The sequence below is a fragment of the Bubalus bubalis genome, chromosome 8 (genome assembly GCF_019923935.1).
Source record: "Bubalus bubalis isolate 160015118507 breed Murrah chromosome 8, NDDB_SH_1, whole genome shotgun sequence".
Classification (NCBI taxonomy): Eukaryota; Metazoa; Chordata; class Mammalia; order Artiodactyla; family Bovidae; genus Bubalus; species Bubalus bubalis.
This window is the reverse complement of record NC_059164.1, coordinates 99,995,655-100,279,437: the sequence shown is the minus strand read 5'-3', so window position 1 is coordinate 100,279,437 and position 283,783 is coordinate 99,995,655. Positions and strand designations below refer to the sequence as shown.

General features: G+C 38.3%; 1 protein-coding gene across 2 annotated transcripts; it reads right to left on the bottom strand.

Annotated features, from left to right (window-relative positions):
* Window positions 1–40,692: 40,692 nt before the first annotated feature.
* On the bottom strand, window positions 40,693–204,970 carry CHRM2 (cholinergic receptor muscarinic 2). Of its 2 annotated transcripts, XM_006049828.4 has the most exons (3): window positions 204,187–204,970; window positions 203,754–203,920; window positions 40,693–46,056 (listed from the first exon to the last, which is right to left on the bottom strand). In XM_006049828.4, exon 3 carries the CDS (start codon window positions 46,008–46,010, stop codon window positions 44,613–44,615), a length of 1,398 nt encoding a protein of 465 aa, XP_006049890.1. In that variant the 5' UTR covers window positions 46,011–46,056; window positions 203,754–203,920; window positions 204,187–204,970; the 3' UTR covers window positions 40,693–44,612. The 2 variants fall into 2 exon arrangements, with proteins under 2 accessions (XP_006049890.1, XP_045022399.1); XM_045166464.1 differs by having other exon boundaries at window positions 203,754–204,970.
* Window positions 204,971–283,783: the final 78,813 nt, after the last annotated feature.

The following is a 283,783-nucleotide window of genomic DNA, read 5'->3' as shown; positions in this document are numbered from 1 at the left end:
TAGGAACCGTTCTATAGCAAAGAGTTTAAGAGACACACACACAAAATGCAATTCATGAAATGGAATAAAAATGAAGCACCAATAAAAATCACTTGTGGGGTAATATGGAAGATTAATAATATAGAATTATTATCAATTTTTAGATGTGAAAGGACATTATATAGAGAAAGCTCTTACTTTTAGGAAATATATGCAGAATTATTTAGGAGTGAAATTCAGCACTTGAAAAGGGTGAGGAGAGAGGTCAAGCACAGATGTGGTAAAATATTCACTGCACTATTTATTCTGCTTTTCTTTAGGTTTGACACTTTTCAAGATAAAAGTTGAAGCAAGGTGTTCTTTTCCTGCAGAGTCTGTTTATTCCAAATTGTCTTTTTTTTTCTTTCTGTTTGTTTTCCATCTTTCATGTTTGGAGGATTTCATTAGATGGCAGGTAATCCTTGGTTGACTGCTCACATTTAAGATTAGGAGATTAAAACATTGATCTTAAACTATGAATGTAGTTGGGGTTTGTTTACTATGGTTTCAGTGTTGTGTTATCTGTCAGAACTGGTTTTTTTTGTGTGTGTGTGTGGATAACTCTACTATAAATATTGTTATATATTTCCTCATGCCTTCTCAGATTCTCTAGAAAAGAATTTCTCAATTTCCCTTCCAGAGTGCTTAGCCTGGGCACCTGCGTGATAGTAGGAACACATACAAAAGCTAGGAATCTCATCATTCATTATTTAAACCTACAGTTATTTCTCCATTTCCACTTTGGAATGTACCCCAACTATACCTGTCTCCGTATTTCTCAAGTGCCAAGACCCTTCAATTATCCTCTTCAGAGCATAAATCTCAAGTAAGGAAGAGTCCAGAATCTGCTTAAGTATGGCAAGAAACAGCTGAGGGGGTACAGCCGACTTTGACACAGCTTCTCACTTTAATTTCACCTTCACTTCTATTTAGAGGTAGTTGGCATTGTCAATTCTTATGCCTGTCTGGGATTCCCCGCTGCCAATGTAGGATTCTGCTTTCTTGTATTTGCTAAATCAGTTACCACCCACCCATCTGTTTCAACTTCCAAAAGTTGGCTGCATTTGCCTCTTTTTGAGCTATTTTTGTTCTTGTAGATTCCTGATGGCTTTTCAAAAAAAATCCCTTATTTCCATCTTAGTGAAATAAGATAGGAATAAGCAGGGGAATATATGTGTGTATAACCCATCACTTGTAATAAACTTTTCTAAGAATATACTGATAAATAAAAGCATTGAATATATGTTATTTTGAAAAACAACATACATTTTTATTTTTAAAAGCTATATTCAATGATCCCAACTTGATAAGATTAACTTATTTATAAGTAAAAAGAGTATTGAAATGACATATATCAAAATTAAACTGATAAAAATTGCTGAAGTAGGATTTCAGGTTTTTATTTTCTCTTGGTTCTATTACTATTTTTATAGTGATTATTTTTTAAAATGAAAACCATGTGTAAAAGTTACATCATAAAAAATAGCAAATAACCTACACTTTTAATTGATTTCCTATTAGATAACCAGAATGCCAGAGTTAAAAAAAAAAAAAACTTACTAAGAATATGAAATAAAATTCTTATAATTTCAAATAATGTTCCAAACTTTAATTATTAGTATACTATTATTGAATGATAATTCCCTTCCTTGCAGAGGAAGGTATGGTATGGTATGTATGCAAAAGAGAACTAAAAATTCTCCACAACTCTATTCTAAGAATGAATTGCCATCCCCACTGTAACAACAGTCAGAAGGTCTAGTCTTACTCGGATGGCAAGCTCACTGTCCCTTCTTTCGTGGGCAATGAGCTTTTTGTCTTATTCAAACTAGAGCTTCCCAACTATGGCTGCCAGGTAGATGAGATGAAAGCCGTATCAGCTCAAGTCCATCAGGCATAGATAAATCTGACTTTGAATATATCTTCATTCACAAATGAATTCAGGAACACACTTGGAAGGAGAGAGGAAATCTTGAGCCCTTCATTTAAAAGTTTTCAGAGGACTTGATGGCACATGGCACCTAGCTCTGCTGTCTGATTGCCTGCCAACAGGAGGCCAGTCCCAGGAGACTGCAAGGTCATTTTCATTTGCCTTCTCTCCCGAGAAGAGACAGGCAGATAGAAACTGCAGTTTAGAGAACTTACTACTGGATTTCATTATTTGAAGTCTACATCAAAATCTGGTAATGCTATGACACTCAATGAACTGTACATTTCCAAAAGGAAAAGGTGCCAAGAAACTGAGCTTTCGATAGCCAGGAACCTAGAATGCATAGAAATGGGTCAAGACCTACTTTGGTTTTTACCGTATGGGACTTCAGAGTTAAGGTCAGATGTCCTTCTAGATGTCCACTTTCCGATGATCTAATATCAAATGAAGGAGACAGTTCCAACTCATAGACTTTTTAGCTTAGCATCAATTTCCATTTTTTATACCAATTCCCTGTACTTTCTGCTGAAGCCTCTTAACTGGAACCTGACTATTTCTTGCCCCAAATTTTCTGTGAGTTTCCTAATCTTTTAGTTTCCATTCTACACTGTGATTCCCATTCAAGGCTACCATTTTTTTATACTCTGGACGTCTCATGTTTATTCCATCTATCTACCTGTTACTCTCTTTTAGCTGTCTTCTCTGAATATAATCCTAGAGCTGTGTTGATTACTGAATTACTGTTAAAAGTGACAACATTCTTTGCCAACAACTTGTGTCTAGAGACTTAGTTCTTGTCATGCATTTCATGTAAATCTTTATAAATAAACTCAGAAAAGACAAAGTAAGCATCTCTTTCCTAAGTGGAAAAAATATGGAGCAATTCTTTCACTTGGACTTCTTTTGATCATAGGTTTTTAAATCATCCAGTTCCTAGAAGATATTCTTTATAGTCTATATCTAATATCTCTTAAATTTGGAGTAGGATTCAGGCCACAAGCTGAAGCTATTGCAGAAGCATTCTGTAGGTTTTTGAGTCCTCAACTTAATTAAGTTTCCTCACAACTCGTCCTTATGCAGGGCTATGTCAGAACAGGAGTACATGTTCCTAGTTCACCTAGACCAAACACCTATCTTCTCAACATCTTGTGGGTTAACCATACTCCCTTCTCCTATCTTGCCCATTTACCTTCAGTCTTCAAATGTGATAAATGGCTTGGATGATGAATGATATGATCACTCTTGTTACAGAACTTTATTTTATTCCTCCACGTGAACATCCAAAAACTTTGTCTTTGACTGAAACTGAAACAGTCACAGGCTTTATCTTTGACTACTGAACTGTAACACTGATGAATGACTAGTCTTGCTCTGCTTCAAGAATAGAGACAGTTCATTATCAGAATAAATCAGAAGCTGGGATCTGCCTTTATTATCTAGTCTGGAGGATTTTGGTTAATTAACCATTACAATTAATAGTTGATGTATTATTCAAGGTTTAATGCTTCTTTCAACATTTATTTACAGTCCTTATATGTTCAAAGCATGTTACTGGGTACTAAAATGTTCTATAAGACTGACATGGAAGCATTAGTAGGGAAGTATTACCAAGTACTTATCATGATAAACTAAATGCTCATTGCACTTATTATTATCTCTCCAGGTGTCAAGAACCTTACAGACATTATTCTAATTCTCAACAAACATGCTAAAAAAGTGGTGAATTTAAAAAGAGGTTAAGCAACTTAAAAATAAATACATCTATAACATCTAAAACAAGATTCCTGGGAGAAATATCAATAACCTCAGATATGCAGATGAAACCACCCTTATGGCAGAAAGCAAAGAAGAACTGAAGAGACTCTTGGTGAAAGTGAAACAGAAGAGTGAATAAGTTGGCTTAAAGCTCAACATTCAGAAATGAAGATCATAGCATCCAGTCCCATAACTTCATGGCAAACAGATAGGGAAACAATGGAAACAGTGAGAGACTAATTTTTTGGGTTCCAAAATCACTGCAGATGGTAACTGCAGCCATGAAATTAAAAGATTCTTGCTCCTAGGAAGAAAAGCTATGACCAACCTAGATAGCATATTAAAAAGCAGAGACATTACTTTGCTAACAAAGGTCTGTCTAGTCAAAGCTATTGTTCTTCCAGTGGTCATGTATGGATGTAAGAGTTGGACTATAAAGAAAGCTGAGCACCAAAGAATTGATGCATTTGAACTGTGGTGTTGGAGAAGACTCTTTTTTTTTTTTTTTTAATTTTATTTTATTTTTAAACTTTACATAACTGTATTAGACTCTTGAGAGTCCCTTGGACTGCAAAGAGATCCAACCAGTCCATCCTAAATGAAATCAGTCTTTAAAATTCATTGGCAGGACTGATGTTGAAGCTGAAACTCCAATCCTTTGGCCACCTGATGCGAAGAGCTGACTCATTTGAAAAGTCCCTGATGCTGGGAAAGATTGAAGGTGGGAGAACAAGGGGACAACAGAGGATGAGATGATTGGACGGCATCACCAACTCAATGGACATGAGTTTGAGCAAGCTTTGGGAGTTGGTGATGGACAGCAAAGCCTGGCATGCTGCAGTCCATGGGGTCGCAAAGAGTAAGACGCAACTGAATGACTGAACTGAACTGAAGTGAACTACAGCATGGTAGAGATTAGATGTAAATTTAGGCCTGTTTGTCTTCAAAGTGAGACATTTTGATGATTACTAAAATTGCTGACTTACAAAAATATACAATACAGAGATGCAATGATAAATAAAATTGTTCAGAAGACCTTTTCAAAAATCCACACTCGCCTTTTCTTACCCATGTCTATACCATGTTCTTTCCAATTCCTTAGAGTCTTTCTGTAGTTTTCTCTGTACTAATTTAACCCTGTATGGATATAAAGATAGATATATAGATTTCTGTTGTGTGATTGCTTGTTTCACCAAAATGCAAAGATATTATAGGTTATTTTATGTATCTTGCCTTTCTCAACAAAGCATATAAAAGTCATTCCCAATTATGTAATATGTCTGTCACTTTCAATTGCTACAAAATATTTCATACATAAATGTGCCAACATATGTCAAACCAGTCCTCTATCAGTTCTTGACTACTATGAACAATGCTCTTATAATTGTCATCAAATATAGATATTTGGAAATTATTTTTTTTATAAAGTAGATTCACAAGAGTAGAATTGTTGGATTGAAATATTTAGGTGTTACTGATGTTAATAGATGTTTCCAGGTAGCCTTCCAATAAGCAGCAGACTTCTTATTTCTTTTATTAACTAATCAAATCACATATACACATACTTCCTGGAAATACATCTTATAGATGTGTATTCAGCTGTTTTGCTAGTATGATGTGCAAAGTAAAATCTTATTGTTCCTCCTACTTCTTTTCATATTTTAAAGTTTTATTCTGTCATGTTTTATAATTTAAAACAATAAAACCACTCACTTAAGGACTCTGCTCAATATTACGAGGCAGCCTGGATGGGAAGGGAGTTTGGGGGGGAATGGATACGTGCATAAGTATGGCTGAGTCCTTTTGCTCTTCCCCTGAAGCTAGCACAACAGTGTTAAACCACATCCCAGTAGAAAATAAAAGTGTTTCTTTTTTTTTAAAGTACAGTTTGATGAGTTTGGTAAATGTACAATCACCACAAAAAAAGTTCCATCTGGAACTGACTCTGTAACTTGTAGGTTCCAGGGCAGAACAAAAATGTGGGTATGTTTGTTCAAATGTTATTAAGAAAATTAAATAGTGACAACTGAGCATGAAATTGGAGGTGGAGTCCTTCTGAGCATGCGGTCCCATGAGACTGCACATGTCGCACCATGAACTGACCCTGCTCCATCACTTCTAAAACATGCCCTTATTCCCTTTCAACTAATCCTTGACACCAGGCAACCACACTTCTACTTTTTGTCCTTGTAGTTTTTCCTTTTCTAGATATTCATAAAAATGGAATCTTATAGTATCTAGTCTTTTGTGTCTGGCTTTCAGTTTTATTCATTTGTCCTACTGTTTGTCCATTTCCCATTGCATTGATTTATGATATTTAAGATTTCTTCTACTTTCTTCCACTAAACTACTTTAGCTTTAATTTTTCATAGCTCAATATAGACACTTAGATCTTTGCTTTTTCTTTTTGCCTTCTGATATAATCCTTTATAGTTTTAAATGTCCACATAAACACTTTCTTAGCTGCATTTCACAAATCTGATATGCTGAGTTATAATTTTTATTTAGTTCAAGATATTTTTTAACTTCCTGTGTGAATTCTTATTTAACCTTTTGGGCTATTTAGAAATGTGCTTAATATTTTAAAAATTCTACATATTTGTAGATTTTCCAGATTCCTTTCGTTATTGATTTCTAATTTAATTCTGTTGATTTCAAGAATATATTCCATATGATTTTAATCCCTCTTAATTTATTAAGATGTCTTTTCTAGCACAGCATTTGACCTATACTTTTAGTTACTATGGGGCTTCCCTAATAGCTCAGTTGGTAAAGAATCCACCTGCAATGCAGGAGACCCTGGTTCAATTCCTGGGTTGGGAAGATCCACTGAAGGGATAGGCTACCCACTCCAGGATTCTTGGGCTTCCCTTGTGGCTCAGCTGGTAAAGAAAGTAATAACTAGCAATAAAAAATTCTATTTTTTATATTACTATATCCAACTGGGTCTCTTATGTTTACTGTTCTTATTATATTTTTCACCCTTTTACTTTCAACCTGTTCTGTCCTCAATTTTACGTACATCACTTATAGACTGTACATAGTTGGTTCTTGAATTTTTATTTAGTTGAACAATCTTTTGATAGAATATTTAGGTCTTTTACATTTAATATTATTAGAAGTAGTATTATATCTATATTTTTTAGGTGTGCCATTTTTACTTATTTGATTTGCTTTTGTGGAAAATTTTAAATGTGTTTATAGGCTTCCCTGGTAGCTCAGATGGTAAAGAATCAGCCTGCAGTGCAGAAGACCTGGGTTCAATCCCTGGGTAGGGAAGATCCCCTGGAGAAGGGAATAGCAACCCACTCCAGTATTCTTGTCTGGAGAATTCTAGAGGCTCCACAGAGGAGTCTTGCAGGTTATAGTCCATGGGTTCCCAGAGTCAGACATGACTGAGCAACTAACATACACACAGGTCAAAGATACAAGGTCAATATAAAAATGAGATGATCAAATCTGTAATAGTAAGGAAATAAAAAGATAAGAAATGGCCTTACTTCTGACACCTTGATAAAGCTGTGAAATACTTTTCTGCAGAGAAAAGCATGCACCAAATAATATTACTAAAATTAACTGAAGGATGCTGGAAAACGGTCAATGACAGGCAAAAATGTGAGAGAAGTTTTCTCACTTAAAAAAGTCAACAGACTACTTTGTACTAGGTAAAAAAAAAAAAAAAAAGTGACTAATTACTTCTTTGACTTGGGTGTATTCTCTTCACCCTGAGCTTGAGCTGAAAGTGGCAGACTTAGTTCAGACAGACGACAATGGAGCTGTTAATGTAAAAGAAATGTTGTAACCAAGATAACAGATACTCCATATTTCCTTCTGACTGATAAAGCACATGATCATGTAGGAGACCCCCATGGAGCCTGAACAAAGCTCTGGAAGTCTAGGGAACTGTACAAATTTTCTATATCTTGAAATCTATCCTTATCCAGGCAACAGAAATGGATATTTTAATAGCTTCAAATATTTGATCTACAAGATCACAGGAATCAAATTTAAAATTATAAAAGAGAGATAGATAGATACCTGCACACTGCACATGAGTCAAATTTCACAGATTGAATTAAATTAATTTCTTATTAGTATAGGACAAAAAAATAACCCTCAGAAAAACAAAACAGCATATTGGATACAATTAACTCACTTTCAAACAAAAATTACTAGGACATGCAAAGAAACAGATTTGTAACCCATACATTAGATTTGAAGACATAGCATTCCTCGTAACATAGGGAAGTAATATCTTGAATTTCTTGGAAGAAAGAAATTAAACAAGTGTTTTCTGGTTTTCCTTTGTTCCCTAAACTATTTTTTGATTCCTCCAAGTATTTTTACCTTATTTACTTAGCTTAGTCTTTCTATTCCATGTTCCTGGCTCTACTTTAATATATGGAGTTCCTTGATCATCCATTCATGTTCAAGAATGAGGCCATGAAACACTGATCATGGGCTCTCCAATGGAGATACTGCTCTTTCCACTCTACCCCACCATCTTCTAACCTATATTTATTGGCCCATAAGAGTCTTTCTTGATTTCAGACTCAAAATGAAAATAGGGCTATGGTCTGAATGTTCATGGTCCTCCTCTCAAATTCACATAGTGGAATCTTGTTGCCCAAGGTGATGACGCTAGTAAGTGGGGCCTTTGGGAGGTGATTAGATCGTGAAGGCAGAGTTCTCATAAACAGGATTAATACCCTTAAAGAAGAGGCCCAAGAAAGCTCCCTTGCCTCTTCCACCATGTGGACACAATAAGTCTGCAGCCCACAACTTAGAAGAGAGCTTTCACCAGAACTATACGAGGCTGGCATCTGCGGTATTTTGCTAGAGCAGCCTGAATGGACTAAGACAATCAGGTAATACTTGAATGATAGAAAGAGCTGGGGAATTTTTCTCTAGATTCTCAGATAACAGAAAACTTGCAGTTTTGAAGACTGTGGACTCTCAAACCTAAAAATGAATTATCAGAAATAAACTGTTTTTCCATCCTACGTTTGGGCAGATCCATACTTACACCATTTTAAGAAGATAAAAGTCTCTTCTCTTTCTGAAAGATACTCAATTTAAGAATCATAGAAATAAATGGATTTTGCCTGCAAAAGATTTTATTTTTAAATGGCCAAACTAAAACAATAGAAGATTTTTTAAGTAATGAATAATTTACCAGTCTTGAAAAGAACCACCTTTCCAGTAAATCGACCAATGAGCTTTCTGAATGTAGCCCATCAGCACTTCCTGCAGTGTATGCATGTGAGTTCAATACAGTGAAACTTTTAAAATGGAGAAAATATCTAAGTGAGTGATTTTCTAAATGTGTTTTGCAGAGTAGCAATCCCAGGAGACAATCCTTGAAAGAAAGAGTTTCCTAAGCAATTTACTTTGTTTTCTTCCTGGGACTTGCAGTACATACAAACACATTCTAAGAAGTCAGCAGTAAACAAACTTGGATCACCTTTAAACTCCTTTCCAAATGCTTTGCCATAATAATCACTTTCACATTAAAACCCATGCATATGTTTTAGAACCCTAACTCTGAATAGAAAATATTGGGAAATTCGCATCTTAAGTTCATGTTCTACGGTGGTAAACTAGAAATGTGTGGAAATGTGAACGAAAGTACAGGTATTAATTATAGTACATTTTCATCAAACAAGTTTTCAGAATTTATGCTGTTCAAGTCAACTCATGTTGGAAAGGATTATCAAAAGTTTGATCCAAAATTTTTGTACTCAGACCCTTAACAACTCAGGCTCTTACTCCCATCACTGAAAAAAATGAAACTATTTATGTAGTATCTGAAAATCCTCAAAACAAAACAATGTCTTGCCAAAATATATAAGCAAAGTGACCTTTATTTCTTCAGGAGATAAATATTTTGCTATCAAAATATCTAAAATATTGCTGTTTCAGAAATCATAGATATCTTTTGTTAAAATGTGTTTTGATAAACATGCCTAAAAAACTATAAAAATGAGAAAATGCTGGTGCTCTAGTGCTATATACGGCATTGGAAGAAATTCTTGTTAGTGCAGATTCTGGCAATTCTAGTCTTAGTATGAGAAGAGAGTCTGTAGAGTTGAAGATATAACTAAAATCAGAATTTCCATTGATGTTTACACTTATTTTTAAGTGGCAAAACAATTATTTTCAGAAGTAATATTACTTAAAATTCTAATATTTAAAAGTAATCAGAGTTGTGCTGGAATGATTAAAGTGCCTTCCAAGCTCCCAGGGTCCTAAGATCTCCTGCTTCACCCTAGGTAATGAATGTGAACGTGAAAGTTGCTCAGCTGTGTCCGATTCTTTGCAACCCCACGGACAGTAGCCCAACAGGCTCCTCTGTCCATGGGATTCTCCAGGGCAAGAATACTGGAATGAGTAGCTGTTCCTTTCTCCAGGGGATCTTCCCATCCCAGGGATCAACGCAGTTCTCCCGCATTGCAAGCAGATTTTTTACCGTCTGAGCCACCAGGGAAGCCCACCCTAGGTAATGGGTCAATAGAATCATCTTGAGAAGTCTTTATAAAATGTAGACTTCTGTACCTCTTTGGGAGTGACCTTTAGGCGTTTGAAGGAAAACACTGATAATGTTTAGTGTAACTTGATCTAATTTCAGAAGTCCCCTTCTGTTCCAACATATCCAGTATTTGGAAACACACTTTCTAAAATAATATGATTCTAAGATATGTCTTTTAGTATTTTCTCCTAACTTGCATAATTGTGGGTTTCCTTGCCATTCTCCTTGTAATGTCTTCTGGGAGTGTGCTCAGTAGCTTCAGTCATGTCAGACTCTTTGCAACGTTATGAACTGTAGCCCGCCAGGCTCCTCTGTCCATGGAATTCTCCAGGCAGGAATACTAGAGTTGGTGGCTATTTCCTCCTCCAGGGGATCTTTCCAACCCAGGGAATGAACCCACGTCTCCTGTGTCTCCTGCATCGGCAGGGGGATTCTTTACCACTGAACCAGCCACCTGGGAAGCCCTATAAAATGCTTCAGTTCAGTTCAGTTCAGTTCAGTCACTCAGTCGTGTCTGACTCTTTGCACTTAGTATCCCCAATTATCTGGGTCATTCTTGAATACAGAATTAGACCTTCCACTTCTTTAATTCTTTCAGAGCACAAAGTAGAAACATAAGAGCAATATTGATTAGCTGTTAAAGCATTACAATTACTAGTATTATAAGTGGTTATGAGACAGCAATAGAGACACTGATGTATAGAACAGTCTTTTGGACTCTGTGGGAGAGGGAGAGGGTGGGATGATTTGAGACAATGGCATTGAAATATGTATAATATCATATATGAAACGAGTCACCAGTCCAGGTTCGATGTACGATACTGGATGCTCGGGGCTGGTGCACTGGGACGACCCAGAGGGATGGTATGGGGAGGCAGAAGGGAGGAGGGTTCAGGATGGGGAACACATGTATACCTGTGGCGGATTCATTTTGATATATGGCAAAACCAATACAATATTGTAAAGTTAAAAAAAAAAAGAAAAGAAAAACAGACAGTGGGAATCATAGGACTAGAAAGGTTTAAGATTCAAGAAAATGATTTTTTAAATGAAAATATTGCTGTCAATTAATTTGGAACATCAAATTCTATTTCAAGGGCACTAAGAAATTCAACTGGGTAAGGGGCAGTTCCTGGAAAATTCTTATGAAAAGTAATCAAACCCTCTGCTTTATTTTATTTTGTACTCTCATTTCTCCAAATTTTGTTAAAGCAAAGATTATCTTTTCAGTGCAACAGAAAGGAAATAAACAGAAAGAAAAACTAAAGAGGGACTAGGAATGGATTGTTCTTTCTGGTAACAGCATAACGAGATTAGAGATTTTTTTGTTGTTGTTCTGGTTTTAGTGAGGGCATTTTGATTTTGGACTAAAGGATTTTCATGACACTGACTTCTCAGCATGAGAAGATGAATCACTTTCATAAGTGTGTGTGTTTTTTCCTGGTTGTTACACCACAGTAAATACTTTAAAACTATAGATAAAGTCCTGGAAGCAATTCCAGTAAATAATTAGAAAGTGTTTGTGTTTGCCCTTCAGGGAACAAGGATTTCTAGAACACCTAGAGATCACTGTAGACTAAGTTGAATGAAACCATCTGATATTTGAAAAAAAAAAATTCTTCCTTCCTTTCGGAGTTTTATATGTCTGAGTTACAATTGTCTTCCTGTGGGCAATGATTAAGCTTTTTTCTATCCTATTTATTTTGTTTACATGCTTTGCACATCCATTCGCTCTTGAAGACTCAGTTTTGTTGCTTGCAGCCTTCTTTGACTTTTCTGGGTGGCCTTATGCACCTTCGCCTCACAGTTACACAGATTCGTGTAAATGCTTTCAACAGAACATTTCTCATCATATTGTAGCCACGTGGCTTTCTCTGAGCAACTTAAACAACTGAAAAAGATCACTGAATAACAAACTGTTGATCATAGTTGCTATCTGTCACACACCAAGAAAATGACACTTTATCTTTGGACATCTTGTCTTCCCTAAGAGCTTGTATATCACACTCCTATTCAATCTATTTTCCATTGATGTTATTGGAAAGAGGGGATGTAGGCACAGTAGCTCTAGAGCAAGGAAAAATCACTCCTACTTTGAGTGATTCTTACCTTTGAAATGCTATGGATATTTACTGAGTTTTCCTGATTGCACAATTGTACTGGACACAAATCCTTCATAAGGCTCACCCTTATTTTATTTCCTTTTTCTCTGAAGTGATTCTATAATTACAATGCTATAATCAGGATTTAATATCAATTTCTGATATTGAATTCTACTAATCGTTGGAGTATAAGTTACAAATATTGCTGTGACTAAACCTAACCCATACCCCAATCTGCCATGACTCAGTGAAAGCCTCACCTAGAAGCAGCTGTTTGTAGAGCACTTTAGGTCACAAACAGAAAAAGGATAAAAAAGAGATTAAAAAAAAAAAAAACCTAATCACTAACATGTGGTGTTCTTGACAGTTGATGTAAGAAGGCAGGTAAGTAACCCAGATGCCAGCTGTTGGGTGCTCCAGAAATGTGATAATGTTCATCAACTTTGAGAGGGTTTCCCAGGCGGCACAGTGGTAAAGCACCTGCCTGTCAATGCAGGAGATGCAAGAGACCTGGGTTCAATCCCTGGGTCGGGAAAGTCCCCTGGAGAAGGAAATGGCAACCCACTTCAGTATTCTTGCCTAGAAAATCCCATGGACAGAGGAGCCTGGTGGGCTACAGTTCATGGGGTTGCAAAGAGTTGGACATGACTGAGCAACTGAGTGTGCACGCACACACCAACACTGAGAACACCGAAGGGGCCCAAGAAGGTCATGCATATACACGATGTTTTGCTGGGGGATATGATTGAGGATCATTTTCAAGCAAAGATAGTTGGCAGAACTATTATGAGTCTGGCAAAAAACACAGAATATAATATATACTAAATCAATAATAAGACTGTCTAGAAAAAGAAAGGCAAGATAATAAAAATGTCTAGCTACCCTAGCACCGGTTTAAGAGAGAGAATTTATGTCTCAAAATTATAGTGGATCATATTTTCACCTCAATGTGTAGATTCTAAGAATTTTATAGTTATTCAAAAGCCGAGATTTGAACATGAATGCTGAATCAAAAAGAAACAGCTTTTAGAAACTCACCACAGTGACACTCCAGTAATAAAGAGCATATCTAGTATTCAGATCTAAGCTTCTAAAGACCAAATTCCAATAGAAGAAAGCAGAGCTCCTTGCAGAAATGAATGATGCTAAGACTAGGGCATGGAAAACATAAGATGAGCTTAGAGATTGTTGTCAATGCCAGAAACCAAAAAAACCAAAAACAAACAAACAGAAAGTCAAGCCGAACAAACAAAAATAGGGCTTATCAAACTGACACAGGAGCCAACTGTAAAATGTTTGTAAAATGTTCCAATGTTCCAAACTGAAACACTTTGAGCAATAAAATAAATAAATAGTAATAGTATTGCATTATACTCCAAAGAATAAAAGTAAATACTCATGAGTCCATACTGATAAAAATAAACAATTGAATAAATAAATAAATTGTGGAGAAGGAACAAATGATCCTTACAAAAGAATTTCAAATAATAATAGTTAATTCCCTCCTCTTCAGCAAGGACTAGACTTAGTGACTCAATTCTAAAAATAGAGCATTTAAAGGAAAAAAAAAGTATTTTTCTAGTGGAGAACCTTGGCAGACACCACCTTAACAGAGCAATCAAGTTAACATAGTCAGTAACCAGTCACAATATCATACACTTTCTAATTCGATGCAATAAAACAACATCTCAACTCTGTAGTTTTTTTTCCCTCTAAATCCATAACCCTAGTTATGAGGGAGCACTAAACACGTCAAAATTGGGGATATTCCAGTGAACATTTTACAAATACTCTTTGAAATTATCAAAGTCATACAAAACAAGAAAAGACAGAAACTCACAGAGAGGCTAAGCAGATATGCTGACTAAACGCAAATGGGTATCCAGGACTCTGTTCTGGAATGGAAGAGGGAAATAAGTGGAAAAGTCCAAATTAAGTCTATAATTTAAGTGATAGCATTTGAGCAATGTGAAGATCTGAGTTTTGACAACTATGTTATGGTTAAGTAAGATGCTAACATTAGGGAAAGCTGGGGGAAGGCTAAATGGGTATTCTCTGTACTACCTTTGAAATTTTCTGTTTATCTAAAATTATTCCAAAACAAAAGGTAAAAACAAAACAAACAACAACAACAAAAAAACCAAGCAAACTCAGTACTTAAGATAGAATCCTTATACAGGTTACATTTTTGATGCCTATATTAGAATGGGCACTTTCCTTATAAAGTGGGGAAGTACGTGCTCCAACCAGTATCTTTTATTCCTGGTCTCCTCAGTTTCCAGAAGACAGATATTCCAAGAACAACCTTGACGTTTATGATCTTAAAAGGGCTTACGAATGTAACATTGGTTCTGCAGAGGTGAACCAATAAACACAGCTAATGATGCTCAACTCTTTCTGTTCGTCAAGGACCTAGCGTGCTTTAAAGAATGCAGAGGTTGGGGTCCTATTCTCAGCGGTTCAGATTCCATTGTCCCGAGGTGACTCCGATGTGTTGGTGTTATTTTAAGATCTTTATAGGGGACTTTAGTATGCAGTCAGTTTTGAGACCCACAGTATGTAATCTATTGAGGCATGTAGGAATTGGTTTTTCCAGAAAGATGAATGAATGTTATCTTAAGCCCCTAAAAAAATCCACTGGTTAATTTCAAGGAAAAAAAAAAAAAAAGCCAAATGTGATTGTTCTACGAATAGACTAAGTATTCATATATCACAATTGCACGGTAGATATGGGAACTAGCAGTAATATCAGGAATGGATGCCAAACTGTTTTTGTAAGTTGATGCTGGTATTTCTACTTTGAGTGGAATATAAAGACAAAGGGGAGAGGTGAGTCAATACAGGGTAGAGGAGATGCGAGAGAATGAGGAGCTGTCATTTCTTTCGCCCAAGGCTCCCTTATTAGCTTCATCCAACCACAGTAATGGTCTACTCTTTTTGGTGGCTGCCCATTCAGATTAGTATTCAGAGATTGCATTGTTATTAGTAAGTGACTTTCATGGCATATTAGCTACTGTGCATACTAATTTAGAATGATGGAAAAGTGGTGATGTGAGGAGTAATTTGCACTTGAGTTTTTACCATTTCCAGCTGACTTCATGATGCCTCTGAATATCAAGGACAAGGGAGGGAGGTAGAGGTTGAGAGAGAGAGAGAAAATATTTTTATTTTCCATGGGGGGGGGGCGGCAATGTTGAGTGGAACAGAAATCTCATATGCAACATTCTCTATTCCAGAACTCATATAAGTCAGCTTTATTGAATTTTTAAATAGGAACACAACTTTGCTTTCCTTGTATATTAACATTCAGAATTTATTTATTTGGTTAACAGGGATTGGGAATCCTTATGGCTCAAAAAGTACATTTGATTCTACCATTGACTCGATGATTTGATCCTAGAGCTTGATGATCCTGAGATGTTTTAAAAATGTATTTTGATTTATTGTGTTAAGTGCATGTTATAGCTATCCAGCAAATGTCTCTTGATCTCTAGCTAGATGTGAGACCCTATTCTAAGTCTGTGGGCTCAGCAATATGTTGAACAGACAAATTGTTAATAGCAGGTTCTGATATCCAGTAGATGTTTATGCTTATAATCAAGTCAAACTGAAACATTCATTTCATACAATGGTGATCAATAATGTTATAGGTACTGTCTAAATTTTTTATTGAAAGATGACTTGTTTAAATGATCTCTTTCTTATTAAGTCTTTATCATAGAGGACTATTCATCAACTCATTTATTCATTCCTTCCTTCCTGGATAACTTGTGTTCATCAACTATTTCTGTAGCTTCTACCAGAGGAATGAACATTTTAAGAGAGCCTGAAGTATGCCAGGTTTCTTCCTATCCAGTACTTGTCACAATGCCCTATATATTATGAGATGCTGAATAAAGAGATTGAATGTTTGCTATATACTGGGTTAACAAATATTAAGATAGGCTTCTGATCTGTTTCAGCTGTTAGGGTTTCTTGCCTTGTTAATTGGTTTTCATTTACTTTTAATCCTTATTTGTTTGGGTTTTTTTGTTGTTGTCATACCTCCCCCATGGGCACTTGTATTTCCCTCCAATTATATAATTTTTTCTGCAGCAATAACTCCAAATACCCCTCCAACAATTCTCCCTAATTCTGTGAATGATAGAAACCATTAAGGTTGTTTCAGTAGGAATTTAAAAGAAATTATTTATAGCTTTATATTATGAATATTATGGTATGTTTTATTTACTGTTGGCATTGTTATTTTTTCCTGACATTTCATTGAAAAATCATCTTTAATCAGGGTTGAAATTAACATTTCTTACACATATGTTCAGAAAGGAAATATGAAAAGCTTGTGCTAAAAGAAGTTATCATTGAAATGACTGGCTTTTTCCAGAATTTAAAGATAAGGAACAGTGTCTTTGGCCTTTCATGGAGAAGTAGAGGGAAGCAGGCATTTAGCCTAATTTCAAATTACAGCATCGTTGTCTTGGTTTTGTTCCTTAAAAAGTGCAGCCATTTAAAATTAATTTTTAATTATAGTTGAAGAGTTTGCTATCAGATTCCAAATAAAATGCTTAAAATTCAGGGTTATTCCATTATAGTGGAGGGCATCTATTTGCAACACGAGTTGAATTTTCATTCAGAGAACACTGAAATCTGTAGAAAAAGCTTTCCTTTGCAGATTATGCAGACTCAGATCCACTTTTAGATGATATATTTAGACTATGAATGAATTAGATATTTTGTATTATTTCCACATTTCATAGTAAAAATTTGAAGGAAGCATTTAACAGTACTTGCTACTTTTCTGTTTGAAGTAAACTTCTTTATATTAAAGACATAGGGGCTTTGAGGAGCAAATCTGCTCAAAAGTGTGGAGGCTTATTTATAATTAAATCCAAATATAGTCGAAGTTTTTATGTTTAATTACAGAATTATCTTTTCAGGAGATTTTGCTTCTGAATTACTACTGAAGACTGAGGGTTTGAGGTTATTTGGGTAAAATTACATGTTGTATGGGCTTTCCAGGTGGGCCAATGGTAAAGAATCCACCTGCCAATGCAGGAGACACAAGAGACTTGGCTGTGAAGATCCCCTGGAGCAGGAAATGGCAACCCACTCCAGTATTCTTGCCTGGGAAATCCCATGGACAGAGGAGCCTGGAGGGCTAGAGCCCACGGGGTTGCCTTGAGTCAGACACGACGGAGCATGCATGCACTGCTATATGCTATATTCTCCACAAAAGTGGTAGAGAAGATTCTGACATGAATTGTGTATTTTTCCAATTGTCAAACTCAGCAACATCACCAAAAATGGTGGGTTCTAACTAGCTGAAGTGATCAAATTAATTGATGGGACAACAGCCTTGAGAGTCATGAAGTAGTAAAACAGGTGACAGTACTATCTTCTAATACTAAAAAATACTCAAAATGTAGTTGAATATTTCTGGGCAATGAGACACATCCAGATGATGTCCCCTAAATGTCCTCGGTATGGCACACTGAGCACCCACACTTCTGGCCAGAAAAGAAAGAAGGAAGACGGGAACTAGGACAATACCTTGACTCAGAAGCTAAGTTCTAGCTGCCATTTCTGTGGAGCAGTTCATGTGGTAAACGCTTTGGAGGAAAGCTCTGCATCCCAGGGAATGGCAGCGTTGATCTTGCACTTAGAGCTTCTTTGTAAACACTACGTTTCTCACCTCTGTCTGCATAAGCTTGCCTCTTCTTGCATGTTTCTGTGATACATGATTCTTTATAAAAAAATTTCTCCATAAGCTAGCTTGTGGGGGTTTCTGTTTCTTCAAAATAAATGGTAATCCTGATGGAGGAAATCTTCAAATATTGAAGTTTAGGGAAGTCGTACTGGCTTATATATAATGTAACTTGAACTTTACACTACCTAGAACAGATTGGTTTAGGGCCTATCACACATACATGATCATCTGCTGTAACCACGGAAGCAAATAGTACACTGTCTGGGGTACAGAATGTCCATTTTGAAGGCAGAGGTAACTGCCTCCCTTTCCCGGGATGTTCTTGCTAGCACTGCTTTGGTGATAAAGCGCCTACTCGGGAATCAAGGCCACACTGAGTCACTGTGCGTGTGCTCATCGGTCTTTCTGCTGAAATTCTAAAAGCATGTACCCTTTCTTTGGTAGGACAAGATATAAAATTGTGCTGAAAACTATGCCTCTTTGGAACACTTCCTCAGAGCTATTTGAGACACTGTTTCCTGGGCTATTGTCTTCAGGTTAGCTAGAATAAAACTCTCTTCTTATTATAGATTGATTATTTCTGACAACAATCTATAACTTTAAATATGATATTTTACTCTGCAAACTGTCCTTAGTTAACCAAACAGTGTGAACAACTGTTCATGACAAGAAAACCCATCTAGGTTTTAATGCGATAGTATCTGCATTTATGCATACATCATAATTGATTTTAATTAAAATGCTTTGGATGATTTAAAATTTTAAATAGAAAGATATGTCCCTAAGAAACACAAGAGAAATACTAAATGGAGCAAAGAAAATGCAATCACAGTTCAATCACTTGTGTCCATTACTGCTAACATGTTGGTGTATTTTACTCCAGTTGTTACTGTTTTCAAAATTTCAAATCCCTCAAGTAATATTTTTCTCTGTTTAAAAATTAAAACACTACCAGGAATGATAGTCTTCTGTGACAAACACTGTCGATTCTTATTTTTTAGTTATTGAAATAAGGTGATTTTTAGTTTGTTGTGTAATCTTCCAAAATGTTTCCCATATATTTACATACATATACATGTACTCTTGAAAATTGTAAAAATATTTTATCTCTGTGTCTGTGTTAACTTATACTTGCAAATAGAAGACTTATTCTCTGTGCCTATTATTTTACCATTTTCTTTTTTCTTTTTAAATTGGAGGAAAACTGCTTTACAATGCTTTTTTCACATATATTTATCTAGTTCATTTCTTTAAACTTGCAAAGCATTTCACACTTAGTTAATTTTGCCTTCCTTCTTATTACTTAGATTTTAACAATTTTCACCAAAAATTCTTTGTTAAGAGTTAAATATACAAACAAGCACACACACAAAAATATAAACTCCTTATATTGACAGGAGACATGTTGATTCGTATTTTACATGAGGCCAAGCAAATAATAGACAAGGATACCCATCTTTGATGATGGAATCAGTAGCCTTGTAAAACAATGCACAGCAGAATTTTTCCCTTAGCACAGAATCTAGGCACTCCCCTCTCTCCCAGAATAAGGAGGCTTTATCATGTATGGATGTGAGAGTTGGACTGTGAAGAAAGCTGAGCGCCGAAGAATTGATACTTTTGAACTGTGGTGTTGGAGAAGACTCTTGAGAATCCCTTGGACTGCAAGGAGATCCAACCAGTCCATTCTGAAGGAGATCGGCCCTGGGATTTCTTTGGAAGGAATGATGCTAAAGCTGAAACTCCAGTACTTTGGCCACCTCATGCAAAGAGTTGACTCATTGGAAAAGACTCTGATGCTGGGAGGGATAGGGGGCAGGAGGAGAAGGGGATGACAGAGGATGAGATGGCTGGATGGCATCACCGACTCAATGAACGTGAGTTTGAGTGAACTCTGGGAGTTGGTGATGGACAGGGAGGCCTGCTGTGCTGTGGTTCATGGGGTTGCAGAGTCGGACATGACTGAGTGACTGAACTGAACTAAACTTTGAAACCTCTTCATATTGTCTATATATTATTACTTTCTCCAATATGTGACTTGCAGATATTTCCTCCTACTCTGTAGCTTGTCTTTTCAGTTTCACAGAGTTCTCCAAGGAGCAAAACTTTTTAATCTTGATGAAGTCTAATTTATCAAATTTCCCTTTTTGTGTCCCATGCTTTTGGTGTCAAATTTCAGAACATTTTGCCGAGCTCTGGAACCAAGGGTATTTCTTCTGAGTGTGTATATTTCTTTAAGTTTTGAAATTTTATGTTTGACATTTAAGTTCATAATGCAATTTAATTAAATTGTATATAAGATATAAGATTTAGCTAGAGGCTTTGTTTACTTTGCTTGTAGATGTCCAGTTGTTCTAGCACTATTTTGTAAAAAGGCTCTTTTTCTTCTTTGAATTGTTTTTGCACTTTTATCAGAATCAGGTTTATTTGTGTGGGCATATTTCTGGGTTCTCAATGTAGTTCCATTGATGTATGTGTCTACTCTTCTGCTGATGCCACACACTTGTTAACTGTGGCTATGTAAGCCCTGAAATCAAGCAGACTGGTTCCTTTCAATTTATTTTTCTTTTTAAAAACTATTTTAGCTATTCTAGTTTCTTTACCATTCCTAATACTGTTAGAATAATCTCATGTGTATATAAAATAAAATCTTTCTTAGATTTTGATAGGAAATATGTTAAATCTGTAGTAGCTTGGGGAGGATTGATATCTTTACTATGATTAGTTTTCTAATCCATGAACACAGTGTGCATCTGTATTAAGTCAGATCTTTATAAAAATATTCTTTCATTAGCCTTGTTTAGCGTTCATCTTATATCTTGTACATATTTTATTAGATTTATACCTAAGTATACAATTTTTTGAGTGGTTGTACAAGCCACTGTATATTTTAACAAATTTGTGGTCTTCATGTTCATTCTTATTATGCAGAAATATTATTAATTTTATATGCTAATTTTGTATCCTGTGACTTTACTGAAGTCATTTGTTAGTATTAAGAGTTTTTTGGTATATTCCCTGGGATTTTCTACATAGATAATCAAGTTATCTGGAAATAGGGATTTTTTTTCTCCTTCTTTTAGGATCCGTGTACTTTTTCTTTCGTTTTCTTGCCTTACTGCACTGGATGGTACTTCCAGAATCATGTAATATGAATGGTAAGATGGGATATTCTTGTATTGTTCTTGAGCTTATATGGCCAGCATTTAGTCTTTTAAGTATAATGCTAACAGATAAGTTTACAAAGTTCTCACTTACCAAGTTGAGAAATTCCCCTCTAATTTTATTTTTCTGAAAGGACTTTAATCTGAATGGGTGTTGAATTTTTTCAAATGTTTTTCTTGCATCACATAGTCATGTGATTTTTACTCTTCAGCTTGTCAATATGGTGGATTACATTAAGTGATTTTCAGATGTTGAATAAGTATCTTGCATTCCTGGAATAAAGCACAATTGATCATGATGCACCTATATTTATGATGGGTGCTGGTCTGTAGTTTTCTTTTCTGTGCTATCTTTGCCTAGTTTTTGTAATACTAACTTCAAAGAATGAGTTGAGAAGTGTACCTACCCTTTTCTCTCGTAGAGATTGTATATAAAATCTTCAATATGATCTGACCAATGTCTCCATAGACTAGTGGCTCCATAGACCATTTCCCAGAATTTCATCTACTCATCTTCATCCACACCGATTCCATGGAGAAACCTATGTGTCTCTTCCCTGTGTAGTGCTGCAGAGTCAGGCATAGAATTTCCATTCAATAAATATTTGCTGAATAACTGATTTTATGAACAGATGGAAAAGTAAATAATAATTGACTCCTGATTTGTTTGGCCAGTCCATCAAATTAGGCCATAGTTCTAAAAAAAACATCAAATGCCAAATGATTCTCTTATTTCTAGTCCTTGTCCTGATATTCTGCCTTTTAAATCCATCTTTTTGAAATGGAGTCTTAAATTACTTTTTAAGGATTCAATGAAAATCATTCTACTTCTGTTTTAATGACTATCTTTGCTTTGCTTATCACTGGGGTATACAGTAGGTAACAGATGGCCCACTGAAAATAGGTACTTTGAGGAAAGTTTAATAAGAATATTATGGAATATATATATATATATATATATATATATATATATATAAAATTATGTACAAATGTGATGGCAGTATTTAAGAAACCCAAGAAAGAGGAGTGTAATACCCTGGGGCTAGTAACGGTGAAGTATCACTACTCCACCTCTAGTCCTGAATTCCAAGGAAGGTATAAATTATTGAAGCCAGAGAGACTACCCAAACAGGTCTCTTGTAGAAGGACACAGTCAAATTATGGTGAGCCAAAAGGAAGGGAGGCGATAAATACTATAGTCTCGTTCTCCTCTTACCCTCTGACACCTTGTAAGGTCCCTTGTGGTGGTGGTGGTTTAGTTGCTAAGTCCTGTCAGACTCTTGCGACCCCATGGGCTATAGCCTGCCAGGATCCCCTGTCATGGGATTGTCCAGGCAAGATTACTGGAAAGTGCTGCCATTTCCTTCTCCAAGGGATCTTTCTGACTCAGGAATTGAAATTGAGACTCCTGTATTTCATGCAGATTCTTTACTGACTGCATCTATGAGGGATGCCTGCAAGGTCCCTTGGATAACTTCAACTAGAAACTAGAGGGCAAAGAGCATGCTAATGCAGTGCATATAGATCAGCTTCCCAGAATCCAAAGAGTGGGATGGAGAAGGTAGCAGATCAGGAGAGGCGAAAGAAAAATATTGGGCATGCCCTGCTACATGTTGTTAGGTCAAATTTCCAGATGTTAGGATGCTCTTTAATGACCAATGTTAAGGTCCCTTCTTATTGTGGTTCCTCTACTGGGCAATCTCTTCTCTGATGGATAGCCACCTATTGCTCCCTCACCTGTCTGCTCTAGCTGCATGTCATTCACTTAATTGGCTCTTTCTGGATAGCTTGATACAGTCCACCTCTTCCGTCTGACTTTTCCTTGCAGCTATGACTACTTTGAGTTGAAAAATTGTTTCTGACTCTTGAGGCAACTGATGTAAGAAACATGATTAGAACTCTTGGGAATGAATAAGGGAAATAGAAAACAAATGTCTCAGTTTTCATACTCAATAATTTAACTTGAAAACCTCAAAGAGCTTCTTAAGATTTCATCCAGAATATTTCTAAATATGGCTTTGATTTTTCTATCCTCTTCTCACCCCAAAAAGAGAAAAATAAATAAAAAGGGAAGACTTTAATTTTAGCAAGTTGGTGTCTAGTTAGGAAACCACATAACAGATATTGGTTATTCTTTTTTTTTTTTTTGCTATGGACCATTTTCAAAGTCATTATTGAATTTGTTACAGTATTGCTTCTGTTTTGGGTTTTGATTTTTTTAGCTGCAAGGCATGTGGGATCTTAATTTGCTGTCCAGGACTGAACCTGCATCCCCTGCACTGGAGGCAAAGTCTCAACCACTAGACCACCAGAAGGCCCCAGTCTTGGTGATTCTTGAACTGCCTCGAAAAGCAAATATAGTAATCATTTCAATGGGTGGGTACCTTATTTTGAATTTTTAAAAAAATTTACTCACTAGAATCTATAGCTGGTCCCACCAACACCACTTGGGGACTGGTCTGCAATGACAGAAACCTCAAATAGCAGCTGCTTATCTTGTGAAAATATTCTAAAATTCCTGATTCATACCTGAGTGTGCCTGCATGCTAAGTCACTTCAGTCATGTCCAACTCTTTGAGACCCTATGGATTATAGCCTGCCAGGCTCCTCTGTCCATGGGATTCTCCAGGGAAGAATGCTGGAGTGGGTTGCTATTTCTTTCTCCAGGGAATCTTCCTGACCCAGGGATCAAACCTGTGGTTCCTGCATTGCAGGCAGATTCTTTACCCCTGAGCTACTCTGGAAGCTGTCATACCTAAGAGTAGCCCCTAGAAGAATTCTCTTGTAAATATGAATTTATTAGGGAACACAATAACTTCTACTGTGAACACATATGAAATCTATTACCTATTAATTTTCTACTGCCTGAGAGTGCTTTTTTAAACATTAAAGAGCAATCTGTTTCCTTATTTAAAGGTAATCACATTGGTGTATATCAGATAATGAACTCCTTATTGCAAAATTCAGACTTAAATTTAAGTAAGTAGGGAAAACCACTAGACCATTTGGATATGACCTAAATCAAATCCTTTATGGCTATACAGTGGAAGTGACAAATAGATTCAAGGGATTAGAAAAAGCCAGAGAATTTTAGAAAAACATCTACTTCTGCTTCATTGACTACACTAAAGCTGTTGACTGTGTGGATCACAACAAACTGTGGAAAATTGTTTAAGAGATCAGAATATCAGACCACCTTACCTGCCTCCTGAGAAATCTGTGTGCAGGTCAAGAAGCAATAGTTAGAACCAGACAAGGAACAACATACTAGTTTCAAATTGGGAAAGGAGTACGTCAAGGCTGTATATCGTCACCCTGATTATTTAACTTATATGCAGAGACATCATGTGAAATGCCGGGCTGGATGAAGCACAAGCTAGAATCAAGATTGCCAGAAGAAATATTAATAACCTCAGATATGCAGATGACACTACCCTTATGACCAACCTAGATAGCATATTAAAAAGCACAGACATTACTTTGTCAACAAAGGTCCATCTAGTCAAGGCTATGGTTTTTCCAGTAGTCATGTATGGATGTGAGAGTTGGACTATAAAAAAGCTGAGCACAGAAGAACTGATGCTTTTGAATTGTGGTGTTGGAGAAGACTCTTGAAAGTCCCTTGGACTGCAAGGAGATCCAACCAGTCCATCGTACAGGAGATCAGACCTGGGTGTTCATTGGAAGGACTGATGTTGAAGCTGAAACTCCAATACTTTGGCCAACTGATGTGAAGAGCTGACTCATTTGAAAAGACTTGGATGCTGGGAAAGATTGAGGGCAGGAGGAGAAGGGGATGACAGAGGATGATGGCATCACTGACTCAATGGACATGGGTTTGGGTAGACTCTGGCAGTGGTGATGGACAGGGAGGCCTGGCGTGCTGCGGTTGTTGGGGTCGCAAAGAGTTGGACATGATTGAGCGACTGAACTGAACTGAATTACCCTTTTGACAGAAAGCAAAGAGGAATTGAAGCGCCTCTTGATGAAAGTGAAAGAGGAGAGTGAAAAAGTTGGCTTAAAACTCAACATTCAGAAAACTAAGATCATGGCATCCATCCCATCACTTCGTGGCAAATAGATGGGGAACCAATGGAAACAGTGACAGACTTAATTTTCTTGGGCTCCAAATCACTGCAGATAGTGACTGCAGCCATGAAATTAAAAGACGCTTACTCTTTGGAAGGAAAGTTATGACCAACATAGACAACATATTAAAAAGCAGAGACATTAGTTTGCCAACAAAGGTCCATGTAGACACAGCTATGGCTTTTCCAGTAGTCATATATGGTTGTGAGAGTTGGACCATAAAGAAGGCTGAGTGCTGAAGAATTAATGCTTTTGAACTGTGGTGTTGGAGAAGACTCTTGAGAGTCCCTTGGACTGCAAGGAGATCCAACCAGTCAATCCTCAAGGAAATCAGTCCTGAATATTCATTAGAAGGATTGATGCTGAAGGTGAAACTCCAATACTTTGGCCACCTGATGCGAGGAACTGACTCATTTGAAAAGACCCTGATGCTGGGAAAGATTGAAGGCAGGAGGAGAAGGGGCTGACAGAGTCTGAGATGGTTGGATAGCATCACCGACTCGGTGGATATGAGTTTGAGCATGCTCCGGGAGTGGTGATGGACAGGAAGTCTGGCGTGCTGCAGTCCATGGGGTTGCGAAGAGACAGACACGACTGAGTGACTGAAGTGAACTGAAATCATTTAACTTCATAAATCACATGTTCTTCATTTGAAAAGGGGGATTATTATGCCTCCTGCTAAGAGTTAGGTGTAACAAGTAGCTTGGGCAAGATACAGTTCACTGAAAATGTCACTAGGCTTTTTATGAAAGGGCGTTTGTTCCACTAATTATAGTTTCACTGTTGTGTTTTGTTTGAGGTTGGCAGGAACTGCTCTGTTTGAAAACTAATGTCAGAGTATCTGACAATCTTAACAAAAGTCTAAAAAGTTCATTGACTATAAAAATCTTGGAAGAGTTTAAGGGGAAAAAATGTTGTTCTGCCTTATCAAAAGCTTCAAACTCCTAAGAGCTGCAGTGCTATCAACTAATACCACAACACTAGTGGCGTGTCAATACAGAAATGGATATATGTGTGCATATAATATATATATGAGTGTGTGTGTGCATATAATATATATATTTATATATATTCCAGGGAATATATGTATTCCCTGGAAAGGAATAGGAGAGTCCAGTGTAGAAATATTATGATTTTTTTTCTTTTTTATTTCCTGTAGAATTTCTCTATATTTTTAATTTTAGTATTGAAACACAAGACTCTTGAAAACAGATTTCTCTGAAAAATATGCAGTTTGGTCATAAGGTGCTTAACTCCCACCACTAAGTACAACTAGGATATGGAAGTCACTTCCTGGTTAAAATAGCACTGCTTTTCTTTTCCTTAGTGTAAAAAGGGTTTATATTCATTCCTCATCCTCTTTAGTTCATTTAGTTGAAACACTCATACTTTCCTTGATATTTTTTGAGATTATTTAGTTTTTCGCTTGTATTGCATTTTTAGGCAGAAAAGATAGATGAATGAATTTACTCTGAGGGGCATTCCATTTAATCTCCTAAATGTATCTTTCGACTTAATACACACAATAAAACTCTGCCCAGCATGAATTCTCTGTAACACCTACTGAGAGGTGTGCCCACTCTAATCTCAGGCACATACAGATCAGTCTCAAATCCTCAAATCACATGAGCTCTGGGCAGCTGCTTAAGCATCATAAACTGTGGATATCAACTTTCAACCCATAGCATCAGTTCTAATCTTCTGCAAAATATTTCTGATGGTAATTTGTTTCATCTTTAAAGTGCTGAGAATAATGAAATATTTTGACTAAACCAAACAAATGAGATTTCCTGAGGTAGTCAAGCAGGATGGTACCATCGGGACCTGAAGTCATTCTCCTACAGTTGCCCTAGTGTTCCCTTCACTCCACCAAAATAAAGAAGAACCATATAACATAATATCCAAACCAGCACTTTTGGGGGTGAAGGTACAAAAGAAATAATTAATTACACCATGCCAGCTGATGGAAACCAGATCTGGACACAGGAAACCAGGCCAAGTGGTTTCTATGTGCTTCCAGCTTATGACAAACCATTGTAGGATTTGAGTTCTGGTTGTACCACACACCAGCTGTGACTTTGGGCAATTACATGGTCTCACACAGCCTCCAATTCCCCACCTATAAAAAGGGTATAACAACTTTTCATTTGATTATGGCCAGATTTAAGTAATAAAATGCCTGGCATATAAAATAAGTTATATCTGTATAAGATACTGATAATTTTATTACTGTGATACGTATGGTTCTTCAAGCAAAATTCTATATGAAAGAATTTGACCATAACCAGAAGGAAAGAATAATTGCATTCTGAGGGTTTCAAAGTTAATTCTCTGTTCTGAAAAAGTGATCCTTAGGGTCCAGTGGTCTCACTTGTTTTAGAAAAAGATCTGCTGGACTGATGAGATATTGACTGGTCTGCAAAGTACAGTCTGAAAAGTCCTCAAATCTTTAGTCCCTATTACAGATTTCCAATTTAATAAGTGTTATAAATATACAGCTTTTATTGAGTGTCCATCCTTGTTGGGCACTCTGCTAGGAATTTTCAAACTCTACATAGTCACTTCTAATCCTCAAAATATTGCTTATACAAAATATGTAATTTATAGTATTACTGCATACATATGAATATGGATAATCTTTCTATATGAAGGAATTAAATGTCTCTCTCAAGGTCAAATAACTAGTTACTAGAGGAGGGGAGAGAGAGAGCAGTGACTATGTATCAAGTAGACAAATGCAAGCATTCTCTTTGTATTGTAAAGTCTGCAGCCAGAAACAAGAATTCATTCACATATTCTGCAAGCATAAATAATATTGCAACTGTGAAAAATGTTATGGGAATTATAAGGAGGGATTTAATGGAGTTAGAAAATCAGGAAAGACATTCCTGAAAATGTCGTACTTGACCTGAGATTTAAAGGATTACTGTGAGTTAGCTAGGCATTGAAGGGTGAGGAGAGCTTTCCAGAAAGCCCTACAAAGTGCCTGCGCAAAGGTGCTTTGGCAGGAGAGGACGTGATGAGGGTAATTGTGACATGTGGCAAGAGCAAGGAAATCACGTGGGAATGAGGTAAAAAGTGAGGATGGAGAGGAGGGAGCAGCTTATAGCCTTTGAAGGGCTTCGATAAAGGAATCTGGACATTGTCAAAAGAAGAACTCACTGTAGGATTTTAGAGCTTCCCAGGTGGCACAATAAAGGACATAAACTGTATGGACCTAACAGAAGCAGAAGATATTAAATAGAGGTGGTGAGAATATGCAGAAGAACTATACAAAAAAGGTCTTCATGATTTGGATAACCATGATGGTGCGATCACTCACCTAGAGCCAGACATCCAGGAATATGAAGTCAAGTGGGCCATAGAAAGCATTACTACAAACAAAGCTAGTGGAGGTAATGGGATTTCAGTTGAGCTGTTTCAAATCCTGAAAGATGATGCTATTAAAGTGCTACATTCAACATGCCAGCAAATTTGGAAAACTCAGCAGTGGCCACAGGACTGGAAAAGGTCAGTTTTCATGCCAATTCCAAAGAAGGGCAATGACAAAGGATGTTCAAACTACCACACAGTTGTACTCATTTCACATGCTAGCAAGGGAACACTCAAAATCCTTCAAGTTAGACTTCAACAGTACATGAACCAAAACTTTCAGATGTACAAGTTGGATTTAGAAAAGGCAGAGGAACCACAGAAAAAAATTGTCAACATGCGTTCGATCACAGAAAAAGCAAGGAAATTCCAGAAAAAACAATCTAATTTTGCTTCATTGACTAGGCTAAAGCCTTTGACTGTGTGGACCACAACAAACTGGAAAATTCTTAAAGAGATGGGAATACCAGACTACCTGACCTGCCTCCTGAGAAACCTGTATGCAGGTCAAGACGCAACAGTTAGAACTAGACATGGAACCATGAACTGGTTCCAAATTGGGAGAGGAGTATGTCAAGGCTGTATATTGTCACCCTGCTTATTTAACTTCTATGCAGAGTATATCATGTGAATTGCTGGGCTGGATGAAGTGCAAGCTGGAATCAAGATTGCCAGGAGAAATATCAATAACCTCTTTTACTTCAGATGACACCCACCTTAATGGCATAAAGTTAAGAGGAACTGAAGAACCTCTTGATGAGGTGAAAGAGGAGAGTGAAAAAGCTGGCTTAAAACAACATTCAAAACAAAGATCATGGCATCTGGTCCCATCACTTGACTGCAAATAGATGGGGAAAAATGGAAATAGTGACAAATTCATTTTCTTGGGCTCCAAAATCACTGTAGAGAGTGACGGCAGCCATGAAATTAAAAGACTCTTGCTCCTTGGAAGAAAAGCTGTGACAAACCTAGACAGCATATTAAAAAGCAGAGACATCACTTTGCCAACAAATGTCCAAATAGTCAAACTTTGATTTTTCAATGATGATCCAGTAGTCACGTATGGATGAGAGCTGGACCATAAAGAGAGCTGAGCACTAAAGAATTGATGCTTTTGAATTGTGGTTGTGGAGAAGGCTCTTAAAAGTCCTTTGGACAGTAAGGATGTCACACCAATCAAGCCTAAAGGAAATCAATCCTGAAAATTCATTGGAAGGACTAATGTTGAAGCTGAAGCTCCTTACTTTGGCCACCTGATGCGAAGAGCCAGCTCACTTTAAAAGACTCTGATGCTGGGGAAGACTGAGGACAAGAGAAGAAGGGGGCAACAGAGGATGAGATGGTTGGGTTGCATTCCTGACTTAACGGACAAGAGTCTGAACAAACTCCGGGAGATAGTGAAGGACAGAGAAGCCTAGCATACTGCAGTCCATGTGATCACATAGTCAGATATGACTGAACAACAATAACAACGAGTTTCAAGTGGAGGAGTTCAGATCTGCCTTCTGAACAGATCACTCTGGCTGCAGGCACAAGACAGATGAGATGGAATCAGAATTGATATGGCAAAATCAGTTAGGCTGCTTTCATTGTATAATAGCATTGATGGAAATGGGAGAAACAGATAATTTGATAGATTTGATATTTATGAGATAAAAGTGGGAGAATTTGAAGCATGATTGTGTGAAAGTCAAGGAAGATGGCCTAGTTTCCATTTTGTGCACTGAGTAGATGATCGGTTAAGAAACAGGGCTAATTTTGTGGGTGAACTTATGAATACAAGTTTGGATGTGGCAAGTTTTGAGGTATGTTTGACATATTCAAGAGGGGTTCTGAAGTAGACAGAAAATAGGATATGCAGGTTTGGTGCTCCGTGGAGATGAATCAGATGGAGATAATATTTACATCTTGTCACATCTGAGGTGATAATAAAAGCTGGAGTTATGGATGAGATTATGTTTGGAGAGAATACTGAGATAAGAGAGGGCCAAGTGTGTATGAAGCCTTGAGGAATCTGAACTGCCCTTTGTTGGGAAAGCTGAAGCTAATTCTTAATGACCATCACGGAGGCTATTGAGATTTTCTGCTCTTAGATGGAGGTGAGCATAGGTGGCAAAAGACATTTTGGCCAACCTCGAAAATTAAAGCATCTAAGTTAACCCTAAACTTGAGTAGGCAAAGTTCTAGATGGATCCTTTCCTAGGGCTGGATTGAGTAGAACTCTTTGGCAAGGACACAGTCATCTCTGAGCTCATTCACTACGGTACTTTTTGTATATACCTGACAATAATCTGCATGAGTTTGTGTGGAATTTGACTTGCTTCTCCGTATTTGGAAAGAGGAAAGGAATTCCAGGTCAGGCTCTCAAAGTCAATCATTTGGGGAAAGTGCACAGAAAGAGGAAAGGTTCCCTACACACTTAGCCCACCAAGTATTTCTAGAAACCTGAGCACACATGGAGTCGCTCTACGCAGTATTTTAGCTACTTGAGAAATGGAAAAGCAGGGAATAACAAAAGTGCCCTGGGGCAGTTTTCATGTGACTGAGAAAGTGAAATGAAAATTCTTGAGGGTAGAGCTAAGTGAAAGTGAAAGTGAAGGTCGCTCAGTCGTGTCCGATTCTTTGCGACCCCATGGACTATACAGTCCATGGAATTCTCCAGGCCAGACTACTGGAGTGGGTAGCCTTTCCCTTCTCCAGGGGATCTTCCCAGCCCAGGAATCAAACCCAGGTCTCCCACATTGCAGGCGGATTCTTAACCAATAGCTATGAGGGAAACCTAGAGCTCACACTAATTTGTACAAAATTAACACTTTATCAAGTGGGGGATTTGCCTGAGTTGGTATTCTTAAAGAATGCCAAGGAGTACCTAGAATCTGACTTACAAAATGTTCATAGTCTAAACATGATGGCAAAATAGTATACTGTTGCATTTTCTGATTGGTATAATGCTCCATTTAGGAATAAAACTTGGTCAAAACACATGCAAGAACATGGCATGTAATTGTTATCATCCTCCAAGTATTTCTGGGATTTGGCACCACTGTTTGCTCAGTGCTGAATTTGGAAGTTGGAATGTCTTTGCACACATGCCTCGTGGACATCTAAGTCAACACTCCTTTAATATGTTGAATATTTTCCATTGGTTCATGTCTCATTCCTTTTAATAACCTTCCATTAAATTCCTACTACCATTTCTTTAAACGTGCTCTTTTCCTCTTATAAATAAAATGTGCAATATAGACCTAAATAAATATATATAATTTATAGCAATATTATATAGTATTATGTTAAAATCCTATCAAAACTGCAATTACTCAACTTATAGAATAAAATATGCTCTTATGTTTTCTTTAAGAATAAACAGTCCAGCTGTTTTAGTGTGTGCATCATCATTATTAAAATATTCTCATTGGGATTTGGAATTTTTATAAATCTAAATCTTTTTTTCTTCTTTTGAATTTTTTATTTTGTATTGGGGGATAGCCAATTAACAATATTGTGACAGTTTCAGGTGAACAGCAAAGGAACTCAGCTATACATATGCATGTATCCCTCCTCCCCCAGACCTCCTCCCATTCAGGCTGCCACATAACATTGAGCAGAGTTCCATGTGCTTTACAATAAGTCCTTGTTAGTTATCCATTTTAAATATAGCAGTGTCTACATGACTATCCCACATTCCCTAACTAGTCCTTTACCCTGGCAACCATAAGTTCATTCTATAAGTCTGTGAGTCTCTTTCTATTTTGTAAGTTCATTTGTATCATTTCTTTTTATATCTTACATATAAGGGGTGTCATATGATATTTCTCATTTTCTGTCTGACTTACTTCACTCAGCATGACATTTTCTAGGTCCATCCATGTTGCTGCAAATGGCATTATTCATTCTTGTTAATGGCTGAGTAATATTCCATTGTATATATGGACCACATCTTCATCTATTCTTCTGTCAATGGACCATTTAGGTTGCTTCCATGTCTTGGCTATTATAAATAGTGCTGAAATGAATACTGGGGTGCATGTATCCTTTTGGATCATGTTTTTCTCCATATATATGTTTAGGAGTGGGACTGCAGGTCGTATGGTAGCTCTATTTTTAGCTTTTTAAGGAAGTGCCATACTATTCTCTATAGTGGCTATACTAATTTACATTCCCATCAACAGTGTAGGAGGGTTCCCACCTCTCCAAACTCTCTCCAGCACTTATTGTTTGTGGATGTTTTGACAATAGCCATTCTAGCTATGATCTCATTGTATCTCATCAATGAGATACCATCTGATGTGGTATCTCATTGTAGTTTTGATTTGTATTTCTCTAATAATTAGTGATGTTGAACATCTTTTCATGTGCTATTAGCTATCTGTACTGACCTAGAGCCAGACATCCTGGAATGGGAAGTCAAGTGGGCCTTAGAAAGCATCACTATGAACAAAGCTAGTGGAGGTGATGGAATTCCAGTTGAGCTATTCCAAATCCTGAAAGATGATGCTGTGAAAGTGCTGCACTCAATATGCCAGCAAATTTGGAAAACTCAGCAGTGCCACAGGACTGGAAAAGGTCAGTTTTCATTCCAATCCCAAAGAAAGGCAATGCCAAAGAATGCTCAAACTACCATACAACTGCACTCATCAACATGCTAGTAAAGTAATGCTCAAAATTCTCCAAGCCAGGCTTCAGCAATATGTGAACCATGAAATTCCAGATGTTCAAGCTTGTTTTAGAAAAGGCAGAGGAACCAGAGATCAAATTGCTAACATCCGCTGGATCATGGAAAAAGCAAGAGAGTTCCAGAAAAGCATCTCTTTCTGCTTTATTGACTATGCCAAAGCCTTTGACTGTGTGGATCACAATAAACTGTGGAAAATTCTGAAAGAGATGGGAATACCAGACCACCTGATCTGCCTCTTGAGAAATTTGTATGCAGGTCAGGAAGCAACAGTTAGAACTGGACATGGAACAACAGACTGGTTCCAAATAGGAAAAGGAGTTCGTCAAGGCTGTATATTGTCACCCTGTTTATTTAACTTATATGCAGAGTACATCATGAGAAATGCTGGACTGGAAGAAGCACAAGCTGGAATCAAGATTGCCGGGAGAAATATCAATCACCTCAGACATGCAGATGACACCACCCTTATGGCAGAAAGTGAAGAGGAACTAAAAAGCCTCTTGATGAAAGTGAAAGTAGAGAGTGAAAAAGTTGGCTTAAAGCTCAACATTCAGAAAACAAAGATCATGGCATCCGGTCCCATCACTTCATGGGAAATAGATGGGGAAACAGTGGAAACAGTGTCAGACTTTATTTTTCTGGGCTCCAAAATCACTACAAATGGTGACTGCAGCCATGAAATTAAAAGACGCTTACTCCTTGGAAGGAGAGTTATGACCAACCTAGATAGCATATTCAAAAGCAGAGACATTACTTTGCCAACAAAGATTTGTCTAGTCAAGGCTATGGTTTTTCCTGTGGTTATGTATGGATGTGAGAGTTGGACTGTGAAGAAGGCTGAGCGCTGAAGAATTGATGCTTTTGAACTGTGGTGTTGGAGAAGACTCTTGAGAGTCCCTTGGACTGCAAGGAGATCCAACCAGTCCATTCTGAAGGAGATCAGCCCTGGGATTTCTTTGGAAGGAATGATGCTAAAGCTGAAACTCCAGTACTTTGGCCACCTCATGCGAAGAGTTGTCTCATTGGAAAAGACTCTGATGCTGGGAGGGATTGGGGGCAGGAGGAGAAGGGGACGACAGAGGATGAGATGGCTGGACGGCATCACTGACTCGATGGACGTGAGTCTGAGTGAAATCCGGGAGTTGGTGATGGACAGGGAGGCCTGGTGTGCTGCGATTCATGGGGTTGCAAAGAGTTGGACATGACTGAGCAACAGATCTGATCTGATCTGATGTCTTTGGAGAAATGTCTATTTAGATCTTCAATGAATTTGGCAAAATTGCATGTTACAAATTAATACACAGAAATCTGTTGCATTTCTATATACTAACAACAAAAGATCAGAAAGAGAAATTCAAGAAACAATTCCATTTACCATCACATCAAAAAGGATAAAATACTTAGGAATAAACCTATCAAAGGAGACAAAAGATTTGTTCTCCAAAAACTATAAGATGCTGATGAAAGAAATCAAAGAAGACATAAACAGGTGGAAAGATATATCATGTTCATGGATTGAAAGAAATGACTATATTGTCAAAATGACTATACAACCCAAGGCAGTTTACAGATTCAGTGCAATCTCTATCAAATGACCAATGGCATTTTTCACAGAACTAGAACAAAAAAATCTCAAAATTTGTTTGGAGACACAAAAGACCCTAAGTAGCCAAAGCAATACAGAACAACAACAACAATAAAAAAGGAGCTGGAGGAATCAGGCTCCCTAACTTCAGGCTATAGTACAAAGCTACAGTCATCAAAACAATATGATACTGGCACAAAAGTAGACATATAGATCAATGGAACAGGATGGAAAACCCAGAAATAAGCCCATGCACCTATAGTCAGTTAATCTATGACAAAAGAGGCAAGCCTACACAATGTTGGAAAGACAGTCCCTTCAACAAATGGTTCTGGGAAAATGGGACAGCCACATGTAAAAAATTAAATTAGATCATTCCTTAACTACATACAAAAATAAGCTCAAAATGGATTAAAGACCTAAGTGTGAGAGCAGACATTATAAAACTCCTGGAGGAAGACATAGCCAGAATGCTCTCCGATGTAAATTGTAGCAACATCTTTTTCGACCCATCTCTCAGAATCATGGAAATAAAAACAAAAATAAACAAAATGGGACCTTGTGGCTCAGCTGGTAAAGAATCTGCTTGCAATGTGAGAGACCTGGATTCAATCCCTGGGTTGGGAAGATCTCCTGGAGAAGGGAAAGGCTACCCACTCCAATATTTTGGCCTAGAGAATTCCATGGACTGTATAGTCCATGGGGTTGCAAACAGTCAGACCTGACTGAGTGACTTTCACTTCATTTTCACTTATACTCAAAATCTTTCACACAGCAAAGGAAACAATAAACAAAATGAAAAGACAACCCTCACACTGGGAGAAAATATTTGCAAATGACATGACCAATAAGGGATTAGTCTCCAAAATTTACAAACAGCTTATGATACTTAAGAGCATCAAAACAAATCATCCACTCAAAAAAATAGGAAGAACATCTAAATGTTTTTTAATATAAGATTTTTTTAAAAGACTAAGACTCTACACCATGTTTATATTTCTCTCTAATGAATTTTATATTTCTTACTCTTAAATAAAAAAGCAAAGCAGTGGATGCAAGAAAGATACCAGGTTCCCTTGTCATGACAGGCTTTCAGGAATCATTAAAGCTGATGTAACCATATCATCCTAGTTTGCCTGTTACATAAACTAACCTGTACCTGGTCAAGGAAAACTATTTGTTAAAATTGGCTTCCTCATAGACATGTGCACCTTGAACATAAGCTTTTTTTCATCATGTCTTAAAATCAGACTTTTGTTCTTCCCCAGTCCTCCCAAGCTTGTGATCATACAGAGCTTCTCACACACTGTCTTCAACAAAAGTCTTGGCAGGCTTCCAGATTTATGTCCAATACTTAATCATGACAAGTTCCCAGCTGATGGCAGTGTCCGCTCATATCCCCACAGGGCCTGGTTTAAAACCAGGTACTGTCCAGACCTCTTCACAGGTCCACCCCCTTGTGAACGGCTATGAGAGGGCCCACAAGACCACATGCTTTTCAGTAATAATTACAAATGGAAACCATCCTCTACAAAGCATTTTTTACAAAATTTGCAGCTATGCTTTTGCCCATTGTCCATATTTTTGCTCTGTTGTTTTGTTTTGATATTTAAAGCATATGTATCATTAACAGCAGTTTTCAAAAAATTATTTTTGCTTTCTGGTGTAGCAATGTCAACCACAGCAAAAATCAAAACAAGAGCCAGGGAAACAATAATTTTGTGTTTGCCTCTGAAAATATTTATAAAAATTGCTTTTAAAGCAATGTTAGTGAAGACTTTACCAAAAATATCAAAAAGAGATGAAGAAAGTAAAAATTTTTTAAGAATTACAGAGAACTTGGGAAAATAAAAGAATTTCTATTAAATAGGTATTGCTATTCTTTGAGAGAGCTTAGATGTTAAGATTTTTTTAAATCTCACTGGAATTTCTTATTTTATTGCTCTTGGTTCAGTCTTAATTTTATTCCTTTTGGTTATTTTTTCTGCTTAAGTAAAAACATTGTTTTAGATTATTACTTCTATGTAGGGTTAGAAAAAGTAAAATGGTTTTATTCAGCCATTTACTATCTGGCCTTTAAATGACCTCTTGTACTTCTTTATTCATAAGCAGAATAATGATAATACTGAGAAAAGCAAAAATAATCCGATTGATAGTTTTCCTTTTCCTGGAAGATGAGATTTGCATTCCAGTCTTGTTTGTTTTTCAGGATAACAGACATTTTGAATATTTGACCATCTGTTGCATATTCAAAGTAAATATCACTCCTAAGTTTTTATACCATTCAGAGGTATAAAAAGCTATAAACCTAAAAAAGAATGTCTGAGAGGGATTTTGGAAGGAATGTGCTGAGAAATTGTCACTTTTTTCTCTTGTACTCAGCTTTCTAGATAGTCACATCGGTATTAAAAGCATCATGTTGTACAGCTGTAGACTGTTTGGAGGCAACCATCACAAAGATATGTATTTGTAGATATGCCTTCTAGGTGCTATAGTGTATTTTGGGCACCTTTTTTCACCATGACCCCATGTAATCACTGGTATGCACTGAAGAGATGGCTTTCAGGTTACTGGAATATATTGGTGGCAGGCACAAAGCTAAGGCTCATAAGATCCTAAAGGCTATGAGAAAATTCTTCAGTTTACTGGCCATAGCACAGAGGAGATAGATTTTTTTTCTTCAATATCATTTGGCTGACCTGAGGGTTCAGTATCTTCTCTAGCAGAGTTTCAGATGCTTTTGGAAGTAGCAGAAAGTTTATGCCTCTGGGCACCGTCAAGATATATAGTACAAGGTAAAATGTATGTTTGTATGCATGTGTATTTTTGTATATATATCTGTGTACCATTGTGTGTGTGTGTGTGTGTGTGCCTGAGTATGTGTGGTTGTGTATGTGTATTAAGAAGAGGTTGAAGAAAAAAAAAGTGAAAGTGAAAGCTGCTCAGTTGTGTCTGACTCTTTGTGACCCCATGGACTATACAGGTCCATGGAATTCTCCAGGCCAGAATACTGGAATGGTTAGCCTTTCCCTTCTCCAGGGGATCTTCCCAACCCAGGGATTGAACCCAGGTCTCCTGCATTGCAGGCAGATTCTTGACCAGCTGAGACACCAGGGAAACTCAGAGGTTGAAGAATTCCTTCTAAATTGCCAATTAATTACCATTAATTCTAAATGATGTAATAATGGAATGATTTATTCTGAATACACTTAGGAGAATGTGTCTGCATACATATCTATGCAAAAATACATGATGTAGGACATCATATAAAGTGTATGTCTAAAGTACTTTTATTGGAGATATCACAGAATTCAAGCATTTGCTGTTTTTATCTTTAAAGATTTGATATGTTAGTTTATCTTTATGTGAATATATCAATATTATTATTTTAAAACTCTGATGTTAAGATCATGGCAAAGTTTCTCAAGAGATAGAAAACATGAAGAATCTATTTATAAGTAGGCAATAGACTTTATGTCCAATAAAAACTTTCCTTCCATGTGGATAATGTTTTAAATGTAAATTTTTGCCATAAGTAATAGATGCTTTGCTAGTTATCATAATGCTTTGGTAAAACTTTTAATTAGACTCAAAAGTCGGTTGTTCTAAAAGTGCAGTCCTCATCAGGATCAGCTGGGAATTTATTAGAAACCCAGATTTGCATATCACACCTCAGAGGGCTCAACGATCTGCAGGTGATTCTATTGCAGGCTAAAGTTTGAGAACTGCTGACATGAGGCATAATATAATACAACCCTAGTAAAGATACTCATACCATCACAAATGTTAAGTACCCACTCTACATACAAGAGCAGTAAGAAAAGCAAGACTTACTGTGCTGAAGATAATTAAGGATAAAGTGAATCATAACTTTTTAATATATAAATCATCCAACTATTATCCAGATTTAAATCTTAAATCATCCACCTCAGCAATCCGTAATAATTCTTTCTGGACACAGACACAATCTATTCACTAACACCAGACTTCCCTGGCAGTTCAGGGATTAAGACTCCATGCTCCCAATGCAGAAGGCATAGGTTCGATCCTTGGTCAGGGAACTAAGATCCTGTATACTAAATAGCATGGCCAAAAAAAAGTGGATGAGCTATTCAGTAATACCATCGCTTATGTTATAGTACTAACTTGAAAACAGTACTCATAAAATAATCCTTCAAGATGACTTTCAAACCTATCCACATTATCAGTAAATGTATAATTTAAGTATTCAGATGAGCTTCTGGGTAAACGGTGCAAGGTGTTTGTCTTCATGGTTTCCCATGACTTACTGTGCATGTGTTTAAGAAGTCAAAGAATAGGCATTCTAGAATGTCACCACTTAATAAATATCTATCTATATTCTACAACTTACCACATTAAGCTTCTTCCATTTTTGGCTGAAAAAGACATATATGCTATAAAGTGGAAGTTTCTTCATTATGATGGCAAGATGTTTTTCTCCTCTCAGTATTTTCAACCACCTAGTCAGGAAGAGCATTTGACAATTCATCAATACAGTATTCAATTCAAATTCTAAAAAATTAAATGAGAATGTTTCACTGGAACAATAATAAGTTAATGAGAATTGATAGAAAACATCAATTTTTTTTCTAGAAATTATTTTGGTTTACATAAGAAACAGTAATTCACAAGGGTGGACACTGTGAGACAGAAGGTAAAATTTCAGAAGTGGGTAGCCATCCAATAATGCCATGAAATGGAATGGCGAGGGAGGAGGGAGGAGGGTTCAGGATGGGGAACACATGTATACCTGTGGCGGATTCATTTTGATATTTGGCAAAACTAATACAATTATGTAAAGTTTAAAAATAAAATAAAATTAAAAAAATAAATAAATTGAAAAAACAAACAAACAAACAAAAAAAACAAAGAAAACTAGAGTTTACTGAAAAATGTATTTCTCATTTCATGCCTTGGCGTATAAAGGCTAATACGAATCTTTCAAATATTCAGTGTTTATGCTTTTTGTATTAAAATACAAGTGCCTCTTGAGACTTCATGTCCACTATCACTTAATGTCATAAAATTTGCTAAGTATGGACCCGTGCTAATGGACCAAAGAAAACGTTCTGTGGAATGTGGGTAGGTAGTTGAGTGGGCACCAAGGGAAGGATGAGAATTGCTATGGAGAAGGTGTAGGTCACTTAGAGACAAACCATATGTTTTGTAATTTCTTAGAGACACTTTCAACATCATACTACATCACAACTTTTTGGCGTTAATGTATGGGAGGCTGTATTGCCCCCAGACTGAAATGAGTGGTTTGTAACAAACAATGCTTGTGCAATTCTTCCTTGTTTTTCAAAGTGTAAAACATTTTGAAGGTCATCCTTTCCTCCCAGGATGATTATTTTTTATTTCACAAAAATCAGTTAATTTGGAGGAGAGCAAAGCTGTATGTCAATGAACTGGCTGCAATCTCATCAGGCAATCAGACGTGAGATCAACACAGCTGTTGGAACCAAAACAGCCAGGAAGATTATAGTTAGAGGACTATCAGGGGCAAAAAGCATTGTTGTCATATGGGGTGACACCAGCAAAGATTTATTAATATAGTCCTCCAAGAGATATTTAAAATAAGTGCTATGTTTTCAAAGATTATAAAACAGTATATTAGTAATATAGGTAGAGTTTGGGTTGTTCTTTAATGTCTCCCTTCAAAAGCAAATACTACTTTCTTTTAAAATTAGGTGTATAAAATCTACCTTTGTCACTCTGAAGCCACAAACACCATATTACATACTCAGATTTTGTGTATAATATATTTATTTGCATACAGAAATATGGATTTCTATTATACATTTTATTACTTTATTTATAGAATATGTATATTAAGTGTACAGCATATTCCAGGAAGATACATTAAATATGCACACAGTTCATGCTGTAGCGTGCACCCTTTTAAGAGAAGCATATTTGAGAGGCAAGGTATTGTATATACATGCTGAAAATACACTTTGCACAATTCATCCAGCTTTGGGTGCTTCCCTAATCTATTTGCAACACCAGTGCTGTGGTTGTTGAAAGGGATACTATCAAACTGGGGGAAAGGCAGCTACCAGCGAACTAGTAGGAGAAAATAAAAGTAGATTGCATTTCTAAGTGTATGTTGCCATCATTTTGAACTCCCATCTCCCCCAGTGTCATATCTTTAGGGTCAAAAAGCCGTGAATGGACAAAGAGCCAGGAGTATGTGGAAACTCCAGCTTTAACATTCACCAAAAAGCATATCCTACATGACTTACTATATTGATGACTTTTTCCTACCACTTGGGGAGGTGGCATTAAATTCATGATGAACTGGTAAAAAGGCAATCATTTCTTTTTTCAAGAAATGAACTGGCTTTTTCACATTCTTAAACTCTTCTTTTAAGACCACTCTGGGATATTTACATTATTGCTATGAGGAAAGAAGAAATTCTTGAAAGATATTTACCTTTCCAGTGAAGATAAAGGAGATGAATCACGTTGTTTTTGAAAGAGGCTCTTAATGTTTTTGAGAGGAAAAACAGCAGCTCCAATAGAAAGTGACCATATTAATTGCAACCATTTTAATAGCCAGTTACTTCAATTAACTGGACTCCGTGCAATCCTAATTGGACATTAAAATGTTGGAAACAATGTGTTGTGTGCATGGTATGGTGATTTGTCCTGTGTTCCCTATCTGTAAATTACAAATACACCAGACTCAACGGATGACAGTGTGTCTGGTATGTGGCTGGTGAAATTACTTTTTTCAAACAGATGAACAATTTGCATTGATGTCCTAATAGAGATACAGGATTACTTTTCCCACTTACATAAAGCAAGCTCTAGAATCCCTTAAAACAGGATTTCTCAACTTTGACTCTACTGACATTTTGTACCAAAAAAATCCTTAGTTGTGGGGTCTATCCTGTGCATTGTAAGCTGTTCAGTAACATCCCCAGAGCCTAGTCACTAGATGCCAAGAGCCCTCCCTTGAGTTGTGACAACCAAAAACGTTTCCACACATTGTTAAATGTCCCCTGGGAGGCAAAATGGTCCCTGGCTGGGAGCCACTGAAATAAACAAACTCAGTAAATAGTTAATGCAAGCCTCTGGATACAGTCTCCACATCTTTCTAATCATCTACTATTTTCAGTATTCTTGTCACTTTTTCTGATTCCAGTTGACAAAGCATCCATGATGTATCAGTCTATATTCAATTCCTTTCTTTAATTTTTGGTGATTTCTTTTTCAATAAGGTTGTGGTAGATATGGTGAAGATCAAGAACAGAAGAAAGAAAAGATGCAATGGCAATGGACAGTTAGAGGCAGTTTGATTCATGATGAGTTGGATTGTTAGAGCAGACAAAAAAAGACCCAAATCCAGAATCCTCAATCCTTGAATCCAAAGAGTTCAACCCAACTAAAGCTGAATCTCCATCATAACAGCACAAGTTAATACGTGAAATATTCAGCCAGTCAATTGTTTTGTATACAAGAAACCAAACAGCACATTTGTTTGATGTACTTTCCCCTTAATTGATGCATTTACTTGAAAAAACAAAAATAAATATGGATTTAAAATGTAAAAGTTTATATTAAGGTAGAAAAAAGATACCAGTATGAACTGACGTTGGGAGGGATGACTGAAGTTATTGAAACAGAAAGTTATTTTTATAAAGGATAACTTATGTACAAAAATTATTGGCACTTTGCTTCTTACTAATTGTTCTTTTGTGTTGTTATTTGCTTTGTGCTTTTTTTTTTCAGCTCTCAAAATTGTTGAGATGCCATCAGTGAGGCAAGTCACACAAAAAAGTTCTAATTAAGGTGCTAAAGTCTAATACTGACAAATTCATCATGCAACTCACATGGATACTACTGATCAAGATATTGTAGAGCCCATAAACCTAAAATGAAAAATATGAAATTTGAAATGGGTTTTATAAATTTAATTTCTATTGATTGGACCATCTTAGAAAATCTGATTGGAAGACTATAGGAAATACCGTAAGAAAAAAAGTTGAGGGGTAAAAATAACTACGCTTGAATCAGTATAGTTGTATATTTATTTGGGATCCCAATAAAAATGTCTGTCTTAGATGGACAAGGGTAATTGTTCCTGATATGACTTTTCTATGGTCTAGAATTTTAAAATGGTGAGAAGTGGTATAGGTACAATAAAAAAATCATACACAGACAGGTTAATTGTTCCTGATACGATTTTTCTGTGGTCTAGAATTTAAAAATGGTGAGAAGCGGCACAGATGCAGCCACCTACTCTCAGGTTCTGTTGTGCTTGCTTGGCCTGTTTAGTTATCCATGACTTTTCTTCCATAAAGATTACGACTTCTATCAACAGAATTTTGAAGTTAAAAAACTTTAGGGGGAATTGACAATTTGAGAAATACAAAACATGTGGTTTCAGTAAATGTTCTCTATTTTTTTTTCCTTCCACAGGTCATAAGACAGTTACAAATCTCACTTGACTATAAATTTAATATCATCCTTTATCAAGCATTGAAGAGAAAGTCTTATTTTCTTGGGATTGACCCCAAAGTCAGTGGTGTCATGTGAATAACTTAATCCTATTTAAGATTCCAGATGAATAACGCAGCATCTTATTCCTGCTTGCAAAGGCCAAGAGTTCATGTTTTACAAGTTAGTACATCATACATAGGTCAGGCAGATCAGGTGGAAACAGGATGCCCTTTCAACCTTCTATTTTCTTATCTCAAAATTCACCTGGCCTCAGTAAACTTTCTCTTAAAAAAAAAAATGAACATTGTTGAATTTGATGAAACCTCATTTTAAAAAATTGACTTTGGTTTCTCAAGCATGTTTATATATTAGGTAGGCTATTCTATTAAAATAAGGGGCTTGTTTAGTATAAAACCAGATTGATGAAAATATTTTACATAAAGAATCATAAGCGAACTAAATCCTCACAGTTTTATACCCCCAAAGAATGCAAAAGACACAGTGGGCAGGGGTGAAATTCGCTTTCTCCTGACTGTCTCTGTATTTAGTGAAAGTCCTGCAGATTTTGCACTTACACAGTGTAAAACATGGAAGTAAAAAATCCAATGCCATATGACAAAAATAATGATGTAATCTAGCTAAGTTTTGTTTGCTCTCTTTTTATGATGGGAAAGGGGAAAGATAAAAAAGATAAGCATTTATTATGTTGCAATTCTCCACATAAAATCATAACAAAAGAATAATATATGTTTAACACTCTGGAGGCCATTTCTATATCCTGTTTTGATCTTGTTTCTTCACTTCCCCATCGTATAATGGCTTAAGTCTCCAGGTTAGTTTGTAACTGTGGCCTTTCACTTGGGAACACAAAAATGAAAAAACACAGCCAGGTTATTATTCTTTTTGTGCAGAGATAAAATTATAGATTCAGAAGCCCTTCTTCAAAAGAGTACAAGAAAGCATAGGTCACTTCTTAAATCCACAATTTCAACATGTCTCCTTTATGGTCTCATTGTTCCTCAACTGACAGGGTTTATAAGGTACAAGTTTCTCAAACTGGAGCATAGGCACCAAAGAGTGTCACTGTTGGGCTCCTCAGTTGCACATTCCACGATAAGACTATAAAGTGCAATGGCAGAGATTTGAAAACTAGGAGCTCTTTTATTCTGTTTCCTTTCACGAGGCTCCCCTTGACTACCTTTCTTCTCTACAAAGATGCTTTACCTCGTAGCGCCTATGTTCTTATAATGACACATGAGAAGGTGTTTAAAGGTCTTCTTGAAGGTGGCATTACAAAGTGCATAGCAGGCAGGGTTGATAGTGCTATTGATGTAACAGAGCCAATAACCGATTGTCCACACTGTGTTGGGGATGCAGGGTGCACAAAAGGTGTTAATGAGCACCATGACATTGTATGGGGCCCAAGTGATGATGAAAGCCAACAGAATAGCCAAGATCGTCCTGGTCACCTTCTTTTCCCGGGAAGGAGGAGGCTTCTTTTTGGCAGGCTGCTTAGTCATTTTCACAATCTTGCGAGCAACGATGTTCTGTTTTTCATCTCCATTCTGACCTGAAGAACCAACTAGCTCCACAGTGGTATTAGCTGGGGTACACTGGTCACCTTTTGGGGTCTTGGTGACAATTTTGATGCATGTTTGCTTTGAGTTCTCATCTTTGGAATGGCCCACAGAAGTGGAAACTGTGTTTTCGTCCTGGGTTATTTCATCATCTCTCATATTAGAGGGAACAGCACTGACTGAGGTGGAATCGTTGGAGCTCTCTTTCTCCTCCCCCTGGACACAGTTTTCAGTTACAGCATCTCTAGGAGTTTTGCCATTCTGGATTTTGTTGTGCTCCAAGCCATCATCACTCCCAGGCATGTTGTTGTTGTTTGGCTTCACTATCCTTCCTTGAACCAGACTTGGAGAAACTGGATCTTGGTTGGCCACAGGCTCCTTCTTGTCCTTCTTGATCCTGCTCTTACTGGCCCGGGAAATGTGCCAGTATAACACAGTCATGATGATCACAGGCAAATAGAAGGCTGCAATGGCCGTGCCAAAGGTGACAGCCGCATTGGAAAAAAACTGGATGTAGCATTCCCCATCCTCCACGGTTCTCACCCCTACGATGAACTGCCAGAAGAGAATGGCTGGAGCCCAGAGGATAAAGGAGAGGACCCAGGCAGCTGCGATCATCATACCTGCCATTTTTGTGGTCCGCTTGACGGGATAAGTGAGTGGTTTCGTGACGCAGAAGTATCTGTCGAAGCTGATGATGAGTAGATTCATTACTGAGGCATTGCTGACCACGTAGTCCAGGGCAAGCCAAAGGTCACACACCACAGGTCCCAAAGGCCAGTAGCCAATCACAGTGTAAAGGGTATACAAGTTCATGGAGAAAACACCAATGATGAGGTCAGCACAGGCCAAGCTGAACAAAAAGTAATTGTTGACGGTCTGGAGGTGGCGATTGACTTTAATGGAGACCATGACCAGGATGTTCCCAATAATGGTCACCAAACTGAGGGACCCAGCCACAAGGACAATAAAAACCACTTCAAATGTCTTATAAGGACTGGTCAGAGCCACATTGTTAGAGGAGTTTGTTGAGTTATTCATTTTGTGTTCTCTAATCAGTAGCCAAGTAGTCAAAAAACATTTAAACCTGTAGGGAAATAGAATAAAATTAACAAATACATAATATAAACACTGCTTTAAAATACATCAGTTTTCTCCTTTTTGAACCATATTTTTTACTCCAAAATCTTCCTTATTTCTCCTACATGTTTATTGTGACTACCTACCTCAGTCCCCTGCATAAAAAGCAAAACTTTCAATGAAGGATTCAAAAGATCCTTTCAGCCTGGCAAAGTATTTGAAGTATGATAACATTTTGAATGTGTTCATATCTAAAACTGAATATCTGTCATAAGTGAATTTAACTGAGCATAAGATTGATGAATCGAACTAAACAGGCCAAAATTGTACATAAAACTTTCCAAAGCTCCAAGGGCTTTCTGGTATAGACATAAAGAATAATAAACCAATAGGAGGACAAAATTGTGGAGGAAGCATAAAACAGGCATTGAATGTATGATTTTTATAGTCAATATTGAGTGTGTGGCTTTTTCCACCTGATTGCTCTTTTTCATAATAATACTGATAATGATAATAATAAAGGAAAGATAATCATGATACTTAATTAGCCAATGCATTCCCCCAATGAGCATTATTTTTTCTGATCTTCATTTTACATTTGCAGTTAGTGTCCCATAGTTAGCATTTTCTTTGTAGTTAGCAATATTCCATATCCTAAAAAAAGAAGTTATTTATTAAATGTATATTGATACGATTATACCAATTTTTTGAATTTTTTTCAAATCAGTGCCAAGTCTATCACCTTATTGTTCTTTCAGGCAAATCTTTGATACAGTCAGGCTAGAATTTAGATTTGTTTGGCAGAACAGGAAACTGAAGCCTGGAAAGACTGAGTAATTTGTACAAGGTCACATATTAGATAGAGATAAGACTACGAACCTTAGTTTGTTCAACCATTCACTCATTCACTCTGTCCTCACATTCCTATTAAGCAACTCTGGATTAAGCACTATGCTATACTCTGGGTATTCCTTGATGATTAAGACAAGGTCCTTGGCTCTGAGAGGCATATGCTTTGGTGGCATGATGGGCTGGTAAAGAAGCAATTATTAAACTGGAGTGCACTTTCTGTTGCCCAACCCTATTGTGTTTAAATAAACACACGTTCACCATTTTCAGATAATACCACTGAAGACTGGGGACAATTGAGCAATCTTTCATAAGGGACACAGGAAAGAAAGCTGTTTATCAAATGAGCTATGACACGTTTCTGGAGATACATCTGAAGAAAAAAGTAGCTCATGTTGACAAAATCAACCAGTTGTGTGGATCAGAAAGTAAGCATTATTGAGAAATTATTTGTTGTCATTTTGAGATTCAGAAATCTCCACTCAGGTCCCACTACTTAAAAATAAATGTGGATGGCACAGTGGTGTTCCCCGAAACTCATGTAGAAAATCAACAGCTAAGCACCTTCATAGTACAAATAGCATCTAAACAATTGGATTATTCTTAGAAAGCAAGTTATCTTCAAGTATTTTTTTTTTTTTAAACAGTGACTTAGGAGGAGTTTGGCCTCAATAAATAAGACCCAGAACTCAGAGGCCATAAGGAAAATATATGTAAACATTATATAAATTACTTGAAATTTTTGCATGGAAGAGTAAAAATAAAAATTGGGAAACAATATTGTAAAAGCACATGATTACAAAGTTACCTAATCTCCTTAATATAAAAAGCCGTGAAATGAAATAAGGAAAGATGAAAAGACTAACAATATAAAACATTGACATACAGTTAGATCAATGATAAATTAAATGTTAATATTTAATCATATGAAAAGATATTCAACCTCACAATTTAAAAATGCAAGCATGTTGTCATTAGGAGTTGGTTTAGTCATTCCTTGACCAACCATTCTGATGCTAAGTCATCATTCTAAGGCTCCTTCAAAATGAAAGACACCCAAATCAGTCACCCAAAGACAAATTAATATAGACTAAGAAAAAATGCAAACACAAACATTGGAAACCATTTCTTCATCTGCCTTTCTTAAAATTATTGGATGTTACTGGTTGGACTATTGGGGTAATTTCCTTGGAGGGAAACATATAATATCTCTGAAAATGTAAATACATGTATTAAAATTTTAAATGGAGAAACACTTTTCTCATGAATACTACATATAGGAATTTATATTTCAGCTATAGTTATAAAAATATGCAAGAGGTCCACTCAAGGATGTCTATTCAGAAATATTATAGCAAAAAAAAAAAAATACAACTAGAAACACTAAAAGAATTCATTGACAGAGGTCTCATCATAAATTTCTTAAGGAAGACATAAGGAATTTGAATTTAATCTCTAAGTCATTGAGAAACTGAAAAGTTTAACAAGGAAAATAGTTTTGTTGGGATGGAACTTACTGCATTTTATTCCAAAATTCTCCATATTTTGCTTTACTCGTTTCTAGTGAATCCTATTACCATCAAGTTAAAAATCTGAGCCATCTCCTGGCCTCCTCCCTCTCCCACACCTCTTGCAGCCATGACCTGTCAACTCTACCTCTTAAGTATCTTTTGCAATTGTAACTTGTTTGCATTTTCAGTCCCATTTCCTTATATTAGGTCCTACTTACTTGCATTCTTAAAATAATTAGGTCTTCGATAAAATTTATAATCTTTCCCCCTTGCATCTTTCCAGAAGTATCTCAGAACCCCCCTAAATATCCCATGTGTGTGTGTGTGTGTGTGTTAAGTCACTTCAGTTGTGTCTGATTCTTTGCGACGTTATGGACTGTAGCCCGCTAGGCTCCTCTGTCCATGGGATTCTCCAGGCAAGAATACTGGAGTGCGTTGCCATGCCCTCCTCCAGGGGATCTTCCCAAACCAGGCATCAAACCCACGTCTCTTATGTCTCCTGTGTTGGCAGGCAGGTTATTTTTACCACTAGCACCACCTCTGAAGCCCTAAATATCCCACATTAAAGGCAATTGCACGAGAAATTATCTAAACACAACATTGTATGTAACGTCTTCATGCCATTTTCCATCCTGGTCTCCTATCTTGAAAGCATCTCCCCCACATCCCCTTATCTTTACGGCCTCACATTTCTCATTTGTCTGCCTCCTATTCAGCCTTCAGGCATCATCAACTCTATGAAACCCTTTTGATAGCTCTTGGACTATTAATAGTTGTGTTTTTCCCCATCTCTGCTTCCATATCATGCTTCATATCATTTTATTCTGTTCTGTTACTCTTATTCGCCTATTTGTCTAGAGCTATTTGAATGTCAAGTGGAAAGCTGAGTTGATTATACTCCTTAGACTTTACCCAACATCCTCATCAGTCTCTGCAAGGTCCTCATTTTAATTTTATCAACGTTTTCCTACTTTTCATTTCTATTTCTCACATCCCATTTCTCCTTTTCTCCTTTAGAACTTGTTCAAAATTGTTCACGTTGCTTGTACTATTTCTTTGGCTAGATATGCAACTCTAGAAAATATACATTTCTCCCCTTATTATCTTAATTTACTAAATGATACTATGTTCTAGATGTTGTTTTGTTTCTTTTTATTTTTCACTCAATATCATGTTTTAATGTTGCTCCAGATATTTCAAATGGATTGCTCCTAATTCCATAGTAAGTAAATAATAGCATCTTTTCTTCTACATTTCTCTAATGATGGGCATGCAGGTTGCAACCTCAAACTGCTTGAAATAGTGCTGAAATTAAAATTTTCCTATTGTGTCATGGACTTGAGTTGCAAATTTCACTATCATATAAGCCTAAGTTAGGGACCAAGGCAGTGGACAAAGGAACGGGTATAAGCTTTCTTCTGACTACAGTCATATTATTCTCTTGGATAGCTGCAGGGGATCCTATTCCGACCAGGTAAGTTCCATTTCTTAATAAGCTTTAAGCAATTGTTATTATGCAGCGTCCTAATATTTGCCAATCCCAGAAAGCCAACATGGAGTTTGTTTGTTTGTTTTTCTCTTAATTTCTATTTCTCTGATTACTAGAAAGGCTGAGTACTTTGTTTCATACCGTTAGTAGCCTTTCAGGTTTCAATTTTTACAGATCCCTGTATATACCTTTGACCCTTATGGTACCAACTGGTACACCATCTATGTATTTTTCTTCTTCGCTAAGAAAACAGTGAATTTTGACTTCTGAGTCTTTGTAGCTCTACTATCCAACTCACTGCCTCAAACATAACTGGTGCTCAAAGTGTTTGTTGAATTAATATAGGATCAACAACTGTTATTGTTAATTCAAGCCCTGTTTACCTAATCAGTGGAATTGTTTCAATAGCACTGCTTTTGGTCATTATTCATACAGTTGTTTATTCATGTAATTTACTTGAACAAAATAATTTAACTAATCCAATCATTATTCTAATGAGTCCTTATTAGATAATATAACAGTAAGATCAGAATTCTGACTTGTTTATAAACTTGCTGTTGTCTATTCATTAGATAAATTCATGGACATTTTTGGAAATGAGTTATATGTACATTTCAAAATGTTCATTTTTTAATACTCTGATTGAAAAGTAACAAATATTTATTGTCCCAATATCTTTTTTGACACTTTATTCTTCACATTCATTCTAATAAAACATAGAGCAATATTTGTTTTATATAGAACAGTCTTACGGACTCTGTGGGAGAGGGAGAGGGTGGGAAGATTTGGGAGAATGGCATTGAAACATGTAAAATATCATGTATGAAACGAGTTGCCAGTCCAGGTTCGATGCACGATACTGGATGCTTAGGGCTGGTGCACTGGGACAACCCAGAGAGATGGTATGGGGAGGGAGGAGGGAGGAGGGTGCAGGATGGGGAACACAGGTATACCTGTGGTGGATTCATTTTGATATTTGGCAAAACTAATACAATTATGTAAAGTTTAAAAATAAAATAAAATTTAAAAAAATAAAAATTAAAAAATTAAAAAATAAAAAATTAAAAAATTAAATATTTTGGGTGGCTTCCTCTGGAGAATTTTATATATATATATATATATATATATATATATAAATACTTAAAAATAAACTAGCTTGATCTTTTATTTTATGGAAATAAGAAACTATAAGAATGAATAAGGGATTTATTTCTTGCCATAACTTGTGCTAATAACAATATCTATTATCATTCTAAAACTTTATAATAACATAAAGCTGCAATATTCTCACTCTACCTTTTTCATATTGTTTATTTGGTGATTTGTTCTCTCCTCTCTTCCTTTCCGTTCGTATTGTTTACCATGAGCCTGCTTTACATTTTCAACTAAAAAAATATAACCTTGATAAAAAAAATAATGCTAGGGTTCTAAACATATGTTATCTCACTTAGTATTAACATATAAACATATAAAATTACAGGACAGGTCTTATCCTCCCCTTTATCTTTAGAAGTAAACTAAGGCTATAAGAAGAGATTAGCAAATTGTCTCATTTTCAAGGCCAGTGAGTAAATGTCTGCAACTCAATTCAATGTCTTTACCCTTTGGTTGGATACTGTTTCTGTCCCATCTTGAGAACTATCCTTTATCCAACAGAGGATACTAAGACAAATTCCACTTGTGTCTCCTGGAATGCTTACCCAGGTAGAACATAGTAAATTCATACAGTGTTAACATACTTAGTTGCTATCATATCCTCTAAACTTTCAGAGTTATTTGCTTGTTTATGACCCACTCCAGTATTCTTGCCTGGAAAATTCCATGGACAGAGGAGCCTGGTGGGCTGTAGTCCATGGGGGTGCAAAAAGTTGGACATGACTGAGCAACTGCTGCTGCTGCTGCGTCCCTTCAGTCGTGTCCGACTCTGTGCGACCCCAGAGACGGCAGCCCACCAGGCTCCCCCCTCCCTGGGATTCTCCAGGCAAGAACACTGGAGTGGGTTGCCATTTCCTCCTCCAATGCATGAAAGTGAAAAGTATACAACTCTTAGCAACTCTATGGACTGCAGCCTACCAGGCTCCTCCATCCATGGGATTTTCCAGGCAAGAGTACTGGAGTGGGGTGCCATTGCCTTCTGCGGACTGAGTAACCGAGCATGCACTAATGCTATATGTAAAAATGGAAAACATTTCACTCAGAAGCAAGCACAAGTATTTGAAGAATGGCATTCCTTTCTCCCCACATAATACACAAGCTAGCAAGTACTGTTTCTTTTCCATGAAAGAAAACAGCTTTCTTTTTTTGTAAAGCTCTAGGCATTTCTGTTGTTTACATTTCTATAAAAGTTTTTACCTCTGATGGGGCGTCATAAGATTTTATTAAAGCAACAGTTTTTATATCATTGATGAAATAACATTATCACAACACTCTAAACAATGAAGAAGACCTTTAAAGGGCTCCATATCTTACTATGGCAAACATATAGTAATCCATTTGCATTTTACTATGTTAGTTTATGACTAAGTTCTGAAAGTACTACAAAACTTAGGAGAAGAAAATTTCTGTCCTTGGCTGCTTCACTACTTGAGTCCTCATATGTAGCAGTGAGGAATGTAGCATGGTTTAATATTATCTTGGCAAAGTTGTGGGTGCTAATCTCTGCTCTTATTAGCTATGTGCTTTTTTGTTTTGTCTTCCTCAAACAAGAATAATAGCAACCCTATTTTTCTTCTAGACTTGTGGTAAGGGTCAAGTGAGACAATGTCTCTGAATTCTGATCTATAAATGTTAAACATTAAATAAACACTATTAATATTTACAATTGTTAAATGAGTTTAAATTAAACACATTTCTTAATAGTTAACAGAAAATTGTGTGTGTGTGTGGAATAGGTTAAGAGAGAGGAGATTATGTGGGTTATAGTGGTATTGGTAATACTAAATTATCATTATCAATGATATTAAGTTATTAGTCATATTAAATTCAGTATGATTACTCTTCACAGCAACTCCTGAGATAATTATTATTTTTATTATACATCTTTTTCATAAATATTGAGCTAAGGATCAAATAATTAAGAATTAAACCGACATTCAAACCCAGAGAACCTGGCTGTAGCCTCAGCTACAAATATTCCTTGTTTGTCTGGGAACAGTTTTACCTTTGGCCAGTGTGAGGGCGAAAGCGAAAGTAGCTCAGTTGTGTCCCTCAGTCCATGGAATTCTCCAGGCCAGAATACTGGACTGGGTAGTAGCCTTTCCCTTCTCCAGGGGATCTTCCCAACCCAGGGATCAAATCCAGGTCTCCTGCATTGCAGGTGGATTCTTTACCAGCTGAGCCAAAAAGGAAGCCCAAGAATACTGGAGTGGGTAGCCTATCCCTTCTCCAGCGGATCTTGCTGACCCAGGAATCGAACTGGGGTCTCCTGCATTGCAGGCAGATTCTTTACCAACTGAGCTATGAGGGACCAGTGTGAGCCCCCAAATTTATCACTTTGACCTGCCATAACTGATCCAAGTTTAAGTTGGGTTGTTGGCTTAGACAACAGAGGATTATCATGTCCAGGCCAATACTGTGACTTTGGATAGATGTTCACAATAAGATAAACAGTTATTAAGCAAGATTCTGCACATGAAACTATGTGACATTTAAGGTCTAGAACATTTTTTTAAGTGCATCATCATAAAAACATATCACCAGGTAAACTGATATATAACTACTCACAAAAGTTTTCATACCAATTACGTAGAAGTTCTAACTGACAATCTTTTGGAACTCTTACAGTGAAAATGCTAATTTAAATGATTTTTTAAAAATTCTAATGTATATTTGGATATGCAGTGGAAATTTTATTAAATAAATGGGGTTTTTCCCACACTGTGCTCGTCAGGCAAGATGCCTGATATGTAATGATTACTTCCATAGATGCATCCACAATGTAATAAGCTAACAAGAAACTTATTAATATACGAGCAACCTAAACACTAAAATTTTCTGTGCATTATTTTATTTAATTCTCACAATACTCTGAAAACAATAGTCATCTTTTCCAGCTTTACAGATGACAATGATCAGAGCTGGTAAGTACTAGGGCCAAGGTACAAATTTTGGTATCTCCTATGGTCACATTCTTTCTACTATGTCGTACCAGGAAAGTGAGGCTGATTTATTTAAAAAGCCTCCTAGAAGAATTTAAAAAGTTGGAAAAAATGGAGCCTGTGATTGACAACAAGTGGAATCCAGGTAAAGAAAATATGTAGTTGCATAAAAAATTTCAGAACAAGAATTCACATAAACTTGAATTTACAATTGTTTATACTTATTTAGGGCTTCCCTGGTGGCTCAGAGGTTAAAGCATCTGCCCTCAATGCGAGAGACCTGGGTTCGATCCCTGGGTGAGGAAGATCCCCTGGAGAAGGAAATGGCAACCCACTCCACTATTCTTTCCTGGAGAATCCCATGGACGGAGGAGCTTGGTGGGCTACAGGCAACGGGGTAGCAAAGAGTCAGATGTGACTGAGTGACTTCACTCACATACTTATTTAACTTTTAAAATGTAATCTTAACGTATATACTTTTCATAGATTTCTAATTTCTTCTGCTATTTAAACACATTACCAAAAATGGCAAAGCTTTCTGGGTTTTCATTGTCCCTTTTTTTCCAGACATTGATCTCTAAGAAGCAGCCTAATCACTGAGCAAACACGGGATAAATACATCAGCTTCAGTAGTTAGTGTGGCCTGAAATTCCCTCAAGTGAGTGTGTAATAAGGCCCATTTTAGCTTTTTAAATTGCAAGTGTGCATGCGTGCTTGCTAAGTTGCTTCAGTCGTGTCTGACTCTTTGCGATCCCATGGACTGTAGCCTACCAGGCTCCTCTGTCCATGGGATTCTTCAGGCAAGAATACTGGAGTGGGTGGCCATGCCCTCCTCCAGGGGACCTTCCCGACCCAGAAATCAAACCCCCATCTCCTGCAGCTCCTACAGTGCAGGTAGATTCTTTACTGCTGAGCCACCAGGGAAGCCCTTTAAATTGTATACATGAGGGCTGTACACCACAATCCGTCCGGAGAGAATTAAAAGTTGACTTGGACAATATTGGGCTTACCTGGTGGCTCAGCTAGTCAAGAATATGCCTGCAATGTGGGAGACCTGGCTTCAGTCTCTGAGTTAAGAAGATCCCCTGGAGAAGGGAATGGCTACCCACTCCAGTATTCTGGCCTGGAGAATTCCATGGACTGTATAGTTCATTGGATCACAAAAAGTTGGACACTATTTGAGTGACTTTCATTTCATTTGACAATATTATGCCTAGATATCTAGCTGTCAATACAAAATAACCACTATTATTAAAAGATATGAACAAATATAAGGATGATAAAATATCAGATTGTCATTAGAAACAAGACTATACTAGGAACAAGGAACTAGTAGATAGTCTAGGAGTTGTTTTTGGTTAGTAAGTCATTTCTGACTCTTATGACCCCATGGACTGTAGCCTGCCAGGCTCCCCTGCCCATGGGACTTTCCAGGCTAGAATACAGGAATAAGTTGCAATTTCTTTCTCCAGGGTATCTTCTTGACCCAGGGATCAAACCTGTGGCTCCTGCATTGGCAAGTGGATTCTTTACTCTGAGCCACCTGGGATTCTAGGAGACTATTTAAACTGATTATCTCTTCACTGCCTTAAGAATGAAATGCTAATATAATACCATGTTATCACCAGTTAGATTTAGAAAATGATTTAGAAAAGGCAGAGGAACCAGAGATCAAATTGCCAACATCTGTTGGATCACTGAAAAGCAAGAGAATTCCAGAAAAACATCTACTTCTGCTTTATGGACTATGCTAAAGCCTTTGACTCTGCGGATCACAACAAACTGGAAAATTCTTCAAGAGATGGGAATACCAGACCACCTTACCTGCCTCCTGAGAAACCCATATGCAGGTCAAGAAGCAACAGTTAGAACTGGACACGGAACAACAGATTGGTTCCAAATTAGGAAAGGAGTACCTTAAGGCTGTATATTGTCACCCGGCTTATTCAACTTCTATGCAGAGTATATCTTGTGAAATGCCTGAAGTACATAGTATATACTCTGTTTTAGATCTTCCACACTTTCCATTAGTCCCACTAATGTTTAAAACCTTTGGGACAGCAATTTAATAGGCCTGAAATTATTTATACATCAGTGAACAATCACACTGGCTAAAGATGGTGTTAGAGAGAAAAATAATGAAAAGAGAATTGGGGAGAGACTTTTTAAAGAAGTCTTGGGAAACAAAGTCCCTTTTCTCTAAAGAAAGGTTTCAACATACAGGGTTTTGATACTGATGCAATAGATGATAAAATTTGCGGATACTCTGATGATGCTTACGAATCTTGAAAGTCTTTCAATTTTACTTACAGGAAAAAAAGAGTTTTTTCCAGAGACAGTGCAGCTCTACTAGCTGATAATATTGACATTCCACACTCTGGTACTTTTTTGGCATCAGGGAGAAGTACAGTAAATTTCCACTTCTTTCCCTTTAATCGGGTTTTCTTTCAAGTGACACATTAGCAGTCAACACACATATTGAGAGCTTTTTAGGAGCTCCTGAATCTCACTACATGAGCAGCTATAGTGGGAGTCGTGGCCTTAGAGAGTGATGGCAACCCTGCTAGGAAACCAGAGCTTTCTCTGTTTCTTTCTTGATTCTAAAACATCTTACTGAATTTCTGTTATGAACAGATCTTCATTTGCCTTCAAGGGCTGTGGAGGATTGCAGTGAAGGAGTAATGAGTGACAAAACAAAAAAAATAGAACACATTCTTATCCACAAAGAGTTTATAATCTAGAAGACACACAAAATGCTGATGAAATATCCAGTTATGTAAAACAACCCTGGATTAAAACAATGACAAGTGACAGGGCTAAGAATCCATGTAGTAAATTACAGAAGGCTTCCTGGAAACCTTTCCTAATATTTCTATCTCCCTTTTACTTCTCTTTTTTCCTTTCCTTCACCATTTGCTTTGTGTGACCTTTTTTTTTTTACTGTGTTCTCAAGATTGTACATAATATTTCTCAGGAAAGTACAATGTACTTTGGTGGACATCTACCCCAGTGCATCAGGCCTGACCACCTGCAGGTTCAGAAACACAAAATAAAACTTAGCCATTGACTCACCTACACTGAGCTTTTAATTATATCTGAAAATATGTGTTGAAAGTATTCTGAAAGCAATGTGTAGAGTTATTCTCATTTAGAAAATTGCAGCACAGTATTGCAGTCTTTACTGGATATGCATTACGTAAAACATTTTTAAAAAGAAAGTCTCACTTAAAACATTGCATTTATCAAGCCTTAAGGTTTATGCACTTCACTGAATGCAAGTTGAACTTTCATTTGAAAAAAGGAAAAACAATGTAAAAGCAAATGGTAAATAAGCATGAAAGTAGCTGAAACAGCAATTTGATCCCCACATTAGTACAAATACAAAAGAATTCATGAATTTTTTCAGTGTGAAAATCTTAAAGAATTTCTAAGTCCTTAGTACAATGTAAACATGTTTGCAGTTTTGGCTGCCTGTCAAAAATAATACTATTCTTAGTGATGCTGGAACAAACTTCCATTCCCTGTTTGCCAAGTTATCTCCTATCTTCTTCAAAACACATTCTAAACAGCACTTACTTTAGAAAAATGTCATGACTAAGAGGTAAAGAGAGCTAACAATGATTTAACTAGTACTCTTGTCCTTGTTTCTACGTCTATGCCTCCTTTTAGTTATCTTTTTTTTTTTTTTTAACACAACACACCTCCTGCCAAAAGGAAAAAGCAGTCTAGATAATTTTAAACAAAGCACAATTTGGAATATATCATCCTTTTGACTTTTTAAAATGAAATTCCGTCTGAATAAGTACTCCAGCCCCCTTCCTTTTCTGCACCAGGAATTTGACTGAACTCCAACATTGATGATCAACATCATTCAGTAAATATGGCAGACAAAATAGTGTGTTCTAAACCAAACTTTAGCGAAAGTGGAGAAAGCCCTCTCTCTAAAGGTTGTTATGTCTTCACAAGGACAAGAAGTAAAAGGAAAAATGGAAGCAATTCTTGAAGAGCTACTGAAAGTTGTATATGATTAGGCAGCTGTATTTGAATTGATGCCTGTGTCTTTCTTACCATCTTGAGAAGCTGGAAATTTGTGTACTCGGCTTTCTGTATTTTGTTTTGTCTTTTGCTAGTCGGCAGGCTGCTGGTTTAATAACTCTAAATTAGTTAATTCATTGCTTGAATTAAACATGCGAATCAGATTTTCAGAGGGATTGAGGCTTGTTATGACTCTGATAGAAGATTCTAGATTGAAAGCTGTTGTCCTAGAGAAGCTGAGCAATTTCAAACAATACATCCCTTCAGAGACTCTTCAATGGTGCACGTGCCTTCTGTTGAAAGCTGAGACTGAGCACAGCACAGGGCAACGTGGAACTTTGGACAGAACTCAAGGACAGCTTTGAAGAGAGGAATGACAATCAGTTTAGGCTCAGAGAAGTTAAAAAGTAAGTTAATAGTTTCCTCTGAAGAACAAACTGGAATTGTTAAGAATAAATGGGATTAGAAAGGATTAGGAGGTACAGGAAGAAGTGAAATTCCCTCTGACTATAAATAAAATGCAAATTTAAATAAGACACTTATAAAAGGTAAGTGGAGAAAAGGACACTTAGTTGAATTTAGGAATCTAGTATTTATTTTAAGCATATCTCTGCTTAAGGTTGCACTGCTTATGGAAAGAAAAAAAAAGTTAATGCATGCGTTGCTCTTTTCATAAAAATGCACATATGAAAAGTAAAGGTAAGTGGATTATATTTTACAGACAAAATTTTCTTGGCTATAACCTCTGAAGACAAATGCACCCACAGTGTAAGCTTAACTGACATCATCATTCCTCTGGTACTAAAACCTAGAACAGATAGAGTTCAAGAGAACAAAGGACTCCAAAAAGTTGACTCTTGAGTTTTCTAACTTTTCAATGACAGAAATGACACAGGCCTCATATACTGATGATTCACACCAGATTCAATAAAGCTATAAAAATAAAGTAGTAACGAAGTGTAGAGAGTAATGGGCAGCAACTATTTTTATTGTTTCCAATCGAAATATAAAATGATTGTTTCCTCAGAGTCTGATTGCAGCCTATTTCTAGAACGGATCAAAATGACCACAGTATTATCCCACTAAAATGTGAAAAATGAGAGCATGAAGCAGATTAAAGTCTTTACTAAATGATCTAATGCCAATTGAGATGAGGAAACATAAAAAGCTACATCAACTCGGCAAGGATTTTTTGTACCCAAAACACTAATTTAGAGTTAAAATAAAGCAAATTGGTCAGAGAGAATGAAGAACTTTATGTGGTACATCAGGACAGTCAATTCTCCTACCTGATTAAAATGAAACCACTTTGTTCGTGATAACTACAGGCTAAATCATGACATAATTTACTATACGTGATACATGTGTCACATAGGTCATCACATGCTGTCTTAAATCTCTATTCCCCCAATCCCACCCCTTTCTTCTCCCAACACCATAAGTTCAGGCCCAACTATATATTTAAATTCCCTAACTCCCAATTCTTCAAGATAGGCTTCAACACTATGTGAACTGAGAACTTTTAAATGTTCAAGCTGGATTTAGAAAAGGCAGAGGAACCAGAAATCAAATTGCCAACATCTGTTGGATCATAGAAAAAGCAAGATAATTTCAAAAAAACATCTACCTCCACTTCATTGATTACGCTAAAGCCTTTGACTGTGTGGATCACAACAAACCGTGGAAAATTCTTAAAGAGATGGGAATACCAGACCACCTTACTGCCTCCTGAGAAACCTGAATGCAGGTTAAGAGGTAACAGTTAGAACCGGACATGGAACAACCAACTGGTTCCAAACTGGGAAAGGAGTATGCCAAGACTGTATATTGTCACCCTGCTTATTTAGCTTCTATGCAGAGTACATCATGTAAAATTCCAGGCTGGATGAAGCATAAGCTAGAATAAAGATTCCCAGGGAAAATATCAATAACCTCAGATATGCAGATGACACCACCCTTATGGCAGAAAGCAAAGAGCCTGTTGATGAAAGTGAATGAGGAGAGTGAAAAGTTGGCTTAAAACTCAACATTCAAAAAATGAAGATCACAGCATCTGGTTCCAACCCTTCATGGCAAATAGATGGGTTAACAATGGAAAAAGTGAGAGACTTTATTTTCTTGGGCTCAAAATCACTGCAGATGGTGACCTCAGCCTTGAAATTAAGATACTTGCTCCTTGGAAGGAAAGCTATGACAAACCTAGACAGCATATTAAAAAGCACAGACATTACTTTGCTGACAAATGTCCATATAGTCAAAGCTATGATTTTTGCAGTAGTCATGCATGGCTATGAGAGTTGGACCATATATAAAGCTGAATGCCAAAGAATTGATGCTTTTAAACTGTGGTGTTGGAGAAGACTCTTGAAAGTCCCTTGGATAGAAAAGAGATCAAACTAGTCAATCCTAAAGGAAATCAATCCTGAATATTCATTGGAAGGACTGATACTGAAGCTGAAGCTCCAATACTTTGGCCAAAAATGTTGCGAAGAACTGACTCATTGAAAAAGACCCTGATGCTGGAAGACAGAAGGCAGGAGAAGGGGATGGTGGAGGATGAGATGGTTGGATGGCATCACTGACTCGATGGACATGAATTTGACCAAGCTCCGGGAGTTGGTGATGGACAGGGAAGCGTGGTGTGCTGCAGTCCATGAGGTCACAAAGAGTCAGACTGAGTGACTGAACTGAACTCCTCACCTTCAGACTCTCCAAACACTGAAAAATCAAAAGTCTTATTCAGAGGGAGCTAGAATTACAGGGCCTAACCATTCCTTTTCCCCAAGAAGCAATTTCCATGTTGACCAAACCCAGTATGAAGGCTATAACAAAAATAACACCTGTTTTCTCAAACTATACCATCTTGGCTAATCATTACCCTCAACACAATTTATATGCCTTTATCCCTACTATGTTAGTGGAAAAAGTAGTTAACTTTGAGCGGTATATATTATAGTGGTATTTACATACAATGCCTGGACCTAAATGATGCTTGAGAAGGGAAGATTGTCAAATAAACTGCAAATGGATTGAGACTCATGCATAAATCTGCTAGGCAGGATGCTCTGTCCTTCAAGCACAATTGTACCATCAGCAAAGCAGTTTTAGTTTGCGCTGTCTGCTGAGGTAGGATTACACATAGTTGGACCTCTAAGAGAACACGTTAGAAGAGGGTTCCGTAGGTAATTAACTCATTTCTGAAACATTGTAAAATCAGTGGAAACAGGAAGCTATGAGAAGCTGCCCTGGATTCCTTCATTTAACCAAGTGTGTGCCAGTTGTCAGTGCCTTCGCTGAAGAAGAATGGATATTGATCCCTTGAAGAACAAGTTAAAGAATGTCTCTGCTCTGAAAATGCTAATCGTCTAAGGAAATTTTCTCATGAAGTGTCACTTCCTCTTGAGGGAGAGAGCAGCAAAGACCCTCCGGGCCTAGATATCCCTCGAGGAGATGTGCTGGCGGAGGGCTGGCCTCCTTGCTCTCTCAGGGTGGGTCTAACTTTTCTCTTTGTAGCTTTTATACTCAGATAACCATGATGGGCTTCTGGATGCAGGAGATAAACCTGAGACTGAAAACTATGTCTGCTAGTTTCTAGCTGTCTGAACTTAAATGTGTAGAGCAACATGGTCATATGCTTTGTGAATATGTATAAAATGAACCTGTGACTTACATTTACCACATTCTCTAAATGCTGTTTAAAAATATATATATATTTAAAACTTAACTCAGCAGTTCTGCTAATTGAATGAGAATACTTTCTAACAACAAAACAAAAATAGAGTATTCATTCTGCCAAATGCTAGTTTTCTTGAGTTTTTCTAGGCCTTTTATTGTTTATGCATGCTATTTCTTGTGAATTCTTAAGTGTTTATTCACTCTGTCCCTCGTCCATCTTTTCTTCAGTGAGTATCCCAAGTAAGAGATAGCACAGGTTGTCTGAGGGATGATCATGAGGGGCCAATTTCTCAATCTCCAGTGTCATGCTATTCTTCTCCCATGACTGGCCAGAAATAAAGTGAAGTTGCTCAGTCGTGTCTGACTCTTTGCGACCCCTTGGACTGTAGCCCACCAGTCTCCTCTGTCCATGGAATTTTCCAGGCAAGAGTACTGGAGTAGGTTATCATTTCCTTCTCCAGGGGATCTTCCCAACCCAGGAATTGAACCCAGGTCTCCTGCATTGCAGGCAGATGCTTTACCACCTGAGCCACCAGGGACTGGCCAGAAATAAGAATATTTATTTATGTTATGGTTACTATATACAAAGCATTTATTTAGAAATATTATTCCACAGATAGCAGACATAGCCTCATCATTTTAAAATCCAGAGGTCATGAATAGGTTAGAGCTGACCTCCAATAGCAAGATGAGGGGTTAGGACCCATTGCACGGACACAATCTTTGGGCAATGAGATGGCTCACCCCAACCTGCCGAGGAGGACCCCTCCAGTGTGCCATGGTGTACTTCCCATCCTTACTCTGGGTATGACGTCTATGCGTCTCTCAATCCGTCTCCACTCTGGTTCATGCTTGGCTATCGGAATGGAAACATTTTGTCCAAGTGTTCCAAGGAAAGACTCATTTGTAGGCAGCCTCTCAGAGTCTGCTCTGCATAATAAAACATCCTCAGTTCTGTGTCTGCATTTAGGAATGTAACTTGTGAGCAGCCTGCCTCTGGCTCTTCCCTTGTTTGGTTCTTTCAAAGCCCACTATAAAGCTGAAAGGTGATCACTTGACTCAATTTGCTACGTGTTGTTTTCTTTTTCTTTTTCGTATTGTTATTAAAATAACAAATGACGTGCACAAAGCAGAACGTCACACTGGCATGGGCCTGTCTAAGGGAAGAGGGAGGGAAGATAAAGTGTCTAAACTACAGAAACACTCAAAAGAGGCATGTTGGGGGACAGGGACTGTGAGATGGAATGAGGTGAATTGTCAATATTTTTGGCACAATGCCTAGTACACCCTCAGATTTCCAAACTGTTTTAAAATAAAGATTGGGAGCCACTTGAATAAAGTTTAATTTCTGTTTAAATATAATTCCAAGTTTGATAACCAAGTTTTCAAGAGCTGACTATAGTTAGCTTCATTTTTCTTACTATAAACTACAGACTCTTACTCAACTGAAAACAAACCTTTAAATGGCTACTTGAAAAGACTCAGTGGATTTACAGAACCCAAATAAAATTCTCACATGTTGAGGTTAAATACAAAAAATAAGAATCGTGTTCAAGAAAATGGTAATAAAGTGGAAGTTGAATATAAAAGCCAGAAAATGAGAAATCATTAAATGTAGTATTGTACATGGTCAGGGTTTGGATAGATAAGACCAACAAAATAGACAGACTCCTATTTTGTATCTCAATGGTAAAGCAAAGGGAAAAAAGAAAAGATGATTTCAAAGAAAGATTAGGGAAGTCTTCAAAAATATTTTGTTTAGATGCTTAAAAAAAGGATCACAAGTTGAAAAGAAGAAAATCCTAGTGATTGCAGGTCTAAACAATTAAGAACAATCAATTCCATTGGTGAAGCAAGAGCTTGCTGCTACTGCTGCTGCTAAGTCGCTTCAGTTGTGTCCGACTCTGTGGGACCCCATAGAGGGCAGCCCACCAGGCTCCCCTGTCCCTGGGATTCTCCAAGCAAGAACACTGGAGTGGGTTGCCATTTCCTTCTCCAATGCATGAAAGTGAAAAGTGAAAGGGAAGTCGCTCAGTCGTGTCCGACTCTTCGCGAACCCATGGACTGCAGTCTACCAGGCTCCTCTGTCCATGGGATTTTCCAGGCAAGAGTTCTCCAGCAAGAGCTTAAGAAAGCAGAAAAGAATGGTATATGGGCGATATGAGAGAACAGCCCCAGACTTAGTATTGCAAAAAGGAGAGAAGGGTTAAGGATCAGAGTAGATTCCATTAGTTTTGTGGATGTTGGGGAATTGGGTGTTTGGGAAACTTTCAAAAAGCTATCTATGGAGTATGAGAAAGGTGGGGTATGGCAGAGGACCTGAGGAGTACGGAGACTGATAAGTGGAGACTCCATAACAGTGAAGACCACTTATGTTAGATATTATAATAAACTATTGATAGTGTTGATCAAGCTGGTATCATAAAATGTCATTGACCAGGATATATAACTGGATTTCAGTTTCAAGTTGATTTTTCTCATTGCCTCTGTCTCTGGCTTCAGCCTTGGCTGAGCCTATCCTTCCCATCATAATTTGAATACCTTCCCTTTGACAATCCAAAATTCCAATCTGGGCACATAAGCCCATTCTAAAGTTTTAGTAAGCTTCTAAATTCTACAAGAGTAAGTTTTCTCAATGCTTATGTAGTGAAAATACCCTCTCAGCAGATCCATTTCAAGAATTAAATAACACAAAGGAATTTAAACCAAGCATACTAGCCAAGGATCCTCAACATTCATCTACAGGCATAAATAAAATCCTCCCTGGTGGCTCAGTGGTAAAGAATCCATTTGCAATGCAGGAAATATGTGTTTGATCCCTGGGTCAGGAAGATTCCCTGGAGAAGGAAATGGCAACCCATTCAAGTATTCTTGCCTGGGAAATCCCATGGACAGAGAAGCCTGGTGGGCTACAGTCCATGGGGTCACCATAGAGTCAGACACGGTTTAGCTATTAAACAATGAAAACAATAATTAAAAGCTTAAAGTTAGCTTTGATTAGGTTGGGAGCAAAGGTGAAAAGAGAATTACTTTCATAGTTTGCAAAATTGCCAACAGTACAATAGGTCTGTTGGAACTGTTGCTTAACTACTTTCTGTTATTTAGAAAGTATATTCGTGAACTTTCTAAGCTCACATGAATTGCATAGCTTCCCTTGTGGCTCAGCTGGTAAAGAATCCACCTGCAATATGGGAGACCTGGGTTTGATCCCTGGATTGGGCGGATCCCCTGGAGAAGGGAAAGGCTACCCACTCCAGTATTCTGGCCTGGAGAATTCCATGGACTATAGGGGTCACAAAGAGTCGGACATGACTGAGCAACTTTCATTTTCACTTTCTTTCCTCTACTTATCCATATGAGGACAATTTTCATGAAATCACAACCTCTTCTCAAATAATCACCATTTATTACTGAATTCTACAAATTTGTAATAAGAAAATTTGCTAATAATTGTTTCTTGTTCACTAACATGAACCAGAAAATGATCTTAAGTTGCCAGATAGTAGCAGTGTACCTATTAGAAAGGCAGTCTGTGCTATGTATTCTCTTTACATATCCTGTTATGTAGAGCAAATGGCATCAGATATGCATATCAGAGCAAAAATGTGCCATGTGTTATGTATGACTGTGTGTGTGCTCACTTGCTTCAGTCGTGTCTGATTCTTTCCAACCCTATGGACTGTAGCCCGCCAGGCTCCTTTGTCCATGGGATTCTCTGGGCAAGAATACTGGAGTGGGTTCCCATGTATCCTGTGTCTCCTGCATTGCAGGTGGAGTCTTTACCTCGGAGCCACCTGTAAGCCCACAATTTACTATTAATGTTTTTTTGAAGAATAATAAACAGTAAATGACTTTATTAATAATGACTCAAATGTTTTCCATTTTATGCTATATGATGAAAAATAAATACATGACTAAGAAAAGAAGGATAGAAGTACAAAATAGTGTGAATTGTACAGTTTAATGACTGAATTAAACAAACCTAACATGTGACATAAGCCTTGGCTCAAAATTATCAATTTATCTGAATGAGGGTTCCTCTAATTTTAAGATTTGATACTGTCTGATATTGGCAGCTGAATGACTGAGGAAACGCCCTTGCAGCCCTTACTTTCACCCCAAATTCCCCATTTTACTTCCTTTTAGCTGGCTATCAGCTGGTCCTATTGTATTCTCCTGAGTCACTATGTGTGTGTTTTCTTATTTTAATTTAGGAACTTGGGGGACACTATCTGGGAGGGGTTTCTATTTTGAATCTGCTTCATCTCAAAAGAAAAATTTTCAGTTATGAATGATGACATCTATTTCAGGAATTCAAGCCAACCAACTGTAGACACAAAACCACTCCACTCACGCCATTTCACATATTGATCTCTTTGTTTTTAAACAGCAGTGTTGGTCTAAACTCATGAAAAGAGCAGGGGTCTGGGATGTTAAATTATCTGCAGGCTCCTTCAGGAGATAGTACTTGCCTCCCTGAATTTGATTTTTGTCCTCTGTGCACTGAGAATGTTCAACTCCAATGTCTCTCTCAGCTTAAATGCATTGTAGGGCTCTAACTTTATTTTAATTTTCTTAGGATCCATATGGTGATGACTGGGAGGTCAGAAAGGATCATCAGTGGCTTTGGCCTTACATCTATATTTTCCTTACTATTGTACTGCATGTAACTACAGGGAGAAACTGCTCTGTCTTGAGTTTATCGTATTTTGGTTTTGCTGTACTTATTGAAGAGGCCTCTGCTCTGTGTCAGCTGGTTTCGTCACTGTCACCATGGCTTCCACCCCCAACATCCTGGTACATCTCAGCTTCCCCCTGTGACTTTTCATCCATGCAAGCTTGCAAATTAGATTCAAATTGCTATCTGTATCTTCATTTCACTCACAATATTGAAAAAGTACAAGCATGAACTAATTCTCTCAATCTAGCTCCATATTTACCTACCAACTCATTAAAAAAAAAAAAATAGTGGCTTTAGCACTAGAGCAAGAGATCATGAATTAGGGAAGGAAAGCAATTTACTTGGCAAGTTTATTTGTGTATTCTCTCCAATGTCAGAGCAAAGGTTCGTCCTTGGGATAAGGCTATTTTCTCACACCGTCTGGTCTCTCTAGCTGTCTGATTCCTCAATTAACTGACACCTCTGTGCTGGTGATTTCATCCTGGACTTACTTAGTGGACAGACTAGAAATTATCATTCAGTGACTTACATGCTGGTTTGATAGTATCATTATAATTATTGTCTAAATATCCCAGCAACAAAGGAGGGAAGTGAGAGGAAGGCTCTTAGAAAGGGTGTGTTTGAGATATGTAGCACTTTGCAGAGAGTAAGGAAGGGTAAACTGGAGAAATCAAAACAAAAGTACAAAATCAGACAAGAATCAATTGGCTCTTGTACTGTGTTTTGTATTATATACAGCAGAATTCAGTGCCAAGGATTTCTGCATCATCTCAACTAATGGTGCGGTTTTCTTTTTTACTTTACAAATACATAAGATTTATTTAAGATATGTTTTCCTTTGCTTACAGACTTCCTTCTGCCCTTGGATATTAAAAAAGTAAAAGTTATTGTCAATTTTCTTTCTTATTTTAAAATTACTACATTAGAAATGTAATGCAAAAGAAAAAAAAAGATTCTGAATTATTCATACAATGCAAATAAGAGCTATTATCTTCCTTACTTGACCATTCAACAATAATTTTCTTTTACCTAAATTCGAGAGATAAAATAGTGAATAATGTTGACTTGTTTCTTGTTACCAAAGACCTTACACAATGGTGCCTGGGAAGTTTTATTTCTATTGAAATTGTGTTGTATATCTTCCTATATGCACACACATGAACATGCAATGAATATATTCACCTATGCACACATTTAATTTTAAAAGTTCCAGATCACATGGTAGAGGTCAGTTCAGTATCTCAGTGGGGCAAGGTAGGGAACTGGAAGAGTGAGAAAAGTATGTTCCTGGCTGGTGGGCCTTGGGGGAAAGAGAGGAGAACTTCCACTGTCCAGTCCAGTTGAGGTTGAAGTGTGGTCACAATATTGTTAGGTGTTCAGAACTGTAAAGATACACTGGAAATCTGGATTCTTATGTGTGTTCTCCTAATTTACAAATCTTGGCTCAGTGTTATAAAATACTGAGAAGAAAGCAAAACAAGTCTGTTGTGTGGACAGATTTGGCCTCTAGGCCCCTACTTTATAACCTTTGACATTGACTTGCTGATAAAATTTTCAAATAAAGATAATAATGGACTTTAGGCAACTTTTTAATGCATCATTCTAGTGGGTACATAATATTTAGTTTTGTGGTGATATCATGATTTAATTGAATAATCTTTTATTTGTGACATTTAGGTCCTTTTCAATTTTACACTCCAGTATACAATGGTGAAATGAGGTTTCATGTACATTTTTTTCTTTTATAGATTGCTAATTGCTTTCTTAGGATAAACTCTTAAAACTTGGATCATTGGTCAAAATGATCTACACTTGTTGTTTTTGATAGTAAAATCCCACCAGCAATTGATGATTATGTTACTTTCCTACAGCTGTTTATAAAAATAAGAATTATCATTAAAATAACTTTGCAAACCAGGTAATAAAATATCCTATCAGTTTAAAATTTTAGCTATATGGACTATATGGACTATATACATGGCCTATACTTTAGAATAAGGTATGAAGATATGTAATCTTGATATTTTCCCCAAAGAGTTAAACAAATCACTCTAGGAACATTTATTAAATAACTTACACTTCCTCTGCAAATTTGAAAATTTAATTCTGCAATCTACTAAATATTTCCTTAAATTCAGATTTCTGGGCTTTCCATTCTATCCCATTACTTTATCGAATTTATATTTGTATCAATAATGTTAATTTTCCTATTTTAATTTTATATTTAGACACTCTAATTATAATTAAATTCATTTATTAATGAACTGTTTTAAATTATTTACTATATTTTCATGCTTTTAAATATAAACCTCAGAGTATTTTGTGAAATTTTCCTTATGGAATTTTTAGTGTGCTATTATAAATTAATTTGGAAAAAAATTAATGACTGTCTAGTAGTAAGTCTTTCCATCCAGTAATGTTTTCCTATTCATTTAAGTTTTTGCTTTTGTCCTTATGCAGTGGCTTGCAGTTTTCTTCATGTGTATTTGACACAGGTCATATTTATATATATCTTATTAAGAATGAACTTATTCTTAGCTGCATAATGAATATAATTTTGTCACCATATTTCTAACTGTGATATAATTCATATAGACTATGAGGGATATGTTAATACAATTATTTTGTACTTGGCCATTTCTATATAATGTAGATAGGATATACTCATATGGCAAAGCTATTGCTTTGCATCTGGCCACTTTCCACATACAGATAATTGATATTAAAAATCATGCTTATATATTTATTAAAGCTCATATTATTCCACAGCCTTCTCACCTTTGAATGAGGATTATTGAAATATCTTGTTGGCTAATCTCTTGCCTCCAAGTTTATTCTGCATAGAACTGAAGGTTTTCCAAAATAATGAATACAGTACATAAATCTGCAGAGATCCTCTTTCCAATGAAACCAACTATTTCACCTTCTAATTAGCTGAGATTAAAGTTAAATTGCTTCTGTGTTAGGAGCAGAAAGTGACTGTTGTCTAATGATATCAGTTCAGTTCAGTCGCTCAGTCGTGTCCGACTCTTTGCAGACATAAATACATCTATATTAAATAAGGTATTGATATGACTTATTTAGTGTGGCCCACCAGCAAGTTTGTAATAGTATATTTTAAGCTAAAGATATAATAGTGATTAAATTGCAGTGCAATAGTACCTTTAAATAACTTTCATATGGAATAACCACCAAATGTCAATAAATGCAGACACAAAATACATTACTGACTCTTCTGAATTACCACTGATGTCTGAGCTCTGACACTTTTGACTATAAAAGTGACAGGATTATTTTTGCTTTAGAATGTCCTCTCATTTTCCCCGAGGTCTGTCAGATCGTGATGGGGAGGTCAGGGAAGGGGCTTGCGCCCGGCGGCAGGTACACTCAGAGACTCAGAGAGGCAGAGAGAGCATCTGCAACAGCAAGGTCCTGATTTCACCTTTCACTACTGAGTCCTCTGCATTTACATGACACTACCACAATCACAGAAACAAACAGCCTTTAAACAAAAGAGTGGAAACACGATCACAAAGGTTTTTTAGCATTATGTTTATGAGCTAACTGACTGAATTTTTTGCTTTTCAGTGGGTGACTGTGACTTCTATGTGGACTGATTTTGTGAGCTCTTTCTTCTTCTGGGAAAAAAAACCACACAACTATAGAAAGTATTTGGGGGTTTGTATTTCTCCTCATCTTACTTATGTCCTCTGCTTTTGGTTTCTATTTCCTTGATCACAGAACCTTGGAATAAGAATTTGATGACTAATGTATGTGAAAGTTTTTCTTTATTAGTGAAATATGGTCTAAATCTCATACCTAACCCATCTCCAAAATCACTGCAGATGGTGATTGTAGCCATGAAATTAAAAGACGCTTACTCCTTGGAAGGAGAGTTATGACCAACCTAGACAGCATATTAAAAAGCAGAGATATTACTTAGTCAACAAAGGTCCATCTAGTCAAGGCTATGGTTTTTCCAGTGGTCATGTATGGATGTGAGAGTTGGACTGTGAAGAAAGCTGAGTGCCGAAGAATTGATGCTTTTGAACTGTGGTGTTGGAGAAGACTCTTGAGAGTCCCTTGGACTGCAAGGAGATCCAACCAGTCCATCCTAAAGGAGATCAGTCCTGGGTGTTCATTGGAAGGACTGATGCTGAAGCTGAAACTGCAATACTTTGGCCACCTGATGCGAAGAGCTGACTCATTTGAAAAGACCCTGATGCTGGGAAAGATTGAGGGCAGGAGGAGAAGGGACGACGGAGGATGAGACAGGTGGATGGCATCACTGACTCAATGGACATGGGTTTGAGTGGACTCCAGGAGTTGGAGATGGACAGGGAGGCCTGGCGTGCTGTGGTTCATGGGGTCGCAAAGAGTCAGACACGGCTGAGCGACTGAACTGAACTGATCCCATCTCCATGCTCTTCTTGGGCTTCCCTCATAGCTCAGTTGGTAAAGAATCTTCCTGCAATGCTGGAGACCTGGGTTCAATTTCTGGGTCAGGAAGATCCCCTGGAGAAGGAAATCCACTCCAGTATTCTTGCCTGGAGAATCCCATGGACAGAGGAGCCTGGCGGGCTACAGTCCATGGGGTCGCAAGAGTCGGACACGACTTAGTGACTAAACCACCAACTACCACCACCACCATGCTCTTCTTAGCCTGGGCTTATTTGGGTGATAAGTGGGAAGTCACTGGGCTAGAACTGGTTGCTTTCCCATCAGTTGCCATCCTTAACTCTTCACACACCTGCAAAGGGGCTGTGGCTTAACCTTCGAGGAAGTGTGTACATGTGCACAGCCTTCTGTCTCTCCACATTCCCCAGGGAGCTAGTACTGAGAAAAGCTGACATATTTTTGGAATATCTAAAACAGGCCCGATGTCAAGGGTAATACTGTTATTATCTTTTTAGATTTAAGAAAACTAAAGAACATATTGGAGAAGGAAATGGCAAAGGTAAGTACATTTTCCAGTGCCTGCTAGTGGTGGAGCTGACTTGAAACTAAGGGGCTCTAGTACGAAAAACTTTTTGCTTCTGATCAAGTAAACTTCCCACTTGTCAAAGCAGAAACATGCTTTATTTCTCTTTTTCTCTTTGTGTGTGTGTCTTTGTGAGAAGACGGTTATAACTCATCTTTAAACACCACTCGGTGAACTGGAATCATTATAAGTTCATCAGTATCAAATCTATAATGATTAATTTTATGTGTCAATTTGACTAGGCCATGGTATGTTATTTCACCAAATACAAATTTTTGGAGCTGCTACTCTAAAACTATTTTGTAGATGTGATTAACATCTACAGTCCGTTGAGCTGAAGTAAAGGAGACTGTCCTCTATGATGCGAACAGGCTTCATCCAATCAGTTGAAGTCTTAAGAGCAATAACAGGGTTGGAAAAGAAGAAATTCTGCCTCAAAACTGCAGCATCAACTCCTGTATGAGGTTTTAACCTTCTGGCCTGCTCTACAGATTTCAGACCTTCTGGTCGCTATTAACTATACCTCCAGTTCTTTAAAACCAATCTATATAGGCATATAGATAGACATAGTACATCTTTGTTATTCTTGGTATCTAAAGTCTATAAAATCCACTTGACTACTAACCCTTGCTCCTAGGGGAAATATAAGGTTAAGTTTCTGCAAGCCTCTGGTCACAACATTTTGTCACTTAATCAATACATAATCTTGCTTTGTGTGTGTATGTGTTACCGTTTAAAGACAGCTTGCATTGTATGCTGCATGCATGCTAAGTCGCTTCAGTTGTGTCTGACTCTTTGTCACCCTATGGACTGTAGCCCACCAGGTTCCTCTGTCCTTGGGATTCTCCAGGCAAGAATACTGGAGTGGGTTGCCATGCCCTCCTCCAGGGGATCTTCCCAATCCAGGGATCGAACCGGGGTCTGTTGCATCTCCTGCATTGGCAGGCAGGTTCTTTACCACTAGTGCCACTTGGGAAATATCTAAAGACATCTTATTCAACATATATTGCTGATTCATTAACTATAAACTCACAGCCGACAGCACTAGAATTTATGTCTGAACGGTGCTTATCTAACATATGTATTTTCCCCATAAGGTACATCACAGCTTTCTGGTGTCTAGGAATATTAGACAGCACTGCAGCACTATGCTTGAGGATCATTTTAAGCAGGAAGATAACCAAAAAACACAAAAACGAGACACTAAATGAACCAAGAGAAGGATATAAGAAGACACAGTATCAATTTCTTTGACTTCAGCTGAGAACATATGTGTCTAGTGACTCAGATTTTCACTGCTCTGTGTGTGTCTGGAAATCACCATGAAATCACCACAAGTGTTGAATTGAAGGTTACAAAGAAATTTTAGCAAGTAGGTGCATTCACAAATACAGAATCCATTCATAATGAATATCAACTATACGTGTGTGTGTGTGTGTGTGTGTGTATTCTCTTGGTTCTGCTTCTTTGGAGAACCCTGACTGATACAATGATGATACCAAAACAACCACAAATAAAGTGAAATATTTAATAATTATAAATAACTGAACATAGAAAATGAAACTAAAGCCTTGTGAAAAATATTAATATTATGCCCAATTTAACAGCAGAACTTATTAGAACTTATCTGATAATTTGCAAATGTGCATCTTAATCAAGGAAAACAAAAGAAAGATTAAGCCTGTACTTATTATATTTCAACCATCATATGGGGAAAACATCTCAAAATATTTGTTAGGTGCAAATTCAAAACCTCGGTTGTTAGGCTGCCTTTAATCATCGAGTATTGGAGAAGGCAATGGCACCCCACTCCAGTACTCTTGCCTGGAAAATTCCATGGAAGGAGGAGCCTAGCAGGCTTTAGTCCATGGGGTCGCGAAGAGTCGGACACAACTGAGCGACTTCACTTTCACTTTTCACTTTCATGCGTTGGAGAAGGAAATGGCAACCCACTCCAGTGTTCTTGCCTGGAGAATCCCAGGGATGGGGGAGCCTGGTGGGCTGCCGTCTATGGGGTCGCACAGAGTCGGACATGACTGAAGCGACTTAACAGCAGCAGCAGCAGCAGCATACTGAATCCACTTACACTCGCTTGTGCCTATGGACACTATATGCACTGATAAACTGAGCTGCATTGCTTCTTTCATTCCTCTTAGTTCTGTCGTTAGCTATTATCATCACATGTGAAATAAGCATTTACTGACTGGAAGGGTTTTTTGGGGTTTTTTTGGTGCTTTATATGTGTGTTTGCAATATTATTATACATAAATTACAACCTAAACATATGCATATTGTTATATGTTTGTGATCTACATCTTTTGTAACCAACAATAGAATTTTGAAAATGATATTTCCTCAGTATCAGTCTCACCCTCTTTATTTCCTCCTCTTTATGAACATGAAAGTCTCTGCTGCATGTTTCTCTGCTTCCTCTTACCTCACAATTCTCTTTTCTTTGGTACTGAAATGTAGTTTATCTCTTTAGTAGTTAACAGATAAAGGTCAAGAGCCTATGCACTAATCAGAATGGAGGTCTGTTTGTTGATATCAAGACAAATATCCAAATTCAGAAAATTGTGATATATTAAGCAATGTGCTTAAAACAGTGTATGGACTCTCTTTCTGATAAGTTGAATCAGCTTGATTTGGAATAGCAGACACAACTTAATGAATAGCTTGTCTCTGGCGTGTGCTTAGTCACTTTAGGCTGCAGTTAATAAAATATCCTAACATGGCAACCTAGATTAATTGCTATTTTAAAAATCATAATAGTATCTGATGTTCAATTTGACCTGACATATCTATCTTTCCAAGGATTATTGTGACTTAATGCAGCTTAAAGTTGTCTATAAAATGTGTTCATTTTAGCAACTGAGGTTTGCTTTCATGATGAAGTATATTCACCAAGTTCCCCTCACATAGCATCATTGAAAATTGATTATGCATATACTTCTATCAGGCATACATGTAGAAGAGTTTTCATCAGACAAAAAGAAAACCAGGAGAAGGCTATTAATCTGCATAAATACTCCCTCCAGACCTCTAGATGGTAGCTATAGAAAGCTAACTCAAGCCTGGCAATGTTCTGAAATAGAATAATTATGGAACCCAACTCAACAATTTGCTATAAGAACTAAATATGACCATGATAATGTGTTAGGGAGCAGACTGAGAATATTTAGAGTGACAAGAAATTACAGTACATAGGTTCAGCAGTGAGGAAGTGCAAAATTGAGTCTGGGAAGGGTGAAAGGAGGTAGCCAAGAGTCAGAAAGAAATTAAATTATGGAACACTCTGGTGTCCTGCTAAGGAAACTCAGACTTTATATTGTAGACGATGGAGATCTGGCAACAGATTCTAAGCAATGAATACATTTACATTTTAAGTAGATCTATAAGACCATCCTGAGGGGGTGGATTCGAAGACAGAAGATCCCTAGTAGGGAGGACAGTACCTAGGTCAAGCAACAATCCATGATAAAGAATAGAGATAGGGCAGAAATGATGGGAAAGGAAAAGAGATGTTCGGTTTTAAAGTGTGTGACAATGCAGAGGACAAAGGAGAAGGAGTCAAAGATAATATACGCATTTCTATCATTAGTGCGAACTTGAATTAGCAGAGGGACTTAATCTCCTTACAAAAGGCTGATGAGATTACTGTGGAGATCACTGATGTGAATCTTTAGCAGTGAGCTTGCAGGACAAGGTAGATTTTATTCTCATTATATAAAATGCTTCTCAATTAAGCATCTGGCTTTGCATAGGTTTACATTTACCACGTATCACACTGAGATAGAAAAAGTCCTTAGATCCTAATGACCTAAGTTTGAATTCTACTTCAGTCATTAATCATTGTGTGACCTTGAATAAGTTAAGTAACTACCTTAACCTTCATGTCTTTAAATATTAAATAAAGAAGATCCATTAAATGTGAGGAGATATATGAAGGCAAGATGCAAAAAGAAAAAAACATGTAAGTAAATACCGAGTCCTTCACAGATCTTCCAGTAACATGTATAGAAATAAATATGCAAAATATGGAGTCAGGGTAGCACTGTGATCAAGAGAAATGATTCCTAAAATCAGACTAATGAGGACTAGGTCCTGGCTCTATCATTTCTTAATCATGTGACTTTCAAAGCTACAGAGCATCTCCATGTATTAAAAGTCCTCTTTTATAAAATGGGGAAAATGGTATCCAGCTAATTGGTTTGACAGAAAGACTATGGGAAATGATAAATATAAAGCATTTTGAATATCTGTTAAAATGCACAAAATAAGTGTTATGAATTATTATGAATATGGAGATTTCTGTCTTTATATAATATACATGTATGTATATATATATAAAATATACATTTACATAAGTAGACATTTATTTGGCTGTCCCATAGGAAATTGCTAATATTAAATCATTTTGAAAGACAAAAATGGCAATGGCTTGTAGTTTAATCACATATATATGATAATATTAAATCATATTTTTGTATATATTTATATATTTAGTTACTTTATTTCTTTTCTTGCTCATCTTCTCAGGCAAGCAATGGCTTCAGGACAGAGTTGAATTAACTGACCTCTAAATTATGGTTGCTTGTTCTGTTACCACAGTTAGAAAAGCAGTAAAAAGCAGTAAAGAATGCAGGCTGAGGCAGACTGTATCCCTGGATTCTAACTCAGACATATATAACTCAATCAAGTTACCTAACCTCTCTAAGCCTCGGTTACCTCCTCTACAAAATGAATAAATTATAATATTGCCATAAGTATTAACTGAGATAATTATGTAGAATGTATAGCATAGAAGCCAATAGAGTGAGCAAAGATGTTAGCTATTACTACACAAATTATTAATTATCCACTGCAATTCCATTTCAACAGATGACTGCATTAATTGTTTCTGTCATGCAACTTATTTCTTGCCATGCCCCAGGGGTTCCTTCCATGACCTCACTTCCTCCTCTTCTCTCTTCTTCCCTTTAACTTCCTTTCCTTTTCAATGAGAAACCACTGTGATTACTACATCTGAATTTCTCTGGATATATCTGTCTATAAAACAAACTTTCCTGGAAGAAAATGCATTGATTTTTAATATATATTTTAATTTTTAGGGGGATGAGATGTCCGTGAATTTAAGTATGATATCCATACACATATTTCATCTTACAGTAGAAGGGAAAAATACTAATACAAAACCAATCTATATGCCTTGGTTCCCTACCTACGGCTAAATCGCTTCAGTCGTGTCCAACTCTGTGTGACCCCATAGACGGCAGCTCACCAGGCTCCCCTGTCCCTGGGAGTCTCCAGGCAAGAACACGGGAGTGGGTTGCCATTTCCTTCTCCAATGCATGAAAGTGAAAAGTGAAAATGAAGTTGCTCAGTCGTGTCCGACTCGTCGCGACCCCATGGACTGCAGCCTACCAGGCTCCTCCGTCCATGGGATTTTCCAGGCAAGAGTACTGGAGTGGGGTGCCATTGCCTTCTCCAGTTCCCTACCTAACTGCTTGTAAAAAATGTAATAAAATAAAAATGTTGGAATTCATGGGATCAGTAAAGCAAGTTACACACAGTCCCTGAAAGAAAGAAGGACATAACTGAAGCCTGAATGTGTTTAAGAGAATATTTAAGTGTCCCCCGAGAGGACAATTTGGTTATGACTTCAGTTCAGTTGAGTTGCCCAGTTGTGTCCAACTCTTTGTATCCCCATGGACTGCAACACACCAGGCTACCCTGTCCATCACCAACTCCCAGAGCTTGTTTAAACTCATGTCCATCGAGTAGATGATGCCATACAGTTATCTCATCTCATCCTCTGTTATCCATTTCTCCTCCTGCCTTCAATTTTTCCCACCACTGGGGTCTTTCTAATGAGTTAGTTCTTGGCAACAGGTGGCCAAAGTATTGGAGCTTCAGCTTTAGCATCAGTCCTTCCAATGAATAATCAGGATTGATTGGTTATGACTGGAGGGATGCAAATTTAGAGGTTGGTCTCCTGGAAATAGTCATTGGCACCCGTAACTGATTCACCCTTACCTGGGTACAGTTTATACATTTGCCCTACCTCAGCCCATTGGCACAGCTGTGGTCTCTGTGCAGAGCAGGGGCAAACGTACATACTTGAGAGGCCTTGAGGGCGTACTGCTAGGACCATGCTAAGTATATTCTGGGTATGCAATAAATGGTGTTCAGCTAATCTAATAACTAAAAGAAAACCCGGGTGTAGCTCTGAGAGAAATTTTCTCCAGACCCATCTTCTGACCTCTAATTCTGCATGGCAAGTCTCTGGTTTCAGAATGCCCAAATGCAGGACACAATGAGTAAGCTATGAGACAGCCTCCAACTGGGGAAGAAAGAAGCAGAATCCTAGAGAGGATGGGGCTGAGGGTGAGTCTGAAGCAAAAGAGGGAACCCTCTGAGTGGTTGCAGCAAAAGAAAGACCTTCTGAAGGTGGGATGCTGCTGTTCTAACAGTCCCCCTGTGCTACTCTGGAGGGGTCCACTGAGAAAGGGGGGATGTGAGCCTGGACTTCAGGGAGAGGAGGAAAGGGGAAAGGAGACAATTAAAAAGAAAGAATACCTGAAGGCAGCAAGAAACTGTGTCAAGGACATTGGAGATATACCTACTCAAATAGAACAGCAAACCATTTTTGTTTGGTTTATTCTGGTTTTACCTCCTTTGCTTTGGTTTAACTCAATACAGGGTATGGGATATTTTGCATAGGTTTACAGATAGAATTTAAGTTAATAAATGAAAGAATAAATACTAATAAAAAATTAAATCCAATATAGGATGTTTGCATCTCATATACAATCAGAGTGATTTTGAACACATAAAACTGCCACTTTGCTACAGTTGGAAAAGGTCCCTTTAGATAAAGGAGGCTCAGATAAGGTGTATATTATGCAGGTGATGCTGACTCAACCTGATCAAGAATCTCTGGAGCTGCCCCAGAGATCGAGGGAAGCGTTATTTGGCATTTTATTAGATGTAAGTCTTTGGACAGTCACATAAATTTTTAACAAGATAAACACTGTCAAAAAACTATGATGAGGCAAATCATGGAAGAGAAAATATAGCTGATTTAAACTGGCCCAATACATCTTAACAGATGAACCAGAGACATGAGAAGGAAGGAAGTCCCTGTCTGGCAGACAGTTGTACGGTTTACAATGAATCGAACTAACCTATTTTCAGGACCTTGCAGAACCAGTATATATACTCTGCTCTTGTTGCATAAGAGCTTGTAGCTTAGTTCTATTGATAGATACTAGGATAGAGTCCATATGCACATTGCTTAGATGTTTTTGGAGAATGAATGACACAGTAGGAAAGTATTAATATAAATAAAAAATGGATTACTTGGAGAAATAGAGTAGAATACTTTATACTTAGGCCTTAAAAAAAAAAAAAAACTGCCTAGATAAGGATGTGTTTTGGTTTGACACTTCCACAGACATTGTTGGTTCCACTTAAGAAATACTTATGGAGTGGGTTCAGAGGGTGCTGAGAAGGATAATCACTCCATTTCCATCACAGCCTAGATGAGTCATAAATCATCTGATTGTATCTGTTTTTAGAATGGTGGAAGGATGGGCCACTTGATGTGGTTACTGAAGATTCTTTATATCAAAGAGATGAAATACGAGGCACAATCCATACTCAAGATCCCTTACCCTCTAATACTCTGTGCTTTGGAAAAGGTATTAGATTTTGTTTGCCTCCTCATTGGTTAAAAAAAAATTAACTCAATGGGAAGCTGGTCTTTGCCAAATGAATAAGGAAAATATTGATGTAATCTTACATGCTCTTCATCCAGAATGGTTAGTAGAGTAATTGCTGCTGCTGCTGCTAAGTCGCTTCAGTCGTGTCCAACTCTGTGCGACCCCATAGATGGCAGCCCACCAGGCTCCCCTGTCCCTGGGATTCTCCAGGCAAGAACACTGGAGTGGGTTGCCATTTCCTTCTCCAATGCATGAAAGTGAAAAGTGAAAGGGAAGTCGCTCAGTCATGTCCGACTCTTGGCGACCCCATGGACTGCAGCCCACCAGGCTCCTCCATCTATGGGATTTTCCAGGCCAGAGTACTGGAGTGGGTTGCTATTGCCTTCTCTGTAGAGTAATTGAGTCCCATATGAATCAGCACATTTACTTTGATATAGGGACCTCTAGTGAAATACTACATAAGGAACTTATAGAAATGCTCACATTAAAATATGTCCTAAACATAAGATAAACAAGTTAGGCTACACTGGAACAATCTCTGAGTTGTTGATTTAGTTTCTCTTAGAGACATTCTCGGAGAAGGCAATGGCACCCACTCCAGTACTCTTGGCTGGAAAACTCGGGAGACAGAAATGTAACTTCACTGGTTTCTTAAATATCATGACTCAGGATATTGAAGATATTAGAGGTGGCTTTCAAACTGAGTTCTAGCAATCTCTAAAATCCTAGTAGCTGGTCAAAAATAATGTGGTTGAAATGCAGATGTTTACCTGCACATTTCATCTCAATATTGTGAGTTGAAAATTTGGAATCAGGGTTTCCAATACCTTCCATGATGCTAGACCAGCATTTACAAAGTATGGAGCACTAGTTTCAGGAGCTGTTAACAGATATTCTTTAGAATGACCATTTATTTCATCATAAAATAAGTTTAGGAAAAGTTGCAGCCTCAATTCTTTTGGTGAGTCACTGTTTACACTGCTTTATTAAAAATGTTGCAGTCAAGAAAACATTAACTTAGCTTATTTCAATATTTCTCAAAATTATTTAACCAGAGAACAAACATTCTTATAAGATATATATAATTTATATAAATATATATACATATACACACAGACACATGAATATATGTTTGTGGGCTTTCCCAGTTAACACTAGTGGTAAAGAACCTGCCTGCCAATGAAAGAGACATAAACAGACAGATGATTCAGTCCCTGGGTTGGGAAGATCCCCTGGAGGAGGGCATGGCAACCCACTCCAGTATTCTTGCTTGGAGAACCCCTTGGACAGAGAAGCCTGATGGGCTACAGTCCATAGCATTGCAAAGAGCTGGACATGACTGAAGCAATGGGGAAGCAAGCACATATATGTATATACACTATACCTACACACATACTATACATACACACGCATATTCCATGGTGGTGGTGGTTTAGTCGCTAAGTCGTGTCCGACTTTTGTGATCCCATGGACTGTAGCCCGCAAGGCTCCTCTGTCCATGGGATTCTCCAGGCAAGAATGCTGGAGTGGGTTGTCATTTCCTTCTCCAAGGGATCTTCCCAACCCAGGAATTGAACCCATATTCCATAGAACACAGTTTAGGAGTACTATGCCGAATGAATCAATAAACTGATGGGACATCTGAATGGAAATAGTTGACATTTCCTTGATATTCCAATAAATATTTTATCCCTTTGCATTTCTTTATACTGTTCCTTCTCCTTACAATGACTGTCTGTCAACAGTAATCCACCCACTCCCCTGCCCTGTCCATATGTTGGATGAGACCTTTCAAGTTCCAGCTTAAAAATAATTTCTTGTGGAAAGCTTTCCCTAATACCTCAAGGCTACATGGGGTGCCCCTTCTCATATCTTTCCTAATACTGTGAACTAGCTCTGGATTAGTATTTACAACTGTTTTTACTTCTTTTATTTGAAGGAATTGGCTATAGCTTGTTCTTTATCATAAACTTGGTGCCTCTCATAAGACCCTGTATGTGGGAAATGATGAACACACATTTGATAAATAGATGAGTGGGGGAAAAATCAGGGAGGCATTTCTTCAGACAGGTTTTGCTAATCAGGAAGAGATGTAATACGATTTTAAGGAGAGAGGTTCAGGGAATCAGAGGAAACCACAGCTTCCCTTTAACATTAGAAACCTGTCCCAGAGGAATGGGTACCACACAACCATTAAAATGATGGAATCGGTTCTAGGAGATGTTAAACTCTTAGTCATGTGGACAAGAAAGCCTTTGGGAAGATTTATTCCGAAGTTGCTTATGAATCTGCTTTAGAAGGAAGCCATGTGGAGAGCTTCTTTTGGATTCCAAAGCAAACAGATGTTCTGTCTCTTACAATGATGCCGAGCTACTTATGTTTCTTTCCTTAAGAACCAATAGTAGCACGCATAGTACAATAGGAATTTTATGCATTTTCATGGAAAAGCAACTACACTATTTACATAGTCAATAGACTGAATCAGTTCCAGAAACAAAACTCTGTGAATGGAATTCAGAAAATGACTGTTCTTGAGGGAAATAAACTATTGCTGGTGGACACAGAGAATTAGAGACATAGTCTAGGGACCAAGTTGATTCCGGCCTGGGTGAGGGCAATCTCTGCAACAGGAAATAAGTCTCCTTCTTTCAATAAGCTTAAATTTGAATATCGTGCTCTGAACAAAAGTAAAGCCAATGGCTCGTGGAGGGACCTCCTCTATAGTCACTAATGTTAAGTACCTCAAAATCTCAGACAATAGACTTGTCAGCTTTTCTTTTCCTTTTATTATATTTTACAAATAATAAACTTTATGCAGAGGTTAAGAGGCCAGCTTGTGCCCAATTCACACACATGCTGTCCCATACATTGTCTGCGTTACTTGTGCAAATCCTCTGGTCACTTTCTCAGTCTACAAATCTGGAAAGTAGGGATGATAACAGTATCACCTACATTATTAGGCTTGAGCAAGATTAAATTAGTTATTAGGTGTCTGGCATTTATAATAGTAAGCCCCCACTAAGGGTTATCTATTATAAATTTCACTTGTACTTATAATGCTAATGTTTATCATTTGTAAAGTGTTAATGTCACTCACCCTCTTTCTTATTCAAAATCTTCTAAGATATTTCCAAATCTAAACTCCTAACTTTGAAAATATTCTATCTTATATGCTGCTGCTAAGTCGCTTCAGTCGTGTCCGACTCTGTGCGGCCCCAGAGATGGCAGCCCATCAGGCTCCCCCATCCCTGGGATTCTCCAGACAAGAAGACTGGAGTGGGTTGCCATTTCCTTCTCCAATGCATGAAAGTGAAAAGTGAAAGTGAAGTCACTCAGTCGTGTCCGACTCTTAGCAACCCCATGGACTGCAGCCCACCAGGCTCCTCTGTCCATGGGATTTTCCAGGCCAGAGTACTGGAGTGGGGTTCCATTGCCTTCTCTGTCTATCTTATATAGTACTTTATAAATCCCATTGTTCCTTGCCATTCAGTCTAAAGCTCGGCCTGGAAGTTTCCTAAGTATACTTCAGACATGCTTAGGCTTAGCCTAACCTTCAGGTTTTGTACATATGCCTCTTTTTTTAATAATATAATCCTTTTTTCTCTCTGACTGGTTAATATCTATCCATTCTTCAGGATCTAGTTCCAATGGAACTTCACTGGAAAGATTATTCTCTCATCTCTATAAACATGAAACTTTATCTTCCAAACCAAATAAAACAACATTGTGTCACACACAGGTACTAATGTATCTTTCACATAGACATATCTCGATGCACTCACCTTGAAAATATCAGTATAAACAAGAGCACCGTTACCCTAGAGAGTATTGAAATTTCCTGATCTACCTACAGTGTGAGTGGAGAAGGTATTAAATTGCCCTACTCTATTTTTTTGTTTTGTTTCTGTCAGTTGGCTCTTGTATTAAGAGCATTAATCATATTTTTTTTCCAAACACTGCAACAACTTGCAAAAATGAAGCCAATAGGAAGAGATTAAATAAAGAAAAATATTATAGCATTTATAATAAAGCAGCAAATATTTGTTCCTTGATATTATAGATTTTGAAGGTAGTAAAAGAGAACATTTCAATATTTGAGAATGCCAATGGGATTACTTTATTGTTGAATTTTACCTTCTTTTATTGGGGACATTATAGGTTAGTTTTTTTCAAGCTAATCCCCAAACTGGGGCTTCCCAGATGGCATAGGAATCTTCCTGCAATGCAGGAGATATGAATTCAATCCCTGGATCAGGAAGATCCCTCGAAGGTGGAAATGGCAACCTACTCCAGTATGCTTGCCTGAAAAATCCCATGGACAGAGGAGGCTGGCAGGTTACAGTCTAAAGGACAACAAAGAGTCGCACACTGCTGAGTGACTAAACACAGCTCCTTTCTCTTTCCTTTCCTCCTGTCCTATTCTACTGGGATCTGTGATAGAGAAGGTATTAGTTCAGTTCAGTCGCTCAGTCGTATCTGACTCTTTGCGACCCCATGAGCTGCAGCATGCCAGGCCTCCCTGTCCATCACCAACTCCCGGAGTTCACTCAAACTCACATCCATTGAGTCGGTGATGCCATCCAGCCATCTTATCCTCTGTCGTCCCCTTCTCCTTCTGCCCCCAATCCCTCCCAGCATCAGAGTCTTTTCCAATGAGTCAGCTCTTCGCATGAGGTGACCAAAGTACTAGAGTTTCAGCTTTAGCATCATTCCTTCCAAACTGTACAAAAAAGATTTTCATGACCAAGACAATTATGATGGTGTGATCACTCACAGCTAGACATCCTGGAATGTGAAGTCAACCGGGCCTTAGAAAGCATCACTACGAACAAAGCTAGTGGAGGTGATGGAATTCCAGTTGAGCTATTTCAAATCCTGGAAGATGATGCTGTGAAACTGCTGCACTCAATATGCCAGTAAATTTGGAAAACTCAGCAGTGGCCACAGGACTGGAAAAGGTCAGTTTTCATTCCAATCCCAAAGAAAGACAATGCCAAAGAATGCTCAAACTACCACACAATTGCACTCATCTCACACGCTAGTAAAGTAATGCTCAAAATTCTCCAAGCCAGGCTTCAGCAATAAGTGAACCGTGAACTTCCAGATGTTCAAGTTGGTTTTGTTAGGGGAAGTACACTGATTGAAACCGCCCACCCTGGCCAGGTAACCATTTACATGAGTTGTTTTATGACAGGAGATCCTGATAAGGAATACGGAACTAATAAGCCACCACCAACAGGAAGAGTTCGGGAAAGGTCTAAAAGAGACACCACATGTCCGTCCACTTCCCAGAATCCCTCTTACTAGCATCCACCTTGGCTGAGTGATGCGTGTGCCACCAGGAAAGACTAGGAATTAGAAGGATTGGTCAAAGACCACCCGGAAACTAATCCCATCACCATAAAACCTGACATTGCGAGCCACGCGGCAGAGCAGTTCTCCTGGGCTCCCTTACCCTACTGGTCTCCACCTGGGTGCCCTTTCCCAATAAAGTCTCTTGCTTTGTCAGCACATGTGCCTCCTCAGACTATTCATTTCCGAGTGTTAGACAAGAGCCCAGTTTCAGGCCCTGGAAGGGGTCCTCCTTCCTGCAACAGTTTTAGAAAAGGCAGAGGAACCAGGGATCAAATTGCCAACATCCATTGCATCATCGAAAAAGAGAAGGTATATATTTCTCTAATTAGAAATATAATTTTGTTTGGGAAAGGGCTGTGCACGATGTCTACACCCATTTACCCTATGTTTTCAGGGTAAGGAGAGTGAGGAGAATTTCTTCTCTGGGAGTCAAGTGACTCTCCAAAACATAAGCAGGAAAAAAGAAAGTGTGTCCTGAGTCACTTAGTAAAATTACTTTTCCAACAGAGTGTTATGCTTACCACTTCTCATATCACCTTACATCCTGACACATTCTGCGAGGAGTCTTCTTCAATTATTACTCACTCCTGTAAGCTTTAAAGTACTTATTTTTGAAACCGCATAGTTTAGTAACTAATTATACACTGTCTTGCATTGTTCAGTTTGTGAACAAGCCAGAAATCTGGAAATCATCCTTAAATTTTCCCACATTTAAGTTTTTCAAGTCCTTAACATTCTATCTGCTTTATATTCTATGCATTAGTCACCACTTTTTGTATGGTTACCGTCATTGTATTCATAGTCTCACCAGATCTCACCCTCAAAGGCCACCCAACTGATCTCTTGCTTTCAGGCTTACTCATTCAAATATATCCTTGACTCTGACCTCTCAAAGATCTTCCTAACTTACAAACCTAACTGTGCCAATCTGCTGTTGAAAAGTACTTGACAGAGAATGAGATCCCAACGTAGAATGGCCTACAAGGCTATTCAGGCAACCATGCAATGGCTTTTGCCTGACTGCCAAGCCTTGTCTCAAGCAAGCACTGTATTCTCCAACACCACACTCTTACCTGAGTAATATACAATAGCGACATTAAGTTAACTACAGTGATTGCTATAAGGCAGATGTACTCAAGCCAGTGTGTTTTCATGCATTCTGTTTCTTCTAGTTGAATGCCTCACTGCTTCAATTTTCCTTCTAAGTCTTAGCTAAAGCATTCTCCCCTCAAATAAAGCCTTTTTTCACCACTCCAGTAAAACTTAGATTTTTCTCCCTTATGATTTCCAGTACAATTTATGTATTTTCATTCTAACAAATTTCTTGTTGTGCAATGATGTTTGCAATTCTATGTACTCAGGGCTTGGGGTTAAGCACTGAATCTTCTCTTAGCACAGTGTCTAGGGCCTAGAAGGTATATAATATATGCATGCGTGCTGCTAAGTTACTTCAGTCGTGTCCGAGTCTTTGCAACCCTATGGACTGTCATCCACCAGGCTCCTCTGTACATTGGCTTCTGCAGGCAAAAATACTGAAGTTGGTTGCACGCCTTCCTCCAAGGGATCTTCCCAACCCAGGGATTGGACCCATATTTCCTGCAGGTCCTGCAGTGCAGGCGGACTCTTTCCCACTGAGCCACCAGGGAAGCCCATTCAATGTATGTTTATAGAATAAATGAATATCATATCTCTAGACTTAAAATATATTGACCTAAAATAAGGATCAAGATAATCTTCTCAGTGACAAAGTCAGCATTGTGTGTTTAGGAGAAGCTTAGATTGATTTACTCAAATGACATAAACACAAGCCACTCTCCAATTTTATTTCTTATGTTTATCGTGAAACACCCATAAAAATTAACAAAAACAGGAGACTGCAGCAGATGACAAAAAACATGTTTTCAAGGAAGGTAATTTAACTATTTTACTTTTTGAGAATCAAATAGCATACTGATTATAAATTATTTGCTGACATGTTAGACTATTAGACTATTATTTTTTTTTCCTCTATTATTCCATAATGTGATCAAATCATCCCAAGAATTAATTGGCTCTTTAGAAACAAAGGGCTTCCATGATAGCTCAATTGGTAAAGAATCTGCCTGCAATGCAGGAGACCCTGGTTCAACTCCTGGGTTGGGAAGATCCATTGAAGAAGGGATAGGCTACCCACTCCAGTGTTTCTGGGCTTCCCTGGTAGCTCAGCTGGTAAAGAATCCACCTGCAATGTGGGAGACCTGGGTTCAATCCCTGGGTTGGGAAGATCCCCTGGAGAAGGGATAGGCTGTATTCTGGCCTGGAGAATTTCATGGACTGTATAGTCCATGGGGTCGCAAAGAGTGGGACACAACTGAGTGACTTTCACTTTAGAAAGCAAGACAGACCAACAAATAGATCATCATGAGCATCATCATCACAACCATTGTTAATACTGCCAACACCACATCTTACTTAAATCATCACTGTTCCCACCATCATTAACACCACTTTCACCATCATAACCACCACCATCATTACCCACTACCATTCCAACCACGGCTACACCTTCAGCAGCAATAACATATATATAACATATAACATATATATAGTCGCAATATATATTAAATTCCAATCTAATTCATTCAAAGCTGAGTTCCATTTCGCAAAACTATCAGCCATAACTTTTTTTTTTCTTTTTTCTTTCTCAAGAAATTAAATCTGAGAAAATGCTAGGGGGAATGGAATCACTGGCCTGGAAAAGCAGAGTTCTTGGCAAGCGGCAGGCCATCATGTCACTGACAGAAGGAGAGAGAATAAATAATGGAAGCGCCACAGGCTATTGTTTCTGGAAACCAGATATATAAATTATTAGATGCTGTTATCCTCCAGGTTGGACAAAACAAGGCAGAGATTCAAAGAAGGAGGACAGATGAGACAGGCTTAAAATGAACACAGATACCAGAAACATCCCCCAAGGCAGAAGGTAGAAGAGGCATTTAAGAAATAAATAAGGATTTTACTCTCACATAAAAAAATAAATCTTTTGGTTTTCTTTCAACTGTAAGTGGATTTATGTGCGTTTGAAAGATGGCCTTTATTGAACTTTAGGAGAAGAGCCAGGGTAAAAAAGAGTCATGCAGACATCCCCCAAAACAACTGCAGTTCTATCCCTCTAAGGCTTACTATGGGTAGTGTCCAAATATCAGATCAATCAGGCACAGGACAGTCGAAGCATTTTGCCCTTTTTAGAATCATGTAAACGAAGCCGCAGTTTTCAAATAGTTAAACATGCAGTTCAGAGTTTTTAATTATGCTTTCCTCCCTTTAGAGATTAACACCAAAAATACAGATAGTAGAGGATTCAAAAACAAAAAAAAAATAAAAAGGATCTTGTAGCTTGTAAGGAACACAAGATTCATTTAGTTTGTTTTTAATGTAGAACTTCAGCAAACTCATAAAGAAAGCAGTCACCAATTTCTTTTTCTTCTTTTCAAAGTAAATCTATCCTCTTTCTTGTCATAGGTTTTCTTCCTGGTTCTTTTTATAACTATAGTTTTCTGTCATGTTTTCCCCAAACTTCTTCAGTGTATCTGTAACCTATCAATCTATACTTATGGAAGTAGTGTGGTCTAAACAATGGGATGTAGTTAACAGAGTGTGGGAAGAGTAGAGTGAATCTGAGTCCCAAGCTATGTTGGCTTCTCTCTGTGTCAAAGTGTTACTTGCTCAGTTGTGTCTGACTCTTGGTGACCTCATGAACTGTAGTGCGCCAGGCTCCTCTGTCCATGCAATTCTCTGCAGTGGGTTTCCATGCCCTCTTCTAGGGGATATTCCTGAACAAGGGATTGAACCCGGGTCTCCTGCGTTGCAGGCAGATTCTTTACCACTGAGCCACCACAGAAGCTTACGGTCAAACATTTTAGCTTCTGTGGACTTCTGGTCCATCATCAAGAAAATGAACAATTTGATCTAAATGATCTCTGAGATTTGGTCTTAATTCTAATGTTTCTGGTTTTTAGGCTGGGAAATTTTAGCAATTGTCTTGAGAATTATTTCAGTCAACATTCAATCTATTTTTTCAGAGCTTATAATTGCCAGACACTGAACTAAATTTAATATTAATCAGGAAAATGGAGAGGAAGTATTAATTTATTTTGCCTATTTTTTCCACTATTTTCCTCAGATGTTTTGAAATTTGAGGAAATAAAAAAGAACATTTATTCACCTTCTCTGTTCACAATGAGGGAAAAAATGGTGATCTTAGGCTTATGTCACCAGCAAAATCTCCGAAAGTCACCAGTGAGGCAGTGAGTGAAACAGTCTGTGTCAAGTCATAAAGAAAAAAGTGAAAAGAGAAATACTTTTGTTTTTCCTCCAATATATTGACATGGGCATTTTTGGAGGGGTAAAATATTTTGAGAACCAGATCCCATGGTGGAGAATTATATTTAGCCTGCTAGCAAAATGTAGGTTTGTCATTAAATGCTGCTGGATGAATGAGGAACTTGAAGGCAAATCAAGCCGAAAATTACCTTCTGGAACCTAGGTATTCAGTGCAAGGAAGTCTATGACATGGTCTCTGAACTAAGGCAGAACTACAATGTAGTTTGGAAGAATTATGTGTTCCCTGCCCTGTGTAGTCATGTGCAAGTTAAGTAAAATACAGAATTGAAACAGTTTATAAGAATAATAGAAGAAATATACTAAGCTAAAGATGGGTAGATTTGAAGAAGAGTGGAGGGATATAATTTGTAAGGGAGTCATGAAAGCAGAAAGCGTCATGAAGAAAGCATGAATAAACAGATTTAGTTGAAGAAGATGAAGTATGTAAAGAATTATAAGGAAATAAAGATAGAAATACAGTTTGGAACCAAACCATAAACACACTGTTATGGACTAAAGGTTTGTGTGTCTCCCATGATTTATACATTGAAGTCCTGGCCCCAGAGAGGCGGTATTTGGGATGGGACCTTTGGGAGTAATAAGGGTTAGATGACGTCTTTAGGGAGAGACCTGCATGATGGGGTTAGTACTCTTAGAGAAGAGATGGCAGACATTCCTCCACCTCTCTACCATGTGAGGACACAGTGAGAAATCTTCAACCTGAATGGGCCAACACCTTGATTGTGAACTTCCCAGCCTCCAGAACTCTGAGAAAAAACTTACATTGTTTAAGCTACCCAGTCAATGGCTATCTGAGGAGGCCTTACAAATAGCTGTAAAAAGAAGAGAAGCAAAAAGCAAAGGAGAAAAGGAAAGATATACTCATTTGAATGCAGAGTTCCAAAGAATAGCAAGGAGAGATAAGAAAACCTTCCTCAGTGATCAATGCAAAGAAATTGAGGAAAAACAATAGAATGGGAAACACTAGAGATCTCTTCAAGAAAATCAGAGATACCAAGGGAACATTTCATGCAAAGATGGGCACAATAAAGGACAGAAATGGTATGGACCTAACAGAAGCTGAAGAGATTAAGAAGAGGTGGCAAGAATACACAGAAGAACTATATAAAAAGATCTTCATGACCCAGATAATCACAATGGTATAATCACTCACCTAAAGACAGACATCTGGAATACAAAGTCAAGTGGGCCTTAGGAAGCATCACTATGAACAAAGCTTGTTAGAATGAAGCTTTGTTGGAATTCCAGTTGAGCTATTTCAAACCCTAAAAGATGATGCTGTGAAAGTGCTGCATTCAATATGCCAGCAAATTTGGAAAACTCAGCAGTGGCCGCAGGACTGGAAAAGGTCAGTTTTCATTCCAATCCCAAAGAAAGGCAATGCCAAAGAATGTTCAAGCTATCACACAATTGTACTCATCTCACATGCCTGCAAAGTAAATAATGATCAAACTTTTCCAAGCCAGGCATCACAGTACATGAACCGTGAACTTTCAGATGTTCAAGCTGGTATTAGAAAAGGCAGAGGAACCAGAGATCAAATTGCCAACATCCGCTGCATCATCAAAAAAGCAAGAGAGTTCCAGCAAAACATCTACTTCTGCTTTATTGACTATATTAAAGCCTTTGACTGTGTGGATCACAATAAACTGTGGAAAATTCTGAAAGAGATGGGAATGCCAGACCACCTGACCTGCCTCTTGAGAAACCTGTATGCAGGTCAGGAAGCAACAGTTAGAACTGGACGTGGAACAACAGACTGGTTCCAAATCAGGAAAGGAGTACATTAAAGCTGTATGTTGTCACCCTGCTTATTTAACTTATATGCAGAGTACATCATGCAAAATGCCAGGCTGGATGAAGCACAAGCTGGAATCAAGATTGCCGGGAGAAGTATCAATAACCTCATATATACAGATGACAGCACCCTTATGGCAGAAAGCGAAGAACTAAAGAGCCTCTTGATGAAAGTGAAAGAGGAGAGTGAAAAAGTTTGCTTAAAGCTTAATATTCAGAAAACGAAGATCATGGCATCCAGTCCCATCACTTCATGGCAAATAGATGGGGAAACAATGGACACAGTGAGAGACTTTATTATTTGGTACTCCAAAATCACTGCAGATGGTGACTGCAGCCATGAAATTAAAACATGCTTGTTCTTTGGAATAAAAGAACTTTGACCCACCTAGAGAGCATATTAAAAGCAGAGACATTACTTTGCCAACAAAAGTCTGTCTAGTCAAATCTACGGTTTTTCCAGTTGTTATTTATGGATGTGTGTTGGACTATAAAGAAAGCTGAGTGCTGAAGAATTGATGCTTTTGAACTGTGTTGTTGGAGAAGACTCTTGAGAGTCCATTGGACTGCAAGGAGATCCAACCAATCCATCCTAAAGGAAATCAGTGCTGAATATTCATTGGAAGGACTGATGCTGAAGCTGAAACTCCAATACTTTGGCCACCTGATGCGAAGAACTGACTCATTTGAAAAGACCCTGATGCTGGGAAAGATCGAAGGCAGCAGGAGACAAGGAATACAGAGGATGAGATGGTTGGATGGTATCACCATTGATGGACATGAGTTTGAGCAAGCTCCGGGAGCTGGTGATGGACAGGGAAGCCTGGTGTGCTGTAGTCCATGGGGTTGCAAAGGGTTGGACACAACTGTGCGACTGAACTGAACTGTCAACAGTGCATTGACAAAATTCTAATAGGAAAAACCTTGCAACAGTCTCACTGGGTAAGTTAGGCTTTATGGTCTTTTCAAGAAATAATTAGTCTTCTCTGGATAAAACATTTGAATCACTTTTGAGCTGTAGTCGATCCTCTTGCTATATTCTAGCCCAAACACAGATGCTGAAAAATATTGTCAACTGGCTATTTATAATGAAAATGTACAAGATATATGACATTCTTCAGTTTTATCAGTTCAAAAACTTAAGTTTTTATTTACACAGTGTTATGAATTCAAGATTGTTCCCTGTCATCACCAGATCCTAATTTTCAATCTGTGCCTAAGCCATCAACCTAAACATACAGTTTGCTCATAACTGAGGTCAAGTTCACCAGTATGTAGGTTCTTCAATTATTCTTTTTCTGCGTTGTGAAATATCAAGTCAACATTTCATCCCTCCCGTGTTGTGACATTTCTTTCATCCTACAGCAATTTTAAGAACTTTTGACACTGATTTCACAAGTACATCAATATATCATTTTTAATATCTAAATTTAGTTTCTACTCAAAATACAATTAAAAGTGGTTACCATGTCCTGGAATGTTTATGGTCTATGCAAAAAAAAGCAAGGCACAGATCAGTTGTGTATACTGTTATTTGTGTAAAAAGGGTAATTTTTACACAAATTCAAGAACCTGTGAAGAATTATGCACAAAATTCATTCCATTCATTGGCTTTCTGGGAGGAAACTTATAGGACTAGAATCTGGAGGCCAAGAGCAGGAAAAATAGTATGTGACTATATGTATCCTGTCGATTTCTATCATGTGCATCTATTTTTCAGTCAACAAAATTTTAAAAATTGAAAAAACATCTAGCAACTCCCGGGTTGGATTTTAAGAACCAATACGACTTAAAAATAGGAACTAACATAACATTGCTAATGTTTAACTTCATTGTATAGAAACATTACAACTAACTTTATACGACACGTGTATGTGTATGCATACTTGCGTGCTCAGTCGTGTCCAACTCTGCAACCCAATGGACTGTAGCCCACTAGGCTCATCTGTTCATGGAATTCTCCTGGCAAGAATACTAGAGTGGGTTGCTATTCCTTTCTTCAGGGATAGAACCTAGGTCTCCTGCATTGCAGGCAGATTCTTTACCACCTAAACTACCAGGTAAGCACATTATCAGACACAATAATTACATATACATTGCTTTTTATTTCATTATATAAAGACATTACAACTCACATCTACCACAACCATCATTTCATCAAAATAAAAACAAAAATATGTGAAATCTGCAAAAAACAAATAAGGAAAATATCAGAATAAAGGGTGTCTTTTAAATTAGAGCTTTATTAAAAATTCATCTAAATTGTTTTTATTATTAATATTATTATGTTTTACTTTGCAGAAGACAAACACTTAGGAGTCAGTGATTGAAACCACCAAGACTCTTTTATGCTAACTTTTCCTTTTTTGGCATCGATTATTATTCTTCCCTTTCAAGTTTACAGTATATTCTCCTTCAGAGAAAAATGTAGAAGCAGAGCAATACTTTGTGTTCCATTTCCCTTTAGCAGTCTGTTAAAATTATACTGTATTCCACAAAGCAGGGGACCCAGGTTTTTCCTATAGTTCTTTCTCTAAATAAAATTTTATGGTTATTTTTGCCATGTGCTTTAGTCTTTCTCTCTCTCTTTTATTTTTAATAACATGTCTTAGATTTTTATGTATTTTACCTCTAAATACTATTCCCACATTCCGACATGTCATTCCTTTGTATTTATTTTTGTCTATATGCTTCACATCCCAATTTGTATATGTACTCCTTTAATACATGAACTGATCATAATAATGGCTTCTGTAGCTGACCACTGTGAGCCTGGTTTATGAAACTGTGATATAGACTCATACAAAATCTCAGTTTAAATTAATTTTGTGTTTAGAGGAGCTTCTTTTTTTCTTTATCATGATGTTTTAATTATATGTATTCTTCTCATTTTATTTCCTGGGCCCTTCTATTTATTTTTGAGCTATTTTTTTTCTTTCAGACTATATGGTTTCTGCTGCTAAGTCACTTCAGTCACGTCCAACTCTGTGCGACCCCATAGACGGCAGCCCTCCAGGCTCCGCCATCCCTGGGATTCTCCAGGCAAGAATACTGGAGTGGGTTGCCATTTCCTTCTCCAATGCATGAAAGTGAAAAGTGAAAGTGAAGTCGCTCAGTCGTGTCCGACTCTTCTCGACCCCATGGACCACACACAGCCCACCAGGCTCCTCCGTCCATGGGATTCTCCAGGCAAGAGTACTGGAGTGGGGTGCCATTGCCTTCTCTGTCAGACTACATGGTATCTGGACATAAAAATTTTACTAATGCCTCCCCCTCTCTTTTGAAGTTTCCTTTGCAAAATATAATTCCTATTATGTATAATAAAATGGCTGAGTCACCTGGAGAAGAGAATGGCTATCCACTCCAGTATTCTTGCCTGAGATATCCACAGACAGAGGAACCTGGTGGGCTACAGTCCATGGGGTCGCAAATAGTCAGACATGATGGGAGTGACTAACTAACTAATTATAATAAAATGGCATGGCCATTCTTTCTGACAATTTCTTTTTGTTTTATTTCATCCATTAATTTGCTTTTGTCAATGAGAAGTAAATCCATAGTATCAATTCCATTTATTACTTCAATTTTGAGGTATGGAATTGACAGTGAAACATGACATTCCCTTTTAGATTGTTTCTATTTACAAAAAATTGACTCCTAACTAATATATAGATTTGAATTCCCTCACCCTTAATATATGTTGCTTCTGTATTTGGATACCTAAGATAAGAATGCATTTTGACAAGGCAGTCCGTATAAATCCTTAACACCGTTGCTTCTGTTTCTCTATTCATTACAATGTTTCTCTGTATTAATTTATATATTTCTATCCTTTAATGTGGGCTTCCCTGGTAGCTCAGTGGTGATGAATCTGCCTGCCAATGAAGGAGATGTGGGTTTGATCTCCTGAACTGGGAAGATCCCCTGGAGAAGGAAATGCCGACCTTCAGTACTCTTGTCTGGGGAATTCCATGGACAGAGGATTCAAACATGACTTAGCGACTGAAAGAACAGCAATAATTTGTTTCTAATTTTCTTTAAAATATAAATTATATATAGATATATTTATCCATTTCTTAGACATTGCAATTAACTGATATTTATAGATTATTTGAAAATTATAGTCTCATGAAAATATGATACTGTCAGAGTTTACTTTTGTTCACTAGACATACCTGGGGAAGAATTACTTGGTTTGCTGTGTTAAAATGTGTGGCCCAGCAGCAGATAGCCAAAGTTTCAAAATAAGAATATCTCACAAATGAAATCTATTTCAATGACCAAATGTCATACGGACTCAACCAAACAGTCCAGGATTCAAATGGAAAGTACAATGAAAGGACATAAGTACCACCGCAAGAAGAGGCTCTTTATGTTGACAACATTTGGAACCAATCAGAAATCTTTGATAAACTTCTGCTATAGCAAGAGTCTATCCAAGTCTAGACAGATAGGTAAATAGGCTGTTCTCAATTCCAGAAGCACAGTAGAACGATTTAGAGAAGTTTTAAAATTAATGCTCTTGCCCAGTTTCCACCCAAGTGGTTTTGATTTAATCGTTCGAGCATGGGATCCCAGGCATTAGTACTAGGTAATCCTAGTGTGAAATCGAGGCTAAGATCCCTGGTAAGCAAAACCATGCCTCTAGGTGGGAACAGATGAGATGAACCACAGCTGACACATCTGAACGAGATTATTGGGGAAGTATGTCTTAGACAAAGAAAAATCAACATCATACATTAATTTCAGCATATTTTTCCCTCTATTTTCATCCTTAAAAACAAGATTTCTTAGATTCTGGGACATGCAGTAAATTAACTTCCTCTTGAGCTTCCATGAACACCTTTTTCTGGAGAAGCATCTATCACCCCCACTGGAAGGTAACTAATGTTTTCCCAGAATCACAAGTTTTTCCAGGATAGGGCCTATGTGTTCTTTAATTCTATTTCTTCTTTGCTCATCACCATGCATGGTGCTTATGAAATGAATGATTGTTTAATAAATGTATTAGTTAAAGGAAAATATAAAGAGAAGGGCAAGCATTCTGGCACTGGCATCACCGTTACTTTGGGTATCCTCATTTCATCTTTGATTTCTTTTCTTCTGGTCTAAACCTTCTGAACTCTTCCCTTCTGTTTCTTTTTGTTTTGCTCTTCTTGAACTCTTGGACAATATTTTTACTCAAAAGTAATTCTCTTCCCTCTGATACACACTTTTGCTCCCTACTCCCACTCTCCCAGGTAATATCACAAATTCAGTTCTACTAAGTTTGGCTAGCATTCATTCTTTGTAAATACTAAGTTAGTAACAAATACTAACAAAGGTCCGTCTAGTCAAAGCTATGGTTTTTCCAGTAGTCATGTATGGATGTGAGTGTTGGACAATAAAGAAAGCTGAGCGCCGAAGAATTGATGCTTTTGAACTGTGGTGTTAAAGGAGACTCTTGAGAGTCCCTTGGACTGCAAGGAGATCAAAGTGAAAGTGAAAGTGAAGTTGCTCAGTCGTGTCCTTCTCTTAGCGACCTCATGGACTGCAGCCTACCAGGCTCCTCCGTCCATGGGATTTTCCAGGCAAGAGTACTGGAGTGAGGTGCCATTGCCTTCTCTGAAGGAGATCAAACCAGTCCATCCTAAAGTAGATCAGTGCTGAATATTCATTGGAAGGACTGATGCTGAAACTGAAACTCCAATACTTTGGTCACCTGATGTGAAGAACTGACTTATTTGAAAAGACCCTGATGCTGGGAAAGAGTGAAGGTGGGAGGAGAAGGGGACGACAGAGGATGAGATGACTGGATGGCACCGTCGACTCGATGGACACGAGCTTGAGTAAGCTCCAGGAGTTGGCGATGGACAGGGAAGCCTGGCGTGCTGCAGTCCACAGGGTCGCAGAGTCAGACGTGACTGAGCAACTGAACTGAACTGAACATAAATTATAAGTTAACTCTGGTGGTTCAGATGGTAAAGAATCCGCCTGCAATGCGGGAGACCTGAGTTTGATCCCTGGGTTGAGAAGATCCCCTGAAGGAGGGCACAGCAACCCATTCCAGTATTCTTGTCTGGAGAATCCCCATGGACAGAGGAGCAAAGAGTTGGACATGACTGAGTGACTAAGCACACACACATATAAGTTAAACATCTAAGTTAATTATAATTTAATCATAACTATATAAGGAACTCTGCATGGGCTTCCCTGGAGGCTCAGGTGGTAAAGAATCTGCCTGCAATGTGGAAGAGCTAAGGAAGATCCCCTGGAGAAGGGAACGGCTACCCACTCCAGTCTTCTGGCCTGGAGAATTCCATGGACTGTATAGTCCATGGGCTCACAAAAAATTGGAAGTGACTGAGCCAGTTTCACTTCACAAGGTACTCTGCATAAATGTATATTTTCATTAGCCCTCTACTGACTCTTGAAACAGAGATGCTGTTGTTTATTCCTAACACAATGGCATTCTCTAGTATGTGAAGCTTATCTTTTAAGTGTGTACTTTTTTTTTTCCCCAAACTGATTCCAAGTAAATGAAATTCCTACTCTTTTCAAAAATTTTATTTGTCTGTTAAGTTTGAATTGAAAGGATGTTTTCACATTTAAATATGAGAAGTCTAACAGATGGTCTGTTAACAGCGACCGGGGAAAGGCTTTCTGTTCTTATTTAGAGTTTACCCAATTTTTCCCTCCCCTCCCCTCTCTACCACCACTCTCCCTGCTACCACACATTCAGTTAACAATAATATTATTACTCTAGAGTTTTAAACATTTGTCAATATGCTCCTCAGTGTAGTTCATCCGAGGACCTCCAGCTGTTTCATTACCTTTTACAGATACGTGGGAAAAGTGGCTTAGTAGCTGGAACCTGAACCCTTTCTGGGACTGGCACGGATGCCTGGTGCTCAGTGGTGACCAAGTCTTCGTGCCTGTCTTCCGCTCGCCCCCTTCCTCTTTTCTCCACATACAAATGGCTAGCTCTTCTCCTGTGAGCTCCTTTCCCCTTCTTTCTCTTCATATTCCTCTGCTTCTTCCTTCCTCTCAGCTTTCCATTTCTGGACCCCTTTCCCTACTTCTTTCCTCTAACAAAATTTATCTAGATACCTCTTTCAGTTAAAAAGAAAAATTTGAGAATTTACTCATCAATAAATTCACATAATTTATAAATAAATGAATAAAGGTAAATTTAATCCTGTCTTAATATTTACATTAAAATATACTCCAAAGTATAAATTTTAAAGAATGAGTAAAAACTAAAAGAAGTGATATTTTAAAATCTTACTTTTTAATTTGTTATTTGAATTGGAACTTTCATTAAAAAGGTAGAATTAGAAATATTTTCAGTGTGAGCAATTCGGTTGAAGACGTATCATCGTAAAATTATCTTGGGGTAAATTTTAGAATACAGTAATTTAAAGGTTTAAAGTGTTTTATTTCTATACTTATGAGTCTGGTTTATTGAGTCTAACACAGTGAGCTATAAACATGAAATTGTAAATATTTTATTAAGCATTGGCTCAACCATGCTTGGTGAAAATCACTCTTTAAGGTTATTTGAAGGATATCCCAGCTGTTTTTGGTAACTACAATTTAGTCCATTCCACTTTAAGATATCCTCTGTCAGCAGGGACCAATTCTCTGGTTCCTGAGTGAGTTGAGTTGGCTCCTGATCTATTTGACTCCTCCCCCTACTTGAGCACTTCGGAATGAGTGAGTACGGTGTTTTGGCCCTAGGACATTGTTTCCTCTGTGTCCAGGACCTAGTTCCTCCGGTGGTATTTGAATCATGAAGAGGGAAGAGAGAAGGAGGAGCTCCTCTTGCACAGTTTTTTACACCGACACTATGTAGAGGTAGCCCTGGGTCCTAGCTCATTCTGGGCTTCTGAAAACTTCTGTCAACATGGCAGTCTCCACAAGGATGACGGAAGCAGTTTTCTAGGTCAGTGAGCAGCCTTATTCCAGCCCTTTCTATCTCCTAACACCCAGTCACAGAGAAGCAGTTTTGTCCATCTTCAGCCACTGGCAATAGCTCACTCCTTCAATCCCCTCTCAGGTTGGAGCACAGTTTCTTGGTCACCTGGTTCTGGGACAGCCACTGAGTTCCTGCCTTCTTCTGCTATCTGTTCTCCTTCACCTGGAGCCTCAGAAACCAATGGGGGTAGCATCTGTACCATATGAGGCTCCCAGAAATTGGGGTGGGATAGTCAGCCACCCTTATTTTATCTTCAGTGTATGCTCGCCCTTTATCACACACTTCAAAAATCTCTAGAACAGAAAGATGTGGGAGAGCTGCTTTCTGTCTAAGCACATCTTCCACATTCTGGGGACACTGTGAAGCTTCTCTAATGGCTCTCTCACCAGCATCGACTCTCCACTCTGATGGAGCTCAGTATGGGCCTGTTGGGTTGGCAATCTCAGAACTGGACATCAGTATCCATATGTCTCAGGCATCCTTGTCTTAATAGACAAATTCCTTGTTACTCTCTCACCTGAGTCACTTATCTTGGGCAAAAGAGCACAGCTCTCTTTAAAAGGTATACACTGTGATATATTTTAATGTAAAAATTAGTTCAGTTTTAGATACACTATTTATTTATGTTATGAAAATTTACTGGTGGATAAATTCTCAGCTTCTTATTGAAGTGAAAAGATGCTTAAAGTGATTTAGTCACTAAGTCATAACCAACTCTTGCAACCTCATGGACTATAGTCCACCAGGCTCCTCTGTCCATGGGATTTTCCAGGCAAGAGTACTGGAGTGGGGTGCCATTTCCTTCTCCAGGCGATCTTCCCAACCCAGGGATCAAACTCAGGTCTCCTGAACTGGCAGGAGGATTCTTTAACGCTGAGCCACTAGGGATTCCCTAAAGATACCTATAAAGAATGGCATTAGAGTTAAGAAGCAAGGAAAGGAATGTGGGAAAGGATGGTGAGAGGAAGGTAGAAGGAAGAGAATATGAAGAGAAGGAAAAGGAAAGAAGCAGGGAGGAGAGGAAGAACCAATCAGCATACATGGGGAAAAAGGAAAGGAGAGGAGAGAGATGAAAGGTGAATAGGTGAGAAGGATGACTCAGGTCACTGTTGTTCACATGACGTCAAAGGCGATTCAGGGTCTCCAGGGCACAAACGAAAAAAGTCTCTCAGCCTCTTTTTCCAGACATTTTCAAAGGCAAGGGAATGAATGGTGAGCCTCAGACAGACTATAGTTAGAGGCATACAGTCAAACTCTTAAAACTCTGGAATAACAATTTACTGTAAAATTAAGAGGTGTTAAGGACAGAGCTGGTGTCCCATTTCTTTCCAATTTCCATTGTAGGGCTGCTTCATGTAAATACTTATGTCTCTTCCAAACCCTTGCACTTCCTTACCCTTCTAATCTCAGCAGATGACCTTGTTCCTTCTTCTTTCAGTTAAAAATCAGAAGTGAATTAAAGAAAACATCCACTTGTTCCCATTATGCCATTGACCCAGTTACCAGCACCAAGGCCATGTACCCTGTCCAGTCTGCTGCCACCAGGCGTGAAGTTTCTGCACTCCAGCTAGGGACATCTGCCTGGTTCAATAGGCTTCATCTTCTCATCTACTCCAAGATGTCTCTCCACTGTCTCTCTGCTCCCCTCTCACTGGGCTATTCTCAAGTCAAGTCAAGTGCTAGCGCTCAGCCGTGTCTGACTCTGTGCCCCCATGGACTATAGCCTGCCAGGCTCCTCTGTCCATGGGATTTTCCCAGTGAGAATACTGGAGTGGGTTGCCATTTCCTACTCCAGGGGATCTTTCCAACCCAAGGATCAAACTCACATCTTCTGCACTGCAGACAGATTGTTTACCACTAAGCCACCAGGGAAGCCCTTCCATCCTCATACAAATGTGTCCTTAATTAATGATAACCAAATTTGTGTTAGAAAATTAGTAGAATTATTTAAAATGATACCAGTGTAAACAGGTCCAAAACTTTCTCCAAATTGTACAGATTGCATAACATCAAGCAACCACAGTGAGTGACTGCTACTTTTCCAAATCAAGTGATCAAATTGCAAAGATTTAGTTGTTAAACTAGTTTGGTTCATACCAAACTAATACAATTATGTAAAGTTTAAAAATAAAATAAAATTTAAAATAAAATAAAATACAATAATCGATAGCAAAAAAAAATTAATTTGGTTTTCTTAGTGAATTTATAATTTTTTCCTGAATTGATACAATGTTACAAGATGTGGCTTCAATAAAATCCTTGTATTTTATTGTGAAGCAGTAAAGATATGAAAATTTCTTATGCAGTAACCAAAGTTACTGAGAGGTCATAATATTTTAAAATTGGTTTCAGAATTCTACAAAACATCTCATATTCAGTAAAGAAAACTTTTCAGCTGACTGAGAAGTGGCTGGATGTTAGAAGTTTAATGCAATATAGAGACACACAGCCCTGGTATATGCCTGGTTTCTCAAATGTACATACCTTCCCATATATATTCGTCACTTGTCATAGGTCATACTCTCTTCTGGTGTCACTGAACATTAGTCCAAAAGACAATCTGATATTTTTATAATATTAAGGATACTATAATATAATGTTTCTCTGACTTGAGTGTTTATAATTTTGTTTAATAATTTTGGCTCATTTGTAGGAGCAAATGAACTCAACTCAACCAGTAGTAAGTCAACAACCTTGAAATCAAAACCCATTGAATACTTTGTCAGTAATGAAACTACCTGGTTCCTTACTTAACAGAGATATTTTAGAGAAAACAACACGAAGACAGCTTTTGTATTGACAGAAGCAGGCTGCCTCCAAACAAGGCACAGAAGAAACGGCCATTCAGAGAACTGGCTTCCTGCCCTGGGTGAATTCCTCAATTATTTTGCTGCCTACCCAGGACAAATTGAAGTGGAGTTTTGGCACTTGGTCTACAGGGCTAGCCAAGATGGTTGACAACCCAGGCCAAAATACCTACTTTTTCCATCAGGCACTCCGGAGGAGAATCAGAGGTGGAAGGGTCTCCCCAGTTTTCTTGAGCAGTGGTCCCGGGCTAACCTCACATTACCATCACATCACCTTCAACCAGTACGTGGCCAGTGTTTGCTGAGGGGGTCAGTGGGAAGAGGGGTCATCATCCTACTGTTTGCATGTATCCTATGGTACAAGGGGTATAATAACAATAAAAGTAAAAGCAAAAAACAAACAACTTGCTATGGTCCCATTCCTTGTCTCTGTTCCCTGTCTATATTGATTTGCTACTTTAGTTTGCATTAAACAGCCCTCTTAGCAACTGAATATATAGCCACAGGCAAAGGGACTGGAGTTGAGGCTCCTGTGTCAGCAGTCCTCATTTATTTAATAAAAAAGGATAATATGATCTAACAACAGAAAAGAAGTATGCTAGTAATTTTCAACCCTGTGGGCAGAGGGGGAGTGGGAATGTGGGTAGGGGCTTCCTGCCATTCTGCAACTAATAAGCTCCACTTATATCTTTTTTATATATATTGGTATTCTGTAATGGAGAATTTTGAAGCCAGATATATTTCCAATCTGGGCTTCCTGTTACTATCTATACCCATTAATCTTAGGTCAGAGTGAAGCAGCTTTTCTAGATGACTAAGAGTTGGCATTTCCCCTTAAACAGTACATTTATATTAAGGATCATCTGAAAACAGTTCAAACTGAAAAGAAATAGTACATAAGAAAGAATACATAAAAACCAAGGAAGAATTAAAACAAAAAGCCACTGACTAACAATCCTTTCTCTTTTTTTCTCTCATAGAGGCCATATGCTACATTCTATGCCATTCCAGAATCTTGAAATAGACTTTATCCTTTCACAAGATCACCCTCCTTGTTCAAAACTCTTAAAATTCTACTCTCTATGATGACAATTATAGTATCTCTTCTTTTCCCACCAAAAATCTACATCAGGGTGACTGAGAATCTAGACATTTTTCCTTTTGAGTTATTTCTAACACCAAGAATGGTACAGGATGAGAAAAGACATTCAATATCAGTTGATGCATTATCCCCACTTACTCAAGTAAAATAAAATATATAACTAAGAAATTAAAATTAAGTCATTATATATGCAGACAAGTATAGTGTTCATATGGTGATTTATAACACATGGCAAAGATAATGTATGTTGAATATGCCACCTTGAAATTCAAGCATCAAGAGAACAAGTCCTCATTAAGTCCTTATTGTTATAAACTTAGTTTTATGACAGTATTTTAAAAAAAGAGCTACCCTGGGGAAGTCCCTGGAAGTCCAATGGTTAGGGCTTTGCACTTTCACTGCTGAGGGTATGGGTTCAATTCCTGGTTGTGGAACTGAGATCCCCCAAACTATGCAGTGTGGCCAAAAGTAAGTAAATAAGAACAGGCACCAAAGGGCATAAAGAACTCCTCACACTTTAGTGTGTGAGAGTAGTTAATCCAAAATTATGCAAAACCAACTGCTCAAACCACTACTTTCTAGGACTCCAACAGATTGACAGGACTAAATGTGTCTCTTTAAGAAAAGAATATGAAAAGAAAAAGGCCAAAGCATCCCTCGTGGGAATCAAATGGTGAACTAAGTTATGCTCCATCATGGTTTTGGATATACAGCTCATGGTTGGCATCTGATGAATAATATGCTGATAATGCATAGAGTAGAATGCATCTCATTCTATTTTGATATTGAAATTGAGACTTTGCCATTGTGGAAATAATAAACAGTTAAGCAGGGGAGACTGAGGGGGAATATTCCAAAGAAGTAAACATGTACCAAGTTGAAACATCAAAGGAATAGTTACTACAACTGCCATTTCCACTCACATTATTATTATTATTTGGATCAGCAACATAATTTATAAGAACTGAATTAATGCATTGATATGAATGGAGTATAAAATATCTTAGCTAGTAAAGGACAGTCAGGACACATCTTAGAATTTGGTCATGAGAAATAGACAGGAAAGGTGAAAGCTTCACTCAAAAAATGAGTTACCTGGTATTAAAGGAAAACACCAATGTTTAAAACTCTTTTATTGCTAAATGAAAATTGGGACTACTGGAGCAATAAGGGAAATTGCGGAAAATGGTTTATCCTGCAGTTCCTCTACCTGTGAAAATAATTAACATCCAGCTAAATGAAAATTATCATACAGATCAAGACCTGCTCCTTTTAAATTAATGTGCCGTGAAGAGGAGAAAACAATTGAAGCAGCCAGTGAGAAATGCTATTAGTGAAATGGCAATCTAACTAAAGCATTTCTTTCTGTAACACATAAAACATGTCAAGGAATTTATAATAAAGCTTATTATTCAGATCCAAATATGTCATGACTTATTGTTTATATATCAGAATTAAAAATTTTCGCTTATGTTTTTGCCCATTAAAGTATCACTCTATTTTCATGGCTATATATTTTTGAATGGAGACAATACTCAATGGATAAAGAGAAAGGAAGAGGATAATATGATAAGAACAACCCCTCTAGGGTATCTATGAGCACTTGCTAAGCTTTTCTTGGCCATTTTCCTTTCTTGTTCTGCAAACCATGCCCAACTTCAGCTACCAATCTATACTTTTATCCTAGAACTTCTATTCTAAGCCTCAGGCTCATATATTCTACCACCTACACCAAAGAGCCTAAAGAAACCAAGAAAGCAAAGTCCAATAAAAGGAGGGCTCATTAATATCTTTAGGCCTGAAGAGGGAAGAGAGTGGAGATTCCTGAAATAGGCTGAAACTCCATAGTGAGGGCTGCCTGACAGCTACTTCAGTCTTCAGTAGAGGGATATATTAATAGCAATCTACACTGACCTAGCATAAGGAGAGATAAGGTAATAAATATCATTAATCTAACTATCCTCTTGCTTTATGACCTTCTGGTGCCTTCCATTTGTTGAACTCAATTGGCAGCTAAAGAGCAAGAGGACTCATGCAATGAAGTCTTATATGGGTCAGCTTCCTGGGACATGAAGCATAATGAAAGAGTGGAGAATGAAATACGCCCAGCATAGCTACCTTTCAAAAAGTTTTTCATGTTTTTCCTATATTCTACTCTTCCTGTGTTGCTTGTAGTTCCATGAACTCATTGTCCTCAGGGGAGAAATAATCAGAAAGGGGACTCAGATAGAGATTCCACTGAATGTGAAGAGGAAAACACAAGAGGGCTAGCCAAAAGAAATCAAACAAACAAAGTGAACATATGTCTAGTAAACATAGACAATAAGATGTAAGTCCATGGGACATTATGGAATGACAGGTAATATGGAGGAAGAAGCTGGCAGAATTGTGGAATGATTTACACTCTTTTGATTCTAAAAGATGAGCAACAAGTAAAAGAAAGAATGGTGAAAATTTGAGATTCCACACAAAGGTGAACATGTGTACCTGGTTTACTTGCTCAGTCACTAACTTTGAATAATGACATTTGGGGGGGAAATATACATATATGTGTGCAATAAAGTAAAGAACAGGAGAGACAAATTGGTTGATCTTGGATCATGTCTGCTTCGATTTTGATAGCTTATATAGATGTCACTCAGTCTGTTAATACAAAGGAAGAACACAAAGTTTTGACTGGTGTAAATAGCTGAGCTCTGAAGGCTCTATCATGTTTAAAAATCAATTTCTCCACCAAGATTCATTCCTCATTACATATTTAACTAGTTCAGCTTTGGCCCAAGCTCCCCTCTCATCATCACAGTCAGAGGATGGAGGTAAAGTGGATAGGAAAACAGCAGAATGCAGGTGCCTTTTTGAGGCAATAACCAGCTTCTTGGATAAGTCCACTGCAGTGTTGATGTACCCACACTGAGGGGGATGGAAGGGTACAACCCTGAGCCCACAGGCACCACCTTACTGATACTGCCATGCTTTTCCCTGGCTGCGCTGTCTGCATGAAAAAATAATGACTACTTTTTACAGGGCACACACCTGTTCTAGCATAGAATTAAAAATGATGGTTCCCATGTCTGTTTCCGCCACTGCCTATGAGCTCTCTGAAGGCAGGAATCACATCTATCCTCTATATTTTCACTACCTGTCAGGTGAGTGCACATACCGGGTACTCAATAAACATTTGTCAAATTAATTAACATGCACATGGCATAATTAAATGTCCCATTTTATGTGATTTTTTTATGGGTTCCTAAGGATAGGTAAAATAAATTAAACCACTCTTACAACCAATATCTTTGTGATCTTGGAGAATCAGAGAAAACAAGTGCACCAGAAAAGCTATTTCTATACTTGATTGAATTTGGTAACTTGAAATAGAGGATGATGACCCCAAAAGGCATCTGAAACGTCTATTTGTCAATACCAGGAAGTCAGTGGTGTTGATACTGACAACTAACCCAGGGGAATGTGGAACACCTAGATATTCAGTCACTGAATATTTATTTAAAAGAAGAAAAGAAGAAAGTCCGCAAGGCTGTCGGAAGATGTCTGAGAGGGAGTCTCCTAGAGTATAAATTCTACTCATAATGAGTAGAGGATACTAGTTGAGAAGTCAGAAGATGAGAGTTTAAGGATTTAAGAACTTAAGCAGGCTGAATAATGCCCCTGCTCTTCAATTCCTCTTCTGTAAAACAGCACGGTTGGATTATAAGATCTTCAATAATAGCTTAATTAATTCTATAAATCAATAGAGTGAATATGGTAATAACAGTAGAAAGAAGGTAGAAAGAAAACAAATGAGGTAAGAGAGAAATTAATTTAAAAATTGCTTTGAAAGGAATGTTTTGCATTCTGTAATGATAGAACATAGTGTAATTACCAATATTATATTTTATACCATCCTATTAGAAAAAAGAACTATTTGTCCTGTACCAAATATTGGAAAGAGACACTGGATGTCTTCAAAGGACTTTTCTCTTCTCACATCCCCATAAACCCATCCATCAACTTGTGCACTTATGACAAGCAGCCCACTCGCCATGGCATTCACCTCACAGAACACAGTGGGACTGACTAATGGACCCCATTCTGCTCCTACCAACCCTGAAGATCTGTGGTTTCAATGCAATATCGAAGGGGTTAGAAAGCTAGATCCTGTGCATCTGATGGGGGACCCATCTGAGTTGCTTCATAAACATTATTTTCTCCTCAATCTGACAGCCACTGAAGAATAAGGAGAGAGAAAAGAGGAAGAAAGCAAGACAGGGTGACCGAATCTAGAAAACTGACAGGAGGTAAAGAGAAAGAATGCATAAGACCACAGGATACCTCTCAGTAGAAAAACACGACTTTCCTCTAGTTGAACTCGAGTTCAAGGAAAATGATTCAGTGCTTAAAATGCTGAATAACGGGGGTGGGAAGTAGGGAGGGAATGAATGGATCAATGAATGAGTGAATTCACTGTAATATCACCCTTGTGCAGTATTCTTCCTTTCCAGATCTCACGTTATTATTTGAGGATATTATTAGGAAATGACAGAACATCACTTCCCCCTGTCTTCTCACATGCCAATCTCCTACTCCCTCTTTTCTCATATGCAATCAAAGAGGGACGAACGACAAATTATCAAGTGCATTATAAATACCATGAAACAAAGAAGAAGGAAGCTGCAGTGATAAAACCTAAATCTGATCAGCCAGCCAGACTCTCTAGCAAGTCACATTTTATTATTTTCTGCTCCAATTGTCATTCCTCTAATGCTTATCATATATCTTATACAAGGTTTCAAATCTTATCTACAATGACCCCCATCTTTCCCCAGACTGGGAGTTCTTTGCTAGTGGTTGCTTTACAACAAACTCCATGTATCATCAAAATTGACAGAATTCTCTTGTAATTGATGTATGTGTCTGGCACATTTTGTTACATTTCTGTTGGAAAAAGAAAGCTGAAGTAACAAAAGCCATCCTAGCTGGATATCCCACACAATCCTGTGCAAACAGCCTCACCCAGGTGGCCCCTGTCTTACGAGGAGGAATCTCAGTGGAAAAGAGGCCATGACATGGTACAAAAGTACTGGAGTATTTCAGTCCTAGCTTCTTCTACCAATTTGTTGCATGCTTTTGTAAACCTTACATCATTCTTCTTGATGCAAACTCGGCATTTCTAGAGTGGGAGTGTCTAAATAGAAAACGGCAATAACCACAATAGAAAAATGAGTAAGTATTGACAGACATTTCACAGAATAGGAAACATTCATGACCAATAGACAAAGTGATGCTCAGCCTCATCAGTGATCAAAGAAATGCAAGTGAAAATCACCATGAGATACCATCTTACTCCCAGTAGGCATGGGCAACAACAAAGAAATACTACATTACCAAGTACCAGGGCTTCCCTGCTGGCTCAGATGGTAAAGAATCTGCCTGCAATGTGGGGACCTGGGTTCGATCCCTGGGTTGGGAAGATACCCTGGAAGAGGGCATGGCAAACCACTCCGGTATTCTTGTCTGAAGAATCCCCATGGACGGAGGAGCCTGGTAGGCTACAGTCCATGGGATCACAAAGAGTCAGATATGACTGAGTGACTTTCACACTAAGTGGTGAAAAGAACATGAATAAACACAATCCCTTCTACATTGTTGGAGAAAGTTTCTCCTCTAGAAAACAGTTCAGTCTTATCTTAAATATTTCTACTTTCTGCATCTAGCCATTTCTCTTACAATAGTGTTACAGAAACAAGATTACATTTAAAGTCTGAATGAGTAATTGATTGACCTGTATTTTTACCTGTATATTTACCTGGATTTAAAGGTACAAAAAAGAGACTCATGAATGAAGGGAGTGATATGTTTGTGTGTGTGTGTGTGTGTGTGTAAAGTTTTATTTCAGACTGTTTCTACAAACATCTAAATTGTTTATTTAAAAAGTCAGTGATAGTGAAGTTGACATTATTGCTGTATTTTGAGATAAAGAATCAGACTCAGAAATTAATTGACTCACTAGAGAACGTGTGTATTCAGAGATAGACATCAGCTCTAAATTGGTACAAGAGAATGAAAGTTCAGACAAGCCTGGGTTTGGGTTTTGGATTAAGTCCTTGCTGACAATAGTAATTGTAGAAGAAATATTTCACCTCTTTGAGTTTCTATGTCTTCATCTCTTAAAAAAAGGTGCCTACATTCTGAAGTTTTTATGAAGAGTAAATGAGATAATTTATCTATAGTGCAATAAATATTCCTTTCTGACCTCTCTACCTTCTGTAACACAGGCTACTTTGCAACGAGCCACAGACAGCAAGTGCCATCGTGCTGCACCCAGCGCCTCTGTGTGACTGAGCACAGACACATCTTTAAATCATTGTTTCAGTTGACTACTGCTATCCTGTCACTTGTTCTTGATGTCCTTCATCACTGTCCCAGATTGTAGCCCCTCAAGTTACCACTTCCTTTCATTCCATCTTGGTTGCCTCCACGGCTGCCCTGCCTTCCCTTCCTGCTCTGAACCTCTGTGGATTGACTGTGGACTGATGTGAATTTACTTCCCACCCCCAAGGATGCCTCCTCCCTAGATTATCCATTGGAAACTACTCATTTTTCCACTCTCTGGGTACTACAGGGCTTGTGGAAGGAGAACCTTCTCACTTCATTTTATTGTTCAAACCTACTTTGTCTCTACACCAAATAAAAACAAGACATTCTTGACTGTAGAAACAGTCTGAAATAAATATATAAAACTTTACACACACACACACGCACTTTCTCTGCCTTCTCTGCCACTTAGTCAAATCCATGCTCATCCAATCACTTTTTCAGGAGACTTTGGCTCTTTTGTGATGTTATTCTGCATCTCTGATTCCACTAACAGCTTGGGTGACTTAAATGTCTATACCATTAACCCACGGAATGTCCTAGACTAACATTTCCTTGACATCTTCAACTCTGTCCTCACTTCCACTCCATTTTAGTGATCCATTTCCATTGGCAAAAGTTTGACTTTGTTATAGAATTATCCCATCTCTGAGATCTCAAGTATTTTTACTCTCTGGCTACAACTTAGTATTCTTGCCCACTACTTTTTTTACTTCCAATATAATAATACTATCTTCTTAACTGTAGAAAGACCTCCTATTAGGCCCTATACTTTTCTTCCAGTTAATAATTTTAATCCTAACCTCATCTTATTTCCAACCTAGACAACATTCCATTGTCCATTGTTTCACCCATTGCTGTACCTGCATCAACTGCTCCTTGTTTTTCTATAGAATCCTTCTTGTGAACTGTGTTATTCCCGTTGCTCCAGTGGCAGAGTTAACTTTTGCCTTCTGCTGTGAAAACTCAACCAGCCCTGAGGACTGGAACTATGCTTAGGACAAGATCTCAATCTTACCAGTGTCCTCTCTAGTCATCTCTCCACCCAAACTCCCTCAACAACTATTTCAAATCTTCACTCCTCTTCACAAGTTTTCCCAACTCACTATTGTCTCTTGTCTCCTACATTATCAGGAGCTGCGGCTATCAAGAGAGAAAGCACTAATCGTCCTCCCTTGCCACATGCTGACTTCTCTCTAGTTGTTTCCAATCTTTTCTCTTGACTCTCTGGAGGGCAATCTCCCTTAGCTGCATTTAACCCCACTGCCAGATCCCATCAACTCCAGTCTCCTTAAGGTCCTTAATCTCTCTGTTTCTTGATCTTTAAATTATAAATGATGATAATATTATTGGGGGAAATCATTTTCATGAAAGAAGAACAGTTTCTTAGCAGCAATCCCAGACAGGAAGAATCCCTATCAGGCTCAGAGGTACATGACAAAAGTGAAGAAGCCTCCTGGGCAGATGGCCAAACCAGCAATGATGAAACAGCTGTAATAAATTTTCCATGGAGAAGACTGTGTTGTTACTTAAGTTGATAAAAGTTCATAATAATCACTTTACTGCATGTCTACACTGACCTTTGTGATTATCAAAGTAGATAAAAAAGCCAAATACCTCAATTACTCTATTGTTTATTCCTCAACTTCACGATCTCTTTGTAACATTATTTCTATCCTTCTAATACTCTCTTCATCCCTAGATATTAAGAAAATGGAAAAAATTAAGGAAAAGAGGTAAATTTCCCCCTAGATTTAATATCTGTCTTTCAATTTATTTCTTCCTTAGCTACCTCTATATCTGAAAAAAAAATCAATCTAAACTGTTGTTATAGTTGATAATTTCATGGTGCTTCAAGTGCTTGGTGGCCCTTATACATTAGATTGGTCAAATCCTTCCTTGATCTCTGAGACCACGATGGTTTGATCCAGTCTATCACCGAGGATGAGAAACTATGAGGATGAGAAATAGTTTAATTTGGTTGACATAAAATGGAGGATTTCATTGGGGCAGAAATTTCAATAGAACGAATCCAGTGGGTAAACTTCTTGCTATCCTGGGCATATGGTCCACCTTGGAAAGTGACTGTAATAATTTACTGATCGCCATTCTTTGTGTCTGTACCTGAGAATCTGGAAGCTAACAGACTGAATCAGAGGTGTCCTACGGAGTCAAGAAGTGGTCTTTAAGGTCTTGTTTCTTAGAGGAAAATGCTTCCTCCAGAAATATTCCCATACTTTTCTGACTTTGGATAGAGATAATTATGTGAGCACCCAAAAATTGTGATATCTCTCCTGATTCAAGTGCTTTATAACTATATTTACAAATGAGTGGAGGGAGGTGCCTGGTAGGCTGCAGTCCATGGGGTCGCTAAGAGTCAGACACAACTGAGCGACTTCACTTTCACTTTTCACTTTCATGCACTGGAGAAGGAAATGGCAACCCACTCCAGTGTTCTTGCCTGGAGAATCCCAGGGAAGGGGGAGCCTGGTGGGCTGCCGTCTATGGGGTCGCACAGAGTCGGACATGACTGAAGTGACTTAACAGCAGCAGCAGCAACATCATTCTACTTGAGGTAAGTTTGAACATATTATAGCATGGAAAATAGAGGTACCAAGCTAAAATGCACAATTCATACCGGGAATTTATAAATACAAAACAAAACAAAATAAAAATCTCATTTTTTCCCACTGTGCTTTTAGTCACAAAAGAAAATCCAAAAACAGTAATACAGTTTATTGTCACATAGATAAACATATGCTGAAAATAAAATTATTATTTTTTTCTGAAATACAGCAACTGAAAACATTAAAAATATTTTAGTTATAAACCTTTTGTAGGAAGAGCCATTTTACACATCTCTATATCTCCTAATACTCTGCACAATGTTCTGTAGGCACTCCACAAATGCTGTGCAAATTTATACATAAATGACTTAATATAACGTGATTAATTCATATTATGGATTCTGATATTGTTTCCAATATCAAAGTCCCTGAAGATAACTTGATTATATTATCCAAATAGTCTACATTCATATAATACTTCTAATTTTCAGAATGTTTTCACAGGCAGTATGTAATTGATTCACAGAATGACCCTTGGAATAGGTTATTATTCTCAGCTGCTGACCGAGGTAACTGATTCTGAGAGTTGAATAACTTGCACGATGTAGATTTAGCTAAGAGCCAAGCTGGGACAAGAATCTCTCCCTCGAAGTTCCCATGCTGGTTCTCTTTCCATTCTAAAATGCTGCTTTTTTTCGTTCCATATAATACAATCTATGTAAGATGGGAATCATTGAGATGACTCTTGGAGGTCATTTGGATCAACATGTTATGGAAAAATAACCACATACCATTATGCCATGGTGCTTGAATTCTTTGATATTATATCTATCTGAATTTGAGTCTTGCATTACTAGAAATGTAATCTTGAACAGTTATTTAACCCTTTTGATCTTTGCCTTTTTTTCTTCACTAACAAGTGAATAATAATACCTACCTTATCAAGTTGTGAAGAATTAGCTGAGATACTATATGAAATGCTTAGCAATTAGCCATCACATAGTAAGTGCCCAACAAATGATCCCTGAGATGTGATAGTAAATGTAAGATCGAGATGAGAAAGTCTTCAGGAAGATTTTCCAAGCTATACATGACACTGATGAGAAAGCAAGGTTTGGTTTTTCTTTCCTACTATCGTTCCTCTTGTTTCTAGTTGGCCTCTTTCTCACCAAGCCCTCCATAATCACTCATACGCCATTTCTGGCACTTTCCACCCTATGCATCTTTATCTTAGAGGTTTTCTCTTTGCTTTTCTGCACCTGTATATCCAGGCCTATAGGTAACTCCCAGGAGCCTGGCAGATGAGGCTGCTCCTCTCCTGGTTTTTTTCCTGTGCTGTCAGAGGCACTTGTTTCCAGGCACAAAGCCAATTTGAAGTCATGTCAATCTATTACTGTGGCTGTGGCTGGCAAGTGTATATTCCCATATATGAGAGTACTTCTACCTGCCTCAGAGCTGTGCAGGATTTTCAGTTTGGTTCTGTCCTTATGTTTGAGTATGTGTGCAGACATTCCCTTTTGTATATATAGGAAAGTGGTGTCTATTAGCCCGTGTGTTTCTTTGTACTTATAGGTATGCACATTATTCTCCTTTTATGATGCTTAGTTTGAGATACTTTGTATTTTTCACAAGTGGGCTGATAGACCATCTTAGTCTCTGTTCTATCCTGCTGAGCGTCTATAAGAACACCTGACACTACATCATATAAAACATGATTCTACCTTCAAAAGCTTTTTGGCTTTTGTTTCTGTTGTGTGTGTGTGTGTGTGTGTGTGTGTGTTTGCAAGAACCTCTTTTTATCTTCGTCTTCACTTTCACTTTTCACTTTCATACATTGGAGAAGGAAATGGCAACCCACTCCAGTCTTCTTGCCTGGAGAATCCTAGGGAAGGGGGAGCCTGGCGGGCTGCCGTCTCTGGGGTTGCACAGAGTCGGACATGACTGAAGTGATCTAGCAGCAGCAGCAAAGTACTCTTGCCTGGAAAATCCCATGGACGGAGGAGCCCGGTAGGCTGCAGTCAGACACGACTGAGCGACTTCACTTTCACTTTTTGCTTTCATGCATTGGAGAAGGAAATGGCAACCCACTCCAGTGTTCTTGCCTGGAGAATCCCAGGGACAGCGGAGCCTGGTGGGCTGCCGTCTATGGGGTCGCACAGAGTCAGACACAACTGAAGTGATTTAGCAGCAGCAGCAGCAAATTGTTCCCAGATTATACCAAGTTAAGGAATCACCAATTCAGGGACAGGTTTTTGGTCAATGCAATATTAGCTTGGCATCTGTTACCAGCCTAATAGGAACAGTACTCATCAGAGATGCATAAATTAGCATAATTAGAAAATTTTGCAAAGGCTGTCTCTCTCTCTCTCTCTCTCTCTCTCTCTCTCTCTCTCTATATATATATATATATATATATATAAAGGGACTATTCCAGTGACAGAAAGTTATATTCTTAACGTGCTTTTTGCTTCCAGTTTTGAGGAGCAAATAGCAATTGTAAACTAAATTGTTTCCATCAAAAACTAAAGAAACAAATGAGGAAGAAAACAGTTTCAGGAATAGTTAAAGGCATAGATAGAATAAAAGGAGCACAAAAGAAGAGATAACGTGTCTAACAAGTGGTAGATTTATTCTGCACAGCATTACAGACAACCTCAGTAAGGGCTGGATGTTGCCGGGAGACAGATGACAGTTCAAAATAAGGAAGATCCCTGATGTCAGGTGTGCTTGTGTAATGGAATGGGCTGCATTGCAAAACAGGGCCACTCCCTCCACTTCAAGTGTCCACAGAAAGACTAAACGCTGTCTGTTACAGGAACTGAGGACAGAGCTCCTATGTGAGCTGAGACTGGTGACCTCCAAGTTCCCTTCCAAACCTCAGAGGCCGTGATTAAAATGGAAATGTGAATACTCTGCATCTCCTAGTATGGAACGAAGACTCTGACAGTAAGAGGTTAGACAATGATGTGAAGGACAAAGAGTAAAAAAGGAGAAGAAAAGAGCCAAATGAAAAAAAATTATCCGGTGCATTGTCTGTGGCCGCCCTAGTGAATGCCTGCGAACCAGCAAAGCATGAGAAAAATCAAAGAGGATAAAAAGATTTGGGAAAATCTAAATTATTTCTCTGCATTCCTCTTCACCATAGAGGATGACAAGCAAAGGCTTGCCCTGGGGTTATTCTTCCCCGACAGTGAAGGTGAGCCTCTGTCAAGGAGTGATGTGTTAAAGAAAGGGTAAAGGGACAAGAACTAAAAATGTCAGACATCACAGAGAAAGGAGGCGAGTTCTGAGAGAATGAGAGAGCAGCACTTTGGGCTTCCCAGAAAAAAAAAAAAATGTGTTTTATCTTTCAAAATAGGAACCTTGAACACTGAGTCCTGCAGGGGGGCCCTGTCTGTCTTTTGGGTGTTAGTAATAGGACTGATGCTGATCCTCCAGGGCAGTGGCCAGGAGCACTTCCTAAGGGATGGAGAAGCATGAGCTTCTGGAAGCTGCCAGGACATGAAAGCCTGCTTTTCCCATTGCACAAAGAAGTGTAGAAACTACTGGCTGTGGTTTGCTCGGATGGGGAAAATTTCCAGCTCCATCAGAAGTTGGGAACCATCAGTGAAATGACACTCGATCCAAATGAGTGAAATACAGCAGACCTTGTATATTGTATTTTTAATGTCTTTTTTTTAATAGTTGCTCAGTCATGTCTGACTCTTTGCGACCCCATGGACTATACAGTCCATGGAATTCTCCAGGCCAGAATACTGTAGTGGGAAGCCTTTCCCTTCTCCAGGGGATCTTCCCAACTCAGGGATTGAACCCAGGTCTCCTGCATTGCAGGCGGATTCTTTACCAGCTGAGCCACAAGGGAAGCCCAGTGTCTTTGTCCCACTAGGTAGCTGTGTGAAGAACTACACCAGGTGATTGAAAGACTGCTACTCAGCATAATCGGCCTCCTTATACCCCCACATCCTCCAGAGGCTTTGCTCAGCCTCGGAAGGCCGAACAAGTATTTTCAATTCATTTTCTCGATAAAACTACAAGTATCAAAAAGTAAGATAAACTGGTCTCCTAGGAAATGGAGGCTCAGAGAGGTGTACTGATTAGCCCAAAGTCACACAGCTAGAAATGGACTAAGCCAAGTTGTTAGGCCTGCATTATTTGACTCTAGAACCTGCAGGAATGTATTCTGGTAACTACACAGAAGCACTCACTGCTCCTAGGACCCCTGCTCATCCTTACACTGGGTTCATCCTCACACCAGGCTTGTACACTGTGCCATGTTATCCTCTCACAGACTTTAACATGCCATTTCACTTGACTTTGCCTAGAGTTACATTATAGGTTTTCAGCAAACCAGTCAAACAAAACTAGAGGAAGACACTAACGCCAGGTTGTAAAAAGACAAACATTTTCAAGCCATGAAAAAACACAGATTCTTTACTGACTGAGCCACCAGGGAAGCCTAAGAAAAACAAGTAGGAAACTTAAATGCCCATTATTCAGTGAAAGAAGCTAATCTGAAAAGACTGTATGCTATATGATTCCAACCATATGACATTCCAGAAAAGGCAAAACTATGGAGCCAATAAAAGATCAGTGGTTTCCAGGGATGGGGGTAGAGGGATGGATAGTCAGAAAGGGTCCAGAGGATATTGTGAGCAGTGAAAATGTAAGATAATATAATGATACACCCATGTCATTGTTTTCTTGCTCAGGCCTATAAAATATACGAGTGTGAACCCTAGTATTCTAATACAAACTATGGACTTTCAGTGATTATGATGAATCAGTGTGGGTACATCAACTGTAATTAATGTAACACTCCTGAAAGCGATGTTGACAATACGAGAAACTACACATGTGAGCAGGTAGGGAACATACTGTGAACCCAAAACTGCTATAAAAAATAAAGTTTTACAATTGGCTGTGGGGAGGGGATGGAGGATGAAGAAAAACCTCTCAGATGCGTGGAAGAAATGTATGTGGAAAACCTCCCATACTGTCCAGGACAAGGTGGTTTGCTTTGAATGTCCTTTTTGAAATCATAGTACAGAGACCTGGATATTCGTATGTATCTGTTTAGAGCTTAACTTTCCTCACTGATGATGAAGGGACAAAATGACATTATGCCTGAGGCCTCTTTTGGTCCTACAAGCTAATGATTCTAGATATTGGTTGCAACCAGGTCATAAAATCTTTTGAATGCTAATTTAAGGTATCTGGACTTTATCCTGCCTACCATGCAGGAAGCACAGAAGGGTTTTCGTTTGGAGGCTGATATAACAGTGGTAGTATTTTTGGAAGATTAATCTCATAACATGATGCAGGATGAATTGTACTAAGAAAAGCTTGGTGGTATGAAGTTCAGATAAGAGGTTAATGCAGTAAACCCAGGCCTGAGCAGATAAGGAGGCATACTAGAGCCCAGCCCTGGAATCCTTATGTAGGACTATATTATTAACTGGGCAGGGTCAAACCCCTGTTCTACTTGACAGCCCTTCAAACGTTGGGGGATGACATGCTTCTACTTAGTCCCTGCTGGTCCAGGTTAAACTTCCTCAGTCGTGTTAGCTGATCCTCAAATGAACATTTCTTCATGGGTAAAGATATTTCAGTCAAGCAAAAATTTATCACATGTCAGTTGTGTTACATAATCTTTCTAACTCAGTTTTTGAATATGCACTACAAAAATAATAGTACTTAATTCCCAGCGTTTTTGAAAAAAATAAGAATGTTTTAGCTCAGGTTGAAAGTTTAATAAATGTTCAGTAAATACTATCTCCTACTTTACCCTCTTGAAATATTCCAGATTGTGAGTGTCTCTCTTAGCTCATGATTCAAAATTAACAGGGATAATCATAATGATTAACTGACTTTGTGCCAGGCTGTACTTTGAGCACGTGGGCTATTAAATCTCATAAAAGCCCTCTAAGCCATGCATTCCTCTAAGCCATTAACTCCACCTTATAATTGGTGAAACTAAGACACAAGACAAGTAACTTTCCCAAAGTCACACAGCTAGAAAACAGTCACAATGCCAGGGTTTAGCCAGGCTGTCCGGTTCCAGAGTCTATGTCCCTAACCACTATGTAAGGTTCCTTCTCCAAGAGGAGTCTGCCAAAGGGAGTGGTACTGTTAACTGTTCTTATTCAGGCATAACCTCAGATTGTATTCAAAGCTTTATAGCATCTGAATCATACCATCGATATATTGATTTTGCCATTAAATTAAGTGACTCTTTCATAAAAAGAAAAAACAACTGTTTTATCTTCTATTTGGTTTATTTTTCAAGTGTGTAATAGTGCACTTATTCTCTTAAATATCATCTAATCAGTTTTGGTTCATTAAACCTACTGCTACTGCTAAGTCACTTCAGTCGTGTCTGACTCTGTGTGACCCCACAGACGGCAGCCTACCAGCCTACCAGGCAAGAACACTGGAGTGGGTTGCCATTTCCTTCTCTGTTGCGTGAAAGTGAAAAGTTAAAATGAAGTCGCTCAGTCGTGTCTGACTCTTAGCGACCCCATGGACTGCAGCCCACCAGGCTCCTCCACCCATGAGATTCTCCAGGCAAGAGTACTGGAGTGGGGCTCATTAAACCTACTAATGATGCTTAGATTTCTGATTCTAAATCTTAAAACTATTCTGTTCAGCTTTTATTCTCCACATTTTTTTCTGGACTTTATCTGAGCTGCGAATAAATGCATTATAAAACATAAGATCCAGGTACAGAACAAAACACAACTAGTGATCCCGCTCTTAAAATTGGAATTATTTAAACATTAAGCTTCTTCACAAGTGTTCTTCTTCTTCTTCTTCTTTTTAATATCTCTGTCAGATTTATTTCTTTTTTTTAATTTAATTTTATTTTTTAACTTTACAATATTGTATTGGTTTTGCCATATATCAAAATGAATCCGCCACAGGTATACATGTGTTCTTCTTTAAAAACTTCTGAAGCCATTAGCCAAAGGCCCAATAACACAGTTATCCTGAGGGACAAGCAACCTTCCCAGCAACGGAATTTTCCAGTATAGTGTGTAGAGATGTTAAAAGTACTCAGATCCTGACAAGAATCAGAAGCAAGGCCCAGGTCACCTAACTCTATTCCACCCAGCTGGCCAAAATCTCCCAATTCCAGAAATGCCTTCCACTCTCACAGAGTGAAATCCAGTGATCCACTTACATCTATAGCCTGGCCCATGACAATGTTGATGCTTCTATACTCACCATCACCAAGTCATTGGGCTTGATTCTTCTTTATTTCTGGGACAAACTCTCAACTAGAGAACAACCATAGGAGATTTCCTCCCCCTGAACTAGATACAAGAAATGTCATCATGGACAATGTGTATGGTAATGAAAGAAAATGGGATCTATCCCCCTTCCAAAGCAATACACAACAGTCGTGGTTGACGTCAAGTGTGACTTCAAGACCTGAAATGCTGTCTTTTCAACCTCATGTCATGTATTTATGTCAATCAAAAGAAAATTTTTCGAGCTTCTCTATTTGGATAAGTGCATATGGCTCATTTTCTCATCAGCTTACTTGAAAACCTAATTATACTGAACCAGATGTTGTGTTTAACACCAATGGATGTGGCAAGCAGTTGGTTTTTGACAGTGACACAAATGTCAATTCAAACTGCTTAGACTCTACCCAGGGAGCTGGAATTCAATGCAATCACAATCATTGCCTCATCTCTTATTTTTATCTTGTTAAATAAAAAAAGAGTGACCAAGTGGTGAATGTACTGTAATAAAGTGAATCTACTTTATTGAATAGACCATAACAAAATCACTAACATCCAAAAAAAAAAAACAAACTGAAAAAGGAAATAGCTGCAGTACATTCTGAAATTAATTCTTACATTCAATTTGGCTTCTTGCTCATAAATAGAATTAAAGTGAGGAAAGAAATTTTTTAAAAAGCCAAAATTCTCCGTAACACTAAAGTTATTATCCTGTCTTGAGCTTATATATTTGAGTCAATGAGGATGGAAACTTGATTTATGTAACCATTTAAAACTGTAAGTATTCTCTGTATAAATCACTGAATAAATCAGAAAGAAATTACAAAAGTCTACCTATTTTCATTCTAGTCAAAACCTCTGTCTTTGGGCCAAGAGACAATAAGAAAAGCATAAGTATATTAGTATTCAGAATGTAATGAAGTGCAATGGACTAGTTTAAATCACTGGCTTGTAAGAAACTCTATTCATGTTGACTGGCTTGATAGAAATGGTTTGATCTTGGAACTTGAAGGCATGTATGACCTTGATCTGTTTGAAATAGAGCAGATTATAGGAGAGCATAACACAAAGTCTCCAGCTATATCTAGACACCTCGATTTAGAGCCTTTTCAACTTAGAAAGCAAGTAGAGACATAAAGAGGTAATATGGAAGAAAATGCCAAATGTACTATTAGAACCACTATAAAAATGTTACAGATATTTGAAAATTATAACTGATTTGGTCTCTGACTGCAAGGTAATACAAAATAATTATCAAAAAATTAGAAAATGCAGAGAAGCAAATCAAAATGATAATTGTACTTAAGGCCTGTATTACTTCATTCTTCATTTTTATGTGTACACAAAATTCAGACACACATATATACACATACATGAGGTTCTTAAAGCATTTAGCTATGATTGATTTGTCTCTGTGTTGACTGATTCATGAATTTTAAATTATGTTATTCATTTAAAGGCAATTTGTATATTAACATTCAACAAAATGATTAGTAAGTACATATTAATCACTTATTATAATCAATAAAATTACAATGCATTGTGACATTTGTAGTTTCCACCTTTGTTCCTAATTATGGGAAATTTAGAAGCTAAGTGACATTTAAAATATTCCCTTTTCTCTAGTTATCTCCATTTGAGTACGTACATATCTTAATCTAAAATATGTCATAGGCAAAGACACCATTCAGATCATCAGCAATAATAAACTACTTACTTGATATTAGGGGAGTTCATGGCCTTGGAAAGGGATGCTTTACATATGCTGATGTATTAAGCAGTCATTTGTTTCATGGGCTAGACAGATGATAGAAAATCCTCACCCTATCCAACCCTATCCAAACATGGATTTAAATCTTGAAAACAAGTTGTTTTTCTTCAAATAAGAGGAGAGTGGAAATGCTGGCTTAAAATTCAATATTAAAAAAAAAAACAAAACACTAAGATCATGGTATCTGGCCCCATCACTTCATGACAAATAGAAAGGGAAAAGGTGGATGTAATGACAGATTCCTCTTCTTGGGCTCTAAAATCACTGTGGATGGTGACTGCATCCATGAAATTAGAAGATGATCGAGTCTTGAAAGGAAAGCTATGATAAACCTAAACAGTGTATTGAAAAGAAAACACATCACTTTGCCAACAAAGATTTGTATAGCCAAGGCTATGGTCTTTCCAGTATTCATGTATAGATGTGAGTTGAAACATAAAAGAAGGCAGAGTGCCAAAGAATTGATGCTTTTCAATTGTGGTGCTGGAGAAGACTCTTGAGAGTACCTTGGACTGCAAGGAGATCAAATAAGTCAGTTGTAGAGGAAATAAACCCTGAATATTCATTGGAAGGACTGATGCTGAAGCTGAAACTGCAATACTTGGGCCACCTTATATGAAGAACTGACTCCTTAGAAAAGACCCTGATGCTGGGAAGGATTGAAGGCAGAAAGAGAAGAGGGTGACAGAGGATGAGATGGTTGGATGGCATTACTGATTCAATAGGCATGAACTTGGGCAAATTCTGGGAGATGGTGATGGACAGGGGAGGCCTGACACACTGCAGTTCGTGGGATCGCAGAGTCCAAAGCACTTCAGACTCAATGGGAACAGCTGCTCTCTGAAAGGACAATTCAGAGTCTAATATGAAGTCAATGTGTAAAGCTCAGCCCCTGTAGTTGAGTTTCTTCTTTATCTTTGTTTAAACCTCAACATTAAGGTTTCAGTTGCATGATACTACCTAGTATCTTAGTCAAATCCCATTTGATTTCAAGTTATCCAATCTACTGTTTCATATCAGGGCTACTATGCAGTCATTCAGTTGAGTACCTTGTTTAACCCCTCATTCTGTAATTGATGCTATACATTATATGTAAGAGAACAGTTTTCCATTTATATATACATATATATAGGTCTCATTCTCAAGTCTCTATTTTATTCTTTGGGCCAATTTGCTTATCCTTGCATAGAGGTATAAGGCCTTAATCAATATAGATTCATGTCTTAATATTTGATAGAACAAAAATCTTCAGTTCCCCTGATTCTCTATTTCTTTATGGAAATTTTAGAATCTGCTTATAAAGTTCCATAAAAATTCCTATTGGAGATTTTAATTAGAATTTCACTGAATCTAAAACACAATTAAGGGAGAAGTGATATCTTTAATAAAATTCTGTCTCTAACAGTGAATATAAATCTATCTCTATTTATTTAGGTCATTGATACTTCTTATAGTTTTAGTGATTTTCCTGTTTTAGCCTTGTAATTATTTTTATATTTATTTCAAGATTACTTATAATTTCTGATACTATAGAAAATAATGTCCTTTGTGCAATTATATTTTCTGATTATTTGTGACTAAGGCATAGAAAAGCAATTTCCTTTTTGCATATTAATCTTTTGCTCATCCATTTACTATAAACTAGTGTATATTTCTAATAATTTACATGGATATTGATGCGAAGAGCTGACTCATTTGAAAAGACCCTGATGCTGGGAAAGATTGAGGGCAGGAGGAAAAGGGGATGACAGAGGATGAGATGGTTGGATGGCATCACTGACTCAATGGACATGGGTTTGGGTTGGACTCCGGGAGTTGGTGATGGACAGGGAGGCCTGACGTGCTGCAGTTCATGGGGTTGCAAAGAGTCAGAAACGACTAAGCGACTGAACTGAACTGAACTGAACATGGATATTGTCTTGGTTTTCTACATAAGAAAGTCAAATTTTGTGTAATAATGACAACTTTAATTACTCCTCTCCAAACTTTATTCTTCTTTTTTTTTTTAATTTTATTTTATTTTTAAACTTTACATAACTGTATTAGATTTGCCAAATATCAAAATGAATCCGCCACAGGTATACATGTGTTCCCCATCCTGAACCCTCTTCCCTCCTCCCTCCCCATTCCATCCCTCTGGGTCGTCCCAGTGCACCAGCCCCAAGCATCCAGTATCGTGCATCGAACCTGGACTGGCAACTCTTTATTCTTCTAATTTCTGTTTTCTTGTTCAATGTGCTGCTTACAACCTCCATACATTGTCAAAACTACAGTGATATTAATGGATATATGTTTTCATTCCTGATACTTAAAAATACTTCTATTATTAAGAATATCATTTCTGAAATAGGATGGCACCATTAACTTCTATCTGTTTTACTAGACTGCAGGTTCTTCAAAGAGAAGTGCTATTTCTGTGTGTTCCTATTACACTGCATAGCATGGGGTGGGGGTAAGTTTATAGGATCAGGCATGACCTCTAGGCCAGTAATGTCCAGTAGCAATGACGATGTCTCCAACCTGGATCATGTCACCAATGTCCAGGGGTGCCTCCAGTGTGGACAGAACTGTGGCTGTTCAGTTCTTCCTATTGATAGATTTGAGGAAGTAATAGAAAGACAAAATATCTGACCTTATTTTTTATCAACATAATTTTTTTCAAAAGTTTAATCATTTTTATTTCCTTGAGAAATAAATGTAGGAATAACATAGGATAAAGAATTGTAATATAAAGAATGCTTGCTTAGCATTAACTAAGCATCTTTTTCATTTTAGATATTGTACTAAGTGCTGGGGATGTGATGAATCATAAAGCAAGTCTTAGGCATAAGGAATTTATTATTCACTTAGGACCAGTTTCTCAGACTTGATTGCATATGAAAATCACTTGGAGAACTTCTGGGATATGTTGATTCCCAGTGTGTATCCCATACCAATGAAATCAGAAGCTCAAAAGTGTGAGACCAAGGAGTAATTATTTTTAGCTTCTCTGTGATTCCAACATTCAAGCAAGGATGAGAACCAATGAATTAAGGAGTCTGGCATATAAACCTAAGACATCTCCCAACTCTGGACTATACAATTAATCATCATGCCAGCAGGATGATAGAGATAAGAAATAAATACTTGCATCTTGAGAAAATAGTAGGAGTGGATTTCTGTGTCTTATCTAAGTCACTCTTGCCTACCCCAAGGTCACAAAAATGTACTCTCTTTTCTTTTTTTTATTGTCTTGACTACTTTAGTTTTCTAGTACATTTTGAAATTGAAAAGAACGAATTTTTCAAATGTGCTTCATTTTCTAATATTGTTATGGCTATTCGAAACCCTCTGGAAATTCCACAGGAATTTTAAAATTACCTTATCAACTTCTGCCAAAAGAAGTTTTAATAAAAAGACATTTGGAATTTTGATAGAGATTACTTTGAAGCAGTAGGTCAATTCGGAGAGTTTTGCTACCTTAACGATATCAAGTCTTCTGATCCATGACCATGGGCTATCTTCCCAATTACTAAGGTCTTCATTTATTTCAACTATGTTTTATAGTTTTCACAGTACAAATTTTGCCCTTTGGTTAAATTTCTGAGAGAGTTGATAGTTTTGATCTTATTGTGAATGGATTATTTTAATTTTATCTCAGATTTTTCATTGCTAGTGTACAGAAATACAATATTTGATATGTATTGACTGTGTGTCCTGCAACCTTGCTTAACTCATTTATTAGATATAATAGTTTTTCTTAGGATTTCCTATGTATAGATCATGTCATCTCTAAACAGATAGTTCTACTTCTTTTACATCTGGTTATCTTTTTTGTTTTCCTTGTCAGAACTTCTCATATGATATTGAACAGAAGGGGAAACCTTGTCTTGTTGCTGATCTTAGGGAGAACACATTCAGTTTTTCACCATTAAGTCTACACATGGTTTTCCATAGATAAAAACATGAGGTGTTTTTATCAGGTTGAGGGCATTCCCGTGTATTCTTTCTTTGTTGAGTGTTTATCGTGAAGGGATGTTGGACTTAGTCAATGCTTTTTCTGTGTTTTCTGGGATGATCATGTGTGTTTTGTGTATTTCATTGGTTTTATAAGGTGTACTATCAATACACATTATCAAGCTGATTTTTTAGATGTTAAACAAGTCTTGCTAATTTGAAACAAATCTCATTCAGTCATGATGTGTGACCACTTTTATATGTTGTTAGATTCAGTTGCTAGTATACTGTGGATAATTCTTACATCTATATTCATAATAGATATTAGTCCATAGTTTCCTTGTGATGTCCCTGTCTGGTTTTGGTATCAGGATAATACTGATCTCATAGAAAAGGTTGGACAGTATTCTTTCTACTTCTGTTTTTCTCAAAGTTGGCACAGAATTGGTGTTAATTGTCCTTCCTTTTAAACATTGGTAGAATTCACCAGTGAGACCATCTGGGCCTGGTTTTCTCTGTGGGGAGTTTTAAATCTACTAATTCAATCTCTTTACTTCTATTTCTTTTAGAGTCATTTTCATTAGTTTGTATTTCTAGGATTTTGTCCTTTTTACCTATGTTAACTATTATGACTTGTTAACATACAATTGTTCAGTGTATTCTTTTATAGTCTTTGTTACTTCTGCAATATCAAAATGTAAACTTTAAAGTAGCCTATCATTTTTATGGTTATTATTATTACTATTATTTTACCGAATGAAACCTACATAGAACATCAACATATAAAATTGATAAGGAGGGAGCTCCCCTAAAATTTCAGCAGCGTGATCCCCTTGTCCTCTGTGGGAGCTTCTGAGGTAACTCTGAAAGAACCTGATGATACCACAGAAAACAATTTGAAAGTTTTGCACGTAGGCTAAGCATTATGTTTTTTGTTCGCTTCTGATCAATTTACTGAATTTTAGGTGTATCCAGTATACTCTTGTTTAGGGATCTGAATGTCTGGACTTGAAACATATTTTTCAGTCACTTCTCTGGAAGTGAAAATTGAAGCAAGACATTTAAGTAGTTAAGCTCCCCCCACCAAAAAAAATCAGTCTTCAAAGGATCAGGTTAAGGAAGTAAGACAGGTCTGCAAAGTAAAGGGGAAAAAAACAGGAGTATCCAGGAGTGTACAACATTATAGGGAAGTAGGAAGTAATTTGAAAAAGATCTTTGGATTTAGTATCTCAGTACAACACTGTGCTTTGAATGATCTCCAATCAACGGTCACCAATCGTAATTATCTGTCCCTTTAGGGTATACCTCACTCAGCCTCCTCTCTGATGGTACCCAAAGGCACCATCATAACTCCAGGAGATTCATGCCATTTCTATTCGCTGCCTTAAGCTGCTCCCGCAGCTTTGATGCTCAGAGCTTGCCACTTTAGGAATCAAAATCTTTATCACTTAACTGCTATACTTAGTGCATTATCTCTCCCTGGGTTTCAGCTGTTCCTGCTGTGCATTTGCTGGAACAAAAATTCCTTTCTGTCTTTGTGCCCAAAGTAGTTCAACTGAATTGAAAGCTAAAGTATTGTCACTTCCCAACATACTTAAATTCTCTTATCAGAAAAGACACATTTTTGAATTTCCTATTTGTTATTTATACCAACTTCCAAAAGGGTTCTGAAGATGTTTATAAACATTAACTGTGCACATATCTAAGCCACTGAAACCAAGAAAAAATTAAAATAACTTATGTAATGAAAATAAAGACATAATTGTACCAGAAAATTTAGGATAAGACAATTCTAAGACTGAATATTCTGTTAAATCTCAAGACTTCTACAGATAAAAAAGTCAAAATATTGAATAAAGGCCTTTCTGGACACTATTTTTTTAATTGTGTAACCAATAATAATTTTAGTTGAAGAACTCATATATTAGCCAAAAAAGAAAAAAACCTCCTAGAAAAGTGTTTCTCAAATTTAGTATGTGAACAAACCAGCCGAGATCCTATTAAAATGCAGATTATGATTCAGAAGTTCTGGGGCCTAAGCCTCTGAATTTCTAACTAGATCCTAGCCAAAGGTGAAACACAGTAAGATCCTTTTGGAAATTTTACTGGAAATTACAGTCCTAAAGTTAAAGGTGATATAAAGAAACCAACTAGCAAGTAATCTAGAATTTTAATTACTGAATTAATAATGCCTCTTCTCATTTAAAATGCATTTCAGACTCTTAACATACATTTAATATATAATTTTCAAGTATGGCTAGTGCAAAAATGAATAGGAAATAGGAATACTACATAAAAATTCAAATCAGCTCAAACAGATTGCAGCTCCACCTATCAGCCAGAGAAGTAGACAAGGAGGAAATGTGCAGTGACTTGAGAACCAGACTAATCCCAAGAATCTTCCAGATTGATCAAATAAAGTTCTTTGATTAGCCGCAACACTCAGTTCTGTCACTGAATGTTGGGAGTCCCTATTTATTTGCTGAATAAAATGACAAATAAATAGTGACTCCTACCAAATAAACTAATGCAAAATATGAAACATATAGTTCAGAAAACCTATAAACCAGATAGTCTACAGTTATATTCCTTTAAATCTATGGTATACAAGCAGAAATAAATTTTAAGAAATTAAGATTTGGCTAGATTATCATTCCCACAGGTGCCCACTTGCTATCATAAACCTTTGTTTCTCTGTTCTGTTTCTCATATGTAGCATATACTGAGCTTTCTCCTAAAATACAGTTTGACAATCTCTGTCATTTAATGGAACATTCAGTCCATTTATATTTAACGCAGTGACTAAGAGATTTCCTATTAATTTTCCCACATAATATGATTATTATTTATTCCTCTTTGTGGTTTCTTCTTTATCCTCTTTCTTTTCACTACTTACTTAATGAGTATTTCATTATTCTATATTTGTCTTTGTTAACTTGGAGGTTCATTACCTCTATCTAATCAGTAATCTTTTTTTAAGATGTATTCATCTATTTATTTTTTGGCTGTGGTGGGTCTTTGCTGCTGCACATGGGCTTTCTCTAGTTTCTGTTGGGGGGGCTACTCTCTAATTGCAGGGCACAGGCTTCTCATTGTGGTGGCTTCTCTTACTGTGGATACACAGGCTCTAGGCACGCAAGCTTCAGCAGTAATGGCTCGAGGGCTCTAGAGTGTGGGCTCAGTGGTTCTGGCACACTGGCTTAGTTGCTCTGCATCATGTGGGATCTTCCCAGACCAGAGATTGAACCGGTGTCCTCTGCATTGCAAGATGGATTCTTAACCACTGGACCACCAGGGGGGCCCCAGTAATCTTTTTATCTCAATAAACAGACACATATATTTCTACTATTTGAAAGCAAAATACTAAATAGTCCACTCCTCTTCAACTTACTCTGTTGCTCAGTTCCACAATTATTTACCTTCTCCATGGATACCTTTCTTTCCTTTATGATTCAGGGATTCCTTGTTCAATTATCTCCCACCAACTTGGAAGCTCTGGTGTGAGAGTTATTAAGTCTCAAAATGGCAAAAAGGAGAGAGGAAATAAAACAGTGGTCAAAAGTAGGACTCCTTTCTCTTCCCAGGGTCTGAATTTCCTGAAGGAACCTGGAATCTGATAGAGGTGAGACCCCTCGAGCCTGGCAGAAGTGAGGAGGTGGTTATTCATATGTCTTTATTTCTTCCAGCTCTTTGTGCTAGCAGTGAAAACATGGGTGGGATAAGGCAGGACAAATAAATTCCTTCTCAGGTAAACAGCTGTGTCAAAAATTAAGAGGCAAAATATACATTTCCCCAGGCTCTATTCAGAAAAACTATTGTGTCTCTGGAAGCACAGAGAGAGTTCCTATGGTTTTAATTTGGTTCCAAATTAAGAAGTTTCGAGCCTTGGTATTCTTTTCCACAGTGCCTGCACCAATTTACGTTTCCACCAATAGATGCACAGGTATTTTCTTTCCTCCACATCCTCACCAATACTTGTTATACACTCTTGTCTTTTTGATAGTAACCATTCTAAAAGGTATGAGGTGATATCTCAGTGTGATTTATTTTCATCTCAATAAAGCGCAAAAAATTAGCAAGTTGGGCTTAATTCAATTAGCAAATTTGAAGCTGTTTCCACAGAACAAGTTGGTAGTGGAAAAATGGTAAAATTACTAAAGACTTTATACCTCTATTGGAGAAGGAAATGGCAACCCACTCCAGTATTCTTGCCTGGAGAATTCCATGGACAGAGGAGCCTGGTGGGTAATGGTCCCTGGGGTCGCAAAGAGTCAGAAGCGACTGAGCACACAGCACTATACTTTTAGTTGATCCTGGAAAACACTACATTGTGATATAACAAACATAGTTTTGGTCTTTTTATGGCCCCCAGAACAAGAATTCTAAAAACCTTGGAATTTTCTAAGTGATATAGATGATAGAAGCATCTTTTGTCTTTAAGAGGCTACCCTTGGTGGGTCCCTAGATATCTTCAGGCTGGGGGTTGGTACCCAGAAAGATCAGTGAGTAGAAGCCCCACCCCCTAAATTCCAGAGAAAAGAGAGGGACCAGAAATTGAGTTAGTATTTGATCATGCCTATGTGATGAAACCACCATTAACAACTCTAAAAGGCAGAGTAAAAGGAGCTTCTGGGTTGATGAGTGCATGCCAGGAGGGTAGCATACTTCAACTCTATGGGAACAGAAACTTCTGGGCTTGGCATTCTTCTGTACCTCCTCCTACATACCTCTTCATCGGGCTGTTCATTTGTATTCTTTATTATATACTTTATAATAAGCCAGTAATGGTAGGTAAACCTCTCTCTGAATTCTGTGTAGCTATAGCAAATTATTGAACCTGTGGAAAGGGTCATGGGAACTCTGATTTACAGCCAGCTCAGAAGTACAGGAGGTCAGGGACTTGAGACTGGCTTCTTAAGGAAAGGAAATCTTGTGACACTAAGCCTTTAACCTATGGGGTCTACACTAACTCTGGGTAGTTAGTATCAGATTTGACTTGACTTGTAGGGCACTCATTTGGTAGCTGGAGAGCTGGAGAATTGGTTGGTGTGGCAATTCAACATTTAGTGTTACAAGTGTTAGGAGTAAAATCAGTTCATAAAAAAGAAAAAGATATGCTTCACCTCACCCTGTATAGCAGAATCTAAGAGGAAGAGGAGTTCCTTTCCTTGTGGTCCTGGATCAGACATAGCTAAGAACCAACATAAATGTTTACATTGCTTTACTCCCTTAAGAAATACATCTGCATACATCTGTATTTCATCCTTATAGCAGCCCTTTGAGATAGGTGCTATTTTTATTTCCATCCCCATCTCAAGTTACATAATCTTATTCTCAGAGGTTAAACGCTTTACCCCTGAAAAAGAAGTCAAAGAGAAGAGTGAAAAAGTTGGCTTAAAGCTCAACATTCAGAAAACTAAGATCATGGCATCCAGTCCCATCAATTCATGGTAGATAGAAGGGGAAACAGTGGAAACAGTGGCTGACTTTATTTTTCTGGGCTCCAAAATCACTGCAGATGGTGATTGCAGCCATGAAATTAAAAGACACTTATTCCTTGGAAGGAAAGTTATGACCAACATAGACAGCATATTAAAAAGCAGGGACACTACTTTGCCAACAAAGGTCCGTCTAGTCAAGGCTATGGTTTCTCCAGTGGTCATGTATGGATGTGAGAGTTGGACTATAAAGAAAGCTGAGCACCAAAGAATTGATGCTTTTGAACTGTGGTGTTGGAGAAGACTCTTGAGAGTCCCTTGGACTGCAAGGAGATCCAACCAGCCCATCCTAAAGGAGATCACTCCTGGGTGTTCATTGGAAGGACTGATGTTGAAGCTGAAACTCTAATACTTTGGCCACCTGATGTGAAGAGCTGACCCATTTGAAAAGACCCTGATGCTGGGAAAGATTGAGGGTAGGAGGAGAAGGGGACGACAGAGGATGAGATGGTTGGATAGCATCATCAACTTGATGGACATGGGTTTGGGTGGACTCCGGGAATTGGTGATGGACAGGGAGGCCTGGCGTGCTGCGGTTCATGGGGTCATGAAGAGTCGGACACAACTGAGCTACTGAACTGAAATGAAATGGTTTAGCTGGCATTCAAACTAAATATCTGATTCAAAGTCATGGGCTCTTTCCAATGCATAACATTGTCAACAATATATAGCTGTAGCTCCTTTGCTATACAGTCTTGAAATCATGAGTGAATTTTTGTCTGAAGAATATTTACTAAATAATCTCATTTAGAAAGAAATAGCAGCTGGAATAGCTGCACTGCTAACTCAGTCAATCAGTTTCATTATTTGCAATGAATACAAGTAAAGTGGGTGAATATTAGGAACATTGTTTTCTCTGATGTTTTGAAGAATTATGAAGCATGTGACCATGCTCCAGGATCAACATAGTATGGGATGTGCAAGTCACCCTCAACATTCAGAAAATAATCCCTACCAACTATTGAATATCTACTGCTTTCCAGTCTCTAAGCTAGATACTTTACATATTTTCTTTACTTTAAAATCCAGCAAAGATATTACTCTCCTCAACCTACTCTTTGGAACCATAAAGCTTAGAGTAAATAGACTGCCCAAGATCACACAGCCAGCAAACTGGGATTTGACCCCAGGTTTATTAACAATTATAGCAACTGAGGGGCTTCCCTGGTGGTCAGACGGTAAAAACGAAGCTGCCTGCCATGCAGGAGACCCTGGTTCAATCCCAGGGTTGGGAAGATGCCCTGGAGAAGACAGTGGCTACCTACTCCAGTAGGCTTTCCTAGAGAATTCCATGCACAGAGGAGCCTGACAGTCTACATAGCCCATGGGGTTGCAAGAGTTGGACAGGACTGAGCAACTAACACACACACACACACACACATACACAGCAACTGAGAGGAACTTTTTCTTTTTCCTCCTCCTTTTTCTTCCTTGGCTAAGGTTTTCTTGTTCTTACACATTTGTTTCTCCCTTTCCTGACCTGTTCTGTGGTATAAGGTTCTGCCTACCGACACAATAGAACAGGAAAGTTTTGTTTTTGGGAAAAGATCTGCAACACAAAACATAAACTCTGATTTCTACTTAGACAAATAGAAATTCTTTGTACCACAGACACTGTAGCATATCAGAAAAATATCACAACATTTATAATTCTGCTTTTGGAGTCTATATCATGAGCCTAACTTTTAGGATTAATCGCCTTAAAGTAAGTTCCTGTGACATTGTGAAATTCTTTGTACAGAATTTAAGAATTTCCACTCTAATTCTTGTATTTAAATGTTCTACCAGTGATGAGAATGACAATGAGGGTGTACCTGAGTCCTCTGAGAAACACAGCTCTACTGCTCCTGTTTCCATGCTGACTTCAAACAGCTTGTCATTTCAGTGAAAACATTCTTTTGGAAATGCTGTCTATAGCCGAGGCAGTACAGGGTTACTTATTCTATAATTCGTATATTCTGATATAACTATTTCCTATAGGCCGTAATGCTCCTTTGAGGAATCTTTAAGAGTATAATTTCCTCAATAATATTTATCTTCATTTTTTAAGCTGTATTATCAACAAATAGTGATGATGATCACTTTTGGTGCTAAAAAACCTTAGCATTTAAAACACTGTAACATCCCCACCCTCCCCACCACCCGCCCACAACATGCACCAACGCACATGAAGAAACTGAGGTTTGGAGAAGTTCAGTGACTTGTCCAAGGTCCTATACAGTCTATAACACATCTGAGATTGTAACCTGGGTGTTTTGGCTCCTGGTCCAAAGCACTTTCTAGTACACCACTTATTCCTCTGTCCGGGTTACAGGTAAAATAAAAACAATAAGAATAAAAATAGCAACTAATTATGTGCTTACAGTGTATGTAGTCATTATTTAAGAGCTTTACACGATGCAGTTATTTAATCCTCACTACCAACACCATAAAATGGGTTGTGCAGTATTTGTCCCAATTATTATTCTCATTTGCTCATGAAGTAGTTGATAAACTTCCTCAAGATTGATTGAAATTATATTCCTGAAAAGAGCCAAAATTTGAACTCACAACTTTCTAACATCAGAAACTGCTCTCCTGTTATACTACTAGCATATTCAAAGGTATGAGCCAATTAGTGACTTTAAGGCAAACAGAAAATGTGCATTGTTGTCACTTGGATGGTAGAGACTGCAGCGGCAAGGGGATCCACTGAATTTGCTAGCTTAGGAGGCATGGCGTGGTTTTCTAAGTTTATCCCTGGGTATAAATAGAATTTCATCAATTATGTCTCCATACATCTGACAGCTGCAGCAGGAACACCATCAGGAGGGATGGCAAAAGCTATAACCGCCTTGTTCCTGGATGCTCTCAGCAGAGTACAGACCAAAGTCTGCAGAGGAATGGAGGCAGATACAACAGACTCCTGGGACTTAATTCTTCTCCACAAATAGCTAAGCTTTTTCATACCATCCATTCCCATCACCTCCTTTGGAAGGTTTCATGCTAAAACTTTCATAAGCAATTTGAACCCCACGGTCTCAGTTAAGAGACATGGGATAATGGGGCTCTTTTTTTAACTTATTTACCTTAACAGCTAGTTAGAAAAACTCAAATGTGCAAAGTCCAATGTTTGACAGCTATAAAGCCAGGTTTATGTGATAGAATAGGGGCTTCCCTGATGGCTCAGATAGTAAAGAATCTGCTTGCAATGCAGGAGACCCAGGTTCGATCCTTGGGTAGGGAAGATGCCCTAGAGAGAGGAACAGCTACCCACTCCAGTATTCTGGCCTGGAGAATCTCATGAACAGAGGAGCCTGGTGGGTTACAGTCCATGGGTCACAAAGAGTCTGACACGACTGAGTGACTGATACTTACTTATGTGATGGGATAGAAAGCATGAATTCTCACATTGGGACAGATACTGCACAGCAACCCATGCCAGATACTGGCACCAAAGTATATATGACTTTACCTGTCCACGAACAGAGGTCCACTCCTGCCTGACACTTCAGTTCAGTTCAGTTCAGTCGCTCAGTCGTGTCCGACTCTTTGCGACCCCATGTATCACAGTGCACCAGGCCTTCTTGTCCATCACCAACTCCTGGAGTTTACCCAAACTCACGTCCATCGAGTCAGTGATGCCATCCAGCCATCTCATCCTCTGTCATCCCCTTCTCCTCTTGCCCTCAATCCCTCCCAGCATCAGGGTTCTTTTCCAATGAGTCAACTCTTCACATGAGGTGGCCAAAGTATTGAGTTTCAGCTTCAGCATCAGTCCTTTCAATGAACATCCAGGACTGATCTCCTTTAGGATGGAATGGTTGGGTCTCCTTGCAGTCCAAGGGACTCTCAAGAGTCTTCTCCAACACCACAGTTCAAAAGCCTAACACTTAGTAGTGCTCAAAAATACACATGAATAAATTACACTTGAATTGTAAATAGGGGTTAGAACAACCAGATCAAAGCTCAGAATCAGAATTTTAAAACAGCAGACAATTTCCTCCCAAAAGGCAAATAGGAAGTGTAACCATATCTGGCAGCAAGCAGCAGTATGGAGGAAGTCAGAAAAGGTTTTCAGTCACGATAAGGAAATATGTTGGGCACATAATCAAGAGAGGAAAACGATGCAATGAGCCAAAGACAAGGACACCTGCGAGTGAAGCAAGAGCTGCCTTATCTTTTTTTCTAAAAAGCCTTGTATATTTTTGCAGCTACAGGAAAGGCCAATGACTTGCTTCCTAACATCCAGTCAATGGAGGAATCCTGTCATACTGAGAATCATAAAAGGCTACATCTCAAAACACCTCTATTTCCTATCATGGATCTACTAACAATAAACCTTTTTTTGAAGCTGTTTATGCTTTCAGATTATTCCACTTTGGAGGAAAAATAAGAATCATCAATTAATGTACTCACTAGGAAGTTAAATCTTCTTTTACTTATCACTTAATTGTTCTGTGACCTTGAGCATTATTACAAAACTATACCAAATCTTAAATTCCTCTAAGTAACATGGAGCTAATAACAAATGAGGAGTTAGACATAATTTATAAATAGCACATAGTTCAGCTAAGATAAAGACCTGAATTTTTATTTGAGCAGAAACCCAATATGATGCAGCTATGAAAAGGCCTACATAAACACAGACGTTATGAATAAAAGTATGGAGTTCAGATCATGAGGAATAGTAGTCTTACTGCAGTCTTCATTCCTTAGGACACTTCTGGAGAGTTATGTTGCATACAGCCTATCACATTTTAAGATGAACATTAACAAATACCTGTGTATTGGTTACCTGAAAGAAGGGATCATGTCTTAAGTATCTTTCTATCCTTTATACTTTCACACACAATACTTTATATTTAACAAAAGCTTGATCAATGATAGCCGAAAGGATGACTGAGCAAGTGATCATGAAACCATGATAGCGTAGGTACAATTACAGAAGCTTGTTTTAGAGAAGAATAATTGAAATTTTAATACTTTTCCTCAAATACTCTGTTACTCCAGAAAGCAGAATCATAACACATAGATGGAATCTATGGAAAACAAAATTGGCTTTCTGCAAAATGGAGCTTCATAACAGTTAGAGTTGTTTGGAGTGTGACATGGGCAGAAATGAAACTGCATTGGAAGTGTCAAGCACAGTGTGAATGACCAAGCTGGAGCTGGCTGAAGGGATTTCCACATCATGAGGGGCGTCTGCTGATACAACTGATGGGTTAATTCCATCAGTCAGTCTATGATGTTATGATAACGGATCCCAACATGTAAAAGTAATTGCCAACCTAGAGCCTCTTGCTAGAGTACCACTGGGGCACAATTCCAAAAGATCTTAGGAATATATGTGTACACACCATACACCAACACAGTTTTCCCTTAGGACCATTGTATTCAGGTTAACAGATGGAAAATTATTTGTAACCTACCTATTTGTAGGAGATGAGAATACAAAAAAAAATGCAATTCCTTTTATTTTGTTTCTTAAATGATGAAAGCCTTTTTTAATTAAAAAAATTAGAGAGTTGCTTGCAACACTAGTGAAAATATCACTAGGATACATGGTATATGTACATGCTCATTGAGATATTGGCACATAGGTCATACCATGTAGCTTTGGGGTTCCTTAATGCAATGCAAGTCTCTCTGTGTTGAATCTGTATTCAAGAGTGGCTTTCTAAGAAGTCACTCATCTCTCAGAGCCTAAGTTTGGCTGAAAGAGGGTAAAGAACAGATTAGATTGAAACGACTCATCAGTTGCCTGACTGACAAGGTATTTTCACCCCTGACTCATCCAATCAGTTTGTGCAGACACAGCAAGGAACACATGCTTGAGACAGGCTGACGAGCTTACAGTCTATGTCAGAGCCACAGTGATCACAACAGCTCAAACTATGTCTTTGAAATTTCACACCTTTACTGATCCTAGTAGAAAGAAAATGGTAACCTTCTTAAGTGTTCTTTTAATCACTTATGACCTCTGTTTTTGTTAGAATCATTAGTTACTTTCCCTGTGGTGGCCAGATGTGTGGGTCGATCTCTGAAAGGAAACATCTTACATAAAATCTGGCATCATCTTTGCAACAATGACCTTAAAACCCTCTGCTCTACTAAATTTACAAAATGCTATTGTGATTATAATTTATTTAAAGGTTAATATTTTCCAGGCATCTAATATATGACATTTCATTTAATCACTTAATCTTACATTACTCCTTCTATGCATATCATATTATAATCTCCATTCAACAAATATATACGTTGAGGCTCAGAGGATTTGGCAAGTGTTTGAGAGTTACTGTTTCTCATCCTTTTGTAAAGTGTATTTTTTCTAAAATGTCAAACAAACAAACAATCCCCAAATGGCCTTCTGTCAAGCTATATACCACAACATAAAACACAAGCAAAGAAGAAACAGCAATTCAACATACAGGGTCCGTCTTTGGTAATGAGAATGGGGCGACAGTAAAACTCTAATTGCCGAAGAGGGAGGAAGTCAACTTTGCATCCCAGAGGAATGACGCCAAAACTAACAATTGAAAGATGAATTGCTGTTATCCAAACTTGTCAGAAGGACTAACAGGAAGTAGGCAGGATACAGAGAAAGGCCAGATCATGATGGCCATAGAGTTCATCATAGAGCAGGAATGCGAAGGAACTGTAGATGGAGAGTGTCAGCAGATGGAGAGAGGGTGGAAAGACCTAAAGTGGAATAAATCATCATGGAGAAGATCCCACAGGATGCTGAGTGTTACACAAAGGAGTTTTGACTTTTTGCTAAGAGGCATAAGAAAAATATCTTTAAATCAGTGGACAGATTTGCATTGTCAAGTAGTCACACTAGTTAGTATGTGAAGAAGAGCAGGACCAGAGAGGTAGCTTAGTTAAAAAAAAAAAAATGTCTATAATAATCTAGAGGAAATATGATGTGGCACTGAACTGAGGTAGTGGCCTTGCCACATGCAGACATACTTGAGACAATTGTTTGTGAGGTAGAAATCAGGATATCTTTCTGATAAGACATGCTGCAGGAAAGAAAGCAGACATCAAAGTTGTTGCCCAAGCAGAAGAGGTTTAGAAGAGTATAGAACAAGTAGCACTGGTCTGGAAACAAGACCCTTGAGGATCTCCAAGGGCCTGGTGGAGGCTGGAGACCATGGCTTCTAGTGGCCCCAAACTTCATGGAAGGGGTATTTCCAAAACAGAACTTGGAGGGCGGAATATAGCATTGGAGAAGGAGGACTTGCTTTTACTAGAAAAAGGAATTTTCTGAATGGGTGACGAGGAGGCAGTGGGGAAAGTTATTTGAAGTAATAATAAAGTATTGAAGGGATGGGTTGTGGAATTTAAACCACCTGAAGAGAGAAGGGAGCTGACAATACGGTTAAGTTAGATGGGCAACATTGTTGAAGGTCTTTACAATATTGAGGAGTGCTGGTAACTGGAATAAGAGCTCTAGGGATGAGAAATTGTAGAAAATGAGTTGAATGCTTGAATTCAGAATTTAAAGAAGTCAGGCGTCAGTTTCAGATGATGACAGTCTTCTGGGTAACTGTATGGGTGAAGGCAAAATTCATTAGAGATGATGAGGAGCAGGGATGGATAGACTGTTATGGATGGACATGAAAGTCACCCAGTATGTCAGGAAGACCTGAGGTGGAGGTGAAGACTGTGAGCCAGGTGTGAAAGCATCCTTAAAGCAGACAGGATGCCCCAGGGTTGGAGTTAAGATGTTAGTTAAGATCAGGAGGTTTTCAGGGAAGGAGCTGTGTGGAAGGAAATTTGTTCATGGCAAAAAAGAGAAGTGTGGAGGAGATGGTGGAAAGTTTTGGCAGAAGTGGGCAGACAAGATGTTTGTGTGTGGGAAGAGGAAGAACCAACTGCCATGAGTTTGAAGGCACAAGCAAAGCTGGGTCAGGAAGGGGGTATTCCAGCTTTCCAGCTTGGGCTTTGAGAAGCAATGACAGTGATCTACAGTGTGGTGGATTTAAGGGGACTGTAGAATTTTTTTCCCCAAATGATTACTATGCAAATACAGTTTGTGCATGCTCAGGGTTTAGGGGATGATGGGAGTGTGATCTACTCTATTTGAGGGCAGCAGGTTCTGGAGAGCTGTGTGTACCCCAGAAATGTTCTAAGCTGAAGTTCTGAAATGCTATGGAGAGCTTCACAGATGTGGTCAGTATGGATTTACAATATGGAGAGGATGAGCTCCACTTACCATAGTGATTATGAATGCACTATATCCTCAAGTTCTACAAATGGATGTGAAATCTCATTTAAGTCCAAAGTCTTTGACACCTGCAAGTACTGGTGGTCAACCATTTAATCACCTTGTTTTCTCCCCCAATTTATTTTACTAATAACTACAAAAGGAAGAAGGGGCTTTGCAGGTGGTTTCAGTGGTAAAGAAACTGCCTGTCAATGCAGGAGACGTTAAGAGATGTAGCTTCAATCCCTGGGTTGGGAAGACACCCTGAAGGAAGGCATGGCAACCCACCCCAATGTTCTTGCCTGGAGAATCCCATGGACAGAGGAGCCTGGTGGGCTATAATCCATAGAGTCGCACAGAGTCAGACTCCATGGCTGAAGCGATTTAGCATGCATTCACATAAAAGGAAGAAACTGAGGCACAGAAGGTTTCAATATCTTACATAAGGGTACACAATTACTTAGCTTAAAGTATGTATTGATGGCAGCAAGAACTGACAGTTCAGTTAAGTTCAGTAATGTTCGACCCTTTGTGACCCCATGGACTGCAGCACACCAGGCTTCCCTGTCCATCACCAACTCCCAGTCTACTCGGACTCATGTACATTGAGTTAGTGATGCCATCCAACCAACTCATCCCCTTTCATCCCCTTCTCCTCCCGTCCTCAATCCTTCCCACCATAAGTGTCTTTTCAAATGAGTTAGTTCTTCACATCAGGTGGCCAAAATATTGGAGTTTCAGCTTCAGCATCAGTCCTTGCAATGAATATTCAGGACTGATCTCCTTTAGGATGGACTGGTTGGATCTCCTTGCTGTTCAAGGGACTCTCAAGAGTCTTCTCCAACACCACAGCTCAAAAGCATCATGAATGTACTCATGATGTACTCTGCATATAAGTTAAATAAGCAAGGTGACAATATACAGCCTTAATGTACTCCTTTCCCGATTTGGAACCACTCTGTTGTTCCATGTCCAGTTCTAACTGTTGCTTCCTGACCTGCAAACAGATTTCTCAAGAGGCAGGTCAGGTCTTCTGGTATTCCCACTTCTTGAAGAATTTTCCACAGTTTGTTGTGATCTACACAGTCTAAGGCTTTGGCATAGTAAATAAAGCAGAAATAGATGTTCTTCTGGAACTCTCTTGCTTTTTTAATGATCCAGCAGATAATGGCAATTTGATCTATGGTTCCTCTGCCTTTTCTAAATTCAGCTTGAACATCTGGAAGTCCATAGTTCACATACTGCTGAAGCCTGGCTTGGAGAATTTTGCGCATTACTTTACTAGCATGTGAGATGAGTGCAATTGTGTGGTAGTTTGAGCATTCTTTGGCATTGCCTTCCTTTGGGAGTGGAATGACAACTGACCTTTTCCAGTCCTGTGGCCATGCTGAGTTTTCCAAATTTGTTGGCATATTGAGTGCAGCACTTTCACTGCCTCATCCTTTAGGATTTGAAATAGCTCAACTGGAATTCCATCACCTCCACTAGCTTTGTTTGTAGTGATGCTTTCTAAGGCCCACTTGACTTCTCATTCCAGGATGTCTGGCTCTCAGTGAGTGATCATACCATTGTGATTATCTTGCTCATGAAGATCTTTTTTGTACAGTTCTTCTGTGTATTCTTGCCACCTCTTCTTAATATCTTCTGTTTCTGTTAGATCCATACCATTTCTGACCTTTATTGAGCCCATCTCTGCATGAAATGTTCCCTTGGTATCTCTAATTTTCTTGAAGAGATCTCTAGTCTTCCCCATTCTATTGTTTTCTCTGTTTCTTTGCATTGATCACTGAGGAAGGCTTTCTTATCTCTCCTGCTATTCTTTGGAACTCTGCATTCAAATGGGTATATCTTTCCTTTTCTTCTTTGCCTTTCACTTCTCTTCTTTTCTCAGCTATTTGTAAGGCCTCCTCAGACAGCCATTTTGCTTTTTTGCATTTCTCTTGGGGATGGTCTTGATCCCTGTCTCCTGTACAATGTCACAAACCTTGTCCATAGTTCTTCAGGCATTCTGACTATCAGGCTAATCCCTTGAATCTATTTGTCACTTCCACTGTATAATCATAAGGGATTTGATTTAGGTCATACCTGAATGGTCTAGTGGTTTTCCCCAGTTTCTTCAATTTATGTCTGAATTTGGCAATAATGAGTTCATGATCTGAGCCACAGTCAGCTCCTGGTCTTGTTTTTGCTGACTGTATAGAGCCTCTCCATCTTTGGCTGCAAAGAATATAATCAATCTGATTTCGTCATTGACCATCTGGTGATGTCCATAAGTAGAGTCTTCTCTTGTGTTGTTGGAAGAGGGTGTTTGCTATCACCAAACTGGAGCGGCCACTGCACATCCCTGGAGTGACTGTGAGGAGATACCCCATTTCCAGGGGCAAAGGAGAAGCCCCAGCAAGACAGTAGGAGGGGCAAATTCATGCTTAGAATCAAACCCCATTCCTGCCAGAGATGCTCAGAGGGCTCAAACAAACCTTGTGCACACCAGGACCCAGAGACCCCACAGATACTGAGACAGAACTGTGTTTTACCATCTCCTGTGGAGGTACGGGTCAGCAGTGGACTGCCACAGGGCCAGGGGCTCTGGGTGCAGCAGACTTGGGTATGGCATAAGGCCTCTTGGACGAGGTCATCATTAACCCCACTATAGAGCTGCCAGAACTTACACAGGACTGGGAAGTAGACTCTTGGAGGGCACAAACAGAACCTTGTGTGCACCAGGACCCAGGAGAAAGGAGCAGGGACTCCACAAGAGACTGACCCAGACTTGCTGGGGGGTGTCCAGGAGTCTCCAGTGGAGGTGTGTGTTGGTGCAGGGTTGGGGGCACTGAGTGTAGCAGTACTGCATGGGGCCTTCTGAAGGAGGTCACTGTTATCTTCATTACCTCCACCATAGCATGGCCTCAGGTAAATAACAGGGAGGGGACACAGCTCCACCCATCAACAGAAAACTGGATTAATGATTTACTGAGCATGGCCATGCCCATCAGAACAAGACCCAGTTGCCCCCTCAGTCAGTCTCTCCATCAGGAAGCTTCCATAAGCCTCTTATCCTTCTCCATCAGAGGGAAGACAGACTGAAAACCACAATCACAGAAAACTAACCAATCTGATCACGTGGACCACAGCCTTGTCTAACTCAATGAAACTGTGAGCCATGCTGTGTAGGGCCACCCAAGATGGACAGGTCATGGTGGAGAGTTCTGACAAAATGTGGTCCACTGGAGAAGGGAATGGCAAACCATTTCAGTATTCTTGCCTTGAGAACCCCATCAACAGTATGAAAAGGCAAAAAGATAGGATGCTGAAAGATGAACTCCCCAGGTCTCTAGGTGCCCAATATGCTACTGGAGATGATCAGTGGAGAAATAACTCCAGAAAGAATGAAGAGACAGAGCCAAAGCAAAAACAACACCCAGTTGTGGATGTGACTGGTAATGAAAGTAAAGTCCGATACTGTAAAGAGCAATATTGCATAGGAACCTGGAATGTTAGGTCCATGAATCAAGGCAAATTTTAAGCGGTCAAACAGGAGATGGCAAGAGTGAACGTCGACATTTTAGGAATCAGCGAACTAAAATGGACTGGAATGGGTGAATTTAACTCAGATGACCATTGTAGCTACTACTGTGGGCAAGAATCCCTTAGAAGAAACGGAGTAGCCATCATAGTCAACAAAAGAATCTGAAATGCAGTACTTGGATACAATGTCAAAAATGACAGAACGATCTCTGTTCATTTCCAAGGCAAACCTTCAGTATCACAGTAATCCAAGTCTATGCCCTGACCAGTAATGCTGAAGAAGCTTAAGTTGAATGGTTCTATGAAGACCTACAAGACCTTTTAGAACTAACACCCCAAAAAGATATCTTTTTCATTACAGGAGACGGGAATGCAAAAGTAGGAAGTCAAGAAACACCTGGAGTAACAGGTAAATATGGCCTTAGAGTACAGAATGAAGCAGGGCAAAGACTAATAGTTTTGCCAAGAGAAAACACTGGTCATAGCAAACACCCTCTTCCAAGACCTGACAAAGGCTTGATAAAATGGGAAAAGATGTAAAAAATCCAAAAAATCAGTCACAAAATACACAACTCTCAGAATACTTGGGGTTATTTACTTAGAGGCAAAGTGCCCCCACATCTCTGAATCCCCTGGAAGCTTCACTGCATTGATTTTACTGATCCTATAAGCATATATAAGTATTAGGAAACCCAGCTATTGAGGAAGTGAGGAATACAAAAAAGACAAGTAAGTCACCAGGAGTCTAATATCCAGACAAATAAGTAACTCAAAGATTGATGACTTCCATGACTGAAGTATATATAGGACACCATATGGCTGAAAGAGTTAAAGTAATGAGTGGAAGAAGACAAAGGGTCAGGATAAGTTTAGTACATGAGATGAAACAAAACAGGATCATGAAGGTTGAGTAATCACCAGCTAGAAATAGAGAGGGCTTTCTGGAAAAGTATCAATGGCAACTCTATGGTTCATTGAGGGAACTGTGTATTGTTTCACAGGGTTACAGAAATTAAGGGTGAGGAGAGAGAGAACAAACCCAAGTGGCAAGAAGAGACAGAGCGTCTTGAATCTATAATAATCCTGTCTCAAAATTTTAAATCTAAAGGCATATACTCCCATTGTTTGGAAATTCAGTTACAGAAACATCTGTTTAGCCCAGTAATGCTGGACAAATGACTGTTTTCATATGGTGCTTTGAACTGAGGATAGGCAAACTTAAGTGTTATGACATTTCCTAGGGGTCTTCAAAGGTTGTCCACTCAGCATAATATAGAGGAAATGGCTAACTGTTTTATGCCACATTGCACTTTAGAAATAGCTGGCGGCACAAAAATTATAAATGTTCATTATGTGGGGAAAGTATTTGGACCATTAGTAATAGCTATTTCTCCAGATGCACCCAGATTTCCACTTTGTAAGAAGCCATTCAGCATGATTTTCTCATATTCATATATAATTATGCAATGACATCAGGTGACCTCAGTGTGTGGCTCTCCCTAAGAGGAACCACCACCAATGAAACACTATCCATCACAGAAGCAGCAGCGGCAATGAAGGCGGCTGTGAGTATTGCTAAGATACCTTTCCCATGGCATCAGCTTTAAGTAGTGAGTTTCCCCCTGACAGGAATGAAGCACAGGGTCATGAAGTTCCCACAGAAAGGTAAATCACTGGACTGCTGGAAATTTATTGCACCAGCCTTGAGAATCAACCCTGTCATTGACAATGCCAAAACTTAGTTCAGGGACTTCCCTGGCGGTCCAGTGGTTAAGAATTCCTGCCTTCCATTGCAGGGGTCACGGGTTCAATCTCTGGTTGTGGACCTTAGTTTCCTTGGATGCTGTGTGGCACAGTCAAAAAATAAATTTAAGTAAGCATCTTTAATCAAAACTCACTTCAGGGGAAGATATTCATCACATGATTATAAACCCAACTTTATAAGCATGAAAATTTAAAGACAACAACAGTGAGATTGATGACTGTGGGGGTATAAATTCTAAAAGGTAGTATATACATTTTGGAATTTCAGTAAAATCTTAAAATTTAATAACAACATTTTATTGCTTTTTATTATTAAAAAGAATGAAACAAAACATAGTCGGTAGCAGTTTTTAGGTCAAAATTGTATCAAATATCTATATGTTACACAGAGAGCATAATGCATGAGCTGAAGTAGTAAATTTCAACTTTCTGTCTCTCCTGAGGTGTTAGTAATTATCATTTAATTCATTTGCTCATAAAGCCTTCCAAGACACTGAAGGACATAAAGCTTTAAGGTGAACAGTGCCCAGCTTCAGTGGTTTATAATTAGACTGGAAAGACAAGGCGTTTTATTCCCCAAGCACATGTTGGGTCTTTCTGTTTCCTGTTTCCTTCAATCACGTTCCCCATTTCTCAAAGCTTTTTCTGATACTTTCTCATTATAAATCACAGGTATTCTTAAACAAAGACTTTATATGTTGTATGTCCACTTCTAGTGAATTTTCAAGTTGACTGCCTCTGCTCTGTTCTGTGTTATCCACTAGGTACATATTTAGGACTCCAGGAGAAGAAACCAAAATGTCCATATCCAACATGACTCCACTTGCCTCTTTTTGGTTGGATCTCACCTACTCCCTAAGACTAATAACCCTGATCTTATTGTCTGATTTAGTTATTATGAGGGGAGTGAGTGAGTGAAAGTCACTCAGTCATGTCTCACTCTTTGCGACCCCATGGACTATACAGTCCATGGAATTCTCCAGGCCAGAATACGGGAGTAGGTAGCCTTTCCCTTCTCCAGGGGATCTTCTCAACCCAGGGATCAAACCCAGGTCTCCCACATTGAAGGCTGATTCTTTATCAGCTGAGCCACAAGAGAAGCCCAAGAATACTGGAGTAGATAGCCTATTCCTTCTCCAGTGGATCTTTCCAATCCAGGAATTGAACTGGGGTTTCCTGCATTGCAGGCAGATTCTTTATCAACTGAGCTATCAGGGACGCTCCATTATGAGAGGAGACAGGTTCTAAATGGGAAAATAAGATGGAAAAAAAAATGTTTAATCCCATATTGCAGCTTTTCCTAGGCTCTCCCTGTATTTTCTAGGAAGATAGTAACACTGATTCACAATTGGTATTTATGATTAAGATTTTACATTGGCTCTGGTGAAAGCTATCAGCAATTTACTGCCCAAGCTTCTTTACCTCACTGTCCTTGTGAAGAGCTTCCCAAGTAGCACTAGTGGTGAAGAACCTGCCTGCCAATGCAGAAGATGTAAGAGACATGGGTTCGATCTCTGGGTTGGGAAGATCCCCTGGAGGAGGGCATGGCAATCCATTCCAATGTGCTTGCCTGGAGAATCCCATAGATAGAGGAGTTTGGCAGGTATAGTCCACAGGGTCACACAGAGTCAGACGTGACTGAAGCAACTTAGCATGCACATACGCTCCTTGTGAAAGGTAGTAAATTGTGTGAAAAAAAAAAGCTCTGAGGATTTGATAATGCAGAGTAGAACCAGAGAGGGCATAACCAACTAATCTCCAAAGACCCTTTATGACTCTGAGCCTGTGAACAGCCAGAAGCCAGTCTCTCCTTTCAATGGGGCAAGCAGTAATATTAGGTTGGTGCAAAAGTAATTGCAGTTTTGCACTGTTGAACTTTGCTGTTTGATATTAAAATACATTCTTAAATGTGGTTATGTTAAACATCATTTTAAGGCACATTTCTCATTTTATTTATTTATTTATTTTTTTGCTAATGAATTATTATTTGTTGTTTATTTTATATTTATTTTAAACTAGGGAAACGATGTTAGACAAAAAGCAAATATGAGCAATTTTCTTATTCAAGTTCCAAATGGGTCATAAAGCAGTGGAAACAACTGGCCTAGGAACTGCTAATGAAGGTACAGTGCAGTGATAGTTCAAGAAGTTTTGCAAAGGAAATGAGAGCCTGGAAGAAGAGGAGTGCAGTGGCTGGCCATTGAAAGTTGACAGTGACCAATTGAGAGGATCATCAAGAGAGTTCCAGAAAAACATCTATTTCTGCTTTATTGACTATGCCAAAGCCTTTGACTGTGTGCATCACAATAAACTGTGGAAAATTCTGAAAGACATGGGAATACCAGACTACCTGATCTGCCTCTTGAGAAATTTGTATGCAGGTCAGGAAGCAACAGTTAGAACTGGACATGGGACAACAAACTGGTTCCAAATAGGAAAAGGAGTTCGTCAAGGCTGTATATTGTCACCCTGTTTATTTAACTTATATGCAGAGTACATCATGAGAAACGCTGGACTGGAAGAAACACAAGCTGGAATCAAGATTGCCGGGAGAAATATCAATCACCTCAGATATGCAGATGACACCACCCTTATGGCAGAAAGTGAAGAGGAACTCAAAACCTCTTGATGAAAGTGAAAGCGGAGAGTGAAAAAGTTGGCTTAAAGCTCAACATTCAGAAAACTAAGATCATGGCATCCGGTCCCATCACTTCATGGGAAATAGGTGGGAAAACAGTGGAAACAGTGTCAGACTTTATTTTTCTGGGCTCCAAAATCACTACAGATGGTGACTGCAGCCATGAAATTAAAAGACGCTTACTCCTTGGATGGAAAGTTATGACCAACCTAGATAGCATATTCAAAAGCAGAGACATTACTTTGCCAACAAAGGTTCGTCTAGTCAAGGCTATGGTTTTTCCTGTGGTCATGTATGGATGTAAGAGTTGGCCTGTGAAGAAGGCTGAGCGCCGAAGAATTGATGCTTTTGAACTGTGGTGTTGGAGAAGACTCCTGAGAGTCCCTTGGACTTCAAGGAGATCCAACCAGTCCATTCTGAAGGAGATCAGCCCTGGGATTTCTTTGGAAGGAATGATGCTAAAGCTGAAACTCCAGTACTTTGGCCACCTCATGCGAAGAGTTGACTCATTGGAAAAGACTCTCATGCTGGGAGGGATTGGGGGCAAGAGGAGAAAGGGACGACAGAGGATGAGATGGTTGGATGGCATCACTGACTCGATGGACGTGAGTCTGAGTGAACTCTGGGAGTTGGTGATGGACAGCGAGACCTGGCGTGCTGCGATTCAGGGGGTTGCAAAGAGTCAGACACGACTGAGCAACTGATCTGATCTGATCTGATCAAAGCTGATCCTCTTACAACTACATGAGAAGTTGCCCAAGAACTCAAGGTTGACCATTCTATGGTCATTTGGCATTTAAAGCTAATTGGAAAAGTGAAAGAGCTCAGTAAATGGGTGCCTCGTGAGCTGACTAAATTTAAAAAAATCATCATTTTGAAGTGCCATCTCTTATTCTATGCAACAACAATGAACCATTTCTCGATCAGATTGTGACATGCGATGAAAAGTGGATTTTATATGACAACTAGCAACAATCAGCTCAGTGATTGGACTGAGAAGAAGCTCCAAAGTACTTCCCAAAGCTAGACTTGCACCAAAAAAGAGGTCATGGTCACTGTTTGGTGGTCTGCTGCTGGTCTGTTCCACCACAGCTTTCTGAATCCTGGTGAAAACATTATATCTGAGAAGTATGCTCAGCAAATTGATGAGATGCACCAAAAACTGCAATGCATACAGCTGGCATTGGTCAACAGAAAGGGCCCAATTCTTCTCCACAACAACACCTGACCACACAACCAAAACTTCAAAAGTTGAATGAATTGGGCTATGCAGATTTGCCTCATCTGCTGTATTCACCTGACCTCTTGCCAACTGACTACCACTTCTTCAAGCATCTTGACAACTTATTGCAGGGAAAATGCTTCCATAACCATCAGGAGGCAGAAAATGCTTTCCAAGAGTTTGTCAAATCCTGAAGCACGGAATTTTATACTACAGGAATAAACAAACTTATTTCTCATTGGCACAAATGTGTTGATTGTAATAGTTCCTATTTTGATTAGTAAAGATGTGTGTGAGCCTAGTTATAATGATCCAAAATTCACGGTCTGAAACTTCACTTATGTTTGCACCAACTTAATATGTTCTCACATTATTATGAAGCTATAAGAAGCAAAGAATTGCATAAAGTTGATTATTCACATATTATTTTTCCTTACCAGGTCACAGGATAAGAGAAGGAAATTAGTAACGTGGTGACTGATGCTGAATAGAGAAAAGATTTGAACACTCAAGGCAGGAAAAGAGGAGAAAAGGGATGCAAGAAAAGAGGGAGACAAGCAGATGGTAAGTGGACAAACACAGAAAATGTACACAAGAAAGCAAAGAAAACTGAAGAAAAGTTAAAAATAGTGAGTGTGATAGAGTTGTATGTTGAAGTTATCAAGTATTCTTTTAAAATTCATAATATACTTCTTTCTGAAAAGGCCTTGGTGAGGTTTATAATAAATTAAAGGCATATTATAGAACCATAAATACAAGGGTCAAAAGAATAGGAGTCATAAAAACAGAGGTAGAAGTGATACCCAGGAAATCTGTGATAGAGAAAATTTCTAAAATGGAAATCTCTCAAATTGAGCTTTATGAGAGCTAGAGAAACTACGTACATGTATGCACACAGTTACTGCCGTGGAGGGGGACAATACAATGAAATGCCAATTTTCCTTAATCCTCAACTGCAATAGGAATCCAGATTATATGTCTCTACATAAAGATCCTTACATAATGTAATAAATATAATACAGTAAATGGTATCATCAGTGGTTGTTTACAAAAACACAGATACGTTATATGCTGTAATGTTAAAAGTGAGGAAAACCTTTAAAAAGTGAACATCTAAGGAAAAAGCAGATAAATAATAAGGGGGAAAAGTGAGGAAAAGATAAACATTAAAGTGGAATGTATGGAGAGAGGATAAATATAAAAATAAAATAAAATATTATGAGAACTCAAAATGTTACAATACTTACTTACAGAAAAGGACAGAAAGGAAATAATGATAAATCAAATCTTTAGATAATACTCTTTAAATATTTAAAAAGAAGCTTTTTCTTCAATGAAGTCCAGGAGAGATCCATTATAGAGTGAATGAATGCTTCTCTATAAAGAACTGTAGAATGTCTAAAATGAGGATTAGAAAACAGATGAAGAAACATAAGCAAAAGTCTAACAAAATGTGTTCTTATTTTTGTTTATTATTCTAAGCTAAAATTTCATTTCAAAGTGATGCAGCTGTTTCTCCAATTGCAGTGCTAAAGAAGGCAAATCAGATTTAATTTATGTGTTTACTTCCAATAATAATAATTCTGATATGAAAACTAAGACAGCAATTATAGGGATGGTCTAAGAGGAAAATCAGAACAACATTCCTCCTAATTAGAGGCACCTATTGCAGATGAAATAGTGAAAATAATATAGCAATGTTTCCTTAAATAAGGCCTATACTTCATTGATTACATCATCCACTACCCTATTTTTTTAAAGGGTAAAATCATTACTCAATTAATTCAACAACTATGCAAAAGAACCTACAACAGGCCAGGTTTGGAGGACGGACAGAACTCATACAAAGATGAATATGACATAGTCATTAGACTATAGCTAATTCTTCCTAGCTTCTAAGTAAACAAATGTGATTTTCCAATACATGTTTCAGATTATCTCATGGGACTGAAAAAGAAAGGGTATTTCTTCTTTCCAAAATATCTCCTGATTTGGAAATCATAATTATGCTTGCCGCATTTTCTATTGTTTGGTGTCACGCTGTACTGAATTCACTGAGGCTAACAAAGAATAATAGTAGGCATTTCTCTGTCGGCCTACTTCCCTGAGCTCCTGAGAATTTTGCATAATTTTCTTTCTCAATTTATCAATTGTAACCAGCATTTGGAACTTGTTGACATATGTGGATCTAAAGAAGAAATTACAGTTAAAAGTTATGAGATCCCCAATCTCCCTATTAAAAACAAACAAACAAATATATTCCAGTCTTTTGAAAGTCTTTGAGTTTCTTAAAAATATACTTATGTGACACCGAATGCAATCAATATGCCCAAATTGCTGATCACTTCAATTTAAAACCTATCATTCAATTCAGGGAAGGTAAATTAGTCATGTCAAAGATTCATTATAGTCTCAGTACTTGAAAATTGAACAGACTTTTCTCAGTGAATTATTCAGTAAATTAATCTTATGGTGTGCATGCATAACCTTAATTAATTAATCCCATTGAACCTAAGATTCATAATGCATGGATGGACTTTGTGACTTTAAGCAAGTAATGTAATTTTACGAAGCCATTTCTCCTTGTATTCTCCTTTCCCTAAACTATAAAAAGGAGCCTTGCAATAGCAAACATCTCTTTTCCCAAATATGACTCTTTTCTCTCCAAGTGTATTTTAGAGGAATGATGTGAGCATAGTAGTAGAAGTCTGTAAGTTAATTAATGATCTTGCTAACACAAAAGATCTGTAAGTCAAGCTATGGATTTTGCATGGATGTTTTGGTGGAGGTATCAACCAATCCCTCCCTCTAGTCCACTAAGATATCACATAGGAGCCTAATTCTTTCTGTTCTGAAAAGAAATCGGTGGTTCTCTAAAAAGAACTAAAAGTACCCATGGACTTAATTTTCCATTCACTCAGCAGAATCTACTTCATTACAATAACAAACATTTAACTGTAACTTACAGCTTACCCAAAACCTGTTATTTGTATGATCTCTTCTGTTACCTTTCTGTATAAGATAAGGTAAGTTTTAGTATTCCTATTTTACAAATAAGGAAACTGAGGCTCAAAAGCCCATTGCTTATTAAAGCCATCTAACACATTATCAAGGGAATGCTTGAATCAGCAAACCCCGTGTTCCTGCTCCTGTATAATTCTGCCTCTTCTTTCTGTATGTTACTGGGTTTATTCTGATTCCTTTCATGAGCTGCTCCAGGTGCAGGTCATGATGCTCCTACATGATTCTACTTTCAGATGTGGAAGAAGTGAAGTCATTTCCAGGTGGGGACACAATGTAAAAGCCTTCTAGCACCCTTCAAAGAACCCTGCTCTGCCTTTCTGAAACAAGCAGACTGACAGTGTTTATTCTTTTACTAACCACTATAATATGCAGTAACACATGAAAGCTGTAATTGTTTTTCTCCCGAATATAACCTTTTCTTTGGTGCTGTTTTATGAACCATTTGCAATCAGCTGGAAGGTAGATGAGTCTGAGGTTGCCACTTCAGCGATTGCATAATCAGTTGAGAAAAATTGCATGAACCAGGAATGAGACTAACAATTGGTACAATAATGAAATGAAATAAAAGGAAGCAGAGGTAAGCAATTGAAAGAGTATTTTTGGAATCCCGATGCAAGATAAGAGATTGAGTTAGGCATAAGAGGAAAGAAGTTCAAGTCATGTTTCACTTGTTTGTGTGATCTTCTGCCACAATGTCACCACTTTTCATTCAATACATCAAAATGGCACCGAAGGAAAGACCAGGTAATGAATGATCAGTAGGGCCTTGTTCTCGGTTCACTGCGCTGCCAATCCATATAGAAGTAGTTTCTGTATTTTGACATGAGTTTTGGGAAATAAGCTTAAAGTGGGTAGTATACTATATTGGAAAAAGAAAGGCATTTGCAGTCAGATTCCCAGATCTGCTATCCACATGTTTTGTCATTTCTCTTCAGCTTCATTATCTTTAAAAAATAACACCTACTTCACAGCACTGTTTTGAAAATTGAATGTCACTAAAGTGAAAGCACTTAAATGCACACATGGAAATAGTAGTTAGTTATCAAGTCTTCAGCAAAGTTACAGTATTAGGTCTCCAGTCTTGGAGGGTAGAGACAGCTCAGCTGTATTTGCTGTGGGCATAGGCTGAGAAGGAATATCTCTTCAAAAATAGATATATGTGTTCCAGAGACCTCATCCAGAAACTGAGAGATGACTTCAGCAAGATTTCCAGATTTATTTACTTATTTTTTTGCTTTGGAAAAGGATTCCTTTAAACAACTCCTTTTTGCATAAATAGAAAACTGATATTCTGCCACCTTGAATAATAAATGGGCTAATCCATAATTTATTTTTATTCTGAATTTTTCAATCAGAAATATGCCAGCCACAAACAAGGTTCTCAAAAACATTTATCATGTGAATTAATAGAATAGTTTTTTTAATATTATGAAAGTACTGGGATAGATATTGAATACTCATTAAGTTAGATATTTTATAAGGAGTTAAATGTGTTAAAATACATAAATTACACATTTATTTATTATAAATTACACATTTATTTATTATAAATTAATATATAAAATCAATTTTCCACTTGCATTCTATGTTTTTTCTATTTTATTTCTACCTAATAGTAATGAGCTAAATAAAAGCTTTGCTTCCTGTTGGTGAGAAAGAGGAGACCTGCATGTACTTAGCAGTTGTTCCCACCAATGTAGAGTGACTGTACTGTTAAGTGTGATGAAGAGACGGCCCTGAAAGGACAGGAAGAGGGTGTGGGTCTGAGTTCTTTCAGGATAGGGAGCAGGATTTATTTTCTTTATGTCTCTCAAAGCAACATTTTTTCCTTACTGTGGTATACATGGGTCAGTGAAGGGTCATTTCCTTGAGCACATTTAGAAAATAACAAGTGAAAACTATAAATATAATTTCACTTATCTTTTGCACTCAACTGAGTACTCTACATTGCAAGTGACCAAGATTAAAAACAGATCTCCTCTCATTTATTAAAGAAGGAAACCATTTAAAGATTTTCATCCTTTAATTATTGTCCATAAAATATTTGTAAAACATGTCAAAAATTCAGTGGTCCCCAACCTTTTTGGCAGCAGGGGCCTATTCCATGGAAGACAATTTTCCATGGGCTGGGGTGGGGGGGGATGGTTTCAGGATGATTCATGCACATCACATTCATTGTGCACTTGATTTCTGGTCTAACGCTGCCGCTGATCTGACGGGCAGTCCTGGTCCCCATCCTGAGGGCTGGGGCCCCTGAAAAATCGATAGAAGCACAACAGGGAGTCTAAGCTACTTGTGGCATGTGCTCAATGAGTATTTGTCGAGCTGAATATATTTAGAAGGAGGGAATAAGTCAAACAATAACTAGTTTATTCTTTGATAGAATCCAATGTTAAAGAAGAAAATATTTAAAACATAAAAAACACACCACTATGTTAGTAAGGGAGAATGGGGTCAGAAATATTTAATTATCTTTTCTGATATTAAAAAAGTGTTTTCGTATAAAGAGCCTTTCACATCTTTCACACACACACACACACACACACACACGCCCCACTTAACTATGTTTTAATCACATTTTTATTGCAAAGACAAAGAAATTATTCTAAATAAAAAGGGAAATCACCACTAGCCCATTATTATTATTTTATTTTTTGCAAGCACTGTCTATAGGGATAGATATATACTATTAGAATGAAATGGAAGAATTTTATGGGTAACCATTTGAAAATTCAGGGGGAGCTATTGAAAAAGCAGATGCCTTTGTCCATACAATATCTAAAAAGCTGCCTTAAGACTTTTTCTAATCTATGTTGACTAGGATACCATAATCTGTATAGAGGAGAAAAAGAAAAAACAACATAAATTCACCTGAATCATAAGACTACATATTTTTATGTAGTAAATATTACCTATGCATTTTTGTTATTGATTTTTCTGCTGTTATACTTAATAAACTATCAACGATATTATATAAGATATATTATTAGGTTTTATATGTTCAAGTATGATGTTAGTTATGTGAAGTGACAAAACATTAATTTTTAATTCATACCACTGCAAAAATCCAACATTTCATTTGTTGAGTGAAAACAATTCACTTCCCAAATGAATAATTTAGCATCATTGTGCTGTAAGGTGGTTGATTCTGTTACTTACTCTTAAACTAAGGCTATTTAGATGGGAGTGATCAAAATAGCTGATGTTTTCTCTGAAAGTGACAGAAATCTTGAAATGTCAGCTTCACTACTCAGGAATAGAATGTGTATACTGCAACAACTAAATTATTAAGAAAATCTAAATTAAAAACACATCAATCTAATTGACAACTGAGTGACTATAATTTGAATGATTTCATTTGTCATTTTCTGTCTCATTCACACACACACACACACACGCCCCACTTAACTTTAATTAACCACACCAAAACCTAAGTCAGTCAGAAGTTAGAAACAACTCATTACTACAAAACACCAGTAGCACAGAAAAACAGAAACAATAATAAAAAGCCAGGTACAAGTTTTCAAAGATGGCAACATGCTGTTGAATGGTGAGAGGAAAGACTGAAGGCAGGCAGGTTTAGCTGTGAATAAGTACCCACACGCCTCCAATCATGTTTCTTTCTATGTTCTCCTTTAGTAAACACAAAAGGCTTTATTCTGGGAATCTGTGATGAAAGGGAATTTGCCATCTTCACATCTTACAGAGTTGACGGGTGTAGTAAACTAAGCCAATAAAGCATTTGACGCTTTCATATAAGGACCTTAAAGTTCTGAAAGATGATTAAAATCCTGTCTTATTTTGATATAATTACTTGGCTTCAATTCAAACTCTCAAGAAATAAGGAAGCAATAGGTCATGTGGACCTAGAATGTTACTGAAAGAAAGAATATGTTATGTATATGTTTATTATGCTAGTCAAAATCATAACTGATTAATATTTACTGAGCATTTATTGAGCTATGACACTATATGCAGAACTGGGCAATACTTTAAATACGAAGAACAAATGAATAGAAGGGGAACTCTTTGCTTGAATTGCCTAGATATTTGGAATGCAAGGTTCCATTTGTTTTTTCCTACTTACTTGATCCCCTAGCCCTCGTCCCAACTCAACTCCTCAACTTGGCATATGTCATTACTCACCCAACTACTCTTGGAGTATGTGATTTTTATTTTGAAGGTAAAATTTACTCATCCAATAACACTTCTTTCACCTATTGTTAGTTATACTTTGCAAATGATCTAGAACATGATGATTTCAGTATCTTAAATTTAGCCTTTCCCTAACAAAAATGGTTGTCTATCCATGCATATTTGTATAGATTTGTATCATTTACATGAGCAATAAGTATAAATGTGCATGTGAATTAAAGAAGAAAGCGTATCTAAAGGTGCACACTCAGGTAGGTTTGTGTATAAAACTTTTGGTAGACATGCTTCAAGAATGTGAATTTCAAGAATGTGTTTATTCTGCATGTCTGTGTATATGTTTATATATGTGCTGGGCAGGCATATATACACATGGAGAAGATCTTGAGATGCAATTTAGCATACTTATCGACCTGAACTCTGTAGCTAAATCTTTTGCATTCCAATCTCAGGATCAATACTTATACGCTGTGTAACCCTGAGTTATTGATTTGAATTCTCTTTGCCTTATTTTATCATCTACAAAGTGGGCATAAAATTTTACCTACTTCCTGGAGTTGTAATGAGGATTAAATAAAGTATCTTTTAAAAGTCTAAGCCCTGACACATAGTAATCAGTAAATATTATTGTCTTTTATTCTGTCTTCTTCTCCCAAAAAGGACACATGCTCTGATTAATATAAATGTGCTTCCCATGTATGTCTCAGAGAACAACACTGTCTATGCCTTGTGTGTATTTATTATTTCCTCCTTTTCCTCACCCTCATAAAATGTTAATGCCTTCCTCATCATTAGAATAAATAGTAGTAAGAATGGCTGGAAGCAATTATCGAGCTCAGAGTAATCACTGAGTCAATGAAATGACAGTTCAGTGAGGATCACATATGCCCCTGGCTGATAAGCATGTGCTGTGTGCTAAGTTGCTTCAGTCATGTCCCACACTGTGCAACCCTTGGACTGTAGCTTGCCAGGTTCCTCCGTCCATGGGATTCTCCAGGCAAGAATACTGGAGTGGGTTGCCATGCCCTCCTCCATGGGATCTTCCTGAACCAGGGATCAAACCCATGTTTCTTATGTCTCCTGCATTGGCAGGTGGGTTCTTTACTAGCACCACAGCCAGATTCCAGCTGAAAAGCATAGTTAATGTATTAGCACAATCAGCACTTACAAAAATAAAGTGGAAAATCTAGGCAAAGACTTGTCAACTCTTTAACAAAACAAACCTGCTGCTGCTGGTAAGTCACTTCAGTCGTGTCCGACTCTGTACGACCCCATAGACGGCAGCCCACCAGGCTCCACCATCCCTGGGATTCTCCAGGCAAGAACACTGGAGTGGGTTGCCATTTCCTTCTCCAATGCATGAAAGTGAAAAGTGAAAGTGAAGTCGCTCAGTCGTGTCGAATCTCGGCGACCCCATGGACTGCATTCTACCAGGCTCCTCCATCCATGGGATTTTCCAGGCAAGAGTACTGGAGTGGGGTGCCATTGACTTCTCCGATACTTTTAAACTTTCTTGCTGTTCAATGCCAGTATAAGTTGTTCTAGCATTTCAAATTCTGTGCATATTAAGGCATTCTCACCTGTATATTAGAGGTACAGGCTTATCTTTTATCCTCCAAGTCTTCTCTCATATCTATTTTGCCTCTTCCTTTCACTGACATATGCAGATTTTTAGATAGTAAAAATAGATTTCCTGCTTGTGCTTTGCAGGATATACATTAACCAAGCAACTTAGATTTGCAGATAAACATTGATCCTGTCAAAAATTCCACTTTGAAAATCAGGATCAGTTTTGTTCTTTTGGAAAAATAATGATCATTCAAAATTTAATCACTACACATAAGCATATTGCTATGACCAAAGTGATGAGATAAAAATTCTTCAATAACTATTAATTAGTCAGAATGGTCGATTCTACCTAATGTATCAGGGTAAAGGGTTTCACCTCTGTTTTCCAACTGCTTCAGTTTTCCAATTTACAGGTCTGTAAAATCTTTACCACCAGTTGTTTAAAAAAAAAATTTATAAAGGCTATCATAATGCAATCTGAAAATTATTTATAAATAAACTCAATTTCTTATGCCCTATACTCCTTTGCCTTTAATCCAAAACTGCTAAAGCACTAAAGAAGTATTGTACCATATTTAAGAATAGGCATCATGTACCTGTACATTTTCATCTCCTAGATGTTTGATCATGAGCAGATTACTAAAGGCTCAATTATCTTGTCCCCTAAAAAAAGGATGATGATTAAAACTGTAATCTTACACAGTTGTTCTGAGAATTAAATGAGATAATGAACTTAGAGTTTCAGGCATATATTGAGTTCTCAAGCATTTAGTAGCTGTTATTTTTCCTATTTTCTATGTCTAAGATGCTCTTTTCCTATTTCCCAAATAGCAACTGATATTCATGTTCAAAGGTAAACACAAGTTATTCCTTTGTAAATCCTCTGTGACATCTCCAAGGAAGTCAAACAGATTTTTCCTTGTGGAGAAATACAGAAGCATCACTAAGGAAAGGCAGAATGTTACCAGCAGAAGAAACAAGAAAAACTGGATAAGGGAGGGACCCCGTCTTGCCTAGTGAACTCTCTTTGGTGTTTCCTGAATCCCTGATAGCACCTTCATAGTCTGAGGAGATGAAACTTTTAAAATGGAAAGCTAGAGGTTTACAAAACTTTAAAAAAAATGTAGGATTGAGATATTTTTTTGGAAATTTTGGATTGTCTTCTCTCTTATTCTTTTCCTGGTAATGCCTATTTCATAGGTACTTTTGGATGAAACAGAGTATAGAACACAAGCATGTGACAAGATTGGCTTGGAGACTCAAGAAAGAGGTCAAACAGGGCACTTTGAATTTCATTTTAAAAATATACTCCTTTGTCGTATAATCCAGCAATTCACTGCTTGGCTTATATCCAGAGAAAACTCTAATTCCAAAAGATACATGCTCCCCAATGTTCATAGCAGCACTATTTACAATAGCTAAGACATGGAAGGAACTTAAATGTCCATCAACAGTTGAAAATATAAAGAAGATGTAGTACATATACAATGAAATGCTGCTGCTGCTGCTGCTAAGTCACTTCAGTCGTGTCCGACTCTGTGTGACCCCATAGACGGCAGCCCACCGGGCTCCCCTGTCCCTGGGATTCTCCAGGCAAGAACACTGGAGTGGGTTGCCATTTCCTTCTCCAATGCATGAAAGTGAAAAATGAAAGTGAAGTCACTCAGTCATGTCCAACTCTTCGCCACCCCATGGACTGCAGCCCACCAGGCTCCTCTGCCCATGGGATTTTCCAGGCAAGAGTACTGAAGTGGGGTGCCATTGCCTTCTCCAATGAAATGCCACTCAGCCACAAAATAGAATGAAATAATGCCATTTGCAGCAACGTGGGTGAAAATAGAGATTATCATATTAAGTCAAACAGTGAAAGACAAATATCATATGATATCATTTATATGTGGAATTTAAAAAAATGATTCAAATGAACTTAGTTACAAAACAGAAATAGACTCACGGACATAGAAAGCACACTTATAGTTACTAAAATAAAAAGTAGGTGGGGAGGGATAAATTAGGAGTTTGGGATTAGCAGAAATACACTACTATATATAAAATAGATAAACAACAGGTCCTATTGTATATCACAGAACAATATTCAACATTCTGTAATAAATCATAATGGAAAACAGTCCAAAAAAGGTACTCTTTTCTGGATACAAAAGAAATAAGAGATCTACAGTGAAAAGTAGGAATATATATATAACTAGAATATGCTGGAGAAGGCAATGGCACCCCACTCCAGTACTCTTGCCTGGAAAATCTCATGGATGGAGGAGCCTGGTAGGCTGCAGTCCATGGGGTCACTAAGAGTCGGGCATGACTGAGCGACTTCACTTTCACTTTTCACTTTCATGCATTGGAGAAGGAAATGGCACCCCACTCCAGTGTTCTTGCCTGGAGAATCCCAGGGATGGGGGAGCCTGGTGGGCTGCCATCTCTGGAGTCGCACAGAGTCGGACACGACTGAAGCGACTTAGCAGCAGCGGCAGAATATGCTAGAACATCACTGATTTTGTGTTTCTTAATAACTTGAATATCAAACAAATGAAGACCTTAGAAGATTTCGCACAAACACCCTCTAGTCAAGTGATAGTGATAGGTTCCCTGGATCTATGAAGACACAGCGTTCTAGTTCTTTCCCAGAGAAGTGAACCAGCTTTTGGTCCTGGCATCACATTATGGACTGGTTAAGAAGCACTTTCAATCTTGAAGAATAGAAAGTTTTGGATTTCAGATTTCTATACTCATCTAAGATATCCATGTGTGAAAGCAACAGAAAATATATATAGAGAGATGCACAGCCTCAAGAAATAGTAAGTTCATTAATACAAACTAAGTATTTAACATTTTTCAAGAGATTGAACAAAGAATTCAGAAATAGAGAGATCCTGCTATACAAGGACTAATAATCACAGAAACCAGTGAAACAAGGACTAGCAAAGTAGTGGTTAAACAGTACAAGGCAAATGATGGAAAATACTAGAATAAGAGAAAACATGAATAGATGTATATGCATAATTAATAAAAATACCAAATTTTAATAGCAATAATTCTGTTCTAAATCTTCACATTATATCACAAAAGATATGAAAATAAGAGTGAAATAAATCTGTTAATTAAAAATGTATTACATTTAACCTTTAGCTTTTATAATTACCATAAATATAATAATAAAATATAGTTTTTCAAAGTAAAACTAAGAACAAATTAAAATTTGAAAACAGATACATATTCTCCAAATCACTACGATGAGTGAGAGAAAGAGAGAGTTCAGAAAACCAAAGACAGAGAAGAAATGAAACATACAGGTAGTATAAAATGAAAGCAGAAAAAAATGAGAGAAGAGAAAATATGAAAGAATTAAACTATCAATTTAAAAGCAAATACTAAAGGATCAAAAAATAAATAAAATCTAATTATACGCCACTTAAAAAACTGACCTGAACAAAATGGTAGAGAGAATTCAAAGATAAATTATGACAAGTGTGTCTCAGACAAAGTAGAAAAAATGGGTGGCAATATTAGTTTCATATAAATTAGAATTATAAGCAAAAATGTTTTAAACAGAAGAGAAAATAATAATAATGAATAAATTTCAAAATATGTAAAAATAAAACAAAATCTATTGGAATATAGTCTAAATAAAGTAGGTATTAGAAATGCAAATACAAATAGAGATCAGGTAAAAATTTCTAAGCAAAAACAAAAGAAAATGAAAATATGATGAATATGGAGAAGAATAGAAAACATGTGAGTATGTGTGTGTGTGTAACTGGCCCTCGTCTATAAAGAATACAATCTTCTTTTCAATTATTCAAATAATTGAAAACTGAAAAACCAAGAAAAATTTCAGAAAACAGATATTATAAGGCCACATTTCTGACCAAAATTCATTAAAATTAGAAATGTGTAAGAAAGTTTTAATTAAGAACAACAAAAGCAAAAATACTCAACACTTTAGATATTAAAAATTAAAGTGATTATTGAGTTAAAACAAAAAATAAAGTACAGTTTTCAACACATACTACTGTGTTGAACATTTGATTTTGCTGTCATTGTACTATACACTTACAAATGTATCATCTTATTTAATCTTGCTAAGCCCTATAATGTATTTTCACTATTCCTTTCACAATATGTACATAAATAAAACCTAGGCCTGTCTCCTTCCAGGATTATGTTCCTATTAACTAGACTATATTTTAAACTTTTAGATGAGAACAAAGCAATTATTAGAGACAAATCCATAAATCATAAATGATCTCTATACTAAATTAGAAGGATATTTTAAAAGAAAGAACCTAAGTGTTCAAAGTCAGAAAGTTATAAAAAGAAAGGAAATAAAAGTCCTCATGGAATTAGAATTAAATAAATAAATCATAAAATCAAAATCAATAGAATTAAGAAAATTAAAGTTCACAAATCTCTAGAAAACCATAACAAAAAAGCTGAGAAAAATATAACTAAAGTTATGAAAAGAAAATGAAAACTCGTAACAGATTTTAGAGCGGCAAAGTTTAACAGAATCATATGTACAATTATTTGATAAAAATTATATGTATTTTCATTAAATATATATTCAATAGTGAAGCCATAATTTATCAAAATTAATGAAATAAGATATATAAAATTTAAATAGGCAAATATCTTTGAAAATGTTATAATTAAACTTGAAATTTTTGTAAAAAATAATCTGAATTTTTTACTAAAAGTTTACAAGAGGGCCAGTTGAACATATGAAGAATTCATAATCTTCATGCTCCACTAATTAATTTCAATAATCAGTGTGACTTTAATATAAATATGAGCCAAATATAACTAAAAAAGGATTTTCAAAACTTTATCAATCTCATTTTTAAAAGTAAATGCATAAATCTTTAGTAAAATAGTAGCAAGTGTAATTCAACAGTACATTAAAAGAGCAACATATCATGACAAAGCCACTGAATTTAGAAATGCATTAATATTTGGAAAACTAAAATTTGATACATCATATAGTAGTCCCAATAAGAGTATATTTATATATGTATAATAATAATACCAATGCATATAATATAAACAAAACATTTGATAAAGCTAATTCCTTAATCTTTAATATATTGTTTAAATCAAACCCCAATATCATGTCACTGGTAAAAGACTAATAGAATTCTTATTAACATAAGACAAGCATGAATATTTCAATATGGATTTTGTGTTGTAACAATAGCATAGATATACTGGAAGTTTTATAACATTAATATAAAATATCTCCCCAATTCAAAATAAAAAGAAGATATATACTTATTGCAAAGCAAGGAAAACTTTTCATTTTATGAATGACATATTTAAATATCAATTAAGCTCAATAAATGCAAACTTTACAAAAAATGCATTATATCCCAGCTATTTTTAACTAGCTTTTATAAAACTTGTATCTTTTATGCTTATTTCCATCTTAATAGAGTACATTCTGACACCATAGCCTTATAATATCCACAAAAGTAACATCTTTTTATGCAGAGATGGGAGACTTGTTCCCATTTGTGGAAAGGGGAAGAGTAAGATTTCTTTTCAAAGAAGATATGCATGTACATTATGGAAGACACCAATTTAATTCCTGAGAAGATGGGTTTAGAAGTGTCCGCTGCTTGTGAACAGCTCAACAGCATGGAGTCCTCCAGGTTGGTGTATCTCTAAACGTGACCCACCTGGAGATCCATGGTGTCGAACAATGAACTTTCCAAACCAGCAAGGTCTCCAAAGAGTGAGGGGAGCTCCTCTTCACCACTGTTGGTTGCAGAACACAGAACTACATCTACACTAGCCCGTTTAGTTTCTGTCCTTTGCCTTATATATATCAGAATTTGCTCCATCCATTTCCCATTTCTGGCCCCATTTTAAAGCTCCTGGCCATGATGTATACCTTCCAGGCTCCAAATTAATCCTGGGCATGGACATTTGCCTTTAATCAATAAAAATAAATAAGGAAATGTATCTACCTTATCAAAAGGTCTGGAGAATACAAAATAGTAGTTTCCATGCAACAAATATATTACAGAGTATTTGGTGGCAAAACATATACATGCATCTTGCCATGGAATTTCAAAGTTCAATGCTGTGTTTCTGACTGCCGTTGTCATCTACATTCAGCACATGATATGGTGGAGAAGGGATGTCCAGTTAATAGTCACGTCTAAAGTCTGACATAGGGTTGGACCTGCAACTGGCTTTTAAGAACCTGTTGGTTTATGATGTGTAATTTCACACTCAGTGTTGTCCTACATTCCCCTCAGTCTGAGATGTTCCATTATCCCTGTAATTTGCTTCTGGTGCACCTGGAGCTGCATTTCACTGGAGCCTTGACGGTTTTCTTTTCTGCCTTGCTTCTGTACGCCTCAGCTCCTCAAAGATGGGCGTATCAGATGCTCCACAGCCCTTCTGCAAACGTAGCCACAAGCATCTTCTGCAAACACAGCCACTCTCCCTAGGCTGGACTGGGAATCCCTAGGTTGGAAGGATCCCCTGGAGAAGGGAATAGCTACCCACTCCAGTATTCTTACCTGTAAAATTCCATGGACAGAGGAGCCTGGCGGGCCATAGTCCATGCGGTCACTAAGAGTCGGACATGACTCAGCAACTAATACTTTCACTTTTACTTTTCACTAGGCTGGAGTAAGGTGTAGGAAAAGAAAGTGCCTGCGTGTGTGACGTGAGTTCATTAGACCAGGGAAGGATTGTGTTTAAATACATGTATGCCATCTGCTTCCAATAGTTAGAAGTATTTAATTGAGGTATGTCCTTGATATTTCAATTAGGGAGTTAAAAATTAAAACACTCATATCCTTTGAAGATACTATAGGTTAACCTCTAACTACTTATGAAGTTGTACATAAATCCAAACTCTTCTGAAATTTATCAGCATTATTAATTCTGAAAATGATTCTAACTACTGGCAATTGACTGCAAAATAGATGGACTGAAAGATAGATGGATAGATAGATAGCTGAGGTTAAAAGACACTGTGTGGATCACAACAAACTGTGGAAAATTCTTCAGGAGATGGGAATACCAGACCACCTGACCTGCCTCCTGAGAAATCTGTATGCAGGTCAAGAAGCAACAGTTAGAACTAGACATGGAACAACAGACTGGTTCCAAATTAGGAAAGGAGGACATCAAGGCTGTATATTGTCACCCTGCTTATTTAATTTATATGCAGAGTACATCATGCGAAATGCTGGGATGAATGAAGCACAAGCTGGAATCACGATTGCCAGGAAAAATATCAATAACCTCGGATGTGCAGATAGAACCACCATTATGGCAGAAAGCAAAGAGGAACTAAAGAGCCTCTTCATGAAAGTGAAAAAGTGGAGACTGGAAAAAGCTGGCTTAAAACCTAACATTCAATAAACGAAGATCATGGCATACAGTTCCATCACTTCATGGCACATAGATGGGGAAACAATGGAAACAGTGATGGACTTCATTTTCTTGGACTCCAAAATGACTGCAGATGGTCACTGCAGCCATGAAATTAAAAGATGCTTGCTCCTTGGAAGAAAAGCTATGACCAACCTAGACAGCATATTAAAAAGCAGAGGCATTACTTTACTGACAAAGGTCTGCATAGTCAAAGCTATGTTTTTTTCAGTAGTCACATAGGGATGTTAGAGTTGGACCATAAAGAAAGCTGAGCACTGAAGAATTGATGCTTTTGAACTGTGGTGTTGGAGATTCTTGAGAGTCCCTTGGACTGCAAAGACATCAAACCAGTCATTTCTAAAAGAAATCAATCCTGAAAATTCATTGGAAGGACTGATGCTGAAGCTCCAATATTTTGGCCACCTGAGTTGAAGAACTGACTCATTAGAAAAGACCCTGATGCTGGGAAAGATTGAAGGCAGGGGAAAGGGACGACAGAGGATGAAATAGTTGGATGGCATCACTGACTCGATCGACATGAGTTTGAGTAAGCCCCGGGAGTTGGTGATGGAAAGGGGTACCTGGCACGCTGTAGTCCATGGTGTCACAAAGAGTCGGACATGACTGAGCAACTGAACTGAATTGTAAAGAAAGATCACAGTATGAATGTCAGTAGTAAATGATTTTCATATTTTGATCTAAGAGAAGACTTTGATGATATAGAGCTTGTTGAAAGCCATGAAAAGAGTCATCATCTGGTAAGGGGAAGCTGCTGTATTATAGACAGTTCTTCATTTATCTAATCAAGTTTAACTAAGAATATCATTTCATTATAGGATGAGAGAATGATCTAATCTATTGACAATTCTTCCTATCTAGGTATGTAATGAATTAAAAAATCAGACATATATACACACTCTTGTGTCATAAAGCCTCCAGTTAAAATAAATAAATTTCTATTAAAATAAATAAATAAATAAATACAGGCTGCAGGATAATATTGTGAAAAAAAAAAAAACAAAACACCTGAATTTCAGTCTCATCTCAGGATTCTAACAATTTGTAACCAGCAACCTCTTAGCAAGCCACTTAATCTTGATTCCATGCTCTCTGTGGAATTTGGAAATTTGAACATGAGTTTTTGTGAGATGTGAATAAGATAACATGTGTGCAAGTTCTTTGTAAGTTTTAAAGCTTGTACATTTAAGAAATATTTAATGTTGGTATTTACTAACTGCAACTGATCAGGAAGGTAAATATTACAGGCTCCTGTGAACAGTTGCTGGTCTGTTTGAGTCACTCTGCCACCATTTAGCCTGCTGCTGCTGCTAAGTCACTTCAGTCGTGTCCGACTCTGTGCGACCCCAGAGACGGCAGCCCACCAGGCTCCCCCATCCCTGGGATTCTCTGGGCAAGAACACTGGAGTGGGTTGCTATTTCCTTCTCCAATGCATGAAAGTGAAAAGTGAAAGTGAAGTTGCTCAGTCGTGTCCAACCCTCAGTGAGCCCATGGACTGCAGCCTTCCAGGCTCCTCCATCCATGGGACTCTCCAGGCAAGAGGACTGGAGTGGGGTGCCATTGCCTTCTCCACCATTTAGCGTAGTGCCTAACAAATACTACATAAATATCTGTTGGATGAAGAAATACATGTGGTTTTTTTTCCCTTTTGATCGTATTTAGTATGTCTGTTTCAAATCTATCTAGATGGCAAAACCACAGTGACACAAAACTTGCCTCTCAAGTGCCCGTGTGTCTGAATTGCCTAAATCTATTTCCATCTTAACTACAGATGCAAACCCACTGAACCTTTCTACTTTTCCAAATACCAGGGGTTACCACTCTGTGTCCTTAATTTTGTGTGACTCACAGGTGTTTGGATCCTGAAAGGATATTTTTCTCTCCCAGTGCAGTGGTCTCCATAGAGGGGTGCCTACACTTCAGGAGTTGTACAAGGTAATCCACTGGCTTGCAGGAAGAAGCCAGTGAGATAATTTTTATCTCAGCCTTTTAAAAACCTGTGCATGTATACAATAATATTCAGGGGCTTCCCTGGTGGCTCAGATGGTAAAGAATCTGCCTGCAATGCAGGAGACCCAGGTTTGATCCCTTGGTTGGGAAGATACCCTGGAGAAGGGAATGACAACCCACTCCAGTATTCTTGCCCGGAGAATTCCATGGACAGAGGAGCCTGGCCAGCTACAGTCCGTGGAGTCACAAAGAGTTGGACATGACTGAGCAACTAACACACACATGCAGACATACATAAGCAAATGATAGCCCATCTTTATCTATAATTCATAAATAAAAAGTCATCACGTCTTTCAGTTTCCTCCTGCTGACTTCCATATACCTGTATCTGCTTCTCTGTGTCCAACAGCTCTTTCAGGTGCCTAGGATGTCTGTTTTACTCAACCCTTGTGCTGAGCTGAAAATGCCCCAGGAATTCATCCCTTCTAGGTACAAGTAATGGAGAAGGCAGTGGCACCCCACTCCAGTACTCTTGCCTGGAAAAACCCATGGATGGAGGAGCCTGGTAAGCTGCAGTCCATGGGGTCACTGAGGGTCGGATACGACTGAGCAACTTCACTTTCACTTTTCACTTTCATGCATTGGAGAAGGAAATGGCAACCCACTCCAGTGTTCTTGCCCAGAGAATCCCAGGGACAGGGGAGCCTGGTGGGCTGCCGTCTCTGGGGTCGCACAGAGTCGGACACGACTGAAGCGACTTAGCAGCAGCAGCATCAGATACAAGTAAGTAAGTAAGCAAAGTTGCTCAGTAGTGTCTGACTCTTTGCGACCCCGTGGACTGTAGTACCCGGCTTCTCCGTCCTTGGGATTCTCCAGGCAAGAATACTGGAGTGGGTTACCATTTCCTTCTCCAGTGGATCTTCCTGACCCAGGGATTGAACCCAGATCTCCCACATCGGAGGCAGACACTTTAACCTCTGAGCCACCAGATTATTTCAGCCATTGGTTTATAAATATATCAGTTCCCTCAATCCTCAGGCAAGATAAGTATAAGGCTAGTGTAGGCACCATTTCATATAATTTTCCATGTGTTCAAGCTCCAGTCACCCTCTGGGGTGCCTAATACAATGGAAAACTTTTTGTTGGTTGCCTTCTGACTGGTGATAGAAGCAAGGTCCGATGCTGTAAAGAGCAATATTGCATAGGAACCTGGAATGTCAGGTCCATGAATCAAGGCAAATTGGAAGTGGTCAAACAAGAGATGGCAAGAGTGAATGTCGACATTTTAGGAATCAGCGAACTGAAATGGACTGGAATGGGTGAATTTAACTCAGATGACCATTATATCTACTACTGCAGACAGGAATCCCTCAGAAGAAATGGAGTGGCCATCATGGTCAACAAAAGAGTCCAAAATGCAGTACTTGGATGCAGTCTCAAAAACGACAGAATGATCTCTGTTCGTTTCCAAGGCAAATCATTCAATATCACAGTAATCCAAGTCTATGCCCCAACCAGTAATGCTGAAGAAGCTGAAGTTGAACGGTTCTGTGAAGACCTACAAGACCTTTTAGAACTAACACCCCAAAAAGATGTCCTTTTCATTATAGGGGACTGGAATGCAAAAGTAGGAAGTCAAGAAACACCTGGAGTAACAGGCAAATTTGGCCTTGGAATATGGAATGAAGCAGGGCAAAGACTGATAGAGTTTTGCCAAGAAAATGCACTGGTCATAGCAAACACCTTCTTCCAATAACACAAGAAAAGACTCTACACATGGACATCACCAGATGGTCAACACAAAAATCAGATTGATTATGTTTGTAGTGATGCTTTCTAAGGCCCACTTGGATGGAGCAGCCAAAAAATGGAGAAGCTCTATACAGTCAGCAAAAACAAGACCAGGAGCTGACTGTGTCTCAGACCATGAACTCCTTATTGCCAAATTCAGACTTTAATTAAAGAAAGTAGGGAAAACCACTAGACCATTCAGGTATGACCTAAATCAAATCCCTTATGATTATACAGTGGAAATGAGAAATAGATTTAAGGGCCTAGATCTGATAGATAGAGTGCCTGATGAACATGACATTGTACAGGAGAAAGGGATCAAGACCATTCCCATAGAAAAGAAATGCAAAAAAGCAAAATGGCTGTCTGAGGAGGCCTTACAAATAGCTGTGAAAAGAAGAGAAGCAAAAAGCAAAGGAGAAAAGGAAAGATATAAACATCTGAATGCAGAGTTCCAAAGAATAGCAAGAAGAGATAAGAAAGCCTTCTTCAGTGATCAATGCAAAGAAAGAGAGGAAAACAACAGAATGGGAAAGACTAGGCATCTCTTCAAGAAAATCAGAGATACCAAAGGAACATTTCATGCAAAGATGAGCTCGATAAAGGACAGAAATGGTATGGACCTAACAGAAGCAGAAGATATTAAGAAGAGATGGCAAGAATACACAGAAGAACTGTACAAAAAAGATCTTCATGACCCAGATAATCACGATGGTGTGATCACTCAGCTAGAGCCAGACATCCTGGAATGTGAAGTCAAGTGGGCCTTAGAAAGCATCACTATGAACAAAGTTAGTGGAGGTGATGGAATTCCAGTTGAGCTATTCCAAATCCTGAAAGATGAAGCTGTGAAAGTGCTGCATTCAATATGCCAGCAAATTTGGAAAACTCAGCAGTAGCCACAGGACTGGAAAAGGTCAGTTTTCATTCCAATCCCAAAGAAAGGCAATGCCAAAAAATGCTCAAACTACCGCACAATTGCACTCATCTCACACGCTAGTAATGCTCAAAATTCTCCAAGCCAGGCTTCAGCAATATGTGAACCGTGAACTTCCTGATGTTCAAGCTGGCTTTATTTTATTTTTTTATTTTTTTAAAAATTTTATTTTTAAACTTTACAAATTGTATTAGTTTTGCCAAATATCAAAACGAATCCGCCACAGGTGTACATGTGTTCCCCATCCTGAACCCTCCTCCCTCCTACCTCCCCATACCATCCCTCTGGGTCGTCCCAGTGCACTAGCCCCAAGCATCCAGTTAAAGAAAAGGCAGAGGAACCAGAGATCAAATTGCCAATATCCGTTGGGTCATCGAAAAAGCAAGAGAGTTTCAGAAAAGCATCTATTTCTGCTTTATTGACTATGCCAAAGCCTTTGACTGTGTGCATCACAATAAACTGTGGAAAATTCTGAAAGACATGGGAATACCAGACCACCTGATCTGCCTCTTGAGAAATTTGTATGCAGGTCAGGAAGCAACAGTTAGAACTGGACATGGAACAACAGACTGGTTCCAAATAGGAAAAGGAGTTCATCAAGGCTGTATATTGTCACCCTGTTTATTTAACTTACATGCAGAGTACATCATGAGAAATGCTGGACTGGAAGAAGCACAAGCTGGAATCAAGATTGCCAGGAGAAATATCAATCACCTCAGATATGCAGATGACACCACCCTTATGGCAGAAAGTGAAGAGGAACTCAAAAGCCTCTTGATGAAAGTGAAAGAGGAGAGTGAAAAAGTTGGCTTAAAGCTCAACATTCAGAAAACGAAGATCAAGGCATCCGGTCCCACCACTTCATGGGAGATAGATGGGGAAACAGTAGAAACAGTGTCAGACTTTATTTTTCTGGGCTCCAAAATCACTGCAGATGGTGACTGCAGCCATGAAATTAAAAGATGCTTACTCCTTGGAAGGAAAGTTATGACCAACCTAGATAGCATATTCAAAAGCAGAGACATTACTTTGCCAAAAAAGGTCCGGCTAGTCAAGGCTATGGTTTTTCCTGTGGTCATGTATGGATGTGAGAGTTGGACTGTGAAGAAGGCTGAGCGCCGAAGAATTGATGCTTTTGAACTGTGGTGTTGGAGAAGACTCTTGAGAGTCCCTTGGACTGCAAGGAGATCCAACCAATCCATTCTGAAGGAGATCAGCCCTGGGATTTCTTTGGAAGGAATGATGCTAAAGCTGAAACTCCAGTACTTTGGCCACTTCATGTGAAGAGTTGACTCATTGGAAAAGACTCTGATGCTGGGAGGGATTGGGGGCAGGAGGAGAAGGGGACGACAGAGGATGAGATGGCTGGATGGCATCACTGACTCAATGGACATGAGTCTGAGTGAACTCCGGGAGTTGGTGATGGACAGGGAGGCCTGGCGTGCTGCGATTCAAGGGGTCGCAAAGAGTCGGACACAACTGAGCGACTGATCTGATCTCATCTCATCTCATCTCATCTCCTTCCCTGTTTCATGTTCCCTCTTCCCTCCATAGCGCCTTGCACTTACTTCACAACCGAAAGTAGGGTTTTGTTTCTGGGAGAACTCAAACGAAATCATGGATCATTAGGTTTCTGTATTTGTTTTTATTTATTTAAACAGCTTTTAAACCTCCTGGAAAACAAAAGGAAAAATAATGACAATAATGAAAACTAACCACTCCTGTTTAAAGGTTATTCTTTTTGATCAAATATTTTTCAGTACTTATCTTCCCTCAGGAGTTTGCTAGATATTTGCATGAAAATATTCTTTAGTAAGCTATGAATTGCACCCATATCTACTGTTTCTCACCTAATCCATAATACTCTCTTTGCATCTTTCCTTCCAAATTTTAACTCTGGAGATTTTGAAGTTCTCAAAAACAGCTCTTTGAGTTCAAGGAATTGTAAAACAAGAGTGGATTACTACATTTTCTATTTTACAATGCACATAAGCACATTGGAGAGGAGTTTGCAGAATTTAATATTCTGCAAATACTGTGGTGTTGGAGAAGACTCTTGAGAGTCCCTTGGACTGCAAGGAGATCCAACCAGTCAATCCTAAAGGAAATCAGTCCTGAATATTCATTGGAAGGACTGATGCTGAAACTAAAATTCCAATACTTTGGCCACCTGATGTGAAGAACTGACTTATTGGAAAAGACCCTGGATGCTAGGAAAAGGTCGAAGGTGGGAGAAGGGGATGACAGAGGATGAGATTGTTGGATGGCATCATCAACTCAATGGACATGAGTCTGAGTAAGCTCTGGGAGTTGGTGATGGACAGGGAAGCCCGGCATGCTTCAGTCCATGGGGTTGTAAAGAGTTGGACACAAATGAGCGACTGAACTGAACTGAACTGACATACATTTGCTGCTTTGTTTCTAAAGGGAGTAGTGGAATATTTCACAAGCTTCTTATATTAATGCTGCCTTAATTTCTTAATTTGATTTAGGGACATGTATTCTGGCTTTCAGTAACATGAATTAGATGCTTAAATGTCACATTTCTTAACCAACAGATACGCAAGATGTGACATATCTTAGAAAAAGTGCTCATATTGTTTATCTTATTGGGTACTAGATGGAGGTCAGGCAGGCTAATAACTAATTAACTCACTAGAAAAACCCACTGTGTGTAAAATCAGTAGCTTAGGTTCTTCTTGGGGTGAAGCCAATTGTTGGCATAAAAACGTTAATGAGTAGTCATTTGTGGTCTATGCTGTAACAAAATGTTCTCTCAGATGCCCAGTTGTGGGGTCATTTCAGTTTGCCAAATGATGAAGTTTCAATACAGAAGCAGCTTTTCTTTTTAAATAATGAATAAGAGCAACATGTGCATAAGAACTCCCTAAAATAAAATTTTTAATTTTTGAGAGCAATAGTCTATGCTTACTAGCCTAATGTTAAAATTACACAGATTATAAAATTTGAGAAATTACTAGAAATATATTCAAGATATTGAAATTCAGAATTGCATACTATTCCCTGGTGGTAAGCTTCCTGAGAATAAAAACTGTGGTATTTTGAAATAGCGCAACAAACTCACCATGAACCATAAATCAGCCAACTCCACTTTAGCACATAAGGCACTCTCAACATATAAATTATCACTTCATTATTAATTTCTTAGAATTTTCTATTCTTCTGTAAATATTTTATTTCTGCTTTCATATTAGCAAATAGATTTGAAGTTCTTTGAAATATTTCACTACTTTGTCCATTTTTATAATTATGAACATTCAGTCGTGTCCGACTCTTTGCGACCTCATGGACTATACAGTCCGTGGAATTTTCTAGGCCAGAATACTGGAGTGGGTAGCTGTTCCCTTCCCCAGGGGACCTTCCCAACCCAAGGATCAAACCCAGGTCTCTGGCATTGCAGGCAGATTCTTTACCAGCTGAGCCACCAGAGAAGCCCTTATAATTAATAGTATTAGCTTTCTTTAACAAATAAAAACAGTGCTCATTTTAGCCTTTTAATTTACCACTCTGTACAGACATGTCACAGCATCAATTTCTCTACCTTTGGGTCTACTTCACTCAATAAATATTGAATAAATCCTTAACCTTCTTTTGATTTATATCAAATCATATATATTATGTCAAAATATATTTCTTTCTCTAACCTTGAGAGTGAATTAGTCACTGAAACAGTCTCATCCTTTCTCTAACTGGATCACAGGAAAGCCTCTATATAATCTATTAATCTCTAATAATTAACACACAACTGAATACTGAATAATAGTCTTATAGATTTAACAATGTGAAAGAATTAGCTGCATGAATGATAAAATCAATGTACCAGAGACTTGGTTATTGATGTGATCTAACAGGGCTTCCCTGGTAGCTCAGCTGGTAAAGAATCAGCCTGCAGTTTGATTCCTGGGTTGGGAAGATCTGCTGGAGATGGGAACAGCTACCCACTCCAGTAGTCTGGCCTGGAGAATTCCATGGATTGTATGGTCCATGGGGTTGCAAAGAGTTGGATACAACTGAGCGACTTTCACTTCACTTATGTCCTAACAATCTCTTCTACTAGTTGTGTTTAATGTTTGTCATTGGAGATAGCTTGTCATCAAGTTAAGATTATTTTCTAGATTTAACACTGAACTGAAAACATTTAACTGATAAATTTTTGTTTTTATTTCAACAAGCATATGATGCTAGCATGAGCTTACCAGACAAGTATTCCAAAAAGCATTTGTTTGGACTATGAGAAATACATTATTTTTGAAAAAATATTTCATAATCTTCTATATTAATTCAATGTTAATTCATTCTGTTCTTCTATTAAATTCATTTTCAAGTCTTCAGGTGAAGTATCTGATGACCAGAAATAAGATCATATAGAATTTTCAAATAGCCTTTGCAATGTGGCCATTGCTGACATCAGTAGCAACCAGAAGTATTTAAGAGAGGAATGTATATCCTAGCACAAGCCACATTTTGTGATACCATTACAGAAATGGGCACAAAAATTAGGATGTTGATTTTAGAGATGACATTTAGAATTTTATTTTCTTTTGGTCAGTATTCTTATTAGAAAAGAAAACAGAAAAAAACACATTGAGGGGAGATAAAAATGAAGGATAAAAGTGGGGAGATAGTGATTACGTTTACACAAAAGTAAACATGAAGACAGGCAGATATACAAATATGAGCTCTTTCCTGTGAAATGCCACAAAAGCCATGTCTGTTTTCATTTTTTATGACAAATGTTAATGTTTGCTATAAATTGCTCTAACAGTTGTGTGGCCACGATCCTTTAATTATACTCTGAGTTACACCTAGATATCAAAGTCAAACAAAGAAAACAAAAAGACAGAAACGAATAAAAGATAAACTTCTTTCAATTAAGAAAAATGACCTAAAACAGCTTTCCAGTTCAGGAGCTCATTTATTATAAATCTGCTTCTGTTCATCACTACTTGGCAAGTTTACTTCCTAAAGAGATATAGGGTGAGAATTTTTGATTGGGAACAAATGTAAGCTAAAAATAAACTGTATATATGAGTACATATGCATAATAGCAGTTTGCTATGAATATGCCAGTAAATCCTAAACATGTACCTTTGGTTTTCAGATCTCTCTACTACGGCTTGTATATCCAATAGCTTATCCTAACACTCCTGTATGTATTTCTTTCCATAAACTAAAAATTCATTCTTCTTACTAAAACTGGCCCCAGTTCTATCAGTCTCATTGCCTACCTTACATAACTGCTCTTCAGGCTTTATTATTATTATTATTATTTTTTTTGTCCAATCTACCATCACCACCACTACCACTTACCCAATCACCCAGGCCAACCTACCCTTTCTCTTTAGCATTTTTCCAATCCACCACCTCTTTGTATTTTTTTAATTTGGGTATCATCACCCTTTTTAACCTTGGTTACTTATCTGTCCTCCAAATTTTCAACCTTTCTTCTGTTTAAATCACTTTGCATACTTCAACCACAGTCATTTTTCTTAAATATCAAGCATTTCTCTTCCTTGATTAACCATCTAATAATGCCTCACTTCCCTGAACTCAGCCTTGGTAAGGGAATAGTAAAGGCTTTTGGTGGTGGGTCATTGCCAATCTTTGTAGCCACATTTCCACCTCTCACTCTCCATCCCTCTTTAGTCTAGTTGTTCTGGACTACTGTACTAAATGCACCAGCTTCTATCCTCTGGTGATTCTTCAACTTCATTTGAGTTTCCACAACCCTAAAGATGTTCTTGTGTACTTTTCTTTTTTAGCTAGAACCACTATGGATACACAGATACGAGTGTACACATGAACACACACACACGGCAGAATTACAAACTCTAAACGCACTGGAGCCTTATCTCTCTGGGTTATGTGCGCTTACACCAGAGTGAATAATATTCCAGCCTGGAGAGTCATTCTCCCACTCTATTGACTAGAAAAATAATCCCTCCTAGCGAGAAAATTAATGTTGCTTTAGATACACTGGAAGATTTCATTATGATGCTAGACAAGATTAGGGAATTCAGAGAAGCCATGAGACTTGAGAAAAGCAACACTTGCTTTAGCCTCTCATAACCACTGAGAAATCATGTCCCATGTCTCAGAGAATTGTGGGGCATGGCTTTTCTTTATAACAGAAAACTGAAACTGATTTTCTGATGAATATTATCTCAGATCTTCCAAGGTCACCTAGTTCAGCCCTCTTGCTTTCAAATGAAAAGACTGAAGCCCAGATGAATGTGACCCTCTCTCTCAACAGTTACACTATTACTGTTGATTTTTTTTCTTTTAGAAGGATTTAGAGGTAATTTTCCCACTGCTCATACATTTTCATTTCCCTCCTGCATTCTCTGTGAAGAAACAGAAAGATGAGTCTTTATTATACTGTTGAAGCCGTAGACTATATGAAAAATGGAACAAGTAACAGAAATTTTGTATTCAAGACAGTCTACCCGAGAAGTCCCTCCAACTAGTCACAAATTACACATTCCCCCCGAAACTCCCTGACAGGTGTATCAAATTAACTGATCTCACTGATGGTCTAAGGCCTCATGATTTGCATGGTCAGAAGCAGAGTTTTATATCCCTAAGACAACTAGAACCCAATCCATGTTTTATATGACAGAAACTACATTTTTCTTCCCATTAAATTCTTTATTTGAACATCAAATATACTGAATAAATTGTTTATAGGTGCTTGAATATCTCACTGGATTCTTTCCTTTTTAAAGGTGTGCATGAGGTTTACAAGTGTGTTGCATTAAACACAGCAAAGATGTGACAAGACAGGATCACTGCAGTAATAATATACATTAATGAAAGGGAATATTAATCCATCAAACACAATTTGGCATTTGAGTCCTTTGTCATAAAAAAGGAAAAAATGGTTTACCAAAGGAATGCCATTTTGGGGGCCGGGGCAGACTGTGGAGGGTATTGTAGTAGGGAAGTTTAAACTGGGTGACTCTTGCTATTGCAACGGAGAGAGATAGAGGCGAGTCAGCAAATTGAGACAAAAACTCCAATTATTTACTAAGAGAGCTATTAATTTTAATTTCAGAGAATACATACTAAGAAATGCAAACTGAGTCATAGAAACAGTATAGCTAGAAGAGCAGAAACATCAGAAAATGTTCATAGAACTTACCTATCAATGCTGCATTTTACATATAACTCTCGACTAATGGAGAGATGGGAATGGAATGAGGGACAAAAGGCTGTAGTTCCAAGTGTATACCAGGAAGAAAAACTGGGGGACTCAATTGCTAAAAAATGAAAGCTGTCAGATTGTATTTTATTTTAAGAGGGTTCTGCAAAGTTGTTAGGGCTTAGATTCTTGTTATACATATTCGTAAGTATGTATTACAGGACACATACAAACTATATCAAACTGGAAAAATGAGATCTATCCTAAGCACACAGCTTTATATTTCTACTCACAGGCACATTGTGAAGATCAAATGAGAACAACATTGTGAAAATATTTGGTATAATTTTATAACATTGTGAAAATATTGTTCCCAGGAATATTTGAATCCATAATAGTAAAATATTCTTCCCTAATTTTCTTGGCTTAGCCTAGAAAAAATATACCAATCTAGGATGAGAAGAGATACCTAGATATTCCAAAGCACTGTGAGTTATGGAATACTGACTCAGGAGAAAAAGCATTTAAAATAAGCTAAAGTGTAAATGTAAAGCCCATTCAACAGCCTTCAGTTTGTTAGCTTCGTTCTGTCCCAGCAACAATGACCATCGAGCCCTAGTGAAGAAATACTTGTCCTTTCTGAAGAATTCTTGGGGGTTGGTTGAAGGTCACAGCTAAGTGTTGCACGACTATGGAATATATAATAGCTTACACACTGTTTATAATCTAAAGACTCTAAGAACATTTTTCCAGTTGAAAAATAAATGCATACACACTGTACAAATTAAAATAGAATTCCAAAAATATATAAAGTGAAAGTCCACTATGTTTTTTTCTGAGAGATAACAACATTATATTTTCTGTATACCCTTTGGGATTGTTATAAATCTATTAAGATGATCATGATGCTATCATTAAATCCTATATAAAGAGTAAACAGGGTATTTTGAGATCAGATACTTTTGTTTTTATCATTAAAAAATAATTTGTAATCTCCTATGGTTTTGTATTCCAATTTTTTGTATTCCAGTTTTCATTCCAATCCCAAAGAAAGGCAATGCCAAAGAATGCTCAAACTACCGCACAATTGCACTCATCTCACACGCTAGTAAAGTAATGCTCCAAATTCTCCAAGCCAGGCTTCAGCAATATGTGAACCATGAACTTCCAGATGTTCAAGCTGGTTTTAGAAAAGGCAGAGGAACAAGAGATCAATTTGCCAACATCCACTGGATCATCAAAAAAGCAAGAGAGTTCCAGAAAAACATCTATTTCTGCTTTACTGACTATGCCAAAGCCTTTGACTGTGTGGATCACAATAAACTGTGGAAAATTCTGAAAGAGATGGGAATACCAGACCACCTGACCTGCCTCTTGAGAAACCTATGCAGGTCAGGATGCAACAGTTAGAACTGGACATGGAACAACAGACTGGTTCCAAATAGGAAAAGGAGTACATCAAGGCTGTATATTATCACCCTGCTTATTTAACTTCTATGCAGAATATATCATGAGAAACACTGGGCTGGAAGAAGCACAAGCTGGAATCAAGATTGCGGGGAGAAATATCAATAACCTCAGATATGCAGATGACACCACCCTTATGGCAGAACGTGAAGAGGAACTCAAAAGCCTCTTGATGAAAGTGAAAGAGGAGAGTGAAAAAGTTGGCTTAAAGCTCAACATTCAGAAAATGAAGATCATGGCATCTGGTCCCATCACTACATGGGGAATAGATGGGGAAACAGTGGAAACAGTGTCAGACTTTATTTTTGGGGACTCCAAAATCACTGCAGATGGTGATTGCAGCCATGAAATTAAAAGACGCTTACTCCTTGGAAGGAAAGTTATGACCAACCTAGTCAGCATATTGAAAAGCAGAGACATTACTTTGCCAACAAAGGTCCGTCTAGTCAAGGCTATGGTTTTTCCAGTGGTCATGTGTGGATGTGAAAGTTGGACTGTGAAGAAAGCTGAGTGCCAAAGAATTGATGCTTTTGAACTGTGGTGATGGAGAAGACTCTTGAGAGTCCGTTGGACTGCAAGGAGATCCAACCAGTCCATCCTAAAGGAGATCAGTCCTGGATGTTCATTGGAAGGAGTGATACTAAAGCTGAAACTCCAATACTTTGGCCACCTCATGCAAAGAGTTGACTCATTGGAAAAGACCCTGATGCTGGGAGGGATTGGGGGCGGGAAGAAAAGGGGACAAGAGAGGATGAGATGGCTGGATGGCATCACTGACTCAATGGACATGAGTTTGAGTAAACTGTGGGAGTTGGTGATGGACAAGGAGGCCTGGTGTGCTGCGATTCATGGGGTTGCAAAGAGTCGGACACGACTGAATGACTGAACCGAACTGAACTGAATGGTTTTGTATAAAGATTCACAAGAAGGAATGTCACCCCCAAGCTGAGCATAGTTCAATGATGATAGAGCCAAGAGGGCTTTTTCATGGGGAAAACTATAGCTTTAGGCTAAGAAAAAAGATAGGATAAATTAATTAAGACTCAAGAACAGGGAGCATACAGCCAGAAAAAAAGAATAGCATTCGACTAGAAATAGAATAGAAGTGAAGAATAAAATAGGAGTATCTATGGAGAAGAGTGCTCCAGATCAGTCATCAATTACAATCACTTCATTGTACTACCAAGAGTTCCTTTCCTCCCTATCTACCATCTTCCTTCTTTTTAGGAAGGATGGAGCTTCCAGGTCAACACAACTCATCGGCCCATTCCCTATTTCCCTTAGGGAAAAATGTAGTCTATCTGCATGAGCAGAGTTTGGAAATTAAGCTGAGGTGGTCCTATTGGCAAGTAAAAGGCTTCTTTGAAATGCCCATACTTCATTCTATGAAAAACGGCAGGACAGGAGAGATCCACCCACCTGGCTTCAAGGTTGGATGTATAAACTACGACCTTCAGTGGTTTCAAGGAGGAACAACGTCTAGAAGCTAAAACCATATCAGGGAGCAACCCAGGAAGGAGGAAGTTAGCCCTGGTAACCTTGTCCTAACTGGTAAGTCCATGGCCCTAAATGGTGCCCCAATGGTAGAAAGAAAGAGAGAACTGCACCATTTTTTTGACTCAATGCCATTATAATCAATCAACAGTATTGTTTTAATTAAGATAATTGATTGTTTCAGAAGCCCTAGGGCATAATGGAATTTTGCTTCCTCCCTTCTCAGAAAAGTCTTTGGGGCAATTCTTTGCAACACCTCTCCTCAGTCTAAAAGGATCAGCACCAGAAAGATGAGAGGGTTAAGGAAAATGTGGGTGCAACTGTTAGTAAAGTGGAGGAGGACAGAGGGCAGACTATAAGATGCTGGTGAGCAGACCTTTCCCAGAAGTCTGATGATAATTTTCAAGGAGGTTAATGGAATGGCATCTTTAAGAAGAGAGAAGAGCAAACGATGGACTTTTATTTGTTTCGTAGGATGGAAGATAGAAGAGATAGAAATCCTTAATCTAATTTCAATATTAAAAAAAAAAAAACTTCAGTAAAAATTCCTTATTATATTTCCTTCCTTGGCATCACTCTTAGATATCTTCAAATACATACAACTTTTCTCTATCTTGGTGCTTAAGCCTTATCAGATTTATATGCAAATGAACTCATTGATACTGATTTGTCTGTTTTCTTATTTGTTTTTAAGCGTAGGCCTTAATTCTCCATTCTGCTCATGCCATGAATCTTCCCCCTGCCCTTGATTTTTCCCTACTGGTTTGCACATTCTTAATATTCAGGGACCATTAAGCATGAAAATGCAGCTAGAGTCTTACAACACCAATATCATATCACTGAATAGCTAGACAATAATTTTCCTTTATTTGGCACAGAAAGTAAATCTTGTTCTTCCAATCTTCTTAAAGTATATTCTCAATTTATATACCAAAGCAAGAACAATAACTGACATTAGATAAATTTAATGAAGCACAATGTACCAACTATCAGTAATTTAAGAAAACAGTAATTTAAAATTCTTTAAATATAAATTATCTGCAGAATTACCCAATGCAATTGATGTCTGGCAAAAACCATCACAATATTGTAAAGTAATTATCCTCCAATTAAAATAAATTAATTAATTTAAAAAAATGTGGCACACTAAAGGCAGTGTTTTGCCATTAGAATATTATTACATTGTATTAATTGGCATCTTCCATTAAGGATAAGTGTCACGGCCCAATCTGAGTTTGGTGAGTCTGAATCTGAACCTTTATTTTTGATATCGGGGTATAACCGATTAACAATATCGTGATAGATTCATGTGCATACAGAAGAGACTCAGCCATACACATACATGTATCCATTCTCCCCCAAACTCGCCTCCCATCTAGGTTAACATTGAGCAGCGTTCCATGTGCTATACCGTAGGTCTTTGTTGGTTATCCATTTTAAATACAGCAGTATATACATGCTCATCCCAAACTCCTTACTATCCCTTCTCCCTGGCAACCATAAGTTCCTTCCCTAAGTCTGTTTCTTTTTTAACTTACATCATGTGTCTTAAAGAAACACACATCAGAGTAAGAACTGCTGTTACTCACCTAACTGTAGGCTCCCAGCTAAGCCTCAGGCTGAGGTGCTAAGGACCTTTCCAACAACTCTCAACAACTGTGTGTTGTTGAGCCCAACAAGCTTTTCTCCATGAAGAATTCCTTCCTCAGAAAAACCTGGATGAACCAGTTTGCCCCTGAACCTATACGATTCTGGGATGTCCAAAGATACAGGAATGAAAAGATGACATAACTAGCAATCATAAAAAAAAAAAACCAACAGAAATTAACAATGAATTCTCCCAAAGGAATAAGCAATAAAAAAGAATTATCCAATATATGTTCCTTTCGCCTCATCTTTCAAAGTCAAGCTTGGCATTTATTTAACAAACATTAATATCTACTATATAGCAGATAATGTTTTAGGCCCCAATGATTCAGTGGCAAACTACAGAGTTCTTGCTCCTGCCTTCTAGTAAGATATTAAAGACATAAAAGTTACATAAACAACTGCATCAAATTCTAGGAAGAAAATAGACCGAATACTAAGACTGCTTATAAATCAAGCCATTACTTTAGACTGACTCACAGGCGAAGGCTTTCTAAGGAGTAGCAATCAGACTGAACATGAGAAGATGCTTCTCATGCTTAAGTGAGAGTCCTACATGAAGAAAACAGTAAATGGTGTATACTCTACACAGCAACTTTCAAGCTGAAATGGGCATATCATGTTCAAGAAACTGAAAGACAAACCAGTGTGGCCAATATCTAGTGGCAAAGTTCTAGATCATCCACTGAAGATCATAATAGGGAGTATAAAGAGGGGAGGGAGGGCAGAAAAAAATGAGGCATCACAGACATTCCCTCATGCGGATGATAAGTCTTAATATTATCAATAATAAGTCATGTTGATAGCAGATACCCTTTTGTGATCTTGTTACTCAGAGTTTAGTGCGTAGGCCACCAGCCTTGGCATTACCTGGGAGCTGGCTTGAAAGATGGAATCTGAAACTTACTTACTGAAGCATAACCTGCATTGTAACAAGTTCCCTCAGGTGATTCCTAATTATACTAAAGTTTGAGAAATACTGCTCTATAACATAGGTGACCAACATAGATGACTCAGACATAACTGGTGGGATTAGAGGTGGCCTTACAGCTAGGATGGGCTTCCCAGATGGTCTAATGGTAAGGAATCCACTTTTACATGACTTAGTGACTGAACAACAATGTAAAATCTTAACAACAGGGAAAACTGAGTGGAGGGGGGTATATGAGAACTCTGTATACAATTTTTGTGACTTTTCTATTAGCTCTGAAACTATACTAAATTTTTAGAAGTTTATTTTAAAAACAATAAGTACTGAGTTTCTAGATTTATCTAGTTCATTGATGGTAGTGCCATTTCCTGAAGTAAAAAAGACAAGGAGACAAGTGGATAAATGCAGGAGGAAGGTTGCTAAAATACCTCCTAAAATACATTTTAGGAGGTAGCAACATTTTATTTTGGAGATGTTAGTGAAACATCCAAAGAGAGATGCTGGCAGGTGAGAATGGATATATAGATGATACCTAAAAAGGAAACAAGAAAGGAGAATAGTGGTTGCCAGGAGCTTGTTGAAGGTATAGAAAAATGGGTACAGAGTTTCAGTCCAGGATGGCAAAAAATCTCTAGAGATGGATAATGGTAATGATTGTATAACAATGAGAATATATTTTATGCCACTGAACTGTACACTTTAAAATGATTAAAATGGTAAGTCTTATAATGCATACTTTGTCACAATTAAAAAAATAAAATTACTCTGGGTGGCAGGAAAATAAGGACTTATTTCATTATCCCTTTCTACATTACAAATTTAATAAAGAACACCAAACTACACACTAAACGTGCTTTAAAAAAAGATGAATTTTGAGAGGAAAATCTATTCTAGGTAGAAGGTCATCTTTTTCTATCTGTCCTTTCAAGAATCTCCTTTCTTTAAACACTATTGCCCCTTTAGGACCACTTCTAAGGATGATAGTGTTACCTAGAGACAAAGATACTGGTTTGCATTTGAATCCTAGCTCCAGCTCCTACTGGCACTATGGCCTTGTTTATGTTATTCAACCTTTCTAAACCTCTATTTCCTTATCTGTAAAATGGAGATAAAATTTATCTGAAGTTTGGTAGAGACCGAGTGTGTGTGTATATATATGTATCTACATATATATACAGGGTGCAATTCCAGGGCCAGGAAAGATCCCCTGGAGGAGGCAGTGTCAACCCTCTCCAGTATTCTTGCCTGGGAAATTTCATGGACAGAGGAACCTGGGAGACTACAGTCCAGCGCGGGTCTCAAAAGAGTCCAAAACAACTTGGCAACTAAACAACTACAGCAATGATATACACACACACACATACACACAAACACACACAGCAATTGGATCTTAAGATGTACTCAACAAAAGACAGCTTTAACGCAGACAGCATATTTGAAGAGAGACATCTGTTGTAGTCTACTTCGAGTGGACACAGCCAGAGTGGCAAACCCCGCACTCTCTTCAGGCTGGAAAGATTACTCACTAGAGGAGAACCCATGGTTTCTGGCTATCAGAATGAAGGCAAGTCCTCTGAGGCTTCTCCCTAGAACAACCCTGATAAACAGACTGTTTCTATTCATGATCTTTCTGCCTCTGAGTCACAAGTTCTCACTACTGCAGAACATGGCAATTTTCTACAGAGTACTGACATCCTTTTGGGATTCTGCAAAAAAAAAAAAAAAAAAAAAAAAAATTATTGAATTTGAAAGGAAGCCAATGATCATAAAAAATACTCGGTTCAGAACCTATATTTTTCTCAGAATATATGATCAATATCATTGGTTATTCTTAGCTATGCTCTCACAGCAGGGCACCGCCTTGTGCTAGAGGCAGTGACATAAAAGGCCATGAGCTGATATCATGGTTCTGATTACATGTGACCACACCTTTCCTTAGGTTACAATTCATTTACTTCCTTCCCAATCTATCTCAGCAGGATACAAGGCAGCACTTCCAGAAATTTTACTTAAGTGCAAACCAGACACTTCATAACTCTCCTCAAGGTTAGAAATATATTATTTTAGTTTGGAGGGAATTTCTTTAAAAATTTGGCAACTTTAACCTATGACTTGCAGTTTAAAAAAGAAAAAAAGACCTACAGAACAATTAATTGTGAGGTCCATGCTGAACTTTGGTGGAAAACAATGTGGAACAGCTGAGTATGCATGAGGTATGCTAGGGCAGAGAGAATTCTTTATATTCTTTCCAAATTCTTCACTGGGTAATCCTAGTCAATTGAGAAGATATCCAAGGTCTCATGTCTGCCTTATGTTTGTGAGATATCTCTGGGTCCAAAAGGAGTGAGTCAGTCTAAAAATATAAGACACATAATTTAAAAATATGTTCAACATAAAAAAAAAAGCATCCTGGAAACAGTACTATACAGATAAACTAAATAAAAACAGTTGGAGATAACAATAATAATTTTAGTACACTTCAGTTGTATAGCATTTTAAGTGGTCATAAAAGGTTTCCAAATGTATTTATTTTGATTTTTGAATAACATTATGAAGTCAGAAGTATAGGTATTAGTAATATCCATTACAGAAATGAAGAAGCTGCAGAATTGGATGATGTCCTGAGAGTCACATTTTGGAAAAAAAGATAAATTGTACTTGAGTTGGAAAAACTGCTTTATTTCCCGATTCTGCCATTACTTAAAGTTGAGATTGAGAAAACTCTTAAATACTCATATTCCTCACCTGGAAATCAATGATAACACTACTTCACAGGATCAGGTGGCTCAGTGGTAATCTGCCTACCAATCCAGGAGATTCAGATTTGACCCTTGGGTTGGAAAGATCCCCTGGAGGAGGAAATGGCAACCCACTCCAGTATTCTTGCTGGGAAAATCCCATGGACAGAGGAGCCCAGAGGGCTACAATACATGGGGTCACAAAGATAGGACATGACTGAGTGACTGAGCACATAGCATATACACAGGATTATAAATGTAACAATAGAAGCAAAAATAAAAATGTGAAGGCAATACATGTTAAACAGGCATGTAATGCTTATTCTCTTCCTTAGCTCTAGAAGAGCTAGACATGCTCCAAAGTCATCATCTCTGCATGAAAAGGAGGGGTCCCCCTGTGCACTCAAAGTTACCTGCAAAGGGCTAGTACTCAACGATGGCTGGGCGTTCAATCTCACACCATCAGCTAGTCTCCTCGGAATACATCCAGCCACTAGCACTGAATATTGTAACAGTATTTAAGATGAATACTTCTGAAGGAAATGAGGACAGACAAATTGGGCCATGAGACAAAAAAGTTCTTTTTTGAATAGGTCATCACTTTAAATTGGAATAATCACACTAACATTTCTTTGAAGCTCCCAAGTCACTTTATTAACAGGAATAACTATTCTTATGATTTTCCCATTGGAGGAAATAAAACAGATCCTAGCCCCAAGTTAAACTAAAGAAAACTGTGAGGCAAGCGGCTCATCCACAAACAGTCAGAGCAGGAAATGCTAATCCCTCATTTCTCAAAATTCATTCCCTAGTAGAGAAGGCTTTTGCCCTGAGGATTGAGGGCCGATGATTGGTGTGACTTGAAAAATGTTACTCTTACTCATCTATGTAATTTCTTTCTGAAAACCTGCTAAAATATTTCTCACTAAATTCCCATAGCTTCCAACACCAGAGGTCTACTGTTCGCTTTAGGCTGAAGCAAGGATTAAACCAGGAAGGTTCTCAGAGATTCTCACATCTCTCCTTTCCCCAGGGCATGAATGTGTACATTTATCAGACATCATGGGAAGGGGGTTTAAATACAGCAAGGCAAAGCAACACACCCAGCAGAGCCAGGGTAAGGAAGAAGAGTAAGTGCTCAGTCTTCTCTGATTCTTTTGCGATCCCATGGACTGTAGCCCTGCTAGGCTTCTTTGTTCATGGGATTTTTCAGGCAAGAATGCTGGAGTGGGTTGTCATTCCCCACTCCAGGGATCTTCCTTACCCAGGGATTGAACCCAAGTCTACTGCATCTCCTGCACTGGCAGGGGGATTCCTTACCACTAGCACCACCTGGGAAGCCCAAGAAAGAACAAGAGAGCTAGAACTGTTCATCTTCTTAATCTGATCCTGAGGTAACTGTAGTGTATCTGGAGAGTGCTCCTTAGGACTCCCAGGGGAAACCTTATGTTCCCCTCAGAGGATTCAAAAATCCTATAGGTATCTTTACCTCAAATTCCCTTTCTATAGACTCTCCAGCTAAGGTTGTCTCTGTGAATCAAAAAAGGCCATCCAAGTGCCTCTCAGGACACAGAACTTTTCTCTACATCTATTTCTTGTAATGTATCACAGAGACAGTCATAATGAGATGTTTCTGGGTAAAATTTAAAAGCTATATTCCATAGTATCTCACAAAGAGGAGCTTCACAGAGATCAAGCATCAGAGACTTCTTCCTCATCTTCCCTGAGTGGATGCTTGGTTTCCTCAGGAGGGAGACAGAATTCTTCCTGTGAGGCAGGGTTAGAGGGGTTCTGAATTCTGTAACAAATTCTCTGTTTTTTGAGGGTGAGGTAATTCAAGAGAAAAGGATGGACCCGTCATTCTTAACTTATATTTCTATAGGATTTATCACATAATCCATCTAGAGGATTTACCACAACCAAGTTCCCAGTTGACTTTTGTACACTCAAGGGCATTTCAGGCAATGATGTAGTGGGTTTTCTGTGAGGAAGGATGGAAAACACACCCCAAAAACACCTGGGCTTTCTGAACTCTCATCCAAGCTGTATCACCCTAGAGAAATCATCTGAGATTGCTAATTTTGAAGTTTCTCAATTTGTAATTATCCCCCTTTTAGTGTTTTAAGGAAAATGAATGAGGTGATGGATTTAGTTCATTGTAAATTGAAAAGTGTTTTTTTAAACAGTATTGTTTATTTTAGATTATCATTAAATAACCCACAAATATGACTTCAAGAGAGTAGGAGTCAAGCACAAAGATGAAGAGATGGGATGAATTCTGAAAGACAAGCTCAGAGATCTGATCCACTAGGTGTATACACATAGGATAATGGAATACAGAATTTATCAGTTAGAACCACTACAACGAATCGAGTCCCCTTAACGCAAACTACATGATGTTAGGTTCTTAGGCTTCAGCCATATTGCCTTTTCCAACTAAGTGGAAGTATAGTAGTTACACTTTGAGAAGCAATATAAGTGTCTATAAAGCTTCTTCTAAAAGAAGGGACTTTTTTGTAAAGTGCCAGACACTAAGTATTAGGGACATGGGAAGCCACCTTTGGTTTCTGTTGCTCATGTTTCTGCTTTTTTAAACAACTCTTTAACAATTCAAAAATCATTCTTGGCTAGAGGCCATACAGAAACAGATAGAGGCTGTACTTGGCACCAAACCCATGCTCTAAAACAATGCAATGATGAGCTTTGGGAACTCTAAAGCAACACGCAAATAAAAGGGATCATTTGCTCAAATCCACACTATTTTTTTTCTGACCTCCCAATGTGTACTTCACATATTTTGATACTTTTTTTTATTCTGTTGTGATAGTCATTGCTTGATAAGCTAAAGTATAGTTATTCTCTTCATACCTTACATACACATATTTAAAATCATTTTATATAAATTTATATATTCAAAATACTTTATATACAATAAGTGCTCAATTATAATGTTTGTTGTTGAAGCCATCTAGTCTATGACATATATTTGTTCCAGGAGTCCGAGCTGACAAAGACATGCCCCATCAATCCAGAAAAAACCTCTTACTTTTTAAATGCCCTGTTAACCCAAGCTTTAGTTGAGTTAGTCCCACCCTTCTCCTCTATTGTTGCAGGAGTCTTAACACCTCTATTATAGCACCCATATATTATGTGTTCTTCACCACATCTCTAAGGAAAATTTGTCAGGGCTAGGATTATGGTTATTCATCTTTGTATTCTAGATGGCCAACAGAGTACCTGGTTGTACCTAATTTTACAGTAATGTTGAAGAATAAATGAATAAACAAGTATTACCACTGTATCAGGGGCTTCCCAGGTGGTGCAGTGGTAAAAGAATCTGCCTGCCAATTCAGGGGATGCAAGAGACATGAGTTCGATCACTGCGTTGGGAAGATCCCCTGGAGGAGGAAATGGCAACCCACCCCAGTATTCTTGAGAGGAGCCTGGTGAGCTACAGTCCACTGGTTGCCAAACATTGGACATGACTAAGTACACAGTGCTCACCACTGTATCAGTATCTGTCCCTTACACAGCACTTACGTGCACTTTCCATATAATAACTGATAATATGGGAGGAAGATAGAAAAGTAAGCTCTAAATGCAGAATGAAAGCAATACTGACATGAGTAACGGATTTTTTCCCCAGTTTGAAATATGAACAATGTTCCCTTTATATGAATACATACATATGTACATACACACACACACACACACACACACACACACACGGGCTTCCCTGGTGGCTCAGACCATAAAGAATCCACCTGCAGTGTGGAAGACCTGGGTTCAACCCCTGGTTTGGGAAGATCCTCTGGTGGAGGGCATGACAACCCACTCCAGTATTCTTGCCTGGAGAATCCCCATGGACAGAGGAACCTGGTGGGCTACAGTTCCTGGGGTCACAAAGAGTCGGACACAACTGAATGACTAAGCATATATATATCCTTGGATTTGGGATTTTTTTTCCTGAGAAGGATAGAGTCAAAGGGAATTCCTAGTCATGTTCATCTGTTTAAGCAAGCTGTATTCCAGCCCTCTCTGAAATCCACAGGGGTTCCACAGACAAAGGTAGAAAGCACTGGAGTCCAATCTGATTCTCTCTTTCCTCCATCATTAAAGAGGTGCAATCTGCCAAAGAAGGATTGCCATCCCTATCTAAATCTTTTTCTTTGAATCTATATGAAGACGAATGAAACATTTTCTAAAATTGGAGGCAAATTAGCTTTCGGTCTCCTCAAACACAATTTCTCTGAGAACAAAGTCTCATCCGTCTTCTGATGTGATTAATCTTACTAGTACCAACTACTTTGGAGTTCACACTGGAGAAACACATTGATAAAACACAAAACGACTTCCTGAGGTTTTTGTTAAGATGTTCCATTTAATTTAAGGTCATCATTTATGTGGAATTCTCTGCTAGTGAGGCAAGATAAGCAGCTTTATTTCTTGGCAAAAACACTCTTTTGATTTTTGCCACTCAGTAACCCATAAAGAGAATACAGTATTTACAAACAAGGCTCTGACATGTTCTCCTGTAACTTTCTTGTCCTTTCACAGTTTCAAACGCCTCTTAAAATAGCTCTGCAAGTGCCTTCCCAACATTCCCCAGGAGCACATCACGTTCCGGTGTAAGTGACAGTGGTCTGAGACAGCATTCTGTCACCTCGTTGTGAATTTCTCTGGACCATGAGATACCCAGTGTCCCAGACAACACCAATTTTCAACTTATCGCCAACTGTTTCTCCTCTCCATTTTACTCCGATATAAAACAAAGCAAAAAGACTACCAAAAAAATGGGCATTTCATTTTGAAAATATTTGTGGCCAAGTTGATTACATTTATGGTTATCAAGACTTCAGGATGAAGTAATCTGCTATTTGGAAGAAAAGTACATGGACAGAATTAGGAGAGATGACATCAAACTATAGCTTTCCAATTTGTCTCTTTTTTTATGCTAAAGATGGACAGTTTTTGCCAATTTGGAAGTAGATATGACAACAAAGTTTCCTAATGACCTCATGAAGTGGAGAAACAGAATAAAGAGGTAGATTTTGGTGTCATTTTGGAGAAGGAAATGGCAACCCACTCCAGTATTCTTGCCTGGAGAATCCCACGGACAGAGGAGGCTGGCAGGCTTCAGTCCATGGGGTCACAAGAGTTGGACACAACTTAGTGACTAAACCGCCACCATTGGTGAGGTTTATAAAAGGCTTCATCCATCATATTTCTCTCTGCTTTTAGCATTTGTCATATATCTCCAGGGAAAAAAAATTGCAAAACTTGTTTTCAATTATCTTTTATTATGTCAAGTTAAAAGGTTGAGTTGATATCTTTTGATGAGCATCAACATTATTAAAAAAAAATACTAGTCCAAATAGATAACTGAAAGGATTAATGAAAACTCTATTTATATGCTGTTTCAGTAGCAAAAATGAATAGATGAGATTTCCAAAGCTTCTGCTGCTGCTAAGTCGCTTCAGTCATGTCCGACTCTGTGTGACCCCATAGACGGCATCCCACCAGGCTCCCCCCTCCCTGGGATTCTCCAGGCAAGAACACTGGAGTGGGGTGCCATTGCCTTCTCCAGAAAGCAGAATAGTTGATTCTTGCAAGATTGTAGTATCTCACTGAATCAGGGTTAATTCTCAGCAAGAACCCAGAAGAATGACATAATGATCAATCTGTATTATGAAAGGTTGACCCCTGTGTCATACCTGTTGTTAAAGTTTTGATTTTCACTCTTACTTAAACCTCAGCATTTCCAACAAAATGTTACCACTAAATCATGAGAAAGTGTTAGTCACGAAGTCATGTCCAGCTCTTTGTGATCCCATGGACTGTAGCCTGCCAGGATCCTCAGTCTGTGGAATTCTCTAGGCAAGAATACTGGAGTGGGTAGCCCTTCCCTTCTCCAGGAGATCTTCCCTACCCAAAAAACCCATGTCTCCTGCATTGCAGGCAGACTCTTTACATCTGAGCCACCAGGGAAGCTTCACTTTGAAAACATCAGGGAAACAGAAGAGGGGAGATGGAAAAAAGAATCAGAAGTCCCACAGAACTGAAAAAGACTAGCAAGGGGGTTGTATAGCTCAATATTTTTTTTTTTTTTTAGAAAGAAACTCAAGAATTAAGAATAATCATATAGAGCATTTCATAGGGGTAGACATGATGGGGTAATGCAACTGAAAATGCACTGGGTATCTAGATGTTCAGGCCCCAATCCTGGCTCTGTCACCTTAAATCATCGTCACCTACAGAACAACTCACTTCCATTTCTTGCTCAGTTTCCTTAACTGTAAAATAAGTGCATAAGACTATATAATTTTGAACACTTCACTAAAGACTTGACTCTGTGAAGTCAAAGGAACTAAAGACAAACTGGCAACAGTACAATGGTATCCAAAATGCAAATTCTTAACCACTATTTTATACTCCTGACAGTGGAGTATACCTTTTGTGAGACACTGGAACCTCAAGTTAGAGGAAAAGGTTAAAACCTTTTCTTTCTAAGCTCTCTAGTCAATAGTGAAGGCCAGTGGAAGTTTCTGGCTGCCGAAGAGCACAGCTCCACTATAACTACCAAGGCTGCAGAGTGCTATTGTGACAGAATGCTAAGCCTGAGTAAAGAAGGGGGTGAAATTGGGCATGTGAGTATAGTATCTCCACTTCCCCAGGAATATTTCTGCAGGATGATAGAGAGGGGTCAGGTAGGAGGGATAGCTAGGGATAGCAAAGCAATGTGATTTGCATAAAGTAAGCGCTAAGTAAATATTTGTTGAATTAATGAATAAAAGAACAAATAAATTCTTATTCCAATTCTATGCATAAGACTAAGGCTACATAGTATGGCAAGGTATGCAGAATGGTACTCCATCTCATGATGTAAATCATTCTCCATCTTTTTAGATAATTCTCCATATTATCTTGTAGATGGAATGAAACAAAGAGAGTCCATTGTTTTTGATGTATTGAAAGTCCATCCTAGTATGAAAAAAAAAAGTGGTATATTTAAATCCTATGTGATCTGTGCTAACTAAAATTTGTTTCAACATACCCTACATATAATAACAATCAAGGCGAGTTACTTTAAAAGTTCATGTGATGGTTATTAATTACATTCAGCTTAAACAAAGTAATAATAATACCATATACCTACAAAGGTACCCCACAGAAAATTTTGCTCAAGCTTAGACGAAGTGTTGGTTTCAAAAGTGGGAAAACTTATCAGAAGAAAAGGGTTATTTTGAAAGGAAAATTTTACCTAGAAAGAGAATTTCTTTGAGCTATTTCAGAAAATGGTGACTTCTTGTTATGAAACCAATAGAAGAAGATTAGAGTAGTAAGAAATTTTGCATGTTCAGCAGAGGCAACAGAGGAAAAGATGGTTGGATAGCATCATTGAGTCAATGATGTTTGAGCAAACTCCAGGAAATAGTGAAGGACAGGGAAGCCTAGTGTGCTACAGTCCATGGGGTTGCAAAGAGTTGGACACGACTTAGTGACTGAACAACAGAAAGCAGACTAAGGGCATAAAATCATCATTAAAAATATTTATTGACTTCTGCTATGTGCTACGCATAGAACTAGACATAAGATGCTGAGCAAAACTTTAAAAACCACAAAATGCAAATCTTCCCTTTATGGAACGTGTCTCTTCTTATGAAACCAGAGAATATCAATGACAACTTCATTCACTGTGTAAAGGACTTGAACAGAAGGCACATGTTTAAGCCAAAGAGTAAGCCCAAGCAGAGATACTAAAAGTCAAATTTTAAAAGCCTCTTAGGATTTGTCTTACTTTTCAAATAAATTAAGAATACTCTGTCTGCTACTGATAAAACAAGTTAAGTTTATGCTCCATTTAAAGGTCAGTAAAAGTATCTTAGGTAAGTTCTCAGGTTTTATTCTTAGCTTCATTGTAAGTGATCTGCTGAGACTTGGAAGATCTTGGAAAAGAGAAACAGAAAAAAAAAAAAAAGATTTGCAATGTCCATTCTTCATCTTCTCATAATTACAGACTCAAAGGAGCTGAAGAGTTACCCACACTGGATAAACACACTATCTAAGTCTTTCAGCAAAGAGGCAAAATATTTTTGTTGTCTGAATTACTATATATAGATAGATAGATATAGATATATAACTATCTATATAAATAGTGAGATTCCAATATATACAGTGAAAAATATAATAATGAGAAATAAAAATAGTACATAAAAACCACAAGATGGCAAGTACTGAATGAGCCATCAAGCTAAGAAAAAACATGAAGGAAACGTAAATGCATATTACTAAGTTTAAGAAGCCAATCTGAAGAGTCTACATACTATATGATTCCAACTGTATAACATTCTGGAAAATGCAAAACTCTGGAGACAGTAAAAGGATCAGTGGCTGTGTCCGGTTAGGAGGGAAAGAGGTGTACATAAGGGGGAGCACAGAGAATTTTGTGGGCAATGAAATTACCCTTTATGATACTATATTGGTGGATACATGTTATTACCTTTACGTTTGTCAAAACTCTTGGAAAATACAACACCAAGAGTGAACCCTACTGTAAACTAGGAACTGTGAGTTCATCCATTGTAACCAGGGCCCCTCTCTAGTGGCTGATGTCGACTATGGAAGAAGCCGTCCCTGTATGTGGGCAGGAAGCATACGAGAATTCATTGTACTTTCTAGTCAGTTCTGCTGTGAACCTAAAACTTCTTTAAAACACACACACACACACAAAGACAAGCAGCAAGGAAGTTATCTTTCAGTAATTATACAGAGTAATGAAAAATCATTTTGAATTTTAGATAACTGATCTATTGATATCATTTCATATTCAATTTATTGGGACATTAAAATAAGAGCACATGGAGTTTGGGAGAAAAAAAATTTTAAAGTAGTCAAATATTTGCAGCAACTGGGATGAATAACCCACTCTAATTTAATTAAAAGAAGCAAATGCAGAAAATGACCTTTAGAAACTCTGGCCAGTATATGTCACAGTGATTTCAATGATCTGAAGTTCCTAAGTATTAGGGAAATCAGCTAACAGTCACCATCGAATATTTCTAAAAGTGCATCTCACACCATAAGGTGCCAAAATATAAGAACTGGAGCAATACCTAATAAAGGAGAAGAGAGCAGGGCTGCCAGTTAGAGCCTACACTCTAGATTCAATATCTTCTAAAATCACAGGACTGAATCAGAGGGGGAAATGTCACAAACTTTGTGTACTGAAAAAGCTGCCGAGAGGCAGGAGCAATTAAGCAGCTGAGGGTTGAGAGACCAAAGAATGATCCAAGAGAAGTGGATCATGGGAACTCGCATTGCGATACAGAAGCTAAAATAAGCCGGTGAACATCAAAGGGGAGACAATTGACAACATCCTTCTCCCTTGAAAATGACTCCTGAGATTCGATCTGAACACTTAAATGATAGAAACGATGTCATTTTATTTTGTTTGAATATGGAAACGCTGGAAAATAAATATGACCTCCTTTCTATATCACTTCTCGAAAATAAAAGTAATGTGAATTTTTAGTAAATTCGTACAGAGATAGAAGCCAAAGAATCTTCTTTTAAATGGGAGAGGTTTAAAGAGGAATGCTAAGGATGTGAATTTCTTGAAGAATGTGTTATGTAACTAACTGCAAGGGAGAATAATTATCACTTTAATTAATGAGGGCCTTGCTGTTGCTCCCTTGTGAAAGATACTCCTTGATTAAAAGTGTCAGTATGTAAAAATATTGACTGATATTGAAATGTAAGAGTGTGAAATTTCAATTAATTGTAAAAAAATTAGCTGGTATTATCATTTACCAATAGACACTAATGATTCCTGGAGACTTAGGACATACAAACAAATAGTTAAGAGTTGACAGTGGGCATGTAAACAGGAATAGAATTAATCCACTGATGCTTCATCCCTCAGAATAATTAGCTGCTTTGGCCTTTTACATATGCAACGTGGAGGTTAATGTTAAGTCATAGCAATTGTCTTGCAAAGAAAAGGAATAGGTAGCACAATAGGAAACAGAAGATCAAATAATATTTTAACAACACATAGTGTTTTCATAGTCAACAAAAGTGTTCCTATATATATTTGTATATGTTTTATAAATACTCACAGAGTCATATTTTATGCCTTGGCAATTCCATACCTAGAAGCTATATTAAGATTCTTGTCCCCTCTGTACCTAGAGAGAGCTCCCAGGGGGCTAAGAAGGATAAAGCATCTTCAAACATGAAGCCTACTATCAGACTAAACCAGGAGGTGAGTGGCCAAGGTAGATTCTAAATATATCTAATACTGATTCCTCAAGTATAAACTGTGTTTTCATGTTTTCATATTCTTAAGTCAGTGTGATGTGCCCCTTTTTCTTCCCTCTTTTTCCTTGACTTTATCAGAATTAGATAGCAAATAATACAATTGGATATTCTTTTAAAGAAACTCCTTATGGTAGTAAAACAAAATAAACAAACAAACAAAAATTTAATACTTATCTTTGATTTTAGATGTGAGACTGATGCCCAAAGCAATGAACTTACTCTTAGGTCTTAACAAGTTATTTTGTGTGCACTGGCAAGAATTTCTGCACTTACTTAGAAAGAAAAAACAACCCTCTATCACATCGGATTGGTGCAAGCTATAGGAATAGTACACATAAAGAAAATGGCACAGGGTCTAAACTGTGGTAGACACTCAAGAAAGAGTGGCTATGATTTCACTGTTTTTATTGTCTTTATTCAGAAAATGAAGATCATGGCATCTGGTCCCATCACGTCATGGGAAATAGGTGGGGAAACAGTGGAAACAGTGTCAGACTTTATTTTTTGTGGGCTCCAAAATCACTGCAGATGGTGACTGCAGCCATGAAATTAAAAGACGCTTACTCCTTGGAAGGAGAGTTATGACCAACCTAGATAGCATATTCAAAAGCAGAGACATTACTTTGCCAACAAAGGTTCGTCTAGTCAAGGCTATGATTTTTCCTGTGGTCATGTATGGATGTGAGAGTTGGACTGTGAAGAAGGCTGAGCGCCAAAGAATTGATGCTTTTGAACTGTGGTATTGGAGAAGACTCTTGAGAGTCCCTTGGACTGCAAGGAGATCCAACCAGTCCATTCTGAAGGAGATCAGCCCTGGGATTTCTTTGGAAAGAATGATGCTAAAGCTGAAACTCCAGTACTTTGGCCACCTCATGTGAAGAGTTGACTCATTGGAAAAGACTCTGACGCTGGGAGGAAGTGGGGGCAAGAGGAGAAGGGGACGACAGAGGATGAGATAGCTGGATGGCATCACTGAATCGATGGACATGAGTCTGAGTGAACTCCCGGAGTTGGTGATGGACAGGGAGGCCTGGCATGCTGCGATTCATGAGGTCGCAAAGAGTCGGACACAACTGAGCGACTGATCTGATCTGATTGTCTTTATTGTTGTCACAGAAGAGTATCTCATTCAAAATTCTGAAATTTTCCCTAACATGGAAACATTCAGTCATGAAAAATATCCAGTCATGCTCACTTTAAAGTAAATGCAAAAGTGTGACCCGATGCTTGGCACCCATCAGCCAGAGACAACAGAAGCTAAACCTTCATTGTCCACTGTTCTCCCTGCCTTCAGTACTTCCAGGACACAACACAAAAGGAGAAAAAAGTCTATAATATTTAAGCTTACATGTGAAGACAAAACGGCCCACACCACTGATAAAATCTGGTAGCAAAGTAATTTTGAGGATGAAGCAAGAAAACAGCAGGCAGATTTGGGAAGCACTTTGCCTTTGGGGCTGCTCTTTATTTTCTTCCTAAAATGAAACCAAATGTCCTGATGCTCTCCAAAGAATACAATTAAATAGAGTTTCCCTATCATTTCCTATTTTTATGCTGGCTATATGGTAGCAGAGCAGAGTATTAGAAAATCTTCATCATGTTCAACAATATGAAATTGTATGAAATTTATGTTCTTCCCTTGACAATCAAATTATTCCATGCTTAGCTTTTATAGAGAGTAGGAAAAATTAGCCTTTAGGTAATTCTTGAGCTTCCCATTGCATTCCTTCTAAAGAGTTCCTTAGTAGTTAATTAAATAATCAAGAAATCATAGGCTTTTCTTCCTATTTTATTTCATCTTGTTTACTGACTTGGCATAGTTGATGAGGTAGGGGAAGGCGATTCTTTGCTTTATTAAAGTGGAAGACAGCTTCAGGACGGAGGGTGAGCAATAACATCAGGAAAAACCACCATAACATTCCTTTCCTGGAGAGGAGGTTTTATATCAGTCTGCTACTGGGGTTCATCACAGTGCACCAACATTTTGTAACAATAACAGTGAAATGTATCCCCATTAACATTTGTGACAATTTCTCCATTCTCCTCCACTAGAACTCCTCCATTAGAGCTCCGAGAGAGGAAAGGGAAGAGGGCCAGGTGCTTGGTCTGCTAGATTAGTAATGGAAATCTAGACAGAACCCCAGATAGGAGAGTGCACAGAGGCGCTCTGGAACCATGAAGACATCTTCCCAAGGAAGTATCGGAGAGAAGGAGTAATTTTGGACAGAGAAAATGGAAAGACATCAAGTGCTTATTTCTTCAATAACCAGGACTGATTTAACTCTGTGGACATAAGGTATATAAGGACTATACTCCATCTAGACAAATAAGTGTCAGAGTCATATGACATAGAAGAGAATCATCTTTATCTTTGGATATTCTCCTGAGTTGTTACTCATCACATGTAACTGAAGGATCTAGTAGTCTCTGACCACAACCAAGCTCTCAGTCTCAATGGCTCATACAAGGGAGACTCTTGATAACACTGGTAGCAGCATTTGGGTTGGTTATCCAATCTTTGTACTTCTCCATTGCCCTTTAGATGCCAGTTCTTCCATCTGACCTTATTTTAAAATGTAGTCCTGTGTTTACCCACCTCAGTATCACATGAGGTGCTAAACACACAGATTCCTGGGTCTGGCCCCAAATCTGCTGACCCAGAATCTCTTCAAGAAGAATAGTGTAGTTCAAGGACTCAACCAGTGAGTGAACCTCTTTGAAAGACTTCTTAGAAGACAGAGGTGATTTGATTCAAATAATTCAGAATCTGGTTGATGATGAATGTGGACTGCTGAAAAAGATCCATTTTTTCCATGAGATAAACATTCGAGGGGATCTAGGAGCCTCAACTTCAGAAACAAGAAGTCCTGCTCTACTGAACCCTGTAAATCGAGATGACTTCAAAATAATACTCTGCTACCACACAGTTTGCTATTTATTTTCACTGATCTTAAAAGCATAGATCTTCAGTTTTGTTTTTGCTGCACATTAGCCACGGGTTGGAAATTTGACTCTAAACTAGTTATTTGACCTATGGAGATGCCTATAATTTCCTTGATACAATAAAATGGAATGGGGGACTATGCATATTAATAGAGTTACCTATTATCTACTCAAAACATTGGGGAAAAATAAAGCTCTGTAAAGCTCTGATTCTAACACAGTTGAAATGTATATCACTGTCATGTATGCAAATATGGCCTCTGTTCTCAATACAGACGTTATCAGCATCCCTAACAAATTCTGGCTAGTGCCCCATTACCAGTACCATTCAACTTGCCTAGAACTCTTGCAGGCTAACCATTCTGTATACAGTTCATTTTAATATCCAAGAAAACAATTCTGCCAACCCCATAGAGCAATGTACCTGATTGTGAGAAATTAAATGAAATTATAGGATGCTAAATATTCAGCAAAATATCTGCCACACCATAGCTTTTCTTACCTATTATTATTAGTTTGGGAAATGACTAGTTTAAGTATTATATTTATTACTGCTTATTAGTTTTATACTAATAGTAAATTAAATGAAGAGAAGGAGGAAAAAGAGAATAATGAAGAGAAAACAAATTTGACCAATATTTACTTTGCGTTTACTCTATGTCAGTCATTACACTAAGCTATTTATATATATGTATTATTTCCTTGTGTAGAAGGGGAATGGAGAAGTGGCTAACAGAGCTTGGAATAAAGGCTTTGGTCATCTATGGAAGATCTCATGTGGATTTGATTTTTAGTTTATCCTAGACAGTTGAGACAGTGAAGAATTTTTAACAAGAGAATGACATGTTCAGATTTGCATTTTAGAAAGGTTATTCCGGCAATGTGAGGCATAGATTGTACTAGAGAAAGACTGAAGGTGGGAGACCATAGAAACACAAGGCTCTGGTGATAGTTCAAGTAAGAGATGCTGAAGATCTAAAAAAGATGTGTGGATGGAGAAAAGAGGATGAAGTCCAGACAAATCTAAGAGATGTTTGATTTGATGACTCAGTTAGATGGTGACAGAGGAGCTGGAGTGAGGAAGAAAGAAGATATTTCTAGCATGTCAACCTTACATGTGTCATGTAATTTGTAAATAATAATAATATGCATATTATATATTCACACAATAATAAAGAGCAAAACTTTCAAGTTTCTCAAATAACAAAACAACAAATTATACATGCAAATATTATTTTATCATCATCATCATCAACACCATTATATATACTATCCAGCAAAAACAATGTTCCCATTCTAAAGACAGAACACTTCCATTTTGAAATTTTAAAGACTTAAACATACGAAACAATCCATTAGCTTAGATATCTCATCCAGAGATATCTCAATATCTCCCATAACAAAACTCTCTTTGTAAATCCCACAGAAAAACTTTCACAATAATGTTAAACACATAAGGATCATAAATATCCATTTCCCATAACTTTCTAGAACTCTACACAGCAAACAGTATTTAATATGTTCAGGCAATGAATGTTTTCTACTAATCTTTTTACTTAGAAACATACTAATTAAGAGTCTTTCTTGCTTTTGTCCACCTCAAATTATTGAAACAAAAATTCTCTCAATTTTAAAAAATGTTCTTGCCCAATCCACAGTAGTGTGCTTCCTGTTACCGGACACCAGAGGGCGCCATTCAGTGAAAGCTTGGATTGGGGAGAGGGGGGCGAAAAACAAAGAAGGAATTCCATTGCTAATGAAAGAGACTGATTTTTTAGTGTGTACCCTTATCTACCATGAAACATTACCATGGTAACAGCACCAGTTAAGATGATTGTATATTTAGGTCACAGTATAAAAGAAGGAGCTTGAACATGTGTGCAGAAAAAGGGAAATGAAATAAAGACAAGAATATATTAAGTGTAGAAGGAGGCAAACCAGTCAGAACAAGCCTCACACACTTTGCTAATCGTATGTTCACAAAGTCACACCATGCTTTTCAAAGCAAAGGTGGATGATCAGTTTTAACTAAAATCAAAACCTGCCATTCAAACTCAGAACTTCAAGCACAAACAATCTTAATACAAAGAAAGAGGAACTCAAGTGGAGAGACAACTAGAGGAAAGTGGGAATGTGTATACTCTGAGGCAGTTCTTGGTTAACTGCATCACAATGGAAAACCTCTTTACCCACTTCAACACTTAAGGTGAGTTGAATTGGGTACTATCAAAAACTCTTTCATCCTCCTGCACCAGACAAAAGGAAATCTTGGTGTTGCTACAGGTGAAAATAGCATCTGCCAAAATACCAGGTAATTTCTGTGCCCTTACTTTCCTCTACCAGAGGCAATCACTGGGTCAAGCAGGTTATGCCAACAGAAGAATCTAGTTGGCAATGAATCTTTCTTGCTTAGGCTTTAGGCAATACAACCAGAATACACAGTTTAACTGAAGGAGTAGGGAGAACACTGTTGGACTCAAAACACCAGAGCTGTGATTTCCTCAAACATAGGGGAACATGTACACTGTATCTCCACAGTGTAAGACAAAACCTGGATTCCAACAGGAGTCCAAAGACTAGAGTCCAACAGCCCTTGTTTGAATCCAGGGACTGTGACTTACTAGCTGTGTGATCTTGGGTCATTACCTGACCCCTCTGAAAACCAGTTTCCTCATTTGTAAAATGGGGACACTAACATCTACTTCATAGGATTGTGGCTGTGATACAATAAGAAACTGATTTATCAATTCACTCATTCAACAAATAGTTAATAAACTCCTAGAAGACAGACACTATTTTAAACACTGGGGATAAAGCCCTGACAGAAAGATGATATAATACATGTGAAGTGCTTAGGACAGTTTCAGAGACTTAGAACACACTATATGAAAATGAGTTTCCAAGGAAAAATGACCTGCTTCCTTTGTTCCACACAAAACACACACTACCGTCCCCATAATCACCATGTGGCCCTGCTGAGCTTTGGGGTGTGCAGTCAGTTCCCTTGCTCTGATACCTTTCAAGGAAAGCAGTCCCCACATCTGCTGAGTGAACTGAAGGTAGACAAAATGGGAACAGGAGACAGGGAATAAACCAGGGGGTCACCAGGAGAATACTGACGGTTTTGATATAGAGAAGTCCACTGAGGAACACAACACAGGCTCACATTGTAAAATGCCAACTCAACTCCAATACAAAGCTAAAAGAAGAAAACCAGGTCCCTCAAGGAGACTGTGTGACAAAGTGTTTCTGTCAGTCTCTTGATCCTACTGAGTAAACTAAAGAAAGATTAAGATAAGAGTAAAAGTGGGGTTTGAGTGGTCATATTTAGGCAGTTGCTCATGGGCATTCTCTCACAGGCATGCCCCAAGGACTGACATCAGTGATGGAGATTATTATGGGGCTCCTAATGGCATGCTCACAGATTCTTGTCCTCATTTTTTCCCTCCCATTCTCTCTTCAATTCCTTTATTAGAATAAATGGCCTCCTCTTCTTCCTCTCTTACACTGGCTTCACCTTTGTTCACTGCTGTGGGTTAGAGTGACGTGTCTCCTGTTGGTCCTTCTCCAGGAAAGCAGATTCCCTGCCCTTCCTCCCTTCTCTGTGGTCTGCTGTTTTCCCCAAAACTCTGAGACTTCGCTTCCCTCCTCCTGTGCTCAGAGGGTTGGCTACTCTGAAATTAGAATTGTAAAACTGCCACTGAAGTACATACAAGTTCAGATAACCCCAGATGTTAGGGGTTATCTGGGCAAAGAAGGGGATAGGATCGTGTTTGGAGTAATGTGGGTTGTTAAATGTGAAGATGTCCCCCCATATTGACAGACTGTGGGGGCTCATTCCAAAGAGACTTTTACCTACATTTGACTGCTGGCTTTCCTACATTTGGCTTCCCAGGTGGCTCAGTGGTAAAGAATCCACCTGCCAATGCAGGAGACTCAGGAGACATGGGTTCGATCCCTGGGTTGGAAAAATTCCATGGAGTAGGAAATGGCAATCCATCCAGTATTCTTGCCAGGAAATCCCATGAACAGAGGAGCCTGGCAGGCGACAGTATGTGTGGTCGCAAAGAGTCGGACACGACCGAGTGACTGAGCACACAAGCACACTCTCCTACACTTATATCTGAAGTCAGCTGAGTTACAAACACATTCTGTGGGTTCTCTTAAACTTAAACTAGGATAGGGATATTCAAATCGACCTATTTTCTCCCTACAATCCCCCCAGACAACCTTAAACACACTTACATAAACAAACACACTTTTCTTTTATAGGAAGACCAAGCATCTTTCAGGAAGCCCACTCTGAATTTTGGGATCCAAGGACTTTACCCTACTCCTGCCCCATCTCATTCACAGAGTTTTAAAACAGTAAGCTGAGTTGGTTGGTACTTCCATGCCTTTTTAGGGTCAAGTTTTACTTTTCAGCTTTAATTGGCATGATTATTTAGCCTAATAAAGCATGTGGAGTCAATAGAAGTTGCTTAGAGTACTGCCACAGCTAGACATTTACTAATAATAGTAATAATAAAAATTCATCTGATATTAACATTACTTCTTGAATCCTTAGCAGTCAAATCCTGCAAAGCTGCTACATTGTTGGCACAAAATTCTTCCATCCATTTGCCAAGAGTCTCAAAGAGTCCACTTTCTGAATTGTAGCCTAATATAGTTCTTAATGTGATCTACTGATTTAATTCTATGATTATTCCCTTGTGGTTACCACCCCAAAGACCCCACATACACACACCTAACTGCAGTTTCTTAACTGTGTCATCATCCTTATTATTTGCTTATCAATGAAAGTGTACTCTCTCTATATATCCTTCTATATATTTTCAATATAATGCATATATTATATTTGATTGCCAACAAAATACAGTAGGAGGATCCTGTGGCCCAAGGTTGGGTGAATAGCTGTAGTGTACGGAGGTGCCACATTTCAGAGCCCTCTCAAGGCAGGTAAACCGGAAGGTTCTGGAGCAAAGTGAGCTGCTGCTGGTCCACTCCAGGACCTGGCTATCTGAACTTCCCCAGAGAGAGGTTGCTCCCCTAAGGGTGGGCTCTCCTCCACGCAGGCGCTGAGGGGGCCAGAGCCTCAGGGTCCCCTCAGAGCAGCTGCAGCCGAGCTCCAGTGCTGGGGGCCTTTGCCCTCAGAGTCTCCCCCTACACCACCCTCAACCCAAATTCAAGTTTGCCTCAGGCCTTTCCCATTGCCCCACTGTTTCTCTCGAATCTGGGCCGGCTCAGCCCTCCGGGGAGCCAAGGCCACCGCCGCCGTGACTGTGATCCTGGTCAAGGAGGTGGTCCTTGCCGCAGGCGCTCGGGGTTGTGGAATTGGGGGGCGGGGGCTGAGTGCGGGAGCGCGGGCGGGTGTGCGGTACAGCAGGGAGATGCGTGTTGTGTCGCTTGCTGCGTGTACTAGTGGATGGGCACACTACACGAACCCACTGCCACCCAGCGCTAAGAAGAGCAAGAAAAGCAACACAAACCAGAAAAAGGCAAGATGAAGGGGAAATAGAAAGTCAGTGCGGGGGATTCCGGAGCTTGAGGACTTGAAGGCTCCGTGCTCTTGCTGGGCTCCCCGCGATTGGGCGGGCCGACTTGGAGCCCTTGGTGGCCTCCGTCACAGGCGGGCCGTGGCCGTGAACCGACTAAGGACACGGGAGGGCGGCTCGGGTGAGATGTCGGTCGACAGTTCTGCTTGACTTAGGCATTTACCTCCGTTTCTCCTCTCTCCTCCCTCCCCTCCATCCCGAGGGGCTCCCCAGAGATATTTCCTTTCAGGCAACCCTGGTCTCAAGGCGTGGGTCTGGCGAGCCCCGTAGACCCTCTTTTTCACGATTTTGTGGCTTAGAGCAGCCTGGAGGACCGCGACAAGCAGAAGGCTAGAGAAGGTTGGGGACGCTGGCGGGAGGCTGAGGCAGTGGGTGTGCGCTGCTTTCTGAGTCAGTGATTCCGGGGAATCTCAAGTCTTGACCTCTTCAGAGCTCTCCCAGGCAAGCACCGTCCGGCCCCGCCGGGGACGCCCCAGGGGCGCGGGGCAGAGCGCACAGGTGGAATTGCTGCGCGATCTCCCCTGCGCGGGCTTGGACCGTCCGTACCTCGCAGGTTCCGAGAGCTACAAGTTATCTGCGATCGCCCGAGTCCGCAGGTGCGGGACGGCAAAGGGATATTGTGGGTGCAGTCGTTCCCAATCTACAACCCCGAAGCCCGCCGGGGTGGCTCAGAGCTCATTGTGAGGTGGCTGTCGACGCAGCCCTGGCACGGTCCGGGACCCCGCGGGCTTGAGGCTGAGACCCTGTCCTCTAGCCGAGGCGGACAGCCGACCTCGTGTTCGGGCCGAAACAGGACGAGGTTGCAGACGGCTTCCGCCTGCTCCGTCCTGGGACCCTCTCCCCATTCGTGTCCCCCCCACCCCCCCGCCCTTGGCCACGCTCCTCGGACCACAGCGCGAAGCCTCCCTCTGGCCACCTGGCGCGGGCTCTCACAGAGCGGAACCCGCGGATCGTGCGGGGCCGGGGAGCCGGGCCTCCACCCTAAACGCCTGGGAGATGTGGCCAGACCCCAGGCTGGAAGAAACGTGAGGGGCAGGAGAGGGCGAAGCTCCCCGGTCTTGCGGACACCGCAAGGAAGGGGGAGTTGGTGACAGTGGAGGGGGTCGCGGGCTGGAAGAGGGCGCGACGCCCGGGCCGGCTCGGGCCCCCAGGCTGCCATTGCCACATTCCTCCGGACTCGGTGACCCGCGGTATGGCATCCCTTCCCGCGCTCTGCCTCTTCTGCCCCTGCTTTCCAGACCCGACATCGCTGCCCTCAGTTCTTCAAGCCCCAGAAACCAAAGTTTCCGTTTGAGGATCTGGACTTGTGGAAGAATTCGCCAATGCCCTCACCCCAGACCCCTCCGCGCCCGTTCCGGAGAATCGGGAGGTGCCAGGGTCCCTGGCGCTGGCCAGCGGAGGGCTGAGCAGCTGGCTGTCCTTACCTGCCGCCGGATTAGCTCCCGTTGCCTCCCCGGGCTGCAGTATCCCTGGCGTGGGCTGGCTGGCAGGAGCTGGGAGCCCTTCACGGGTTCGGGGCTGACCCGCCGCGGAGCTAGCTGCGCGCGGCTCAGAGTCCGAGGCCGGGAGCCGGCTTGCTCTCTCCCTTGATCTTGCAAACGAAAAGGAGAAGATTAGTTGGTGCCGAGACACTCGGAGGGGTGGGGCGGGGGGAGGCGGGGAGAGAGCGGACCCAAAGGCTCGGGCAAGAGCCGCGGGGCTCGGGCGCGCGCTAGCAGAGTCGCGCACCCCACACGCGTCCCAGGCACTTTACGAGTCTGGAGGCCCTTGGCGGTGTAGACTGGAGTTAAAGTGACATTGCCCCCGCCCGCCACACCAAAACACCAAAGGCGAAGAAGCAAAAAAGACTTTTCAAACCTGGCTTTCACGAAGAAGAGGAGTCTGGAGAGCAAGACACAACGGAGACCTGGCTGGACTGACGAGCTGGGCGGGATTCATTTCTTCGCCAAAGTGATTGGGGAAGTAGTTATTAGTGTAGGGGCAACTAATTACTAATTAGTTCGGTGCCTCTGGCGATCTCCGAGTGGAATCTGCAGTTTCAAGGCTCTGGCCAACCCGCAGGCTGGCGTGTGTGCGTTCGTGTGTGTATGCGTGTCCGTGTGTGTCACGCGCACTCGCTGGAGCGGGTCTCTGCGTCCGGGCACCTTTGGTATAAAAAGAGAGTATGTATGTATTCGTCAATGTGTGTTCGATTAGCTGCGATGGGCAGACAATTTCTGGAGAAAACATTTACAATTTTCTTTCAATATGACGGGATTAGTTGCTGTTGAAGGCGCTCCTCCAATGAAATCTTCTCTGCTCTCTGATTTGGCGGTTCTTCTGAGCAAATATGACAGCCTTTTCTCCAGGCTCCTTTCTGCTTCTTTCCACGTCCATCCCCAGAGCCAAGCTCTCCATCTGCAATTTCTACATCAGAACGTTTACAGTTACCACCATTGCCCAGTCCCATTCCTGCAAGTATGATTGCTATAAAAGTGACATGATATTGGGAAGAACTCGGTGTTGCTTTCTGATTGCCGAAGACGCTTAAGCCCAGTTTTTCCAGGTGGGAAAATATTAGAATAAATCCTCTATGCTTTGTAAACATATAATCGTGCTGAACTATTCACAGATTGTTTATTTCTTTGGGACACTGGCAAATGTATAAGAGGAAGACGTAACTGTTTTCTTTCTTCTTTTACGCTGGGGTCAATGCCCATGTTTTCTTTGACTAATAGGCATTAGATTACAAAGTATTTATGATCCTTTATGAAATTTGGGATCTCCATGAAAAAAAATCAGTATATAATTTTTTTTCTGTTAAAACAATCAGCTTTTTATTTTTTCATTTTAATGGGAAATCCATTCCAAGAAGAATATTATTTTTAGGCTGTAGTCCCAACTGATAAAGATAAAATGATATAAAACAATGTGAATCTAAAGTATAGTTGAGGACAAGACTTGCTTTTGTGAAAGTATGTGTATATAAACATAGCATCAGTGTATGATATGCTATAAGGCTGCATTTTCTTTCATCTACCTTTGGCAATCAAATGAAAACAGCTTGAAACCTTAATTGATGTATCCAATTAAGTTCAGTTCAAATCTTGATGCCTAGGCCTTTGCTAGTTGTCAAAGGGAATACAGAATAGCAATAGTCGCTGCCCCTGTCTTTTATAAGCTCCCCATTTTATTGGCTTCCCTGGTGGCTCAGTGGCAAAGAATTTGCTTGCAATGCAGGAGCCACAGGAGATGCGGGTTCGATTCCTGTGTTGGGAAGGTCCCCTGAGGAGGAAATGGCAACCCCCTCCAGTATTCTTGCCTGGAGAATCCCATGGACAGAAGAGCCTGGTGGGTTACAGTCCATGGTGTCGCAGAGTTGGACAGAACTAAAGCAACTTAGCACACATGCAAGCATCTTATTGGCAGGGAAAGACATTCAGATGACAATCAAGATGAATAAATATGCAGCAATATAAATTCATCAATAAATAAAAATTATATATATGAAAAGGTCTGCCCTTTTTGTTAACTCATAGCCATCACCAAATAGGATATGGCACAAACTATTGCTGTTTGATATAAGTCATCCTGAAATAATGCACTACATACTGCATGTGGCTTTACCTTCAGCCTCCATACCCTCACATCCCATCATCACTGGGAGAGTATAAGATACTTGTTAGAAAATCAAGACAGTTCTGTGCAGTCTTGACCTCAGCCTCCCCTAGCATTTGGCCCATTACATCAAACATCTGATTTTGTCATTTCTTCAGGGTATCTTTTGAAAATGAATTCAAATTTTCCTTTCTCTCTTCATTATTTCTGACTATTAAGCTTCCATAAGCTCAGGGAGTTGGCTTGGATGTTTAAAACAAAACAAAACCACATACACATCCCAAAGCAGAGAAGTAAAGGGGAAAGAATCCCTAGCCAGCAAAAGAGAAGAAGAAAACCCAGTGATCTGTTGTTATTCTGTTCTTTCAAATCATTAATGCCTTCTTACAAATGGGGTTTTGTTGTTATTTAGTCACTAAGTCATGACTCTTGTGACCCTATGGACTATAGCCCACCAGGCTCCTCTGTCCATGGGATTTCCCAGGCAAGAGTACTGGAATAGGTTGCTATTTTCTTCTCCAGGGGATCTTCCCAACAAAGGATTGAACCCACATCTTCTGCAATGGCAGGCAGATTCTTTACTGTTGAGCCACCAGGGAAGCCCACAATTAGGGTTACACATCCAAACAGAGCAATAAACCAAAAAGCCAATGAAATCTAATGAATATTTTCTTAGACTTGAATAAAATAGAGTCCATGAATCACTGAACAGCCATGTTTAATAGGAGTCCTGATAGTTATGGCCTTTCGGAGAAGAGCTGCAAATGGAAACGGCATTTTTATCAAACAATCAACAAAAATGTCCATTTTTTTTCTTTTAGGTCATAACTGCAAACACTTTTTAAAAAACATATACTTGTATCTATGCCAGTTATTGTGTGTTTCTGAAGAATTATTTAACCCTTATGTGCCTCATTTTCTTAATCTGTAAAAGGGATATAGTAATAGTAACATTCCCATTTTTAGAAGGAATAATGAGTTTTTATATAGAATAATGAGTGCATTCAGGTAAAGTTTTCAGAAGAAGGTCTCACATACAGCAAATTAGCTATAAGACTGTCAGTAAGGATTTAAAAACAGATTTTTGTGTCATTCCTCTGACCTACTAAATCAAAATATTTAGGAGTGAGTCTTGTGATTGGAAACCATACTGCTCCTCAATTTCATGCAACAAGCATGTTAAACATAATCTATCAAAACACAGACCAGAAGAAATACCATTTTCCCCTTTATAGTTTCTCTTTCTATACAAGAAAAGATTAAGTATACTCAGAGCATTTTATTTTTATTTCATAAGCCAGTTCACTTTCTGAGATAAAAGAGTACTCCCCCCTCCCAGGAATACATCTTTAACATTTATTAGTAACCCACAGTGTGGGACACTTTCAAAAGTGCTTTCTACAGACTTTATAGAACACATATCTATGGGTTTCCCTTATCTACATGCCTATTTTCCACCTCAAAGAACACTAATAAATTAGTAATTTTCACTTGCGAGGCCAACCTTATTACCTGTGACCTCAAAAACTTACTTTCAGGCATGTGCTCAAAAGAGATGACTTAGAATATTTGACAAAGCTCCTTTTCGAATATGACTGTAAATAAGATTACCACCACCATGAGGAAAAGGGGGATGAAGAATCTCATGCCTGGGAATGCAGTGCATATTTTATTGTGCTGTGCTGATTTCAGCAGCAATAATTAGGCTTCAGTCATTAGATGCACAAATCAGCACTCAGTCATCATAAGCACATTAAGAGGGTAACGAGTTCAGCTCAAGTGGTTTCCCACCAGGTATAGTGGCCATAACATTTTCTTGATTCTCTGCTTTCAAAGAACCAAGAAAAGGAAGTGAGAGCTTTGACTATATGGGGAAAATGAGCGGAGAGCAAGGAGACCTTGCCATGTCTTCATCTCCCACTCACACAGACTGTTCAGGATTTGAACTAGGAAAGTACAGCATTTATCAGCAGGAGGTTTGGGAAAGGCAGGCTGATGTTTCTGATGTTTGCCAAAGAAACCTATCTTTTCCTTGACCTCAGTTTGAAATATAACAATCCTGGGTTAAGAGTGAACCTCCACTAGATGACAATCATCACTTAACATGGGTGCTACAATTGCCCTCACTGTTTTGAAATCTTAATAACTGTCTGATAATAGACACACTATTCTTTTTAGAGTTATTTGTTATTTGTAGTTATTGTCCCTACAAATCTTAGAGAGTAATTTTAAATGCTCCTATTCTTTAGCTAGAAAAAGATTATCTCTTTCCTAGAAAATATTAAGCTTTTCTTTTTCAGTCCCTGCAGTAGGAGTTCCCATATACAAACGAGACTGATTCTGAGTGACGATGCTTGGTGACAGTTTAACAAACAATGCTTTGCTCTTTTTTCCTTCTTCTTTTTCTTGAAGTTTGGTGTCACAGCTGTTTTAAACTCTTCCTTTCCTAGCAGTGTTGGTGTTATCCAAAGCCTGAAAACGTTTACTGCTGCTAATTCTAAAATATTTAAAACACAGAGCTCATTTAAAACAGGGAATATGAACAAGGGGGACAAAATGAAACACTACCTTGCAAGATGTTAAACAGTTGCAATGGTAATAAATCAGTATTAAGAATGCAGGAGGAAAAGGCCGCATGGGACATGTGTTTCCTAGATAAGCTATTAGCGTCTGGGCATTCCTCCTTCCAAGACATAGTGCCCACTTGCTCTTTGGAGGTAAACCTCTAAGATGGAGAACTGAAACATTTCAACCACATCAACCTCATGGGAGACTGTGACAAATAGCTTAAATTTCCCCTTTTCACAGCCTGAGTGAGATGTTAGAATCTCAGATGGAGATAAGATTCTAGCAAGTTCAAAGTGAAAGTCTTATCAGACTCTTCTCTGTGTGAGGAGTCCTGAGTTACTTCAATCAATGACTGCATGGTAGAGAGTATGCTGTGTGTGTGTGTGTGAAAGTCGCTCAGTTGTGTCCAACTCTTTGCAACCCCATAGTCCATGCAGTCCATGGAATTCTCTAGGGTAGAATACTGGAGTGGGTAGCCTTTCCCTTCTCCAGGGGATCTTCCCAATCCAGGGATTGAACCCAGGTCTCCCACATTGCAGGTGGAGTCTTGACCAGCTGAGCCACAAGGAAGTCCAAAGAACAGGCTAGGAATTCTCAAAATCTTTCTAGTCTGTAGGGAAACTTAATTTCTTAAAACTTAGAATCAACCAATTACATCACTGTGGACAGTGACTGCAGCCACAAAATTAAAAGATGCTTGCTACTTGGAAGAAAAGCTATGACAAACCTAGACTGTACAAAGGTCTGTATTGTCAAAGCTATGATTTTTCCAGTAGTAATGTACCAATGTAAGAGTTAGACCATAAAGAAGGCTGAGTGCCAAAGAACTAATACTTTTGAATTGTGGGGCTGGAGAAGACGCTCAAGAGTACCTTGGAGAACAAGGAGATCAAATCATTCAATCCTAAAGGAAATCAGCCCTGAATATTCATTGGAAGGACTGATGCTGAAGCTCCAATACTTTGGCCACCTGATCTGAAGAGCCAACTCACTGGAAAAGACCCTGATGCTGGGAAAGATTTAGGCCAAGAAGAGAAGGAGGTGACAGAGGAGAAGGGGTGACAGAGGATGAGATGGTTGGATGGCATCATGGACTCAATGGACATGAGTCTGAGCAAACTCTGGGAAATGGTGAAGGACGGGAAGCCTGGTGTGCTGAGGTCCATAGGGTCGCAAAGAGTCAGACACAACTCAGTGACTGAACAACAACAAAAATCACATACTCATGGGAATTCACGTAATTCCTCAGGTTACAGAGTCACTTGGTTCTTAAGCTAAATAAAATGGTCCTTTGAGGGACAGGTGGAATTGAAAACCTTTCAAAGATATCCTGGGAGGCAGCATCACAGAGGACAGCATCTTCATTAAATCTGACTTACTCTCTATTTCTTGAGAGTGACTGAGATAGTTGTGATGCATAAAGTTGCCTTGTACCAAGCAAGACTCAGCTGAATGGATCTGATAATATCCCCCGATACAGACTTTTCACTTTAAAAACAAGCCTTCTCCTACTAGTGCTCCCAAAGAAGAGTTCCCTAAAGCATTCCCTGATTACTGTGCCTAATAAGACAGACCCTGAGCACCTCCTTTCTTCTTCATTTACTCAGCAAAGGTGACTGGTTTCCAGTTTAAGGGCCTCATTTAGAAAATCTCATGAGCTGTATTCTATACAACCCTGCAAAAAGGAATGAGGCAAGGCTTCAGATGAAGTCAATGTATATGCTACATTCTTACAAAGCTTTTATTGACAAACATTTTCTTAGAAAGCAAGCTCATTTTATAAGGATGCCCAATAAGCATGCACTGGTAATCACTGAACATTTGCAATAACAACCACTCAAAACCTACCCATAAAGCTCCACAGCTGACACAGTGTGCTCTCCTGTTATTGATGCCAGGATATGGAGCAGACAGATTCCCTTGCATGACTGTAATCCCATGGAAATGTTTCTTGAGCAAGTCTCCTGTAAACAAGCTGCCATTGCTTTCCTTCCTTCTACAGCATTGTGAATCTCAGGAGACACTTCTGAGAGTCGAGTGTTTCTCAGAAGCCTATCATAAACTAAACATGAAGTATTGAAATTGGCTCAACAAAATTAGTATATCATGCAATATTCTCTTAAATATTAGGGCAACAAAAATAAATAAGATTCCTGCCCTTCTGAAAGCTAACCCATTTGGAAAGAACAGCAGAAACAGAAATACTGCTCTTAGACACTTGTGATAAAACTTTTGGTGCCATAATCCATGGGGGATTTGGGAAAGAGCCTGACACTTTCCTATCAGAGAGCTGATTTCAGAGGTGGACTTCACATAAGGTATACTCTACCTGGGATTGGGGAGCTATGACAAGATAGATCTTGGGAGAGATGATGGATGATAGAACAATACTTAATATACTTAAAGCTACTGTTAAAACCGAAGATGTATATTAATGACCATTATTAATAAACAGAATTTTTGTTCAGTCGCTCAGTGGTGTCTGATTCTTTGTGACCCTGTGGACTCTAGCCCACCAGGCTCCTCTGTCCATGGGATTTTCCAGGCAAGAATACTGGAGTGGGTTGCCATTTATATTCCACCCCAAAATATGCCTCTTTGATTATTTTGAGCTGGTTATTTTTGAGAAAAGGCAGACACGGGAGAAGTTCTGAAAACTGAGTAGAAGTTACTCTTTTGTAAGAGACCTTTTTACATTTGTAAGGGAAATCTCCATTTGGAAGGGTATCTCCCTCTCCAAGAGAAGGATGACTAAAGCTCTAGAAATAAGTCTCATCTAAGGTGAAAGACAGAAGAAGAACGTTGTACTCCATCATGTCTAGCTCTTTGCAACCCATAAACTGTACCCTACTAGGCTCCTTAGTCCACGGGATTTCCTAGGCAAGAATACTGGAGTGGGTTCCCGTTTCCTTCTAAAGGGGATCTTCCTGACCCAGGAATCAAACCCAGGTCTCCTGTATTGCAGGCAGTCTCCTGCCCTGCAAGCAGATTCTTTACCAACTGATCTATCAGAGAAGCCCATCAAAGGTGAAGTGAAAGCTTAAATTGGAATAACAACTTTATCCTTATTTACTGTGCTTTTTTTCTGGTAACCTCCCACAACTGGCCTCTTCTCTCACCACACACAATACCTTCTTTTGCCTTTACCTGGAGATGTTATATAAGATGATGGCTTAGGCCAGTTCAGAGAGTTTCCCAGTTTTCCTGGGTCTCTCTCCTGTGTACCAGTGGCTCAGCGGTAAAGAATTTGCCTGCAGTGCAAGGAGACACAGGAGACCTGGGTTCGATCCCTGGATCAGGAAGATGTCTTGGAGAAGTAAATGGCAGCCCACTCCAGTATTCGTGCCTGAAAAATCCCACGGACAGAGGAGCTTGGTGAGCCACAGTCCACAGGGTCACAAAGAATCAGACATGACTGAGTGACTGAACACACACACAACACATACACGTTATTAAAATTTTGTTATTCTTATATTAATCTTTTATTTTAAAGGGATCTCAGCTCAGAACCTAGAAGGACAGAGGGGAAATTATTTTTCCTCCCCAATACCACCTACCAAAACTTGGGCTCGTGCTTTTGTAGTATCCAGGGTAGACAAAGGTAGTGAAAGTGAAAGTGAAGTCGCTCAGTCGTGTCCGACTCTTTGCAACCTGTGGACTGTAGCCCACTAAGCTCCTCTGTCCATGGGATTCTCCAGGCAAGAATACTGGAGTGGGTTGCTAATATCTAATTTGCACAGTAAGTTAATGGAGAAAACCAGAGAAAGACAGGGACACCCCGACCTACTCTTTGTCCAGGGCACTATGCTCTAGGGTGGAAGTTCATTGTATCTTTCATGGCACTAATTCTGTCTTGTTCTGTGTTTGGAAGTCATAAGGTGACTGTGAAGTTACTTAGCAATGAGTTTCTCTGGCACACGGACATTTGTATAATTTCTTGAGAAGAAAACTCTTGGGCACAGCGGTTAAGCTTATTCTAATTATATAATGGCATTGGGGATGAGGGTAATGTTACTAAGAGCTGGAATGCAGTCCTTGTTTATGGAATAAACTTAAAGCAATGGAAATCTTTTTGAGTCATAGTTTATACTTTCAGTTTGCGGAATAATATTAGGTTTATCCCTAGGAATGTTCTCTTCGGTTTCCGTATGTCTTGCCCTAGCGTTGGTGCAGAGTAATGAGGGAGAGAATTAAAATGAGGCATAAGGATAAATTTTCAAGGTGAAAGTGGGAATATGCCACCCAGTATCTAAGAAGAGTGGAGCTTCCCTGGTGGCTCAGGGGTAAAGCATCCACCTGACAATGCAGGAGACACAGGTTTGATCTCTGGGTTGGGAAGATCCCCTGGAGAAGAAAATGGCAACCCGCTTCAGTATTCTTGCCTGGAAATCCCATGGACTGAGGAGCCTGGCGGTGTACAGTTCATGTGCTCACAAAAGAGTTGGACACAACTTAGCGACTAAACAACAATCTAAGAAGAGCAATGGTATGTAGAAATTTTTTTTCATCATCTCAAAAGTAGGGGTTACCTGAACAATACTAGGAAAATGAAGAAAATGAAAAATTGCTAAATTATAAACAGTAGACTTGCTTTTAAGGCCAAACATGGGAAAGATGGGATCAAAAACTCTCCACAGAACAAAGCAGGGATCAGGTTTAAACTTCACTACTTATTAGATGTGACCTGGGACAAAATGCTTAAATCCTTTACACTTATGAAAGAAAGTCAAAGTGGAGCTGATAACATGAAGAGAACTCTCTAAAAAGGAGCCAGAAACCCACTGCGGAAGTGTGACTCGTGCATGTCTCAACCCGGATAGAACCTGACCTTTTGACTGCTTATTGTCTTAGCAGGCATCTAGAACGTCTGCCAGAAACTCAAGATACTTATCAGACCCTTACCCTAAAATAACTCATGATAGTCTATCTACTTATCAAACCCTTCCCCTAATAGAACACGACAGTCTATTCATCAAAGACAAGTATTTGCTATCCTGCATCATAGTCAATCCCAGCTCCCACCAGACAACTTATGAACCTAATGGCGTTTGTCTTAATAAGCCCCTGACACATTTCTTCTCTGGTTTTATCCAAATCTGTGTTTCCTGAATTGCAGTTTTTAGACTCTCAAATAAAGCTCTTTGTCCCTTGTAATCTCAATAGTGATTATTATTCGACATACCTCAGTTCTCTCACATGTAAGTAACGTGTAGAATCTGCCCCAGAGTCGTCATGTTGATTAATTGAAATTGTATTTGTGGAAAGTATTTTGTAAAATGTGAGCTATTATTGACTATGGTGGTGCTAGCGGTAAAGAATCGGCCTGTCAATGCAGGAGATGTAAGAGGTGTGGGTTCAATTCCTAGGTTGGGATGAAACTCCCACGGACAGAAGAGCCTGGCGGGCTATAGTCCATAGGGTCGCAAAGAGCGGGAAATGACTGAAGCGACTGAGCACGCACATGTAATTAAACTGTGATGTGAATGACTGCTTTCTTTTATCCTTGCCCATTCTAAGTTCTCCTGGGCAGGTGTTTCCTTCTTAATTAAAAATAATGTCTACTTAGGAGAATACTACCTATTATGTGGCTGGGGGACAGGGAAGGTTTGGGGCAGAGTGTTATTCACTCATGTTATATGAGGAAAGAATCCATGTGTAATCTTACTAGAAAGGTGAAACCATCACTGGTTTTTCCTTTCCTTTACTTATTGATATTACTGATATCACTTATCAACTCCTGGTATGGAATGTCAAATCAAGGAACCCCTGTCCTTATATATATCCTAATGAAGAAATGAAATTTCTGCTCCAAAACAAAGCTGCCTGTCCACCCTGTGTCAAACACAGAACTTCCCACAGTTGCTTTACTCTAGCTTCTAAAACTATGAGTAGTCATATCTGTTGGCTACAGGAACTAGTTTCCAATTCTTTGGACCATAAGTACATTCTAACAGCCAAAAGAGTGTAAACTAACTCTTTATGGGGCTTCCCTGGTGGCTCAGCGGTAGAGAATCTGCCAGACATTGCAGGAGATGTGCGTTTGATTCCTGGGTTGGGAAGATTCCCTGGAGAAGGAAATGGAAACTCGCTCCAGTAATCTTGCCTGGGAAATCCCATGGGTAGAGGAGTCTGGTGGGCTACAGTCCATAGTGTCGCAAAACAGTCAGCCACAATCTAGCGACTAAATAACAACTCCTTTTAAATCTAAGGTTTCATTCAAGGGCTTTTTTTCTGACCACCTAAATTCACAAATGTTCTCTTATATCTCTTATATCTTTTTGCCCTTGAACATTTTCTCAGTTGCTACCCTGTTCTTATGCATCCTACTGATTGGCTTGGGATTCACTAGATAATTTTAACCCCTACTTTCTACTTCCTAGAGATTCTGTATAAGTTTAGATTTGAACGCTTTGTTCTTAAAAAACAAACAAACAAACAAAAAAAACTAGTGTGAACCATGTTTCTGCTGTCTCTTTTAAACCTAACAACATCTCTTACAAATCAGGATGTACTCCCTGCAGCTGGGCTGTAGGCATGGGAAATCTTCCCCCATTCACCAAGTCAGTTTTCTTTAAGTATATTCAATCTCAAATTTATTTTGAAGTGGTTAATTGTTTAGAACTTGAACACCTAAAAGGAACATTTCTCAGTATACTATTATATGATTTTATATGAGTATGATGATAATTCTCATGGAAAAATTTTTAAAACTTGTATTAAAATATGAGTTATCTTTGGCACTGGCTTATTACCTTTAGCCAGAACATTAATAGGCTGATAACATAAATACATTATTTCTATATCATTAAAAACAATCCCAATACATTAGACATTTTTTTACTATGACTGCTTAGTCACAACGACTTATTCTGCAATGTTAGAATTGGCAGTTTCTTATTTTATTTTCTCTCCTTTCCAGAACTTCTAATTGTTTTAACTGTTTCTAATCTGGAGACATTCCTGGTCAAGTTAAGTTGTAAACTAAGAAAAAATCATTGAATTAACAAAGTAATTAAGACAGAAAAATAGGAATAAATTATAAAAATGATGGCAGTAGATGGGAAGAGATTAGGGTGGGAGAGGGAATGTGGGAAAACATTGTGAAAAAGGCACTTATCAAGTGAAACTGAAACCCAGCTCCTATAAATCTGAGTTCCTTGCCAAATTAATGGTTAAGTCTTTACCTGAAACTTTACTCCCTTTCTTGTCCTGCTCCTGTTACCCATGGGATTGAGGCATATCAGACAAAAGGGGAATTGAAGCTAAGCGGACCCTGCATGGCCATCACAAGTACAAACCCTTTCCTGTCCCTCATTTCTTGTTTGTAGAAAAAAAGGCTTTAGTCTCCTAGGCCTTCACTAAATCCCAAAGAGCAGACTCAAGCCGTTACCAATTAGGGAAGTGAGAGAACACAGAAACAAAGGAAAAACAGAAGAGCAAGAAAAGTAATGAGAGTCTAAACAACAGTTCCAGAATAAAACAGTCCTCGTCCCTCCTCAAGGGACACACATAATCTCAAATACACCTAACACATGTATCTTTAAGTTGTTCTGCAGAAAATGAGACCCTCACCCAAGTGGAGATGTATACATGCTGACCTGCACAGTAGATCCTACACTGGGTGGAACCAGAAGGTTGATGATTCAGTTCAGCTCAGTTCATTTGCTCAGTTGTGTCTGACTCTTCGCGACCCTGTGAATCGCAGCACGCCAGGCCTCCCTGTCCATCATCAACTCCCAGAGTTCACTCAGACTCACATCCATCGAGTCAGTGATGCCATCTAGCCATCTCATCCTCTGTCGTCCCCTTCTCCTCCTGCCCCCAACCCTTCCCAGCATCAGAGTCTTTTCCAATGAGTCAACTCTTTGCACGAGGTGGCCAAAGTATGGGAGTTTCAGCTTTAGCATCATTCCTTCCAAGGAACACCCAGGGCTGATCTTTAGAATGCACTGGCTGGATCTCCTGTAGTTCAAGGGACTCTCAAGAGTCTTCTCCAACACCACAGTTCAAATGCATCAATTCTTCGGCACTCAGCTTTCTTCACAGTCCAACTCTCATATCCATACATGACCACTGGAAAAACCATAGCCTTGACTGCTGCTGCTACTGCTAAGTCGCTTCATTCGTGTCCGACTCTGTGCGACCCCATAGATGGCAGCCCACCAGGCTCCTCCGTCCATGGGATTTTCCAGGCAAGAGTACTGGAATGGGGTGCCATGCCTTCTCCGAGCCTTGACTAGATGGACCTTTGTTGGCAAAGTAATGTCTCTGCCTTTGAATATGCTATCTAGGTTGGTCATAGCTTTCCTTCCAAGGAGTAAGCGTCTTTTAATTTCATGGCTGCAGTCACCATCTGTAGTGATTTTGGAGCCCCCCAAAAATAAAGTCTGACACTGTTTCCACTGTTTCCCCATCTATTTCCCATGAAGTGGTGGGACCAGATGCCATGATCTTCGTTTTCTGAATGTTGAGCTTTAAGCCAACTTTTTCACTCTCTTCTTTCACTTTCATCAAGAGGTTTTGAGTTCCTCTTCACTTTCTGCCATAAGGGTGGTGTCATCTGCATATCTGAGGTTATTGATATTTCTCCCGGCAATCTTGATTCCAGCTTGTGCTTCTTCCAGCCCAGCATTTCTCATCATGTACTCTGCATAGAAGTTAAATAAGCAGGGTGACGTACACCCTGCTTATACAGCTTATACACCCTACAAGTATACAGCCTTGACGTACTCCTTTTCCTATTTGGAACCAGTCTGTTGTTCCATGTCCAGTTCTAACTGTTGCTTCCTGACCTGCATATAGGTTTCTCAAGAGGTAGGTCAGGTGGTCTGGTATTCCCATCTCTTTCAGAATTTTCCACAGTTTATTGTGATGCACACAGTCAAAGGCTTTGGCATAGTCAATAAAGTGGAAATAGATGTTTTTCTGGAACTCTCTTGCTTTTTCCATGATTCAGTGGATGTCGGAAATTTAATCTTTGGTTCCTCTGCCTTTTCTAAAACCAGCTTGCACATCTGGAAGTTCACGGTTCATGTATTGCTAGAGCCTGGCTTGGAGAATTTTGAGCATTACTTTACTAGCATGTGAGATGAGTGCAATTGTGCGGTAGTTTGAGCATTCTTTGGCATTGCCTTCCTTTGGGAGTGGAATAAAACTGACCTTTTCCAGTCCTGTGGCCACTGCTGAGTTTTCCAAATTTGCTGGCATATTGAGTGCAGCACTTTCACAGCATCATCTTTCAGGATTTGGAATAACTCAACAGGAATTCTATCACCTCCACTAGCTTTGTTCATAGTGATGCTTTCTAAGGCCCACTTGACTTCACATTCCAGGATGTCTGGCTCTAGGTGAGTGATCATACCATTGTGATTATCTTGGTCATGAAGATCTTTTTTGTACAGTTCTTCTGTGTATTCTTGCCACCTCTTCTTAATATCTTCTGTTTCTGTTAGGTCCATACCATTTCTATCCTTTATCGAGTCCATCTTTGCATGATATGTTCCCTTGGTATCTCTAATTTTCTTGAAGAGATCTCTAGTCTTTCCCATTCTGTTGTTTTGCTCTATTTCTTTGCATTGATCGCTGAGGAAGGCTTTCTTATCTCTTCTTGCTATTCTTTGGAATTCTGCATTTAAGTGCTTATATCTCCTTTTCTCCTTTGCTTTTCGCTTCTCTTCTTTTCACAGCTATTTGTAAGGCCTCCCCAGACAGCCATTTTGCTTTTTTGCATTTCTTTTCCATGGGGACGGTCTTGATCCCTGTCTCCTGTACAATGTCACGAACCTCAGTCCATGTTCATCAGGCACTCTGTCTATCAGATATAGCCTTAAATCTATTTCTCACTTCCACTGTATAATCATAAGGGATTTGATTTAGGTCATACCTGAATGGTCTAGTGGTTTTCCCTACTTTCTTCAATTTCAGTCTGAATTTGGCAATAAGGAGCTCATGATCTGAGCCACAGTCGGCTCCTGGTCTTGTTTTTGCTGACTGTATAGCGCTTCTCCATCTTTGGCTGCAAAGAATATAATCAATCTGATTTTGGTGTTGACCATCTGGTGATGTCCATGTGTAGAGTCTTCTCTTGTGTTGTTGGAAGAGGGTGTTTGCTATGACCAGTGTGTTCTCCTGGCAAAATTCTATTGGCCTTTGCCCTGCTTCATTCCATATTCCAAGGCCAAATTTGCCTGTTACTCCAGGTGTTTCTTGACTTCCTACTTTTGCATTCCAGTCCCCTATAATGAAAAGGACATCTTTTTTGGGTGTTAGTTCTAAAAGATTAAGATTAAGATTCCTAAAACATCACCCCGTCACCTCACCGTCAGCCAATCAGAAGAAAGTTCATGAGCTGCAACCCTCACCCTGAATGTTCTTTGAAAATCCTTCCCTGAAAGCCACTGGGGAGCTTCACCCTGAATGTTGTCTTTGAAGATCCTTCCCTGAAAGGTCTTTTGAGCATGAGCAGCCCATTCTCCTTTCTTGGCAACCTGAAATTAACACTGTAATTTCTTTTATCACAACCCAGTGTCAGTACACTGGCTTTGCTGTTGGCAAGTGAGCAGAACCGAATGCAGTTTGGTAACAAAATTAGATGTCCTACTGGAGTCGTTATTCATGATCTAAAATAGACAACTAGAAAGAACTCCTGGTGTCTAACACCAAATGCATCCGTGGGAAGATGGAAAAAACAAGCACCGAAAAGGCAATGCACCATTGTTTGTTTTGTGCTCCTCTGTTAAACTGCTAAAAACTACAGCATGGCTCTTATACTAAGGTGAAAGTTCTCAGCTCCTCCAGTTCAGTTCAGTCACTCAGTTGTGTCCAACTCTTTGGGACCCCATAGACTGCAGCATGCCAGGCTTCCCTATCCATCACCAGCTCCCAGAACTCCCAGACTCATTTCCATCGAGTCAGTGATGCCATCCAGCCATCTCATCCTCCGTCGTCCCCTTCTCCTGCCTTCAATCTTTCCCAGCATCAGAGTCTTTTCCAGTGAGTCAGTTCTTTGCATCAGGTGGCCAAAGTATTCAAGTTTCAGCTTCAGCATCAGTCCTTCCAATGAATATTCAGGACTGATTTCCTTTAAAATGGACTGGTGGGATTTCCTGGCAGTCCAAGGAACTCTCAAGAGTCTTCTCCAACACCACAGTTCAAAAGCATCAATTCTTCGGCACTCAGCTTTCTTTATAGTCCAACTCTCACATCCATACATGACTACTGGAAAAACCATAGCTTTGACCAGATGGACCTCCAATGTATCTTAAAATCCATTCCGTTGAACTCTAATGGTAAACAAGTAGCAGAAATAAAAATAGTCTTGCAAAAGCTTCTATTTCTTTTTGCTTGCTTCCTCCCTTCTGTGGTGACAGTTTTCTCTGTAAACTGCTTTAAAAACTTGGTGACACAGACAAAGAGAACTTACTCCAAAGAGCCTGGAGGTGTGTTGACAGGGTGCAGGAAAAACTTGGAATATATAGCAATCAAATTGCTAAAGGGTCAGAGTATAGTACCCCAAACCAGCTTGCCATTCTGTTTCTCAAAATAGATCTGTTGTGAACCAGAAAAATTAATCTAAATGTTTTATTAAAGATATAAATAGCATCTTCTCTGCCAGTTTTACAAAGCACAGCAGTACTAGGGAGACAGCATTTTAAGCATTTCCATGTGTGTATAAACACACAGAGCATTTATTTGGCTTTCATTTAGCCCTGAAGAATAAAAGTGACTGTATAGTATAGATAATACTTCATAACATAATTCCAAAGAACATGAATTTGTAGATGTATGGGTGGCTATTTTGGAGTAAGTCTAGAATCTCCATTCACCCTCTCCTAAGTCTGCTTCCATCATTGCAAATGCTTACATTTTTCTTTAATAGTGACCATCTTGATTCACTTAATAATAACTTGTTAAGCACTTATTTATGTGCACACTTTTGTGTCATAAGATCAACAAATGGCAAGCTTCAGATTCTCATATAAAGAATGTTCCTTGTACACAATATTGCCCTATTACAATGGGATGAATTTGGTGAAAATGCACAGGGCCACATCTGGGAGCACCAATCAGCTTCTCATAACTAGGTCCTTTGAGCACTGGAAAGCCTCATGCATCATGCACATAAAGGAATGATCATGTGGCCAACATCAAAGGATTAACACATCCTACATTGCTGAATTGTAAATTTTTAATTTTAGGCTTCATAAATTTAAAAACAAATGTTAAGTACGTGATAGATTTGTTCTGGAAAGTATTTCAATATAACCTGGCTTCCAACTGTAATGCAGAAGTGATGGCTTAGTAGAAAGTGCCCTGAATCCTAATCCCAACTCTTTCAAATTATATGGCCTTGGATAAGTAATTTATATCATTCATTTTTTACTGTCTTCATCTGCAAAATGGCAGCATGTTCATCCTAAGTAATTACAGATTATTTTTAAAATAGTTTAGCACCTCAAGATTTATTATATTTTGAGAAACCAGTTATTTATAATACTCCTTTGGCTAATTTTAAGATGATTTTTATAGTCTTCAGTGTTTTAATATTTACTAAGTTTATTAGGCAGAATAATGCCTCCCCTTCCAAAGATGTCCACATCCTAATATCTGAAACATCTGACTATGTTACCATAAATGGCAAAAAAAAAAAAAAGAGAGAATTCAGATGGTACAAGGAATTAAAGCTGCTAATAAAGTTGACCTTAAGGGGAGAATATCCTGAATTGTTCGGTTTGGTCCAGCACTGTGCAAGCCTTCTTAAAAGTAGGTAACCAAGACAGAAGATGCAGTATCTGAATAATGTGATATGAAAAGAGTTTCACTGGCCATTACTAACTTTGAAGATGGAAAGAACCATGAGCCAAGGGATGCAGACAGTCTGTAGAAGCTGGAAAATTAAAACAAACAAACAACAGGTACTGCAAAAAAAGAAAAGAAAAAGGATTGTCTCCTAGAGTCTCCAACAGGAATGAAGCCCTGCTGACATGTTGATTTTAGCCCAGTGAGAGCTGTATTGAACTTCTGAACCACTGAATTATGAGATAGTAAACTTACATTGTTTGTTTTAAGCCACAAATTTTATGATATTTTGATACAGCCTCCATAGGGAACTATGTACCAAGTTTCCACTTGTGTGGAAAGTGATAAATTCATGTTGTATGCTTAACATGAATTTCAGGTGTCCAAAATTTCAGGTGAGTTCTTATGTTAGTGGTAATTTATCTGTGCCAACTATTGTGCCCCAAAGTCTCAGCCAAATATACTGGCTACAATAACTCTCCCATAGTAGGACTGAGGTGGGGGCTGCAAAAGCTTTGAAGAAGCATTTTATTGCTGCTTCATGTTCAGCACTTAGGACAGTTCAGCCATATTTACCAGTTTTGAATCAGTACCTTGGAGAGAGAACACGATGCATTCTTTCATAATAGATCATTGAGATAGACCCAAAGGATTATTCTGTGGTGCCAGCCTCTCATCATCAAATGCCCACACCCGAGTTTTAGCAAAGCCAACTGGAGCCAAAATATCAGATTTTCTCTGATCCAACGCAGCATACCACGTGAAGCTTCTGTGAACTTTCTCAGTCTGAATTTACTTCCTATGTCTCCCCATGGGCTAATGTCAATATCTGACTTGAACATCATAGTCCTTGTTGATAATCCATCTTCACAGTCCAGAAATCCCCTTGCCTTAGAATAAAGGTAAACTGAGCTCACTGCTAGATGGCTTGGATAGAAGATGATATGGGTTAAAAAAATCCAGTGTGTGTCATTCATTCACTCATTCACTTATTTAATAAACAGCATTTATTTATTGTCTATCATAAGCCACATATGGTTCTATGTGCTAGAGATAAATTAGGATGACTAAGACAAAATTTTCCTTTCATGGGTAACTTGTAGTAAGAATAAGCAATAAACAGATAACTAGATATAATATCATTATAAAATGCAGAAGCAAGTAAAGAGACTAGTCTAGATTAGATAGTATGCTGTTTGTCAAATATTTATTGTTCTTCCTCCACATAGGAACAAGTCCAGACTGCAGTGGTTGGGGAATGGGGTCTTATGACTCAGTTTGGTTCAGTTCGTGTCCAACTCTTTGTGACCCTATGGACTGCAGCACACCAGGCCTCCCTGTCCATCACCAACTCCCGAAGCCTACTCAAACTCACGTCCATTGAGTCAGTGATACCATCCAACCATCTCATCCTCTGTCATCCTCTTCTCCTACCGTCTTCAATCTTTCCCGGCATCAGGGTCTTTTCCAGTGAGTCAGTTATTTGCATCAGGTGGCCAAAGTATTGGAGTTTCAGCTTCATTATCAGTCCTTCCAATGAATATTCAGGACTGATTTCCTTTAGGATTGACTGGCTGGATCTCCTTTCAGTCCAAGGGACTCTCAAGAGTTTTCTCCAACACTGTAGTTCAAAAGCATCAATTCTTCAGCACTCAGTTTTCTTTATAGTCCAACTCTCACATCCATACAGGACTATTGGAAAAACCATAGCTTTGATTAGATGGAACTTGGCTGTCTAGTTATAAGATCTGAGTGGAACTGATGCAACTCAAAGCTGAGCATTTAATTATCAACGTGAGAACCACCAGGGCTCTCCTTCTCTCTAGTATAGCAACTGCAATTTTCAAGATGGCAGCAGCTCCATAGTCTGGGTCCTTGAATGATTTCCACCAACTACTGTGGATATATATAGTGGGCTGTAAAATAAAACTTTGTTTTTTTATGCCACAAATATTTGTCTTTCCCTTCACATTCAGACAGAGGAAATAGCCAGTGTAAAAGGCTTTGAGAGAGGCACAAGCCAAGCTAAAGAAAGTGCTGCACAACTCTGAACCAAGTCTGGACATGGGTAATAAATTTGGACAGTGCCAGCTTTTTTTTCCCTCATGCATAATAAGTTTTGTTTCTTCATATGCTAGTATTTCTTTTCAAAAAGTGGTAGATATTTAAACCAATATCTTTAAGTCTTAGAAATCCAACATAGAAATATATCTTAGAACCTAATATCTTTCTTATCTATACAGTTATGTTAATCAGGTGCAGTGACTACTTTTGCCACTATCTTTATATCCTAGCATAATTTCTTCTCATTATTTTCTTCGTAACCTTGGGGCAGTGCTTAGGAACTCATGTAACCTATGAGTCACTGCAATGCTATAATTTTTAATTTTTAATGTTTATTTATATATAAATATTTATTAAAAAACTACAATATGCCAGATATTGGGCAAACCACTTGGGATAAAATAGTATAAAAAATAGAAATTTCAGTGTAGTGAAGAGACAAATATTAAGCACATAATCACACAAATTACATGAAAAATAACAACTATGATAAATGCAATGGATAAAAATCTTTTTGTTCTGAGAGTACATAATAAGGGGATCTTATTATGCCAGGAAGGTCAGAGATTTGCCTGAGAAAGTGAAGACTGGGCTTACATCTCATAGATAAGGAAAAATTAGTCAGTTGAAGAGTGGATGAAAATATTTGCTAGGAAAAGGGAACTTCAGCCCAAAACTTTTGTGGTGAGAGAGCTCTGCAGGTAGAAAAAAACTAAAAACAAAGATTCAGAATGGGTAAAATAAGGAGATTTGTAGAATGCCTTTCCTGAGAGCAGACAGGTAAGGCAAGCATGGAGGAAGAAAACTGTGCATGTAGTGTTAGGCAACACTGTTTTTACAATAAAAGTAGTGGGAAGCCACTGGAGGATTAAAGTGGGTAAGAAGAAAATTGATCAAAATTTAACATTATTTAAAAAATAATTCAGGTCACTGTGAGAAAAATGGATGAGAAGAAAGAATGAGCAAATGTGGATGGGTAAATATGGCAGTTGCCTAAGACCAATGAACAGATGATGATAACGTTGATTGGGGCACTGTGATGGGAATAGAGAAAAGTGATGAGTTTAAAAGTGTCTTGATGAGGTAAATTTTATGAGATTTGGTAAAGAGTGAGTATGATGGAGGAAGAGGGAGTTTTGAAGATGATACTTTGCAATCTAAATGATGATGTCATTGACTAAAACTGGAAGCACAGGAAGAGAACAAAGCTCTGAGGAGGCTTCATATTGACATATGGAATTTGACAAACTTTAAAGACAAACAGGATGATAAAGAGACAGTTGAAAATACAGATTTGGAACCCAAATAAAAGTCTAAGCTAGATATATAACTTTGTGAGTCATTTGCTCCTAGGTGGTAATTGACGCCAAAGCAAGCTGAGATGCCTAGGGAGAGATCTTAGAAAGAGGAGGAGAAAGGGTGGGAAGCAAGGGCCACTAATGGAAGATTACCAGAGCAAGTAGAGAAGCAGAAGGGGCAGGATTGAAATCAGAACTGGATCAGGACAAATACCAGGAAATCTGGATTCTATCCACCATAGTCTAGGATGAAGGTTTTAGAAGGTTCGTGTCGCAGCACATAAGTTCTTAGTAAGAGAATTTACTTAACAAATCCATGATTTAGATGATCTGAATTCAAGAATGAAGGACACTTCCCTTTTCCAAAATTTCCTATTTTTTTTTCCCACATGTTGTCCCAAAGTTGAGCTTTTATATACCGCAGACTAACTTATATGCAGAGTACATCATGAGAAATGCTGGGCTGGAAGAAGCACAAGCTGGAATCAAGATTGCTGGGAGAAATATCAATAACCTCAGATATGCAGATGATACCACCTTTATGGCTGAAAGTGAAGAGGAACTAAAAAGTCTCTTGATGAAAGTGAAAGAGGAGAGTGAAAAAGTTGGCTTAAAGCCCAACATTCAGAAAATGAAGATCATGGCATCTGGTCCAATCACTTCATAGGAAATAGATGGGGAAACAGTGGAAACAGTGTCAGACTTTATTTTTGGGGGCTCCAAAATCAGTGCAGATAGTGATTGCAGCCATGAAATTAAAAGATGCTTACTCCTTGGAAGGAAAGTTGTGACCAACCTAGATAGCATATTAAAAAGCAGAGGTATTACTTTGTCAACATAGGTCCATCTAGTCAAGGTTATGGTTTTTCCAGTGGTCATGTATGGATGTGAGAGTTGGACTATAAAGAAAGCTGAGTGCTGAAGAATTGATGCTTTTGAACTGTGGTGTTGGAAAAGACTCTTGAGAGTCCCTTGGACTGCAAGGAGATCCAACCAGTCCATCCTAAAGGAGATGAGTCCTGGGTGTTCATTGGAAGGACTGATACTGAAGCTGAAACTCCAATACTTTGGCCACCTCATGCAAAGGGTTGACTCATTGGAAAAGTCAATCCCTCCCCTGGGGATTGGGGGCAGGAGGAAAAGGGGAAGACAGAGGATGAGATGGTTGGATGGCATTACCGACTCGATGGACATGGGTTTGGGTAAACTCCGGGAGTTGGTGATGGACAGGGAGGCCTGGTGTGCTGCGATTCATGGGGTCGCAAAGAGTCGGACACGACTGAGCAACTGAACTGAACTGAACTCATTCTAAGAACATGACCACTGTCATACGGTGCACTCAGGGACATGCAGGTGATAAGATACCTATGGGAAGAGAAGACCATGTAGCCTTATGTTTTAGGACTGAAATAAAGCAATAACTCACTTAGACAGAAGACAGATTCCCATCAGATGCAGTACTTAGAACATATCTACATGTTCCAAGCAAACAAACAGTTATCTCCTTTGCTTTAAAGATAGACATTTAAAAAAAGACCACAATACATGTTTGTAGGGGAATTTCTCAGACACTTACAGAGCTTTAATAGACTCTGCTATCTGATTTCTTAACTAATAGAAGGTTAATTGCATCCAGTTATAAAAATTAAAGAATGGGCATATAGACACTAAAAAGAACGAATGACTAGAAACCAGGCAAAAGTGAAAAAAAAAAAAAAAAAAGGAAAATCAAGAGAACTTTCCAAGATCTCAAGAAATAGAGCTCTTTGGGGCTATAGTAAGAACACACAACCTTTCTTACCACAATTGCCTGTACAACCTTTGCTGTGTTATATATTGGCTAAATACTTTTACGTCATCCTGGTGATCTTGAGGTTGAATTATGTTAACTCTGTTCCTTAGAAGGACAGAAAAATTCATACACATTGAAGATTTATTTCTATAAAGAAAAACAAATAATGACACTTGGAGTAAGCTTTAGTCATTTTGAAAGTAAATCTATTTTGAAGTGCCATTTTGAAAATAATGGAGTAAATTTTAGTCATTTTTAAAATAAATCTTTTCAAAATAAGAAATAAATAAGTCATTTTGAAAATCTATTTTGACGTGAGCTATAAATACATACGCATGTTCTAATCAATGCATTAGCTAACAGCATATTAGTACTTTCTGCTTTTAGACTGCTAGTGAGTTTGCTAGGACCACCATAACAAAATAATACAAATGGTGGCTTAAGAAATGAAGTAATATTATCTCAAAATTCTGGTGGACAGAAATCTGAAGTCAAGGTTTTGGCAGGGTTATTTTGTTCTGAGAGTTTCAAGAAAAGGATCTGTTCCAGGCTTCTTTCTTTGGCTTGTAAAGCATTGTCTTCATGTTCAATGGCATTCTCCAAATTTGGTAATTCTGTCTTCAAATTTAGGGCCCAAAAGCCTTTAACTTGTAAAAACCCTATTTCCAAAAAAGGTAACATTGTGAGGTACTAGGGTAAGGATTTCAACATATGAATTTTGGAAGGACACAATATAATCTATTGCACTTGATAACAAAGCAAAATGAATAAATTATGAGACCAGTGCTCTAACCCCTGAGCAACAGAGTCCCAGTTGAATAAATAAATTAAAACAATATATTTTCTATCACCGTTAATGTTGTTCAAAGGCATGCTTTTCAATGTTTATTTTAGTAGTGCTGATGGGTTACTTTAAATTCACTTGTTTGATCAGTTTCATGATCAAAAGAAGTATTTAATAATTAATGATTAACCACTGTGCTTCCATAATACTTATCACAGTCACCCTAGTGCTCTATTCTTCCATAAACATCTCTTTTTCTAATCCTATAGGGTCACAAAGAGTTGGGGACGACTGAAGCAACTTAGCAAGCATGCATGCACGATTTTCTGGTAATCTTCTTGGGGACATGGGCCCTGTATTATCTATGTATACTTCCTGCATCTAGCATTGTGCTTGATACATGATATCATTGTACATGATAAGTTATTAGTAAAGCATTTTTTGAGGTGAACTGAATTGAAATGTTGGTTGAGATAAGTTTTCTAAGTGACTATGTAACTGTTTGAGGCTAATTGATGCACACAAAAGACTGCCTTAGTCTCTCTTACCAGGGTCTAATTTAACAAGGTAATAAAAAAATTAACATATAGTGGTTTATTTAGACCAATTCTATTTTGTTTCTTGGACATTCATTGGCTCTGCACTTCAGGAGTGATTTTAATGATCTGGGATGATCTGGTCTCATGTCTAAAACAATGAACCCAAAGATTTGGTGGCCCAACTGTCCTCAAGAGTCAATCCAGTAGCATATAGTACCTGGCAAATGAGTTTGGCACAATTAAAATTAATCATACCTGACATAATTTTCTCAAAAGCTAATGAAATGAGAGGAAAAAGTGTGAATGCATATGAATTGTATATAGTTTCTACATTATTCACTAATTTACATATCGATCCTGATGTCATTTTAAGGTGATACAGGTCTCAGCTCTAACATCACTTTTTTCAAAGACTTTCCTGATCACACAATTTAAAGATACCTCTCTATCTCATTCATTTTCTACCACTTTATCCTTTAGAAATTTTCTTTTTCGTGCTGACCACTGTTGAATATAATCTTTTGCGTTTTTGTTTACCGCCTTCTGATCCATGCTCCCCAACTCTCTACTTGAATATAAACTCCACAATAGCAGATACCTAGCCATTCTTACTCACTGATATCTTGTTCATTAACCCTGGCTATAGTAGAAACTCAATTAATATTTGGTGACTAAGAATACACAGAAGAACTGTACAAAAAGATCTTCATGACCCAGATAATCACGATGGTGTGATCACTCACCTAAAGCCAGACATCCTGGAATGTGAAGTCAAGTGGGCCTTAGAAAGTGTCACTACGAACAAAGCTAGTGGAGGTGATGGAATTCCAGTTGAGCTATTTCAAATCCTGAAAGATGATGCTGTGAAAGTGCTGCACTCAATATGCCAGCAAATTTGGAAAACTCAGCAGTGGCCACAGGACTGGAAAGGGTCAGTTTTCATTCCAATCCCAAAGAAAGACAATGCCAAAGAATGCTCAAACTACCGCACAATTGCACTCATCTCACACGCTAGTAAAGTGATGCTTAAAATTCTCCAAGCCAGGCTTCAGCAATGTGAACCGTGAACTTCCAGATGTGCAAGCTGGTTTTAGAAAAGGCAGAGGAACAAGAGATCAAATTGCTAACATCCGCTGGATCATGGAAAAAGCAAGAGAGTCCCAGAAAAACTTCTATTTCTGCTTTACTGACTATGCCTAAGCCTTTGACTGTGTGGATCACAATAAACTGTGGAAAATTCCGAAAGAGATGGGAATACCAGACCACCTGACCTGCCCCTTGAGAAACCTGTATGCAGGTCAGGAAACAACAGTTAGAACTGGACATGGAACAACAGACTGGTCCCAAATAGGAAAAGGAGTACATCAAGGCTGTATACTGTCACCCTGCTTATTTAACTTCTATGCAGAGTACATCATGAGAAACGCTGGGCTGGAAGAAGCACAAGCTGGAATCAAGATTGCCGGGAGAAATAGCAATAACCTCAGATATGCAGATGACACCACCCTTATGGCAGAAAGTGAAGAGCAACTCAAAAGCCTCTTGATGAAAGTAAAAGAGGAGAGTGAAAAAGTTGGCTTAAAGCTCAACATTCAGAGAATGAAGATCATGGCATCTGGTCCCATCACTTCATGGCAAATAGATGGGGAAACAGTGGAAACAGTGTCAGACTTTATTTTTGGGGGGCTCCAAAATCACTGCAGATGGTGACTGCAGCCATGAAATTAAAAGACGCTTAATCTTTGGAAGGAAAGTTATGACCAACCTAGACAGCATATTAAAAAACAGAGACATTACTTTGCCAACAAAGGTCCGTCTAGTCAAGGCTATGGTTTTTCCTGTGGTCATGTATGGATGTGAGAGTTGGACTATAAAAAAAGCTGAGCATTGAAGAATTGATGTTTTTGAACTGTGGTGTTGGAGAAGACTCTTGAGAGTCCCTTGGACTGCAAGGAGATCCAACCAGTCCATCCTAAAGGAGATGAGTCCTGGGTGTTCATTGGAAGGACTGATGTTGAAGCTGAAACTCCAATACTTTGGCCACCTGATGTGAAGAGCTGACTCATTTGAAAAGACCCTGATGCTGGGAAAGATTGAGGGCAGGAGTAGAAGGGGACAACAGAGGATAAGATGGTTGGGTGGCATCACCGCCTCAATGGACATGGGTTTGGGTGGACTCCAGGAGTTGGTGACCAACAGGAAAGCCTGGCATGCTGTGGTTCACGGGGTCGCAAAGAGTCGGACACGACTGAGTGACTGAACTGAACTGATGACTCTATATGATTCCCCATGCCCCTAAACCAACTCTCTGACCTCACATCTTGCTAATCTCCCCACTATTCATGCCACTTAAAGCCCTAATAGTTTCCTTGCTCTTCTTCAAACATATCAACTACCATGTCCTGCCTCATAGCTTCAAGGTTCTTAGGGTTCTGAGACCCAACAAACCTCAGAGGGTTGTTGTTGTTCAGTCAGTATGTTGTGTCTGACTCTTTGCAACCCCATGGACTTTAGCATGCCAGGTTCCCCTGTCCTTCATTATTTCCCGGAGTTTGCTCAAATTCATGTCCATAGAGTCGGTGAGGCTATCTAACCATCTCATCCTCTGTCACCCCTTCTCCTTTTGCTTTCAGTCTTTCCCAGCATCAGGGTCTTTTTCAATGAGTTGACTCTTCCCAACAGGTAGCCAAAGTATTACAGCTTCAGTTTCAGCATTAGTCCTTCCAATGAATATTCAGGGTTGATTTCCTTTAGAATTGAGAGGTTTGAACTCCAGAAACACAAATCAAAAGCATCCATTCTTTGGACTCAGTCTTCTTTATGGTCCAACTCTCACATCTATACATGACTACTGGAAAAACTATAGCTTTGACTAAGAGAGGACATTTGTCTGCAAAGTGATGTCTCTGCTTTTTAATACCCTGTCTAGGTTTGTCATAAGTTTCCTTCCAAGGAGCAAGCATCTTTTAATTTTATGGCTGCAGCCACTATCCATAATGATTTTGGAGCCCAAGAAAATCCAATCTGTCACTTCTTCCACTTTTTCCTCTTCTATTTGTCATGAAGTGATGGGACCGGATGTGATCTTAGTTTTTTAATGCTCAATTTTAAGCCAGCTTTTCATTTTACTCTTTTATTCTCAACAAGAGGCTCTTTACTTCCTTTTCACTTTCTGCCATTAGAGTGGTATCATCTGCATATCTGAGGATATGGGTCATGCTTATCCTCAGGTATGCATCAGCCGACTCATTAGAAAAGATTCTGACACTGGGAAAGACTGAAGGCAGAAGGAGAAGAGGGCGACAGAGAATGAGATGGGTGGATGGCATCACCAATTCAATGGAAATGAACTTGGGAAACTCCAGAAGATGGTGAGGGACAGGGAGGCCTGGTGTGCTGCAATCCATGGGATCGCAGAGTTGGACATGACTTGGTGACTGGACAACAATCAGCAAGTACATGGTCAGCGCCAACACCATCCCGACTCTAGAAACGCCTCTGGGTTTTCCTGAGTCCCTTGTTGCAACTAAGTCTCAGTTTAGTCTTTCTCTCCACCCAAACTTGCTAAACTTACTTCCACATGTGTTGATCCCTAATATACTTCCTGTACCCAATCTCCATTTCAGAGTCTGTGCTCCTTGGATTTACATAAGTGCAAGTTCCGTGAGAACAGGAACTTTGTCACTCACTTTTATTTCCTGCTGTATCCCTCAGTGTCTAGAGCATGGCCTGAAAGGAGCTTGATTAATATCTATTGAACAAATAAATGAATGGGAAGACAGTCATCTCTTCTCCCAGAGAAGAATTTATGAACATGGATGAATTCTGTATTTTTTCACTGTAAGGAATTACAGAGGAACTATCAGGAAGGTTATTCAATGCCTGTGAAGCAAGAATGCTGCCAAACTATGAACAACCCCAACAGATAATCTATCTTGCATGCCACAATTCCAGTTTTTAGTGTTTTCACAGAAACAACCAGAGTTACTCAAGTGTGATTTCAGCTCATTTTGACCTTCCTACAAACTACATGAAGAAGGAATATGAGCAATTATCTTTATTTTCTAAATGATAAAACTGAAGATAAAAAAGGTTAAATTCACTCATCTAAGACCACTTGTTAGCACATACCAGAACACCCAAACTCAGGTCTTCTGAATATTTTTGACATGTTCTTTTTCATTCTTTTGCTAACAATAAACCCACCTATTAATGACTGTGTTAATTTCATGTAACTATAAGTATTTACAAGCACAGACACATTTCTGACTTGCCCAACTTTTACCTAAAACTTAATGTCCTTTTTTAAGTTACAGGCATTCTTCTTTGATTCAGATCCGATCAGATCAGATCAGTTGCTCAGTCGTGTCCGACTCTTTGTGACCCCATGAATTGCAGCACGCCAGGCCTCCCTGTCCATCACCAACTCCTGGAGTTCACTGAGACTCACGTCCATCAGGTCAGTGATGCCATCCAGCCATCTCATCCTCTGTCATCCCCTTCTCCTCTTGCCCCCAATAAGACTCACAAATTCCACTGTAGAGTTGAAACAAGTAGAAAATTAAATAAAAATATTCTATTGCTTTTAAGATTCATTTGTGAAGTTCTTAACACACACTGCAGGAAATAGAAATCATTATGCCATTGATCTTCAGAAGTCTTCTAAGAGCCAACAATTAGTCCTGTTACTATAGAAATGTCAATATGGCTTGTCAATATAACTTTCTTTGTGTAAGTCTAAATTTAAACAGAAGATATACATGACATATTCATTATGCTACAAATGTATTTTATATTCATATAGAGATCTATCTTTATGCACCCATGTATAAATATATAAAACAAAACATAAATTTAACCAAGACATATATAATAATTCTGGATAAACAGTCTTTAAATTACATTCAGTACTTTTGACTTCATAAAGGGTCACTTGAATCTTATGGCAGATCAAACTGAGAACATCTAATGATATTAAAACAGCAAAGCTGTTTTAGAGAAACATCTTTCAGAGGAATGAATAATACGATGGTGGGCAGCCATGAAAATGCACTGCTCAGACCTTCTGCATTGCTTGTGAGCACAGGTGACTGGTGACACGAGCTGCTGTCCTGGGTCCACAGAAGTCATGCTTCCCATGCACTGCTCTGGTGAATGGCTGAGTCTGGCAGAGGTGCCAAGGCGAGCCAAAGCTAGTGACATGTAGGACTACTGCTTTGACTCAAGGACTCCATACTGACCTGAATGAACCATTCTTGGAATTGTGCAACTGTCCAAGATTCTTTCACCCTAACCCTCCTTCCTTGCTTCTTAACGTCCCAAAATATTAGAGGTGTGAAAGGGAACGTGTTAGTCACTCAGTCATGTCCAACTCTTTGTGATCCCATGGACTTTAGCCTGATAGGCTCCTCTGTCCATTGAATTTTCCAGGCAAGAATACTGGAGTGGGTAGCCATTCCCTTCGCCAGCAGATCTTCCCGACCCAGGGATCAAACCTGGGTTTCCTGCATTGCGGGCAGATTCATTACCACCTGAGCCGCCAGGGAAGCCCGTTAGATGTGTATTGCTGTCTAAAGGATCTCCGTGCCTTGCCAGCTTCTTCCTCCAGTAAATAAGTCTCCTGGATGCAATCCAAACCCATGCAGGCATCTGTTCCTCAGCAGATTCACAGTAATGCAAATTATAACTGTGTATCAGCAGAACACTCCACTTCTACCTCTCCATTTCCTATACTCAAACACAAGACTCAACATACCTTTCAAAATAACCAGCATTTTGACTATCCCTCATTAAGTATCAAGAAATATTCAGAAATCACTCCAGTATTATATTTCAACCATCATACAGACCACATCCATCCTCATGATGTGCAAAAATATTTTTCCTAATGTGACAATTTTTCATGGTTAATTTTTGGTATGGTTATAATAGGAAAAATAACTGTGGTTGATATTTCTAGAAATTGTTGCATGATATAGGTCCACCTGGGAAAAAGCAGTATAATAATTTCTTTTTAGCCTTGGAAGAAAAAAAAATTATATTCAGTTCTAAATAAAGGAAGAAAGACTTGGGAAAATGTTGAAACCATGCTCATCATGATAGTCCATAAGAATGCCATGGTCAGCAGGCAGCTTGTCCCTGCTGGGCATGCTGGAGGGAGAAACATATCTTCTGAGTGACAAGCTTCACCTTCAGTGATGGACACGTGCAGCAGCTTTAATCCCTAATATATAGATAGTAACATCATAAACCTTATAATGTGATTATAAATGATTTTTTCTTCTGGAAACCATTTACATTTACTCAGATGTTCTATGTAAGAGTGTATGAGAGAGTACTTTTTAGTAATAATTGAAGCTTGGAACATATTTTTATCAGAGTAAATACATTGAGAGAGATATGGGCATTTACTCTAGTGCCAGCATCCTTTGGATAAATTACCATAGGATCTCTGAGTTAAAGTTCCTTCATGCAAAACAATGTTGTAATTCCTAGTGTCTTTCCTTCAAAGAGTTGTGTATATTCAGTTGAGCTAAAGTGTTTACAAGGGCTGTATTAATTTTTAAAATGTCCAAAAATAAAAAATATTTTTCTCTTTACAATAGAAATCTATGTCACAAATTTGACAAAATTTCAGTAAAGAATCTGCCTGCAGTGCAGGAGACCTGGGTTCAATCCCTGGGTCGGGAAGATTCCCTGGAGAAGGAAATGGCAACACAATCCAGTACTTTTGCCTGGAAAATGCCATGGACAAAAAGCTGGTGGGCTACAGTCCATGGGGGTCACAAAAGTCGGTCACCAGTTGGTGACTAAACCACCACCAACCCTTCCAGTATTTCACTTGTTAAAAGAAAAACGGCAGTTTAAATATAGGGGAGGGGAGAAGCTCCTCATCACCTTTCTTGCATGTTGTACATGTACGTTGTAGTTTTCTATTCTCAATGCAAAGTGTTTATGTTGGCTAATGTTCGTTAGATCATCCCATTTTCATTTTCAGGCCAGAAAAAAGTTTTTTTTAGATATGCCCTTTTAGTTTATAAATAAATGACAAGGCCCTAATAAATATCACCTAGAGCTTAAATGTGAATGTTCCCCCTTTTTCCCAGAACAGGATCCCATAGTGACATTAACATTTCCATTTCAATATATTTTATTCCACAAGCTGAAATATTAGCAACAAAATTATATCTTCCAACCCCCAGCCTCTGTTATCTACCCCACCTTTGATGGCTGACAAGACCTCCAAATAATCCTTCCCCTACTTCTAGCCCCTATTCCTTCATATCACTGCCAAATTACAGTTCCTAAAGCATCTGTTTGTCAGGGGAAGTCTCCTACTCAGAAATCATCAGTGATTTCGCATCAGATAAAGCTCATCCACTTTAGCCTGACATTCAAAGCTATCTACCTTCTGATTCATACTTGCCATTTCAGCAATATTTGCCATTATACACCTCTATGAATCTTTTTCTGCAGAGGAAAAAAGGGTTTACTCACCAGTTTCAGAGCTAAGGTTGTACCATTCCACCTTCTTATTCCTTCACCAGAAATGTCATTCCTCCTCAAATATTACTTAATTATTATACTGAAAGGGTCTTGGGAGATACTGACTGAAGTCCTTTATTTTAAACTGAGATACAGAAAGATTAAGCAGACATAATTCCTTTAATGGGTGAAAGTCGCACATTCTAGACCCACAGCTTAGAAATGTGACGTCTATGTTATTTTCACTGTGCTGGACAACTTGCAGTGAGTTGGCAACTAAAATGAGGCTAATACCCAGATCCTAAGGACTGCAGTATCCCATGCAGTATTCTCTGAGACCTAACTTAAATGTGACTCCTATCATAAATCCTTCATGATTAAGCCAGTTGGGAATTCACTCCAGCTTTTCTGAATCCCTATATCTCTTTTATTGTCTCTATAATTCACTTGAATATAACTATGTAGATTGTGATGTCTCCTAAATTTTCCTATTGATTTTTAAATTACAAAAGCACTACCTACTTGCTGTAATAAGTTGAAATTGCAAGGAGATGTATAAATTAAAAAAAAAATGGAAAGACCATTAGCTTCTCAACAAGCTCCCCACCAAAGTAACAACTGCTAGAATTTATTTTTTTTTATTTAATTTAATTTTATTTTTTAACTTTACAATATTGTATTGGTTTTGCCATATATCAACATGAATCCATCACAGGTATACACATGTTCCCCATCCTGAACCCTCCTCCCTCCTCCTTATTTTTCTATTTATCTACTAACGTATGTGATTAGCGTACCTAGAAAAAGAACGAGTCTATGCTTCACAGAGCTCATATTCAAGCTTTCCTGTGTGCACTCTCTCTCTTTTGTTATCTCCCTCAGTGCAGATACGTGCATGTGCATTCACACACACAGGCTCATGTACACATATTTTAATACAATCATAATATATATATAATTTTTTTATTGTTTCCAATGTTTTGCTATAATAAGCAATTTGATGATGACTATTTCTGCTCTTTTGTAGAATACTTATTTAACACTGTAGGAGAGATTTATCAGAAAGTGGTCGTGTCAAATGTACAGACACTTAAAATGTAGATAACACTCTACAAGTTCCCCTCCAAAACTCATCAACAATTCATATAAGGATTTATTTTTCCTCATACTCAACTAGATGGCTCTAGTTTTTGACAAAAAAATTCTAACACTTTATTATAATATATATTGTGTACATATATTGCATTTGTTTATATTTTTAGCTGTTTTTAACTCATGCTTCTTTGTCTGTACATTTTCCTACCTTTTTATCATTTTCAACATTTTTTCCATCCTTTGAGCGTTCTTTTGCATATTTCTCTATGAATTAGCTTTGTTAGTTGTTTCTTCCCTTATTTAAAGCTGAAGTGAAAACTTACAGTGGAAATTTTCTTTTCACTTTTGTTTGTTCAGGAATTTTTAACAAAGAACTTGCACAGAATAGGTGTTCACTATGTACGTATAGCCTGGCTTTTTATGGCATATTGTCTAGCTGTTAATTTTGAGAGCTAAATTGAACAGAAATGAGATAACTGAGGACAGGTACATTTGATTTATGGGGCTTAGAGGATTGGCTGCAACCGTGACAAATTATTTAATTTAGCATGGTGTCCATAGAGCCAGGGTGCAGAGCCAGTTGACTGGATATTAAATTTGTACACACAATGGGCTGTAGAAGGAGGTCAGCTTTAAAAAGTTCACAGTATTAGGGATATTCCTTTCTTTCACTGACCTATGGAGGCACTGACACTTAGGAAACAATAACCTTCTTCATTACTTATTCTGCTGCCTACATCCCTCTTTACATGCACACTTCAAGGCTCCTTCCTATTTTGTTTTCTCACATTTGAAATTGATATGTTTTTAGTAGAAAACATGAACTACACTTCACATCAATTTGGGAGAGCTAAAGGCATATGCCCAATCCATTTCTTCTCTCTTAATCATCCAGGTGAATGAAAACTAATAATAAAATGAATATGCATTGTGGGTGGGACAAGAAGGAAAAGCATAACTTGTACCCTTCTTCTGTGAAGCTTGCATCTATCTCAAGAAGGGACTTAGTCTCCAGGGGTCAGCTGCATCTGCAGCACAGGGCAAACCTACTTCATATAGTTTAAGAAAGTAGCTAACCATTAGCTACCCAAGGGAAAAAAATCCATGAAATCAAACTCAAGTGTCTGTCAAACTGAATATTCTATCTATTCTGTCACTGAATTATTTTCCTTTCAATGAAAAGTATAGGAAGAACTTGGAGAAATTTCCATCATTTCTTAACATCCAGAGCTTTCTCTAACACTGTCAAGAAGAGTTCCTGAGTCGGTTGCTGTTTCTCAGTGTTCCCAGATAGTATAGATACACATCGCTGCTCTTCTTCCCCATCATTTCCTTTGTGTCTTTACTCCCACGTGACTAATTCCTTCCATTCTATAATACGAGCCACTACCCAAGTACTACGCTCCACTCATTACTTTGCCTTGCTGTCCCTTTCCTGTCATAGAGTCCAACAAGCCAAGGATAGAAATCAGTAGTTGTGTATGTGATTCTACACGCTTTATTTATTTCTCAAGAATATTGGGGGAAAGCTCATGGCCTTTCAGCTCACTGGAAGAGGGAACACAGTTCTACTTCTGCAGTTTGAACTTGCTCCTTCTTTGGGTTACAATCTCTCACTCTTTTCTTCTGTGATGTTTTTACCACCCACTTGAAATGAAAGCATCTCATTTTAACCCTGCACTACTATGATCCTTTCCTCTGTGTTCCACTACAGCTCACCCTTTGGTCCAATTATCTGAATATTTCCCTCTGCTATACTTCCCCTTTTCTCCTTTTCTCAGTGTTTTGTTTTGTTGTTGTTTTTTTTAAGAATTATACATTCTTACCTCTCTTCCCAAAGTCCCTTTAGGCAGCAGCCTTTGATATTTCTTATGCTGGTTTGTTACATAAAGGTTTCTAAAAGAGTTGTTAGAGAGCCAGTGAGCTCTGTGATTTATGACTATTGCTCAAGCAGTGGCATAACTGGTAGAACTGAACAAAACACAAAAATCTCAAGGGAAACAAAAGCTAATGTAAAATGCCATAAACCTCTAGTTTCAAAAGGCTCTTTACAATAATTTAGTCAAGCCTCAGTATTTTATATAAGGATACTGCAGCTCAAAAATGATAAGAAATTTACCTAAGGTCACACAACTAATGGGTAGCGAATTGAGAAAAAGGTAACTACACCCAAGTCTCCTGCTTACCACTCAGGATTCTTTATTCCTTCCATTACAATCACTTCACCCTTTTTCAAGGTCCAGAATCAAACACAAGCAATGTGAACCCTCTCTCATTAATCTGGGGATGCACAGATCTCTGGCACACATCAAGGGAGCTATTTTCCACAGAAGGGATGTCGGTCTGACAGCAGCTCAGGAGCTCGCAGTTGCATTGTTTTAAGAGCAAACTGCCTCTCTGTTCTGCCTTCTAAATTATAGGGGAGGAAGAATCCAAGCTCCTAATAGTTTTAAATAGACTGCATAGAATGGCATGCTAACTTTGAATAACTGCACCATCCAAGAGCGCCTCATCATCATTCTGGCAGACAAGAACTTGAGGCCAGAGCCAGAAGGGAGCTGATGGCTCTCAGGGTCCTTACCCAACTCTAAACCAGAGAAGAAAGTAACAGAGTTTCAAATCACCTTCCTTTAATATCATTAGTGTTTTATACCTGGAAAAAGGAGAAGACACTCCCTACTCTGGGCAGTTCATGACAGTTGCGTGCAAGCATTTTCATTGGATTTGCAAAGCTGCTGTCTCCAGATTTGTTTCAAGATTGCAAGACAATGGGAAGGGAAGTGGGTGAAGAGGGTGCCTCCTCAACTATGAATAACATCCATTTCAGGAATGTTGGCCCATACTCATGGATGCTTACTTCCATGAGGGCACCCTTCCTTGGATGTAAAGTGGACCCTACTTATTTTAAGCTACCTGATATCATTCTATGATTGGTGCCATGCTCTTTGTTTTCCCTTTGTGTCTTTGTGGGCTTAGTAAGGAAGACTTCGGAGGGAGGAAAGTTGTTGTTTAGTCACTAAGTCATGTTCGACAGGATGGGAGCATTTTTAATTGTAGACTCTACACATTCTTTTTATATAAACAAACCAAGTAAGGAACATTTGTAAAAGTGGCATATGTTTTTGTTTTCTTGACACACAGGATTCTCTCTCATCAGGGGGAAAAAAAATTCTCAAAAATTATATTGCTTTAGTTTAGACTTGCCAGATAAAATACAGAACGTCTAGTTAAATTTGGATTTAAGATGAACAATAAATAAATTTTTAGTATAAATTGTCCCCAAAGTTTCATGGGGTCCTAAGTCCATTTTTAACCATTTTAAAAAACTGAAGTACAGTTAGTCTATAACACTGTGTTAGTTTCTAGTGTACAGCAAAGTGATTCCTATATCTTTTTTGGATTCTTTTCCATTATACATTGTGACAAGTTGTTAAATATAGTTTCCTATGCTATACAGTAGGACCTTATTGTATATCTGTTTTATATATGGTAGTTTGTATTTGCTAATCCAAACACAATTTATCCCTCCCTTACCCTTTCCCATTTGGTAACCATAAATTTGAATTCTATGACTGTGAATCTCTGTCTTGTAAGAAGTTCATTTGTATCATTTTTTAAATTATTTTTTATTGAAGGATAATTGCTTTACAGAATTTTGCTGTTTTCTGCCAAACCTCAACATGAATTAGCCATAGGTATACGTATGTCCCCTTCCTTTTGAAGCTCCATCCCATCTCTCTCCCCATCCCACCCCTCTAGGTTGATACAGAGCCCATTTGTATCATTTTTTTTAGATTCCACATATAACTAACATCATACGATATTTGTCTTTGTCAAGTTTAGTTCACTTAATATGATCATTTCTAGGTCCATCCATGTTGCTGTAAATGGCATCATTTCATTCTTTTTATGGCTGAGTAATATTTTATTATGTATATATGTACATACCATATCTTTTTATCCATTCATCTATGGATAGACATTTAGGCTGCTTCTATGTCTTGACTGCTGTAAATAGTATGCTATGAATACTAGAGTGCAAGTATCTTTTGGAATTAGAGTTTTCTCTGGATAAATGTCCAGGAGTGGGATTGCAGAATCATATGTAACTCTATATTTAGTTTCTAAGGAAATTTCAGACTGCACCAATTTACCTTTCCACAAACATTGTGGGAGGGTTCCTTTTTCTCCACACACTCAGCATTTATTATTTGTAGACTTCTTGATGATGGGCATTCTGTTTGGTGAGCAGTAACTCACTGTAGTTATGACCAACCTAGAAACATATTAAAAAGCAGAGACATCACTTTGCCAACAAAGGTCTGTCTAGTCAAGGCTATGGTTTTTCCAGTGGTCATGTATGGATGTGAGAATTGGACTATAAAGAAAGCTGAGCACCAAAGAATTGATGCTTTTGAACTGCAGTGCTGGAGAAGACTCTTGAGAGTTCCTTGGACTGCAAGAAGATCCAACCAGTTCATCTTAAAGGAGACGAGTCCTGGGTATTCATTAGAAGGACTGATGCTGAGGCTGAAACTCCAATACTTTGGCCACCTCATGTGAAGAGCTGACTCATTGGAAAAGACCTTGATGCTGGGAGGGATCGGGGCAGGAGGAGAAGGGGATGACAGAGGATGAGATGGCTGGATGGCATCACTGACTTGATGCACATGAGTTTGGGTGAACTCTGGGAGTTGGTGATGGACAGGGAGGCCTGGTATGCTGCGATTCATGGGGTTGCAAAGAGTCGGACAAGACTGAGCGACTGAAATGAACTGAACTGAATAATTATTGATGTTGAGCATCTTTCCATGTGCCTATTGGCCATCTGTATGTCTTCTTTGGAGAAATGCCTATTTAGATACTCTGTCAAAAAAAAAAAAAAAGATACTCTGTCTTTTTTTTCTTTTCCTTTTTCTTGCTTGGGTTGTTTCTTTGATATTAAGCTGTATGAGCTGTTTGTATATTCTGGAAATTACTCTATTGTTGGTTCCATCATTTTCAAATGTTTTCTCCCATTCTGTAAGTTGTCTTTTCATTTTGTTTATGGTTTTCTTTTCTGTGCAAAAGCTTTTAAGTTCAATTAGGTCCCATTTGTTTATTTTTGTTTTTATTTCCATTATTCCAGGAGACAAATTCAAAAAGATGTTCCTATAATTTATGTCAAAGAGAGTGTTCTGCCTATGTTATTCTCTAGGAATTTTATGATATCTGGTCTTGCATTTTATAGTATCTGGTCTTATATTTACATTTGAGTTTACTTTTGTGTATAGTGTTAGAGAATGTTCTAATTTCATTCTTTCACATGTAGTTCTCAGTTTTCTCCATTGTATAGTCTTCCCACCCTTGTTGCAGTTGAATTGACCATAAGTATGTGGGTTTATTTCTGTGATTTCTATCCTGTTCTTTTGATCCATATATCCAGTTTTGCGCCAGTACCATACTGTTTTGATTTCTGCAGCACTGTAGTATAATCTGAAGTCAGGGAGCCTGATTCCTCCAGCTCTGTTTCTCTTTCTCAAGATTGCTTTGGCTATTTAGAGTCTTTTGTGTTTCCATTCAAATTTTAAAAATTGCTTTTTTAGTTATGTGAAAAGTGACATTGATAATTTGATAGGGATTGCTTTGAATCGGTAGATTGCCTTGGGTACAATGGTTATTTTAACAATATTGATTCTTCTAATTCAACAACTTGGTATATCTTTCCATCTGTTTGTGTCTTTCAATTTTTTGCACCAGTATATTATAGTTTTCACAGTACAGGCCTTTTGCCTCCATAGGTAGGTTTATTCCAGGCTATCTTATTTTATTTATTTATTTTTTTTGATGTGAGGGTAAATGGGATTGTTTCCTTAATTTCTCCTTATGACATATTATTCTCAGTTTATGATCTGTAATGCAACAGATTTATATACGTTAATTTTGTATTTAGCAACTTTATCAAATTCATTGATGAGCTCTAGTAGTCTTTAGGATTTTCTATGTATAACATCTTGTCATCTGCAAACAAACAGTGGCAATTTTGCTTCTTTTTCCAATTTGGATTCCTTGTATTTCTTTTTTTTCTCTGATTTCTGTGGCTGGGATTTCTAGAACTATGTTGAATAAAAGTGGTGAGAATGGGCATCCTTGTCTTATTTCTGATCTCAGAGGAAAGGCTTTCAGGTTTTACCACTAAGTACGATGCTAGCCGTGCATTTGTCATATACTGCCTTTATTATGTTGTAGTATATTTCCTCTCATAAGTACACTTAAAAGTCTTCACTGTTAATCTGAAATTCTAATTTAACTGAATATTCTTGTGTTTTTATTAGAATTCTGATAACCCTCACTTAGATATCAGAATTGAACTAATTGTGGATTATTCTGCCTCTGGAATTTTGAGAAGTTGTAAGAAGCATGGAGCTCCTGATTCAAACCGACATGATCGATTCCATGGGAGGATTAAGTTGGTGTAATTCATGTAAGTTGCGAGTACAGGTTTTGGCAAATAAATGCTCAGTAAGTGGCAATGGCTTTTCCTCCACCTTCTCTTCATTCTTCAAAAATATTTATCAAAATATTAATTGCAATATAAAAAATTATGCAATACCCAAAAATGGAATCCTCCTCAGCATTATGAAGAAATAAACTCTGATACACATTACAGCATTATTGAATCTCCCAAATATAATTTTGAGCAAAAATAGCTAGATAAATGAGAAAACATTATATATTTATGGCATTATGATATCTAAGTGGATCATTTTGGATGTATCACTGCTATACAACAAAAATATTTTCAGTAATAATCAAAAAAATTAAATGAAAGATAACAATTGAGGAAAAAACAAGGCAAACAGCAAAAATAAATGAATTATAAACTATTAGTAAAATACTATATATATCTGATTTTAGTTTTATAGAATATTCCTTATATGTTTTCATAATTGTATGTGAAAATGTCTGAAGAACTATACCAAAAGAGTGACTGTGATTATGCTTTTTTGGTGACATGGTTGGGTGTTTTCTCTTTGTTTAATATACTTAATTTCAAGAAAGTATAATAATTAAAATAAATAATTCTCAGAAAGAAATTTGGTTTAGTTCTGCATAAGCTTTTTTTTTTACTTGAGTATATATTTTTATTTTTAGTAATGTGTGTTAAAACTACTTTTCAAAAAAGAGAACACTATCTTCCCTATTCACCTGTTTGAAATCAGAATTCAATTATAACTGGTAAACTCCAATACTTTTATAATGGCCTCATGGTGGTGCATGTGACCATACTCCTATTGATTATGCCTGGTGTGTTTTACTGAGTGAGAGACAGGACTCTGGAGTATAGGATAAAGGAGATAAAATATAGAGAGAAAAAGGAAAAAATTCCATTTGGTTAAGGTTTTGAATATCTCTTCAATAAACAGCACAAACATTATGGTGAAATAATCACATAAAATGAAATTAATATGTATGTCAAGCTAAAATACATTATCCTTTTCCAAATATTTAAATATTAGCGATTAATTTCCATCCAGAATTGAGTAGCTTGTATCTCTTTACTTAGAGTTAAAAATTTTCTATACTGTCTTGAAGGCTCCAGTAGGAATGGCTATTTTCAGACAAATAACACAGGTCAAGTTGACTTTTGGTCCTTGATCTTTCAAGGACAATGACCATCAACCATTGATGGGACATGGTAATACTCCAGTGGAGTACTTTAAAAATGTAACTATTTAGGCAGAATGCCAGTCCTATTGATTCAAAAACTCTGTGGGTGAATCTCTCAAATGTTATTTTTTTAAATTCTACCATTTATGTTGATGAATAGCCAGGGTTAAGCATTACTGCTCTAAGCATAGAGATCTACATTGTAAAAGAAGGAAAACCAAAAAGATGGCATTATGTTTTCTTCTCATAATTCTACAATGTAGCACTGGGTTCCTGGTAATTTTCTTTTATTGGAATAAGCTAGAAGAAGGTTAATTATCCTCATGATGTCTTTATATCAGCAAAATAATATGCTGTTCTATAAGCTTTAGGGATCATATACTTTATTTTTCTCTTCATGTGTAGATATGGTGATTTGAAAGGAAAGATTTTTTTCAAATACTGAATCAGCATTGAATTCTCATAGAAAAATGCTATTTGCTCCATTTGTTTCTTGTTCTTTTATTCTTATTTTCTGGCAGTTATTGAGCTACTTATATATTCATAAGAATCAATTTAATTCATTATTGGGTTATTATTTATACCACTCTATAAATTTCACAGTTGCTCTAAAGTTTACAATATGCGTATTTAATTAATCACAACCTACCTTCAAATATTATTATATGGTTTTACATGTAACATACAAATCTTAGAAATGACAGTAGATTGTTACTTCCTGTTTTTGCATGATAATTTTCACCAGTGTTATTTCTTCATACTTATCAATTCAAATACATTGCTATTACTTACACAGGTGACCATAAATTACCTTTTAGAGCAACTAAAACTTTAAAATATTGCATTTTTTACTTTTATATTTATGCTAGCCATTTCTAGGAATTTTTATATCTTTGTGCAAACCTAAGATATTAATCTTATATCATATTTGGTCTTCCTGAAAACCATTTTAAAAAATCATCTTGTAGTATAGGCGTGCAATAATGAATTCTCTACTTTTAACTAAAAATGTTCATTTCTATTTTATTTATTAAAGATATTTCACTATTAATACGTGTGTGGAGTTGATAGCATTTTACTTTTAGCACATTAAATATGGTGATAACTTTTCTTTGGTTTTGCAAAATTTCTGACAATATGTCTGCTGCAAATCTGCCAGTTTTTCCTGTATACATCATATGTACTTCTGTCCTCTGTCCTCAAGGTATTTTCTTTATCTTTGATTTTGAGCTGTAGACAATAAATAACACACATATGACATATGTGTCTTTCAATTCCCTTGATGTTCATCACATTGGAATTCTCAAAATTTCTTGTATCTGTAGTTTGATGTATTTTGCTATTTTTAGAAATTCTCAACCATTATCTCTTAAAATATGCATTGCTTCACTTTTATTAGGGTATGTATTATATTTATGTTAAGCCATTTGACATTGTTTCAGAATTTGGGATGTTCTGTTTTTATTTTTTCCCTCATTTATTTTTCTTTGTGTTTTAGTTTGGGCAATTAATGTTGAAAAAATCTTCAACTTCACTGATGCTTCCCTCAAGTGTTTTGACTCTACTGCTGGGTATGTAAAAGTGATTTTTCATCTCTGTTGCTGTGGTTTTTCATTTCTACATTTTCTTTTTATTTTCTTATGGTTTTCATCTCCCTGTTGAAATGTCACATTTCAATTTCGTCCTCTTGAGACTTGAATATATTAGTCATGCTGCTAAGTGGCTTCAGTCGTGTCCGACTCTATGTGACCCCATAGACGGCAGCCCAACCAGGCTCCCTCGTCCCTGGGATTCTCCAGGCAAGAACACTGGAGTGGGTTGCCATTTCCTTCTCCAGGGCATGAAAGTGAAAAGTGAAAGTGAAGTTGCTCAGTTGTGTCCGACTCTCAGCGACCCCATGGACCGCAGCCCACCATGCTCCTCCATCCATGGGACCTTCCAGGAGAGAGCACTGGAGTCGGGTGCCATTGCCTTCTCCAATATTAGTCATAGTTGTTTTCAAATGCTTGTCTGAAATTTCAAAATCTTGATCATTTCTGAGTCTGATTGTGTTGACTGCTTTGTCTCTCGGTGGTAGAGATGGTTTGGTCGCTAAGTTGTGTGCAACTCTTGTGACCTAATGGACGGTAGCCTGCCAGGCTCCTCTATCCATGGGATTCTCCTGGCAAGAACCCTGAAGTGGGTTGCCATTTCATTCTCCAGCTTTTTCTCTGGATTATATGTTTTCAATCTGCAATTTTTTGATGTCTCACAACCTTTGATTAATCAGTTTGTAGGACAGTAGAATTGAGATAAATAGTGTTTATGCCTGAAGTGCACATACTTCATCTACTGCTAGACCTTCAGACTGGAGAGTTGAGTTAGTCTTAGAATATGCAGAACTGTTTGGGGGTTTTGTGGTTGTTATATTTTCAGAGAATCATTGGCTTCAAATTTCTTTGGTGTCATCTTGTGCTTAATGTGGAAATTGATGTGAAATTGGATTTTTCTCAGCTTTCATTGGATAGAAGACTACTCTAGTTACATCCAACATATTCTGAGATGTGGGCTTCCCTGATATCTCAGTTGGTAAAGAATCCACCTGCAATGCAGGACACCCTGGTTCAATTCCTGCGTTGGGAAGATCCCCTGGAGAAGGGCTAGGCTACCCACACCAGTATTCTTGGACTTCCCTTGTGGCTCAGCTGGTAAAGAATCTGCCTGCAATGTGGGAGACCTGGGTTTGATCCCTGGGTTGGGAAGATCCTGTGGAGAAGGGAAAGGCTACCCAATCTACTATTCTGGCCTGGAGAATTCCATGGACTATATAGTCCATGGGGTAAAAAAGAGTCGGATACTACTGAGTGACTTTCACTTTCATCCTGAGATGTTAGGTTGTTGCTTTTATTGCATTGATAATCTTTTTAATTTATAAAACTTTTAATTTTTTATTTTACTTATTCAGTTCAGTTCAGTCGCTCAGTCGTGTCCGACTCTTTTCAACCCCATGAATCACAGCATGCCAGGCCTCCCTGTCCATCACCAACTCCTGGAGTTCACTCAGACTCACGTCCATCGAGTCAGTGATGCCATCCAGCCATCTCATCCTCTGTCATCCCCTTCTCCTCCTGCCCCCAATCCCTCCCAGCATCAGAGTCTTTTCCAATGAGTCAACTCTTCGCATGAGGTGGCCAAAGTACTGGAGTTTCAGCTTCAGCATCATTCTCTCCAAAGAAATCCCAGGGCTGATCTCCTTCAGAATGGACTTGTTGGATCTCCTTGCAGTCCAAGGGACTCTCAAGAGTCTTCTCCAACACCACAGTTGAAAAGCGTCAATTCTTCAGTGCTCAGCCTTCTTCACAGCCCAACTCTCACATCCATACATGACCACAGGAAAAACCATAGCCTTGACTAGACAGACCTTTATTGGCAAAGTAATGTCTCTGCTTTTGAATACGCTATCTAGGTTGGTCATAACTTTCCTTCCAAGGAGTAAGCGTCTTTTAATTTCATGGCTACAGTCACCATCTGCAGTGATTTTGAAGCCCCCCAAAATAAAGTCTGACACTGTTTCCACTGTTTCCCCATCTATTTCCCATGAAGTGATGGGACCGGATGCCGTGATCTTCGTTTTTTGAATGTTGAGCTTTAAGTCAACTTTTTCACTCTCCACTTTCACTTTCATCAAGAGGCTTTTTAGTTCCTCTTCACTTTTGTTGTTTAGCTTCTAAGTATTTGTGATATTCCAGATAGCTATCTGTTATTAACTTGTAATTTAATCATATTGTGGTTAGACAACACACCTTGTATGATTTCAGTCAATTCATATTTATTTAGCTTTGTCTGTGGCCAAGATCAATTTAGTAAATTTTCCCTGTGTACTTGTAAATAACATGATGTAATGTTGTACAGCATATTAAAAAGCAGAGACATTACTTTGCCAACAAAGGTCCATCTAGTCAAAGCTATGGTTTTTCCAGTAGTCATGTATGGACGTGAAAGTTGGACTATAAAGAAAACTGAGTACTGAAGAATTGGTACTTTTGAACTGTGGTGTTGGAGAAGACTCTTGAGAGTCCCTTGGACTGCAAGGAGATCTGACCAGTCCATCCTAAAGGAAATCAGTCCTGGGTGTTCATTGGAAGGACTGATGCTAAAGCTGAAACTCCAATACTTTGGCAACCTGATGTGAAGAAATAAATGACTCACTGGAAAAGACCCTGATGCTGGGTAAGATTAAATGCAGAAGAAGGAGGAAACAGAGGATGAGATGGTTGAATGGCATCACTGACTGGATGGACATGAATTTGAGTAAGCCCCAGGAGTTGGTGATGGACAGGGAAGCCTGGCGTGCTGCAATCCATGGGGTCGCAAAGAGTCAGACACGACTAAGCAACTAAATTGACTGAATGTTGTACAAGTCTCCATCAGGTCGATTTTCTTGAACATTTGTAATTGTCTTGTCTTTATCTCTACTAATTGTTTCCTTTATTCATCAATTTTTTAGAACTGTTGAAATCTCCAAATATAATTATAGATATGTCTATTTCTCCTTTCAGATCTATACATTTTGCTTCATATGTTTCAAAGGTTTGTATTAGGTGCATAAACATTTGATTGTTATATCCTACTCATAAATAGATGGTTCTGTTATTACAAAATTATATCCTCTATCACTGGTAATGTTCCCTGTTCTGAACTGGACTTTGGAATTAACAAAACTGGATCATTTTATTTTTAATAATATTTTAAAGTATTTTAAACTTCTATTTTATTCATGAAAGTGAAAAGTTAATCATTTAGTCATGTCTGACTCTTTGTGATTCCATGGACTGGGGCCTGCCAGGCCCCTCTGTCCATGGGATTCTCCAGGCAAGAATACTGGAGTGGGTCAGGACTTCCTTCTCCAGGATCATCCCAACCAAGGGACTGACCCCTAGCCTCCTGCATTACAGACAGATTCTTTATCGTCTGAGCCACCATATACTTACAAATTTAAAATACTAGTTACACTTATATCTAAATGGACTTTTTGTAGATTATGGTGAAATCTAGCTTGTTTATTCAGTCTAAAACTCTTTGCCTTTTGATTACTGAGTATATACAATGTTAATGATTTATTTTCAAGGTTAAATTCTAGCAACATGACAACTGCTTTTTATTTTTCTAGCTGTTTCTCATTTCCTCTTCCTCACTTTCTTTTTAATTGATTATACTTTATTAATTAATTCATTTCATGTCTTTATTGGGGATGTGTGTGTGTGTGTGTGTGTGTGTATGTGTGCATGCATGCTAAGACTCTTCAGCCGTGTCTGACTCTGTGCAACCCCATGGACAGCAGCCCACCAGACTCCTCTGTCCACGGAATTCTCTAGGCAAGAGTACTGGAGTGGGTTGCCATTTCCTTCTCTTTTATATATATATTCTCCAGTATTCTTGTCTGGAGAATCCCATGGACAGAGGAGCCTGGTGGGCTATAGTCCATAGATTTGTAAAGAGTAAGACACGACTGAAGTGACTGAACATGCATATGTACACTTGTTATATTTTCTCAGTGGATTTTTTTAAGGTATACAGTATACTTTTCTAATGTGTATCAGTTCAGATATAGTGCAAGGATTCTACAATATGGTATATTTCTATTGTTCCTCCATCTATCATTGTACAATTGTCATATTTTTTAATAAAATTTTCATTTTGGGATAACTGTAGATTTATATGCCATTTAAGAAATATTACAGATAGGTCCTGTGTAACACCACTTGGCTTCCCCAAAAGGAAGTATCTTACAAAATTGTGGTACAATATCCCAACTAGGACATTGGCTTTGATACAGTTAAGACACAGAACTGGTCATCAACTCAAGGATACCTCATTACCATTTACAGCTACACCCACTTCTTTCCACTTTAAAATATTATAAAGTAAAATCTAGAAATATATAAAAAGGCTAATATGCAACAAACAAGTGGAGTTCGTCTCAGCAATATAATGTTGGTTCAACATTTCTGGTTTTAAACAGCAAGGAATTACTCAAAAATCAACACCAGTGCATGTCAAAAGTCGTAGGAACCACACTGAAAGAACTCCCAATATCTACAAGCTAGAATAGTTTAAACAACAAAATAAGCAATTATAATATTGGCTTATAATCCTCTCAAACAATATAAATATCCATGAGTCTATATTGATATAAGCAAATGAATGGATAAGTAAATGAATGGAGAATGGTTAATCTTTATTATAGGAGAATTCCAAATGTTAAACAGAAGGAATGAGAGAAGTAAAACTTCTCTTCAGTAATAATTGCTCCAGGCATGTTCCACCAAGTCATGTTAAAATGTATAAGTGAAACTTCAAGAAGCAACAGGATATTTGCACAAATTCAGAGTATTTCTCCCCAAAACACATTATTGCTATGATGGTTCTAACAGATTTCCCCAAATTATTTGATAGCTCTGCCTCCAAGAGGTAGAGATTCATACACCTCCCTTTGGTTGGACATAAGGACTCACTTTTAATAAAGAGAGTATCAGTTCAGTTCAGTTCAGTTCAGTCGCCCAGTTGTGTCTGACTCTTTGTGACCCCATGGACTGCAGCATGCCAGGCTTCCCAGTCCATCACCAACTCCCAGAGCTGGCTCAAACTCATGTCCATGGAGTTGGTGATGCCATTCAACCATCTCATCCTCTGTCGTCCCCTTTTCCTGCCTTCAGTCTTTCCCAGCATCAGGGACTTCTCCAATGAGTCAGTTTTTTGCATCAGGTGGCCAAAGTATTGGAGTTTCAGCTTCAGCATCAGTCCTTCAAATGAACACTCAGGACTGATCTCCTTTCGGATGGACTGGTTGGATCTCCTTGCAGTCCGAGGGACTCTCAAGAGTCTTCTCCAACAACACAGTTCAAAAACATCAATTCTTTGGCGCTCAGCCTTCTTCACAGTCCAACTCTCACATCCATACATGACTACTGGAAAAACCACAGAGTATAAAAAAGGGACAAAAATAAAACCCAGTAACTTTAAAAAGAAGAAATCTCATAGATCTACATGAGATCTATGAGATTATCATTACTAAGTTCTGATACTTAGTATCAAACTATCAGTACTAAGGTCTAGTGCTAACATGTACCTCTTGATATGTGATAATGATCAGGACATTATCCTTCTGTAGTGGGTTTCTCCCAAATCCATAATCTCATTCCAATTATAAGGAAACAACAGACAAAACTAACAGAGGGAACACTCCACAAGATACTTACAGAATACTTTCTTAAAGTGTCAAGATCATGAAAGAAAAGGAAAAACTAAGAAACTCACAGATTGGAGGATATTGAGAATACATGATGATGAAAAGCAACATGGTGGAGGAATCAACCTACCTGATTTCAGACTATACTACAAAGCTACAGTCATCAAGACATTATGGTACTGGCAAAAAAACCAAAAGTATAGACCAATAGAGCTGGACAGAAAGCCTGGAGATAAACCCATGCACAAATGGGCACGTTATCTTTGACAAAGAAGGAAAGAATATACGAAGGGAAAAAAGATAGTCTCTTCAATAAGTAGTGCTAGGAACAACTGGACACTTACATGTAAAAGAATGAAATTAAAACACTTCCTAACAGCATACACAAAGATAAACTCAAAATGGAGTGGGTAGATGTTCCATTCTCCAGGGGATCTTCCCAGCCCCACATTGCATCTGGATTCTTTACCAGCTGAGCTACAAGGGAAGGATAAAAGCTACAAAAACAAAATTCCTTATCATTTGTTTACATGGCAAAAATATGTACAGACATATTTGACATAAATCACAGCAATATATTTTTGAATCCATCTCCAGAAGTAATGGAAATAAAAACAAAAATAAACAAATAAGACCTAATTAAATTTAAAAGCTTTTGCCACAACAAAGAAAACCATAAACAAAATGAAAAGACAACTTTCAGAATTGGAGAAAATATTTGTAAATAATGTGACCGACAAGAGACTAATTTCTGGAATATAAAAATGACACATACCACTTAATATCTAACAATCAACCAAATTAAAGAGGCAGAATATCTAAATCAGTTCAGTTCAGTTGCTCAGTCATGTCTGACTATTTGCGACCCCATGAATCGCAGCATGCCAGGCCTCCCTGTCCATCACCAACTCACAGAGTTCAATCAAACTCATGTCCATTGAGTCGATGATGCCATCCAGTCATCTCATCCTCTGTCATCCCCTTCTCCTCCTGCCCCCAATCCCTCCTGGCATCAGAGTCTTTTCCAATGAGTCAACTCTTTGCATGAGGTGGCCAAAGTATTGAAGTTTCAGCTTCAGCATCAGTCCTTCCAATGAACACCCAGGACTGATTTCCTTTAGAATGTACAATCTCCTTGCAGTCCAAGGGACTCTGAAGAGTCTTCTCCAACACCACAGTTCAAAAGCATCAATTCTTCAGCGCTCAGCTTTCTTCACAGTCCAACTCTCACATCCATACACGCCCACTGGAAAAACCATAGCCTTGAGTAGACGGACCTTTGTTGGCAAAGTAATGTCTCTGCTTTTCAATATGCTATCTAGGTTGGTCATAACTTTCCTTCCAAGGAGTAAGCGTCTTTTAATTTCATGGCTGCAATCACCATCTGCACTGATTTTGGAGCCTCCCCAAGATAGTCTGACACTGTTTTGACTGTTTCCCCATCTATTTGCCATGAAGTGATGGGACCAGATGCCATGATCTTCGTTTTCTGAATGTTGAGCTTTAAGCCAACTTTTTCACTCTCCTCTTTCACTTTCATCAAGAGGCTTTTTAGTTCTTCTTCACTTTCTGCCATAAGGGTGGTGTCATCTGCATATCTGAGGTTATTGCTATTTCTCCCGGCAATCTTGATTCCAGCTTGTGCTTCTTCCAGCCCAGCATTTCTTATGATGTGCAGATAGAGTGCCTGATGAACTATGGACAGAGGTTCGTGACATTGTACAGGGGACAGGGATCAAGACCTTCCCCATGGGAAAAAAAATGCAAAAAAGAAAAATGGCTGTCTGGGGAGGCTTTACAAAGAGTTGTGAAAAGAAGAGAAGTGAAAAGTAAAGGAGAAAAGGAAAGATATAAGCATCTGAATGCAGAGTTCCAAAGAATAGCAAGGAGAGATAAGAAAGCCTTCCTCAATGATCAATGCAAAGAAATAGAGGAAAACAGCAAAATGGGAAAGACTAGAGATCTCTTCAAGAAAATTAGAGATACCAAGGGAACATTTCATGCAAAGATGGGCTCGATAAAGGACAGAAATGGTATGGACCTTACAGAAGCAGAAGATATTAAGAAGAGGTGGCAAGAATACACAGAAGAACTGTACAAAAAAGATCTTCACGATCACAAAATTACTATGGTGTGATCACTCACCTAGAGCCAGACATACTGGAATGTGAAGTCAAGTGGGCCTTAGAAAGCATCACTATGAACAAAGCTAGTGGAGGTGATGGAATTCCAGTTGAGCTATTTCAAATCCTGAAAGATAATGCTGTGAAAGTGCTGCACTCAATATGCCAGCAAATTTGGAAAACTCAGCAGTGGCCACAGGCCTGGAAAAGGTCAGTTTTCATTCCAATCCCAAAGAAAGGCAATGCCAAAGAATGCTCAAACTACCACACAACTGCACTCATCTCACATGCTAATAAAGTAATGCTCAAAAATTCTCCAAGCCAGGCTTCAGCAATACATGAACCATGAACTTCCTAATGTTCAAGCTGGTTTTAGAAAAGGCAGAGGAACCAGAGATCAAATTGCCAACATCCACTGGATCATGGAAAAAGCAAGAGAGTTCCAGAAAAACATCTATTTCTGCTTTATTGACTATGCCAAAGCCTTTGACTGTGTGGATCACAGTAAACTGTGGAAAATTCTGAAAGAGACAGGAATACCAGACCACCTGACCTGCCTCTTGAGAAACCTATATGCACATCAGGAAGCAACAGTTAGACCTGGACATGGAACAACAGACTGGTTCCAAATAGGAAAAGGAGTATGTCAAGGCTGTATATTGTCACCCTGATTATTTACCTTATATGCAGAATCTAAACAGACATTTCTATTTAGACATACAGATGGCCAACAGGCACATGAAAAGATCATTAACATCACTAATTATTAGAGAAATGTAAGTCAAAACTACAATGAGGTATCACCCCACACCAGTCAGAATGCCCATCATCAAAATGAAGTTTACAAATAATAAACGCTGAAAATGGTGTAGAGAAAAGAAACCCTCATACACTGTTGGTAGGAATGTAAATTAGTATAGCCACTATGGAGAACAGTATGGAGGTTCCTTAAAAAGCTAAGAATAGAATTACCATTTGATCCTGGAATCCTACTCCTGGGCAAAAATCTGGAGAAAACTCTAATTTCAAAAGATATTTGCACCCAACAGTTCATAGCAGCACTATTTACAATAGCTAAGACATGAAAGCAACCTGGATGTTCACTGAAAGATGAATGGATAAAGAAGATGTGGTATACACATACGTATATAGGCACACACACACACACACACCCATACCCCTGTATACACACACACACACACACACACACACACACACTGGAATATTGCTCAGTCATAGAAAAGAATGAATAGTGCCTTCTGCAGCAACATTGATGGACCTAGAGATTATCATATTAGGTGAAGTAAGCCAGACAGAAAAAGATAAATATATGTAGAATCTTAAAAATTAAGAAACACATTAATATATTTACAAAACAGAAACAGACTCAAAGACATAGATAATTCATCCAGTGCTTAGCAGAGGCTCTGGCACATGGTAGGCATTCAATAAATAGTGGAATAAATGATTTAGTCTTTCCATACCTGAAGTATTCAAAGTTGTTTTACTACTTTCCCACAAAAAAGGGAGGGAGTACCTTCCACCTTTATCAAGCAAGTTGGCAGGCAAAATATCTAGTTATAAATACTGTAAAAAGAAAAAATTTAAATGGGGGAGCTTTCAGGTACTCTGAGATTCTTCATTATAGGAAGCAGAAATGTGTCAGCTCCCTTATGTTTCCTTCTGTCCAACCCCCTAGCCCAGCAAAATTTCAAGCAACTCCACTATCAGTGTTAAGTATTGTGGCTGCTTCAACGGCTCCCTTCCACTCAATGGATAGAGAATAAGGGGATTCAGACATGCCTGCAATGCAATTTGAGCAAGCCATTGTGTCCTCCTTTTCTTCCTTCTTCTTCCTCTATGTTTTGGTTGTTGATGTTGTTGCCCTTGTTAATTGAAGCAAGTTAAAATCATTTTGCAATTTGCTGTTTATCAGGCAAATGATTCTTTTAGGCAATTCCCAGTGGGATTGAGTCTACATTTACATTTTTTGGGACAGTCCAGTTCAGTAACAGCAGATGGAATATCATAGTTAAAATTTTAAAAAGAGAGACAATGAAATGCATTCCAGAAAGATAACAAGGCAGCCATAGCACAAGCAAGAAAAAAAGTACCAGAAATATTGCTGTTTAAAACTAAAAGCTGTACCCGGGGAATTGGGAGAGGCAGGGATGTGAAGAGAGGGAATGTTAACTCTCTCTTGGTCTGGATTTGTAAGTCTGCTTGTCATGGAGCCAGCTTACTGAGGATGGGACTCCTCTATGTGGATTTAATTTCTCGTAGTATCTAAAGTTCTTTTCTAGGGGTTGGGAAAGGAGTAAGTGGGACACAATTCCTTCTGGTTCTAAGAACAGATTGCTTATACCTCATTATACATATATTAAGAGTATTTACTATTTGACTCTTTGTGGGATTATTACTGGACATCAGTTGCTCTAAACAGAGAACTTAATAACTGGCTCTTTATTAAAAATATGTCAGGTATTAAGGAGTTGATAGGAAAAATTTCAGATGACAAATGTTTCTCTGATTTGTAAGGCTCAGGTCATTTCTTGTATGACTAATTTTGACTTATTTTATAAGTCTTGTTATAGATTATGAAGAGCCTATGATCAGGAATTTTATAACCTTTTCATAATTGCATGAAGATATTTTTCAACAATAAAGACATATTTATACATGCATACTGTATCAGTGTTTAGAAACAACACTCACCTATAATCACACCATTCAGAGATGATACCTGTTCGTCCAGCATGTTTTTAAGTTATCATCACAAACAACAATTTCAACACTGTTTTTATTAATTCATTTACTATACATTAAGTATTTTCTCATATCATGAATGAGTCTTTCTAAATCAAATATGATTGGATTTACAGTATTATATCAGCTGAATGTACAATTTTCAAAGAAGACTTAAATTTCTAAGAGGTTTTTAAGCACAGGCTAATTGCCAAAGAAGGGCAATGTCAAAGAATGTTCAAACTACTACACAATTGTGCTCATTCATAGGTTAGCAAGGTAAGGCTCAAAATCCTTCAAGTTAGGCTTCAATAGTATGTGAACCAACAACTTCCAGATGTACAAGCTGGATTTAGAAAAGGGAGATGGACCAGAGATCAAATTGTCAACATTTGCTAGATCATAGAAAAAGTAAGAGGATTCCAGAAAAACATTTACTTCTGCTTCATTGGCTACACTAAAACCTTTGACTGTGTGGATCACAACAAACTGTGGAAAATTCTTAAAGAGATGGGAATGACAGGCCCCCTTACCTGCCTGCTGAGAAACCTGTATGCAGGTCAAGAAGAAGTATGTTAGGGCCAGACATGGGAAAACACACTGGTTCAAAATTGGGAAAGGGGTACGTCAAGGCTGTATATTGTCACCCTGCTTATTTAACTTATATGCAGAGTACATCATGAGTAAAGCCAGGCTGGATGAAGCACAAGTTGGAATCCAAGACTGCCGAGAGAAATATCAATAACCTCAGATATATAGATGACACCACCCTTATGGCAGAAAGCAAAGAGGAACTAAAGAGACTCTTGATGAAGGTGAAAGAGGAGAGTGAAAAAGCTGATTACAACTCACCAAAAAAACTAAGATCATGGCATCTGGTCCCATAACTTCATGGCAAATAGATGGGGAAACAATGGAAACAGTAACAGACTTTATCTTCCTGGGCTCCAAAATTACTGTGCATGGTGACTGCAGCCATGAAATTAAAAGACACCTGCTCCTTGGAAGAAAAGCTATTATGAACCCAGACAGAGTGTTAAAAGCAGAGATAACACTTCACTGACAAAGGTCCATATAGTCAAAGCTATCGTTTTTCCAGTAGTCATGTATGGATGTGAGAGTTGGAACATAAAGAAGGGTGAGCACCAAAGAATTGATGCTTTGAACTGTGGTTCTGGAGAAGACTCTTGAGTCCCTTGGGCAGCAAGGAGATCAAACCAGTGAATCCGAAAGGAAATCCAGCCTTAATATTCATTGGAAGGATTGATGCTGAAGCTCTAATACTTTGGCCACCTGATGCAAAGAGCTGAATCACTGGAAAAGACCCTATGCTGGGAAAGATTGAGAGCAGGAGGAGAAGCGGGCAACAGAGAATGAGATGGTTGGATGTCTCAATGAGTTTGAGCAAACTCCAGGAGATAGTGAAGGACAAGGAAGCCTGGTGTGCTGCTGTTCATGGAGTTGCAAAGACTCAGACATGACTCAGCGACTGAACAACAATGCCTGTGCTGAGTGGGAACTGAGTGAGGTCACCTAACAAAATTCCAGTTTCTCTCTCCTATTACCTGCCAAACTCAAGACTTGAATATACTGTTACTGATGCAGTTAGATAAACTGGCAAAAATATTTACAGGCAAGAGTTAATCTTAATAAAGATCCTGTCATATCAGTTAGAGCTTACCAATAATTTCCCTTAGAGATAGGTGAAGAGGGCTTTTTCCACTTTGGATATGATTTTATGAGTACTGTCAAATGACTATTCACCTTCAAATTGCTCCAACATTCTCCTACTATTTTGTTTGAAGTTCCCAGTGTTCAGATGGGTGTTTTGGATGAGACACTGACTGTTCCATGAAGTCCTCAGTTAGAAAAGTAAGGAGCACAGAGTGAGTCCTTGAAGGAATAGGGAGTCTCAGGAATGATGCACTTTAGTGGGGGTGGAAAGTGGAATAAAGGATATAGAGGTACAGTTCATAATGGAGTCCTGGATCACAGAGCACTAGTCAACAAGAGGGGGTCAGGAAAGTGGGGATCACTGAGTAGCCTTGAAAACTTAACATAGGAGACATGTAGAAACAGAAGGAGTAGGTTTGCAATACAGAGAGGAAGATGTAGATGGGAGGACATGAGCAGAGCAGCTGCCTGAAGTTTGTTGGATGTGGGAAATCATAGGAGTTAAGAGGCATTCAAGTTTAATAAAGTCAAGGTCAGGATATTTATTTATTTATTTATGGCTCTTTGGTTTTGTTGAGTGTTTGTGTAAATTAACACAAGTTTATGTTTTAAGTTTATTTGATGGAAGAGAAAATACTGAATAAGAGTAGATTTTAAAAACCCAGCTATCTCAGGACGCTTCCCCCATAATCATTCATTGTGCTTCACCTTCTGTGTGTGACAGTGACATGTTCTTGCAAAGCAATAGGATCTTGCATAAGTTATTTTCCCCTTAAAAAGAATTTTTACTCTACAGAGAAGAGATGCTATTTATAAAAATATAATTTGCCAAAACTACCTAACACATCTCCACATCAAAATCTGGATAAATTAACATGGTATTTAGGGGAAAAAAAAAAAGAACAACACTGCTTCCTTGAGCATAGGTTTAAAAAACATATAAGTTGGATATTAATTAGTAAGGCTGAACTGTTGCAAGAGCACCAATTAACTTTAATAAGTTGAGAAACACCTACAGTGTATTTCTATCTTTAATGATAAATATGCTCTATTAGATCTACATAAGGAAACACATAGTTTATTAGAATCAATTTCAGTTCATGCACTCCTACAAAATCTTATCAAGATGGTAATTTCTATCTAATTTGATGAGGCAAAGAACCATAAAGCTGCTATGCCTTCTACCCCTTTGCCCTGAACTTCAAATTAAGGACAAGGTTTGAGAAGAACTTTTTCAGTACTCATGTTCAGTGCTTTGATGGAAAGATATTTGACAGTTAATTCTCTGTATGGAGGAAAAGAGGGAACCCTGATTTGTAACGTTTGCTGATGTTTACAGTGTAAATGTTCCCATCCTGGCCAAATTCAAGCTACCAATGGGAAAAAACTGGCTCCCCAAGTTCCCGAGAATCTAACAATTGTCTCTTGAGTTGTGAAGACCTGGTTCCAGCATACATCTGTTTTTTGTTTGTTTGTTTGTTTGTTTGTTTTGTTGTTCTTAACACAGCTCAGATAGGAAATACATTCATATCCCATTAGCAAATAGTCAGAAAAATTAATCTAGTTTCCCTCCTTCCTCTTCTCTTGCAGGGGTCAAAAACAAACCTCCAGGTGAAAAGGGAGAAGCATCAGGAGCCAAGTAGCTGGGCTCCTTTGCTCTCTGTTCATTTACACTTATGTATTTTATGAACCATGGACCATGGATCATGGATCCTCCTGGTTGAGGAGGTCAAGAGAAAAGCCAGAAGCATTTAAGAAAGAAGTAGCTGACCCTTCCTCTAAGGATATAGAAAGATAGAATGAAGATTAGCTCTGAGTGGCATCCCAGTTTTGAGAGCTTACAGCAGCAGTTCTCAACTCTAAATGCACATTAGAATCAGCTAGAAGCTTTTATAAAGGCCTAAGGACATGGAGCAACAGACTGGTTCCAAATAGGAAAAGGAGTTCGTCAAGGCTGTATATTGTCACCCTGTTTATTTAACTTATATGCAGAGTACATCAAGAGAAATGCTGGACTGGAAGAAACACAAGCTGGAATCAAGATTGCCGAAGCAATAACCTCAGATATGCAGATGACACCACCCTTATGGCAGAAAGTGAAGAGGAACTCAAAAGCCTCTTGATGAAGGTGAAAGTGGAGAGTGAAAAAGTTGGCTTAAAGCTCAACATTCAGAAAACGAAGATCATGGCATCCGGTTCCACCACTTCATGGGAAATAGATGGGGAAACAGTGGAAACAGTGTCAGACTTTATTTTTCTGGGCTCCAAAATCACTACAGATGGTGACTGCAGCCATGAAATTAAAAGACGCTTACTCCTTGGAAGGAAAGTTATGACCAACCTAGATAGTTTATTCAAAAGCAGAGACATTACTTTGCCAACAAAGGTTCGTCTAGTCAAGGCTATGGTTTTTCCAGTGGGCGTGTATGGATGTGAGAGTTGGACTGTGAAGAAGGCTGAGCGCCAAAGAATTGATGCTTTTGAACTGTGTTGTTGGAGAAGACTCTTGAGAGTCCCTTGGACTGCAAGGAGATCCAACCAGTCCATTCTGAAGGAGATCAGCCCTGGGATTTCTTTGGAAGGAATGATGCTAAAGTTGAAACTCCAGTACTTTGGCCACCTCATGTGAAGAGTTGACTCATTGGAAAAGACTCTGATGCTGGGAGGGATTGGGGGCAGGAGGAGAAGGGGACGACAGAGGATGAGATGGCTGGATGGCATCGCTGACTCGATGGACGTGAGTCTCGGTGAACTCCGGGAGTTGGTGATGGACAGGGAGGCCTGGCGTGCTGCGATTCATGGGGTCGCAAAGAGTTGGACATGACTGAACGACTGATCTGATCTGATCTGAAGACTAATTTCAATCACCAGAGATTCTCCTTTAATTGGTCTAGGGTGGATGCCTGGGTACTGGCGTATTTTAAAGGCTCCCCAGTTTTGAGAACCACTGGTTTTTATGTTGCTTGTAGTTATATTTCTAGGTAGATGATAATGAGCAGAAACAGATCTAAGGACAGGCAATGGGTGATGTGTGAAGAGGTAGAGATGTATATTTATGTTTTTAAAAGATAGTTGCATTATTATACTGAAACACCTATAATATTGAATAGCGTCATTTGTCAAATTGATGTAAACAGAACCAGGCTAACATATTTCACTTTTGTTGAGAAGTGTCTTTGAGTTTACTGCTTTCCCTGGAATACTTTCTAAAATCTCTGAGTTGGAACTCCATAGGTGCTACATTGCTAAGTCTTCAGTTGAACTTCTAAATAGCAGGAAAAAATACAGGTTTTTTTCTGTCTAGATTCTATAATGGCCCCAAAGTCATAAAGAAAACAATAAAGGCCAATTAATTATTCAACTCAAAAACCAATACATTAGACCACATAGGCAGGACTTGTAAAAATGATGCACAATAGTTTTGTTATACTCATTACTTCTAGGCTAGGAGAGGAGAGGAGTCATGTTCTTAGAGAGGGCTTTGTAGGGGTCAAATTTTGAGCAGGTTGAGGTATTTCCTTCATATCTTCTGGAGAGAGGGGAAGGGGTATTTTGTTCTCACTTCAAATCAGTCAAGTAGTATTTAAATAGGGTCACTCAGAGAACTAAAATCACTGCAGATGGTGATTGCAGCCATGAAATTAAAAGACACTTACACCTTAGAAGGAAAGTTATGGCCAACCTAGATGGACAGCATATTAAAAAGCTGAGACATTACTTTGTCAACAAAGGTCCATCTAGTCAAGGCTACGGTTTTTCCAGTGGTCATGTATGGACGTGAGAGTTGGACTATAAAGAAAGCTGAGTGCCGAAGAATTGATGCTCTTGAGCTGTGGTGTTAGAGAAGACTCTTGAGAGTCCCTTGGACTGCAAGGCGATCCAACCAGTCCATCCTAAAGGAAATCAGTCTTGGGTGTTCATTGGAAGGACTGATGTTGAAGCTGAAACTCCAATATTTTGGCCACGTGATGCAAAGAGCTGACTCATTTGAAAAGACCCTGATGTTGGGAAAGATTGAGGGCAGGAGGAGAAGGGGATGACAGAGGATGAGATGGTTGGATGGTATCACCGACTCAATGGACATGAGTTTGGGTGGACTCTGGGAGCTGGTGATGGACAGGGAGGCCTGGTGTGCTGCAGTTCATGGGGTTGCAAAGAGTCGGACACGACTGAGCAACTGAACTCAGAGAACTTGAGATATCCCTTGCAGTTTGGGGGAACACCAGGGATAGTTGTTTATCTCGTAGCTCAGAAATTTAAAGACAAAAGTTGTGGCTGGAGTTGATGGGAGAAAGAAAGAGAAGTTTCCATGGAAATCAGCTCAGCTTCCACTAGAAGCTAGGCAACACCCAATTTTGGTTTGGATAATGAGGGCCACGAAGGAGGAAGTAGTCTGTGGGCCATTTGAAAGGGACCAAGAAAGCTTCCTTCCAGAGAGAGGCTGCCTCATTAAAAAGAAGCTGAAGAGGTACCCTTGGATATAGAAGTAGAGAGGACTACCTTCAGTGGCTCATCACTATCTGGCTAGAGCCATTGGCCGTTTGGAGAGAGGCACAACCAGATATTTGTAAGGGAAATTCTCTGGGGTGTTATAAAGTCCCATGCAAGAAAGTCAGCTTTAAACCCTTTTAAACCCAGAGAACACCAACACCAGACTGTAGTTCAACATGCTAAGTTAAATCCTTTCTGCCCGCATTTTATTCAACACTCCCCCACATATACCTCCAGTCAGGGATCAGCAAGAACACTCTTCGAGCAGGAAGCAAGGAGGGTAGCATAAAAGCAAAGGCCACTTGCACTTCAAGGTGTAGTGGAAAGAGAATTATAGGAAGAAAACCAAGGTCCTAGTCTGCACTGTGCCATTTTTAAAGTGTGCATGTAGGGGAAAGCGATGTAACTTCTCTTAACCCACACTGGCTCTGAAAACTGGAAATAATGATAGCTGATCTGTCTGCCTCCTGGAATTGTGGGGAGAATGATGGAAGGAAATGTTTCAAAACCCAGCAAATTTCTATAAATGTATAATGTTTCTGTGACTATAGCAAGACTCACAATGTAATAAACAATTTAGAAGCCATGTACTTTTTAGACGACTCCCATTGCCTTTTCATATCACAGGAATAAAATCTTTTCCTCACAGGATAATATTTTCTTTGTTAGTTCTACTCAAACATTAGTTCTCTGTCTTTTGATATAGTTTATATACTTGATATAGTTCCCTTGAGAGGTAGAAATCAGAAATAAATCTTGGAGAATATACACATCTACATTTTAAACTAAAATTAAAGCACAATAAAGGACAGAAATGGTATGGAGCTAACAGAAGCAGAAGATATTAAATAGAGGTGGTGAGAATATACAGATGGTGGTGGTTTAGTTGCTAAGTCATGTCCAACTCTTGGGACCCCATAGACAGAGGAGCCTGACAGGCTACAGTTCATGGGATTCTCCAGAGGAACTCTACAAAAAAGGTCTTCATGATTTGGATAACCATGATCATGCGATCACTCACCTAGAGCCAGACATCCAGGAGTGTGAAGTCAAGTGGGCCTTAGAAAGCATTATTACAAACAAAGTTAGTGGAGGTGATGGAATTCCAGCTGAACTATTTCAAATCCTATAAGATGGTGCTGTTAAAGTGCTGCACTCAATATGCCAGCAAATATAGAAATCTCACCAGTGGCCACAGGACTGGAAAAGGTCAATTTTTGTTCCAATCCCAAAGAAAGGCAATGCCAAAAATGTTCAAATTACCACCCAATTGCACTCATTTCCCATGCTAGCAAAATAATGCTCAAAATTCTCCAAACTAGGCTTCAACAGTAAGTGAACCGAGAACTTCCAGATGTTCAAGGTGATTTAGAAAAAGCAGAGGAACCAGAGATAAAATTGGGAACATCCGCTAGATCACAGAAAAAGCATGAGAATTCCAGAAAAACATCTACTTCTGCTTCATTGACTACACCAAAGCCTTTGTGTGGATCACAACAAACTGTGGAAAATTCTTAAAGAGATGGTAATATCAGACCACCTGACTTGCTTCTTGCGAAGTCTATATGCATGCCAAGAAGCAACAATTAGAACTGGACATGGAACAATGAACTGCTTCCAAGTTGGGAAAGGAGTATGTCAAGGCTGTTTATAGTCACCCTGCTTATTTAACTTATATGCAGAGTATATCATGAGAAAAGCCGGGCTTGATAAGTACAAGCTGGAATTCAAGATTGCCAAGAGAAATATCAATAACCTCAGATACGCAGATGACACCACCATTTTGGCAGAAAGTAAAGAGGAACTAAAGAGCCTCTTGATAAAGGTAAAAGAGGAGAGTGAAAAACTGGCTTAAAACTCAACATTCAAAAAACGAATATCATGGGATCTGGTCCCATCACTTCATGGCAAATAGATGGGGAAACAATGGAAATAGTGACAGACTTTACTTTCTTGAGCTCCAAAATCTCTGCAGATGGTGACTCCAGCCATAACGTTAAAAGATGCTTGTTCTTGGAAGAAAAGCTATGACCAACCTAGACAGCATATTAAAAAGCAGAGACAAGTATTACTTAGCCAACAAAGGTCCATGTAGTCAAAGCTATGGTTTTTCCAGTAGTCATGTATGGAAGTGAGAGTTGGACCATAAAGATGGCTGAGCACTAAATAATTGATGCTTTTGAACTGTGGTGTTGGAGAAGACTCTTGAGAGTCCCTTGGACTACAAAGAGATCAAACCAGTCAATCCTAAAGGAAATCAATCCTGAATATTCTTTGGAAGGACTGATGCTGAAGCTGAAACTCCAATACTTTGGCCACCTGATGCGAAGAGCCAACTGATTATAAGAGACCCTGATGCTGGGAAAGATTGAGGGCAGGAGTAGAAGGGGATGACAGAGGATGAGATGGTTGGATGGAACCACCAACTCGATGGACATGAGTTTGAGCAAGCTCCAGGAGTTGGTGATGGGCATGGAAGCCTGGCTTGCTGCAGTCACAAAGAGAATCCCTGGGGTCACAAAGAGTCGGACACGACTGAGAGACTGAACAACAATTTAAAACTAACATAGATTTTTGATTAAAAATGTGATTGTAGGAAACTTAGAAATGTATAAAAGAGTATAAAACAAATAAAAAAATCTCCCATAATCTCAACATTCAGAGAACAGTTACTGTCAGAATCCCACCATAATGCCAGCTCTAGGAAGGCAAGTGTTTGATTCTCACTGCTGTCTTCCTGCACCTGGGGCTGTGTCAGGCCCTCTGTAAGCACTCAGTAGGTATTTGAATAAACATGTGTTAATATTCTGCTATATTTCATTTCAGTTAATCTTCAATGTCTGCATAGATACATCAGCCAAAAGTGACAATCACAAGATTGGGATGGTGCAGTACTGCACCAGTTAGGCTCTTTGGTTTCAAAGAGAACAGGGTAACTTCAGGCGATGTAACATTGTGCGCATACTTGGGAATAGTAATATAATTTGTCCTTATAGAGACAGGCATACAAATTAAGAAAGTCATCTAGAGGCCAGATGAGGTCTACCTATCAGGTTGCAGTAGCAAAGTTTTGGCTTCATGATCTAGTGCTCTGTCACTGCTGTGATGTGAGTGATTTCCATATCAAGTCTGTCTTCCAGATGTTTTGTCTGGTTTACTTTTTGAGTAACATACCTACTAAAAACTGCTCAACTCTCTGTTTAAATTCTGTTTAAATTCCCTAACAGAGAAAAATCCAACTGTTCTGAATGGTCCCTATTATCCTTGAGTGACCGTAAAGTGTACTCAAGTACTTCCTAAGCCACTGGCTAGCACAGAACTTGGCAAGGTCAAAAGGTCAATATGGTTTTAACTGGAGAGGGCAATGGCAACCCACTGCAGTACTCTTGCCTGGAAAATCCCATGGACAGAGGAGCCTGGTAGGCTGCTGTCTATGGGGTCGCATAGAGTTGGACACGACTGAGCGACTTCACTTTCACTCTACACTTTTCATGCATTGGAGAAGGATATGGCAACCCACTCCAGTGTTCTTGCCTGGAGAATCCCAGGGAAGGCAGAGCCTGGTGGGCTGCCGTCTATGGGGGTTGCACAGAGTCGGACACGACTGAAGCGACTTAGCAGTAGCAGCAGCATGGTCTTAACTATTGTATCCAGGTCATCATGGGGACTTAGGTGGGAAAAAAAAAAAAAACAAAACCCTCTAAAGAGACATGTCAGACATTCTGAGACCAGTCCAGATACAGACATTTTGCTGTATGTTGTTTCATAACCTACTTTCTTATTTGGTATATTCTTATCTCATTTAATTCATAATGTCATAAGCTTGACTAAATAGCTGAATAGTGCCTCATAATAGGCACATATCAGATTTTTTAAAACTATTTTCTTATCACTCAATATTTAGATTGTTTCATATTCCCAATTATTATGAATAGTGTTGAAATGCAGAATTATGTTTGATAATCTTTTTCACATCTTTGATTATCACTCAGGATTAAGGCTCTTTGTGGCCATGACAGTTTTTCAGATGTTCCTTACTTTTGATTACCCTGACAGCTTTGAGGAATATCTTATTTTTAGGGCACAGATGACATTCCTGGGATGGTTATAGCCAAATCTAAACATTTTCTTATTATTGGTCACTTGAATTGCTTCCATTTTTCACGATTACAATTTTAATTCTGTTTAAAAAACTGTTTCATTGTCTTCCTGAATTTATTTTTGTAGAGGATAAACCTAAAGTCACCCTTCTAATTCTTTCTATTAGTAATCTGCTACATTTCTTATTCATTTTCCTACCTTGGAGTGTCTGGATAGACATATAACCCTCTCTCCCTCATTTATTAAAAAATGAATAAAAGTTGTATCATCCAGAATTGAATTCTTCTTTCTTTGTAAGTAACCTGCTATTTTTAATTTTTGTTTTATTTTATTTTTTAGTCTGTAAGTTTCTGTAATTGCTTACTGGAGCATACTTTAATAGAAAACATTACTATATTTTATTTTCAATGATTTTAATGGACTTGAGTTTTTTTCAGATCTGAATTTTTTTGGGGGGGTTACTGCTCCATTTCCATTTGTTATTTTCTCATCTTTAGAAAGTCAAACTATCAGTAATTTATATCCAAAATGAAAGAGATATGTCAACTGTTCTTTTATATGTATATATTTTAAATATTTTAATATAATGGCTGACATGCAGAAAAAAAAAAAAAGCTATAGATAACATACATGGAGGGATTCCCTGGTGGCTCAGTGGCAAATAAACCACCTGCCAATGCAAGAGATGTGGGTTCAACCCCTGGGTTGTGAAGATGCCCTGGAGAAGAAAATGGCAACCCACTCCAGTATTCTTGCCTTGGAAATCCCATGGCAGAGGAGCCTGGCGGGCTATAGTCTATGGAGTCACAAAAGAGTTGGGCATGATTTAGTGATTAAACAAAAACATAAATATAAGTTATAAAGCATAATATGAAATGCTAACAATCCTATCAGACTCCACCATCAAAGCATCACGAACATGGCAACACCAGTGTCTGACACTGCACCCTCCTCCTTATTCCATTCCACACTTTTCTCCAAGGAGGTGAAAGAGGAAGTTCAGCTCAGTTCAGTCACTCAGTCATGTCCAACTCTTTGCAACTCCATGGACTGTAGCACACCAGGCTTCCATGTCTATCACCAACTCCCAGAGCTTGCTCAAACTCATGTCCATCAAGTCGGTGATGCCTTCCAACCACCTTATCCTCTGTATTCCTTGTCTCTTCCTGCCTTCAATCTTTCCCAGCATCAGGGTTTTTTCCAGTGAGTCCCTTCTTCGCATCAGGTGACCAAAATATTGGAGTTTCAGCTTCAGCATCAGTCCTTCCAATGAATATTTAGCACTCATTTCCTTCAGAATTGACTGGTTTGATCTCTTCATAGTCCAAGGGACTCTCAGGAGTCTTCTCCAGCACCACAGTTCAAAAGCATCCATTCTTTGGTGCTCAGCTTTCTTTATGGTTCAACTCTCACATCCATACATGATTACTGGAAAAGCCATAGCTTTGACTAGACAGAGTTTTGTTGGCAACATAATGTTTCTGCTTTTTAATACACTGTCTAGGTTGGTCATAGCTTTTCTTCCAAGGAGCAAGTGTCTTTTAATTTCATGGCTGCAGTTACCATCTGCAATCATTTTGGAGCCCAAGAAAATAAAGTCTCTCACTGTTTCCATTGTTTCCCCATTTATTTGCCATGAAGTGATGGGACCAAATGCCATGATTTTAGTTTTTTAATGTTGAGTTTTAAGCCAGCTTTTCACTCTCCTCTTTCACTTTCATCACTTTCAACAAGAGCTGTGGCATAGGTACTGTGAATATTCATGTTGATAAAGCAATATCAGATTGTTTTTAATCTGCTTAACACATTTATACTCCCACTCTCAGTTTATAAAAATCCAAGCTGATCCATGACTATTTTGACATTTTTAGAAGTTGTCATTTTTGTCAATTTAATTGGTTTAAAACTCATGGTTCTCTTAATTTACATATCTCTGATACTAATTTTGCTCATTTCCATATCATTTATGTATCCTCATCAGTAAAAAGTCTATTCATGTTTTAGCCCATTTTTCTGTTGGAGTGATTTCTGATTGATATGTAGAAGTTTCTTAAGAGAACTTGATAACTTGGCAAACTCATTTTTGTTTCACTTAAAATGTTCTTATTTTTCCATTGTTTTGAAAGGTTATTTTTCTAGGTATGCATTTGTACTTGACAGTCTCTTTATTAAAATACTGTGAGTCTATTAATTCACTGTCATCTGGCTTCCACTGTTGCTTTTGAGTCTACTATCTGCCTAACTGGCATTCTTTCATTTCTCTTTGCCTGCTTTTAATACCTTCTTTTTGCTTTTATTGTTCTTTGTTTTATCATGATATATAGAAGGTTTTCTTTTAATCCTCTTAGGGGTGTGTGTGTGTGTGTGTGATGTTCCAAATATCACTGGGGTTCTAGATTTCACAATTATATTTCATTTTGTGAAGTTTTTTTTTTTTAAAGAGTGCTGTTTGTTTCTTTTATTTCTTTAAATATTTTATATATCACTAGTCTATAATTTATAACTGACAATTACAGCATCTGGTTTTTATTGTTTTTGCTGATTCTTACTTAAGATGTTCTATCACTTTGAGTGGTTTATGTCTTTGATAAGATATTTTTGTTTGATTCTGATCTGTGGGACCCTTGTGGGTCTAAATTCAGGATGCCTCTTCTCCAGGGAAAATTTGCTTCTACTTCTCTCAGGAGACAGCGTCTACTACATGGGAAGTCTGGGCTCAGTACAGGCCATGGGTTCAAACTTACGCCTTTCAGCTGCCTCAAAGCTTGGTATCCCCATGGTAATACCGCTACAGGCAATGTCCTTGGACTTTCTGTTGCTTACCAAAACTGTCCTCTTACTCTTTGAAGGGCTGAGTAGAATTGTGAACCTAGAAATAAGTGTTTCAAATGTGTCCTATTCAAAATCTAATTCCATTTTTAGGGGGAGTAGGAAGAGGTTCTCAGAGCATCTACTGTCTATCAGTCATAATACCAAAACTTAATACTATGTTTCATCTCCTCCATTTCCTCTGCATTTCCTTAAGGAATATCTCAAATTCATCTTGCTCATCACTAATTTTATGTAGTGCCTCCCTGACTTTATTTGTACTCATACATATTTTATTTCTGCCCTTTATTTAAAAAATTTTATGACAAGCTACTGTGACATTTTCATCAACTTTTTATTTATATTTATTTATATCTGCCCCTCATAACTTTTTCTCATTTAAAACTGTAGTCTTATCAATTCTTTGTTCATTTCTCATATCTTAGAGGTCATATTCTCTTAAATTTTATTGAGAACACAATAACTGGTTCAGTCTAAATTAGATGTCTGTATTTGGAAATACTGCCTCAGAAGTATGTTAAACCTACATACTATTTTCCGCTCATGCTGCAGATATTATTAGTTATCCCTCTATCATTTATCCCTGAAATAAAAGCTACCTTTTAGCAAAGCATAATACTCATGAAGAGCGAGATAAAGATGAAGATAAAGCTTTTTCTTCTCAACTGTTATCACTGTACCTTAATTGTTGTTAGAATCCTCTTGCCAGATATTAAACTAGAGAACTAGTATATAAATATACTGACTAGTCAAATTTTACTGGAGTACAAAGTGTTCTGAAACAGAGAAATCTTGGGCCTGACATGTATTAGTCAGAATTCTCCAGAGGAATAGAACCAATAGGATATATATAGATACATAAGAGAAGAATTATTATGGGAATTGGCACACACAATTATAGAGACTATGAAGATCCACTATTGGCTGACATGCCATCTGCAGGCTGGAGAGACAGGAAAGCTAATGGTATATTTTGGTATGAATCTAAAGACCTGAGAACCAGGTGAGCCTATGGTGTAACATGAAATCCAAGGCCTGAAGCCTGAGAATGAGGAGAGGGATGGCACTGGTATAAGTTCTAGAGTCCAGAGGCCTGGAAGCCAGGAGTTTCAGTATCTATGAGCAGTAGAAGATGGATGTCCCAGCTCTAGAAAAGACTATAAGACAGAAGTAATTCACTCTTCCTTTGCCATTTGTCCTATGTGAATGATGCCCATTCACATTGGTGAAGGCATGGCTCCTTTACTCAGACTACTGATTCAAATGCCAGTTTCTTCTGGAAAATATTCTAACAGACACATCCAGAAATAAAGTTTTAGCAGCTATCTGGGCATCTCTTAGTTGACACATACAATTAACCATCACAAAGTGTATTTGTTTTTAATATAAAGGAAAGAATTTTTCTTGTGAATGATCTAAAGTTTTTTTTGTTTGTTTGTTTTTCTTCTTTCTAGAAATTGTTGTTTTAGACAATGCCCCCTTCCAAAGGGGCATTTCTTACTCAGTTTCTCTAGTCCTAATCCTTTTGTGTCCTATTTGCTGCTAATTCAATATCTTAATGCTCTGCAACACTTGCCCACTTCAACACTTCTTTGTGTTCTGATACTGGAAATTCTCTATTGGAATGGGTATGGGAAGAGAGAATGATGGGAAGATAGAAGGTGAGGAATAAAATTAACTCAGTAAGTAAATAAGTCCATGGAGTCACAGTGAGTCAGATATGACTGAGCAACTAACACACACTAACAAGGACACCAGGCAGAAGAGGGACCACTGCCTGGATTTCTGGCTGGTATCCATTCTGGGGCTTCTAATCTAGATGGAAGAGTACACTGTGGCAAACAGCATCCCCCTGCAGTACTTCAAACCAGTCAGGAGATTTTCCTTTGAGCAGCATTGCTGTCAATATAAACTGCAGATTACTGGTTTCTTATTGCACTTTATGGATCTTAAATTACTATTAATTCTATGCAGATTCTCCTGGTAACTTGCACCACTTTACATACCCACCAGTAATGCACATGGATTACATTTTTCCATATAATTGCCAATACTTGTTATCTTTTTAAAAATTATAACCATCCTGGTAGATGTGAAATGATACAGTTATGAAGCAAAGCACATTTGATTTGAATTTCTTTAATGACTAATCATGTTGAGCAGATTTTCACATAGGTGTGCGCCATTATTATGTCTTCTCCATAGGGACGCATATTTAAGTTCTTGATCCTGCCCCACTTTTTTTGGCTCCGCTGCACAACTTTTTGCACTACAGATCAGACCTGGGCTCTCTGCAGTAAATGCACAAGGTCCTAACCACTGGACTGCCAGGGAATTCCTTTGACCCATTTCTACCTTTTGGTGTTTGTCTTTTGCTGTTGAATTGTGAGAGTTCTTGAATATTAAACCCTCATCAAATATGTTGTTTGCAAATACTTTCTCATTCTGTAGGCTGTCTTTTCACTTTGCTAATAATATCCTTTGATGCATAAAAGTTTATACTATTGGTGAAGCCCAATTTATCTACATTGTTGTTGCTGTTGTTTGTGCTTTTGCTGTCAAATCTAAGAATCTATTGCCAAATTTAAGGTCATGAGAATACCCTCATGCTTTCTTCTAAGAGGTTTATGATTTTAGCTCTTATATTTACATTTCTGAACCATTTTGAGTTACTTTTTGTATATTTTGTGAGGCAGAGGTACACCAATTCTTTGCATGTGGAAATTTATCCTAGTACCATTTGTTGAAGAAACTATTCTTTTCCCTCATTAAAAGGACTTGGCACCCTTGTCTGAAATCAATTAGCCATAAATGTATGGGTGTATGTCTGGACTTTCAATTTTACTCCACAGTTCTATTTCAATCTTTATGCCATTACCACATTCTTTTGATTATTGTAGTTCTGTGGTAACTTTTGGAAGTGGAAAGTATTACTATTCCAACTGTGTTCTTTTTTCAAGATTGTTTTGGCCATTCAGAGTACCATGCAATCCCATATGAATCTGAGGATCAGTTTTTCTATTTCTGTGGAAGAGGCTGCTGGGAATTTGACCAGAATTAAATTGATTCTGTAGATCACTTTGGGCAATATTCAGTTCAGTTCAGTTCAGTCGCTCAGTCGTGTCCGACTCTCTGCGACCCCATAAATCGCAGCACGCCAGGCCTCCCTGTCCATCACCAACTCCTGGAGTTCACCCAGACTCATGTCCATTGAGTCGGTGATGCCATCCAGCCATCTCATCCTCTGTCGTCCGCTTCTCCTCCTGCCCCCAATCCCTCCCAGCATCAGAGTCTTTTCCAATGAGTCAACTCTTCACATGAGGTGGGCAAACTACTGGAGTTTCAGCTTTAGCATCATTCCTTCCAAAGAAATATTGGGCAATATTGCCACCTTAATAATATTAAGTCTTTCAGTCCATACAAGTGGAATGTCTTTCCTATGTTTGTCTTCTTTAATTTTTTATAGGCATGTTTTGTAGCTGTCAGTGTTCAAATATTTCACTAATTTGAATAAATAGGTTTCTAGATATTTTATTCTTCATATACTATTGTAAATAGAATTGCTTTAATTTTTTTTCAGGTTGTAATTTCCTGGTAATATAATAGGCTTGTTTGTGTTAATACTGTACCCTGAAATTTTGGTAAATGTGTTTATTATCTTGAGTAGCTTTCCTATGGATTGCCTTAGAGTTTTCTATGTACAGGCATACCTCAGAAATATTGCAGATTCAGTTCCAGATGGCCACAATAAAATGATTATTACAATAAAGAAAGTCACATGTACTTGTTTTGAATTCTCAGTAAATAAAAACTTATGTAATATACTATCCTGTAGTCTATTAAGTGTGCAATAGCACTATGTCTAAAACACCAATGTGCATTACTTAATTTAAAAATCCTTTATTGCTAAAAAATACTAATCATCATCTGAGCCTTCAGTGAGACATGATCTTATCTAGTGATGATCTTGCCTCAATGTTGACAGTTGCTGACTAATCAGAGTGGTGGTTCCTGAAAGCTGGAGTGACTATGTCTAATCCTTAAAATAAGATGTTGATTGACTCTACATTTCACAAGTGATTTCTCTGTAGCATCAATGCTGTTTAGTAGCATTTTACTCACAGTAGATCTTTCAAAATTAAAGTCAATCTTAAACCCTGCAGCTGCTTTTTGACTAAGTTTATATAATATTCTAAATCATTTGTTGTTATTTTAGCAATCTTCACAGTATCTTCACCAGGAATAGATTCCATGTTAAGAAACCACGTTTTTTTTTTTGCTCATCCATAAAAAGCAACTCCTCTACTGAAGTCCTGAACTCTTCTAAGTCATCGATAAAGGTTGGAATCTTGTTTATGTTGATATTGTCATGAATCACAAGTGTCCTTAATGGTATCTAGAATGGTGATTCCTTTCCAGGTTTACAGTTTCCCCAGATCCATTAGAGGGATGGCAGGTAGGTGGCGCAGTGGTAAAGAATCTACCTGCCAATGCAGGGGACGCAAGTCCCACCTCTGGGTGAGGAAGATCCCCTGAAGTAGGAAATAGCAACCCACTCCAGGATTCTTGCCTGGAAAAATTCATAGACAGAGGAGCCTGGTGGGCTACAGTCCATGGGGTTGCACAGAATCAGACACAATTGAGCACACACGTGACAGAAATAGTTAGAGGAATAAATATCTATGGCAATTAAAGCTTGACAAAATGCATTTCTTACACAATACGACTTGAAAATCAAAAGTGCTCCTCAATCCATGGCCTAGAGAGTGAATTTTGTGTCTGTAAACATGTACATCTCCATCAGAGCTCTTGGGTGACAAGGTGCATTGTCAATGAGCAGTAATATATTAAAGGAATTTTTTTTCTGAACAACAGTTCCCAACAGTAGGTTTAAAATATTCAATAAACCATGTTGTAAACATGTTTAAGAGTATTTTGTTTAATTTCTACAGATGGTGGCTGGGACTGAGGTCACCTGAGGCATTATTCCCTCTTATATTTTACACTTGAGCTGGGAAATGCAAAAGCTAGACCAGCAACTGAGAATTTCTGTCTCTTTGTAACCTCTCCAAGTGGTCTCTCTAGCATAGCAACTTCAGGAAAGTCAGACTTCTTTGGGGCCTCTGAGATCTACGGATGTATATAGCAAGAAAGAATGAGGAAGAAACTATCTCCCTTTGATATCATAGATTCAGAAGTCATATAGCATCACTCTTTGCCTCTAAGTGTCAGACCAGTCACAAGCTCTGGTCAAATTCAAGGGTAAGAACATAGTCTTTATCATTGTCCCACGTAAGAAGAGCTAGTAATGTGAGAGAGATTTTTGTGGTCATCTACTTAGTTAAATGCAGTATGAGACTGTGATAATAGTAACATCATTCTGAACTCCAAATTCTTTTAGTGTATGTAATAAAGAGTTTTTGATATGTAAAATAATAAACTTATGGCAGTGGAACAATACAACCAATCATTTCTGGAGAATTATTCATCTTTTTTGTGTCTATCTCAAATCATGTGGAGAAGGCAATGGCACCCCACTCCAGTACTCTTGCCTGGAAAATCCCATGGATGGAGGAGCCTAGTAGGCTGCAGTCCATGGGGTCGCTAAGAGTCGGACATGACTGAGCGACTTCAGTTTCACTTTTCACTTTCCTGCATTGGAGAAGGAAATGGCAACCCACTCCAGTGTTCTTGCCTGGAGAATCCCAGGGACAGCGGAGCCTGGTGGGCTGCCGTCTGTGGGGTCGCACAGAGTCGGACATGACTGAAGTGACTTAGCAGCAAATCATGTATTTAAATAAATTATATTTGTCTATGCTACATTCTTGGAAAGAAAGTTATGACCAACCTAGATAGCATATTAAAAAGCAGAGACATTATTTTGCCAACAAAGGTCCATCTAGTCGAGGCTATGATTTTTCCAGTGGTCATGAATGGATGTGAGAGTTGGACTGTGAAGAAAGTTGAGCACCGAAGAACTGATGCTTTTGAACTGTGGTGTTGGAGAAGACTCTTGAGGGTCCCTTGGACTGCAAGGAGATCCAACCAGTCCATCCTAAAGGAGATCAGTCCTGGGTGTTCATTGGAAGGACTGATGCTGAAGCTGAAACTCCAATACTTTGGCCACCTCATGCGAAGAGTTGACTCATTGGAAAAGACTCTGATGCTGGGGGGGATTGGGGGTAGGAGGAGAAGGGGACGACAGAGGATGAGACGGCTGGATGGCATTACTGACTCAATGGACATGAGTTTGGGTAAACTCTAGGAGTTGGTGATGGACAAGGAGGCCTGGCGTGCTGTGATTCACGGGGTCTCAAAGAGTTGGACACAACTGAGTGACTGAACTGAACTGAACTGATGCTACATTTAGTAGTATACAAAGTAATTTCAGTGTTATTGTGCAAATAAAAATAAAGTGACTACTTTCATAGTCTTCAATTACCCTATTACTTTCTTCAAGTAGTTCCTCTGGACATAGATGTAGCTACACAAAGATATGGAGAAGGAAATGGAAACCCATTCCAGTGTTCTTGCCTGGAGAATCCCATGGACGGAGGAGCCTGGTGGGCTGCAGTCCATCGGGTCGCGAAGAGTTGGATACAACTGAGCGACTTAACTTTCATTTTTCCCTTTCATGCATTGGGGAAGGAAACGGCAACCCACTCCAGTGTTCTTGCCTGGAGAATCCCAGGGACGGGGGAGCCTGGTGGGCTGCTGTCTATGGGGTCGCACAGAGTCGGACACGACTGAAGTGACTTAGCAGCAGCACACAAAGATAAACAAAATTAAGAATGGAGATACAGAAACTCAAATGTATAGTTAGGTTTACTTATGTATGAATTTATAATTTACCTGGTCATAGCTAATTCAGGTCTTCCTTTCTTCAGACAAAGTTTACTGGTTGTAGCTATAAATATTGAGGAATAAACATATGAAAGGAGAACATGGAAATGCAAAAACGTCAAATAAAGCAAAAGGTCATGTAACTCATATATGGATGTATACTTTGCCTCATTCCATGTTATGGACCTGAGTTTTCAAAAAGATATGTAAATGAAAAGATATCAATATTGAGCATTTACAGATTTATATCCTCATTTTTTCTGTTTGAAAACAATAACAAAAAACAAAGCACAAAATGCTTTTATCATTATGTGTTGGTTTCTGAACTTGTGCAAAGTGGTATAAGAGGTAGTACCAGCTGGATGGATTTACACTGGGAATGGCATGGTAACTCTCTGTAGAAAAAGGACCATAAGGCAAGAGAGAAATACAAAAATCCTTGTGTGCTGGATTTTAAAGTGGAGGATGGTTAACTGATGGATGAAACAATTCACAACTGAGTTCTACTGAGGGGAACTTTGGTGAGATAGATGGGTGAAAAGAAGAGTTAAGAAGTGTTAAACTGTGAGGGAATGGACTCTAAGGAGGACTTTCATTTGAACTCCAATTAGAATTTAAATAACTATTCAATCTTCTTTGTCTATTAGATTGTCTTTTCTTTTTTTTTTTTTTTTTTGTTAAACAGATCAGTAGATTAAAGAAACGATTGCTTTATTGTCTGATCAGTCTGGATTTTCAAGAAAGAGAAGCAATAACTCATGCTGCTGCTAAGTCGCTTCAGTCGTGTCCGACTCTATGCAACCCCACAGATGGCAGCCCACCAGGCTCCCCCATCCCTGGGAATCTCCAGGCAAGGAAACTGGAGTGGGTTGCCATTTCCTTCTCCAACGCATGAAAGTGAAAAGTGAAAGTGAAGTCGCTCATTTGTGTCCGACACTAGCGACCCCATGGACTGCAGCCTACCAGGCTCCCCCATCCATGGGATTTTCCAGGCAAGAGTACTGGAGTGGGGTGCCATTGCCTACTCATAGAAGACACTGAAAAGAGCACTTAGCTGGGAATGATGAGATAGGAGTTCTCATCTGGGTTCAGGCAGAACAAAGGTTCTTTCTGCCTTTAAATTGTTAAGAGTCTGTCTTATTTTAATTATAAAACAAAACCACCACAATATTGTAAAGAAATTAGCCTCCAATCAAAATAGATAAATTAATTTAAAAAAGAAAGATATATAAAACTTATCTATTTTGCCTTACGCACTTATCACTTCCAAACACAAATTGCTTATAAATAAATGTGCAAGATTAATTATAAATACATTTCTCCAATTGGCAATCAATCATGATAAAATCTTCATTTTCCAAAGGATTTCAGAATATATAGATATATATTATATACATGTATTATATATATAATAAGACATATATAATACCTATAAATATTGGTCTTTGAATATAGGAAGTTTCAGGGAACTCAAGTTGACTTACAAAAGACTGTCTTTTCACCATGACCATGTCTATAAGTGAATCCATTTCTCAGGCAAATTATCTGGCTCTCTTCAGCAATTCATCTTCACTTAACTGATCAGGAAAACTGAACCCGGGTAGTTATTGTAGTTATCTGAGGGACCAATTCAGCTGAATTTTAATTTGGTGTGTTTTAGGTCAATAGACACAGTTTAAGATGTCTGGGAAATTCACAGGGCAATTGTCCAAAGAGTTTATAAGTTATTATAGTCTTATTTGTTATGAATTATTTCTCATGAAAGAAAATCTATTTGGAGCTAATTTTTTTTTTTTCAGTAATTGATTTACTCTGCCTTTTAAACAGCTTTAAAATAATACTTGGGTCTACAATTGTTGCTAGCCTTTAGAAGCACAATATGGCAAAACTCTCAATGAGGTAAGAATCAAATAACTGGGTTGTAGTCCTGCCTAAACTAACTTCAAAAAAATTTCACTATTACTCACAGTCCGGTTTCCTCATCAGTAAAATGAAAAGATTAAACAAGAGGACTGCTACATTTCTTTACACCTACAGTATTCGATTACCATGCCCTCTTTTAATATGCTTGTTTTAAAAGATATAAGTTGGCTCTGGAGGTAAAATTGATGCCAAAGTTGTGGTTACTGTCTACCTGCTCCATTCTTATGTCTCCCTGAACTTCCCAAATGAATCAGAAAACAACAGAAAACAATCTGTGTGCCCAGCCCACAGATCCAGCCTGTTTTTCACTATATAATACGCACAAATAGCTCTTTGGAAGCTAAGTGCAATATTTATTGCTGATCTTAAAAGAGAGGTAACGCCAAAGAATGCTCAAACTACCTCATAATTTCACTCATTTCACATGCTAGAAAAGTAATGCACAAAATTCTCCAAGCCAGGTTTCAGCAGTGTGTGAACCACGAACTTTCAGATGTTCAAGCTGGATTTAGAAAAGGCAGAGGAGCCAGAGATCAAATTGACAACATCCATGGATCATTGAAAAAGCAAGACAGTTCCAAAAACACATCTATTGCTGCTTTATTGAATATGCCAAGCCTTTGACTTTCTGGATCACAATAAACTGTGGAAAATTCTGAAGGAGATGGGAATACCAGACCACCTGACATGCCTCTAGAGAAATCTATATGCAGGTCAGGAAGCAACAGTTAAAACTGGACATGGAACACCAGACTGGTTCCAAATAGGAAAAGGAGTACGTCAAGTCTGTAGATTGTCACCCTGCTTATTTAACTTCTATGCAGAGTACATCATGAGAAACGCTGAACTGGAGGAAGCACAAGCTGGAATCAAGATTGCTGGGAGAAATATCAATGACCTCAGATAGGCAGATGACACCACCCTTATGGCAGAAAGCAAAGAAGAACTAAAGAGCCTCTTGATGAAAGTGAAAGAGGAGAGTGAAAAAGTTGCCTTAAAGTTCAACATTCAGAAAACTAAGATCATGGCATCCAGTCCTATCCCTTCATGGTGAATAGATGGAGAAACAGTGGAACCAGTGGCTGAGTTTATTTTTTTGGGCCCCAAAATCCCTGCAGATGGTGATTGTAGCCATGAAATTAAAAGACACTTGCTCCTTGGAAGGAAAGTTATGACCAACCTAGACAGCATATTAAAAAGCAGAGACATTACTTTGCCAACAAAGTTCTGCTTAGTCAAAGCTATGGTTTTTCCCATAGTCATGTATGGATGTGAGAGTTGGACCAAAAAGAAAGCTGAGCACCAAAGAATTGATGCTTTTGAACTGTGATGTTGGGGAAAACTCTTGAGAGTCCCTTGGACTGCAAGGAGATCTAACCAGTCCATCCTAAAGGAAATCAGTCCTGAATATTCATTGGAAGGACTGATGTTGAAGCTGAAAGTCCAATACTTTGGCCACCTGATGTGAAGAACTGACTCATTGGAAAAGACTCTGATGCTGGTAAAGATTGAAGGCAGGAAGAGAAGGGGATGACAGAGGATGAGATGGTTGGATGGTATCCCCGACTCAATGGACATGAGTTTGAGTAAACTCCGGGAGTTGGTGATGGACAAGGAGGCCTGGTGTGCTGCAGTCCATGGAGGTGCAGAGTCAGACATGACTGAGCGACCAAACTGAACTGATTGAAAAGAGTAGGAAACTGATTCAAAAAGAATACATTTGAATAAGTTCTAATGAGGTGGATGAAACTGGAGCCTATTATACAGAGTGAAGTAAGCCAGAAAGAAAAACACCAATACAGTATACTAACACATATATATGGAATTTAGAAAGATGGTAACGACAACCCTGTATGCGAGACAGCAAAAGAGACACAGATGTATAGAACAGTCTTTTGGACTTTGTGGGAGAGGGAGAGGGGGATGACTTGGGAGAATGGCATTAAAACATGTATAATATCATATAAGAAATGAATCGCCAGTCCAGGTTTGATGCAGGATACAGGAAGCTTGGGGCTGGTGCACTGGGATGACCCAGAGGGATGGTATGGGGAGGGAGGAGGGAGGGGGGTTCAGGATGGGGAACACATGTACACCCATGGCAGATGCATGTTGATGTATGGCAAAACCAATACAATATTGTAAAGTAAAATAATAATAATAATAATAATTAAAAAAAGAGAGGGAAAATATCTAGATCAAAGTATAGAAGATCTGCACAGATAATAAGAGAAAAAATCATAGAATATGGAATCTATTTTTCAAAATGCAAGTCTACAAAAAAGGCTTCATTTTTACATTTAAAAGAATCATATGTGCATTCTGACATTTTTTTTCTTTCTTTTACATAAACTATAGGTATATTTTCTCTTATATTGGGTATAAGTTTACTTTGGTTCTCCCTGGAAACCTGTGTACCTAGTAAGAACAATAAAAATGAATTAAAATGTATACATTTAAGTATATTGTAAGTACTACAGGCTTCCCTGGTGGTTCAGCACTAAAGAATCTGCTTGCCAATGCAGGGGCCGTGGGGTTCGATCCCAGGTCAGAAAGATTCCCCTGGAGAAGGAAATGGAAACCACTCCAGTATTCTTGCCTGGGAAATTCCATGGACAGAGGAGCCTGGCAGGCTATAGTCCATGGGGTTGCAAAAGGGTTGGGCATGACTTCATGACTAAACAACAGCAACAAAAATAAGTAATATACTATTATGAAAAAAAAATCAATGTTGCATGTGGAGCATGAACTGATATATTAGACATATACAATTAACATCAGTGTGTTCTCAAAATAACTATTCTATTTGTTGTTGGAAAAAGTGGATGAATGATTTTGAATGTTAATACCAAGATCTACACATCTCTTATTACCAATAATATCTACCCCTTATTTCTCCCCTTATACTACCCTTACCGTAGTACCCTTACTACCCTTACCCCTTATTACTACCCCTTATTACTACCTTGTCCCAACAGTTTATTCCCACCTGACCTGATCCATTAGCAGTGCTATTTAATTGAGTTTAGGTAGAGGAAATGTTTTTCCTCCAAAAAATATTCAATAGCAGATAAAGCCAAGGAGTATGAACTCTTAACTTACATTAAACAAAGAAGCGTCTCAACCAGCATTTCTACATTGGTCCATTACATAGGAACTTCATTTCTTTAGTTTTTAAGAAAATAGTTTTACTCCACCTTTATGTTTCCTCCATCGTTTTTTCAAACACACACAGAATTAGAGAAGAAATTTCACAAAGAAGGAGGAGAAATCCATTGATGCCTGATGCAGTCAGAAATGTATTTACATCAAACAGACATTCAGAAGTTACACAACCAGAACATTTATGTTGCTAAGATTCCATGGTTTAGTTAAGCAGTATCAGCCTCCTGGGCTTCCCAGGTGGCACTAGTGGTAAAGAACCGCCTGTCGATGCAGGAAACACAGGAGATGTGAGTTCAGTCCCTGGGGTGGAAAGATCCCCTAGAGGAGGGAACAGCAACCTACTCCAGTATTCTTGCCTGGGGAATCCCAGGAACAGAGGAGCCTGGTGGGATAAAATCCATGGGGTCGCAGAGTCAGACATGACTGAAGCTATTTACCTCGCAGCATGCACCAGCCTCCCAACAGCATGATTCAAATTTCTGTTACTATGGTCTATTAACTCTAAGGAATTACATAAAGTACCAACTACCCTACTAGCTCTTAAGTCCAGAAATCACTATGCAAATAACAAGTGCACATTATCATTGGTGACCAATCACATCACTGCTTTTAAAATATGTTGGTGATTGGTCACTGTGCATCTGTTTTTGGCTCACACACAGACAACAAAGCATTTAGTTGTGCTCTCTCCTTGTCTCTCAGTTGTGTTGGGAGACACAACTCCTCCGAGTTGTTGTCTCCCTGTCTCCCAGTTATTATACAAAAATGGCCAAAGACAAAAGTGCAGCAAAGTGAAAGGGGATGATGTTAGACCTTCAATTTAGCATAAATGGAGTCATAGAAGAAACAGCAGATCATGAGAACATTGACACTGCAGCCCTCTGAGAGCCTCTAAACATGCAGCCAAAGGAACTTAATGAAGGTCAACTTTTAATCATAAAAGAGGAATATGGTTGTGCCAAAAAGTACGCAGAAGTCTCAGAGAAAGCGGCACCTGCAAAACACCTCCCATTAAAGATTCTGTCACAAATTTCATAATATTGAAAGGATAAAATGTTAGAAGTTGATCCAAAATTAAAATGGAATATGAGAATTTACTTAGGAATTGAAAGGCACTTGCTGTATAACGTAAGTTACATGATGAGAAGAAAAAGGCAAGCACTGCTCGAATTAAGGGCATTCAAATTAATCTTTGTAAGAATTAATTCTCAAGATTTCTAATATCTTAAATCATAGTGTACTAAATAAATACATGTCTAGTGTAATATTTAGATAAAGAATTAATGATATTTTATTATTTATTTAAATTTATAAAAGTTAAAATTTAAATTTCTATAGTTATAACTGCAATACATAACTTTTCATTTAAACTTTAATTAAAAATCTATAATTTTATAAAGTTATAGGCAACAAACACATTTATTTACTAAATAAATATTTACTTTTTTCACTTTCCTATACATTTATGACTAACAGAGTTTTTTAATGTGTTGACAAATATTTTTTAAGGTTAAACAATTATGATTTTTCCCATTCGTTCACACTGTTTTGCACAGTTTTGGATTGCACGGTCACTTTTGTGGTCCTAACCTACTGTACAAGGTGAAGAGAGCCTGTGTTTAAAATTGTAATTGCTGCTTTGCACCCTTCTCTCCTTTAGTCCCAATTCATTCAGGCAGCGACATTTACTTCTACTTGTGGCTTGTGATATTTATTTCCACATTTTCAAAAATGTGCTATAAGTGCTTTTTCTTGACTCATTTCCATCTTTGCTTATTTTTTACCACCTTATTTTGGGTTCTTTTTTATAACACTGTAGTATTTCACTACTGTGTAGTAATTTTTTCATTGAGTAAAATACAGCTTGTTTATTTGTTCTACACTTGATGGGCAGTTGGGTATATACCTATTTTTATGTATATAAATAAAGCTTTTCAGAACTTTCTTTTATATGTCTTTTAATATGATTTGACATTGACAAATGAAGCATCAGTATATTATTTGCACAGCCATAAATTTATTTTTGACTAAATTTACTTCAGAAACCTTACATAAATTTTTTTACTGTACATAAAATTAAATTCATATAGTGAATTCCAGCATACATATCAGCTTTATACAACATGTGGAATATAACCACTTTGTGCCTTAGTGTTTGTTGGTAACAATTTGTTCCTAAAATTACATATAAAAGAGTGATATTTATCTTCACTAGTGTTTTCTTTTTTTTATCATATCATGGACCTGATTTCTTGGTCCGTCCTGATTCTGCTTTACAAAGTGACAACAGAAAGTCCATCTGACAAGTTAGCATTTGGCTTTGGCTGACATGGTATTCAAAATTATTTTTTAATACCCAATTGAAACTTTCAGAGCTTTTAATTATCTCCTAATATTAAAAATCTAAATATATATTAATGATTAATGTATAATTATATATGCATTTTTCCTTACAAGCTATCTCTTATGGAATATAAAAAATTATCAGTAGAATATTAAATGAACATGTTATTGAAGACTGAGGTAGGACGACAAATCACACTCCTTCTCCATGCCACCCCACCACCAAGAGCAGCATTAGTTGAGAGACACTGATGTCAAACAGAGGGATCATCGAAGTACACAGCTCAGTATTGGTAAAACTGAGTTGGAGAACATAGGT

Excerpts from the sequence above, each read along its gene's own strand:
- CHRM2 (XM_045166464.1), bottom strand. The coding sequence starts at position 46,010 with ATGAATAACTCAACAAACTCCTCTAACAATGTGGCTCTGACCAGTCCT.